The sequence below is a fragment of the Hyperoodon ampullatus genome (assembly GCF_949752795.1).
Source record: "Hyperoodon ampullatus genome assembly, chromosome: 10".
NCBI classification, from domain to species: Eukaryota; Metazoa; Chordata; class Mammalia; order Artiodactyla; family Ziphiidae; genus Hyperoodon; species Hyperoodon ampullatus.
In genome coordinates, this window is record NC_136923.1 from 91,496,956 (window position 1) to 91,785,313 (window position 288,358).

General features: G+C 40.8%; 4 protein-coding genes and 1 pseudogene across 11 annotated transcripts; 3 read left to right on the top strand and 2 right to left on the bottom strand.

Annotated features, from left to right (window-relative positions):
• Nucleotides 1-106,256: 106,256 nt before the first annotated feature.
• On the bottom strand, nt 106,257-106,884 carry LOC307059446 (frataxin, mitochondrial-like; annotated as a pseudogene). The gene has a single exon. The product of its transcript is annotated as a frataxin, mitochondrial-like (transcript).
• A 6,405-nt stretch (nt 106,885-113,289) lies between these two features.
• On the top strand, nt 113,290-142,099 carry DEK (DEK proto-oncogene). 3 transcript variants are annotated; one of them, XM_079713033.1, is made up of 12 exons: nt 113,290-113,444; nt 113,802-113,955; nt 117,462-117,563; nt 117,803-117,912; nt 119,273-119,367; nt 120,254-120,374; nt 122,441-122,503; nt 124,622-124,810; nt 136,688-136,823; nt 137,347-137,495; nt 141,478-141,546; nt 142,015-142,099. In XM_079713033.1, the coding sequence occupies exons 2-12, from the start codon at nt 113,811-113,813 to the stop codon at nt 142,024-142,026; spliced, it is 1,191 nt and encodes a 396-aa protein (XP_079569159.1). In that variant the 5' UTR covers nt 113,290-113,444; nt 113,802-113,810; the 3' UTR covers nt 142,027-142,099. The 3 variants fall into 3 exon arrangements, with proteins under 3 accessions (XP_079569159.1, XP_079569160.1, XP_079569161.1); XM_079713034.1 differs by lacking the exon at nt 122,441-122,503; XM_079713035.1 differs by lacking the exons at nt 137,347-137,495; nt 141,478-141,546; nt 142,015-142,099 and adding an exon at nt 129,102-129,154 and having other exon boundaries at nt 136,688-136,761.
• A 3,669-nt stretch (nt 142,100-145,768) lies between these two features.
• Nucleotides 145,769-197,750, bottom strand: KDM1B (lysine demethylase 1B). Of its 4 annotated transcripts, none has more exons than XM_079713851.1 (20): nt 197,651-197,750; nt 196,400-196,527; nt 194,955-195,044; nt 194,302-194,413; nt 191,494-191,610; nt 181,902-181,940; nt 178,417-178,621; nt 176,040-176,224; nt 172,839-173,015; nt 172,390-172,464; nt 169,192-169,329; nt 167,904-168,075; nt 164,682-164,809; nt 163,537-163,668; nt 163,068-163,142; nt 153,643-153,759; nt 152,790-152,915; nt 151,751-151,873; nt 149,819-149,971; nt 145,769-145,881 (listed from the first exon to the last, which is right to left on the bottom strand). In XM_079713851.1, exons 1-20 carry the CDS (start codon nt 197,735-197,737, stop codon nt 145,798-145,800), a joined length of 2,463 nt encoding a protein of 820 aa, XP_079569977.1. In that variant the 5' UTR covers nt 197,738-197,750; the 3' UTR covers nt 145,769-145,797. The 4 variants fall into 4 exon arrangements, with proteins under 4 accessions (XP_079569977.1, XP_079569979.1, XP_079569978.1 ...); XM_079713853.1 differs by having other exon boundaries at nt 151,751-151,867; nt 197,651-197,741; XM_079713852.1 differs by having other exon boundaries at nt 151,751-151,870; nt 197,651-197,741.
• A 9,034-nt stretch (nt 197,751-206,784) lies between these two features.
• Nucleotides 206,785-225,443, top strand: TPMT (thiopurine S-methyltransferase; the record flags this gene model as incomplete). 2 transcript variants are annotated; one of them, XM_079713649.1, is made up of 8 exons in its annotated part: nt 206,785-206,924; nt 207,941-208,033; nt 211,909-212,041; nt 215,228-215,280; nt 215,940-216,014; nt 220,537-220,622; nt 224,162-224,206; nt 224,636-225,443. In XM_079713649.1, the coding sequence occupies 8 exons, from the start codon at nt 206,785-206,787 to the stop codon at nt 224,746-224,748; spliced, it is 738 nt and encodes a 245-aa protein (XP_079569775.1). In that variant the 3' UTR covers nt 224,749-225,443. The 2 variants fall into 2 exon arrangements, with proteins under 2 accessions (XP_079569775.1, XP_079569776.1); XM_079713650.1 differs by lacking the exons at nt 224,162-224,206; nt 224,636-225,443 and adding an exon at nt 223,890-224,009.
• A 4,448-nt stretch (nt 225,444-229,891) lies between these two features.
• NHLRC1 (NHL repeat containing E3 ubiquitin protein ligase 1) lies at nt 229,892-231,103 on the top strand (the record flags this gene model as incomplete). The annotated part of the gene is made up of 1 exon (XM_079713565.1): nt 229,892-231,103. One exon carries the CDS (start codon nt 229,892-229,894, stop codon nt 231,077-231,079), a length of 1,188 nt encoding a protein of 395 aa, XP_079569691.1. The 3' UTR covers nt 231,080-231,103.
• Between the last annotated feature and the right edge of the window lie 57,255 nt (nt 231,104-288,358).

A 288,358-nucleotide genomic window follows, 5' to 3' on the forward strand; every position in this document is an offset into this window, starting at 1 on the left:
ACCTTTCCTTCAGCAGCCTCCCAGGCACCATCATGAAAGCTGAAGGCTTCACCACGCACAGTTCGAAAAATAGCCCTTTGGTTTTCACTCTGGGCAAAATCAGTAATGAATGTTTTAGAAATAAATGACACACAGTAGCACTTCAAAGAAAAAGAGTATCAAACAAGAAATCTGTTCACCATTGATTCATTAGAAATTGAGCTCTTCAAGCAATAGTCAGGAGAATCCCAAAGTCCTCTAAATGAATCTCCCCCACACTTGAGATGTTTGTGAATGCCTCCAAGGTGTCCTAGTGTTTCTTCATTTATGTCTTATTAAGATTCACTGGTCTCGGGCTTCCCTGGTGGCGCAGTGGTTAAGAATCCGCCTGCCAATGCAGGGGACATGGATTCAAGCCCTGGTCCAGGAAGATCCCACATGCCACGGGGCAACTAAGCCCACGAGCTACAACTACTGATCCCGCACTTTAGAGCCCACAAGCCACAACTACTGAAGCCCGCGCACCTAGAGCCCGTGCTCTGCAACAAGAGAAGCCACCGCAATGAGAAGCCCGCGCACCGCAACAAAGAGTAGCTCCCACTCACCGCAACTAGAGAAAGCTCGTGTGCAGCAACGGAGACCCAACACAGCCATAAATAAATAAATAAATAATTCTTAAAAAAAAAAATTCACTCCTCTCTACAACATGAAACCACCACTGGCAGAACTATCCCCCCGCCCAAACTACTAAACTAAATGGCATGAAGCATAGAGGGGTGGCCAGAAGATGACCAACCACACGCTCGCAGTTCCTCCTGACCTGCTCACGGAACCAACATTCTTGTAGGTACACTGACAGTACACACACTCCCCTCCAGGTTTCCAGAAAAGTCTTCCTTCCAGAGAGCCAGTAACTCATTCTTACTGGCTTGTTCAACTTGTTTTGCCTCATACTTCACATTTTACCTAAAATAAGAAAGTGACTTGAATATTCTATCCTCCTGCTTGATTTAAAATGGTAACAATTACAATTACTTTTACAGTTATTACAAGTGCAACTGAGCCTCTTTTTGGATGTCAAGAACCCAATGAGAAAAGAATTTTGGTAGAGAATGTAAGAGCCATGTTGGAAAGAAGAAAAACGTGACAAGCTAACTTCAAGTTCAAATGTTCTATAAAGTTGGTGGCAGGATTGAGGGTGGAGTGGTGACGGCAGGCTTCACCCAGGTTGTAGAAGTCTCACTTGCTTAACTATAAGTAACCACATAAGAGGACAGATTGGCTGGGGCATGCAAGGAAGGAAAGCCACTCTAAAACATCTGATTTTGCACTAAATTACCAGGAAAGGGGAATCAGCAGTTCTGCCTACTCTGAGTTTCTCTTACCCTACAAAGTATTCATTATATGAGAAGCAACCACCTTCTGATAGGAAAGAATGGGACACTTTTTCCCTCTTGTGTTTTCATTAGAATTGCCAAAGAAAGGAATACTTCAGAAACGGTGCTGGAAAGCTCAGGATGTATAAGGAATTTTCATATTCTGCTGGCGGCCTGAAAAAGCAATCTGCTCCAAAAACGCAGTGGGTGAGAGAGCCAACATTCAAAGTATTTTTAACTAATGTAGTTTATATCCGTTTCACTACCCAAAATCATAGCTGTTATTCCACTGCACAAAGATAACGTGATTGGAGAGGATAATGTTTTACTAGGATACTTGTCTAGTTATTTTGGAATTTTTACACCATCTGTAAAAACTTTAAGATTTAGATAAATTGGTAAAGCACAATTAAAGGGACTAAGAGAAAAAGAAAGTTAATACAATGAAACAGCTGGATGTTACTTATGTAATAGAAATATTAATTTATGTAAAAATCCAGTTGATCTGTGGTGAGGGGTCTTAATTCCAGGCCATGATATCAAAGTCTAAGAGTTACTCAAGAACAAGGGACAAAACAGAAGAGGAGACACATGAATGTTCTCAAAATGTTTACATGCCCCTGCAAGACACTGAGTCATCCCTGCAACGTATTCATAAAAGGTATGAATGCTTCACAGTGACAGGGAGCTAACAAAGGGAAGCGTTTTCAGGAAGGGTAGGTGGTGGGGAAGGTAGGGCTGAAGTGCTGCCTGTATAATGGAGAGAGATTCTCAGGAAGCAGAGCAGAGATACTCTAGCAGAGCAGAAAGAAACAGTAATCCAAAGGTCCCATCTCTGCCTTGTTCGGAAAGCCCTCCCAATAACAACTAAGACTGACATGATAGGCAACCAGCTCAACACAATCCAAAAATTAATATTTTGTTGACCTTGGCATTTCTACCCAATGCAATGATTTATTTTGCTGCTGGTTCATGTTCTTTTTTTTTTTTTTTTTTTGCGGTACGCGGGCCTCTCACTGTTGTGGCCTCTCCTGTTGCAGAGCACAGGCTCTGATGTGCAGGCCCAGCGGCCATGGCTCATGGGCCCAGCCGCTCCGCGGAATGTGGGATCTTCCCAGACCAGGGCACGACCCCGTGTCCCCTGCATTGGCAGGCAGATTTTCAACCACTGCGCCACCAGGGAAGCCCGGTTTATGTTCTTGACAAAAGCTATTAGTGACTCAAATGGTACTGACTGAACCTAATAAAGTGCTGACCATCATCAGCCATTAGCCACTTGCTGCAGTTCTACCCTAATACAGTTTGGAATGGAAGGTAGACCAGCTGGCTGGTAGAGTACCAAGGGCTATGGACATTGGTGGTAAGTGAGGCAAGGGCTTATGCAGACCTCCATACTGGCCAGTGTTGTGGTTCTACTCCCTTACTACATCTTTGACCCACTCTCTGGCCATTCATCTGGCCATTCAGGGACTAGATGAACCAGTGCACAACCAGTAATATCAGAAAAACAGTTCTAATACATGCCTTGAGAGGGCAAGAACAAATGGGAACACAGGCAGCCTCACTAGTAATCACAGAAATGGAATTACGCAAGTATATTTTATGTCTATCTAATTGCTTTGTAAAAGAATGAGTAGATGCGTGGCATCACACATAAGATACTTCATCATTATTTGAAAACAATAAAACATACTAGAAACTATTTTCTAGTACAGTCGTCCCTAGATATCCACGGGGGATTGGTTTCAGGACCCCCGGCAGATACCGAAATCCTCAGCTGCTCAAATTCCTTTTATAAAATGGCCTAATACAGTTGGCCCTCCGCACCCATGGCTTCTGCATCCCCAGGTTTCACCAACCACAATGCAGGACCCACCAATATGAAGGGCTGACTGTAAAAACAAACCCAAGATATGCTTAATTCTTAGCAATAATGGAGGTAAATATTCACCTACTCAGGCTTTGTGAGGTGGTAGCATTGCTGCAAAACACTGTTTATCATTGTGATAGGAAAGGGAACTTCGGTTTTCTTCCCCACTGTTTCATAGCTTCATTCAGGGGAAATCAAGAGATGAAAAAATATTCAGTCTAAAATTCTTTTAGTTTTAACATCTTCATTTCAACAGGTTCCAGGATGTCAATAAGATTATAACTCTGTAACTTGGAGAGCCGGTTTCTTCTAAAAATGGAACTGATATGCAAATATATCGCTACTAATTTTTTTGTGGGTGAAAAGGACAGACACTCCCTTAGGAGGGGAATCTTAAATATTACCAAAAACTGTTTTCTAGGCAGTCTCTTTGCTATTTGAAATCATGTAATGAATAAAGCCCATTCTTTTAATAAGATCTATTTTTTCTAGCTTTATTGAGATATAATTAATACAAAAAATTGTGTAAGTTTAATGTACACAATGCAATGATTTGATATATATTTTGTGAAATGATTACCATAATAAGGTTAGTTAACACTTCCATCACCTCAGTTACCATTTTTTTTAAGATGAGAATAATCAGATCTAATTTTTATATTTTTTCCTACAAAGTACATAGGAGAAATATATAGAAAGATATACGAGATCACGACCAACAAAGTACATGATATTGTGATAAGCTAACTCTAAACCTTACAGAGTACAGGGCATCTGGGATGTCAAGTTTTAACATTTACAAAACGCCTATCCTAAAAAGCACATTTCTTTTTTCTTGCCTTCTTTCTGTATTCTCATTACCACTGCAAGGTAAGGCCCAGGAGGCGGAAAACCATTCCCAGCTTTCCTAACAATAAAAACTTATCAAAGAAGGTAGGAGTGAATATGAGAATAACAGCTCAATGATATTTTGGGCATTGTAATTTTACATTCATCATTGTAGGTCCCTCCTCAACACCACCGCTGTGCCCTGCCCACCTCTTATTTAATCAGTGGGTCCCTTGCCTCCCACAATTATTCATACAGCCCTGCTGAATAATTGCCTTCCCCCTGCCTGGCATAACAACAAAGCTCAGAGGCAGGAAGGAACGCCACTTACAGGCAGGTCAGACAATGATGTAATTAACAGATCAAGGAGAAGTGTTATTTCAGAAAGCCCCATAGAGCAAGAGACAGGCTGATTTCCTGGGTTATGACACTACCAAGAAACTACAGTGGCTAAAGAACGAATATCTAAACCAAAATGTTTTCTCCAAATGAATAAAAGCATGTGTAAATATTATCCTCTCGTGTGAAAGTTAAAAGTTGTATACAGACATTTTATAGACACAAATTTAAAACCAGTTTGGGAAAAGAACTCCTCCATCCCACACTAAGCAAGGTGCAGGGCGTGTATTTTTGTACATCTTTGCCAAATGAGTTTCTCAAGGAATCAAATACAGAAAAATGCAAAACGCAGAAAATAAGGTCAACCCACAAAGAATTGAATTCCATACGTTAGGTGCTATGGATGTAAAGGTGATTAAACATAGTCCCCACTTATAAAGCGTAAACTGGTTGAGGAGGTTGTCAACAGACAGGTTCATGTAATCATACACAGGACAGTTCGTGGGTTTATAGCTTCAGCCACAAGTACAACATAAAAGAGAAATGAGATAGTCTTGTTCTATCTTCCCAAGATAGACAAAGAACCAGTTGACTTAAGGTCTGAGCCTCAAACTCATGACTGCAGAGGAATTAGAAACCACTGAGACATAGCTTTCAAAGCATGTTCTTTAATAGATACCACAAGCCATGTGATCAGAAGTATCCCCAGCTATGAATAAGAGAAGTGTATTTCACTTACACACACTCATCTCACAGATGAGAAGTTTCTCATTTCATGTTGCAAAAGCACTGATCACTTTCACTCTCTTTAATGTACAGTTTTCCATTTTTTAATAACTACTACGGTATAATGCATTGGGTTTAGGAGTAATCATCCACCAAGTAAATAGCAAATGCCAATGTTAATAAAAATAAAATGTTAGTGCAAGACCTCCCACATATGCCTAAAGGTGAAAAAACAAATTTAAAATTAAAATAATGAAATAAGTTAACTTAGATGCTCTTATGCCTCTTTAAATTACTAAACACTCAGGTGACATCAGGGAAACATTATCAAAAAAATAAGCCCAAAAATACAAAAACATAATTGAAAGGACAAACATCAAAGTATTTTTCATTCTCAGGTAAAACAACATGAATTAAACTTTACTATTCTAGTCCAAAGTCACTTTCACTTCCAAGCTTATTCAAATTCTTTCAAGACAGAGGCTACATCTTAAACATCTTTATATCCTCAGCCTCTAATTACTCAATAACACAGTAGATAACTTCTCTAATGTACATGGAGGAGAAGAAATATTCAGGGCCTGATTCTCATCTGGATTTGTTTCCAGCAATTCAAAAGCTGAAAATATTGATAACTTGTTATAGCTAAGGCACTTCAATAAATTAAGGCAGGCATCCCTGAAAAAAAGTCTAAGTATTCAAGAGCAGTGGCTGCAGATACCTGCTCCCCGAAGCTCAGCTTGGCCCAATTTCCATCTCCAAAATAATCAGTTGCACAAAGTAGGTTTAGTCCCCAAACTGTCTGGACTTTGTTCCTCCACCAACATCTGGGTTCAACATGATTCCTGACCTCTGCCTCGAACTAGAGATTTCAAACACTAAGAACCTCACTCAACAGGAAAGTAATATCATAAGTCAAGGCCAGGGGAAACACAGAAGCCAGGACCAGCAGAAACAGTACAGAGAAACGATTCTGATGTCCTTAAAAATGTTCCTAAACATCTAAAATATTGAAACAACTTTTCAAAAAGGAAAACTTAAATATAAATTTCTCAGATTAAAATATTTGTATCATTCAAGAGAAAGATAGTTTCCAGAAAGCTAAATGGTCTTACCATTTAAATAAAATGAGCTTTTCTCTTTCTGATAGAGCATACTTTCCTCTCTGCTGTAGGGTTTGGCTCTGAAAACCTGGATCATAATCTGGGAGACCCAAAAAATAATTATTATGTTTAAAAAAAGACATGTCTTAAACTGACCTAGTTTGGAAGCCTGGATGCCTTTAAATTGCCAGTGAACTGAAACCATTCATGAGAATGGGGCTTTTGAATGCTGAGAATGTTCTTTGGGGCTCAGCACAAAGATATTTGGCATAGATGACTGTAAATATTTGTAAAACTCTGGGTAAATGGACAGTGTTTGACCACACTCAGAACTCACGTCCAGCACAGTACTGTAGAAGCAAGTTATCTAGGGTGATTGGTTTGGGGGTGGGGCGGGGAGGGGGTGGCAGTTGGTTGAGGGGTTTTTTTCTGTTTGTTTTAAATAAAAAGCCAAGCAATTCAATTCTGCTACTTGACATGTCTTTACATTTTCTATACCTTGAATTTGTTTACTCATCAAGACAGTTCGAATTTATTTTCTTTCCCACTTTCCTAACTTTATGCGCAGCACAAAGAATAAAACCCCAGTCACAGGTGTGCAAAAGGGAAGGCAGGAGTTTTATGAAAATGTGGCCTTGGACTTCCTAATACAATTCTCTCCATGTGGCCTAGTGGATCTGCTATAGATGTCTTTCTTTTTCTCGCTCTCTCTCCTCTTCAAGATAGCTTCAGAAATACTGAAGGGACTGTTGCCCATGAAAACGACTAGGGTCGAAAAGGGAGGACGGGGTAAAGAGGAGGGACCAGCGGAGGAACTAGATGTGAAAGGGAACGGGGACCGAGAGGCTCATCTCAGTGAACGCTACAGCAGCCAGATACTTTAATTAGCCAGCAACTCAGTGAAGACTGGTTGGGTTCCTTTTGCCTCTTACCCACACCCTAAAAACGGAGTCATCTCAAAGTTCATTTAGTTTGCTTCTGGGACTAGACACCCGCAATCGGCTGCTTCAGAAACGTTAGATACATGGTTCTTTAATTCATACCTGGCAACGTTCAAATAAACCTCCAGAAATGCGAATTCAGAAGAACACTGCTAGTCCTATTGTGAGCCCCAGCTAATGTTTTGAAAAGATATGTGCTGCAGACAGAAATAAGAAAGCGAGACGGTAGTGCAAGCGTGAAGACAGAGAACAGTTTTCCAGAAAGGGGAAGTCATTTCTGAGAAATCCGAATGTGAGAAGTATATGCTTCAGGAGTAGACTTACAGCAGAATCCCTGAAACTAGTAAGAAAAACAAAAGGTACCCTGGAAGGGGTAAGCTAAAGATACCTTTAGTCTGCTGATACAGGAATCGGTTTCATTTTAACTTAAACTTGAGAACAGCAGTATAAGATCAGAGTTTCACCCTGTTTTATCAGCAGTTACACGACAAAATAAACAGCATAATATATGACTAAGATCCCACAGATAATAAAACATCTTATCCATATCTAGGTATGTCAACGTATTGCTGTGCATTTCCAAATAGCAGAAAGCAAACATCTGAGATTATGCCAAGTTTGGTCTCCGCTGAAGACACTGCGAGGTTTGATCTAATCTGGAATTTTGCAGTACATTCTGCAGAGACTGTTCTATTAGAAATTAAACTCGTTTCTTTTTACCTTTACAAAGGTATCTATTTTCTAAAGTTAACAGGTGTTTCAGGCATTCAGAACGAATTCAGTTCTGTACGTTTTAAGCACTGGAGGCAGAAAATAAAGCTAAAAACCATGGTATTAGAGTTAGTCTCCCGTCCTTTTTTCTTTTCTTAGTCCAACCCCACTGCTGTCGTGCAATGCCTGCAGCGTTTTAAAAGCTCGCTAAACCTACCTGGCAGGAGAGCTACGTTCCTCCCGGCCGCCGGGCTTCTCAGCAGACTCCCTCGCGCTCACCGCCAGCCGGGGCTGCTCGCACCCCGGGGAGGAGGAGTTGTTCCATTCTCTCCCTCTGCCGCTGACAGCTTCGCGCTCTGCAGGACTGCACCAGGGCTCGGGCTCCCAGACTTACTGGGCCGGAGGAGGAGGAGTACCTGTAACCGCCTCCTGCCTCGGGGCACAGCTGCGATGCCTGGGAACCTTGCAGAGCGTGGGGCGCCGCACGCCAGCAGCAGCCCCGGGAGCCGCGCATTTATTTATACAGGAAGCTCAGGCGCGGCACTTCCTACTTCCCATCTGGGTCGCTCTTCAACTGCAGGTGATGGTCTTAACCCTGTCTGAACCCGGCTGCCAGTGCGCCCGAGCAGTCCTGCCCTCCTGCACTCGCTCCACTTAGCAGGACCTCTCTCTCTTGTCCTTCTTGGACGGCTGCTGCAGAAATGCCGAGCAGGGTGGCCAGCAGCAGCCCCTAGTGTCCTTTCTTCTGCCCAGACAGGGGCGCTTCACCTACTGGCTCTCAGAACTTGACGCTTCTCTGCACGCGTCCTCCCAGGACGCCTGTCTCCCTCCTTCCCAGCTCTTTAAGTCTCTTGCTTCTACTTATAACAACCCAGACCTGCCTTCCCACCTTGCCGGAAAACTGTTTCTGTAGAAACACTTCCCATGCACGTCTCATCCAAAACACCATGTACTTGATTTGTCCTTTTGCGTCTAATGATAAAATTAGATCGCAGGCAAATCAAATCAGGACAGTCTCAGTTTACCTCATACAATACAGGCTCACTTTTTTTTTTTTTTGCGGTACGCGGGCCTCTCACTGCTGTGGCCTCTCCCGTTGAGGAGCACGGGCTCCGGACGCGCAGGCTCAGCGGCCATGGCTCACAGGCCCAGCCGCTCCGCGGCATGTGGGATCCTCCCCGACCGGGGCACGAACCCGTGTCCCCTGCATCGGCAGGCGGACTCTCAACCACTGCACCACCAGGGAAGCCCTCTGCATGCAAATTTTAATAGGACTAAATAAACATGTAGAACACTATAGTATTACGTGAACAACTCTTTCAGATCTGGAATAAAATACGTAAGAAAAAAATTTAACCAAGGAGGTGAAAGATCTGTATACTGAAACCATAAGACATTGATGAAAGAAATTCAGGACAGAAATAAGTAGAAAGACATTCCATGCTCATGGACTGGAAGAATTAATATTGTAAAGGTGTCCACCCTACCCAAAGCAATCTACAAATTCAATGCAATCCTATCAAAATTTCAATGGCATTTTTCACAGAAATAGGACAAACAATCCCAAAATTTGTGTGGAACCACAGAAGATCCCAGATAGCCAAAGCAATCTTGTGAAGAACAAAGCTGGAGGAATCACACTTCCTGATTTCAAACTATATTACAAAGCTATGGTAATCAAAACTCTTTCAGATCTGCCTAACGAATCCACTGTGTGCATCATCCTCTCAAGCATGTATTGATCTCCTCCCAGACAAGCTGCTTGATGTTAGGAAGACAGACGTAAGTTGGACATGGCCCCTGTCCTCAAAGAGCTCTCAGTCCAGGGAGGGAGTCAGACAAGCAAATCAATTATCAGGATACTATGGTGTGTATGTATGTGATACAACAGACTGAAACATGACGTGCTTTGGGAGCACAGAGAAGAATTTAACTAAAGGAAAGGGGTTGGTAAAAAGAATCAAGGAAGGCTTCCCTGAGAAAGTGACTTAAAGCTGATACTTCAAGGAGCCAAGTGGGGAAGGTGGAAAAAGGTGAACCAGTCAGAGGCAAGAGCCAGTGCAAATACCTAGAGATGTCAGACTTTACGTGACACTTTTCATAATTCAGACAGAGCAGATGCATTCAGAAGTAAAGAATGAGGGCTTCAACTAACATAGTGGCAACTGCCATGAAAAGGAAATGAACAAATGGAGAGAGATCTCAGAAACAGAATTAATGGGACCTGATACCTGATTGGATATAGGGAATGAGGGAGAAAGAAGAGCCCAGGCTGCTGGTACCACTAATTGAGAGTGAGAATAAAGGAGGAGCAGCATAAGGAAAATGATTCCACTAAATCCTGCAGAATCTGAGGTGTCTCTGGGACATATAGAAGACTTGTCTAGTAGGCTGTCAACAGAGAGAGATCTGGAGTAGAGGGTCTTTTAGGAATTACCACCATTTAGGTGGTGACCACAGATGAGATTACCAAGAGCTGAGGTCACCCACAAAAGGTAGCAAGCTGTAGAGGGACAAAGGGGCTTTCGACCCATACACACTCTTATCACCCACCAATTATTATGTAACCTTAAACAAGTTATTTAACATACCCAAAACTCAGTTTGTTCATGCATAAAATAGGAATGATGATATTCATCTCATAGGTTGTTGTGAGGCTCAATGAGAGGTTTGTAAAGTAGCTAGCACAGTGTCTGATGGCACTATATGAGTTGTGAAGGTAGGGCAGTGAATGTCACCTCCTAGAATTGTGTGGTACACAACCTGCTCAGCTGTACAGCATGGCCCTGGCCTGATACACAAAAGAAACTCAATCAGCGTTGTTCACCTTAGAAGGAAGGGAAAAGGAGAGAAAAAAAGAAAAGAAAGGGATCAGAAAAGAGAGCCCAAAGGAACGCCAGTATTTATTTAAAATGTAGGTAAAAGAGGAGCCCTCATATAAGCCTAAGAAGGAACTGCTTCTCTCAGACTACAAAAGTAGATGTAACATTTGATATCAGACTGAGAAGTAAAATCCAGTCACCTCAATCTACAAAAATATTTTTTTATCTTTCTGAGCAATGATAGACATAATATAACAAATTGTTCACCAGAGATTGCAGTCATGTTGACTTTCATCACAATAGAGAATTTCCTAATCTGAATCACAGACCTTCCTAAAGAAAAGGCAAACAAAATCTTGGCATTAGTGGTAAGTAATCCAAACCACAGGAACTGTATTAACTTGTAACATACCTAAAGTCATGTAAAAGCAAGACCAAGATGAATCTAATGCATACTTAAATAGCCAAAAAGCAAATATAGAAATATAATTACTACATTACTAGATATGTATATGTAAGATACTTATGTAATATATGCCATATTATATAATATGTAATATGTAACAGATTATATATATATATATATATATATATATATAAAACATACACTGTAGTCCTACATAAGAAGGAAATCAACAATGGAATTTCTTTTTGGAGAATTACTCTCATTAATTAATAAAAAGAAATATCAAGATTCATTCTGATGCCACTGAAATTACTCTTCTCATCTACCTTAGTATATGTTAGTAACACACACCTTAGACTTGACATCTTAATTACATCCTGCGATAAGACATTAAAAAAATTTTTTTAACGATTTGTTGAGTTTCAAGAAATCAGATAAAAGAATACAAGTACTGGGAAACCAGCTTCTGCAATAGGTGCAATTCTCTCTCCACGGGAAAAGATTTAAGGCAAAGGTCGTGGTATTCTGCCAGTGACAATTTGGTCATTTCTCATTTCCAAAGAGCTATCATTTCATTCACATTTTTCTGTTGGATCTAATGGGGCTCATCTTATACATACATTCAACATTTATTGAGGGTATTGAGTATAGAACTAAGACTAAGACACAATACAAAAATAAGACTAAGAACATCACAAAATAATATAAAAGAAACTATGCCAGAGATTCGTTCAGGGTGGCATGACAGTCAAACTACATGGAAAGTCAAAATATGACCCAGAAATGATCACCCAGCTACATCTGACTTGATAACAAAAGTTTTCAAAAAGCTGGAAACATATCATTTTGGTTTATTTCATGCATACAAGAGCATCTCAACATCTCACAGAGCAAGTCAAAACCAGCTGGGACCCAATAAGAAAAACCTGACCAGAATGGTCATCATCAAAAAGTCTACAAAAAGGGCTTCCCTGGTGGTGCAGCGGTTGAGAGTCCACCTGCCGATGCAGGGGACACGGGTTCGTGCCCCGGTCCGGGAAGATCCCACATGCCGTGGAGCGGCTGGGCCCGTGAGCCATGGCCGCTGAGCCTGTGCGTCCGGAGCCTGTGCTCTGCAATGGGAGAGGCCACAACAGTGAGAGGTCCGCGTACCACAAAAAAAAAAAAAAAAAAAAAAAATGTCTACAAACAATAAATGCTGGAGAGGGTGTGGAGAAAAAGGAACACTTCTACACTGTTGGTGGGAATGTAAATTGGTACAACCACTATGGAGAACAGTATGGAGGTTCCTTAAAAAACTAAAAATAGAACTACCGTATGATCCAGCAATCCCACTCCTAGGCATATATCCAGAGAAAACCATAATTCAAAAAGATACATGCACCCCAGTGTTCACTGCAGCACTATTTACAACAGCCAGGACATGGAAGCAACCTAAATGTCCATCGATAGATGAATGGATAAAGAAGATGTGGTACATATATAGAATGGAATATAAAAAAGAATGAAATAATGCCATTTGCAGCAACATGGATGCACCTAGAGATGATCATACTAAGTAAGTCAGACAGAGAAATACAAATATCATATGATATCATTTATACGTGGTGGAATCTAAAAAAGATGATGCATGTGAACTTATTTACAAAACAGAAACAGACTCACAGACTTCAAAAGCAAACTTATGGTTACCAAAAGGGAAAGGTGGGGGAAAGGGGTTAAATTAGGAGGTTGGGATGAACATATACACACTACTGTATATAAGACAGATAATCAACAAGGACCTACTGTAATAGCACAGGGAACTCTACTCAATATTCTGTAATAACCTATATGGGAAAAGAATCTGAAAAAGAATGGATATATGTATAACTGAAACACTTTGCTATACACCTGAAACTAACACAACATTGTAAATCAACTATACCCCAATATAAAATAAAAATTAAATAAAAAAAATTTTTTTAAAGAAAAACCTGACCAGAATAATCCTAAACTGCCATTGCCATCATTCCACACAAGAGCCCATCATGACCCGAGGTGAAGGGCTGAACAACAAGACTCCTAACATCCTACATATAACACCACTAGCAAGCTGGGGTTATGGACCGATGAGAAAATGGAATTCAGCACTCTTGTTCATCACCTAACTCTAGAAAAAAATGACTATGTTAGCCCTGAATTTAAATCCTCCACTAGAAAGTCAGATGAAATCATCTTGAGAATCCTTATGTCTGCAAAGTTTACATTAATCCTTCTATTAAAATTACCATCTCTTCCAAATTCTTGCATATCAGACAATCAATGAAAAAATTCCCCAATGTTCCCATAAATCATCAGCCCAGCCAATGTACCAATTGGTTTGTAGAAAATGAAGGACTCAGTGCTGTGTACCCATATCCTATAGATAAAAGGACTCAGCTGAAATAAAAGTCCAACTATTTCTTGCCTTAAATCATGAGGAACTTCATTCTTGGAATTAAGATTCCAATCTACAAGGATCAAATTACCCATACATGGGAATATTATAAATGTTGAGTTTTCCAGTGGGACTTTATTTTGAAAGGCACCTTAAAAAGTTAAGTCTTCTCTATGATGTAGTTGGCTGATTCCCTTCTTTTCCTGCCTTCTCCCTTTCCATCATCTCCTCCCTCTTCCTGAAAAACAGTGAATCATAAAGTCCCCAGTGAAACCAGGAGCCAGAGAGAGCTAACAAAGTCTATCATCTGCAACAGATCAAAGAAACCAAAGTTAAGGTCATGGAAGCGAGGGTTCCGTTAATGCTGGTTGAAGAAATGCACATACCTTGAAAGGCAGGCATCCTATTCTGAATCCTACGAGAGAAAAAAAAAAAAAAAGCCCTCCTGGGAAAGTCGATTTCCCTTCCATATCTACCACCCTCCACCTAAAGTCCTCCATATCCTCCTCAGAGGGTTATCGGACGGTTGGCTGTTGTTTCAGTATAGTGCCCTCACAGCACATGCCACAGTCCAGCCCTCACAGAGCACCTCAGGGACTTTTGTAGATATTAACAATTGCAGCAAAAACCAGACTCTGTGCAACAATGCCTACATCCCGAACAAAATGAAATCTCAGAGAGCCTTCTTACAAATCAGTTCCTTTAGTGGATCCTTCTCATTCCCTTGCCCTCTGGAGAGGAATCATACTCAGATTAAATATACAAAGATCAGTTTAAATAAGCAATAATTGCAGTCATGTTCCACTGTGTTACAAAGTGCCTTTTTCCACGAGTCCCACAATCATTTTAATATATTCCTGACCCACAAAACTATACTTATCTCATGAAAGTCACTGTTACTAGTTGCAAATAGTTAATGATCTCATAAGGCCAGTAATAAAGAAAATAATCTTCTGCCCAGAGTGTCTCTATTCAGATCCTGGGTCTTTCCTTCCTCCTCTAACTCAGGTCCCTTTATTCCCCAACCATGGAACTTAACACAGCACTCAAATTATTGATGTGTCTATCTCCCTGAGTAGTCTGTGAGAACAGTGTCATAATATTTTTCCCACTTTCTACTCACATCATGTACCAAAGTTAACAGCCTATGGTGTCTTCTAAACGTTTCCTCTGTGCTCATTTCATCACACTGATGTTTGCTAAACACACACACACACACAAACCATTTATCTTACCTCTGTTAATTGTCTATTCATAGTCTTCATTTTGCTTTAGGGTAGTTCATATTTTTCCTGTCTATTTTCAAGAGCTCTTTGTAAATTATACACATTAACACTTTGCCTGCAATATAGTTTAAAAATATTTTTTTCCGGACATAGCTGATTTCTATTGATTTATTTTATGTTACTATTTCCAGGAAATGGTTTTGGACGGTATATATTCTGATATACCTTCCTTTTCTCATAGAGCTTCTGGGGTTTCCAGTCTTGATTAAAGAGGTCTTCCAAGGTTTAGATTGTACATGGGGGCTTCCCCAGATTCCTGTGAGATTTTTGGGTTTTTTAATGTCTTTAATCCATCAGGGAATTATCTTTAAATAGTATGTGATGATTACTGTTATATTTTAACCAGATAGAGAATTACCTATAAGCAGAACGATTTATTAGGTAACCAGGATTTTCCCACTGAATTGGGCTGCAACATGTATCAAATATTCAGTTTTCCATATTTTGAATGATCTGTTCCTGAATCTATTCTCTTCCAATAATCGATTTGTAGATTCCGAGGCCAAAGGTATTTTGAAGTAGTTCTTCAAAGACACAAAACATTTCTAAAATCTGATTGACAGTGGACAGCAAAAAAGAGAAAACACATACTGTACACTGAAGGATTTTTTTATATTCAATATCAGCTTCATCACGAAAATGTTGTAGTTCAACTACTTAGTGAATGTAGAAAAATATTTGTAAAATTTGGCAATGATTTCTATTTCTATTGCAGTTTGCTTGAAAGAAATATTGAGTTATATGTGCAGTTATTTGTGCAAATTTCTCTCCGTGGATTTCTTATTTTAGTAATTCCACTGTATGTATTCTGACATTGTGTGCCACCAAAATCCTTATTTGTATTTTAAAAAATAAATCATTTTCAGTGGCTGCCTGAGGCTGAATATGAAAGTGTGGATTGGCTGCAAAGGGAGCACCCTTTGCAGTTTTGGGTGATAGAAGTGTTCTAAAGCTGGATGGTAGTGATGGTTGTACAACTGTATAAATTTGCTAAAAGTCTTCCAATAACAAACTTAAAATGGGTGAAACTTTGGTATATAAAGTCTACCTCAATAAAGCTGTTTTAAAAGTAATTTTATTTCTGATGATAGTTTTAAAACAAATTTACAATAGAATTCACAATAATATTAAATATTTAAATTTCAGTAGAATAACTATTCTAAAGCTTTACTTTGATTCCATGAATTATATGAAAATAATTAAACCATTCAAGTAAAAAGTTTAACTGAATTTCTATTTGAAGAACCTGATAATATTTATATAAATCTAGCATAATCTGTGAAAATTCCTCTTTTGCTAATGGGGCCAACAGATTAACAGCTATTACTTCACTTTTCTACATGCATAAGAAAACTTAACATTGAAAATGGGTGGAATAGTTTTAGAAGAGTCATTTGATCTAAATGAAAAGCCATGCTTCACAGAATGAAATATAATGACACCTTCTGTGACTACATGTGTTAAATCATGGTCTCTGGGAAAAGTATTCTTTTTTTTTTTTTAACATCTTTATTAGAGTATAATTGCTTTACAATGGTTGGGCAAAGCATTCTTAAAATAATTACAAATTTTTGAAGTAGGTATGGATGCTGCTCCAGTAGATGTGTGAATTATACATTCATCACCATCGTTCTTAAGAAACTGAAATTCAGTACTTAATTTTTCATTAAACTTTGTACCTCTTTAGTTCATTTTCTGCCAAAGGGGATTATCCCAAAATAAATGTTAAAGTTTTAAACAATAAAATAAATAGCTATCGATTTGTACCCTACAAAAATGACAAAACTGCTGTACCAGGAGCAGTCAGACTTTCTACACTTCCCACTGACCTCACCAGTGGTCAGCGTGGCAGCTTCCTGCTTTTCACAGGTCACAGTGGGGAGCGTGGCATAACTGGTCTACCAAGTAGCTGACAGGGTTAGCAACATCAAGAACTTCTCCCACCACCATGAAGACTGGAATGAGTTAGTTGTTCTCAGCCACCAGTGTTGGAATGCATTTCATTTTCTCAGTAAGTGCTTTGCGTGCTGTTCTTCAAAGGGAGGTGTAACTTAACTTGCACTTGGAGGGAACTGGGGGTAAAAACAGGGTTATACTACCATCTTTCACATTTAAGCATGTGTTAAAGTAAAAGCACTCTTTTCAACAGATACATCTCACATGCTATTAGAGGAGACCATATAGTAAAACCTGACGTTATAAGGTGGAGGCTTACTATCTCATCTTATTTTAGTTCATTTTAAGATAATAATACTTCCTTAAAAATAAAGTCCAGAACCAATGCCAAATGGGACACAACAACTGGCACAAACTGGGACTTCTATAGTAATTGATCTGTTTGAATTTTCTACATGAGTCAACATTGGTCATTTATGTTTTACTTATAAAATTGTCCATTTCTTCAATATTTTCAAACTTGTTTCTGCAGAGTTTTTCACATAGTCTTCGTGTATAATTCTTATAATTTTTCCAACTCTCCTGCTTCTGTAGTCGTGTCTGTTTCCTCATTCCTAATGTTGTATGTTTTTGCTTTTTCCAGTTTTTTGTCTTTAGCCATTTTATCTATTTTTTCTCCATTCCATTAATTCCAACTTTTAAAACTTTATCGGTTCCTTTATAAGTTTCCCTTTATAAGTTCTCCTTTGAGTAAAGTTTAGGGTATATGCTAAGCCCTAAAGATTTGGGTATTTCCTATTTTTTATTGCGTTCTTTTTCATTCTTTTATCAAAAGTTTATCTGGGAGAGTTTCTTAGTTTCCAAGTGGTTTGGGGGGGTCATATTTTTACTATTAATTTCTAATTTAATTGGATTATGTTGAGGGAATGTGATCCAAAAAAACCTCTACTTTTTATATTTGTTATAGTTTTGCTTTGTTTTTGCCAAGTAGGTTAATAATTCTATTTCTAGTCATTGGTGTTTGGAAAATTGCACATCTCCAAAGAAATACTCCCTGAAAGGTGATGTGACCAGGTAACCTGCCCTGCTCACCTAAAGGCTAACTCCCAGAAGTAAAAACGGCTCATGTTGCAAAAAGAATTCTCACTTGCAAATCTGGAACCATTACATCTCTAAGTAGAAAACAAGGCAATTAATTATTTTTAACAGCCAGATGATTGTTTCACCTGGGAATGTAATCAAAACAAACCAAAGACATGCAATACTCCTGAATGGTGCCCAGCAAGCACCTGGTTCAAGTTTTCATTTTCCAACCTGGCATCTCAATTCTTCCACAGCATTATTAAACATTGAATAAGCATCAGGCAAACCTGCTGTCCATCTACAAATCTAAGAGAACCACATTTGTCTTGCATGTCGAGTGCCTCAGCATGATTCACTGAAACCTGGAGTTGAAAGGGACTAGTACTATTTTAAATGCAAGTAACTGCTAAAATATTTAGTCCCACCAAAGCTTTGAAGATTGTGTACTTAAATCAGATCAGCCTTGGTGATCTAAGATGCAGACAATGAGCACATTTAAGAGAGTAAATCTTGTTTAAAAACACCAAGGAAATTCCAAACTCTTACAAAAGAATTAGCAGATATTTCAGCATAGATACACTTGGAGGCAAGAAGTTGTTTTTTTAAAGTTTTTCCTGAAAGTTCATAAAGGTAAAGTGGAAACTCCCTCAGGCCTGGTGTGTTGGAGGAATAAATAGATTATATTCTTGAGCATCTACTGTGTGCCAGGCAAGGTACTTGGTACTAAGCATTTTGCATACATTATCTCTTTTAATCTGCACAAAAGTCATGATTACAGAAAATAACCTACATTTATGTGCGTGCATTTTTAAATGGTTAGTAATGGATATATAGGAAAGGCTCGTTAAAACATAAATTCGGCTATAAATTTCTCTCATGATATAGTCCATTTAGAATTAAATTAAGACTCCATTATTTTTACCTCTAAGTTGAGAAGAACCCCTTAAAACTTCTAAGATTTCGGTTTGTGATTTCAGCAAACTTTTGTTTCAAACACGGACCGATATGCCCATCCATTTCCTTTGAAATAACTGTTACAAAAAAATAATTAAATAATAAGTCATCTAATCAAATGACCTCAGGAGACCTAATCCCTTCTGGTATTATCCAATTGACCCAGCACATTACAGAGGTAACTCTGGCTAATACCCTAAATAATTTTAATTGGCACAAAATTCAAAGTAACATATAACCTGCCAACCCTTTTAGATTCACCTCCTGCCCTTTTCATTTTGCATCTAAATTCCAGCCATACTAAGCTATTTTCAGGCACTCTGAATTTCCCACTCACAAGTTCCTCTGGTCCTTCATTAGCCCAGGCCATTCTTCCCCACCTTTTTCACCGAATGAAGAGCTCCTCATCTTCCAAAATGTCACTCACGATATATCTTTTCTGGGGCCACCTCCCTCTACCTAACTCCTCCCCGATCCAGTTAGATGGCCTAATCTGGTCTTCTTCCCTTAGTACAATGCTCTCACCCTATTAGAGCACCCATTCCTTTCTTCAGTAAACATTCATTAAGCTCCTAGTATCGACCAGGTTCTTTATTAAGTACTGGGACTATAAAAATAAATAAAACATCAGACTTCAAGTGGTGTAGGAAAAGACAGACACCTATACGAGTCAGAGCAGTGCCACAGGATCCAGGAAGGCAGTTTTGTGAGCCCCACCCTGTAGGACAGGAAGAGTTGAATGGGTAGAAGTGTGAGGGACTGGGAAAAAGAAATTGCATGAGTAATGGTATAGAGATGGATAACAGATAAGCTTTGTTGATGGCAGAAAAAAATTGCTACCAAGGCATTTGATTAAAAAAAAAACTAAAATGACTCACTTATAAAACTTTGTTCAAGCTATTATAAAAACAAAAGATAATCAGAGAAAGTCAATCCTATCTTTATTCCTAATTGTTGTTAATATCCAGGGCTTTCTTAAACCCAAAGAGGCTTATCAGTGATATGTTAAAACTTTCAACTTTTATCTGAAGACAAAAACGTTATTATTATTATTTTCTAGATTCCATATATATGTGTTAGTATACGGTATTTGTTTTTCGCTTTCTGACTTACTTCACTCTGTATGACAGACTCTAGGTCAATCCACCTCACTACAAATAACTGATTTTCGCTTCTTTTTATGGCTGAGTAATATTCCATTGTATATATGTGCCACATCTTCTTTATCCATTCATCTGTTGATGGACACTTAGGTTGCTTCCATGTCCTGGCTATTGTAAATAGTGCTGCAATGAACATTTTGGTACATGACTCTTTTTGAATTATGGTTTTCTCGGGGTATATACCCAGTACTGGGATTACTGGGTCGTATGGTAGGTCTATTTTTAGTTTTTTAAGGAACCTCCATACTGTTCTCCATAGTGGCTGTATCAATTTACATTCCCACCAACAGTGCAAGAGGGTTCGCTTTTCTCCACACCCTCACCAGCATTTATTGTTTGTAGACTTTTTTTTTTTTTTTTTTTTGCGGTACACGGGCCTCTCACTGCTGTGGCCTCTCCCGTTGCAGAGCACAGGCTCCGGACGTGCAGGCTCAGCGGCCATGGCTCATGGGCCAAGCCGATCCGCAGCATGTGGGATCTCCCCGGACCGTGGCACGAACCTGTGTCCCCTGCATCGGCAGGTGGACTCTCAACCACTGTGCCACGAGGGAAGCCCGGGTTGTTTGTTTTTTTGATATTGAGCTGCATGAGCTGCTTGTATATTTTGGAGATTAATCCTTCGTCTGTTGCTTCATTTGCAAATATTTTCTCCCATTCTGAGGGCTGTCTTTTGTCTTATTTATGGTTTCCTTTGCTGTGCAAAAGCTTTTAAGTTTCATTAGGTCGCATTTGTTGATTTTTGTTTTTATTTCCATTTCTCTAGGAGGTGGGTCAAAAAGGATCTTGCTGTGATTTATGTCATACAGTGTTCTGCCTATATTTTCCTCTAAGAGTTTGATAGTGTCTGGCCTTACATTTAGGTCTTTAATCCATTTTGAGTTTATTTTTGTGTATGGTGTTAGGGAGTGTTCTAATTTCATTCTTTTACATGTAGCTGTCCAGTTTTCCCAGCACCACTTATTGAAGAGGCCGTCTTTTTGCCACTGTATATTCTTGCCTCCTTTACCAAAGATAAGGTGACCATATGTGCGTGGGTTTATCTCTGGGCTTTCGATCTGGTTCCACTGATCTATATTTCTGTTTTTGTGCCAGTACCAGACTATCTTGATTACTGTAGCTTTGTAGTACAGTCTGAAGTCAGGGAGCCTGATTCCTCCAGCTCCGTTTTTCTTTCTCAAGTTTGCTTTGGCTAATCGGGGTCTTTTGTGTTTCCATACAAATTGTGAAATTTTTTGTTCTAGTTCTGTGAAAAATAGCAGTGGTAGTTTGATAGGGATTGCATTGAATCTGTAGATTGCTTTGGGTAGTACAGTCATTTTCACAGTGTTGATTCTTCCAATCCAAGAACATGGTATATCCCTCCATCTATTTTTATCATCTTTAATTTCTTTCATCAGTGTCTTATAATTTTCTGTATACAGGTCTTTTGTCTCTTTAGGTTGGTTTATTCCTAGATATTTTATTCTTTTTGTTGCAATGGTAAATGAGAGTGTTTTCTTAATTTCACTTTCAGATTTTTCATCATTAGTGTATAGGAATGCAAGAGATTTCTGTGCATTAATTTTGTATCCTGCTACTTTACCAAATTCATTAATTAGCTCTAGTAGTTTTCTGGTAGCATCTTTAGGATTCTCTATGTATAGCATCATGTCATCTGCAAACAGTGACAGCTTTACTTCTTCTTTTCTGATTTGGATTCCTATTATTTCTTTTTCTTCTCTGACTGCAGTGGCTAAAACTTCCAAAATTATGTTGAATAATAGTGCTGAGAGTGGGCAACCTTGTCTTGTTCCTGATCTTAGTGGAAGTGGTTTCAGTTTTTCACCACTGAGGATGATGTTGGCTGTGGGTTTGTCATATATGGCCTTTATTATGTTGAGGTAAGTTCCCTCTATGCCTAGTTTCTGGAGGGTTTTTATCATAAATGGGTGTTGAATTTTGTCAAAGGCTTTCTCTGCATCTATTAAGATGATCATATGGTTTTTCTCCTTCAATTTGTTAATATGGTGTATCACATTGATTGATTTGCATATATTGAAGAATCCTTGCATTCCTGGGATAAACTCCACTTGATCAGGGTGTATGATCCTTTCAATGTGCTGTTGGATTCTTTCTGCTAGTATTTTGTTGAGGGGGGTTTTTGCATCTATGTTCATCAGTGATATTGGCCTGTAGTTTTCTTTCCTTGTGACATTTTTGTCTGGTTTTGGTATCAAGGTGATGGTGGCCTCATAGAATGAGTTTTGGAGTGTTTCTCCTTCTGCTATTTTGGGAAGAGTTCAAGAAGGATAGGTGTTAGCTCTTCTCTAAATGTTTGATAGAATTCGCCTATGAAGCCATCTGGTCCTGGGCTTTTGTTTGTTGGAAGATTTTAAATCACAGTTTCAATTTCAGTGCTTGTGATTGGTCTGTTCATATTTTGTATTTCTTCCTGGCTCAGTCTCAGAAGGTTGTGCATTTCTAAGAATTTCTCCATTTCTTCCCGGTTGCCCATTTTATTGACATATAGTTGCTTGTAGTAATCTCTCATGATCCTTTGTATTTCTGCAGTGTCAGTTGTTACTTCTCCTTTTTCATTTCTAATTCTATTGATTTGAGTCTTCTCCCTTTTTTCTTGATGAGTCTGGCTAATTGTTTATCAATTTTGTTTATCTTCTCAAAGAACCAGCTTTTAGTTTTATTGATCTTTGCTATCATTTCCTTCATTTCTCTTTCATTTATTTCTGATCTGATCTTTATGATTTCTTTCCTTCTGCTAACTTTGCGGGTGTTTTGGTTCTTCTTTCTCTAATTGCTTTAGGTGTAAGGTTAGGTTGTTTATTTCAGATATTTCTTGTTTCTTAAGGTAGGATTGTATTCTTATAAACTTCCCTCTTAGAAGTGCTTTTGCTGCATCCCATAGGTTTTGGGTCATCATGTTTTCATTGTCATTTGTTTCTGGTATTTTTTGATTTCCTCTTTGATTTCTTCAGTGATCTCTTGGTTATTTAGTAGTGTATTGTTTAGCCTCCATGTGTTTGTATGTTTTACAGATTTTTTTCCTGTAATTGATATCTAGTCTCATAGTGTTGTGCTCGGAAAAGATACTTGATACGATTTCAATTTTCTTAAATTTTTCAAGGCTTGATTTGTGACCTGAGATATGATCTATCCTGGAGAATGTTCCATGAGCACTTGAGAAAAATGTGTATTCTGTTGTTTTTGGATGGAATGTCCTATAAATATCAATTAAGTCCATCTTGGTTAATGTATCATTTAAAGCTTGTGTTTCCTTATTTATTTTCATTTTGGATGATCTATCCATTGGTGAAAGTGGGGTGTTAAAGTCCCCTACTATGATTGTGCTACTGTCGATTTCCCCTTTTATGGCTGTATTTGCCTTATGTATTTAAGTGCTCCTATGTTTGGTGCATAAATATTTACAATTGTTATATCTTCTTCTTGGATTGCTCCCTGGATCATTATGTAGTGTCCTTCTTTGTCTCCTGTAATAGTCTTTGTTTTAAAGTCTATTTTGTCTGATATGAGAATTGCTACTTCAGCTTTCTTTTGATTTCCATTTGCATGGAATATCTTTTTCCATCCCCTCACTCTCAGTCTGTATGTGTCTCTAGGTCTGAAGTGGGTCTCTTGTAGACAGCATATATATGGGTCTTGTTTTTGTATCCATTCAGCCAGTCTCTGTCTTTTGGTGGGAGCATTTAATCCATTTACATTTAAGGTAATTATCGATATGTATGTTCCTATTACCATTTCCTTAATTGTTTTGGTTTTGTTTTTGTAGGTCTTTTCCTTCTCTTGTGTTTCCTGCCTAGAGAAGTTCCTTTAGTATTTGTCATAAAGCTGGTTTGGTGGTGCTGAATTCTCTTACCTTTTGCTTGTCTGTAAAGTTTTTAATTTCTCCATCAAATCTGAAAGAGATCCTTGCTGGGTAGAATAATCTTGGTTGTAGGTTTTTCTCCTTCATCACTTTAAATATGTCCTGCCAGTCCCTTCTGGCTTGCAGAGTTTCTGCTGAAAGATCAGCTGTTAATCTTATGAGGATTCCCTTGTGTGTTACTTGTTGTTTTTCCCTTTCTACTTTTAATATTTTTTCCTTGTATTTAATTTTTGATAGTTCGATTAATGTGTGTCTTGGCATGTTTCTCCTTGGATTTATCCTGGATGGGACTCTCTGTGCTTCCTGGACTTGATTAACTATTTCCTTTCCTATATTAGGGAAGTTTTCAACTATAATCTCTTCAAATATTTTCTCAGTCCCTTTCTTTTTCTCTTCTTCTTCTGGGACCCCTATAATTCGAATGTTGGTGCGTTTAATGTTGTCCCAGAGGTCTCTGAGACTGTCCTCAATTCTTTTCATTCTTTTTTATTTATTCTGCTCTGCAGTAGTTATTTCCACTATTTTATCATCCAGGTCACTTACCCGTTCTTCTGCCTCAGTTATTCTGCTATTGATCCCTTCTAGAGAATTTTTAATTTCATTTGTTGTGTTGTTCATCACTGTTTGTTTGCTCTTTAGTTCTTCTAGGTCCTTGTTAAATGTTTCTTGTATTTTCTCCATTCTATTTCAAAGATTTTGGATCATCTTTCCTGTCATTATTCTGAATTCTTTTTCAGGTAGACTGCCTATTTTCTCTTCATTTGTTAGGTCTGGTGGGTTTTTGCCTTTCTCCTTCATCTGCTGTTTCTCTGTCTTCTCGTTTTGCTTAACGTACTGTGTTTGGGGTCTCCTTTTCGCAGGCTGCAGGTTCGCAGTTCCCGTGGTTTTTGGTATCTGTCCCCAGTGGCTAAGGTTGGTTCAGTGGGTTGTGTCGGCTTCCTGGTGGAGGGGACTTGTGCCTGTATTCTGGTGGATGAGGTTGGATCTTGTCTTTCTGGTGGGCAGGTGCATTTCTGGTGGTGTGTTCTGGGGTGTCTGTGGCCTTATTATGATTTTAGGCAGCTTCTCTGCTAATAGACAGGATTGTGTTTCTGTCTTGCTAGTTGTTTGGCATAGGGAGTCCAGTTCTGTATCTTGCTGGTCGTTGAGTGGAGCTGGGTCTTGGCGTTGAGATGGAGATCTCTGGGAGATTTTTGCCGTTTGATATTACGTGGAACTGGGAGGTCTCTTGTGGACCAGTGTCCTGAACTTGGCTCTCCCATCTCAGAGGCACAGCCCTGATGCCTGGCTGGAGCACCAAGAGCCTGTCATCCACATGGCTCAGAATAAAAGGGAGAAAAAAAAAAGAAAGAAAGAAAGAAGAAGATAAAATAAAATAAGGTAAAATAAAGTAAAAGTTACTAAAATAAAAAATAATTATTAAAAAAAAAATTTAATAAAAAAAAAAGAGAGCAACCAAACCAAAAAACAAATCCACCAATGATAAAGTGCTAAAAACTATATTAAAAAAAAAAAAAAAAAAGGACAGACAGAACCCTAGGCCAAATGGTAAAAGCAAAGCTATACAGACAAAATCACACACAGAAGCATATGCATACACACTCACAAAAAGAGAAAGAGGGAAAAAAATATATTTATCATTGCTCCCAAAGACCACCTCCTCAATTTGGGATGATTCGTTGTCTATTCATGTATTCCACAGATGCAGGGTACATCAAGTTGACTGTGGAGATTTAATCCGCTGCTCCCGAGGCTGCTGGGAGAGATTTCCCTTTCTCTTCTTTGTTCGCACAGCTCCTGGGGTTCAGCTTTGGATCTGGCCCCGCCTCTGCGTGTAGGTCGCCTGAGGGCGTCTGTTCTTCGCTCAGACAGGACAGGGTTAAAGGAGCAGCTGATTCGGGGGGCTCTGGCTCACTCAGGCCAGGGGGAGGGAGGCGTACGGATGCTGGGCGAGCCTGCGGTGGCAGAGGCCGGCATGACGTTGCACCAGCATGAGGCCTGCCATGCGTTCTCCCGGGGAAGTTGTCCCTGGATCACGGGACCCTGGCAGTGGCGGGCTGCACAGGCTCCCCGGAAGGGGGCTGTGGATAGTGACCTGCGCTCACACAAAGGCTTCTTGGTGGCGGCGGCGGCAACAGCCTTAGCGCCTCATGCCCATCTCTGGGGTCCGCGCTGATAGCCGCGGCTCGCGCCCGTCTCTGGAGCTAGTTTAGGCGGCGCTTTGAATCCCCTCTCCTCGCGCACCAGGAAACAAAGAGGCAAGAAAAAGTCTCTTGCCTCTTCGGCAGCTCCAGACTTTTCCCCGGACTCCCTCCCGGCCAGCTGTGGCACACTAACCCCTTCAGGCTGTGTTCACGCCACCAGCCCCAGTCCTCTCCCTGCGCTCCGACCGAAGCCCGAGCCTCAGCTCCCAGACCCGCCCGCCCCGGCGGGTGAGCAGACAAGCCTCTCGGGCTGGTGAGCGCTGGTTGGCACCGGTCCTCTGTGCGGGAATCTCTCCGCTTTGCCCTCCACACCTCCGTTGCTGCGCTCTCCTCCGCTACTCCAAAGCTTTCCCCCTCCGCCACCCGCATTCTCCGCCCGCGAAGGGGCTTCTAGTGTGTGGAAACCTTTCCTCCTTCACAGCTCCCTCCCACTGGTGCAGGTCCCGTCCCTATTCTTTTGTCTGTTTTTCCTTTTTTTCTTTTGCCCTACCCAGGTACAGGGGGAGTTTCTTGCCTTTTGGGAGGTCTGAGGTCTTCTGCCAGCGTTCAGTAGGTGTTCTGTAGGAATTGTTCCACGTGTAGATGTATTTCTGATGTATTTGTGGGAAGGAAGGTGATCTCCACGTCCTACTCTTCCGCCACCTTGAAGCTCCTCCCAGGGTTATTTTTTTTCTTGGAGTATAGTTGATTTACAATGTTGTGTTAGTTTCTGCTGTACAGCAAAGTGAGTCAGCTATGTGTATACATATATCCCCTCTTTTTTAGATTTCCTTCCCATTTAGGTCACTACAAAGCACTGAGTTCCCTGTGCTATACAGTAGGTTGTCATTAGTTGTCTATTTTTTAAAATTAATTAATTAACTAATTTTATTTTTGGCTGCATTAGGTCTTCGTTGCTGTGCACGGGCTTTCTCCAGTTGCAGTGAGCGGGGGATACTCTTCGTTGCAGTGCACGGGCTTCTCACTGCAGTGGCTTCTCTTGTTGTAGAGCACAGGTTCTAGGCACGCGGGCTTCACTAGTTGTGGTATGCAGGCTCAGTAGTTGTGGTTCACGGGCTCTAGAGCACAGGCTCAGTAGTTGTGGCGCACGGGCTTAGCTGCTCCACGGCATGTGGGATCTTCCCATAACAGCAATCGAACCCATGTTCCCTGCATTGGCAGGTGGATTCTTAACCACTGTGCCACCAGGGAAGTCCTTAGTTATCTATTTTATACATAGTAGTGTATATATGTCATAAAAAGGGTATTTTATGACTGCTCTGATAGGCATTAGTGAATAAAGATAAATCGTTCAGTCATGTGAGATATTAACACAGCAAACTGAGAAACGGGCTAAACAGGAAAGAGTCACTCACCTTTCCATGTAAGGAGGAGAACAAATCAAGACAAATGGTGGAAACTTGGGTGCAAGGCTCCTAGACCATTCTGTTGGGATTGGGGTCGGGGGGAGGGGGGGTTGTCAAGGACCTACCTTGGACAACATAGATGTTGCAGTACTTACCTACAGCTACCAAAATTAGAAATGAGAAAGCAGAAATCAGATAACATCATCCCCAAAAGAATGTGGTAAGCTTGGGTGGCTGCCTGCCCTGTTCATGCTGATTGTTTCAGTTGAACAGTACAGATTGCTCCAGATGTTCCTCTGCCATCACGTCAGCTTATGTCTCTTATCAGAAAGCATGGTAACAATCAATTCCCCAAATAAACAGAGGCACTGATCTGCATCATGCCCTGAATTATGCTATGTTTATTTTATACTGTAGTCAAGAAAATCAAATGGTCAACTATACTCCAATAAAAATTTTTTTCAAAATCATTATGTTGTACACCTGAAACCAATATAATGCTATATGTCAATTATACTACAGTATGTATAAATCAATCAATAAATAAAAAGAAAATCAAATGGAAGATGAAATGACAAAGGAGTGAACATTATTACCTCTTTTTTGCAAGGACTGAATAAAAGGCATTGAGCATAATACCCTAGGTTTAAAACAAATAAACCTTTAAGCAAATTAATCCTTGTTACAATATAATATAAACTATTTTGTTATAGAGGAAGGATAGTTCTAATCTCTAAAAACTAATCAAAACCTTGGTTACTATAGCAATGTGACCTCATCTGAGTGCTTTCACAAACATCCTCTCACTGAATACACACAGCCGCCTCTCAGTTGAAGTTGTATCCTTGCCCTTTTACAGATGAGAAAACTGAGCACTGAAAAATGAACTGACCCTCCTGGGGTCAAAGAGGCAGTTACTGGCACAACATGGACTAGAACCTAATAACCAAGTCACGTGACCTTCTGCAAGAGGATCACTTGCTTCCCAAAGTAAACTTATAGGTGAAATCAAGCTCCCCTTGTTCTCATATCAGGATCTTTTTTGGAAGGAGGACAAAAATAGAAGGTTGATGTAAAACGTTTATTCCTATTTTTAAACCTCTACTTTGGGCAAAAAGCTAGGTGTTGTACCAAAACAAATTAGACAATACTCCTATCTTAGCAAAAGCCCAATCTCAACCAAGAAGAAAAACAAAACATACATTGAGAGTTCTGCAACTCAGTGCATTACGTCTCAGCAGTAGCCTTCTGCAAGAAGGAAGGGGCAAGTTTCCTGGAAGAGTGAACAGTCAGAGTATGACTCAAAGACTATTTTAGTACAAGATCCTGTTTCACCCTTGTCCATCTGTTTTGCCGAGAATGTAAAGTTGTCTGGTCCAAGTCAAAAAAGGGGATGAAATCATCTGCTAAAGCCACATACGCAAGAGCCCCACGAAGGCACACAGTGATTACCTAACACGGCCGTGCAATGAGAGGCCAGGGCACACCTTCCGTTATCTGGCTGGACTTCTATGCAGTCATGTTGCCTCAGCCCAGGGAGGGGAGTTCAGGAATTCAGCTAAACCAATGGGCAATACTGTAAAATTCATTATTAATTTACTACAGGCTGATCGAAGGCAAAGAACGACTCAACTGCATACAAGAAAAAATATTTACACACAGACATTGACTAATGACAATACCTATTTATCAAATGTTGCAGCCAGTTATTCTCCCCCTTCTACTCTTCCCCCACAAGACTTCCCTATCTTTCCTATGAGAGTCACTAAGGACATCAAACTCACTACTCTCCACCCTACCCTTCCTTTTGTGCCATCTAGTACCCCTGCGTCCTGCAGCACTTGGATCGGACCCCTATCGTCCATCCGCACAGCTCCATGGTTTCTCCCTACCTTCTTTAGAGTGAGAAAAAAAATGGGAGGTCCAGAGATTATCAGACTGTAGAGAAATACAGGGGAATTAGTATTAAGGAAACTAGTGAATTCAGGGCTTTTGACATAGAAGAGTCCAGACACTCATTTTAAGGGCAAGGAAACCATTTCAGCTGTGTTGTAGACCAAATGATCATTTACAGTTTGGCTAGAAACCTAAACTATCGAGTGTAATATTGTTTCCATAGTGAAATGAGTTCCAAGTTTTAAACCACTGACCCACAAATAAACTTTTGGAACACTTAATATTCATAAGTTTGGGCCACCTACAAAAAATGTAACAATAAATATTTCCCCTTGAGTTTCTCTTTACAGCTGCAGAAGAATATATAGAAAGTATACACATGTATAACTGGGTGCTAAGATTTGACCTCCTTCCTTAGAAGCTGCTTCAAATGAGAAAGGAGTTGGTGACCACCACTGGTTCCTAAGAGCCCCAGGTGAATTTGTTCTTCTCACTGCACTCAATGAGAGAAACAGGACTCACTTCTTTTTTTTTTTTGCGGTACGTGGGCCTCTCACTGTTGTGGCCTCTCCCGTTGCACAGCACAGGCTCCGGACGCACAGGCTCAGCAGCCATGGCTCACGGGCCCAGCCGCTCCGCGGCATGTGGGATCTTCCCGGACCGGGGCACGAACCTGCGTCCCCTGCATTGGCAGGCGGACTCTCAACCACTGCGCCACCAGGGAAGCCCTGGACTCACTTCTTGATAAGCAGTGACCACTGAGGAAAGGACTCTCAGCATTACCATAAAGAGACAGTAAAGCAAGAGGGAGGAGATATGGGGATATATGTATATGTATAGCTGATTCACTTTGTTATAAAGCAGAAGCTAACACACCATTGTAAAGCAATTATACTCCAATAAAAATGTTAAGAAAAAAAAAGACAGTAATGACAACAGGCTGGGGGAGGGTTTTATTCACTTTATATTGGCAAAGAGTCAGTAGAATTGTTACCATTGCAGCTTAAAGCAAAAGCTGAGTTCCAAGGAGGCAAGTGGTTTCTTCTGAGCAGAAACTGTAAACATACTCCCTATGTCTAAGTGTGTGTCTGTGTGTGTGTCCGTGTGTGTCTGTGTAGAACCGACTGAGCTATGAAGAATAAGATTGAGGGGCTTCCCTGGTGGCGCAGTGGTTGAGAGTCCGCCTGCCAATGCAGGGGACACGGGTTTGTGCCCCGGTCTGGGAGGAACCCACATGTTGCGGAGCGGCTGGGCCCGTGAGCCATGGCCGCTGAGCCTGCGCGTCCGGAGCCCGTGCTCCTCAATGGGAGAGGCCACAACAGTGAGAGGCCCGCGTACCACAAAAAACAAAAAAGAATAAGATTGAGGGGACAACAATGATGTACCTCAAGACGGGATGATCCCTGACATAACAACATACTAGCCAAGCCTATCCTAGTCCTGTTTTCTCTTCAAAGAGCTACAATCATGGGTCGAACCTGGAGGGGAACTCTTAGACATCTCCATGTAATGATTAGAGTAGCCAGAATCAGTAGTCAAACCAGAGTGAGAAAAGACAAGAGTCAGACACTCCTACCAGTAAAGGATGGTGCCTCCAAATCCCATGGCAGCCATGTTTGGACGATGTAATTCCGTCTCCTTCAGCTAAAGCTGATTGGATGTCTGTCTGAAGTAGAGCCAATCAGATTTTCTCTATCAGGAATTTGGAATTTGGATTTAGGGACAAATAATCTCTGCATTTGGCTGAAGCTGTACAGTAGCCATATTCTACCATCTCACATATAAGAGATAACCTGCATCAAGCACCCCACACACCCAGGTTAATATCCTTACTATGCAATGCAACAGATCCTCACTTGTCCGGGAGGGGTGCTTGAATATTCCCCTGGTAGTCTGTACATACTCTTCTACAGCACTTACCCTACTATATTTTAAGCATTTACTTGCATGTCTGTCATACTAAACTGTGAATGAGCACAGAAAGCGTGTCTTTCATTTCTAGGATTAAGATTCATATAGTAAATATTCAATAAATGATAAATAAACTTACACTATTTTGTAAGTATAAATTACGATTTGTGCTCATTTTTCACTCAAGAAATAAAAAACTCAAAATAGTGTGCAAGCAATAAAAGAATTTTGATCCACTTCAGAACATCCCCCAAAATTCAATCTACAACAACCTTATCAGGGCTTAAGGAAGTCTCTGCTTTGTCAATTCTAAAGAATTACATTTTTTGGCAATGGAGCTCTATACATTGCACAACTTCTGGTCTTCTTCGGTTCTCTTCTACTCAAAGACATTTCTAAAACATACACCCCCATACACAGAAACATGTGAGCTCACACATGTACATCCCACAAGTGAGTGTCAAAGATTTTCATGGAATTGTCATGTACCACAATCAGCCAAAATATATTCACTTGTTGCTTCTTACAGATGTTGAAGGTAGTGGTAGAGATAAGAAGAATTATAGTGACATTTCAAGGCACATATACTGCCCTCAATTACATTTTGAATGTGTGGTTAACAAAAACCAAACAAACTTGAAACAAGGTAAAGATCGGTACATAGGGCAAACCCTAGTCTTACCTCCGTATTATTACTGCCTTAACTGACTCATAAATAATCTAGATACAGCCTTCTTACTCAAACATAGCCATTTATTCATTCATTCATTCATTCAGTGAGTTTTAAATAAATCCTTATTATGTGCTAGGCACAGTGCTAGACCCTAGGGATACAAAGGTAAACAAGAAAGCCAGAGTGTCTGACCTCACAAAGAAAGGATAATCATTTTTTAGTTATTTTTCAGTGCTAATAATAAAGTGCAAGGAGTGTTATGCTAGGAGATGCACAGGTGCTATGGAAGCACTCAGCTGGAGCCCAAACTTTGCTTAATCTAGAACAATGGTTTCCAAGTATGGTCCCCGAAGCAGCAGCAGCAGTGTCACCTGGTGAGTTTAACAAAAGCCCTCCTGGTGATTCTGATTCATAGCCATCCCAGCGCCAGTTATCAATAAATTGAATCACTGCTATTTTAAAACATCCCCAGCTGATTCTAATGTGGAGCCAAGGGTTGAGGACTACTGGCCCACTCCCTATGGAGGTGACATTTAAGCTGAGACCTGGAAGAACAGGAGTCAGGAAATAAATAGGAAAAGAGGAATTTCAAGGTAGAGAAAACTGCATGTCTAAAGTGCAGGTGGCAGAAAAGCATGGTGCTTTTGAGGGATTTACAGAATTCAATAGGGCTGGATGACAGAGAGGTTAAAGAAGAGTACTTTGAATTTAGGATGAAGAGGTAGACCAGACGACGGGGAAGCAATTTGCAAGCTTAAGAGCTAAACTAGAAGACCATGGGAAGACTTTTTAAGCAACTTGACATTAGCAGATCTTTCTTTTTTAAATATCACTGTGGCTTCAGTGTAGAAATAGACTGAACGGAAGCAAAATTTAATGCAGGTGCTTCTAGGTAAGAATATGTTTCAGTAGTCCAGGTGAGAAATGATGCTGGTGGTAGCAGGGGGTTGGAGAAAAGTAAAATACTGATTTAGGAGCAGCCTGCTTATTTACAATTATTGAAGCCATGAATGTGAAGGATACAACCACTGAGTAACTCAAGTTGGAGGTAAAGAGAGCTTAGAAACTAACCCCTTAGGAACACTAATGAAGAGAGGAGAAAGAAATAATAGAGAAAGCAATAGCAAAGGATAAAAAAATGGCCAGCCTCTTTCCATGTCCAAGTCATGCAGCTCATGGTGCAGTACTCTAGATGGGGAGATAGAAGAGTGAGCCTCTTTGGCAGCAGCCCACACAGTGGAGGAAACCAGATGCTCACTCACCTGCTCTCATTTTTCCCCTTACAAGAGAAATTGTGGAGGACTTCCCTGGCAGTCCAGTGGTTAGGACTCGGTGCTCCCACTGCCAGGGCCTGGGACCTATCCCTGCTCAGGGGAACTAAGATCCCACATGGCACAGCCTCCCCCCAAAAAAAAGAGAGAGAGAGAGAAAAAAAAAAATTGTGGGCTGAGAAGTTCTCTCCTGGCCCTAAGTTGTGCCACCTTGAGGGAGGGTTTGCGCGGGTGAAGTCAAGTCGTTCCTCTTACCCTTTCCACTGTGTCCAAATGCATGTTTTTGCTTCAACAGTGTGCTAGAAGTTCTCTTCTAGGAACCTGGACTTCCACAAAGCCTCTCTCATCCTTGAGTAATTGTCTAAGACAGTGTCTTCCAGTGTTTTCCATGGCTCCTAAACCATGGCTGAGGAGGACTGGACCTGGTTCTTGGACCACTGCAGGGTCTACAGCTGTAACCAAGGTCTGTATGTCTGTTACCTGACACACAGATGGGCAAGACTCATCCTGAGTCCCACTGCTCCCACAAAGGCATTTCTGTCCGTTAGTATATTTCTAACATACTGATTATTTCTAATGTAATAATACATCTGTGTCCATTAATACTCATTATTTCTAAAATGCTAAGATGCTTAGATGGAAACTGCTTTTAAAAAAATGAAACACAGTACGTTAACTTTCTTGATCATTCACGAATTGACTATATACTCCTTGGTTATTTACTTCTCACTCTTGAATTCCCACTGAAAATTTTATAGCAAATAACTCAGAAGAAACTGGAGAAAGGGGAGTTTTGACATCATATCTGAAATTTCTCTTACCCACATATGACAAAAACTGATCTTGCTATTGACAAACACAAAGTTATAAATATTAGACACTGATCAATAAAACACAATCTTTATAGTATGCATTCTAAAATAAAATTGGGGGTTAGCAGTCTAACACTTTGGGGAAAAAAAAGGACCAGAACTAAAAGAACACCATACAGAAGGGGGAAAGCATTGTTAAATAGGTATGATTGATAGCCTCAGAAATTACACTGGGTTTTTATACCCCATCAATCCTCCTCAGATACCCAACATTACTATGTTAACGGAAAATAAAAACGTAAAGCTCTCCGTGTTCTCCCTCAGCATAGCTCAGCTACAGCTTAGCTTTAAAGACATATTTACCTCCCAGTACCCTGTTGCCAAACTCTTTGTAATCCTCAGAAGTATGGGTGAATTTGGTAGAGGGAAAAGAAGCATGGAAGGCTAGAGTTTTGCTGTTTGCTCAGAAATAAAGCCATCTTGTGCAGCCTTCATGAATATTGTCATTATTTTGATGCTTTCTGAGTTCTTAGAATATGTTGATATCTGCATTATCATTCAAATCCCCAAAATTGTTTTCAATAGCTAAATCACAATTTCGAATTAGTTCTCATTTAGGATATCCCTAGTACTGTTCCCTTCCCTAATACAGCTACAGAAATAGAATAAGTACCCCAGTGATATCAGAAAACACAATTCTTAAACAGAATATTTATTTGGAGGAGACAGCGCATATGATTGGACCGTAGTTCTCAACTCAGGTCACACACTCGAATCACCTAAGCGTGCTTTTTATGAACACTTGCCTGGTTCCTTTGCCAAATCAATGAAATCAGAATCTCTGGGGTGGGGCCCAGGCACAGTATTTCTAAATAGATTTCCTCACATGAGCTCAATGTGTACCCAAGGTTCATTAAGCAAGAATTAGGTTTGGCTGCATATAACAGAAAAAAAAAAAAGTATCTTAAGATAGAAGTTTTCTTTTTCTCTTTCATATTAAAAATTATTTTTTGAAAGTCTGCACATAATAGTGCATGTATTGCAGCTCTTTGAGTCATCCAGGGCCTGAGTTCATTCTGACTTCCTGTTCTACAGTCCTGTGTTGGGTTTCTGATTTTAACATCCCTTCATGGTCCAAGATGGCTGCTGGAACTCCAGCCATCATATTCAGGGCTATAAGAAGGAGGAAAGGAGAAAGGAAAAGAATGTGTGCCCCTCCTTTTCAATAGCCTTTCTGGAATTTCCCAAACACATATGACTGGCTGAACCATAATTACGTGGACACACTTGGCTGCAGTGGAGGCTGGGAAGTCCACCCTTTAACTGAGATAAAGTTCTATGACTAAAGGAGAAGCTGAAAATGGAATTCAGGAAGGCAACTATTATAGTAGTCTCTGCCACAGATAAAGAAATCAGCAACATAACTCAGGCTCTCTCAATTCCATCTTGCTCTTTTTTGCTTGAATCAACCTCATTGTTGGGACTTCCCTGGTGGCGCAGTGGTTAAGAATTCACCTGCCAATGCAGGGGACATGGGTTCAAGCCCTGGTCCAGGAAGATCCCACATGCCATGGAGCAACTAAGCCCATGCACCACAACTACTGAGCCTGCACTCTAGAGCCCATGCACCACAACTACTGAGCCTGGGCTCTAGAGCCCATGTGCCACAACTACTGAGCCCACATGCCACAGCTACTGAAGCCCGTGCACCTAGAGCCCATGCTCTGCAACAAGAGAAGCCACCGCAATGAGAAGCCCACGCACCACAACGAAGAGTAGTCTCCGCTCGCCACAACTAGAGAAAGCCCATGCGCAGCAGCAAAGACCCAACGCAGCCAAAAATAAATAAATAAATAAATCTATAAAAATAAAAAACCCTCATTGTTGTATGGTGTGCTGAATTGTTACTGGCCTTAGAAACATGAAGTTCTAAAGCTTGACACCATTATCTTCTGCTACAGTTGAACAAGCCAAAGACACCAAACCACATGCAGTAGCAGGATCAGTTGTCTATAATGTCACAGTGGACTCAGCTTCAAAGACTAGACTTAGAATTTAGGGATATGCATTCAATACACAATATTCATACCCCTTCTGGGCAAAGTGTGCACAAAGCCAGGTCTTTTTCAGCATAACCCTAAGCTAAGAATAGAGACAGAGATTCTTCGACATCACACTGAGTAGCATGCATACTAAGAGGCAGTCACCACTGCAATATAAGTCACCCAACTTTCTTGCATATATTTGACCCTGAGGCCATTCTTATAGACTCTGTGTGCGATGAAACAGCTAAACCAATAATGCACAGAAAGTACATTACTACCAACTTCCTATTTTAGTGTCCCACCAGCCCCCTTATGCAGCTTGCCATGCAAATCCTCTTTCTCCTTTCATACCCATTTAGGTACCCACAGTTTAGGGTTCTAATCATAGCATTCCCTCTGCAAAGCAGCCAATTCCAATTCCCCTGCCCCCAACTGTTGATGTCTCAGACCATCTCAGAGGAGGTATACACTACTGCCTCATGGCAACAATGGTACTGTTAATAAAATAAACTAAAAACATAACCAATGAGTGTCCCTTCTAGTTAATGCCTGATGAAAATGTGTATCCAAGACTCCCTCAGGAAGTGTTATGAGCTGAAGTGTGTCCTCCCAAAATTCATATGTTGAAGTCCTAACCCCTGGTACCTCAGAATGTGATTTGAAGATAGAGTCTTTAAAGAGGTAATTAAGTTAAAATGAGGTCATTAGGGTAGGTCCTACTCCAATGATACCTGTGTCCTTATAAGAAGAGGCGATTAGGACACAGAGTGGGAAAACCAGGTAACAGCACAGGGAGAACATGGCCATTGACAAGCCAAGGAGAGAGGCCTCAAAAGAAATCAACCTTGCCAACACCTTGATGCTGGACTCCCAGCCTCCAGGACTGTGAGATAATAAATTTTTATTGTTTAAGCCACCCAGACTGTGGTACTTTGTCACGGCAGCTCTTAGCAAACTAATACAAGGAGTAACAAAGTATTTCAAACAGCACCAACTTTACGACTGGTGGTAAGTCCCACTGAAATCATTCCAGGTAAGTAGTTATCTCCTTTGCCTGCAGGTAGGCCTACACCCAGTCAACGGCAACAGTCCTGCGTTTCTAATGGACACTAAAAAATCTATAATTTGAGCAACAAAGGAAAGTACTATTGGATTATAAATACAAAGCATAAAATAGGCATTCATGAGTCCATACTGATATAAATAAATAATGGAGAATTGACCAATCTCTCATACAGAACTCCAAATAATTGATGTAGATACTCCACCCTCAAGGAAGTGGCACATAACTCCCCGATTCTTAAGTGTGAATGACACAGAGACTTCCTTCTGAAGTGTACTGTAGGGAAAGAGGGAGAAAGAGTAACTTTAAAGTGGATAAACCTGCCAACACCACCTCAGTCAGGTGATCAAGGCCAACATCAACAGCGACAAGTCATGTTGATAGTAGGTACCTTTGATATGATAAGAATGACACTTTATTTCTGTGGTCGTTCCTCCTGAAAACCCATAATCCCAGTCTAATCACTAAGAAAAGCATCAGACAAATCCTAAATCCCAACTGAGGGAGAGTCTAAAAATACCTCACAGTACTCCTCAAAACTGTCAGGGTCACCAAAAACAAGGAAACTCTGAGAAATTTAGCCAAGAGGAGCCTAAGAGGAGATGATGATTAAATGTAATATGGTAACTTAGATGAGATCCTGGGATGGAAAAAGGGCATCAGGTAGACATTAAGGACGTCTGGATAAAGTATGAATGTTGGTTCATTTAAAACATGATAATAATAATCTATAGACAAACGTGCCCTATAGAATTTCAACAAGTAAGGCTCCCTCCTTTACCACTGCAAAGACCCTCAGAAACTGCTGAAGTCGTAGGTGGCTGCAGAGCAGCTGCAGGAAGTATGTTCCCGCAGCTGAAAAGGAGGCAAGTTCACTGTAGTGTACGTGCCAGAAAGGAAATGAGCCCCATAACAGTTATCGAAGGCAACACGTAGCAGGCGTCAGTGCTGAAATTAAAAGGCAGCACACAACACAGAGGGAGGACAACTGAAGAGGGCCAACTGGCCACTCATTCAGTGACATCGTCTTGGTGAATTCATTTCTGCCCAGGGTCAGCCCTCAGCCTGACAGGCTCAGCAACTACTTGCTGGTATCTTGAAGTTAATCAATCCCATGGATGCTGACTCATACTAACTAAACATCCGTGGGTATGATACAGAGAAAGAGAATGCCACACTGTCAGGCAAACCCAACACACTGGGCTTGGTGGGGTGGGGCATGAGAGTCTGCATTTCTAACAAGCTCCCAGATAACGCCACTGCTGCGGGTCCATGGACCACACTTTGAATAGCAAGGGTCTGAACAAGCTACGTGAGAAACCCAAGTGTCAAGTTTACTGATGAGCTGAGTATCAGTTAGATCACGAGAGAGGTCAACCACTTAACTGTTAATGCCATCAGGCTTTGGATGCCTGACGCATCCATCTCCAGAATAGAGAGAAACCCACTACTATCACTCGGTGGTTGCATTATCCTTGGCAGCATTATCCTTGCATTATTCTCTGGACGGGGCTCACACAGGTACAGCCAATATGCAGTTCCAGAGATTCTTCTTACCTACTCTTCCACACTTAATCTCCTCCCACCTCCAGTGGGAGGAACAGATTCTTTATATATGCAAATAAGACACCTTCAATTAGTCTATGAGCTGGTTTTGCAGACTGAGGAGTCATTCCCTCCAAGGGGACCCGATCAATCTCTGTACTGACCTAGTTCATATACATTTCCTAGATTAGCTCTCTAAAGAAACTGTTGTTTCCCTTAGTCTTAATGGAAAAGGCAAAACACTGCACTTACACTGTTGCCACAGCAGGAAGGATTCTCATTTCTAAACTATTTATGGAGCCCCAGTTGAGTACCATGCATGTTAAGCCCCGGGGATGCAGTGCTGAGCAAAAGTACACAGGACTCCAGCCCACATGCAAGGTTGCCATCTGAAAGAAGTGACAGGGCTTCTGTCTTTAGAACAGCTACACAAAACTTCTAATCTTTCAAACTTCCACTTGCTCCTTTTTGTCAGCTCCAGCTTTTTCAGACCTTTGGTTTGATAGCCTTGGGAACACAGGCACCCACGCTGAACTACAACCTGCTCAGCCCAGGTGACTGTTCTACAGCACTTTTCCCTGGTTTCATCATCTGACCTGTTATGTTCATGTGACTGTGCAAAAACCCAAAAATAACTCCCATAAAGTTCTGCCAGGTCAAGTCAAAGCATATTAAAAATGAGACAACTCTCTAGAAGCCCTATACCAATCAATGGAGAGTAAGTAAGGAATTTACAAACAGTACATGAAGAAGCATGTTTCTAACAGATTGGTTTAGCAAAAAAGGAAATAGTGATTCCGTTTCACTCATTCAGCTGTTTCCACTCATGCCTACTTCGGGAAAATGCCATGTGGTGGGTAGTTCTCAAGGCCTAGCGGAAGAATCATCGGGAAAGACTGTTTCCAAGGTCTCACTCTCCCTACCCCACCCTCAGCCCAGCTCACCCCCTACTACCAGAGAGTCAGATTCAGCAGGCTGGAGCTTTTGTTTGTTTCTTTCTTTCTTGGTTTTTTTTTTTTTTTTTTTTTTTTTTTTTGCGGTACGCGGGCCTCTCACTGTTGTGGCCTCTCCCGTTACAGAGCACAGGCTCCAGAAGCGCAGGCTCAGCGGCCATGGCTCACGGGCCCAGCCGCTCTGCGGCATGTGGGATATTCCCGGACCAGGGCACGAACCCGTGTCCCCTGCATCGGCAGGCAGACTCTCAACCACTGCACCACCAGGGAAGCCCCTGGAGCTTTTAAATCTATATTTTTAACACACACCCCAATTGATTCTGGGAAATACTGACTTAAGTCTGATTTTCACTCTCTATTATAGTGGTTTTCAACTCTGGCTCACATTAGATTTCTGTGATAAGCTTAAAAAAAAAAAAAGTCCTCATTGCCTGTACACTGTCCACCAAGACCCCAAAACAATCAAATCAGAATGTCTATTGCATGAGACCCAAGCATCAGTGTTCTTTCAAGCCTCCCAGGTGATTGAGTGTTTGGTGTTTCCAGGTGGTACTATTTGTCTGGGTTGTTACACATCAGATTCCAAGACACTCCCTGAAGATTCTGATCCACTAGGTCTGTCTGGGGCACAGCTCTAGATTCTACGTGTCATACAAGTGCCCTTGGGTGATTCTTACAATGGGGTTTGAGAAATGTGCCTATCTTGCTCAGCTGAGTCAGAAACTCCCATCCCCAGCAAGACGGCTCCAACGGACCTTTTGACCTCAGTTTTGGAACCCCTATTCCACGCACTCAACTCCAATCTAACCTGGGTTTTCCTAAGTAGAGAAAGGGAACTCACCTTACTTTATGCTACATGGTGATGAAAGCCACTGCTTTATGTGGCAGTGACTGCTGCAACCTCACAGAAAGGATTCCGGAATCCCTACCCCGTGTTCCAAGTACTGGGCTAGAAGCTTTATTATTTCATCTAATCCAAGAGTCAGATATAACACCTATTGTCATGGACACACTCTCCTGCCTTACTCAGCGATGGGAAGAGTTAACAGTTGTAGGGCATTACGCAAAAAAACAAAGAAAGCAGCCAAAGAGACCTTCCAAGTAGACTTGGCAGGCAAGATACTGGAGAATTAGCTAGTTGTGGGTTTAGCGAGTTGAGGCTAGAGGAGGCTGAGTAGGGAGGCACTGGGACTGGCTCTGGAAGGATTCTTCAACGAGGTAGAGCTGTGGAGATCTCTGATTGCAAGATAGGATAGGGCTTCCTGAGGCTTCGGGAAGAGACGGACCTTCACTCAGATGTACTGCTTCTCACAGTGAATCTTAACAAGTCGGGACAAATGGTGGAGGTCCACCCACTTCGGCGGATGACATGACAGAAGCTGCCTTGAAAGATAAAGGGATGTTTCCAATTCCTGCAGGGCAACACAAGAGCAATACCTTTTATCCTGCTTCTGGGTTCTTCCTGAGCAGTGGTACAGCAGGGAGAAAGGGGCTGCAAACCCAATGCCCTGAACTCCAAGGCATTTCAAAAGCCTTTGGCAAGAGGCCAAAAGAGACTGTCTTTATGGAAAACAGCGATGAGTGGCCACCTTTCTCCTACCTCTGTTTAGGGACGCCACACCCTGCCAATCCCAAGTAACACAGCTGTCTAAGAAGAGCCACATGGGGCTTCCCTGGTGGTCCAGTGGTTGGGACTTCGCCTTCCAATGCAGGGGGTGCAGGTTCGATCCCTGGTGGGGGAGATAAGATCTCACATGCCTCCTGGCCAAAAAACCAAAATATAAAACAGAAGCAATATTGTAACAAATTCAAGAAAGACTTTAAAAATGGTCTACATCAAAAAAAAATCTAAAAAATAAAAAAAGAAGAGCCACAAGGAAATCCACAGGGCCTCCAGGGTTATGGAGGTCAATGCTATTTGCTAGGTCACAGAGCACATGTGGAAGCCCTAGCAGAACTGGAACTCTCCACTGAACAGCTGACCAGAAAGGGTCTAAAAAGAAAGCAGGGATTAGATACATGGATGAGTTCCAGAGCAGTTGGAAAGAGGAGGTCTAGGCTGGCTGGCTGAAGAAAAAAACACTTGATTTCAGGATAATCATTCAAGAGTAATAGCTCTGATCCTAGAATATGAGCTGTTCGGTCTTTTCATGTGGGCTGTGGACCACTCTGGGCCCAAAGGCATTCACTGGAACTGAAAGGTAGGCAAAGTTCCACAGGTCAGCCTCGCTCTTAACTGAAGCAGGGATGTAAATGTTAAATTTCCATGAGAGTTGTGCTCCCATCCAAGACGAAGAGCAGGTGAGTTAGGCATGTGAAACCAGCAGAATCACAGGAGTGAGGAGAATAGAAAAGGAAGCAACGTGGAACAAGCCTAAAAGAAGGGCCAGCGATCAAAAGGAAACATATGCAATCATTTTTCTCTGAAGGCAATAAATAAGTAAATATTTTAAATCATTCTATACTTCACTCCTTTTTTATTGAGCTCCTATCATGATTTATCAGCAAATTTGCAAAACAAGCATCACCCCAAAAAGGGGGAAGGGGGAGGACGGGGAGGAGGGAGAAAGAAAAAAGAAAAAAAGGTTGGTTGAAGAGTTTATTGTTTTTCAAACCTTCCACTGTGTGTTTTATTCCTCCTGGGCATGTAGGGCTGAGTAGACCATATAAATCAGGCAAACCAGAATTCATGGTTCAAGCCTTTTTTACTTCCTCCATCCAAGAAGAAAGAGCTGACAGTGTTCAGAATTGAACATTGTTTCAAGGCAGACAGCACTTCCATGTCCCATGTTTAATACGTTCTGTTTCAAATCCATACTTATTGTTTTCCCTTTGCACATTATAAAGTCATCATCTCCCTTACGTGCTACACTGGTAGTGCCTTCCCCATTGGCAAACAATGCAATACCTGCTTGCAACTCACTGAACCTTCAAAGCAAGCAACCTCACCGAATATTTAGTATGTTCTAGGCATAACAAATAAAAAACAAGCCTATTGCTTCTAAGAATTATTTGATGTACATCCATGAACAGCAAACTGGATGAATTCTCCAAAAAAAAAAAAAAAAATGTTCTTTGGGAAACACCTATTGGCTTAAGGAAATCAACCTTTGCCCAAACTGGACAAATCCCTATGAGAGCAAATGACCTTGTCTTTTACACATCCCCTTGTCTATGTTGCCCACTTAGCTGTAACCATCAGAGGGCAGGGACTTTGTCTAGTTTTTTCACCCACTGTACCTAATACACTGCATGGAACATAACACATGCTGAATAAACATTGGTTGGAAGAATGGAAGTTGCTCAAAGTAAAAAACCAAAACATTATGCATTTGTGAAATAGCCTTGGCTAAAACCACAAAAAAATTAAAGAAATGGATTTGATTAGGCTCTCAGGCAAACACCTACATGTCTTTCTACATCGACGCTCATCTGGCATCTAACACTTTATCTGGTTGAAAGGAAGACCCATAAGACAGCCTTCTCATTGACACTCATCTGGGAAACCCTGGAGCGTGGTACTAGAATTCTGATTGAGCATCACTGTGCCTTCACCTACTAGCCCAGTTTCCTAGGAAATTTCTTGACCTTTCTAAGACTCATTTTCCACATCTGTATAATGGGATCACTTTAAAAGCTTCCTATAAGAATATCTGATGATAACTAACATTTATTGAGTGTTTACTCTTTGCTAGAAACCGTGCTAAATTCTTTATATGTATATAATATTTCCTATATTTATATGTTATGTAAACATATAATCTCATTTAATTCTCACAACAACCCTATGACTATTCTCTCCATTCTACAGATGAGGGAATGGAGGCATCTGGACTTTTAGCTGTGGGCCCACGTCAAAACAGGTAGCGAGGGCTTCCCTGGTGGCGCAGTGGTTGAGAGTCTGCCTGCCGATGCAGGGGACACGGGCTCGTGCCCCGGTCCAGGAAGATCCCACATGCCGTGGAGCTGCTGGGCCCGTGAGCCATGGCCGCTGAGCCTGCGCGTCCGGAGCCTGTGCTCCGCAATGGGAGAGGCCACAACAGTGAGAGGCCCGTGTACCGCAAAAAAAAAAACACAACAACAGGTAGCGAGTACCAACACCAGGACCAAAATGCATGTAGTCCGGCTCCAAAGCTGGTACCCGCAACCTCTGCTGTGGTTGTATCTATGGGCTTAGATTGTCTCTAGGCACAGAAAAAAGTGGTAATAATCCTGCCTCCCAGGAGAAGAGCTGGGTGTCTGGGATACAGAAGGGATAGTTTTAACTTATACACCCTTACGTATCCTTGGAATTTTATACTTTAGGAATGTATTCCCTATTCAGAAAAATATTATACTCTAAAGAGAGCTGAAATTGCTATGTGAGTTGACAAACTCAGCAATGATGCTTCCCTTTATGTAAAGAGTTGGGGGGCAGGTATCATTTTCACTATTTAACACTAAAAGCATCATAAAATCTTATACTCATGCAAAGACCCATCCAGGTGCCTGTTTACTACATGCTGAAGTTCCTAACATAATCACTGTATTAGCTCTTCTGCCCCAATTGTAAGGGCTTCGCTAACTGTGAAGAAGCGTGTCCACCTCAAGGCTTTTGCACTTGCTGTTTCCCCCACCAGGAGCCTTCCTCTCCCATTTATGCACAGGCTCCACCCTCACCGGCCTCCTTCAGGTCCACACTTAAATGTCATCTTCTCAATCACACTTTTTTCTTTTTAACATCTTTATTGGAGCATAATTGCTTTACAATGGTGTGTTAGTTTCAGCTTTATAACAAAGTGAATCAGCTATACATACACATATATCCCCATATCTCTTCCCTCTTGTGTCTCCCTCCCTCCTACCCTATCCTACCCCTCTAGGTGTTCACAAAGCACCTAACTTATCTCCCTGTGCTATGTGGCTGCTTCCCACTAGCTATCTATTTTACATTTGGTAGTGTGTATATGTCCATGCCACTCTCTCACTTCATCCCAGCTTACCCTTCCCCCTCCCTGTGTCCTCAAGTCCATTCTCTAGTAGGTCTGCATCTTTATTCCCGTCCTGCCCCTAAGTTCTTCATAACTATTTGTTTTTCTTTAGATTCCATATATAAGTGTTAGCATACAGTATCTGTTTTTCTCTTTCTGACTTACTTCACTCTGTATGACAGTCTCTAGGTCCATCCATCTCACTACAAATAACTCAATTTCGTTTCTTTTTATGGCTGAGTAATATTCCATTGTTTATATGTGTCACATATTTTTTATCCATTCATCTGTCAGTGGACACTTAGGTTGATTCCATGTCCTGGCTATTGTAAATAGAGCTGCAATGAACATTGTGGTACATGACTCTTTTTGAATTATGGTTTTCTCAGGGTATAGGCCCAGTAGTGGGATTGCTGGGTCGTATGGTAGTTCTATTTTTAGTTTTTTAAGGAACCTCCATACTGTTCTCCATAGTGGCTCTATCAATTTACATTCCCACCAACAGTGCAAGAGGGTTCCCTCTTCTCCACACCCTCACCAGCATTTATTGTTTGTAGATTTTTTTTTTTTTTTTTGCGGTACACGGGCCTCTCACCGTTGTGGTCTCTCCCATTGCAGAGCACAGGCTCCGGACGCGCAGGTTCAGCAGCCATGGCTCACGGGCCCAGCCGCTCCACGGCATGGGGATCTTCCTGGACCGGGGCACGAACCCGTGTCCCCTGCATTGGCAAGCGGACTCTCAACCACTGCGCCAGCAGGGAAGCCCTGTTTGTAGATTTTTTGATGGTGGCCATTCTGACCGGTGTGAGGTGATACCTTATTGTAGTTTTGATTTGCATTTCTCTAATGATCAGTGATATTGAGCATCTTTTCATGTGTTTGTTGGCAATCGGTATATCTTCTTTAGAGAAATGTCTATTTAGGTCTTCTACACATTTTTGGATTGTGTTGTTTGTTTTTTTGATATTGAGCTGCCTGAGCTGCTTGTAAATTTTGGAGATAAATCCTTTGTCAGTTGCTTCATTTGCAAATATTTTCTCCCATTTTGAGGGTTGTCTTTTTGTCTTGTTTATGATTTCCTTTGCTGTGCAAAAGCTTTTAAGTTTCATTAGGTCCCATATGTTGTTTTTTTAATTATTTTTATTTATTTATTTATGGCTGTGTTGAGTCTTCGTTTCTGTGCGTGGGCTTTCTCCAGTTGTGGTGAGCGGGGGCCACTCTTCATCGCAGTGGGCGGGCCTCTCAGTCGCAGCCTCTCTTGTTGCGGAGCACAAGCTCCAGACGCGCAGGCTCAGTAGTTGTGGCACACGGGCCTAGTTGCTCCACGGGACGTGGGATCTTCCCAGACCAGGGCTTGAACCCATGTCCCCTGCATTGGCAGGCAGACTCTCAACCACTGAGCCACCAGGGAAGCCCTCTGGAGGGTTTTTATCATAAATGGGTGTTGGATTTTGTCAAAAGCTTTTTCTGCATCTATTGAGATATCACATGGTTTTTCTCCTTCAGTTTGTTAATATGGTGTATCACATTGATTGATTTGCGTATATTGAAGAATCCTTGCATTCCTGGGATAAACCCCACTTGATCATGGTGTATGATCCTTTTAATGTGCTGTTGGATTCTGTTTGCTAGTATTTTGTTGAGGATTTTTGCATCTATGTTCATCAGTGATATTGGCCTGTAGTTTTATTTCTTCGTGACATCTTTGTCTGGTTTTGGTATTAGGGTGATGGTGAGGGAATGGAAAAAGATATTCCATGCAAATGGAAATCAAAAGAAAGCTGGAGTAGCAATTCTCATATCAGACAAAATAGACTTTAAAATAAAGACTATTACAAGAGACAAAGAAGGACACTACATAATGATCAAGGGATCAATCCAAGAAGAATGTATAACAATTGTAAATATTTATGCACCCAACATAGGAGCACCTCAATACATAAGGCAAATGTTAACAGCCATAAAAGGGGAAATCGACAGTAACACAATCATAGTAGGGGACTTTAATACCCACTTTCACTAATGGACAGATCATCCAAAATGAAAATCAATAAGGAAACACAAGCTTTAAATGATATATTAAACAAGATGGACTTAATTGATATTTATAGGACATTACATCCAAAAACAACAGAATACACTTTCTTCTCAAGTGCTCATGGAACATTCTCCAGGATAGATCATATCTCGGGTCATAAATCAAGCCTTGGTAAATTTAAGAAAATTGAAATCTATCAAGTATCTTTTCTGACCACAACACTATGATACTAGATATCAATTACAGGGGAAAAATCTGTAAAAAATACAAATACATGGAGGCTAAACAATACACTACTTAATAACCAAGAGATCACTGAAGAAATCAAAAAACACCTAGAAACAAATGACAATGAAAACACGATGACCCAAAACCTATGGGATGCAGCAAAAGCACTTCTAAGAGGGAAGTTTATAGCAATACAATCATACCTCAAGAAACAAGAAACATCTGAAATAAACAACCTAACCTTATACCTAAAGCAATTAGAGAAAGAAGAACAAAAAAACCCCCAAAGTTAGCAGAAGGAAAGAAATGATAAAGATCAGATCAGAAATAAATGAAAAACAAATGAAGGAAACAATAGCAAAGATCAATAAAACTAAAAGCTGGTTCTTTGAGAAGATAAACAAAATTGATAAACCACTAGCCAGACTCATCAAGAAAAAAAGGGAGAAGACTCAAATCAGTACAATTAGAAATGAAAAAGGAGAAGTAACAACTGACACTGCAGAAATACAAAGGATCATGAGAGATTAATACAATCAACTATATGTCAATAAAATGGACAACCTGGAAGAAATGGACAAATTCTTAGAAAAGCACAACCTTCCAAGACTGAACCAGGTAGAAATAGAAAATATGAACAGACCAATCACAAGCACTGAAATTGAAACTGTGATTAAAAACCTTCCAACAAACAAAAGCCCAGGACCAGATGGCTTCACAGGCAAATTCTATCAAACATTTAGAGAAGCGTTAACACCTATCCTTCTCAAACTCTTCCAAAATATAGCAGAGAGAGGAACACTCCCAAAATCATTCTACGAGGTCTCAATCACACTCTTTTAAAAACTGCAATCCCTTTATTTTTCTCCATATCACATATCCCCATCCAATGACACCTATGTTTTTACTTATTTGTTGCATTATCTTTCTCCCTACCCCAGGCCCTTAGAATGTCAGCTCCATGAGGGCTGGAATTTTTACTTCTTCAAGTCACTGCTGCTTCCTCCGCCCCTAGAAGAGTGGAATCTCATTTAATTGTTGAATGAAATAAATTGAGTGTGGCCTATGGAATCCTCCTAAGGTGAACATTTTGAAACTTTTAAATTGAAAAATGTATCTATTTTACAGGGCCAGCTTTAGGAAAGAATGAGGAGTCAGCAACATAGTATATTTTAAGAAAGAAAGAAAATCCATTAGTCCGAAGTGTCGCAGTAAGTAAACTATACCTTTACAAATTCATTCTCTGGGGTTCTTCTGAAAACATTTCAAACGTGTGTTACAGCAGTCTTGCTGATTTGAACTGAGCTGGTGAAGTGGAAAAAGCATGGAGGTTGAAATCACACTATAGATTTCCATGTCAATGCGGCCAGCAAGATACTTAACCTCCCTAAGTTTCCTAATCTATAAAAGGTTGATAATTATAACAGTTGCTTAACTTTATAAACTTGTTATGTGACTTACACTGGTTTAAGTAAGGATCAAATGAGTTTATGAGTGAAGCACTTGGTAAAACGTAATACATATTCTAACTAAATGTAAAGTCTAAGAAGGAGTAACATAACAGATGTTTCTTTCAAAGTTATCACCAAAATAGTAAAAGTTAAGTGAAATTTAAAGAATAGAAGAGAAAATCAAATTTAATAGAAAGTATGGACTTAAAATGTCACTTAAAATTAACGCCAGTTTCCTCTAGCTTTTCATTTTTAAGCTTTATGAAGCAAATTTGTAACAAAATCTACAGAAAATAATGTGGTATGACTGCCAGTGGGCACATATTAAGAATTTCCAGAGGAAGGAGAAAGTTTTTAACATCACATGTTCTAAAAGAGCAAAGCCCAACAATCCTGACAAGCCGCCCAGAAAATTCAGTGGAAACAAGCATTTATTTAACGTCAAAGAAGCAGCAATGACTTGCTGGTTGATAAGAAAAAAAAAAAAAAAAACAGTGCAAAGTCAAAATTCTCTTGCTGCCTTTTTTTCTCATTTATGTAAGTTTAAATGACTTCTTTCCTTGGACTATTAAAAGTATACAATCTTCTAGAGGCCAGTCAACCTTCATTTAAAGGGTAGGGAATGTCTGACAGATGTTCAAGGGTCATTCAATCCTTATAATTTGCATTACAAATCAGAGCCCGTGAGAACAGAAGAGGTCTGAGCACCCAGTCGAACTCCCTCATTTTATAGAGAAAGAAACTGACACATCGGCAAATTAAATGGCTTTCCCAGCTCTCATATTCATTCATTAAAAATAGACATCAGAGTGTTTCATGTAATATGGAAATTACTTTTTTAAGGAAAAAATAATTTTCCTCCCTAGCCCAAAGGAATTAAATACACTGGATTAATGAGTTAAATAAACAGCCCAGATGGCCTTCTCAGGATCTTTTATCAGAGGCTTCTAAAGCTCCTTCATATTTCAGTAGGGGTTTTCATATAAGTGAGAGTAACAGCCTTTTTCTCCCTTTCAAGTTGAAAATCCTGAGGCTCATCATTTTAGCATAGACACAAGTTATAATTATGTGCCTCTCTTGGGGCAGTCCAAAGACCCTGTATATGTAAATATATATAAGAGACCCACCCCGAAAAATATTTTCTTACCTTTATTGTGACTATACGTAAAACAACCCTCATCTTTAAGTGGCAAACTTTGACCTTCTTTTGGAGAGAAGCTCTTGCCTCCACCTGAATTCACCATCCTTTTAACTTTCAAATTATTCAGTGATCAGCATCACATATGCTGGAAGAGACGCCAATAAATTCAAAGGGAGATGATTTAAGAATAATAAAACAGGGCTTCCCTGGTGGCGCAGTAGTTGAGAGTCCGCCTGCCGACACAGGGGACACGGGTTCGTGCCCCGGTCCGGGAGGATCCCACATGCTGCGGAGCAGCTGGGCCCGTGAGCCATGGCCTCTAGGCCTGCGCGTCGGGAGCCTGTGCTCCGCACCGGGAGAGGCCACAACAGTGAGAGGCCCGCGTACCTCAAAAAAAAAAAAAAAAAAAAAGAATAATAAAACAACCTACACGAAGCAAATAATAAAACTAACATCCAGACTCATAATTCCCAAGTGTTTGGATACCATTTACTATTAAAAGAGTTTTCCTAATAATGCTAAGGAAAACCAGAGCCTTATATCAGCTACCCAGGCAGACGCTCACACATAGGATGAGGCTTCAGAGAAGCCTAAGATGGCCCTAAATATCACAATTACACCTGCTAATTAACAGCTTACTATGTGCTAAGCATTCTACCATCTGTTAGCCCACCTAATTCAAACAACAACCCTGCCAATTGGAAATATCACCCTCATTTTTGAGATGAGAATCAGAGAGGTCAGTCATTTGCCCGAGATCACCAAGCTAAGAGGTTAAGGAGCCAAGATTTACACCCTGATCTTTCTAACGCTGAAGCCAGAATTCCTTCTCCAGAGACACCGTGTGACTTTTCCCCTTCTCGCCTGAAACCGGGACCATTGTTCGTTCTCCTTAAACATCTTCAGGAAATGGCTGTTCTATCTGAGACAATGATACACTCTGTAGCTAACATATTCACTCAGATGAGCATCTCTGATTAACAATTACTGTCATCTAATAGAAAGTAGACTCTGTGGGAAGAAGTCAAAGAATAGGGAGGGTTCACCTGTGCCCAACAAAGCAGGAAAAATGAAAGGATTGGGGGGCTGGCTGGGCTCTGACAGTATGACAGTGATATCCAGATAGCAAGACACCCCCACCCCATCATATGTATTTTTCATATTTTGAACTAATAGAATAAGTTACAAAGAAGTTCTACCCAAACCATTCTATTAAAAGAGCTCTTCTAAAAACACATTTGGGAAAACTCACAAGTGAATATACAGAAGCCTGTGGATAGGAAGAGACTCAAATAACTTGATGATACTATTCCTTAGGAAGAGTTAAGGAATATTCAGGAAGTCCTGGTTGATTAACATTGAGTCTGTAGAGCTCATTCATTGAGCCAATATAATCAAGTACATATTACACGCCTGTTCCCAGATATGGTTTCCATCTACCACGTCCCCAGGCTATATCAGGGAAACCAGAAATGTCATCTTTGGCCTGAGTAGTTCATGGACTGTCTTTGGCACGGAGCTTTTTTTTTTTTTTTTTTTTTTTTTTTTGCGGTACGTGGGCCTCTCACAGTTGCGGCCTCTCCCGTTGCAGAGCACAGGCTCCGGACGCGCAGGCTCAGCTGCCATGGCTCACGGGCCCAGCCGCTCTGCGGCATGTGGGATCATTCCCAGACCGGGGCACGAACGCATGTCCCCTGCATCGGCAGGCGGGCTCTCAACACTGCGCCACCAGGGAAGCCCGGCACGGAGCTTTATGCTGTTCTGGTTTTGGGTGGGTAAGAAGTCGGCCTGTGACTTCAGAGTTGTAGAAATAGAGTTTTTAGGACCAGGGAGGACCTGCGAGGATGGAACAAAGTTGCTTCGGGGCTAAAAGAAGCTATGCCTCCCTTAAGTAAGGCAAGGAGAAGGGTGGGTGGGAAAAGCATCTAATCTTCTCTGCTCAGAACACAGAATATTCCTTTACGGGTGCTTCCTAACTTCTCTTTTAAGAGTAAAAAGGCACATGGGGTGTAAGCCTGCTGAAAAGAAAATGGATGACTTGTATGTTCCAAAGATTCCGATTACATACAGGTTTTTCAGGGCTATATCATGATAGAAAAGCAGGATATGCTATTTTTGACTAAGAATGGAGTACAAGGAAAGTTATCAGAGATGGTGAAAAACTATGTGGAAAATTATCCCAGAAGCAACATCATACCTAGCAAATTCGACCTGGAGTAAATCTAATACCTCCCTTCTCTATACAACAAAATTATCTTATTAGTTAGAATTATAAAAGGAAACAGTGGCCAGAAGAGGGGAATAGGCAGGGACACTTTTATTTTATTGAACTCAATATGTATATGTAATCATGCCAATAAAAAATAAAGAATAAAAAAGAAAAAAATTTGCTATTCAAAAAGGGGGAAAAGATGAATCAAATACCCTTTAATGACTTTAATATATTTTTTTAGAATAAAGAGGGAAAAACTTATCTACATATTAGTCTATCTTTATATATGATTAATGAACATGAATTTACCTTATATATAATGAATATTATTACAATAACTGAATAAGCAAATTTCAATAAAAATGAAATGTCTGAAAAAGGTACAATTTTGGTAAACTACTAAATCATATTGATGTGATATTGTATCTTTTTGTTCCTTCTTTAGTTTTAAAACAAGAATTTTTTAAAATAAATTTTAATTTTAAAGTTGCTATTCAAATTCAATAAAATATGTCATGTGTAAGTTAAAATTCACACTTACAAATAAAAATTGTACCCCTTGTGATTTGCAGTGTTTCAAATTTTAAATACAAATAGAATCTCCAAATGGTCACAAAGAGTGACATAATTGAAGTAGATTTCTCCCTCTGTGCCATCATTGTGGTTATCACTGTTGACTTCAAATCTATGATTTAAGCACAGACATGTGTGGCACCAGAGGGACCAGAGACTTGAACTACACCTGAGGTGAGCTCAAACAGTCCTGAACTTTTAGAAACTTACTGTCAAAGTGAATGTGTATGTATGGCTCACACAGGGAGAAGCCAGATGCCACAATGAACAGCCCTGTTGGAGAGGCCCAACCGGTGAGGAACTGAGACCTCCGAGCAACAGCCAGTGAGGAACTGAAGACCGAGCTGGAAGCAGATCTTACTCCCAAGTAAGCATTCAAATGATGCAGCTGCAGCAAAAATCTTCATTGCAACCTCATGAAAGGTGCTGAGCCAGAACCATGAACCTAAGACACTCCTGGATACTGACCCTCAGAAACCATTCAAGATAATATTATTTTTGTTTTAAGTATGTAGTTCAGTGTTCAAGTAGGTCTTCTCAAAATTAACTTCCACATAGAAACAATATGTATTAAAGAGTAAGTAACACAAATGTGCTAAGTTCGTAGCTTATGAATGTGTTATTAAAACAACAATAGGGCTTCCCTGGTGGCGCAGTGGTTAAGAATCCACCTGCCAATGCAGAGGACATGGGTTCGAGCCCTGGTCCGGGAAGATCCCACATGCCACGGAGCAACTAAGCCCGTGCGCCACAACTCCTGAGCCTGCGCTCTAGAGCCCGCAAGCCACAGGTACTGAAGCCCGCAAGCCTAGAGCCTGTGCTCCACAAGAGAAGCCACCGCAGTGAGAAGCCCGCACACTGCAACGAAGAGTAGCCCCAGCTCGCCGCAACTAGAGAAAGCCCACGCACAACAGCGAAGACCCAACGCAGCCAAAAATAAATAAATTAAATAAATAAATTAAAAAAAAAACCAAAAAACAATAAACAGAAATTGTTTAGAACTTAGGCCAATGAAAGAGTTTTTTCAGGGAAGAGTATTTTATCACTGACATTTGTTTAGGATTGTTCTCACACGGTGATATTAAAAAGCAGACCAACTATTAGTTTCATTACTGTTTTACAATTATACACAGAAAACACACCCCTCATTGTGTCCCCTCATGGCAGGCCACTCCTACTTTCCCATATTTGCTGGGTCATGGTCAGGAAAAAAAAAAGGCATTTTAAGTCAATTCCTGAATAAGATAAGAAATGTAGACTCACTGAATAGAGAGTGAAGAATTATAGCAGGTAGAAGAACATCTATTTAAATTGTATTTATGCCTCTCAAGAATACCAAAGTACAACACCACAAAGGAATCTATACTTAAACTACAATCTAAATAACAGATGTGGCAATTAAATAAAAAAATGTTATACATCAAAATGGCTCAAACATAGGTATTTTTCAAATTTAAAGATATAGCTGTCAGTGTTATTTTTGACTGCCACCATAAGTGGAATAACTTATTCCCATTTTCTTGACAAGGATACTGAAGGACAAGAGTGAACCTGGGCCTCCACAGAGGCTACAAATAAAGAGACACCCCTATATGCAGGTTAAAAACAAGTATTAAACCCATTCCAGCAGTCTCACCAGGAAAACCATGACCTCTGAGCACAATTCCTCAGCTTGTACCTGAGCCCTTATTCCCAGTTGTCACATGGGCAATCTTTTCTTAATTCCAATAGACTGAACTACATGGCTGTTCCTATCCCAAAGAAGAGCCGATCCACTTGTAAAGCCTCTAGAAACCTGACAGCTGCTGACAGCTGCATCACATCACGTTTTCTGTCTGTAGTGACAATTGCAGTCCCAAGTGGCATCAAATTTGGTGTGCAGTCTTGGTGCTAAACCAAGACCGGGGGCCTGGAACCCAAAACAAGGCTGTAAAAATGAGACACTTAGCAGACGTGGCCAGCAGTCTTGTGAGCCCCAAATATTTTGAATGGCCCTATTTTCTATACAGACATTTGATTTAATTAAATTCAATCCACTTCAACCCAAGTGATAGTTACCTCTGCGCCAGGTCCTGTTCTACACAGTGTTTCGGGAGGGGGGTGGGATTAAATATAAACAAAAGAATCCCTGTTTCAAAATACTCACAGTCCAAACGGGGAGAGTACAGAAACCCTGGGATAAAGGTAACAATAAACAGTGGCCCTGGTGCAAAGGAAACAGAGGAAAGAGGGATCGCCATCTGGAGGATCGGAAGGTGATGGAGCTGGACTTAAAGGACAGCAGTAGTTTACAGGCAGGAGACCGGGAAATTCCCTCCGGTGTATCTACCAGTGAATGTCATGTCAAATTATCTTATCCATGAGTACCTTTAACACTGAAAACAATATCTATCCTTCTTATTTCAACTAGACAGCCTCAAAAAAATTTGTAATGTCTGTTTTTCTCTGTACACACATGACAATATTTGTGAACAAATGACCCATTTACAGAACTTACTTTGTTCTAGGTGTCACAAGAGATATGTTAGCCCCACAATATCCTCTAAACGTTATATATTCTTGTCTTTACAGATGAAAATCCTTTAGACAGACCAAGGTCACCTGGCTAGTCAATGGCTAAGGCAAATTTTTTTTTTTAATTTTTTTCTTTATTTTATTTATTTATGGCTGTGTTGGGTCTTCGTTTCTGTACGAGGGCTTTCTCTAGTTGCGGCAAGTGGGGGGGCCACTCCTCATTGTGGTGCGCGGGCCTCTCACTATCGTGGCCTCTCTTGTTGTGGAGCACAGGCTCCAGACGCGCAGGCTCAGTAATTGTGGCTCACGGGGCTAGTTGCTCCGCAGCATGTGGGATCTTCCCAGATCAGGGCTCGAACCCGTGTCCCCTGCATTGGCAGGCAGACTCCCAACCACTGCACTACCAGGGAAGCCCCCCTAAGGCAAATTTTGAACCAGGTTTATCTAAGGCCAATGGTTCTGGTCTTAATCACCATTCCGAATTTCCTCTTTATAACTTCTCTACATATTTAAACCAATCCCTTGTTTCTCTATTTAGTAAAGATCTCCAAGTTGACATAGTTATGTTCTCCTCCTGCTATGCTATGAACTAGAGCTAACAGTTTCCTTCTCACAGTTGCTTAAGCCAGAGCCCCTCCTTTCAGAATTGAACAAAGCAAATGTAGAAGTTACACGGGGAAGTGGGAAGATGTTTGCTTTGCAGGACATTGAGCTATCATGCAGTTTTTGTGGCTAGGGGAGTCCCTGCTTCCAAAGCCCCAATTCTCGAAGTAGCAAAAGGAAGAGAAACTCTACAGCTGAAATGACTCAAGAAGGAACTTGAGAAAGTCCATATAAAACCAAAGACCCACTGAAATGCTAAGGTCAAAGATGGAGAATTCAAATTTGCCAGCTCTTCCTCTGAGTTGAACCAGACTCACTCCTGGTTTCCCAGCCCTCATTCTCGCTATTATTTATAATAACATGGTGGTCCACTTAATTTCTCCCCATCAACAGAAACAGCCCCTAAACAACTGCTGGGATCTTTGAATGAGTCTTTTTATTATGTCATACCAGCAGAAATGAGGCATAATTGAGCAAGTTTTAGAAACAAGAAAGCCATGATGCTGATGAGTTTGAACTTAAACTTAGAAAGTCTCTCCAATGCTCAACCTAACATCAAAATAACAGGAGTATCACAGTTTCAAAATACAAAGAGAACATATATTCTTCAAGTGTTTTTTTTTAAATGCTTTTCATTGAAATTGAAACATAAAAAGCAAAGTCAAACACAAAAAGTACAGTGAGTATAACTTTAGGAAACAAATAACTAACTTGTTTAACAAGGAACCAGTTTTCAGAGTTGGTGAAAGAAAGCCAGATCAAGGGATGCAGATTTAATCACTTCAAGGAAGGTGATTAAACTGAAAAGATTCCGTTGGTACCTTAAATATTAAAATGCGACATGATGAACACAGCTCCTTTAAAGTCTTGACAGTAAATATTAACTTATTCCTCATACAAATTACGTGTTAAGACCAGGGTTTTATAACACCAGCAGCAAAGCTGCTGTTCCAATAATAAGCAGGCAATATTGTTCCCATGGGCTTAAAAGGACAAGAACGAGCGTAAGAAGGGAATTTTCAAGCGCATGTAAAGTGTGGTCAGGAACTGGAAGTTTGGACATGGAAAAACTGAAAGGAGTGCAGGTCATTCACTTACCAGTAAGTGATATAAAAATAATCAACTCATTCAATGAAAACAGAATGTAGAATTAGGTCAGCAACACAGACCCAGAAACCTCCTCCCTGTCTCCCCACCCCATGCGTACTGCAGCCAAGGCTGACTGCCTTCCCACAAACCCATCCAATGTGAAAAAGCCAAGAGAGAACAGCAGTGAGGTGGAAGGAGGTCCCTCCTGCTTCGAGAGTGGCAGCGAGTATGGAAACCTACGTGGAAGACTCTTCAGAGTCACGGCCAGGGGAGCTCAGAGCTGGAAGCGAACGTGTGAAGACAGATGAATAGAACAGAAACTGTCTCCACAAAGAGCTTCTCTTTTGCACTGCTTGACCCAGAGTCAGCCTTGGAAACTTCTTGCATGTCTCTATCACCAGAGAATCTGCAAAGGAGGGAGGCTGCAAACTCCAGCTCTCCCCACACCCTTGCAAGACTCCAGGTGGGCCAGCCACCTTAGATGCTTTAAGTGACAGCTGCTGGGTGGGCAAGGGCGGTGTCCCGTCTGGTGCCGGTGAAGACACGCCAGGGCAGGGCTGGCTCCTCCGGCCCCCTCCTCACAATCCCAGCTTCCCCTTCTCTCCTTCCATCTCCCCACACGCCTGGGGCTTTGGTGGTGTCTGAATAAGGCTGCCGTACCTGTGCTCCAGAACGACAGCCTTACCCTACCCTCTACTCCAACTCCGTCATTCTCATTTGCTTACTTCTGCTGAGGGTGCTGGAGAACCATCTGGTGACACAAATTCACATTCAAGAGTGAATAGGTAACAGGTCTCTTCCCTACCTCAACGCCACTGCCCCCCCGACTCTCTCACTGTGAAATCAAGCCAATCTCCTAGTTCCTGTATTTTAGAGAGAAGGAATTGGGGGATAGATTGGGGTGAGGGGTGATGAATCACACCACTCACTGGCCGTGGGACATGGCAAGGAACAGCCAAGCGACAACTCGGAATTTCTTCAAGGGCAGGAGGACGGCACCCCTGTTCTGCTTTCTCCCCTGGCCACCAGAAGAGGACAAGCCCAGACCCCCTCATGCCATCTCCTCTCCTGTCTTCCAATTTTAACAACGAAATAAAGTTCTGACACAGGCTACATGGATAAGCCTTCAGCACATTATACTAAATGAAAGAAGCGAGACACAAAGGCACAAATATCATATAATTCCACTGATATGAGTGAGGAACCTGAAATAGGCAAATTCACAGAGACTGAAAGTAGAATAGAGGTGACCAGGGGCTGGCAGCGGCGAGAGGGGAATGGGGAGCTTCTATTTGGGAAAATTTAGAAGTTTTAGAAATAGGTAGCGGTGAGGATTACACACCGTGGTGAATGTACTTAGTGCCACTGAATTGTACACGTAAAAACAGTCGATTTTATGTTATGCATATTTAACCACACTTTTTAAATTATAAAACAGAAACAATTTTGCAAAGGGAGACAACCTCACACATACCTCCCCTACTCCCACCTCACCCACTGCCCACTGAAACCCGTTTTAGTCCTGAACTTCAGTGTCTGTCCATCTGCTCTGGTTCCACGAGGGGTGGACACATTTGTCAACCCAATGAGGCCTGGCTCCTGGCCAGCCCGTGGAGAGTCACAGAGGGACTCGACTTTCTCCTGAGTCAGGTCAGAGCTGCCAAGGGAGTTCAAGTAGTGTCTCCTCCTTGAATTTTGCCTGTTCTTTCCAGAAGTGGACCCCATTCTTGTTCCCATGCTCCCTTTATTCCATCCCTGAGCCAAACTCCCAAGGGTTGAATTAGTGGGTAGCCTTGAATCTGAATCCACTATTTTCAGGCAAGCCTTGATGTGACCCAGGCAAATCCTTTCCCAACCCTGATGGACTCCACTAGACCCTTGGGAGCTGGGGTGAGATTCACTGAATAAAATATGGGGAAAAAAAATATGAAGTGGTATGTTTCCTCTTCCCTTCTTTACCGTGTGTTTCATATCTTCGTGTCTTCATTCATTAGACTTTAATCACTAATTATTATGCCATGCAACTGTGTTTAACTTAATTGTTTAGAGCACATGTCTGAAGACAAACTTCCAGGCACTAGTGTGTGACCCTGGGCAGTCCCCCCAAACTCCCAGTGCACCTCAGTTTCCTCATCCATAAAGTGGGGATAACAGTCACACCCATCCACAGGGTTGTGATAAAATTTGAATGTGCTACACTCAAAAGGTTTAGGAAAAATACTTAGCACGTATTAGCATTCAGAGTAAGTTGCTGTTCTCGTTTTATCTGAATCAATTTATCACCCTCAATTTTCCTTGTTCATTGCCAACATGGGACATTTTTTATTCCCAGTGTTTGACATTTTTGTCCTACAAACGTAGAGGAATGGGGTGCAAGAAGATGACTTTACATTTTATAATTTTCTCTACAGTTTTTTCATCACTTGTACTATAGTGGTCAAAATACCAGCCAGCCATCTGGCACATGCTAATCCAACCAAAGTTCTCCAGCTCACTAGAATTCTCAAGAAAGATTTTTTTTTAACTGTAGGATGCAAAACTGTAAGCAGAGGTGAATAGAGCTGAGGGAGGTGGAGAGTTCCATGGTCATATTTGAATCTCTGATCCAGTAATTCCTCCCCTACCCCCTCAGACTTCCCAATTATGTGAGCCCACAAATTCCTTTTGCATCTGCTAGTTTGAGTGGAGTTTCAGTCACTTGCAACTAAGAGAGTCTTGACTGATAAGCTCAAAAACGATCTTGTTAAAAATGACAGTAGAGGGCTTCCCTGGTGGCGCAGTGGTTGAGAGTCCACCTGCCGATGCAGGGGACGTGGGTTCGTGCCCCGGTCCAGGAAGATCCCACATGCCGCGGAGCGGCTGGGCCCATGAGCCATGGCCGCTGAGCCTGCGTGTCCGGAACCTGTGCTCAGCAACGGGAGAGGCCACAACAGTGAGAGGCCCGCGTACCGCCAAAAAAAAAAAAAAAAAAAAAAAAATAGATAGTAGAAATATTGTTATCTATTTGATTTGATTTGTCTCTTCCCCCAGTGTTATTTTTAAGAAATTTTTAAGGACAAGTAATAAAATGAGTTTTTGGATAAATGCTTGAGGAAATGGTTGCACTCCTTAAGCAAATGAAGGTTCTCTAAGGAATAGAAAAAATAGGTTTAGAAAGCACCATCTTGAACTCAAGCCAGCATGTCCATCAAAGACTTTATGATGTGTTGAAAGAACTGAGAGCTCCATCTCTTGAAGGCACTTCTGCCATCCCCCAACTCACATCCTCCCCGGGACCACACTGCACAAGGGACTGGGGTTCATGGTCCCTCCATTCACACCTTGGAAAGCCTGCTGTCCACCTGGAACCCGTGTCTTCCCTTGAAAGACACGGGGCATTAGCATATTAGTGAGGTCATCTCCTCATAGCCTGAACCCCTGGAGCTCCCATGGCTCTCCTCTTAGCATTTGTGATTTTATCAGGGTTTATTTCTATGTTTGTTTCACCAACTGATCCTTAAAATGCTTGAAGAGAGACACTTCCACATTCATTTCACCAACCACACACGTGGCAACAAACTAAGTACTCAGTACAGGGTTAATGAATGGATGGGCAGCATCTTCCTGACACTGACCTCTGTAGCCTTCTGGGGCGGTCTACTTGCCCACCTGCCCCAGGTCCCAGGTGTGAGACCCATCCCATCTCCTGCCTTCCCTCCTCTCTGGTTCAGCCTCGGTGTCCTTCCCTCCCCTACTCTGCCTCTGCTCCCAAAGCTCAGTTCAGATATTATGAGTCATGAAGAAATTGCCAAGAGATGGAAGTTTCCTTTGGGACCTCCTTCATTTTGATTTCACCACCACAGATGGTGAAACTACGAAGTGTGAAGAAACTTTCAAGATCTAAAACAAGTTATCATGCAGGAGTTGCTAATTGTAAGGGACTGCCTACGTGAAGCGTGAGCGCAGAGACACCTGCAGACACAAGGCACGCAAACACAAGCACACAGATGCACACACACACAGACACACAGAGAGACATGCAGAAGACTACTGAAAATGCTACCAATTGAGAAATGTGTTAAAAGGCACTTTTTTATCTCTATATAAGGTAGGAATTTTACAACTCCACCAACCAAATTATTTTTCTTCCAACAGAGATGAATGTCACTAACATTTCATTTTTCCATGTAAAGGGTACACCATTCAGCATGTTTATTTTAGAAGTAGAACTCAGTCAGGAATGTCTGAGAATTCTTCGGAAGTTAAAAAAACAATGTAGCAACAATATTCAGATCCCTAAACAGTCTGGCCTCAATTATCTGAGGGCAGAGGGGGCTTACATCTACCTGGCAAAGGGTCATCTCTGGTGTTTTCATAGCATCAGAAATAGACTAATTACACTTAAATGAAAATCTCAAGTGATTTTTGGCCTCTCACTGTTTATCTAGCCTGAATCCTAGCAGCAAAGGCAATGAATACAAGCATTTGACCATCATTTTTGCTTCAAGGGAAGTTTGAGGTTGGGGAGCAGTGCTTGTATGAGTATTTTCTACCAAGTGACAAAGAGCTATCTGTTTCTAATGTAAAATAAGCCACTATAAAGAACTTGATCGGGGCTTCCCTGGTGGCGCAGTGGTTGAGAGTCCGCCTGCCGATGCAGGGGACACGGGTTTGTGCCCCGGTCCAGGAGGATCCCACATGCCGCAGAGCGGCTGGGCCCGTGAGCCGTGGCCGCTGAGCCTGCGTGTCCGGAGCCTGTGCTCCGCAACGGGAGAGGCCACAGCAGTGAGAGGCCCACGTACCGCAAAAAAAAAAAAAAAAAAAAAAGAACTTGATCAGGGCCCCAAAACAGGGAGCCACTACCTCCCCACATCCTCCTGAATCAAGTTTTCACAGTGTCACAGACTTTATGATTTGAACTGAAGGTAACTTCTAGACAGGGCACCTACGTGCGAATGTAAATTTAAGACTCATCGAAGTTAGGTGTAAAAGTCAGGATAAGAGAATTTTAGACTTGAAAAAGACTGAGTCATTTAGGTCGACCCCACCACTTTACTAAGAAACAGGCCCAGAAAGAGCCTAAGATCTTCCAGAGTCACAGAGACAGGGCCAGAGCCAGGGGCTCCAAGACCAGACGAAGAGTCAAACAATGTTTTTCCCCACTGTTTGCACTGCTGCCCTGAAGACTGGAGTCCTTGCCTAATAATCCACCCGTACTTAACACGTATCATAAGAATAATGGGTGCCACACGTATGTAAAACAGTATCATCAGGGTTATCTGTAAAGAAGGACCATGTTATAGTTGTTTTAATTGGCTGCCCAGCCCTCCTGTGCCCTGCGCCTCCTTCAAGAAAAAACAAAACCCCAACTAATGAGGACAGATTGCAGCCTAATCTTTATCTACCCTTAAGGCACTCCTGAAGATTTAAGGAAAAAAAGACATTCTGAAGTAAAACAAAAAATGGGATTATCATTGTAAATCAGCTATACTTCAATTAAAAAATAATAAAATAAAATAGGATTATCATAACCTCCAGCATGGGGACACACACACTCCAAAACATTTGTGTTGAATTTGATCATGTTCTTGGAATAGTAAAATCAACTTATATGGACTTACCTAAATTTTTATAAACCATTCACTACTGAAGTTTGTAACATCAACCTGGTACAATGTTTCCTTGCGTAAATAAAGCAAGATTCTTAATTACAGTCTAAAGCGCCCTCTAGTGTTCCTTAATTACAGTCTAAAGCGCCCTCTAGTGTTCCTAGTGTTAAAGACTCCTTTTAAGATAAGGTGCCATCCTTCCTAGTGATAAGGGCTAGGACTTTTTGCCTTAGACAGTCCTGCTTTGGGCCAGTTGTCCTGCCGTCTTGTTTAGCTTAACATTTGCCTGGGTATTTTCACTTTAATGAATTACTAATAGTAATTGTAATCGACTTATTATGAATAGCCTCATTAAAATAAGCTGGGATTGATTTAGTAGCCCTCCACTTTGTGTTTCCATGCTCCTTCTATTGTCTTGTCCAGTAGTAGTGCATGAGGCACATGAGCAGTGCCAAGAACTGAATGGTGTGCACCCCCAAAAGTCATAGGTTAAAGCTCCAATTCCCAGTGTGAGGTAATTAGGTTTAGATGGAGTCACGAGGGTGGGGCCCTTAAAATGGAAGTAGTGGTCTTATAAGAAAAGGAAGGAATCTCTGTGTGTGTGTCTCTCTCACTGCAAACACTGAGGACCTAACGAGAAGATGACCATCTGCAAACAAAGAAGCAGGCCCTCACTGGACACTGAATCTGCTGGCACCTTGATGGACTTGCCAGCCTCCACAACTGTGAGAAATAAATTTCTGTTGTTTAAGCCACCCAGTTTACTGTACTTTGTTATAGCAGCTCAAGCTAAGACAAGAAGTGAACAGAGCTGTCACTCTAATGACAGTGGTTAAATCTCCAAGGTGACTAGCAATGACCCAATTTCCCCAGCCCTTTCCAAACACTTGGAACTAACACCTCCCTTTCAGGACAGCAGGGCATCTGCTCACAGAAGCAAATGTACTCAAACAGGAGCTTCCAGGGAGAGATAAATCCTCCAGCCTCTGGTGGTGGTGAGAGAACTCTCTGAGAACTGCCATGCTGTACCCTTTGGATTTACCTGCTAGGTGTGCCAGACCCACGGTTGGGCCCACAAAACTGCCAAGGCACAGCTAGTAGGGTCAATGGGAAAGGTGGGAAATTATAGGGAGGGGGAAGGTGAAATACTTGCAGGGAAAAGAGGTTGAGTGTGCTGCCTTCGAGCATGTAGAGACCAATCTGGACACTTGGAGTCATTTCTTGTATGATGTATATCTACAACTATTAATTATGTTACTGTTTGGCTTTGCCTTTTTATTTCATAATAGTCCCTTCAACAGCAATGAGCTCAAAAAATGGAAGTTTATGTTTAGCAAAATACTAAAAGTGCTGAATTTTCAATTCTCAAGTATGTGAACGATGAGTGTAAAACTGCACAAAATGTCATCATTTGCCACCTCCTACAGCCATGAGGAACCCTAAGGAAAGTGATATCAATAACCGAGTGAAAACCCAAAAACACCGGCTGGCTGAAGAAGCATTATATTATCATAGAAGTCAAAAAATTAGTAGCTGTTTTGAGAACCCTGTACTTATAGTTTGGTTTATCGCATGCAGCTGTAGAAGGTGCTTACATAACATTTAGATCCAGTGAATGCTCTTCGAAATTGACTTTGTCAATTTTTTATTTCAAGTTTTTGTGTTCATGCACAAAAAGTAAAGCAAAAGCTACAATGTGTTGGTAGTGAAAGCAGAAGAATTTCATAAACAATTCAATTTTGCTAATTTTATCTCAGTGTTATCAAGGCTTCATTTAGATCAGCTAATTCCAATGAGGGTTTAATTTTTCTAATCCACTTCATGGAATCAAAACTTTTGGGAAAATAAAAAAAAAAAAAAAAAAAAAAAAAGCTTTTGGAAATTTAGTCTGTTTAAGATGAAACATCTAAAGTTACTGGGAACCTTCCTGCAGATTTAGTTTAAAAGTTCAACACTATAAGTAAAAGTATTTGTTTTTGAATCAAAACATATTATATATATATATATATATTTTTTAAACATATTATATTTTGATAATATAATTTTGGTGGACCATGGTGTCCATGGTAAAAACAATATTTTACTAAATTTTAAATTAGATATCTTAATTAAGATATGGAACAGAAAAATAATTGGAATTGGTTAGAGTATATATATATAAGTAATAATTTCATCCAAAGAAGTTGCGTTATTTTACTAATTGAAATGGAAGCTCTAACTTGTCAAATTTTACAAATTTTGAATATGTCAAGTAATTAAATTACAAAACTGGGGATGAAGCTGTTGTGGAATTAAACACACATACACACACACATCAGCATGGCAGTACCAGACTTTTCTCTTTGCTGCCCATCATCAGCTGAAACTACTTAATAAATTAATCTGTGTCCTGCCTAAGATACTGAACATTTTTGTAAACGAGTCCTCTAGATTTGGGGTGCATTCTGTTCAATATCAGTTAGAAATTTTAATTAAGAATTCAAGGAGCACCAAAAACCTTCAGATTTTTAAGCTTTTGGAGAATTACAATTATTGAAAAACAAACTTTCAAAAAGGAAACAAATGGGACCTAATTAAAAGCTTTTGCACAGCAAAGGAAATCATCGACAAAACGAACAGACAGCCTACTGAATGGGAGAAGATATTTGCAAATGATATGACCTTTAAGGGGTTAATATCCAAACTATATAAACAGCTCATACAACTCAATACCAAAAAAACAAGCAACCCTATTTAAAAATGGGCAGAAGACCTGAATAGACGTTTTTCCAAAGAAGACATCCAGATGGCCAACAGGCACATGAAAAGATGCTCAACATCGCTAATCATCAGATAAATGCAAATCAAAACCACAATGACATACCACCTCACACCTGTCAGAACGGCCATTATCAAAAAGACCACAAATAACAAACACTGGCAAGGATGTGGAGAAAAGGGAACCCTGGTACACTGCTGGTGGGAATGTAAATTGGTGCAGCCACTATGGAGAACAGCATGGAGGTTCCTCAAAAAACTAAAAATAGAACTACCATATGATCCAGCAATCCCATTTCTGAGCATATATTCAAAGAAAACAAAAAAAAATAATTCAAAAAGGTACATGCACCCCAATGTTTATAGAAGCATTATTTACAGTAGCCAATATATGCAAACAACCTAAGTGTCCATCAACAGATGAATGGATAAAGAAGATGTGGTATATATACACAATGGAATATTACTCAGCCATAAAAACAATGAAATTTTGCCATTTGCAACAATGTAAATGGACCTGGAGGGTATCATACTTAGTGAAGTAAGTGAGACATAGAAAAGCAACTACTGTATGATATCATTTACATATGGAATCTAAAAAAGGGATACAAATGAACTTATTTACAAAGCAGAAATAGACTCACAGACATAAAAAACAAACTTACAGAAAATAAACTTAGTTATCAAAGGGGACAGGGGGAGGAGAGAGGGATAAATCAAGAGTGTGGGATTAACAGATACACACTACAATGTATAAAATAGAAACACAATAAGGATCTACTGTATAGCACAGTAGATCACTGTACAGCACTGTATATTCAGTATACTGTAATAACCTATAGTTAAAAAGAAACTGAAAAGAATAGCTATATACAGAGAGACACATATATATATATGTATAACTGAATCACTTTGCCATACACCTAAAACCAACACAGCATCGTAAATCAACCATATTTCAATTTAAAAAACAAACAAAAGAATATGTCCATATTAGAAAAAAAATGTCTTCTTCAAAAAATGCCAGTGATGTGGTATTAGAGTCAGCTATGACTAAAAAACTGATTAAGTATGTGAATACATATCAAAAATCATCACTCCACTTACTTTTATTGTTCGAATAAAACATTATAAAGTTTTTTAAATTTTGCTTTAATGTACATGGCTATTTATTTTTAATTTTTGGAAAGAATTTCATTTTCAAATGTTTTTAAATAGAACTATTCTGTGGGCCTATCCACATAATAAAACTAATTTTTCAGTCAATATATAATTATTAAAATGTATTTATATATATTATATAATATGTCTCATCTTAGCACCCTTTTTCATTTTTGAAAGTGTACTGGTTTGGACAATAAACCACCCTAATAGCAGCTACCATTTTCCAAAAGCTTACTATTTATCAGGCACTGTGTCTGAATCACTTTATCAATCTAATCTTTACAAACACCCCGAAGGGTTGGAATTATTCTTATTTTACTGGGGACAATAAGTGGCAGTCAGGATCTGCACCCAGGCTCTCCCTCCACCCCTTGGCCTGCACTCCCCAGTCACCACATTCTGCTGCCTCTCTCCCTACGTTGCAGATACACTTCTGACCCAACACAGACTGAATCTTACAGTTAGTGATCTTGAATCTGGTTCCATCATGACCTCTGATTCCACTACCCACATGGCCAAGGCTGTGCACTTTCATGCTAGCTGGCACATTTAGAAGGCCAAACTATAGCTGCAAAGCCAAGCAATTAACTGCCCCAAGTTATACTTACCCCCTAGCTTTCAAGGAGCAGGTGACTTTTGCATGTTTAATCTCCAATTCTGCAAAATCTTTTATTTTTCATTCAGTGGTATCCTACACACTTAAGGGGCAGACCATAATGTAGAGCTCTTATGTTAATGTAACTTAAGTGGTATTTGACCTCAAACCTTACCTTCACAAAAAAATTATAAATTATTTATAAGTCCTTGGCTATCCTATAATATAGAAGATGTTACGAAAAGCAACAATAAAAGTACAATAAGTTTAGTCACTAAATGTAGCACTTGGTATGTATTCTGTTCTGTCTTAAAGTGTTACTATTGAGACTGGGAACTCTTAAAATATGATGGTGCTTAACCTACGTACTTAGTTTTCTGATGCTTTTACTGTATTTTCATTGTTTCAATCATGTTTTAGATGTTCAAAAGCTTTCCCTTTAAAAAGGAAAATAACAACAAAGACATTATTTAGTTATGTCTTTAATGTTAAACAATTAACAGTATGTGCTACCAGGTAATGAAAATATATAAAGTACCTGTTAAGTGGATTAAGCCAGGAGTGTTTTATCTACCTGCGATAATACAGATGAAAATGTTGCCTGGGGCTTCCCTGGTGGCGCAGTGGTTGGGGGTCTGCCTGCTGATGCAGGGGACACGGGTTCATGCCCCGGTCCGGGAAGATCCCACATGCCGCGGAGCGGCTGGGCCCGTGAGCCATGGCCGCTGAGCCTGCGCGTCCGGAGCCTGTGCTCCGCAACGGGAGAGGCCACAACAGTGAGAGGCCCGCGTACCGGAAAAAAAAAAAAAAAATGTTGCCTGAAGGTAAGAGGTTTGCTTTAGATTAGGTACCCCCCAAAGCGGGGATTTGATTTGATGTGAGACAAAGATTTGATTGCAAATAGTTTACTAAGGAGGTATAGGAATTACTGGTAGGAGAGCAGCAAGAAAGGAAGGAGAGCTAACGAAGGCTAAGCCATACCTGGGACTTAACTCCACCAGGAAACTCTGAGACAAATAGGCCTTAGAATCATCCCACCCAAGGGGTGAAGGAGCTGGAGTAAGGACACCCTAACTCCCATCAGCCACAGCTGAAGAGCTTCTGGGGGTTGGTGTTAATTCGCAGTTGGAAGTCTGAAACCAATGACACGATAAAGGAAGTGAGCCGGCCACCCACAGGACCTGCCACCCACTTCCAAGGGCGAGATACATTCTTACCTCAAGTAACTGTGCAAATGCTAACTGACTGCCCCCTCCCCGCACCAACACAAAGAGTCAAAACCTAGCAGTGATCGTTTCTTTAAGTAATTATAGCCAAGAAAAATAGTTCTAACTTTAAACATCCTTTCCCAAACAAAAACTTCCTAGAATATCACATAAGTTAATGTTACACGGAAAAGGACAAATAAAGATTCAATTTAAACTTCTATTAGATGCTGGCTTGCAAAATATTTTGAGAAAATCCATGAAATTGGCCCTACTAAAATATAACAGGGATTTCTCAGTCCAATCAGATCCCAAAACAATGTCAATGAGTCGTTTATGGATTGAGCTGGAGATGTATATGAAGAACTAGAAACACAATTCAACTGTGTATTTCAATATTTCAAAGAAGGGAAGGACTTGCCCATGGTCCCCTAACTGATCCAAATGCTCTCCTTTTTAAAGAGAAGAATCAAGGTTTCTCATTTGTTTTCCTTTCTTGGTTGGTTGGTTGGCTAATAATTTACAGACTATGCAACAGTGCTATTCTCCAACATATATATGTTGCAACAGTGCTAGGTATACATGGATGTTAAGAGAACAGCAGTATTGCATAGCGCATATAGCGCTGGTTTTGCCATATATACATGGCAGGAGAGAGTGGAATTTGTTTGCTCTGTTTGTTTTGGAAACGTACTGATGTTCCTTGAGTCTCCAAAGCACTCCCCGTCTGTGGCTGACCCAGGTTCAGGCAGATGAGCATTCTGAGAGCTGCTCAAAGGAATGCAGCTTTCTCCAGATATCAGATGGCAAGCCTACAATCTGTTGAAGAATTTCTCACCTAGTTTCCACTTCTGCTTATCACTCACCAATTTTCATCTATACTCCCCCCTCCAAAAAAAACGACAAGCATTCCTATGGTCATATCCTGGGTGGATCTTAAAAAGTATTGGAAATAGCACATGCAGCTGTTAGTTTCTCCAGATACACAATCCAAGGCATTTAAATGCCCAGTCTGCAATGCTGGAAGCTAAAGACAAGAATAGGGACTTCCCTGGTGGCACAGTGGTTAAGAATCCTCCTGCCAATGCAGGAGACATGGGTTCGAGCCCTGGCCTGGGAAGATCCCATATGCCGCGGAGCAACTAAGCCCGTGTGCCACAACTACTGAGCCTGTGCTCTAGAGCCCGCAAGCCACAACTACTGAGCCCACGTGCTGCAACTACTGAAGCCCACGCACCTAGAGCCCGTGCTCTGCAACAAGAGAAGCCCGCACACCACAAGGAAGACATAAATAAATAAATTTACTTCTTTTTTAAAAATTTATTTATTTTTAGCCACATTGGGTCTTCGTTGCTGTGCGTGGGCTTTTCTCTAGTTGCGTTGGTCGGGGACTACTCTTCATTGCAGAGCGTGCGCTTCTCATCGCGGTGGCTTCCCGTTGCGGAGCACAGACTCTAAGGGCACAGGCTTCTGTAGTTGCGGCACACGGGCTCAGTAGTTATGGCTCGCGGGCTATATAGTGCAGCCTCAGTAGTTGTGGCACACGGGCTTAGTTGCTCCATGGCATATGGGATCATCCCAGGCCAGGGCTCGAACCCATGTCCCCTGCACTGGCAGGCGGATTCTTAACCACTGTATCACCAGGGAAGTCCCTAGACGTAGATTTTAAGTATATACAACAAAAAGTTAGTTCTGATTTTCTCTGGGTGACGGAATTTCAGTGACTTTTATTTTCTTCCTTGCATACTTAAGCACTATTGAATTTTTTTACATGGATATAAACTACTTTTATAATCAAAAAATTTATAAAAGCTATAAAGACTTTCAAAGTATGAGGGAAAGACAAAATAAATAAAGCTATAGGAAGAGAAGAAAGAAAAGGCAAGAAAAGAATGTGAGCTTCTCATTCACTCATTCAATCATTTGACAAAAGAATTCTTTAGTCAGACACTGTTCAAGAGCATAATGACTATAGATTATGGCTGTGTTTGTTGAAAAAACAAATATAGGGCTTAGAAAGGGGCAGAGATTACTATGCGTAGTAAGGTCAGAGAAAGCCTGTCTGAATACTCCAGCTAAGCTCCCAAAGAATCAAAGCTAACCTTCCAAAGAATGGTGGGGAACAGCACACGATAACGCCCTGGGGCAGGAAAACCTTGGTGACTTCAAACTAGCCAGCAGGGCTGGAATTCAGAAAGAAAGAGGCGGAGTGGAAGGGAGGTGGATTCCTTCAGGCACCTGAAAGCCCACTTAAGGAATTCATATTTTAATCTCAATACAATGAAAGCCATTAAAGGGTTTTAAGCAGGGAAGAGAAGTAATCAGAGTTGATCCTTCTCCCTGCCCAGTGGATTGGAGCGGGGAAACAGGTTCAGAAGCTGGCGCTGGTGGTGCTGTAATAGGAATATCTTGCCTCTTTCACCCCTGCATTTGCTGCTACCAAAATCTCTGCAGCCTTAGATCCAACCCCCCTGGCAACATTGCCCCCAAATGTCTAATCATCCTAATCACTCAGCTCTCAGACACACTGCAATCTTCACCCCAAACCTGCGAACCCTTCCAAACACATGCCCCCACTTCCTAGGGCTCCTGCCACACAGACCCCATCTGCCCCTCGCTCTGCAGCTTCTGCAGACCTCTGGGAGGACTAAGGCCAATTCCCCCATAATTGCCATCTCCTTTACTCCTCTAATTCACCTCTTGGTTCAAACTCATGCCACCTTCTGTGTTCCCGGTACTAGGTGTCAGTGTTTTGTTTCATGGAACTGTAAAATGCCTGGGGTTGAAAAGGACTTTATAGATATTCTGGTTCAACCTCCAGGTTTTCATGATGAGGAAACAGACCTGGCCTGGTTAGAAGACTTTTCCAAGTCCCAAAGGTTAGTACTTCTGACTTCCTACTTAGAGTTCCTTGCATGGTTTTAAAGCAATTTTTTTAAAAAAAGAAGCCTTGCACAGTGCTTCATGTTTTACAAAACATTTCTACCCACACCACCTTGCAGAATCACTGCAGCCCCCAAGTACGAGATATAAATTGAAGCTGAGAACGACGGAGCTGAGAGCAGGACTAAGCCAGGCTTGGACCCAGGTCTTCTGGTTCTAAGTACATCTTGAACTATGAAGACATCCCTCTTGTTAGATGAAGCTAGTCCAAGGGCATTAAAGTTAGAGGTTTCCTATTTCTGCTCATTATTTTTGATTAATAATACCTTTGTGTTTTAGTTGTATATACCTTCTGAAGATCAGATTTCTTTTACTGTGGTTAGGGAGGGACTTTGTCCAATACTGGGATTTTATTGGAATGAGGGTGAGGGCTTCTGAGCAGGAGAGAAAACTTAATGGACAAAGAAAATGAAGAAGAAAGATGCAAACTTTACCAAGTTTATGATTTGGCCTAAAGGTGCATGTGGATGCAGACCCAATCGACACGGCAAATAACCATTGTCAGAAGACCCTCTCTAAAACTGGTTGTCTTAGGTAAAAGTTAACATAGCACAATTCCAACATAGTGAAAGAACGTGAATGGTTTCATAGAGATCATTATGAAAAGATTTGAACTATATACAAACTGGATTATTTGTATTATATTTTTTCGGCATATTTGAGCCTTAGAGTTTCAAATCCAATGTCAAACTCTAAGTGACAAAAAAAAAGTCCTTCTTGGTTGCTTTGCAGGATGTGGAAGAGATTACTGCTTTGGAGTAAATATATTTAGGAATGCATTGCATCCTCATGCTTCAATTAGTTCTATTCTTGTTCTGAAAGTGGAAAGGGGTTGGGGCCCTGCATAACTGACACTTAGCAACAGCAGCTGATGCAAACTAGGCATCCAACACTCACCCAGGAGAAATGGCTCACCCTTGCCCTCAGAGCCCAACAGAGATCGGTTAACAGAACATTTATGCAAGAATTATTGCTTGCCTACTCTTTCATTTGCTTTTACTTTGATGAGCTCAAACTTTTTTTCCCCAAATATCAAACCTACTACTGTCAACGTCTCCTTAGGGTACGTAGGTACAGTTATTTGACTGTGTTGTAAAACCTCTCAAGTGTGAATGAAAAAAATCTGCACTTACCTCAAATGCTAAGTACCCTAAGAATATAGCTCATCTCCTCTGTGAATACTTGCTGAGCTAAGAGAAATCTTATGGGTCTATTAACTGAAAGCCCAGAGTAACATATTTATTAGGGTTTGCTTAATATCATCCGTTGGACTTGGAGAAATGGCTATGATAACAAATCAAGCAAACGGCACTGCTTGTTTTTAGAAGGCTAAGACAGAATATCTAAAAGAGCAAGTGTTCCACTGAAAATAATCATACAAAATGCACCTCTCTCTCACACCATCAAATCTGAACACATTCAGGACATCCTCTGTGTTACTGCATTCCATCCAGTTTACAGTCCTTACCAATTAAGCCACCCAAGTTGTGACATGTGGATCCTGGCTTAGCTCAGTTGAGTGCTGGCACATAAAGGAGTTAGTAAATACCTCACTCCACATACCTCTCCTACCTATCAAGAGACCCCACGATTGTGGTTCACAAATATACAGAAAGCCTACAGTGCGTTACCTTGGCCTTGGGGGCTTATGCATTCCTCAGAATTAAGTGAAATCTGGAGGCACTGAATCACTTTTTCTAACACTGCACTCCATTGTAAGTAGTCAATGTTTAAGACCAAGGTAAGATGACAAGTTGAAGATGATAAGATTGTACCGTTAAGATCACTCTTTTCAAGCTCTTAAAAGCACTGAATGGTGCTTTTGTACACGGGACTTAAGCTCAATAAAAATTCTTGTGACTGAGTAACGTTTGTATCCATGTTTAGTTATTTTTCTTTCTTTAGGTAAATGCACCAAAACTGTCTTTATATTTAAGATTCAGAAGAAAGCAGAAAATGAAAATAATGTTTTAGGAATACAAAATAAGTAACAGTTGTCCAAATGTCACATTCTGCTTTCCTAAAAATTGAGTTTTATTACATAAAGAGCATTTTATTTGCCATTAAATCAGTGCAATTCAGTAGGCTTATATTTTCAGGCAGTTTCTGATTCTTAGAAGTGTATTTTACAAACAACAAGAATGACAATCATTATGAGTAACTTTCTCCATCATTAATAGCTCCCTAAGGTAAAAGAATATCATGCTCCAATACCAACTATATGAAACTGCAATACAAAAAAAAAGTACAAAATGAACAATCCATTACATTATCTACATAAAAGCAAACAACTGAACTGGTTTTTACAGATCACTTCGTCCCTTCACCAATCCATGAGGATAGCAATGACATTAATATAACTTAGATTTGCCCCTCCTGGCCAGGGGCTATGGCTTGATGGTTCTGTAGCCAGCTTACTTTTGGCTCTGAGAAAAGTCAGTCAAGAGCCAGAGCAAGAAACCTGTGACACCGCTTCCACCATTAAGGCACATGGCAATTGATCCTAAAGCCTTTGTCACTTGATCCTTCCATCCAAATTGACTGCAAACAAAACGTTCTGAAGATGTGATAGCTGAACTTTAAGTGCAGCCACTGTTGCACTTCCATCAAAAAGGGAGCCTGCCACTACTTTCCCAGGGTCTTAGAACTCAGCAGAAGTAAATTTAGATAAAGTTGACAAATCTCTTGAAAAAGTTAAAGATCTTGGCATCCACATCTCTTTTTAAAAAATGGAGAGATAAAAAAAGGAAGTTAAACAAAATAGACAAACAGTTCCACTACATCCTTGGGAAACTTTTTCTGAATGCCAAAGAAGAACGCTCTTAAATATATGGGAAATACACTTACATATTAGGAAAACCTGGAAAATATATACTTTTAAAACCATAGATAGCACTTACAAAAGACCTCTGAAAATACAGTCTATCATGTTTTGGGACAAAGTTTGGGATGATTTAAGCATTGTTTATAGCTTGAATTGTTAGACCAAGCTATTCTTAGGCCTGGTTTTTATATTTTAAAATTGTGCCTAAGATCCCTAACCCAAAATAGCTAGCGACATTTTACTCTGATTTCCTGGAATTACAGATCAACAGTGCTAGAAAAATATTCAAGATGATTTGTTTCAACACCTATTTATAGATGTGCATCCTAAAACCCAGACAGGATGAAAGTCATGCAGCAGCAATATGAAAACTAGGACCCAGATTCCTTGACTCTTACTTTAATTTACTGAGTCTTAGCTGTGACTTAAAATAATAATAGTTCAAAAAATTTTGAGATTGGTTGCAGCAGTCACTCCAGGCATAGTTTGCTACCACAGGTGATAAAAAATAACCAAAGGGGAAAATCAAGATAATGATACAGAAACATTCTCCGCCCCCACCAAAAAAAAAAAAACAAAAAAAAAACCATACCCTTAAAGCAAAAAAAGGAAAAAAAAATCTTATCATTCTTTTTGTCCTAAATTGTCAAATGTGTTGCCTAAATTCTTCATTTCCCTTTAACGCTATAGCCTAAATTAGAAGCATTTTCTTCCTTGAAAGAAAACACCCCTTAGCAAGTTTATAACCTGAGATTAAAGTAAGCCCTAAATCTTAGTTACTTAAAACAAAAAGGGTTTAAATGATACATTAAACAAGATGGACTTAATTTATATTTATAGGACATTCCATCCAAAAACAACAGAATACACTTTCTTCTCAAGTGCTCATGGAACATTCTCCAGGATAGATCATATCTTGGGTCACAAATCAAGCCTTGGTAAATTTAAGAAAATTGAAATTGTATCAAGTATCTTTTCTGACCACAACGCTGTGAGACTAGCTATCAGTTACAGGAAAGAATCTGTAAAAAATACAAACACATGGAGGCTAAACAATACACTACTTAATAACCAAGAGATCACTGAAGAAATCAAAGAGGAAATCAAAAAATACCTAGAAACAAATGACAATGAAAACATGACGACCCAAAACCTATGGGATGCAGCAAAAGCAGTTCTAAGAGGGAAGTTTATAGCAATACAATCCTATCTTAAGAAACAAGAAACATCTGAAATAAACAACCTAACCTTACACTTAAAGCAATTAGAGAAAGAACAAAAAAATCCCAAAGTTAGCAGAAGGAAAGAAATCATAGAGATCAGATCAGAAATAAATGAAAAAGAAATGAAGGAAACGATAACAAAGATGAATAAAACTAAAAGCTGTTCTTTGAGCAGATAAACAAAATTGATAAACCATTAGCCAGACTCATCAAGAAAAAAAGGGAGATGACTCAAATCAATAGAAATAGAAATGAAAAAGGAGAAGTAACAACTGATACTGCAGAAATACAAAGGATCATGAGAGATTACTACAAGCAACTCTATGCCAATAAAATGGACAAATTCCATTTCTGGAAGAAATGGACAAATTCTTAGAAATGCACAACCTTCCGAGACTGAACCAGGAAGAAAGAGAAAACATGAACAGACCAATCACAAGCACTGAAATTAAAACTGTGATTAAAAACCTTCCAACAAACAAAAGCCCAGGACCAGATGGCTTCACAGGTGAATTCTATCAAACATTTAGAGAAGAGCTAACACCTATCCTTCTCAAACTCTTCCTAAATATACCAGAGGGAGGAACACTCCCAAACTCATTCTACGAGGCCACCATCACCCTGATACCAAAACCAGACAAAGATTTCACAAAAAAAGAAAACTACAGACCAATGTCACTGATGAACATAGATGCAAAAATCCTCAACAAAATACTAGCAGACAGAATCCAACAGCACATTAAAAGGATCATACACCATGATCAAGTGGGGTTTATTCCAGGAATGCAAGGATTCTTCAATATACGCAAATCAATCAATGTGATACACCATATTAACAAATTGAAGGAGAAAAACCATATGATCATCTCAATAGATGCAGAGAAAGCTTTCAACAAAATTCAACACCCTCCCAAAAGTAGGCACAGAGGGAACTTTCCTCAACATAATAAAGGCCATATATGACAAACCAACAGCCAACATAGTCCTCAATGCTGAAAAACTGAAACCATTTCCACTAAGATCAGGAACAAGACAAGGTTGCCCACTCTCAGCACTATTATTCAACATAGTTTTGGAAGTTTTTGCCACAGCAATCAGAGAAGAAAAAGAAATAAAAGGAATCCAAATCGGAAAAGAAGAAGTAAAGCTGTCACTTACTGTTTGCAGATGACATACTATACATAGAGAATCCTAAAGATGCTACCAGAAAACTACTAGAGCTAATCAATGAATTTGGTAAAGTAGCAGGACACAAAATTAATGCACAGAAATATCTTGCATTCCTATACACTAATGATGAAAAATCTGAAAGTGAAATTAAGAAAACACTCCCATTTACTACTGCAACAAAAAGAATAAAATACCTAGGAATAAACCTACCTAAGGAGACAAAAGACCTGTATGCAGAAAATTATAAGACACTGATTAAAGAAATTAAAGTTAATACAAATAGATGGAGAGATATACCATGTTCTTGGATTGGAAGAATCAACACTGTGAAAATGACTCTACTACCCAAAGCAATCTACAGATTCAATGCCATCCCTATCAAACTACCAGTGGCATTTTTCACAGAACTAGAACAAAAAATTTCACAATTTGTGTGGAAATAAAAGACCCCGATTAGCCAAAGCAATCTTGAGAAAGAAACACGGAGCTGGAGGAATCAGGCTCCCCGACTTCAGACTATACTACAAAGCTACAGTAATCAAGACAGTCTGGTACTGGCACAAAAACAGAAATATAGATCAATGGAACAGGAGAGGAAGCCCAGATATAAACCCACGCACAAATGGTCACCTTACCTTTGATAAAGGAGGCAAGAATATACAATGGAGAAAAGACAGCCTCTTCAATAAGTGGTGCTGGGGGCTTCCCTGGTGGCTCAGTGGTTGAGAATCCGCCTGCCAATGCAGGGGACACGGGTTCGAGCCCTGGTCCGGGAAGATCCCACATGCTGCGGAGCAGCTAAGCCCATGTACCACGACTACCGAGCCTGCGCTCTAGAGCCCGTGAGCCACAACTACTGTGCCCGCGTGCCACAACTACTGAGTCTGCGCTCTAGAGCCTGCGAGCCACAGCTACTGAAGACTGTGCACCTAGAGTCTGTTCTCTGCAACAAGAGAAGCCGCCCGGGGCATGGCAAGCAAGAGTAGTCCCCTCTCACTGCAACTAGAGAAAGCACCGCGTGCAGCAGCAATGAAGACCCAATGCAGCCAAAAATAAAATAAGATAAATAAATTTAAAAAAATAAATAAATAAATAAATAAAAATAAGTGGTGCTGGGAAAACTGGACAGCTACATGTAAAAGAATGAAATTAGAACACTCCCTAACACCATACATAAAAATAAACTCAAAATGGATTAAAGACCTAAATATAAGGCCAGACACTATCAAACTCTTAGAGGAAAACATAGACAGAATACTCTATGACATAAATCACAGCAAGATCCTTTTTGACCCACCTCCTAGAGAAATGGAAATAAAAACAAAAATAAACAAATGGGACCTAATGAAACTTAAAAGCTTTTGCACAGCAAAGGAAACCATAAACAAGATGAAAAGACAACCCTCAGAATGGGAGAAAATATTTGCAAATGAAGCAACTGACAAAGGATTAATCTCCAAAATTTACAAGCAGCTCAGGCAGCTCAATATCAAAAAAACAAACAACCCAATCCAAAAATGGGCAGAAGACCTAAATAGACATTTCTCCAAAGTAGATACACAGATTGCCAACAAACACATGAAAGAATGCTCAACATCATTAATCATTAGAGAAATGCAAATCAAAACTACAATGCGATATCATCTCACACTGGTCAGAATGGCCATCATCAAAAAATCTACAAACAATAAATGCTGGAGAGGGTGTGGAGAAAAGGGAACCCTCTTGCATTGTTGGTGGGAATGTAAATTGATACAGCCACTATGGAGAACAGGATGGAGGTTCCTTAGAAAACTAAAAATAGACCTAATATACGACCCAGCAATCCCACTACTGGGCATATACCCTGAGAAAACCATAATTCAAAAAGAGTCATGTACCACAATGTTCATTGAAGCTCTATTTACAATAGCCAGGACATGGAAGCAACCTAAGTGTCCATCCACAGATGAATGGATAAAGAAGATGTGGCACATATATACAATGGAATATTACTCAGCCATAAAAAGAAACGAAACTGAGCTATTTGTAATGAGGTGGATAGACCTAGAGTCTGTCATACAGAGTGAAGTAAGTCAGAAAGAGAAAGACAAATACCGTATGCTAACACATATATATGGAATTTAAAAAAAAAAAAAAATGTCATGAAGAACCTAGGGGTAAAACGGGAATAAAGACACAGACCTACTTGAGAATGGACTTGAGGATATGGGGAAGGGGAAGGGTAAGCTGTGACAAAGGGAAAGAGAGGCATGGACATATATACACTACCAAACGTAGGGTAGATAGATAGTGGGAAGCAGCCGCAGAGCACAGGGAGATCAGCTCGGTGCTTTGTGACCGCCTGGAGGGGTGGGATGGGGAGGGTGGGAGGGAGGGAGATGCATGAGGGAGGGGATGTGGGAACAGATGTATATGTATGACTGATTCACTTTGTTATAAAGCAGAAACTAATAAAAAAAAAAAAAAAAAAAACAATAAATGCTGGAGAGGGTGTGGAGAAAAGGGAACCCTCTTGCATTGTTGGTGGGAATGTAAATTGATACAGCCACTATGGAGAACAGGATGGAGGTTCCTTAGAAAACTAAAAATAGACCTAATATACGACCCAGCAATCCCACTACTGGGCATATACCCTGAGAAAACCATAATTCAAAAAGAGTCATGTACCACAATGTTCATTGCAGCTCTATTTACAATAGCCAGGACATGGAAGCAACCTAAGTGTCCATCCACAGATGAATGGATAAAGAAGATGTGGTATATATATACAATGGAATATTACTCAGCCATAAAAAGCAACAAAATTGAGTTATTTGTAGTGAGGTGGATGGACCTAGAGTCTGTCATACAGAGTGAAGTAAGTCAGAAAGAGAAAACCAAATACCGTATGCTAACATATATGTGGAATCTAAAAAAAAAAAAGGTCATGAAGAACCTAGGGGCAAGACGGGAATAAAGACACAGACCTACTAGAGAATGGACTTGACACGGGGAGGGGGACGGGTAAGCTGGGACAAAGTGAGAGAGTGGTAGTGTATATATGGACATATATACAGTACCAAATGTAAAACAGATAGGTAGTGAGAAGCAGTCGCATAGCACAGGGAGATCAGCTTGGTGCTTTGTGACCAGCTAGAAGGGTGGGATAAGGAGGGTAGGAGGGAGGGAGATGCAAGAGGGAAGAGATATGGGGATATATGTATATGTATAACTGATTCACTTTGTTATAAAGCAGAAATTAACACACCATTGTAAAGCAATTATACTCCAATAAAAATGTTAAAAAAAAAAACAAACAAAAAACAGATTCTCACTCAAGCTAAATGTCCGTTCTGGCTCAGCAGGGGGCGCTGCACATCATTCTCATTCAGGCCAATGAAGCAGCTAGATTCTCAGAGGGTCTCATACCGTGGATTAAACACTCTCCCTCAGAAATGCCACACAATCTTGCTAGCAAATCATTGGTCAAACTGGTCACATGATCCCATCCAACCACATGGGAGTCAGAAAATGCAATATTGAAGACAGAAAAACAGAAATATTTAGAGAACAGCGTTACTACCACACGCTATATTTCTGAAACATGAATAACCGGATATTGACATTCTCTGATTGAATACACGAGTTTATTACATACCTAGTTTTTTTTTCCATCATATGCAGAAAGTAGCTAAAAAGAATGTCACCAAGAATCAAGAACCTTCAGCACCAGCCTTTGTTCAACCGCCAGATAACTAATGACCCTGGCAAGCTACATCAGTTTCCTCATTTGTAAAATAACAATTGACAAAGGATGATTTCTAAGGTTCCATTTAGCTTTATAAAGCCTACAATCCTAACTTACTGAGTTTATAAAAATAAACAAGAGGACTTTTCACTGGTTGCATTGGCCATGCTAAAATCAAGATATGTTCTCTTTAAAATGTAATATTCAAATATAGAAGCCTTAATTTCATACAAAAATGGTGAATGGCTGTTGGGTTTGGAGATTTTTAGCTTTGTTTTGCTTTTTCCAAGTCATCACGGAAGTAGAAAATCTCACTCTGTTCAACGAATTATGGCATGTAGCTTGCATAGCGCTTGCTCCGAAGGATGGCTTACTATATCTAGGAGTAGTTTCCCTAACCAAAGCAAAAGTTTTCTGTTCATTCTGCACCTGACTACACTTTACTATGCTTACATGCACAATCTTTTTGTTATCTATTTCTCTCTGCTTATATTTGTCCCTTTTCTTATAGTGATGAAAGAATTCTAAGTTCTGTAAGGCAATATGTAGCATTATACTCTTTCCCTACAGGGATCAGTTCATGACACTTTACCTGAATTAAGGTCATTCTCTTCAACCAGCTGAGCAGATATGGACACTCATATTTACTCCTGATCATTAAGAATAATCTTAACTGGAAAAATATTTATTTTACATGATATGGAAAGAACAGTAGAAGATCCTCTTTGAGAAAGGAAAATGTGAAATTAGACATGGGACTCCCTTTAAAAACTGAATCTGTTTTTGCAAACTATTATATATAGGATGGATAAACAACAAGGTCCTACTGCATAGCACAGAGAATTATATTCAATATCCTGTGACAAAACATAATGGAAAAGAATATGATAAAGAATATATATGTATAACTGAGTCACTTTGCTATACAGCAGAAATTAAACACAACACTGTAAATCAACTATACTTCAATAAAATGTTTTTAAAAAATGAAAAAAGGTGAATCTGTTTTAATAAAAGGTAGATTATAAAGCAAGGCACTTGAACCCCAAATACTTTATTTGGATCCTATGTTACTAAACATCTTGATCGGTGTTGTTACAGAAGCTGAATTTGGGGTCTAATGAATGAAAAGAGAGCCCCAGTTAGCTTTTGATCAAATAAGGTGGATGGTCTCAACTAAGCTTAAAATTAACTGTGCACTATTCTCTTCCACAAATAACAGATCCTCCATGGGATTTTCCCCAACTATCCAATGTAAGGAAAAGGCCCTCTTGCTTTCCAGTTGTCTTCAGGAGCCTGCTTTACCCATATAAAAAAAGGAAATTTTTATATTTGTATAAACCTCAGGATTTGTGAAATCATGTTTCAAAGTCATTAAAGACGATCAGAGTGGGAGGTCAAGTCAAGTCATGAACTGTGCATGCTGTTAATCAGTTCAGATATATATGCATGTAAAATCAACTTAGTGGGTTAAAAAAATTATTTTCCTGCCTAGAACTAAGTCTTGGTCCCATTGACACTGTACAAACTTCAGTGTGGCTTCCAGCATTGGACCCAGCAGCTCTGTCTGCTCTCTCTCTGCTGCAGCTGTTTGCAACTAACTTGAATTATTATCATTAAAGAGCTTCTCCCAATTTCTGAACCCAAAACACAGTACAGAGCATTGTTCATTCATCTACATGATAGAAAAACAGAGATTTGTTTTGAAAATAAAGGTCTACCTAAAGCCCCCAGTCATTAAGTCAGAAACTAAATTGCAAGTTGATGGTAGTGAAATATGAGCTCAGAACTGAAGAAACAGACTCATTAAGGCTTACATTTTCTAACTGCCTATGTTAACCAAGGCAATCTTATATCAGAAGTATTTTTCTTCCTTCCAAGGAAACTCTTTCATCTACACAATTAAGGGGTTAGACAAGAGAAATGATTCTTCACCAGAAAAGTACATCAGATTACCTGGGAAACTTTTCCAAACACACACACACCCATCCACACCTCAGACATACTTATTCAGAAGGTGGCATGTACATTTTGAAAATGTTCCACAAAATGATTCTGATCTCTACCTTCAGTTTGTAAATTCTAAATCTCTGAAGTCCTTTCCAGCTCTAAGCACTCCGTTAATCAATGGAGCCAATCAGAAAAGAGCTCTACAGAGTTGAATCAATAAGGTTCTGCAAGCAATAATGATTTGTTAATTACATGGTGAGATTGTAGTGAAAGAAGAGAGGCACCTGGTTTCCATCTTACAGTTCAGTTGTTGAAAAGGCTTTACTATTAGATTTGCATTTCACAGACAGCCTTGTATAGAGGAAAGGAATGGGCTTTGGCCCACGTTCAAATTCTTGCTTCTTCATTAGTAGCTGGGTAACTAAACCTGCACTAGTTCCTGAATTTAAACCTTTTTGAGCCTCAGTTTTGCTATGTATCTAGTGGGAATAAGAATTCCTCTCTCCCAAAAGACAACCCTCAGAATGGGAGAAAATATTTGCAAATGAAGCAACTGACAAAGGATTAATCTCCAAAATTTATAAGCAGCTCATGCAGCTCAATAGCAACAAAACAAACAACCCAATCCAAAAATGGGCAGAAGACCTAAATAGACATTTCTCCAGAGAAGATACACAGACTGCCAACAAACACATGAAAGAATGCTCAACATCATTAATCATTAGAGAAATGCAAATCAAAACTACAATGAGATATCATCTCACACCAGTCAGAATGGCCATCATCAAAAAATCTAGAAACAATAAATGCTGGAGAGGGTGTGGAGAAAAGGGAACACTCTTGCACTGCTGGTGGGAATGTGAATTGGTACAGCCACTGTGGAGGACAGTATGGAGGTTCCTTAAAAAACTACAAATAGGGCTTCCCTGGTGGCGCAGTGGTTGAGAGTCCGCCTGCCGATGCAGGGGACACGGGTTCATGCCCCGGTCTGGGAAGATCCCACATGCCGCGGAGCGGCTGGGCCCGTGAGCCATGGCCGCTGAGCGGGTGCGTCCGGAGCCTGTGCTCCGCAGCGGGAGAGGCCACAACAGTGAGAGGCCCGCATACCATAAAAAAAAAAAAAAAAAAAAAAAACTACAAATAGAACTACCATATGACCCAGCAATCCCACTACTGGGCGCATACCCTGAGAAAACCATAATTCAAAAAGAGTCATGTACCAAAATGTTCATTGCAGCTCTATTTACAATAGCCCGGAGATGGAAACAACCTAAATGTCCATCATCCGATGAATGGATAAAGAAGATGTGGCACATGTATACAATGGAATATTACTCAGCCATAAAAAGAAGTGAAATTGAGCTATTTGTAATGAGGTGGATAGACCTGGAGTCTGTCATACAGAGTGAAGTAAGTCAGAAAGAGAAAGACAAATACCGTATGCTAACACATGTATATGGAATTTAAGAAAAAAAATGTCATAGGGGTAAAACAGGAATAAAGACACAGACCTACTTGAGAATGGACTTGAGGATACGGGGAGGGGGAAGGGTAAGCTGTGACAAAGCGAGAGAGAGGCATGGACATATATACACTACCAAACGTAAGGTAGATAGCCAGTGGGAAGCAGCCGCATAGCACAGGGAGATCAGCTCGGTGCTTCGTGACCACCTAGAGGGGTGGGATAGGGAGAGTCAGCGGGAGGGAGACGCAAGAGGGAAGGGATATGGGAACAGATGTATATGTATAACTGATTCACTTTGTTATAAAGCAGAAACTAATAAATAAAAAAAATAAAAATATAAAAATTTAAAAAAAGAATTCCTCTCTCACTTGTGCACAGTGCCTCACGCAGAGCTTAACATATAACAGGTGCTGGGTAAATGTTACCTCCAAACCTGTCATACTCCCTTCTGCTTCTGTCTCCTCATTTCTCTAAAGATAAGCCTTTTCTCACTATAAAACTAGAAAGACATTTTGGTTTAAAGAAAAAACTGTAGTCTCAATTATTCATGCCAGTGATAGAAAGATATATGACAGATAGACGAAACATTATACCTAATCGTCCCAAACTTGTTTATTTATTACTATTTCCTAAACCACACACCTCACCTTAGTCATTTCTATTTTCAGGTCAAATCCTCCAATTTTCTAAGTAGAAGGCCTTGGGCAAGTCACTTTATCTTTGGGTCTTCGCTCTGTAAAGTATGAATGTTAATATCTTCACCATCTACTTCACAGGGTTGTGTGAGATCCAAATGAGATAATGTATGACAAAGTTATTTAATGTGCATTTAATATTACACAAGTATGAAAGAAGGCTATTAGATGGCAACTCTTAACAGCCTTTCACCAGGTTTCTCAGACACAACAAATGTGACTTGCTTACACTCTCATTTTCTTTCTTCATTCCCATATTATAAGGGAGATGGTGAAAACAAAACCAACCAGCTACATGTGAAGAAGGTATACATACCTGAAGAATAAATTGATTTGTAACCATAATATCATATACGAGTTCCAACTACAGTAATGCCTATCCCATTTGTTTTCATTATATGTATTCCACTTTATTAAATCACATAATGAAGCTTTTTTATTTCCCACAACCTTCCTAATATATTCTCAGAATAGTTCTGCTGGAATCATAGTTAAATATGCATAGATAAACTTTATATTTTTATTTTTCCAATAATATGAAAAAATAACGAAAATAAATAACAAGGGTACAATTTTCTAAATGAGCAAATTTTTTTTTTTTTGGCTGCGCCACACGGCATGCAGGATCTTAGCTCCCCGACCAGGGATCGAACCCGTGCCCCCTGCAGCGGAAGTGCAGAGTCCTAACCCCTGGACCACCGGGGAAGTCTCTAAAATGAAACAGTTTTAATATAGGGTGCTAGCTAAGCATACCAGAATAACGAAAGATAACAGAGGATATTGTAGCCCAGAAATTCCTAACATGTTATAAGATTTGCCCATTTAGGCTTGGTTGATTTGGGGATGCCCCCTTAGATTCTTATCTCACCTGACATATGGTGCCAGACATCTATTTTTTAATTAAAAGAAATGATAAATTTTGCAAAATCCTTCAAAACTGTGGGTACATGAAGGGTAGACAGTTATTATGCTGCCAACAGAGGGTGTGATCACAGAGTTTCCACTGACACCTCTACAAGGCCTCTTCGGGAACGTAACATTTCTGTTGTGTCTGAGTTGACTTTTACCACATCCTAGCAATGAAGATCATGCGGCTCACTCAATGTTTGTTGCCTAAATCTGGGCTCCCCAGTCTAGCCACAGACCTAGGTTCCATAATTTCCTTCTTTCAGCTAATAATTTCAAATCCTGATTCTGTCATGCATCAAGTAAAAGAAAAAAATCATACATAATATTAAACAACAAAGAAAAAAATCATACATAGTAATTTTGTTTACTACTCTGTTAGTTTCTATTTTTACTCATGTTTCAAAAAGCTCTACTTTATGCATTTTGAGTAAAACAGTAATTAGTTCAACCAAATTAACACTATAATGATTAGATTATTTCCTCATGGTTATTCAACAAGCCAGGAATAATACCTAGGAATAAAGTATAAAACCTAGAACTAAATTTAACAATAAGTACACAGTACCTATTTTTAATTGCACAGTTTCAGTAGGACATTAAAGAGAAGTTTCAAATGAAGGATGGGATATAGACCAGATTCACAGTGGGAGGACTCAATATTATAAATACTCTCCAACTTAATTTATAGATTCAATATAATTCCAATAAAAAGTAAAATGGAATTGGGAGGGTAGATCACAAAATGAAGTTAAGGACTTCTAGTCAATAAGGCATGCTGAGCTGATTTGGGAAGTGCACTCCATCCCCACCCCTTGCCATCCCATCCCCATACCTTTCTTTGCTAACACATATAAGCTCTGGATAAGTATAACAAATTATTTTAAATGCATAGCTGGGCAGAAAGCAAGAAAGGGAAGTCTCCCGGAAACAAAAAAGAAACTCAAAACTCACAATAGTGATTAGGAATCGAAGACCTAGTAGGAATATGAGAATAGGATATTTACCTTCAAGTGTAGAGTTTACCTACCATGTGAGGCTGGAAATAAGCACCTTACATAAAATCAGGAGGGTGGAAGAACTAGAAAAACTCCATCTGCTCAGAAGGAAAGCGGTACAAAACAAGATTTCAAGAGGAACCACATAAAGATCTAGAACCGAAAATATCTTTAATGAAAAAAAAGTAGACCATTTTAATATAGCCACACTTAAGGGGAAAGGATTTACAGAGGTGTACACCAGGGGGCGGAATCTTGGGAGACATCTTAGAGTTTTTGCCTACTACAGGGAAAAAGCAATATTTGAAGATATGTCCCAGGTCACACCACATTTAGCACCTTTGCTCTTAACCGCTGTGCTAAGGGAATTGCACATCAAATACTAGAACAGCACGGAATTGGGCTCAGGATCCCAAGGGTATGGCAGGATTTCCTCTAGAGCCACTGAAGACTGACTCACCCCCAGGCCAAGTCATCATCTTTCTTCCGTCTTTGCAGGTCAATCTAATATCCTACTTCTGGATCCAAAATTCCACGTCTATAGAATAAACGACACTTGTTGTCAATGTAAATACTCTGTGTGTGGCTCACATGTACTTTTCAAGTTGTCTTTTCAACTTCTAGGAACACATTAATAAAAACATTATTTAGATTGTCTCCTTGTCACTCCTTTACCATAAAAGACTTTGATTGAATAACATTACAAATGCTGCACAGATCATATGAAAGCTAATAGTTTAAAGCCCTTTTAAAATTCCCCAAAGCTGAAAATAGACATCCATTAGCATGCTTGTTTATTCTAGAGTTTATTGGCTTATGGGTATCAGCTTTATTGTTTCACAGGAATGCATACTTTTTTTTAATTGATCAACGGCAGAATGCAAACAGTGAACAATTAATCTTAGCTGTTTACTGCTTCTATGATTCTCTGGAAACAGAAGGGGGAAAATGTCTTACGTGCTTATAACACAAAAGCACTATCTCAGATCATTTCCCCAGCTATGGAACAGATTGCAAACTTCATCTTAAAATTACCAAATGTATATCTTAATCGATTCATTAAAATTCTTCTAGCATCATTTTAAGAAACAAAAATAGTTTTTGTGACATTTCTGTGAATAAATTTGATTCCTATAATAACCATCTCTACCCTTCCCTTCTATCCTCGTGCCAATTATGTATCATTGAAAAACTATACCTGGTTTTGTATGTGTGACCCTTATAATGAACAAGCAGGACCCATGGGATATAATCAGAAAATGACTGTTTCTTCCATTGCATCTGTAAGTTTATTATGTGGGGCTGGTTTTTCCCTTGTCCTTGTATGAAATTCAGGACAGTTGTTGTGTCTTTTGCAATCACTCAAATAATGAAGACTTTTCAAGTCACTCTAAGTCCAAAAACTCCATCACAGTTCTGTAATTAATGTGTCTAATTTAATATAGCACTCAAACTCTTCCAACTTCATGCAAAGTTAAATGGCTCCCTCCTGCAGCTAGGTATGGCCTAGCGAACACTTTCCCACATGTTCTGGGAAAGGTGAACAAAGATTCTTCTCTCTCCAGCCGGATTGCTAATTTAGGTTGCCCCCACTTTCTGATCCAAAAGTGGGGATGAGGTAGAGGGAAAAAGAGGCAGCAGGAACATTCTTCCTTGACTAATACAGACTAATTAGATCATTAGATCTAATGCTGGTGATCTGTGAGCGTGGTGAGTGTTTAAAGGTTACTTTTTTTTTTTTTTTGCGGTACGCGGGCCTCTCACTGTTGTGGCCTCTCCCGCTGTGGAGCACAGGCCCCGGACGCGCAGGCTCAGCGGCCATGGCTCACGGGCCCAGCCGCTCCGCGGCACGTGGGATCTTCCCGGACCGGGGCATGAACCCGCGCCCCCTGCACCAGCAGGCGGACTCTCAACCATGGCGCCACCAGGGAAGCCCTAAAGGTTACTTTTTTTAAAATTGAAATATAGTTGATTTACAATATTGTTTTAGTTTCAGGTGTAGAGCAAAGTGATTCAGATGTATATATATTTTTTTGATTCTTTTCCATTGTAGGCTATTACATGATATTGAATATAGTTCCCTGTGCTATACGATAAATCTTTGTTGCTTATCAAAATAGATAAGCAAGCGAATATGTAAAATATGTAAAATATGTAAAATATGTAAAATAACATACAGCAGTGTGTATCTGTTGATCCCATACTCCTAATTTATCCCTCCCCCTGCCACTTCTCCTCTGGTAACCATAAGTTTATTTTCTATGTCTGTGAGTCCGTTTCTGTTTTGTAAATAAGTTCATTTGTACTATTTTTTAGTTTCCACATATCAGTGATATCATATATTTGTCTTTCTCTGACTTACTTCACTTAGAATGATAATCCCTAAATCCATCCATGTTGCTGCAAATAGCATTATTTCATTCTTTTTTATGGCTAATATTCCATTGTGTGTGTATGTGTACATGCATATATAGTATGTGTGTATATATACATATATATGTGTGTGTGTGTGTGTGTATATATACACACACACACACACACACATATATATACATACCACAACTTCTTTATCCATCCATTTACTGATGGATACTTTGAAAGCTTACTTATTCTTTTGAGCCAGGGGTGGGATGGTGATGAAGATAATCGAAGGTAGAGAGGTGGGAAACCTCAACTCCAGCCCCATCACTGGGGATCTCTAACCTACGGATCCTTTTTTGCAGATGCTTACTTAGGGCTCCCTCCTCAGTTTACCCTGCTGGGGTCCAGGTGGCCCTCTTAGACATGACCTGAGGTGATCACCAGCTAGCTCACTCTCCATCGTGGTGATCTATCCTTGCTCTTTCGGGAACAACCCATGCACTCTGTGCTCTACCAAACTATGGAACAGTGCAGCTACATCTCTTTCACTCCATCATCAGAGGAGCTAGCCAGCCAGTCTCTTGTCCTGTAGATTTCTCAGGCCTGAATCTCTACACCTCCCCATCTTCAGGGATACACATTAAACACTCCAAATGATCTGCATAAAAACCCTTTCTCTAGACGTGAGTTGAGGGGCAGGTACCTCACACCCCTTTGTTGGTGGCCAGGATCTGGTACTCGAATTCACCACCAACTCTCTGAAAATCATCTTCTAATCATTCTTTTCTTGGCCTCTCCAACCTGTTTTATCACCTGGGAGTGGCCAATAAGCTAACCACGAACAGCTTAAACTGGTTCTCCTGTGCTTCCTTTTCCAAGTCTGCATCGTGGTCTTACTTTGGAATGCGGCCTCTACTGTCTTAAGCCACAGCTAAAACTGAAAACTAAAAAGTTCCGTTTTAACATCCTGTTCCATGTGTACTCATATTTCTATCAAGTGGTCCATTTCTATTTTTTTTCCAATAGGAAATATATGTATTCTGTTGGCTCACAAACTCCTACAAGCAGGGTTTGAACTCTCAAGAGTTAAATAATTCTATAAACTGAGGTTTAACTATGAAGGGTGAAATGACAATGGCTGAGGCGGGGTGCTGGGGTGAGGTGAGGACCTAGTCAGAAGCACAGAGTAGCAAGAGTCAAACACACAATCAGAGCTCCCAACTTATATAGCCTCCTGCACGCTGGACTGAACCCGTCATCTCCTATTCTCCCAGTCCTGCTTCTCTATGACACCACGTAGCAGAGTCACCTGGGAGTTATCTTAGATCCCTCCCTTTCTCTCATCTGCAAGATCCAATCAGTCACCAAGTTTGATTACTGCTACACATAAAGCATCCCTCCTACCCAGCCACTCCACCCATTCCCTCTGCCACTGTTTCATTTCAGTAAGAGTTAATGAGGACCTATGTTTTTTTAAGAGAGGAGAGTGGAGTATGCTTATATGTTAATGAAAAAGAGTCAATCAGGAAGAGATAAAAAATATTTGAGAAAAAAGACAATTGGCGAGGCCAGACCCGTAAAGGAGAAGAAGAGAAAGAACCCTGAACCCAGGGGGAAAAGGAAATCTTGGACAGGAAAAGAAAAACTTCACTATCTGAGATACTGACTTTCTCATAATGCTAAAGTTATTCAACTTTTTAATGTTAATATTTTCTTTTCTGAAATAAGATTAGATGGTGGTATTTTTAATGTCCTTACTTGAAAAACATTTAAACTTGGCAAACATTCAGTCCCTAAAATTTGGGGTGTGGGGGGAGATTTTTCTATTCCCTCAAATCCAAATCCAATTCCCCAATCTTGAGTATCTACGTGGCTACTGACCTCTCTCTCTCTTTCCCTATCTTGACCCTTTCTCCTAAGGGAGAAACGTTTTTCTATTCGCTGTCTACACTTTCCTGTCTTCCTGATGCCCGTTCATCATTCCACTGCAGCATTCCTTCTATCTGCTTCTCACCACTGAAACTGCCCCTGGCTGAGGTCACACTGACCCAATTGCCAAACCCAATGGTAACTTCTTTGTCCTCATGATGCTAATGAGAGTTCTTTGCATCTTAAATTTCTAAATTCCCTTTGATTCTCTGATTTCATTCTCTGCTCTGGCTACTCCTTCTCAGGCTCCTCTTGTTGACTTGTTTCCTATGTTCTCAGAGTTTCACTGCTGAAGGTTCTTTTTACTGCACATTCTAGGTCCATCTCATCCATGCCTTCTACCACCACCTGACAACTCCTCTGTAATAATTCCTCTATAAATACAGATATGTGTTATCTGTACCACTCTAGGATGTGACTATCACCTTTTCCAGATGAGGGGAATGAGGCTAAGAAAACTAATTTGCCAAAGTTCCATTATTAGTATAATATTAAGGAATGTGTTTAAACCGCAATCTTCCGAATCCAAAGGCCATGGTCCTCTGACTCTAAGACAACTGTTTTGAGGATAAAATAAGATAATGTATAAAAGTGAAAACAGACAAAGTTTCCTATTTTAATCAAGTTCGGGCATTGTAGAATCAAGAAAATTTTGTAAAGAGCCGAAGTTCCCTTCTATAATGCCATCTGCCTCTTGCTGTCTCCCTTCTCTCTGAGGTGGTAAAGTAAATCACAGTACATTCCAAAATTTTGTAAAGAGCCGAAGTTCCCTTCTATAATGCCATCTGCCTCTTGCTGTCTCCCTTCTCTCTGAGGTGGTAAAGTAAATCACAGTACATTCCAACTTTCTCCTTCTCCTTTCTCTGACTGTGGAGTCGGTCAGGGATTCACACCATAGGTACAGGACCTATCTTACCCCTGATTCTGGACTAATTAGGCATTATTTCTCCAAGGTAGAGCAATCAGGGAAAAAGGACTAGGTATGTGAAAAGACTATTGCAAAAGAAGACTCTTCTAAGGAATTACCATAAATGGTTTCTACTGAAAGAAAGTGGCTGCACAGTAGAAACTTTCATAGATTTTCTCTTTAGTGGACTCAGTAAGAAGAAAAAGGACATCATAGCTATGAAACCAAAGCAGGTAGTCATAAAGTGGAAAGAATCTGAGATTAGGTAAGACAACTTGGATACCAAAAATATCATGACCCATTAAAAAGTTGCAATGGGGGCTTCCCTGGTGGCGCAGTGGTTGAGAGTCTGCCTGCCGACGCGGGGGACACGGGTTCGTGCCACGGTCCGGGAAGATACCACATGCCGCGGAGTGGCTGGGCCCGTGAGCCATGGCCGCTGAGCCTGTGCGTCCGGAGCCTGTGCTCCGCAACGGGAGAGGCCACAACAGTGAGAGGACTGTGTACTGCAAAAAAAAAAAAAAAAAAAAGTTGCAGTGGAGGTGGTGAGTAACAGATTGGAAATGATTGAAAATCTAATCAAAGTAGATTGATTAGATTAAGCTTGAGAAATTCTGCCCATATTCAGAGAAAAGGCAAAAGATTAAATGTAGTAAATAAAAAATGAGATACGGGAGATAAATACATAAATGTATATATACTTACAAAAAGAAATAATCAGGAAAAAATTGAATTCTGAGATGAAAAGAAATTTTAAGTCTTCAAATCAAAAACTACTTAATGAGTACCAAGAAAAATTAATATAACAGATTATCACCATGATATGGTAAAAATTTTCATAGTATCGGAGAAAAAAACCAATGTTTTTATAATGGAAAAGAATCTGAAAAAGAATATATATAACTGAATCACTGCTGTACACTTGAAACTAACACAACATTGAAAATTAACTATACTTTAATTTTTTAAAAAATGATGCTTTAAGCGTCAAGACAGAAAAACAGATTATCTACAAAAGAACAGCAATCAGGCAGACCTCAGACTTCTCTTCTGCAATCCTAACCTCTAGAATTCAATAGAGCAACGTCTAGAGAGCACTGAGGTAGACTGTGACCCAAGAATTTGATATAAAGCAAGAAAAACAGAAAAGTATTCCCATCTATACAAGGATTCCTGAAAACAATTTCTTAAAAACTTCTCAGCTATTTATGACCTCCTAAAAAATTACTTGAAGGGCTTCCCTGGTGGCACAGTGGTTGAGAGTCCGCCTGCCAATGCAGGGGACACGGGTTCATGCCCCAGTCCAGGAAGATCCCACATGCCGCGTAGTGGCTGGGCCTATGAGCCATGGCCACTGAGCCTGCGTGTCCAGAGTCTGTGCTCCGCAACGAGAGAGGCCACAATAGTGAGAGGCCCGCGCACCGCAAAAAAAAAAAAAAAAAAAAAAAAAAAAAAAAAAAAATTACTTGAATATATACTTAAATTTGTCATGCTATGAACTTAAGGATGGAGGAACTGTAATTCTATTAAGCTGGCATAAGCAGTAGAACAGCTTAAACAGAGTTAAGTCAAAATAAACTTGGCCAATATGGGCACAAACCTTAAAGAAAATGTCCAAAGTCCTTAAATAGAAAGTAAATGATTTCAGCATTTATTAATGATAATAAATTTGATTTTAATAACCCTAGATGATATCAACAAAAAAACTAGGAAATGGCAGAGCTGGAGAAAGAAAGGTAGTAAATGTGTTAAATTTCTCATCTTACAAAATAAAGTTTATTAATACCATTTCTCCCTGGCACTGATTAGGGAAGACAAGCTCACATATATATATATATACATTAAAAAACAAATAAAAACCTTAAAGGCAGCTGTAGTTGGATTTTTAAAATATGATCTATACCTTTTAATCTATCAGAAGAAAAGTGAGCAAATAAAATACAGTCCAGACAGCTAGAGAAAACTGTTGAATAGCATGGGCAATTCTTATGACCTATTGTTAAATTTTTTAAGTAAATAAAAAGAATGCATAGAAAAAATCTAAAGTCTGTAACAACATTCATACACATATATGTTCACGTGGATACTTTTATCAATAAAACTGGAAAAATGATGCCAAAATGTTAGATGTGCTTATCTCTGGATGGCAGGATTAGAGGTGGTTCTGAGAGTCATCCTTATACTCTTCTGTATTTTCCAAAACCAAGATGTAAAATTAGTCAACAGTCTGACATGCTCCTTAACGTTTTTTATAAGCCTACTTATAAACTTAAATATATTTATTATATACAAATTTACATATGATACTCCAAACACTCTTACCTCTTTCTGCTCACATGGTTTCCAAAAAAACATTTCAATAGTGATAAGGCACTAAAGTATGCTAAAGGAGAGTATTATTTTAAAAAGGAAAAAAGTCTGGACTAATGAAATACTATAGGAAAGAGGTATGAAGTTACAAGAACTTGCCTGAAGATTTAAAGCGAAATTTCCTGAGGCACTTCTGCACTTTCCAAGAGGCGGCAGAGGTGAGGACCAGGGCAAACGCTGCCTGAGTTGCTGGCAGAAACAGTCCCAATTTGGAGACCCAGAAGCTGGGCTATATGAACATTATGGCCAAGACAGTTGCTGTTTGTACTAGACCTAGCAGCGGAGCCTTTTAAGCTGTTTACAAGAAAGATTTTCTATGAACCAACTAATGACGAGAATAACATCTGCCTTTGAGGATATGGAAGAAACTGCGAAGGAAGGACGCCTTCTGCGGGTGCAAAGACTCTCTCCTGGGGTAGGAGCTTCAAGGTTAAACTTTAAGGAGACAACTCTTCACCTTTTTACATAAGGTTTAATGTTGATCAGATAGAATAACAAAAGCCAAAAGAAGTTGATTAAAACATGAATTTATGAAACTAATGGTAAAACTTTTACTGCTAAATAGTTCTATTTGTGTCAGATTCAGTAGAAATATTCCTTATAGGGCAATGACTCTCAACCCTCTCAAACTAAAGCTCATTTTTATAACAAATATTCTGTAAGTTACTCCTTTGCTGTCTTGAAATGAAATTCATAGAAAATATAGTCTAATTACATACATATTTTCAAAACCAAACAAATGTAACATCCTAACTGTAATATATAGGAGACATAAAAGAAAGTAAATTTGGGCTTCCCTCGTGGCGCAGTGGTTGAGAGTCCGCCTGACGATGCAGGGGACGCGGGTTCGTGCGCCGGTCCGGGAGGATCCCACATGCCGCGGAGCGGCTGGCCCCGTGAGCCATGGCCACTGAGCCTGCGCGTCCGGAGTCTGTGCTCCGCAACGGGAGAGGCCACAACAGAGAGAGGCCCGCGTACCGCAAAAAAAAAAAAAAAAAAGTAAGTAAATTTAATTAATACACATTTTAATTTATAACTGCTCTGGCAGGACGACACTAGAAAACAGAATTTCTAAAAAGCCTTGAAGGAAGTGGTACCATGTAATAGAGAATCACTTGTAGGGAGTAATGGAGGGTGCAGCAATTAGTCATATTATAGACGTGAATCACCAAAATGTCATGAAATTATAAAGAAAATATATTTTTAAAGGCGTCTTGGGCTTCCCTGGTGGCTCAGTGGTTAAGAATCTGCCTGCCAATGCAAGGCACACGGGTTCTATCCCTGGTCCGGGAAGATCCCACATTCCGTGGAGCAACTAAGCCCGTGCGCCACAACTACCGAGCCTGCGCTCTAGAGCTCGTGCGCCTAGAGCCCGTGCTCCCCAGCAAGAGAAGCTACGGCAATGAGAAGCCCGTGCACCACAACGAAGAGTAGCCCCAGCTCGCCGCAACTAGAGAAAGCCCGCGCGCAGCAACGAAGACCCAACACAGCCAAAAATAAAAATAAATAAATTTTTTTTAAAAAGGCATCTTGGGGCTTCCCTGGTGGCGCAGTTGTTGAGAGTCCGCCTGCCGATGCAGGGGTCATGGGTTCGTGCCCCAGTCCGGGAAGATCCCACATGCCGCGGAGCGGCTAGGCCCGTGAGCCATGGCCACTGAGCCTGTGCGTCCGGAGCCTGTGCTCCACAACGGGAGAGGCCACAGCAGTGAGAGGCCTGCGTACCGAAAAAAAAAAAAAAAAAAAAAAAGGCATCTTGATTGTTGAGGATTAATTCTACTTTGGAACACATATTTTAAATGTAGTAATTGTCTTTAGTCTTTAAATCTATGCAAGAATGTTGAGCTCCACACACTGAACACAGCTACACTGAAATACAGAAACATATGAAGACTTTATAAGGTCTTTGCAGAATTAGGAAATTTGCCAGATATCCCAAAATTAGCATACTATCATCTACAGATTCAATCAACAGCTTGACTCTAGGGAAGCAGTGTGGGGTGTTGAAAGGGGTATTTGTGTGTGGTCAAGATGCTTAACTTCTCTGAATCACAGATCTATATAAAGGGGACCATAATGTCTATCTGTTAGGACTATGAAGATACTTTTTAATGTATGTAAAGTACCTAAATAAATAAATGGTGGTGAGTTGCCGCACTAGCAAGAGTACTCCCCTAGATTCTATGTGGTCTCTTAAGATTGGATCCAATCCTTTTAGTGCCTATATATCAGGATAAATTCTTTTGTAAATCCTCAACCCTAGGAACTTGGGAAGATAGATCTTTAAGATAGAAGATCTTGAAAGGCAGAAACATCAAGAGGTGGAACTTCCAAAAACCAAGCCTCATTTAAGTAGGATTTTGAGGGCTAGAAACCCCAGTGATTGTCTCCATTATTTCAGATTAAAATCTCTGGGGAGGGGTCTGAAGGCAAACCATTCCTGAATGATTTGCTGATTCATTACGTCATGCTCTTCACACATCCCACCACCTTGCTCTTCTCTCTTTGCCCTCATCTTTCTTAGGGTACTCCTTTTCTTCTGTCAGTCCGTTGAAATAGTCCCCATCCAAAATAATGAAAAACACAGGATGCTAGTTTATAGTAGTTCACCACCTTTGTAAATGACTTACATTGCCCTGAAGATCACACTTTGAATTTCATTGGAAATCAGAGATTTGCAACTTACTTTACGGCCATTCCTACATCACTGAACTCGTATAGAAATTCATTTCAAATGAGCAAAGTCCTCATTACTACAAGAACTGGAAAGAAAATAAAATTTAATGTCTATGAAAAGAATATGAAATGTAATGTCTCTTCTCAAAGTTTGGATTATGGCTACGACTGCATCAACATTCATCTGTAGAAAGAAATTATTAGAATCTAGATGACTTCTAAAGTGCCTTCCAACTTTAATACTGTATGACTCGATTATTTGTATACAGGTGAATCATTGGGAAATTAACACAGCACCATTAAATAAGGCAATTTGTGATCTAGGCTGTCCTAAGCCTACTCTCTTTGTGGCTAAAGGTATTTCTTAGAATTCTGAGCTAAAAATGTAACTGAATTCTGCAACCAATGCAAACGTCCTAATTGATGGGAGTGGAAAAAATTCAATCCAGAGTGCCAGCAATTCCTCTGTGAGCTAGCGCGGCAGGGGGAGTGTGGGGTCAGTGAAGCATCAAGTTACAGACCAAATTAAAGGTCTGGAGAAGAGTGGCAGGGTCTAATCATCCACTGAGGCTGCCAGAATTGGATCTACCACCCTTAACTCGCTCACAAAGAACTGCTCGGTGGATGCTAAGCACACAGACTAAGGGCTTCAAACATCTTTCATTTAAAAAGGCCTGCAGTTCCAAATAGCTCTTGGTGGAATTATTTCCTTGAAGTTTTAATTCTGTCATATTAAAATTTCCATGAAAAAGTAATCAAAACCTAATGCTTACAGTGTCCTGTCACAAAGAAAAATATTGCAGGTTTTCATTTCTATTAAAAACATGTGCTACATATATGTACATAATTATGTAAGTCCCAGACCAAGTGTACACATATATACACAAAAACCTTAGGAAAATAATAGTTTTCCCTAAGCCAACAAAACCTTAGGAAAATAATAGTTTTCCCTAAGCCAACAAAATGTATAACATAATGTTGTACTCTGTTCATAACTCCCCTCATTAAGCCAATGCTTTGAAGATGTCAGCAAATAGTGAATATTTCTGCATATTTTGTGTCATAAGCTGCAAACACTAGATGTATAAGAATGAATTAAGGTCACTTTTAAAATTCAAACACAGTAGTTTCTGGACTTGGTTGGCTGAATCGTGTGTATCTGCACTATTTTTCCTAGAGGAAAGTTAATTTTAGAAATTAAAATTTTTAATCTCTAAAATTTTAATTTTAATTTTAGAAATTAAAAATTTCCTAGAGGAAAGTTAATTTTAGAAAGGTGAAAAAGTTTGTCAGGAAAACAATCCCATTGTCTCAATACCTAGACAGTGACTCTAAAGGTTCAAAATGCTTTACAGTCACCTACTTGTCCTTAATATCCTTGAAAGCAAGTATCAAATATTATCCCTATTTCATAACAAGCATCTCATTTCATAAGATGTTGTATGATTTACTATCATACCTACTTCATGGTATTTTAAAAAAATTAGTCCTTCGCCTCAAATTTCCAAAAGACAGATAAAAATCTTTATTTTCCCTGGCAGTTACACTCAGAGTTTGTTAGGTACTTAGAATGGTTCAGGTATAGATATATCTGAAAAGCAGCAGATGTACATCTATGACAAAGTTCAAGATGGAGAAACAGTACTAGTGCAAACTCAAATACAATGTAATTTACACTCTTAACCAATTGAGGGTAGAAGAGCTTGGTTCAAATAATTAGGAATGTAAACAGGAACTAAATCAATGTATATGATAATTCCTCTTTGGGTTCCTAGAGATATAGTCCATTAGGGTCTTTAGCCTTAAAAAAAACAACATGTAAAAATGCCAGTGGTCATTGACAGAAAGTCAGCCAATGCAAGCACAGTGAAGGAAGCTTTTCTGATTCCCAGGAGAATAGGCCCCCGTCCTTTCTAATTGCCAGAGTATTTGTGAAGGAATTCTTACATCTTAAAAGCTTATGTTTAAAAACTAACTCTTTAACAAGGGCGGTTAGAAGTGGGGTATTTCTCTCCATCCCATATCTGAGTTTCAAAAGAACGTTAACCCTCCCATCCCAAAATTGCCATCTTAAAACCAATGACACTGCACCAAATTCACCAACTTGAAGAGAACCAGTTTTCACTCCGTTTTAATTCCCTATTCACACTGCTATTTTCAGGGGATGTTTACCAACAGTTGGGTGCCCCCTCTCCTCATAAGGACCTTACAGATATTTTCAAGTAATTATGAGGGGAGAGCGCATCGCAATCACCTGGAGTGCTTTTTAAATACACAGAAGCCTGCGCGCACACGCACACACATCCCAATTTCTTAATCAGGATCTCAGCGCCCGCGTAGGAGCTATTGCTTTCAGCTGTGATCAAGTTCTCGCACCGCAGTCACCCAGAAAACCTTGTAAACTCATCACAGTATTTAACTTTCAGGAAAACAAAAACCAAAAACCAAAGCCAAAGAACCTCCATCACGGTTTGGTGCAGATACAAAAGATGAGACACCTACCTTGACCACGGGTTAACATCCTCCCAAAGTTAGCATAGTAACAAAAGGCGAAAGAGGTATGTTTTGGAAGGAGAGGAGTTGTGATGTCTCAGCTTGGAAATTATCGCAGACTCGAGAGGGAAAACGGTGCGCCGGTGTTTGAGCCACACACCTGGACACGCTGGACGACCTCCTGCCTCCTCCTTCGCCCTCTCACCCGGGGCCGGGGGTGCGGGGTTTCGGAGCTGCCGGGGGGAAGGGGGAAAAGTGAGGGGTGAGGGCAGAGAGGAGGCGGGGTGGGGGTCCGCGAGGGCCGGAGTCCCTGAGGGCCGGAGTCCCTGAGGGCCGCCCGCCTGGCGTTCGGCCGGGCGCTGAGGGGACCGGGGAGGGGGCGAGGGAGGGAGCAGGAGGTGACAGCCTGGGGAGGCCGAGCCGGCAGCTGGCACCGCGGGCCTGCAGCGCCGGGGCGAGGGCGGCAGCCCGCGCCCCTCCTTACCATGCGCGCGAGGTCGGAGCCCGGGGCAGGGAGACCGCGAGGGGAAGGGAGACCGCGAGGGGCAGGGCTCCGGCGAGCGCGTGCGCCCGCTGGCGTCAGCTGTCAGCTTCTCCAGGCAGCGGCTTCAGGTATCGGAGGCATTCGGGTCTGCTGGCTACCAGCCCCTGCGCGCGTCTGGGGCCCGGGGGGGCCCCTCCCCCGGCCCTCGCCCCCGCTGCTGCCTCCTCATCCCCTCCCGCCGCCCTTCGCGCGCTCCCCTTCTCCCCCTGCTGTTTATTCCGGAGAGCGGTGGCCCCTCTCCCGCGCCTTCCCGCCCCCAGCGCGCGCACGCACACCCCCCCCCAGAAACGCGCTCCCTTTAGGAAGCTGGCAGCGAACGGGATCCTGGAAATTCTGGGGCTGGGCAATTTCAGAAAAACCCTTTTAAAATCTTTGATCTGCCCACTGAGGTTCAAGGCAGACACCACTTCCATTCATCCCCTGCCTCCGTCCTCATTTGTTTTAATCACAGCGTCACTCGACCGTTGATATTCATGTAGATTGTGCTCTGAGAATCTGCTGCCAGTCATTCTAATTTTTCCAAAATTGCTCCTTCCGTTTTATCGTTTTAAAAATGTAGACGTCCCCACTAGTTACCCTTAGGTGGCAAGGACTTTCGATTGGCCCCGGGAAGGATATGTTCAGCTGTAGAAGACAGGACAAGTTTCTTTTGCTGGCATTGTCGATACCTGCCACCTGTCAGGGCCCCAAGTCAGGGCAAGGGCAGGTGATTTCACCGGGCTTGGAGTACTGAGCATGCCTCCGTTCCCGGTTAGGAGAGATGCAGTTCTGAAGCCAAAGTTCTGGGAAGGAGCAGGTGGATGTATTCAAAGAGACTTCTAACGGCAAACGAGCTAGCAAAAGGCAGAGCATACTGAATAATATAAAAGGTGAGAGCGATGGGAAGCGATATGTGAAAACTGGGAGTGACATATCCCTCCTGGGAATGTGGAAGGTGAGTTGTTAAATGGCGCTCCGTTTGTTCATTCATTTACTTATCAATATACGTTTATAGAGTAGGTCAGGGTGTAACATTATTCATAGTCGTGTTATAATTTAAGGGTACTAGGAATTGAGAAGCAACCAGTTTATAACAGAGCGCTGGGAAATGCAAATATGTTTTAAATACGTTAAAATACGTTTTAACTCCATGTTAATCCACTATCTTTCCTAAACTTATCAGATAACTTTTTAATCTAAGGGCTGGAAAAAAAAATTAGTGCTTACTAGAATTGTCAGGGTTCTCTATTGGGCAGGAGGCCAGTGTTGGAAGATAAACTCATTAAACAAGTTATTGCAAATGAAAGGACCCCCTTAGGTGACAGAGGAAGAGGGGGAGGGGGAGGTTAGCACAAAGGCTCTGGCCTTCTTAGTCATTCAGCCAATATTTATTGAATGCTTACTAGTTTGAGACTCTGCTCAGGGCTAGGGATAGAAGAGATAGCAAGAAAGATAACATCCCTAACCTCAGCAAGCTGAAGAAGGGATAGGCAAGTAAACAGGCTTTTGAAAGTAGATGCTCTGATAGAGGATGGCACTCACAGAGGGCAGTATTCGTGAAGCCCAGAGGAGGAGGAGAAAGAGTTGGGGGAGGAGTAAGCATGCAGGGCAAAACCGAAGGTAAGAAAAGCATGGTAATTCAGAGAATTTAAAGAAGCTCATTGACTGTGGCTGGAAGATTGTTTCCAAAGAGTGGGAGTGGGAGTGTTTGGGAGGAAGAATGGAGAGACAGTCTAGAGAGGGAAGCAGAGGCCAGATCATGTAGAGTCTTCTAGGCCCTGTTTTAAAATTGCACCTTAGGGAATTCCCTGGCGGTCCAGTGGTTAGAACTCCGCGCTCCCACTGCAGGGGGCCCGGGTTTAATCTCTGGTTGGGGAACTAAGATCCTGCAAGCAGCTTGGCAGGGCCAAAAAAACAAAACAAAACAAATCAAAATAATGGCTTCATCTTATAAAAAATAATACAAAAATAAAAATGAAATTGCGCTTTATTCCACAGACAGTGGGGAGGCATTGAAATGTTAAGGCAAGGTAATGACGAGGTCAGATTTTTGCTTGAGAAAGACTACTGCCTACAGGCAGGAAAAAAATGAGGATGGGAGGTAGGGATGAGAGGGAATGGGGAGAAGAGCTTTAGAAGGGAGACATGGTCAATGAATATCAGCATGTAGATCCTCATGCCTTTGTGAAATCCGCCCCACCGCAATTCCTTGGAGAGAGGAACTTTTCCTGAAGGGACGTGGGGAGGGAGGAGAGTCAGCAGTGAGAGACAATTGAGAAGCAATAGAGGTAAATAGAAATTAGAGATAGAGAGAGAATGGTATGTTTGGGGGGTTGGGTTTTTTTTACAAGATATTTTGTTTATACATGACTCTAGCTCATACAGTTCAAGGATAGAAAGAATGTTGATTTGCAACTGAGTAGTGGAGTAAGTTAAAGGAAAATTGGACACACAGTAATCACTGATATATACATATTCCAAATTTCCTGCTTTGTGACAGCAAACCGGTATGCTCCTACCCCAATAAAGAAGGAGCTCGCCTCTCCTTCTGAGAGAGTTGTTTTATTCCTATTATCTTTCACTCCTGCCATCTGATCGTCTATGACCTGCCTCGATTTCAATCCATCTGTCAGAAATCAAAGTTCATGCTACTTGTACACTAGGCCACGCTCTCTAGATTAGTTTAGGTCTTAGACACCTGTGGCTGCCCCGGGAGCTGAATTACCTTATGGCGTAAGCATGGTGGGCTGTAATCAGAAGATCTAAAGGAAAGCTTAAGTGCTAGCGCTAAGGTGTTTGGAGGTACCAGGGCTCCCTGCTAGACCTTCTCTCTACTCTGAGCTCAGGGGCAGAGGTAACATCCAGGGGGAAAGCTGGCTGACCAGAGCCAGAGGAGGACAGCCAAACATTTTACCCTAGCTTTGCTTGTTACTGTTTTGAGATCATTTGCTGCATTCTCTCTCTCTCTCTCTCTCTCTCTCTCTCTCTTATTTCAGTTCTACTATCCTCAATTTTCCTTCATATTTTTCCTTTTCTATTTCTCCTCTCCTCTTTTAATCTTTAAAATTTTTTGTTTTAAATTAATTAATTTATTTATTTAGGTCTTCCTTGCAGTGCGCAGGCTTCTCATTGCGGTGGCTCCTCTTGTCGCGGAGTACAGGCTCTAGGCAGGCAGGCTTTCAAGTTGTGGTGCGCGGGCTCAGTAGTTGTGGCTCACGGGCCCTAGAGCGCAGGCTCAGTAATTGTGGCCCACAGGCTTAGTTGCTCCATGGCATGTGGGATCATCCCAGACCAGGGCTCGAACCCGTATCCCCTGCATAGGCAGGCGGATTTTTAACCACTGCACCACCAGGGAAGTCCCTCCTCTTTTCTTTTTAACTCTCTCTTCACTTCTCTTTTTCCTTCTTTCCTTTCTCCCTTTCCTCCTTTCTTCATTAATTGATTCACAGATGTTTTTGTATCCAGTATCTATTTTGTATCTATATAGTACAATCTACTCTGTTACTGGCATGAGTGCTGGATCTACAGAGAAGACCAAGGCAAGGGGCTAACCCTTGAATTCATAGCCAGTCGATGTATGAATCAGGACTCTATGGTTGCAGGTAATAGAAATGCAGTCAAAATAACTTGGGGGTGGTGGGGAGGGGAAGTGTTTAAGAGGTAACAGGGCTGTCACCTGGAAGCCAAACATATGGATACAGACAGCAATCTGAAATGGGAATTGAATACAGTCCTGACTCTCTCTCCTTCCCTTCTCTTGATTCTCTTTTATCTTCATTCTCTCCCTCAATTCCTAATTCCCAGGGAGGGGACTAACTGGCCTTACTTGGTCAGGTGCCCAGTCAGGGAGGACAAGGTGTCAGGATCATGACGTAAAAACATGCCTACAGAAAGACATAAAGAACCTGAGTTTAAGTCCTGACACCAGCTGCCCAGGCTGTCAGTGGTCGTGGCAGCACTTCTCAGTGGAGACAGCGCTTAGAGGGGTGCTTCACACAGAACACTGAGCCAAGGCCTGAGGCAGGACCCAGCGGACACGTCTGAGGGTTGACCTTGACCGCCTGCGCACACCTCGGATCTCCCAGAGGAGCAATTTCTAAAGTTCCGTGCGGCCATGTCGCAGGAAACCTCTGCAGTGCTGTGCCTTTGACCCCTCTGCAGCACCTTCGCATCTCCCCCTGAACTTTGACAGATACCGAAAGCCCCACAGGTGGGAGAAGTTACCTGTGTGCTGCCCACAAGCATGTAGACAGACCCCAGACTGGTTGGAACCAGGTTGATGATGCTGACTCCCAACTGCCTCACCACCAACAAATCAGAAGAATGTCCACAAGCTGATCCTGCCCTCCTCCTTGAACCATTACTATAAAACTCTTCACTACCCCTTCCAGGTCAGGACACACAGTTTGGAGGGTATTTGCCTGCTGTGGCCCCCTTTGCCTGGCAAAGCAATAAAGCTATTCTTTTCTACTTCACCAATAAATAAATAAATAAATAAATAAATAAATAAATCAGAGGGAATATCCTGGCAGTCCAGTGGTTAGGACTTGGTGCTTTCACTGCCATGGCCCAGGTTCAATCCCTGGTCGGGAAACTAAGATCCTGCAAGCCACGCAGCGTGGCCAAAAATAAATAAATCAGTTAATTAATAAAAATAAAAAGAGGAGAGATTTGTTAGAGAATGGGTTTAGCTGTAATATGTTGAATTTCAGATATTAATGGGATATTAAGCTAGGAAATCTGATAGGCAATTCTAAGAGTATGATGCTCAAAGAGAAAGTAAGTTGTTAAATATATTGATTTGGACTTTATTCATCTAGAGGTCATTGATACCAGGGATGTGGATGAGATCACCCAAGAAAATCATGTCTAAGGAAAGAAGCAAGGGTCTATGGGGATCCCTGAAGAACACCAACATTTAAGAGGATAACAGATGCAAGATAGCCAGCAAAGAAGGAGACCCTAAAGAAAGCAATGTCATGCAAGTCAAGAGAAAAAGGTTTTGAAAGAAAGGGATGCTAAACAGTATCTAATGCTGCATAGAAATAAAGTTAAAGTATAGCAGGATTCAAAAGAAGCCTATCAATTGCCTGTTTGGAGATCATTACTGGTCTTTATGAGAGCAGTTTTAGTGGAGTGCTAGGAAAAGAAAGTAATGTACATTGCATGAGATTAAGGTTTCTTTTTTTTTTTTTTTTTTTTGCTGTACACGGGCCTCTCACTGTTGTGGCCTCTCCCGCTGCAGAGCACAGGCTCCGGACGCGCAGGCTCAGCAGCCATGGCTCACGGGCCCAGCCACTCTGCGGCATGTGGGATCTTCCCGGACCGGGGCACGAACCCGTGTCCCCTGCATCGGCAGGCGGACTCTCAACCACTGCGCCACCAGGGAAGCCCAAGAGATTAAGGTTTCTTAATCTGAGCACTATTGATGCTTTGAACCAAATAATTCTTTGTTGTGTAGGCTGTCTTGTGCATTAAAGGATGCTTAAGCAGCGTCACAAGCCTCTACCCACTAGATGCCAGTAGCACCTCTCCCTACTTGGAATGACCAAAAATGTCTCCAGACATTGCCAAATGTACTCTGGGGGCATAATGCCCCCTCCCCCACTTGAGACTCACTGCATTAGATTGAGATGTGGATGGGAGAGAGACAAAACAAATGTATTTTTCCAAAAAATATTATTAGGAGGCAGCAGCATCTTTTTTAAATTTTTATTTATTTATTTTTGGCTATGTTGGGTCTTTGTTGCTGCACGCGGGCTTTCTCTAGTTGCGGCGAGCGGGGGCTGCTCTTCGTTGCGATGCACGGGCTTCTCATTGCAGTGGCTTCTCTTGTTGCGGAGCACGGGTTCTAGGCTCTCGGGCTTCAGTAGTTGTGGCTCACGGGCTCTAGAGCGCAGGCTCAGTAGTTGTGGCGCAGGGGCTTAGCTGCTCCGCGGCATGTGGGATCTTCCCAGACCAGGGCTCGAAACTGTGTCGCCTGGCAGGCGGATTCTTAACCACTGCACCAGCAGGGAAGCCCAGCACCATCTTTGAAAAACCTTTTTCTTTTTTGTTTTTTGTTTTTGGCTTATAAACAGAAATTTATTTCTCATAGCTCTGGAGGCTGGGAAGTCCAAGATCAAGGCCCCAGCAGACTGGGCATCTGGTGAAAGCCTGCTTCCTGGTTCATAGACAGCTGTCTTCTCGCTGTGTCCTCACATGGTGAAAGGGATGAGGGAGCTCTCTGGGGTCTCTCTTATAAGGGCACTAATCTCATTTAGGAGGGCTGTGATTGGGGGTTAGGATCAACGCCTTAGCATTCAGCCTACAGCCCAGGCTTAGCATGGTAATGGCACAATAAAAGATGATTACTTGAACATGAATTCAACTGAAATTCAAGTAGAACAAAACCCAAAACCATATACTTACTCTATAGCTTAAAAAAAACTGTTCACTGTCATCTCCTCTACTAGAGGGAATTAAAGCTGGCCTGTTCATTTGCCTTAACAGGGGACCACTAAATGTCTAAATCGGGAATCGACTATATTCTATCCAGTTTAACCCTTTCTGTTAACACGGGGAAACAGAGGTCCAGGGAGTTCGAGAAACTGACCCAGAGACAGACAACTACTTTTGGGCTGGGCCAAGTGTAAGGCCGGGGTTCCTTTCATTAACACCAACATCTTTTCATTTATGTGGCCTTTCACAGTTTACCAAGCACCTCTCAGCTCCATGACCTCATTTATTATACTATATCCATGAACTTACAGAGATGGCTTTTGGAGGATATTTTGCATCCTCAGACCAGTGTTGCAATAGCTTATTCTATACTGACCCTTAAATTTAAAAAATATATATGTACACACACATGTAAATGTGTGTGTACATATATATGCACATATGGAAGACACGGCACCACATCTCCCTGTGTTAACCCCATGCGGGCCACACCCTGGCAGTCACAAAGCACAAACAGAAAATGGTCTTCGGTTTCAGAATTCCCGAGTTGCCACTGATGCTTCAATACTAAAGGGCTTAGAAGCGTTTACACTTTGGAGTAGGAATGTTTTAGGCTTCCCTTTAATGAGTCTCATTTTGAGATAGGATGGCAAGGTTGGCCACTCTTCATGCAGTTTTTGTAGTAAGTCTTTCAGAGAATGAATGGTGAAGCCAATTCATTTCTCCTCCTGGAATTTGTCTTTCTTCTTTTTCTTTGTTGTGAGGTTATATATTAAAGGTATGGGCATACAGACATTACAAAAGATAAGGGCTATCACGTGAGGGAGGAAATCAGACAATAAATCCAAAGAAACCTACGGAAATTAAAAATCTGAACTCAGGGGCAGGGCAGGAGGCGACACGGTCTTTTCACAGAGCCGTTACACGTAATGCAACTGTCCTCAAAAGCAGGAATGGAAGAGACTAGCCATTCAGCTGCAGAACGAAGCTGGGGTCTTGGCTTTAGAGTTTTCGATATCTTTAGCATTAGGCTGGGCAGCAAGTGCCTTTTCCAGAGTAGGCCAGTGAAGGTAAGTCCAGTTTGGTTTTTAAGGCTTGAGTCAGCTCTGTGGCCAGCAGCTCATGGAGGGACACACTGTCGTCCAGTCCAGTCGTAACGCTTGAGGACACTGGGTGGTGAAGACAACCAGATTTGCTTGTTTGGGGTCTGCTTGTTGATGACATACGTTCCTAGATCTCTACCCAGTTTAATTGTTAAAACACCACTCCCAAAGGAGATATCATAGTCTTCAAATGTGTAAGGTTTGTCTGCAAGGTCTTCAAAAAACTCTGCTAAGGAGTCCAGCGTCTCCTCGGCCAGTCTTTCATAGGTGGTATCGTCCAGAGGGCCAGCGTCACCCAAAGTTCCTGTTGTCCTCAAATTCATCCAACAGACACACTGCTTTTTGACATTCAGGATCCGGTTGAGGCAGCAGAGGCTCAGACTGGGCTCTCTGGGTGTGCCGGCCGCGGCGGTCTCAGTGCGCAGGCCCTGGCAGCCGTAGAGCCGGGGGTCCTTTGTTGGCCGCCGGGTCCCGGCGTGGGCCTAGGCAGAGCCCGGGGGCGCCGAGCGGGGCAAGAGACTGGCAGCCGCTCGGCGCCCAAGCGTCCACATCGACAACCCTTTTTCTTTTCCTAACTTGCAAACATCTGTTTATTCTAAATTTAATTTTTTAAACCCAAGCTGCCTATGGGGAAGATACCCACCCAAACCTTCTCTAGTTCCTTTAAATGAAGAATAAGTTTAAAAATGAAATATTTTATTTATAAAAGTCTATAGATTTAAAATAGGAATTCTTTCTTTCTTTCTTTCTTTCTTTCTTTCTTCCTTTCTTTCTTTCTATTTATTTATTTTTGGCCATTTGGCTTGTGGGATCTTAGTTCCCCAACCAGGGATTGAAACCAGGCTCTCAGCAAAGAGAGAACAGTCCTAACCACTGGACCACCAGGGAATCCCCCATAGGAACATTTTAGCGTTTCATGTCAATTTTCTAAGATAATACTCTGTTTTGACAATCTTGTGACAATGTTGAGGATTTCTAGCCAACTTGTAGTGGAAAACACTTTTCTGCCTCTGATGTTATGATTCTACCAACAGTAATGGCATTTAATATAATCTAAACAATATTAGTCCATAAGTAGAAAAGCCCCTTTCAACAGAGATGACTTTATTTTACAGAAAACAAGGGAAGTAATACCAAAGCTCTGTCGTCTCTATTTTTTTGGCCTTATTCCATGAAACAGTTGATAAGGATATATTAATAAAATGTGTTACAAATGATATTTGCGAAATTTAGAGCAAAATTAGATTCTAGGGAGAATATTTGGTAACCACGTATCCTTTGTTCTCCAACTTTTATTGTCTTACCACCATATCCCTCACCTTCTCCTACTGCTTACTTTGAATAGTCTTCTCTGGCCATTGTCCGAGCTAGAATATCCCATTTATCAACCAACTGGATATCGTTGCATTCACATATTTTCAAACCTAATCTCAAATTACTAACCTGTGTATAATACTTTGGCTAACTCTACCAGAATAGAGTATGATATCTTGTTTTTAGAAAAACCAAATGTGTCACTATATTTATATTTATGACCGGGTTTAAAAGAGAATCTGGTCATCAGCTTATTCGAGCCATATTAATTTACAGAGCTGATATTGCTGGAAGGTTTTTAAATGGCATCCAGACAACAGACTCCTGCCACTGTCTTAGAACCAAAAGGGGATGCATTTCAATTAAACACATATTTTAGAAGTATTTGTGTCAGGCACTGTGCCAAGGACTGGGAGAGAATAATAAGCATGGATGTGGTCCCTGCCCCTGAAGCTTGTCGTCTGGGAAAGATAGATATGTGTGTAAGAAAGATAAGATATCTGTGTGCAGTGGGTGTAAAAACTTCTTAAGGCAGAAATGAAACAAAGTTAAGAATCAGGGTTTTAACATTTCCAAAATTAAACCAACAAATATTTTTAAGCACGGTCCCCTGTTGATCCCCACTGTACCTTATTTGGTTGCAATTATCATCCCCTCTGTGCAGAGACAACAAAGCTCACCGACGGTTCCATACGTGCCCCCATGTTGCCTAGATTCTTTGCAGTGAGGTGGGGTAGCATGACCCATCTGGCCACTAGCCAATGAGCTGAACCCTAGAAGAGGAGGTATGAGTTCTTGTCTTGCTCTATTCCCCTAACACTGTGAACACTCAGGACTCATAGCGTGATGGTGGATCACAAGACCAAAAGCAGCCTAGGGCCATGAGTACGTCACAGGAAAGGAAGCCCTGCAGAGTTGCCTGAACTGACCAAGAGTTTTATAGAGTGAGAAATAAACTTCTGTTAAACAAAATTGTTTAACTGCCGTTAAATGAACTTTTGCCAAAAGAACCTGTCTTATCCTAATGTACCGTGGCAACGCAATAAACAAAAAATGCTCTGAATCTTCACAATAAGAGTTTATTTTGGTTTGCATGCATTTGGCAAATCCCTACTGACCTCTTACTATGCGTCAGGCCCTGCTTTAGATGCCAAGAATACTGTGATGAACAAGACAAAGTCCCTGCAGCCACAAGGAGCTTACATTTTAGTGGGGAAGACAGACAATAAGCAACTAAAACTTTCAGGTAGTGATAAATGCAACAAAAGAAACAAAGACCTTACTTCTTTTTTTGTTGTTGTTATGAATTTATTTATTTATTTTTATTTTTTATTTTTGGCTGCGTTGGGTCTTTGCTGCTGTGCGCAGGCTTTCTCTAGTTGTGGCAGGCGGGGGCTGCTCTTCATTGTGGTGCACGGGCTTCTCATTGCGGTGGCTTCTCTTGCTGCAGAGCATGGGCTCTATGCACACAGGCTTCCGTAGTTGTGGTAGGAGGGCTCAATAGTTGTGGCTCACGGACTCTAGAGCGCAGGCTCAGTAGTTGTGGCACACGGGCTTAGTTGCTCTGCGGCATGTGGGATCTTCCTGGACCAAGGCTCAAACCCATATCCCCTGCCTTGGCAGGTGGATTCTTAACCACTTGCCACCAGGGAAGTCCAAGACCTTACTTCTTAATCTTGCCCTATTTTCACCATGTCTCATCCCTCTGACATTGTTACTTTCCTCCCTACTCAACTCCTATTCTATGCTCCATCATTATGTTCATTGTCCCACCCACATCTTCAACTCACCCTTCTCTCCTCTCTTCATACTTGTCTGAAAAAAGGCCAACCTGGTTAAATCCAATTATTTGCCACCTTTATACCTAATCCTAGTAGCTGAATATGGCTGCAGAAAAACAATAATCCTGACTGTTCTCACTTTGACTTCATGGCCACTAACCTCAATTGGTCCTCCTTGCTGCTGCCTGGCAACCCTACTACATTCTCTTGTCCACTCGTCTCCCATTCTCCTATATGACTAGCACACATTCCTCTCTCCTGAAACCTCCAACTGTCCTCTCCCACACTGACAGTCAATGATTTTGCTCCTGATTTCACTGAGAAGTTCAAAGGAATAAGAACTTCTGAAGTTCCCACAAATCTGCCAACCCCACCGTCTGAAGCTGTATCCTCTGTCTTCCCTTCTGCTACTACGTAGAAATTGTCCTAAGGACAGCTCCTCCACTTGTGTACTAGGTTCCATTGCCTCTCATCTCCCATGTAGACATGAAGATGTGTCACCTAGATCCCCCTTCACGGAAGGACCTGTTGCTCAGCTGCAGAGCCCGCAGTCAGCAGACAGCCTCCATGGTCAGCTCCTTCAGCGGCTGCCCCATCTGTGGTCAACTTCATCCCAGGTCATGCCCTTCCTGGGGCAGCTTGCATGCAGTGACTGGGCAAGGTGGGGGTATAAAAGCTCAGCCACGCAGGACACTCTGAAGAACTGTACTCACTCCAGAACTCCCCATGGAGTTGGCTGAGGCTTGGCCAGTTCTGCTTTACAGTTTGACCTCTTCCTCTGCCCACTCTTGCTTTCTCCCCCTTCCTTTCACAGGTACTGATTCCTAATCAATATCTGACACCCCAGATTCTGTTTTAGCATCTGCTTACAGAGCCCTACTTGACATACCAACTTTAGGTCAGCTCCAGCTATTGTCCCCTCCTTCTCTTTCATCGCCAATTTCTCCCTCCCTACTGATTCATTCCCATCATCACATAAACATACAGTAATATCTCCCTTCTTAAGAACCAAACTCCCGGGACTTCCCTGGTGGCGCAGTGGTTAAGAATCCGCCTGCCAATGCAGGCGACACGGGTTTGAGCCCTGGTCCAGGAAGATCCCACATGCCGTGGAGCAACTAAACCCATGCGCCACAACTACTGAGCCTGTGCTCTAGAGCCCACAAGCCACAACTACTGAGCCCACGTGCCACAACTACTGAAGTCCGCGTGCCTAGAACCCATGCTCTGCAACAAGAGAAGCCACAGCAATGAGAAGCCTGCACACCACAACGAAGAGTAGCCCCTGCTCACCGCAACTAGAGAAAGCCCGCGGGCAGCCACAAAGACCCAATGCAGCCAAAAATAAAAAATAAAAATAAATAATAAATAAATTTATAACAACAACAAAAAAAGAAGTAAGGTCTTTGTTTCTTTTGTTGCATTTATCACTACCTGAAAGTTTTAGTTGCTTATTGTCTGTCTTCCCCACTAAAATGTAAACTCCTTGTGGCTGCAGGGACTTTGTCTTGTTCATCACAGTATTCTTGGCACCTAAAGCAGGGCCTGACGCATAGTTAGTGGTCAATAGGGATTTGCCAAATGCATGCAAACCAAAATAAACTCTTATTATGAAGATTCAGAGCATTTTTTGTTTATTGTGATGTGATGGTATATTAGGATGAGACAGGTTCTTTTGGCAAAAGTTCATTTAACCGCAGTTAAACAATTTTAACAGAAGTTTATTTCTCACTCACTGCAACTAGAGAAAGCCTGCATGCAGCAGCAAAGACCCAATGCAGCCAAAAATAAAATAAATCAATAATTTATTTATTTTAAAAAAAGAGATGCATTTCTAAGGAATAATTTCCAGTGAGCCCAATCTCTTGCATCTTCCCATTCATAGAAAAGCACTAAAATCATTGACTTGAGATGTCTTTTTTTTGTGATTATCAGTAATCTTTTGATGTTTGACTACATGTTTTTGTTTGGGTTTTTTTGTTGTTGTTTTGTGAGTTTCGTTCAGCAAAAACTCCTATATATCCTGGCTCTTCCCTTACTTATTCAGAGCAGTACTCAGAGCTATCTGAGAGGCTGTCTCCCAGGCTATAGTCCTCAGTAAGTTCCCTGAATAAAACATAACTCGCGGCTTCCCTGGTGGCACAGTGGTTGAGAATCTGACTGCCAATGCAAGGGACACAGGTTTGAACCCTGGTCTGGGAAGATCCCACATGCCGTGGAGCAACTAAGCTCGTGCACCATAACTACTGAGCCTGCGCTCCAGAGCCCGCGAGCCACAACTACTGAGTCTGCATGCCACAACTACTGAAGCCCGCGCGCCTAGAGCCCGTGCTCTGCAATGAGAGAAGCCACTGCAGTGAGAAGCCGGTGCACCACAACGAAGAGTAGCCCCTGCTCACCGCAACTAGAGAAAAGCTCGGGCACAGCAATGAAGACCCAACGCAGCCAAAAATAAATTTATTAAAAAAAAAAAAAAGTAACTCGCAACTTTTAGGTTGTGCATTTTTCTTTGGTGGACAACATAAGTATTTTGAACTTTATTCCAAGTATGATGGGGAATCATTGGAGAGTCTTAAGCAAGCGAGTACCCAATCTGATAATTAAAACAAAAATACAAACAAATCACCTTGGCTGCTACGTGATTAGTAGGAGGTGGGGCTAGCAATGTGGAAGCCACCTGACCAGTGAGGGACTATGTCAAAATCCAAGCAAGAGAGTGGACAGGATCTTCGTGACATCAGTAGAGTGAAAAACGGTTTAAAATTTGAGAGTATAAGTGAAAGGATTTGCTTATGTTTTCAGTAGGGGCACAAAAGGAAAAAAGAAGATTCAAAGAAAATGTTTAACTTTTGCCTTACAAACCGGAGTCCATTCAGGCAAATTTAACTGATCATATTTCTGTTAAGTTCGTCCAGTAAAAGGATACTTTGGGCAGACAGTGGTTGAGGACTTCGGGGGGGAAAAAATGAAGGGAATCAAATACAGTAAGGGGGGAGCATTTGGGCGGGGGGAAGCACTGTGTTGTTGTTGTTGTTGTTTTAAACAAAGCCAAAAGGTGAGTTTATTGCAAGTGTTTCGACCTGCAAGCCCGGAAACTCAAGGGTATGGGAGCAATGTGTTCACTTTTACGTTGAGTTTTAAAGGATTCTGCGGAGCTGGCCTAGAACTCTGGGAGAAGAGTCTGGACTGGGTGATACCGTATTTCCTCTATTATAACAAACACACATGACTCCCCCCTACATTTACAGGTCTGGAAATCTTTTTCTCTCCTGTGACTGTGAATTTTCAACGTGGTAGGGGCTTTTCCCTTGCGGTGCACCTTACAAGCGACGGGGTCCTCCGAAATACAGCAGATTAGGGAGTCATCACCAGCGTGATCTCTGGGACCCAAATGAGATCGCTCACTTAGTTACTCCCCTCAACCTCCGGGAAATACTGTAGCAGCGACTTCACGGGATGTAAACTTCTTCACCACCCTCCGCCCGCCCCCTCCCGGACCCGCGGCCGCTCCTCTTTTCCGGGAACGAGCCACGGAGACAATACACATGCAGGCCCTCTAGCGTTCTTCCGCTCGGCGCCGCCTCGCCGGTCCCGCGCCCGCTCCCGCACGCCGCCCGGGAAGCGGCCTGTCCGCTTTCCCGGCAGAACGCCGACCAGACGCCGGACGCCGCCGGGGCCGCCCGGGAGCGCGCGGCCCCTCCGCCCGCGGCCAGGGCGACCCTCGCGCCCCCGCCCGGGCCCAGCCCGCCGGGGCTTCCCACAGAGGCGCCGGCCCGCCCCGCCTCCCCCACTCCGCGCGCGCCAACTCCCAGCTCACGGCCCTGATTGGCCGCCGCATTCCCGCTTTCCTTCCCGAACCGCCATTTTGAAAATCTTGTTGATTCTGGGCAGCCGAGAGAGCGGCGCAAGCGTCACGCCAGCGAGCAGCCCGCGCGCGTTCTCCTCGGTTCCTGTCGCCGCCGCCCGGAGCGTCTTCGTGCCCTCGTGCGGCAGGCCCGCGGCGGCCGGGACCCGTGGTGAGGGCCGCGTTGGCGAAGGAGAGGCCGAGAGGGCGCGCGGGGCCCTCCCGCACCGCCGCGGCCATTTGGACGGCGGCCTGGGGCGGGGGAGGGGACGCGGGCGGCCGGCGGCGCGGGCCGGGCGGTGGGAGGGGCGGCTAGGCGCCCGCGCTTTCCCGCCTCAGGACGGTCGGACTGCCTGCGGGGCAAGAGGGAAGCCGCCCCCGGGGAGTGAGAGCAGCAGACCCGGCTACGCTGGGAGGCAACTTTGCGGTCAGGTTCCCCGCGGCTCCCGGGGGCGGCCGGCTGGGGCCGCCGCGTCCTTCCAGCCGGGGGCGAGGGGACCGAGACGTGTGGCTTCCTCCCCGCCCGCAGGTCCACAGCATGTCCTCCTCCGGCCCTGCTGCGGAGGGAGAGGGAGCCCCCTCCCAGCCCGCGTCCGAGAAAGAGCCCGAAATGCCCGGTCCGAGAGAAGAAAGTGAAGAGGAGGACGAGGACGACGAGGAGGACGAGGAAGAGGAAGAGAAAGGTGGGGAGGAAGTCTCGTTCTTAGTGATCGATTTTACCGAAAACGGTTTTCTGGCTGTTTTTGCGCTTAGAGACGCTAAATCGGAGTGATTTTCAGTAAGAATGTTTGCGGAATGAGGGTTTTTTTGTGTTGAGCAGTAGCAGAGAAAATAACTTGGGGAATTCCAATTTTTTAAAAATTACTCGTTCCGTTGTTACTACTTTGGAGTGCAGTTTACTTCTCGCCAGCAACAGAGAAGTTCATAACATTTCATCATTTGACAGGAAGTTTGTGAGTTTCAGATCTGCTTTTTTAAAACTGCTAGCCTTGGGGGTTACTAAGGTAATGTCTTGTTTTTGCTAATTTAAGTACACGTCCTTTGCCTTTTGAAGTTATTGCAGGGTCCTAACTGAAATCATATATTAAGACTTGAAAAAGTTATTAATACGAGTCTTGGAAATATTTTAACAGTTTTAATTTATTTGCCGAACTTCAGCAGACGTTCTTTTCAAAGGCTTAGGAGAGTTACTTTCACGGGGAAACCCCGGTGAAAGCTGTTGCTCCTTTAGAAAGTAGTTAAATACGAAAGCAGTGAACTGTGAAAGAAAGTTAAATGAGAGCTCAGAGCTGTCTCAGTTTTGGTGTTGAGAGAGAGCGGTAGTAGCCTCTTTGGACGCACGAAACCGAGGAGCCTTAGAGAATTGAGTGGTATGCTGCGTCAGTTTATCCAGGATGCATGGGGCAGTGCCCCTTAGTTGTGCCAACTTCCTAAAATGTTTCTAACCACTTAAAGCTCCGTGTCACAGATCTTAGCCTTCTCCCGTGGTGTTAGCCCAATCTAGGTTTGTTTAATATTTGACTACCGCTCAACCAAACTTGGGAAGAGGTTTGAGGTTTTCGTCCCAAACCCAGGTTTCACTGTCAATTTTTTTTTTTTTTAAGTCTAAACCAGTCCACCGTCAGCACTTTTTATAAATACAATCTGGGTTGAGATTACACGGTGTGCCTTTTGTTTGTCTAAAGTGGTATGTGCTCTGAGGGGAAGCATGTCCACGTTTAAGTACAAAAACGCTTAGGAAAAATATGAATTATTTTTAAATTATTCATAATATAACAACTGAAAATTGGCCGCAGTATCTCACTACTAGTCCAAGACTTTCTCAGCGCTTTTTCCTCCAATTTTTGGTTTTGGATGCCACCGAGATGATGAATTTCTTCACATCAGGAAGAAATTATAGAAGTCATGTAAAAATTCTATAAATGACCGGTACAGTAATGCTCGGGAGATTGATGGCAGTTTAAATTGTGATTTTTTTTTTAACATGAAAATTTAAAAAAAAATTAGCCCCAGGCAGTTCTATAGTTGTCCTAATTTATTATTGTTCTCCTTTTACTCATTTGAGGTGTTTGTGGAGCAGTCGAAATTGTGGATGTTTTTATCCTACTTGGCCCTGAAAATTTAACTCTACTACTGAGGCATCATAGAAACAAGGCACTGAAATTTGTGCCAAGTAAGGGGGTGAATTGACTTAGCTTGGCAGTGGTTTGGGGAGTGAGGGGAAGGGCGGTAGGAGATGCCGTGTAAAAGATGACTCCTAGGTTTCTGTCTTTGGCAGCTGGTGGATAATACTGCCATTTTCTGAAAGATTAGAATTCATGAAGGTGAGTGAGTTTGGAGATGATTATGACTTCTGTTTTGGATGCATTGAGTTTGGTGCCTGTAGGACATGAAGTGGAGCTGTTCAGTTGACAGCCTGAAGCTCAAGAGAAGGCTCTGGACTGGAGGTAGACCAGGAAAGTCATTAGTTTATAGATGGTAATCAGCAGCAAGTAAAGGGCTTATATCACTCAGGGAAAGGAAGCGGAGTGGTCACCAGCATTGCTTTAGAGTGCTTTCTCTCCATGCTGCACACCATTGCCAGCATACACCTGCTGGAATCCCTTTCTTTTTACTAATTCTTTGTGGGCAGATCCTTACGTCTCCAAATCTTACCTGTCCTTCAAAGCCAGATCCAATGTTTTGGTCCTTTTTCCATAATCGAAAAAGAATTACTCTTTCATCAACTCAGAGAACTTTAAATTATATCTTTCTTAAAGTGTATTATCATCTTCTACTTTGGAGTATATTTGTGTCTCACGGACCCCAGTAGACATGATCTCTTTCAAGAAATATTCAGTTTCTTGGGCTTCCCTGGTGGCGCAGTGGTTGAGAGTCCGCCTGCCGATGCAGGGGACACGGGTTCGTGCCCCAGTCCGGGAAGATCCCACATGCCGCGGAGTGGCTGGGTCTGTGAGCCATGGCCGCTGAGCCTGCGCGTCTGGAGCCTGTGCTCCACAACGGGAGAGGCCACAACAGTGGGAGGCCCGCGTACCGCAAAAAAAAAAAAAAAAAGAAATGTTCAGTTTCTTAATCATCTGTTGATGCCTCCTTAGTATCTAGTGCAACTTGGCACAAAACAGGCATGCAGCTGAATGAATGGAAGGACTTCCAGCAATCTATAGTGTCCTCTTATTTATCTGACTTTATCTCAGTCAGAAAGTAAATGGGTTTTAGAAAATCCAGCCTAGGGACTACCCTGGTGGCTCAGTGGTTAAGAATCTGCCTGCCAATGCAGGGGACACGGGTTTGAGCCCTGGTGCAGGAAGATCCCACATGCCTCAGAGCAGCTAAGCCCGTGTGCCACAACTACTGAGCCTGCGAGCCACAACTACTGAAGCCTGCGGGCCTAGAGCCCGTGCTCCGCAACAAGAGAAGCCACCGCAATGAGAAGCCTGCGCACCGCAACTAGAGAGAGCCTGTGTGCAGCAATGAAGACCCAACACAGCCAAAAATAAAAAAAAAGAAAATCCAGCATAATGTTTAAATTGTAAAATATATATATTACCTAGCTCAGGAATAAAAAAAGCAGTCCGGACTAAACATTGCAAAACTTTTTTACAGGGTTTTATGACCATTATTATGAACATCATTTATTGAACTACAAAGTAATGCCCTCCCAAGTGATTGACTTAAATGTAAACTTGTAGAATTTTACCCTAGCCATAGTAACTCCAGGCTTCTCTGCCTTACTGGTTTTTCTTCTGTCAGCTTACTAAATTATTGCTTTGCCCTGAATAGCTCTTGAAGTTCTTAAAATCTCGATCTAAACTTGCTGTTTTCTGATGTACGGTAAATGGAATCCCAATTAATAGAATTATGTCTAGTCAAATCGTAGGTTTAATGAGCACCTTGGCGATTTTTCACAAATAAAGTGACTGGACTTCCATAGCAATAATTGTAGCTGGATAGAAGTTTGTTTGCTTTCTGATTTTGTTTTTTAAACTGGTTCCCCTGTGGGATTGCCAGGTAAGTAAAGTGTTACTTGTAAAAAACTTCAGCGATGCTGTTAACTTATCACATATTTTCATCTCTTTTGTATCATTTGCTTCTCAAAATCATGCTCAGGAGAAGAGTTTATGTTTATGTAATAAAGTTAATACCTTCTTTAAGCTTTTTGTTATTTAAGAAGTATTAAATTAATTTCTAGAAAAGAGTCTCATCGTGGAAGGCAAGAGGGAAAAGAAAAAAGTAGAGAGGTTGACAATGCAAGTCTCTTCCTTGCAAAGAGAGCCATTTACAATTGCACAAGGTAAGTTTATGTTCCTTTCATTTTATAGTGAAAACGCCTAAATGTACAAAATGATGGCTAGCAGTACTTATTAGTTTTTAGTGTTTACTAAGTAGCAATATGTAACTGGTGTAATTCTATTTAATTTGCCCTATTAGAGCAGAAGTTATATGTAAATTATGCTGTAAAAATAATTCTCATTAAATTAAATGTTCTAACACATAATGGGTATTTAACTTTAACATGGTATTTTTTCCTAGGAAAGGGGCAGAAACTTTGTGAAATTGAAAGGATACATTTTTTTCTGAGTAAGAAGAAAACAGATGAACTTAGAAATCTACATAAACTGCTTTACAACAGACCAGGCACAGTAAGACCTTTTTTATATCTTTTACCTAGTAGTATACTTATGTGTTAAAATACTTCACAATGGAAGCATAATTTTAGTTCTGGAAAGGACTTAAGCAATCAACTAGATCAATCTCCATACCCGACAAGTGAGCCAGCTGACACACAGTTGAATGACTTATCACAGGACATGTAGCTGGATATTAGCCATTAGTATTTTAACATCCAGGGCTCTTTATACTGTAGTTGTTTTTAAGGCAAACTAAAAGTTCACATTGTGAAATCAAAATTATGATGATTTTAGTGATTTTTAACTGTATTAGAAGAAATTTATTTTTTGGATTTTTAAAAAATTAATTTATATTTATTTATTTATTTATTTGGCTGTGCTGGGTCTTAGTTGTGGCACGCGGGATCTAGTTCCCTGACCAGGGATCAAACCCAGGCCCCCTGTATTGGGAGCACGAAGTCTTAACCACTGGACCACGAGGGAGGTCCCTTTTTGGATGTTTCTAACCGTTCAGAAATAAATGATACAGCATATTGTATCTCCTTTTGAGGAAATATCTGTTAAATTAGGTGGTAATTTTTTTGCCAGTGTTAGAATAAATCAGTGTTTCATTTACTGAATCACTATACTGTACACACAACTTCAGTATTCCATGTAAGGGAGGAGACTGCTTTGAGCTGTGAGTGGACAAAGTGAAGTTTGACGGTGTTTGACTGTCTGAAGCACGGTAAAATTTATTTTCATGTGTGTGACCTCATTCGACCCTGACAACAATCTAATCTACACAAGTCCCATCACTGCTAAATGGTATTAACTTTTGGAGGGGCTCTGTTCTGTTTAAAGAATCGATCCCTGACTTTCTGTTGGAAAATAAGAAATATTACTAGCAACTGGTATTTATTTAAGGAAAGGATGTCATTTTTTTTTTTTAATGTTATTTATTTATTTTGGCCGCACCGCACGGCTTGTGGGATCTTAGTTCCCTGACCGGGGACTGAACCCGGGCCCTTGGCAGTGAGAGCATGGAGCCCTAACCACTGGACCGCCAGGGAGTAGGCTGTCTTTTTAGTAACTTTCCACATCCCCTGGTGCTGTCAGGTAACATTTACTTGTGGTTTTATAATTACTAGTAAAAAATCCCAGACGAAATACATTTCAATTCAAATTGTTATTTTCAAAGAATTGAGTTTGAACACTTTATAATGTTAATATTTTAGTAGCAAATACAGTTTTTCAATGTGAAGAAAAAATGTTGAATACACCAATGTTATAATGTGGAGACAGGTGTGAAAATAAAGGTGTTGGCTTTGAAATTTTTTTGTGTACATTACTGGGTAATAAGTAGCATTAATAATAGGAGAAACATTTTCAGGTGTCCTCATTAAAGAAGAATGTGGGTCAGTTCAGTGGATTTCCATTTGAAAAAGGAAGTATCCAATATAAAAAGAAGGAAGAAATGTTGAAAAAGTAAGTTATTTTTATAAATATCATAGTTAATGTGCTTCAGACTTAATTTTAAACATTTAAATATAACTGCCCTTATGTTTTCAGTAGACTGCTGATTCTTTGCTTTAAATTCCAAGAGCATGTCATCATAAAGTATTAACTATTTCCGATAAATAGCGGCTGTCAAGATTATTGAAAACTCAAAACACATTTCTGTTTCTTAGAAGAATGATACAGGTAAATCATTCACACAGTCCAAAATTCAGGAGGTCCAAAGGAAATGTAGTGAAAACTCTTCCATTCCTGTTCCCTGCCAGCCACTCTGTTCTCCCACTTATAGGTACCGTTTAAACTATTTTGAAGTTAATCAATTTGATAGAAATCATTTCCATTCTAACGCAAACAAGATGATACATTCTTTAAAAAAAATTTTTTAATGTGATGATATATTCTTATAAGAGTTTTTGTTTGTTAAGTCACCTGTAGTTTAAAAACTCTGAGTATTAAAGGTCATTACCTATACCTTCTTCGAGACATTGTCAGTAGGAATACTCAGGGGAAAATGTGTTGTTTAATCAGTCACCAGCCAGAAGAATTAACAAGTTTGTGAATTTTATAGTATTGAAAACTTTATGTTATATTTCAGTGAACTAAGTGAATTTATTTTCATATCACCTTTAAGACTTAATTGGTAAATGATGTTTTCCATTTATTAATAATTACATCTGGTTGTATTTTGTGCAGTAGTCAAGATTATCGGGAGTACTTCTAAGATTCAGAGAAACATTGGCTGTTTTCTTAATGTTTGTGGCTGAGCAAGTTTGGTTAGCTATTATCTTTATATTGTGGAGAATGTTTATAAACTTGCCTACGTAATCACATTGGTTTCTTCCATTTTCTGTTTCAGATTTAGAAATGCCATGTTAAAGAGCATCTGCGAGGTTCTTGATTTGGAGCGGTCAGGTGTAAATAGTGAACTGGTGAAAAGGATCTTGAATTTCTTAATGCATCCAAAACCTTCTGGCAAAGTGAGGATCACTTTTTACAGTTTCAGTAACAAATCAGTTATTTGTAGTGTCTCCATTCTCTTTTTAATTAACATTGCCGTCAACATTCAGTAATATCTTTTACATTCAAAGAATATGCCTTCCGTTGACATATCTGCAACAATTTCATGATAGAAATAACAGAGAAGGCATACGGATGTGTTTTCCCTTATCAGATGTAAAGGATGTAAGATTAAGAAAAATAATTGTTAACTAAATGTCGAATGGGACAGAAATACAAAGGAAATATCCAGAGTTATGTATATAGAAGGCACTTGAACAGAAACAGGTTGGGCTGAGGGTGAGGTGTTGGGCTGGTGAGGGAGGGTGTGTGACCTATAATCAGATCAGGAAAGGCAGGATGGTGTATTAAAGCTGGATATTTACTAGATACTGGAATAAGGTTATGAGAAAGTGACAGAAAAAAGCTGGCTCTTTGAAGTTTCTTGGACTGTATTTCCAGAATCATCAAGAGAGCCCAGGAGCTGGACAGGGAAGTAAAAGTCTTATAGTTTTCACTACTCTTCTAAAATCTGGATTAGGTTTGCCCTGATTGTTTAACAGTAACAAAGGACATCACTGAGTTAAAATGTTTATTGAAGTGTTAATTATATGACCTTGCATTTTCAGTTTGTTTTCAATCTTTTAGCAGATATTTTCATATTTTCTCATTTTGATAGGAAAGAAATTGGGAAGAGATCTAGAGGGCCTAGGAGTTCAGGGGAACACCATCAGTGAGGGGAGAAGGGCATTAAGATTAGAAACGAGAAAATAGCTCTGGGACTTTTATTTTTGTCTGCTCTTGGTCCTGTTGACCATTAGCTGGATAGTGATACTTAAGGATATTTTTGTCATACAGCTACAAACTGAAGGCGTATGGTAATGGGGGAGGAGGTGTTCTAGTTGATTTATTTAAAAGATGAGTTTGAACACTATTTCCCCAGAAGCAATTACTAAGTTGCCTGAGTTATGAGGGATATGTTTATATTCAATGTTTTCTCAGTGATTTTCAAATGTGTTAGTCTCATGACCCCATTACTCTTTTAAAATCAATGAGGACCTCAAGAGCTTTTGTTTATGTGGGTTATTTTGATATTTACTGTATTCTAAATTAAAACTGAGAAGTTCTAAAATAACAACAGGCTCACTACATGTTAAAAGTAATATTTTGTATGAAAAATAACTATACAAAATTCTAATGAGAAGAATGGCATTCTGTTTTTGCAAATCTGTTTATGTCTGGCTTAAGAGAAGACAGCTCTATTCTCATTTGCTTCTGTATTTCCTTTTGTTGCAACGTATTGATTTGCTTGAAGTACCTGAAGAAAATCCAGCCACACACAGCTATGTATCTAGAAAAAGGAGGGATATTTTAAAAACCCTTCCAGATAATTGTGGATAGTCTCCTTTGATATAACACCAAAACTCCACAGTGGGGAGGTTCTTAAAGGTTAGTTGTAATGTGGTATCTAAAACCATGTTAATAAACTTGGACCTTTTACCTGTGCATATTTTGTAATATGCACTCTCCATTTGGAAAATGTTGGTTCCTTGAATTATGCATATCTTCCAAATGCTGGCGCATTTCATTGAACACTGTCAAAAAGTCACATTCATTAATATAACCATTGTCTCATCAGGAAAAAAAAAATCTTTAGGTATTGGGAGGCTGTCAGGTCCATGATAGTGGATGTGAACTTTCCAAAATTTTAATTTTCACTTGAAACTTTGAAATTTATCATTGGCGATAAATACTGTCAGGTTTTTTTTGAGGTAACAGGCTCACATTTATTTCTGAGACTATGTCTATCGAATACCTAAGTCTGAATAGGCATAGTTTTTAAATTATTCTTTTAAAAATGATATTCCATGAAAAAAGGTAGCTTAGTTCACTGCTCAGTTGTGCAAGTGCTTTTCCTTGAGAAGATCAGTGAACTTCCTTACGTAGCCAAAGTACTCTATGTGTACCTCCCATTTTGTTACACAGATGTTATAAAGACATGTACTCAAAGGTTGAGAGTTAACACAGTATTTACTGTTTCATCAAGAACTGGTGTGTGATTGTGAGGAATATGACTACAAACACAGTTTGCTGCCTCCATCTTGATAAGGTACCAGTAGGTTTACCCACCTTTGCTTTTTGCACAATTACTACAAATGTCAATGCAGTGAAAAGAGTGAATAAATAATGCCTTGGTATTATTATGAAAATAGTTCTGATCTTTTGGAAAGGTCTCAGGAAACCGCAGGTTCCATGAACCAGACTTTGAGAACCACTGTTTTATCCTTTTTTATGGAATCTTACTCTTACATCCATTTTTCATATCTGATTCTGTGATGATTACTCCTTAATCTAATGGTATCAATCTCAGGCTATCTTCTGTGCTACCATATGCTTCCATCATTTAAGGAAAACACTATAAAGTCATTAATACTAATATTTTCTGCTCTAGAATAGTCTTAAAATTATTGATTTAACATTGTTTTACTATCTTTTTGTACTTCTAGCTTGACTGTTAATCAGATTTTGTTTCCAAAAAGGGATGATGCTCTTGACATTGGATTCTGATTAATAGATTCAGCTATTTTTAGAACCAGTATAGGAAAGCTCTAAGGCATTTATATATTATTACTTTTTAAAAATGAAAGTCTCTTCATTTATTTTTAGAAGTTGCATTTTCTTGATTGGTTTCTTGAATGATGCAGCATTCTTTCACTTTCTTGTATAAATTTATCCAGCACCCACTCCAGTCCTCATCTTACTGATTTCACATACAGATTATATTCTTATAACCTGCATCTGGTTTCTGAGCTGACATAGGGATATCACATTTTTCAAATATATTCATGTCTTGGATTTCATTTAGTGAGTGGTGAGAGTTTGGACGGTGAGTTACCTTTTCTCCAAACAAGCATATCAAAGAATTTATCCAGATGGATTTGTTTCCTGGTAATAGGTGGTAATGGCAGTAGTTCACATAACAAGGTTATCTGTATACATTCTAGGAGGTTTCTTGTAGAGAACCTCTCTGAGAAATACCTTTGGTCCACTAACTTATTTTCTGGAGGTACCTAGATTGGCTGTTTTCCAGTCTATCTTTAGAGAAGGGTAGGTTGTTTGGGCAAACTAGAGGCTGTCCTGTGGGTTGTAGATAGCCTGAAAATGCCACATTACAATACAAAGCAGCCACCTTTTCTTAATTTTTGTACAGGTAACAGTGACCCCTAAGACTGAAAGTTCCTGGAAGAGAAGGGACCTGTGGTTCTGCTAGTTTCATGAGAGATAGCTTAAAGTTTACAGTAACATTTACACAATCGCGTATCTTAAGGTTATGTTACAGAATTTTCCTTGTTGTAGAAAATAACATAGGCAAAAATAAAGACGAGATGCCCATGATTTTAGAAGTAAATTTTAATTCCTTAGTCTGTCTTTTCAGATCCTTTATGCAAGGTTATTTTATAGTCTTCAATTTCAGAAGTTAGTAAATACTCCCCTAAGAAAGCATTTAAAAATTAAATTTGTTAGTTAATCAAATTATTTTCCTCTCTGCTTTTTAAATATACATGGTTTAATTGAATATCAGTAATGGCAGTGGCACTTATTTTGTGGTTCTTAATTCGTTTCATAATTAACATACTGAACACTTATTGCATATGTAAAATCATCAGTGAGAATATAATCCTGGCATTATTGAAAGTAGAACCCATAGGTAATATGAATATAAACTATATGTTTCATAAATTCAAGATGTGTAAAGTGAGGTTTTATTTCCTTTATGGATGATTCCTCCTGGTCGATTAGTGGGTCCCCTGAAACAAGAAGGCAGTGACAGTTTTAATGCTTGTAGGAGTGAAATAAATAGCAAGTCTAACTGAAAATATCGTCTTGATGAAGTATAAACAAATATCTGAACTTAACACAGTGTGCACTTGGGCTTCTAGTCCCGTATCAGAATGTAGAACACATACTTCTTTCAAATATGTGAAGAGTCTCTTGCCTAGAACCTAAGGTTCTAAAAAAATGAAAGGGTATTGGTAGTGCAGACAAAAAGGTTGACGTGACACATGAAGTTAAAGATGAATTCTCTGTAAAGCTGCTAAGCTTGGAAATAAAATTTCTTGAGACAGGAACAAGAAGAATTGAGTTGAGAAGTAGTTATCTTGGAAATATAATACCTCATTGACTTGGAAATATAATACCTCATTGATGTTATCCTTATTTTATGCAGCCATTGCCAAAATCTAAAAAGACTTCTAGCAAAGGCAACAAGAAGGAACGGAACAGTTCTGGAATGTCCAGGAAAGCTAAGAGAACCAAATGTCCTGAAATTCTGTCAGATGAATCTAGCAGCGATGAAGAGGAAAAGAAAAACAAAGAAGAGTCTTCAGATGATGAAGATAAAGAAAGTGAAGAGGAGGTAAAATGTTGGGGGTTTTTCCTCATTTCTTTCCATGGAGAGAGTTAAATACTCCTGCTATATAATAGATTAAGACAGAAAGCATAGATTTGAAGGAACTATATGTGTACCATGTTGTTTTTAATTCCAAAGACACAGAAATGATTAAGGTAAACCCTTTCTTTCTCTTAAGGAGCTTTTAGTTTTATTGCCATGCCAGAGTGTAAGAGTTGGAAAAGAATGAGGTTGCTGTGCACTAGGTTTGAGCTGGACCTTGAAGACTAGAGTAGGTAAATGAAGGGGGAGACGTACATATCCTGACAGGAGCACAAAGGAGACTTAAAGAAATTTTTCATAGTATATTAATATTTTATGATTGACTTGCACCATTTTATTCTGCTTTATGCAAAAAGCAAGGGGTTTAAGGACCACCGTTTTATCTCAGTTTGGGATTATTTAATGAGACTAGTGGCATTTGAAGTTTATTTGATTGGTGGGCAAATTTTGTGTCACTTAGGAATGCCTGTCATTTTCTTTTACTTGGGAGTATTCATAAAAGGTTGAGAATATTTAGTTTCCGAAGAAAAACTTTGGGAAGAGGAGAGCTGCTGAACCATGTAAGGGGTTAGCTTTACCCTCTCCTTAATATGTATCTTCAGTCAAGTAGATGAGGGAGAGGGTACAAGGAGGTGATTTCCTGTTATTGTTAACCGTGTTTTGCTGGCTCCGTTTTAACTTGTTTTGGTGCTCTCTTTAATGATCAGAACTTGCTCTGTAAATTGGGTAATCCCCCTTGTCTTATGTAGGGGCTTGATTAAGGTGGCTTGACATTTTGGACCAAGATGATTCTTTGGTGTTGGAGGGCTGTCTTGTGCATTGCAGAGTGTTTGTCCACTAGATGCCGGTAGCACATCCCTGCCCCCAGCCTCCAGCTGTGAAAACCAAAACTGTCTCTAGACATTGCCAAATGTCCCCTGAGGGCAAAATCACCTTCAGTTGATAACTGCTGGATTAGAGAGAATAAAGATGTGGTGAACTGTGATTTTATAGGTGTGCATTTTGTGTATACTTGTCTTTAGGTATTTAAAATCCATGCTTGTTTTAATGTCAGATTTTATAGACTTCTATAAAGCTAACTATAGAATGCTTCATAATTTTAAAAAGGATACTACAGATCCAGCAGGTGTTTCATAACTAGTATCTTGATATATTTTTGGTGTGAAGGAAGATGAGTAATCTGAGCACTAGGGTTTTTATGGAATAGATTTTAAGGACATGTAGGAGGAAAATGTGTTATTTATATGTGAATATAAATAGTAGCAATTTTGCAGTAATAGATTTCCTCATTCACCAAATTTTTGGTTATCTACTATTGTGTATTCACTACGCTTCCCAAGACCTTTTTAAAGGCAGACTTAAAGCATGAAAAGTTGTTGTAGAATATAAACATCTAATTTTTTTTGTAGAAGCAAGATGATTAGGAGCATGGCCTTTAGAAACTGGGTTCAAATCCCAGCTGTACTCTGATTATCACTGTTTGACTTTGGGCAAGTTAGTTATAAATTCTGTACCTCAGTTTCCCATCTTTAAAATGGGGATAATGATAGTACCAGCCTCCAAGGGTTGTATTAAGTGCCTTTATTTAAAGCACTTAGAGTAGTACTTGCCACAAATACTATATAAGTATTAGCTGCTGCTATTACTATTAGTATTAAGATGACATTTTACCATATGCAAGATTTATAAATCCAGTCTTGTCATTACTAAGGTGCAGGTTAAAAAGTGAGGATATTTTACACTCGTTTTCTCATTTGCTTTCCAGATTATTGTCCCTTTGTTCTGAATAGAGTTAGTTGACATCTGTGAATGTAGATGACTCCTGATTTATAACCATATTGGTTCCTGGATAATGATCACAAATGGAACTGTCCCACTACAAATCAAAGCCTTTCTTTCTACATTGCCTTAAACAAGGATCATTTGCTAGAAACCCAGGTCAAATGATGAAAATCCATGGGGGAAAAAAAACACAAAAATGCCTTTCAAACATTAAGTATATAAAGTCACACAATATAAAAGCTATATCATAATGCTCTGTTTTCTGCTTAGGTTTTTCTACTTGGGCTGGTATTGACAGACTTCATAAAATATAATGCCAATAAAATCTGGACTGAGAAATCTTTCTTTTTTCCTGATAAATCACCCTCTAGCAAACATAGGTATTCTTCATTTCTTTAAAGACTCCTTCAAATTTAGGGCCATCCTCCTCAAAAACTTTATTGCTGATTCCATTGCTGTGAAAGGCTCTGATTGCCTTTGAAAGGTAAGTGCCGGCAGGAAGGATAGTATTTCTATATTTCTTTGTTTTCCCTTATTCTATTTTTTTGAAGAGTCTGTTAAGTGGCATTCTTGCTAGGGACTTCATAAACTGAGGTATTTCGGGTCAGTACTATGAAAGGACCTCTTTTCTAAGAGGCTATACAGAGGAATTGCAGGTTGATTGGAAAAGTTGAGGATTGCTTATAGATGTAATATTTTTTGCAGATTTTTTTTTCATGGAAAATTACTGGGTTAATATTATTTATTTTTATTTCCTGAAATGAAATTTTCCTTCATAGATAAGACTTCTCCCTGTTAAGATCAGCTTCTTGTTCTATTTTAGATTCTTGGAGTAAATAACTGAGCTTGTTTCTTGTTTCCTCTGTAAATTGAGAGCTTTGGACCAAATAATCTATTTCATATTGCTGAAGTCAGAAGTTTTAAGCAGAAATCCAGTTCAAGTTATAGTTGTTCATTAGCCAGTTATATGAGGCTGAATATTATTCACCTGGTACTTTCCACATTTAGCTGTGTGAAAGAGTAGGATACTTAATTTATAAGTAAATATTATTTTAAAATGTAGGTTTGAAATGACTGAAAACTGCAGTTAAAACAGAATTGGGGGCTTCCCTGGTGGCGCAGTGGTTGAGAGTCTGCCTGCCGATGCAGGGGACACGGGTTCGTGCCCCGGTCTGGGAAGATCCCACATGCCGTGGAGCAGCTGGGCCCGTGAGCCATGGCTGCTGAGCCTGCACGTCCGGAGCCTGTGCTCCACAACGGGAGAGGCCACAACAGTGAGAGGCCCGCGTACCGCAAAAAAAATAAAAAAAATAAAATAAAATAAAAACAGAATTGGCAGGGATTTTAGGGTTTTTTTTTAAGTCTTTTATATGAAATATGTCACATTTAGCATGTTAGCCAGCAATTGCTAAGACATTTTGTTTGAGGTTCTCTGTACCTATACCTCTGTTTCTATGATATGCAGTGAGCAGTTCACAGCGATTTTTAATTCTCTTTTTCTTTAGAATTAATTCAAATAAGAAGGTGCTCTTTCTGAGTGTGACTTGGGTAATAATTCCTTTATAAAAGAGCTGGTCTAGGGCTTCCCTGGTGGCGCAGTGGTTGAGAGTCCGCCTGCCGAGGCAGGGGACACGGGTTTGTGCCCCGGTCCGGGAGGATCCCACATGCCACGGAGCGGCTGGGCCCAAGAACTGGTCTAAACTTCTTTATCACCTTGGCTCTTGGACATTTGCTTACTTAGGGCAGTAGAAGGAAAGCAATTTGGAACCAGGAAGAAACTGATAGATGAGGTTTTTTTTTTTTTTTTTTTTTTTTTGCAGTACGCGGGGCGGCCCCTCCTGTTGCGGAGCACAGGCTCCGGACGCGCAGGCTCAGCGGCCATGGCTCGGGCCCAGCCGCTCCGTGGCATGTGGGTTCCTCCCGGACCAGAGCATGAACCCGTGTCCCCTGCATCGACAGGCGGACTCTCAGCCACTGCACCACCAGGGAAGCCCTAGATGAGGTTTCTTTAGAATGAGAGAATAGAGTTTTAATTATTTTCTGTAAACTTATTATGAAAATCAACTGATTTACACATTGGAGTAGATCTTTAGGGGAGGATTCCTGAAATGAACCAGTGAGATGAAACCATACTCAGGCGTGCTGTTCACAACAGGTATTACCTTAGGTACAGAGAAATTATTGAGAGTACAGAAAAAAGAAAGGAGAAGCAGTGCTCTTCACATTAGAGAAAACAATTCTAATTATATTTTAGACCCTTAAAAGCTAGCTTAATGCTTCTTCAGTTTTTGTTTCCTAGTGTTTTTATAAATACTCTTTATCTCTAGGAAAGTATAAAACAGACTATGGATAAATACTTTGTGAGTATTGAATTTATCTGAATGTTCCCAGGTACATCAGGAATATCTTCAGCTCTGAATACTTAAAAGCCCTACTGATAATGTCCAAAACAGGAGTTCCCTTTTTCTTTCAGGACAAGAAGTCCGCAGAGAGGCAGTTCTGGGCTAGTAGAGCGGCTCAAGAAAGGTACTAAGAATTGGGGGACTGTCTGTTCCTGAGCCACCATCTTTACATGTGGCATTAAACCTCATGATCTCAGGATGATTGTTTTACCTTTAGGCATTGTATCCCTGTTCCAGACAAAAAAAAGAGTAAAGGGATTTCTTCTAGTGATATTTTGGCTTTTTTCCCCCCTGGCAGGGATACCTTTTACCAGAGATCTCCATGTACATCTCATTGGCCGAAACTTTTTACCCAGCCACCTCTAATTGTAGGGGAGGCTAGTAAGACCCAAGTGTTAGCTTTCCTGCGTCTATAGGAGGAAGGCAGATAAAAAGTGTGATGTTGAGTGAGCCATCCTACAATGTTTACCAAGTGAGAGAAATTTTCAGTTATAGTTTTGATAAACATTTGGACCATTTGAGGAATTATTTGGTAGTGGTGGGAGGGTGAACGTGAAAGCTTTGTTAGTCCTTAAATATGTTCTAAAAAATAAGAATTCCCCCATCTCAATCTGATCAGAGGAATTGCTGAATTATATAAACTATTGAAACCTTTTGTTGGAAGGCAAAATTGAATAATTACCACAATAAACTGTTTAGGGTTAAACTTGCTTTCATAATCTTTTGTGGAATATAGCAGGGTTTGCACATTCTTTACTCTTGGCGCTCTCGAGTTTTCTCAGCCAAGTTGTTAAAAGAATAGTGTATTTTAAGCTAATACTTATTTTGTTCATCTGTTCACCCAGTACAACCTTTCTGCTGTGAGGACAGGATTCTGGCTCTGTGACAGGCGTCTTTTTTGGAGACCCTCCTTCAATAGCCCTGCTGCCTATAAAAGATAGGTAAGCCTTCCCCCAAGAATTTTTTTTTTTGCCTTCCTTCAAAATGTGCTTGTGTCATTCCTCTGATTCTATACCTTCACGGTTATCAGACACATGGAAAATCTCCTTCAAATTTTTTAAAATTTATATTACTACAGTACATTGTAAAAAGTTTAGATGACAGTACGTTGTACTACCTGAAATTAATGGCAGCTCTCAGTTTTATCTGTTTTCCTTTAGCACATAAAAAAAATACCTACAGTATTGGGTGGTCCTGATTAAACCACTCACAGCATATTCAAAAATGGCAAGCCAGAATCTTAGAAATAAATCCCATGAGAATTTGGAAACTAGCTTTTTCTTTTTTTTTTCCACCTAATTTTTTCCCATACATTTTGCTAAAAGACTCAAAGTCTTGCCTCCTATTTGATTGAATAACAAAGGTGTTAAGTATCATAAGTACTTCCAACATTTTTACTTTATAATGCCATGTACTGTTTAATTACTGAAATATTCAGAATATTTTTTAAAAGACTTAAAATAGGGGGCCAGTACTTGGTTTTAATGTAATCACTTTTCGATTGCTCAGTTTAATAAATAGTGGGCTAAGTGCTGTTGGGGTTACAGAAGACATTTTCCTACCCAAATACCATTTGATTGATGCTTAATATAGGATTTCAAAAGAAAGAGAATCTCTGTGTGTTGATGAGTGAAAGCTTTGGGGAGAGATGGAAGAAATACCAATTGAAATTGACCTTGGGGATAGAAAGGAAAGTTGGACACATGAACAAAGATGGGGAGTAGGAAAGTACTGTGACAGACACGCTTGTTTGTGGTTAGGTAGTTTGTCCAGAAGTAAAGCAGTTAGAGATGAAGCTAGAGCAACGTACCTTGAAGCCAGACTATAGAGAACCCACGTGGTTGGGCATGGCTATGTAATACAACCTTTGGGGGTAGATGGATCATTCTCCTTCCTTCAGAATGGTTGTCTTACTCTACCTGAGCATTTTGCTAAGTGGGGAAAAGAGACATGGCCTCTGTCTTCCAGGAACTGACAGTCTATCTGGGGAGAAGTGCCACTCATTCATTCCATAAGCATTTATTGGTGTGTAACGAGGAGGATACTATTGAGATCTGCTGTGTGCCATGTACTTTCACATCTTGCTTCTTATTTAGTCTTGACTCCATGAGAGAAAGTGATATATCCTCATTTTTGTACTTTGAAGATATAATAAATAACCAACTTTCCAGAGCTTTAGGTCATACTTCTGTCTTCAGCTCTATGTCCATATATGATTTTAAGCAGTAGCTTCAGGAAAGTTAATATGGGCATATATCCACTTCTTCTGCAAAAATTTAAAACTAAAAGCTATTGACATAAAGGATCCTATTGATCTCTTTATCTGGCTCTGCCTTTTCCCTATACGTCTCCAGTAGTTCATGATGTAGACTAGGAGTTGGCAGACTATGGCCTGTATGCCAGATCCGTTTTTTTGGTACAGCATAGAAGCTAAGAATGGTTTTTCCATTTTTTAAATATTTGTAAAAAAAGATGAATGTACAACAGTGACCATATGAACCAGCAAAAGCTAAAATATTTACTGTCTGGCACTTCATAGAAAAGGCTTGGTGACAGATCTAGACCATATATTTCTCTCTCATTTTACTTGGTTTATAGCTAGGTGAGTAAGCTGTGGGGCTTTAAAAAAATACATGGGTCCCCAGGCTGCACACTTGATTTTTTTTCTCTCTCTCTTAAATGTACAACCTATTTAGGTAAGTTGTGCCAGAAGACTGATACTAAAAATCAAGAAGTTTGGCTAACTGCTATTGATAGAAAAAATGTTTGTCTTAGCAAGCAGAGTGATTCTAATGAAATAGAACCTCAGGGTTGGAATAGATCGTTAAAGTTATCTAGTCTTCAAGGATCTTTTCCCATCCCAGTTTTCCAAATAATTACATAGCAACTGCTGTGTGCTAGTTCTAAGCTCTGCAGTGGAGATCAAAAGACAAATAAGAGTCTCTGTGTTAAGCCGTTCAATCTAGTTGGTAGGAGGGAAGAGGTCAAAGATTAGGAGGGAGAAAGTACAGTAAAGTATAACTTAAGAGCTAAGAAAGTGGTTTGCTCAAGATGGAGTATTTACCTCTTTCTAGGGGCAGGTAGGGAGCAGAGATCCAGACAGGGAAACTTCATAGGAAGTAGCAATTTGATCTGAGCCTTAAAGGATAAACAGGAGAGGTTGGCATAACAAAAGAAAGAGATTTGGAGAAAACTGCAAAATTGGATTACACCGAAGGCCCATCTTGGCTTCAAAAAAAAAAAAAAAAAAATTCTAGAGAAATGATCTTGAGCCTATACAATGTTAGGAGGTGAGGGCCAGAGACAGCCCTGATACTGAGTTTGGTTGTCCTTTGTTGCCCTTCTATATTTTCTGCCAACATTTTTTATTCTTTGTTATTATCAGTAACATTTGTATGTAACAGAAAAAGTTAAATTTAACAGTATGATAAATAGATTATGATATCATTGACTTACTGCATTGGTTTAGTTCAGTAGTTTCACCTCTGGCTTAAAGAAATATGTAGGTACATTAGTCATTTCTATAAGCAACTAATGCAGCAGGAGGCACACTGAATTTAATCAAGGTCTTGCTTCTTACTAGCTGTAAGACATTGGCTCACTTAACTACACAGATAAATTTTCCTCATTTATAATGAGATCAACTGTCTTTGGATTTTTTTTTTTTTTTTTTGCTTTGTTTTTTAGGTCATATGGATCATGTATGTGAAAATAGTGCTATACAAATGCCTTTTTTCTTTATCCTTTTAATTACATTTTTAACCATGTCCTGGGTTCAGAGTACAGGTAAACCAGATCCTGCAAATGATATACAGAGGTGAACATGGCAAGAAATATTTACATGGCTACTTTATGGCGAACACTCTTGTGGTTGTTAGGGACAGATAGAGCTAAATTAGATTGGTGTCTCTTCTTGTGGAGATTGTCAGATAACGCCCTTAAGAAACTTGTAGTGTAGTGGGAGAAGAGACATGTAACTACCTACAGTTTAAAAAACATAAATACATTAAATGTTTCTTTGGTGCCTTTTATGTATTCAGTCATTTGAGCCTCACAAAATTTTACAAACATGGCCATAGTTCGTCAAATCTGCAATGCCTGTAAGGCATCATTTTAATGTAGATTGCAAAATGTACCCCAGTATCTGAGATAAGGTGTGGGAGGGGGGGAGTGTTAAATTTAGCCAACTCTGGTATTATTACCTCCATTTTTACAGATGCGGAATCAGACACAGAAGGGTAAGTGACTTGCCTGAGAACGCGAAATTAGTCACTGGTGGAGTCAGGATTTGAACCAAGGAAGTTTGGCTCTAAAAACCTGTGTTCTAATTCACTGCTTCACAGTGCCTTCCAGAAAGAAGGGGCAAATGAATTGTAGGTCAAGTACTGTGGGATTACAGATTAATCAAGTTGGTGGTATTATGAAGATTTGGAGGAGGTGATTGCTAAATTGGGTTTAGACTCGTGAGTGAGGTTTTCCTAAGTTGAGGAGGGGGAATGAAAGTAATGAAGACTTGAAAGGTCATGTAAAATTTAAGTAGGCATGTTTTTTAACTTTACTTCTCAGTTCTCCCAGGGCCCCTTTTCATTACCTCCAAAATACCAGATTGCCATGTTCACCTTAACTGCCAAAAATTGTACGTTGGGTTGCAATATCAAGGTCTGTCTTTTGAGATGCCTGTTTTCCAAAGTTACCTTTTTTTCCTATACATAATACCTTATCTTCGGGGCAGCTCAAATGATTCTTAGCAGCTGCAGGGCTAAAGCACATGATGTGAGTTATTTATCTGATTGCCTCCCTGCTCAAGATGAAACCCATAAGTATGAGTTTCTACAGAGTTTATTTTACTACTCAGTTTTCACTGTTTCCCCATGCCAACACTTAACAGTATGAAAAAGATACGTTACTGAATTCCTACCTTAAGTTTGTCACGGAGTAATTTGTAACTGGTTACTAAGGATAAGCGAATTCCAGTGTAAATAGCATAATTTATTATTACAGAGATTCGGTTATTTGTGGGTCCAGTTCTGTCTACCAGAATGTAATGAAATAAGCATGATGTATCATGCTTAGTTAACACAGGTGTCACTGAGGCAGTCTTACTGCTATTCTATGTATCTATTCTATGTATTTGCCTTTTAAAGAAAACTTCAAGTTATTGGAGGAAATTACATTTGTATGATGAAAGAATTCCTTTACAAAAGGAAGCACTCATAATAGTAGTAATAGCTAATATTTATTGTTTCCTCTGTGCCCAGCACCATTAAAAGTACTTTTGTGTATTAATGTACTTACTCCCCCTAAGACTACTGAGTACTATTATTTCCCTCATTTTATAAACAAGGGAACTAGGGCCCAAAGATGTACTGGGTCTGGAATTTGAAACTAGGCAGCTTGCCTCCAGAGCCTACACTTACTAGGTTGTATCTTCTATAGTACTTCTGACAGTATGTTTGCAACCTTTTTGTTAATAGATGATAATAGGCTAATTGTCCATTTAAAAAACTGTAGAACACTCTCCCTTTTAGAAGATTTAAATATAGAAAGAAGCTTAGCTTTAATTTTTTTGTTTGTCCAATTGTAACTTTTTAAAAAATGTTTGTTTGGCTGTGTTGGGTCTTTGTTTCTGTGCGAGGGCTTTCTCTAGTTTCAGCGAGCAGGGGCCACTCTTCATCGCGGTGCGCGGGCCTCTCACTTGCGGCCTCTCTTGTTGCGGAGCACAGGCTCCAGATGCGCAGGCTCAGTAGTTGTGGCTCACGGGCCCATTTGCTCCGCAGCATGTGGGATCTTCCCAGACCAGGGCTCGAACCTCGTCCCCTGCATTGGCAGGCAGATTCTCAGCCACTGCGCCACCAGGGAAGCCCCAATAGTAACATTTTATGGAGATGGCTTGATTATCCTTTATTTATCACTGCACAGTTTTATGCTTTATCAAACTATTACTACTCCCAATATGCAAGTTTAAAAATGGCACCATAGTGTGTGTTCTTTCTAAAATTTTACCTTATACCCTGGCCTTTAAAGGCTCTGAAAGTATTTTAATTATCTAACTATCTGATTTGAATGGGGATCAAGTGGTAATGTTTATAACATTGTTGCTCTCCCTTCCCCATCCCCCCCATGCTTTCTGTAATAATTTAAGTTTATTATAAAATATTTGAATGACCCGCAGGTCCAGATTTTATTAATCTTTGACTAACGAGTGATATATAATAGTCATTATTCTGTGTATTAAGTGCATCAACAGAACTTATGAATTTTTAGTATTTCTTTTCAGAGCCTTGTGTGGTTCTTAGGAATTAAGTGGATGCTTAATAAACTTAAAACTTAGTTCAGGTTAGTCATAGAAAATTGATGAACCATTGATGCCTTTCCGGCAACCCCTATGTCTGGAACACCTCTGAGAATTAGGAAAAAAGTATAAATGGCCTCTAAATAGCAAAAATCCATAGGTGAAGCTTATAGACTTTATTTTTAGAAGCATGTTGGCCCTTTGACACTGCTTAAATGCATTTTTTTAGTTGCAGTTAAACTAGATAGGTTAGCTAGTTCCCGGCCAACAGTGTATTATTGAGGTAGTGTAGGGTGATACTATACTTAAGTAACTATGTTCAGTGGATGGCAGTGTAGCAGAAGGAAAGACAAGCACTAAAATCCAATGAACTGCACTTAGAAACAGCCTGAGCCCACCTAAGTTTAGAACAGGTTGGTCTATGTACTTTAATTTTCTTTAAGTTCAACATAATGTCTCTGTCCTTTAAAAAAAAAAAAAAAAAGGTTGAATTTTGATGGTAATCTGAAATTCAGAGTATAAAACATTTGGAGAAACATTCTGTCAAAAGTGATTTGCAGTGTTTTTGGTGTGTAAAGATGAGATTTTAAGTTATCTTGAGGTACTTGCCTTATATACAGGTACTTTTACCTTTGGGAACGTTAATGAAGAATTAACGTTTCCTAATTTCATAGACTCTGCTTAAGACAAAGTTACAGTGAACTATAATTTTATCATTTTAATCTAACCGTATGTGTATACTTTTATTTTATTAGCTGTGAGTTGGTGTTTAAGAAAACAAGTTCTGGAGTCAGATCTGTTTGAATCTCACTTCTTTATTTTATTATGTGACCGGACAAAACCTCTCTGAGCCTTCGTTTCCTCATACATTTATAAATAGTTTTTGAGCAGCTCCTTTGCACCATGCACTGTTTTAGGAGTTAGGGATATGTCAGTGAACACAAAAAGGTCAAAAAAATCCTGTCCTCATGGAATTTACCTTTTAGTTAGGAGAGACTGACAATAAATAACAGAATATTAATAGTACCTGTATTTTAGAGTTTTTTTCAATATTAACTAAGGTCTGATGGGGTAGACCTTAGTTAAGGGACGGGTAGACAGTTTTCTATCTGTAGTGTGTAATAAATGTGAGCACCTAATAATTCAAATGTTTGATTCTTGACCTCACCTGACTAGTCTCGTGTTGGGATAAAATTAAGTTCATTGAGTGTATTAGTCATCTCAAAAATTAATAATTAGTAATAAATTTTCATTGGTGATATTGAATACATTAGTTTTCTCTAATATTGTTGTGGGGTGTGGAGGAGTTGAGGAATCGCAGGTAATCTCTCATCAATGTATGTACTTTGTTTTTCTTTACAACAGCCACCAAAAAAGACATCCAAAAGAGAAAAACCCAAACAGAAAGCCACTTCTAAAAGTAAAAAATCTGTGAAAAGTGCTAATGTTAAGAAGGCAGATAGCAGTACCACCAAGAAGAATCAAAATAGCTCCAAAAAAGGTATGTTAGAAATGACACATTTTCAGCAACCTAAAGATACACATTATATGCTATAATACAGTTTTTTTTGTTTTTTTTTTTATAATACAGTTTTTTTTTTTTTTGCGGTACGCGGGCCTCTCACTGTTGTGGCCTCTCCCGTTGCGGAGCACAGGCTCCGGACGCGCAGGCTCAGCGGCCATGGCTCACGGGCCCAGCCGCTCCGCGGCATGTGGGATCCTCCCGGACCGGGGCACGAACCCATGTCCCCTGCATCGGCAGGCGGACTCTCAACCACTGCACCACCAGGGAAGCCCCTATAATACAGTTTTTAAGCATGTGTGGAAAATAGGTAAACTCTGAGGAACATTTGAGGGGGGAAAGTAGTATACCAGTTTTTTATAGTTTACAATTTTTTTAATCTAATACCTTTTCAAGGATCTGATGAACACTTATAGAATTCTTCCTAATCTGTCTTGAATATTAATTTACTTTGCTATATAAGAAAAATTTATTTTCATGTCATAAAATGTCTTACTTTTAGAAAGTGAATCTGAGGATAGTTCAGATGATGAACCTTTAATTAAAAAATTGAAGAAGCCTCCTACAGATGAAGAGTTAAAGGAAACAGTAAAGAAATTATTGGCCAGTGCTAACTTGGAGGAAGTCACAATGAAACAGATTTGCAAAGAGGTAATTGGACAAATGCTGAGATCATTTTGCTTCTGTTTGAAAAATTCTTTCACCCATCCCTCAGTTGGAAGCTAGATTCTTATGTGCATTCCTTCATTGAACAAATATTTATTGAATTACCACATGCCAGGCATTCTTACAGGTGCTGGGATACCACTTTCAGTAAAATAGTCAAAACCTCTGCCCTATTGGAGTCATTTCATAAATAACATTTGAATGTATACAGTGACTAAAGTTAAGGTCATACATTTCAAACTCCGTAGGAGATGTTCTTTTCCTGATCTAGCAACTATTTTTATTGATGCATCCCTAGATTATGTTAGTTTAAATAAGCAGGATCTTGTGGACCACCTTATTTTCAATATTACTATGATAAATGAGATGTTATAGATTAGGTTCTTAGCTCAAACTTCTCTTAAGTTCTTCTGATGCTTCTCAGGAAATGAAATGATCTAGTCTTGAATATGATTCTGTAGCGATTCCATACTGTAGATCAAAATTGGAAGGTTTTAAAATCTAGTTTCTTATGGTAAAATGAAATTAAAATTTGAAATGTACCAAAGGTGGAATATTCTTTACTTTTTTAAGACATACTGTTTTTCTTATTCAGCATTCGCTGAGCCTCTGCTACATATCAGGCACTGGGATAGATGTTAGAGGTAGAGCAGGAGAAGCCATTATTTGGCTTAGGGGTCTTGTGTAATCTAGTGGGTGGAAAGAGGTAGCTGTTTTAGTCACTTAGTACAGTGTGTGAGAGCGGTGTTAGAAGAGTACAGAGGGTGCCACACCACCACAGAACAGAGGGTACCTGCTTGGGAATGGGGGTTGGGGGAGTCTGAAAAGGCATCTTTGAAGAGGTCTTAGAGCTTCAGCTTTCATACAATTGAGGAACATCAACACATTTACATAAAACATGACACATAATGACTGCGAGGAATAGTCATTAGTTTAATTTGGCTGAAGACTAGAGTTGGAAGGAATTCTTCACAGAAGTTAGGAGAGAATACTAAAGCATTCTGCAGATTTTATATGTGTTGTTACAGAGTTTGATTTTTCTCCGTGAAGCTAATGAGGAATTGGGAGGCAGGGTAGGTTATTGAAAGGTATTTGGCAGGAGCAGTCTAGGATGACCCTTAAAAAAAAAAAAAGATTTTTATTTTTTAAGGGTCATCCTAGACGCATCAAGAAGAACGGACTGGTGAAGAATGAGACAAGAGTCAAGAGAAACCTTTACATCATAATCAGAGTTACAGGGCTGCCGTAATCCAAGTCTGAAATCAAGAGAGCCTGATCACAGGTTGCTCCGTGTGGGTGTAAGGGCTTGGGCACATTAATCATAATAGGGAGTAGAACAAAAGGCACCTCCTGAGGGAAAGATGGGTTTTGTTCTAGACATTTTAAGATGGGGTATTTGAAACATCCAAGTGGGAGAAATTGTGAACATTGTAATTCTCCAAGGTAGGAGAGAAACCTAGACTAGGATATTGCTGGGAGTTAAAACCAGAAGATAAGGTGGCCTAGAGAAGAAGGTAAAGGATGAGAAAGGCAAAGGACAGAGTCCTGGAGACCATTATCAAAGAGTTGGGAAGTTGTAAGAAATTGTAGAGTCAGTAGTAGAAGGAAGGCCAGAGAGAATAGTGCTGTTAAAGCCAAGCGAGGAGAGTTTGAAGGGGCAGGGAGGGGTAGTTCCCTGCCTAAGAAAAGGTAATTAACGTACATGGGACAGTGGACAATGGCTGTGGAAAGTCGGGTCACAGAAGAGAAATATAAATGACCCGTAAACGTGAAAACATTAACCTTCCCTACTAATGAGGAAGATAGAAATCAAAAGGAAATACTTTTGCTTATTAGCTTTAACAAAATCTTTATAAAGATTAACAGTTTTCAAGGTTGTCAATGGAATAGGGAAACGTACTCTCATCCTTTAAGTTGTAATAACTTTGGAGAATAATTAGGTAGTATATTAAAAGTTAAATGGCAAATACCCTTTAACCCAGCCATTCCATTTCTAGGTCTCTATCCTAAAGACATAGTCACGTCTGCACAAAATGATTTCAGTAATGTTAAGTGTGTCTGTAATACTGAAAAGTCAGAAACCACCTAAATGGCCATCAATAGGGAAATGTTTAAACTGTACATCCATCTTTTTTGGAATATGAACTGTGTAGCAGTTCAGAAGAACATGGAAGAACCTTCCAGGTATTGTCCAATTTTTAAAACAGAGGTATTTCCCTATTTGTGTAAATACAGAAAAACTGTATTGCCATTGACATATTTGTATGTTTGTATATAAACTCATTTTTAAAGGTCTGGAAGAATACACGGCAACTTGATAACTGGTTTTCTTTTGGAGAGGGGGACACGGGCAGACTGGAGGGAAGCTGGAAGTGCGACTAGTTCTCTTCCTTTGATGGCTTCTGTGAACACATTTGTGTACTTTTAAGGGGATTATTAATAACATGGAGGGAGAGGTCGGGTGAGAAGAACTTAAGGGTGTTTTTGGACTCAACAATTAAGAGACAGTTGTTCACATAATAGCAACTTTGAAGGGTGGTAAATGCCAGGGTTGTCCCTTGGACTGAGAATGAATAGTGAGGATGAGAATTAATAGTGAGGAAAGTGAAAGCTGATTTAGTCATTAAATTGGGGGAAGATACAAGTTGATAAAATACTTTTTAAGGTCAGAGGGGAGTGGAAGCATGTGTTAGGCTAAGGGACAATTCTGGGATAGGAGAAGACGAAGGTACAGGAGCATTGAGGGTTGGGTCCCTGCAGAGGTAGAGGAAACAGGACTGTTGATGAATCCAGACAGAAATGAACTGGAGGAGAACAGGCATGTCAGAAAGTTGAAGGAATTCATAGTAATGGCTTTTTGGCTGAGAGCAGGAGTGTGGGACACTTGAATAAGGGGATGAAATTGCCACTGATGAGAATGTAAGGGGGACCTGATTAGAAATCCTTGGGATTTCTAGGGAGGCTTTGACATTGAATACCAAGTGGGACCATTTTTTTTTTAACTTACTTTATTCAAGTATAGTTGATAAAATGGAACCATTCTTTTCAAATTTGTTGCATTTTCGCACAGAATTTAACCATATAAAAGTTGGTAGTTAGACCAATTAAGGGTTGGAGTTTTGCAGAGAAAGAACAAAGGGCAAACAATTAGAGTAATGTAAATGATTGACTATATTTGCAGCGGTTGGCAAACTACAGCCTGTGGGCCTCTGTAACACAGACATATACCCATCCCTTTAAGTGTTGGCTATGGTAGCTTTTATGCTACAATGACATGGTTGAGTAGTTGTGACGGAAGCTGTCACTGGAAAGCTGAAATCATTTACTGTCTAGCCCTCTACAGAAAACATTTGCTGACCTTGAATTAGACAGTAGGAATGAAGCCAGCTTGGTGTATATGGCAGTTCAGGACCAGAAGTCATTGTGAAGCCAAGCGGCAGGTATCAAGTCGGAAAACTTAGAAAGTAATAATTTAGGAGTGGAGGACTCGATGATACAACGGGATCTCAGTGATACAGCTTTGGGGAGGGGATTGAGCAACGGTCTGGAGGCTGAAATCCATTAGAGTCGAAGTTCAGGAATCATAAGTAGTGTCAGATGATGTAACAAAAAATAAGAGGATACCTAAAATATCTGATAACCTACTAATATCAAGCATTTAATCCATTTAACCTAAGGTCTGTCTAGAAGTTTTCCTCATCCATGTTTATTGTTAGTTCAACTGAAACTCCCACTTTTACAAAACACTGAGAATGTGTTCATGCTAGTTTACTGCTCTATATACGGTATTATTAAAACTACTCATTTGTTGTAGAATGCTACATGGTGAACCACTGGTGGTTAGAACGTACTGTTCAAACTTACATGCAGCTCTTTGTGCATAGCACACATTTCTTCATTATCCAAAGACAGAATATTATTGGATTTTTAAATCCACTTTTAACGTTGTTTTTCCTTTTCACTATAGGTATATGAAAATTATCCTGCTTATGACTTAACTGAAAGAAAAGAGTTCATAAAAACAACTGTTAAAGAGGTAGCTATGTCCAACTTTTCGAACTTTGATCATTTTGGGCTTATAAGACAGAAGAAATTATGTGTATCAAATACTGTGTATTTTTCAAAATATTTATGTCAGTAAATATCACATGTGATGCTCAGATTTCCTCAAAATGGGAAAGATAGTTATTTTCTTTCCCAGTTTAGAGCTTAAAAATAAAGTTTGAACATTAGTGACAAAACCTGGCCTCAGATGAAGATGTGGGTTCAGTGTACATGGGTAGCTGGGCATCTCAGAGTTCATACAACCACTTGAGCACATGTTCCTTGCTGTCCACCAGTTAAAGGCAGGAGAAGATGAACAGTAGCTGTAGTCTTATATTGAGCCCAGCTGATTTCCCAAGGTCACAGTAGTAAAATAGGAGTTAAAAAATATAATGAGGTTTTATGTGTTCCAACTATTGTATGTTGGGTATGAGGAAATAACGTTTCTCTTTCATTACAGCTAATTTCTTAAGAGGACAGAAACAGATGACCTGTACCCATGGATTTAAAGATCTGATTTATACCATTATACCAGCAAAGAGAATGTATTTCCTTTTCTAAATCTTTGCAAGCATTGTGTTGGTAGAACTTCCTTCTGACCTTTTTATCTTGAGTGTTAGGTGAATTTGCGTTTGCGGTTTTAAATTGCATTTCTATGCAGTTTTTAGTTTAAATATTTGCATGGCAGTAATTGTCTCTTGCTTTTATAGTTGTATTTTGTACATTTTGGATTTCTTTATATAAGAGTATAGATTCTTGAACTGTTGTAGTTTTTAGTGTGCGCGTAATATTAGCTTAAGACATACTTTTAATCGTAGAACAGAAACGATCATAACTGGCATTTATACATGCAGAGACTATTGCAGTATTTAGCATATGAAATATTTTGAATACACATCTGTCAGTGTGAAAACTCAGTGGCAGTGTGTTCATCATATTAAAAATACACAAGCTTCAGCCGTCCAGATGACTGAATCGGAACTTTTCTCCTGCATGTGTATATATGTCAAATTGTCAGCATGACAAGAGTGACAGATGTTATTTTTGTATTTTTAAAAACGAATTTGTTGTATATAAAGTTTTTTTATTTCTTTTGTGCAGATCAATTTTTAAACTCATATAAGTACGTATCTTTACAGTTATTATAAACTATGAAATGTCAGTGTTCAGCCAGATGGTATGACGGAGCAGTGAAAGTCAGAATTCAGCGAAGAAAATACTGAAGGAACAGACAGTTCTCTGCTTTGCCTTGGAAGTGTCATCAATTTATAGTTTTAGTGTTAACCCTGCAGCAGTGTCTGTAGATACATTTTATAGTGAGGATAGACCAAAATCAACACATCAAAACTTCAAAAATTTGGGAGAGCTGGATTAATTAGAAGCACATTTTGCTTATAATAAATGATCTGATTTTTATTAACTGCTTTTGCCCATATAAAATGCTGATATTTACAGGAAACCTGGCCACCTTTATAATTATGGTGAAAGTACCAGTTGTAATTCCAGATTAAGATAATGTGTAGACAGTAGTGGGTATCTGACAAAGTATTTCTCAAAAGTGATAATAGACTTATTTTTAACATTAAAGAAACTTAACATATTTGTGGAATCAGGGGTGTTAGGCTTTAAATTTTGGCCAATTAGGATTCTGGGTGATCAACATATGGACCATTCCTGAATGAGACTAATTTTGTCTTTTAAATTAACTGTCTTAATCGGTTTATTAAATTAGGTCAATTTTAAAATAAAACATGCTGCTCATACAAGAATTTGGCCTTTGATAAACCATTGAGTGTTTAAAATATCTTTGCATCATAGAACAGAAATATATAAAAATGATATATATTGACTGTTAACAGGTGTTTTCACAGGTTTGACTTGTTTCTTGATAAAGTTATTAAGACATTAGAGAAAGGTATACTTAATACAAATGAATGGAATAAACAACTAAATGAGACTTAATAATTGGCATTTGGTTTTAAATATTTAATTTGTTCCTATAAACCTTGTCAATAAAAACAATAAATCACCACCTCTGTCTCTTTGCATTTGATGTTTTAACATGTATTTCAGAATAGAGATTTTTAAATGAATTTAGCCCCACAGCCTATATAATTTGGAGTGCTCATCAGTGGTAACTGACCAATTTTACTTTGAATTAAATACATTACAAAGAAATCACTAGGGAAAACTTGGAAGTCCTCTCACAAAACTAAGTTGATTAAAGTTAACAATTATGTGTGACCATTTACTTGAAAGGGATATACAGTAATGCCTATGACCTAAAAAGTCTAAAGAGTGTTTAGAGGTTGAGGGGGTTGAGTTGGTGTATGTGAAAGTTTGTGGTGAAGATGATTCTGCTTAAGAGTGTGCATTCACCACTATAGTGCACACTGTATTTGAAAAGTTTTATTAAGCAGTTTTACACAATCAGCGGTTCACAGTCTGCAGTAACATTGTGTATATTCACTGCTACTCAATTACAAAATCTTCAGACAGCAGTGAAAAACATACTCAAGAAAAGGTACCGTGGTTCTTTAAAGAACAAAATGTTAGGTGATGTCACTTGAGACAGGAAATGAGGGTTTTTTTAAAAAATGTACCATACTTTATTTAGGTAGGTTTTCCCCTTGTTTGCTTATAGCAAGTTTAAGCGCCCAGAAACTAAAGTAATAATGTACTGTGAACCATTTCAACTTAAAATATTTTGCATTTATCACTCGACACATGCTATTCTCTTAACGTTTTAATACATAAAACACTTGAAAGCAGAATACTTCCCAATCAGACCCAATGGGTCTCATCAGATAACCTAAATATCAACATTTTCCTGTGTTAACCTTGAAACCAATATACTGCTATTTGCTTTCTTTCAATTGTATAATACTTTGCTGGGGAGGGAGGTGTGTCTCAGCTCTGTCTACAGTTCACCGTATGTTCTTTCTATAAAATACTATTTCTACTTATAAGCTGACTTTAAATTTTAAAAATACCTAATGTTTTGAAAAGTGGTTTTAAAGTCATTTTGAGTCCTTTTTTAAGCTGACCAATATATTGAAAGAATTATTCAAAGACTTTTTAAAACAAAAGCACATAAATTACCCATATTTCTAACCTGTAAACTGAAGTTTCGTGGCAAGATGGGCATCCTGAAGACCCTGAAATCAATGTTTATTTTTTCTTGTCATGAGTGAAAGAAGGAAAAAGTAAATATTTACCATGTACTCAGGCTTTTAAGATATGGCTTATAAAATGTGTAATATTTACCACGATATTACACATTTTTCTGCAGTTTTCCAGTGGACCTGCCTATGGAATACTGAAAACGTAATTCTATAAAAAATATTCCTAGAGACGTAATCAGTTATTCTAAAAAGAGGCAGTGGGGAGAGGCTTTAATTATTCTGACGAGATCCTTCTGCTAGTGGTTGCCAAAATTGAGGCTATTTAAAGTGTGCCATCCACCCAAACATGACTAAGAAAAATAGCCATATTCTATGTCTAAAGTATGAAGACCACACTATCTCTTCCCAATTCTCAGTGATACAATAACATGTACTGTTGAAGGAATTGAAAATTTTGCTGTTTTGCCAATGAGTGCACAAATCTAAAATATCTTATTATAAAAGATACTTGAATTTAAATTTCTTTTGAACACCCAATGGGAAGAAATATGTACAATATAAAATAGAAGTTTCATTTACCTTTGAAGAGTTTGTGCTGTATTCAAAAAGGAAAGATTTCAATTTAAATTTTAAGTAAAAGCTCAATATTGGAGGTATATAAAAATCTTAAGGCTCATTGGCAAAGATACTGGTAAGCTGTCATAGAGGAAAAGTACATGGCTTTTTTTTTTTTTTTAATCCTGCTTTATTGACTGGTTTCTCAATGTGTGAAAATTGGTCAGCCAAAAAAAATGTCAGATTTAAAGGGAATCTCCAGCCATGGAAGGATCATATCCAAGGTCTTAATTTAAGGTTATATTCTGCCTTATTCTGAGATCCGGAAGATTTAGCGCTAGTCAGACCTATGGAAAATGCCATTAAATATAAGTGCTTACAGAAGGATTCTTGGGGCTAGTGCTTTCAGAGTGGTAAAATGGGTTTACATTACCATGCCGCCTTAGAACATTTCAGTTTTGCTACCCAGAGAGGATTTTTTGTTTGATTTTATCAAAGTGAGGTTTAACATGTTTTTCAGACTCCCATTTGGGAGAAGAAAGCTGGGTCCAGATAAATTCTGTTTAAAATGCTGCAATCTTACTTGCTTCTCGAACACCACTCAAATATGCCCCTGTAACAGTTTGTGGAAAATGCCTGTTTGTTGCCTGTAAAAAAAAAAATTGTATAATATGAGATCATGTATAAAGAATTTAGATGAAAATCAAAAGGTAAATACAAACTTACACTTTCTCTGATCCTCCTAAAATAAAGATTGCTGTCGCTCCTGTGTGCTCACATGAACACTCTACTCACCCATCCATAGCACCATGTTTCACCAAATTTATTCTACAATATAGTCAGTGCTCCCATGAAGTACTGTGTGACATTCATTAAGATATTTTCTATGTATGCCATGTGCTGGAGTTAAGGATAATAAGACACAGTCCCCTCCCATCAGACAATCTTAGTTGTTAAAATCAGTGATAAGTAAAACAAGCACAAAAAATGAATCACAGTTCATCCACGGCTGGAATTTTGCTAGATGGGTATAACAGAAAGAGGTGGGTTACTCCAAGGATAGATCAGTTCAACAGGAAGGGAAAAGACAAAAGGTGAGGACTGTCAACAGGAGAACCTCACTTTCAAGGAGGTTATAGTGGGAACAGAATAAGCAAACCAGGAGGACAGGAAACTTGAATTAATGACCGTTAGGTATTAAAGACAAGGTCTGGGATGTGGTTATGGGGAAAAGTAGCTGAAATGGGAGTTGAGTAGGTCATAGAAAAGGGAGGATAAGAAACAGATGAAGTTCCACGTGAACTAATTTAGGTTCCATGTCACCTAAACTGATGAATGGAATGGAAAACATCCAGGTGCCAAAGACTTTAATAAATGGGGGAATGACCAGGAGGTCAGTAGGAATACAATTACAGGGGGAGAGAGTCACAGAGTGACAGAAACTTCAAAGAAATGGCTTTTATAAGAAGATGAGGTAACAACTGTATCAAAGCAGCAAAGGAAAGTCAAAAACTTCCAAACCCTGTTCATGACCCTTTGGCACATTAGTCTAATAGGGCCATCTCTTGGAAGCAGTTCACAGCTGTTGCCTGGAATGCAACATTATGCTCTGTTCCTACAAAGTTGGCTCTTCACAGGCCAAGGAGGAATCAAAGACAGCTGTTTTTAAAATTACATTCTTTTGTAAAAATTCAAAAACCCTGAAGCGAAAAAATTAAAAACACTATTTTAGATGAACCAGGAAGACCTGTATAATCCCAAACTACAATATACAAAGTATGAAGGCAGATCAAAGAGTGCTGAGAATTCACTTTATTCTGCTAAACTGGGTGGATGTGTGTGTGTGGGGGGGGTGGGAAATAGCAAATAGCAAAGGGAAACCAATTCACCCTGAAAAATCCTTTATAAATCTCAGCCATTGGTGCCATCATGGAGGCAGAGGCTTGGCAAGGGTGAAAAACTGAGGACTGGTTTAAAAGACTATGAAGAGCGGGACTTCCCTGGTGGTGCAGTGGTTAAGAATCCGCCTGCCAAGGCAGGCAACACAGGTGCGATCCCTGGTCCGGGAAGATCCCACGTGCTGCTGAGCAACTAAGAAACACAACTACTGAGCCTACAACTACTGAGCCACAACTACTGAGCCTGTGCTCTCAAGCCTGTGCTCCACAACAAGAGAAGCCATGGCAATGAGAAGCCCACGCACTGCAATGAAGAGTAGCCCCCCACTAGATGCAACTAGAGAAAGCCCATGAGCAGCAATGAAGATGCAACATGGCCAAAAAAAAAAAAAAAAAAAAAAAGACTTTGAAGAGCAATTTGGTCCCTCATCAGGTTCCCCACTCCCCCTACTGCAACCCCCAGGAGTTCTGAGGTACAGGGCAGGGGTAAGGTTCCAAACAAAATGCAATTAAGTATAACTAAGAGTAAGGCTTCGAGTTTCCAGAATGCCAGGAGGTGAGCCTCTATCATGCAAATGAGAAACTAAGAGAAAAGAGCTATAGATAGATCCTGATGTTTGGGCCCCCAACCTCCAGTTGACAAGCTTGCTGGAACTTTCAGTTGGCTTTTTAAAAAGTGCCTCACTCAAATCTGAACAGTCAAGGACTGGACATTTGGACATATGGGAGGCAAAGACTAAAGTAAACAAAATAGGAACTCAGGAGCCATGTAAGGAGCAAGTTACAAAGCAAGAAGAAAATGCTACCAAAAAGGAATAATCTTAGAACAAGAAAGTGCTCATAAAGTAAAGGAGCCAACGTTTAAAAAATCGACTCAAGGTTTAGAATACAAAAAACAGCAAAGAGTAACAGCAAAGAAGATTAGATAATCAATTCAACAGTTCCAATATATGAAATAGAAGATCTAGAAATAAGAGAAAAATTGTAGGAACGAAATGAGCAGAGTAAAAAAAATCTAGAGGATGAAGGACATGAGCTCCAGGATTATAAGGAATGCAAAAAAAAAGGCACAGAAAGGATTAGGAATCAGAACAGCAAAACATTTCTCAACAGAAGTAAATCAAGAAAGAAGAAAGGCTGACTTCACACCCATTAGGACAGCCATTATAAAAAAACAGAAAATAGTAAGTGTTGACGAGGATGTGGAGAAACTGGACCCCTTGTGTGCTGTTTGTGGGAAGGTAAAGTGGTGCAGCTGCTGTGGAAAAGAGTGTGGTGGTTCCTCAAAAAACTAAAAAACAGAATTAATATATGATCCAGCAATTCCACTTCTGGGTATACACCCAAAATAACTGAAAGCAGGTTCTCGAAGAAATCTTTGTACACCCAGGTTCATAGCAGCACTATTCACAATAGCCAAAAAAGACAGAAGCACCTCAGGTGTCCATGACAGATGAACAGATAAACTAAATGTGATAGGTGCATATAATGGAATATTATTTAGTCTTAAAAAAGAAGGATATTCTGACACATGCCACAACGTGGATGCAATTTGAGGGCATTACGCTAAGCAAAATTAGCCAGTCACAAAAGGACAAATACTCTATGATTCCACTTATATGATGAGGTACCTAGAACAAATTCAGAGAGAGACAGTAAGTTGAATGGTGTTTGCTGGGAGCTGGGGGAGGGGGAGTTGTACACAGTTTCGGTTCTGCAGTATAAAAATGTCCTGGAGATGGATGGTAGCAATGGTTGTACAATAGTGTGGATGTATTTTATGTCTCTTAACTGGACACTTGAAGGTAGTTAAGGTGGTAAATTTTGTTATGCGTTGTTTGCCACAATTTTAAAAATAAATATTGAAAAAAAAGAAAAAAAGAGAGGGATCTAGGAAATAAGAACCCCAAGCCTGGAAAGTGGTAAGGCGGAGTGCTGGGAGGACAGCTCTGCAGGAGTCCCCGGGATCAACCAGTGCAGCCTGGAGCAGAGGGAAGATGCCAGGAAAGGGGGTTTTTGAGAAACAGAACCTACAGGCCGGCCAGAGGGATTCAACTGTGAATTAGAGACGACTCAAGAATGGGGAGGCTTTGGAATTTCCTGGCAGTCCAGTGGTTAAGACTCTGTGCTTCCACTGCAGGGGACACGGGTTCCATCCCTGGTCTGGGAACTAAGAGTCGTGCGTACAACGCAGCCAAAAAAAAAGAGTGGGGAGGCTTAAGGAGTGGTGTAAAAAGAATTAAGCTAGTGAAAAAAGAGGCCATTATGACCGAAGAGAAAACAGCTGTGTAAGAAAGGAATCAGCAAACGCCTTCCTTCCTGGCTCAGCAGTAAGCAGCCACACCATATAAGCACTGACACCAATTTAGTGAAAAGTGTGAAAAAACCAGGGTGGGCTAAACCTTTAACCTGATAGGACGTCGGGAGATAATGTCTAACTTCTTAAATCAGAAGACAACAGTATAAAAATCTTAAAGCATGAAGTAAATTCCAGAAGAAACAGGAGAAAGAGTTAAAAATGGCTGCTTGGGGAGTTTGAGGAGGATGCTGTCAGGGTACCTGCTGCTTGTTGCCGTAAGACTTTTGACGGCATTTGATGTTGCTTTTAAACTCTGGGCATAGATCACTTTAATTAAAAGCAAGTGATCAAAATGAAAGCAATCAGGGTCGGAGTCCCCGTACACACCTCGCCAGCAAAAAAGATGGTTCCTTGTATTTCCTCAGCAAGGATGTCGTAGGCCTCACCACTGCCCCCTGTCTTCACGAAGCTGTATGCCATCTGGATCCAGGGGTCTGTGCTCCACCGGGTGACAAAATACTTCGTGGGATCTGGGACTTCCTGTGTCAAGTAGAAGGAATTGGAAAACGGGATCAAGAAGGGACTTAGACTTGATGTAACCCAACGTATAAAATTACAGTTCTTCCTCCATCTAGAAAGTGAGTTAATCCCTGTAGCATCCTGAGACAGCAGTTCTCAGCATGACCCTCCAGCCCCCTTGCTGCTCTGCCCAGGCGCCGTCTCTGTGAATTTTCCTCTTTCGCTGCCCCAACTCTCTGACCTTCCCCAGCACACACACACATCTCCCCGCTTTAATACGTTATCATTCTGCCAGAGATGCTTTCTCCCACCTACCAGGGGCCATCACCAACGGCGAAGAGTCCAGGCATTCCCCTTCCCATCGCCTGAAACGCGCTGGACCAGGGGAGGAAAGGGACGGGCAGGGTCTTAGGACCTCTAGCTGGAATTCTCAACAGGCTTCTTCACAAAGCAGCTACACAGGTTAGGTTTCACTCTACGTTTCAAATAATTTTCTAGGCTGACCTCTGCCAAGTGCCACCATGAAATAGATTTCTATGGAACCTGTGTTAAGTTCCAAATAACTGATTTGAAAACAAATTTTTGAACAAAAGCCCCAAGCTAATAAGAACTACTGTGAGATAGAATCACATCATGTAAAATAAGCGATACCCCGAGGGCCCCCCTCTCTTGAATGTATGTAACATTTGAGGCATTTTCATTTCTTTGTACTTCTGCTCCTTTATTTGAAAAAGTTACATGTCACGCCATTTATACATCTCCAGAGATTGTGAGATTTAGTAAATTGGCAAATAGAAAGTACCTTGAGCTTCTTGGAGAAAAGGGAGAGAAGAGACTTGCTGTGGGGTACAGAAAATTCTGGACAATGTCCCTTTGATTGGAAAACTGTTGTCAAAGCTTGCTAGGGTTTGGGTAAATACAGAATCTGTGGAAAATGCTGAGCCTTTTACCTCCTTAGGAAAGAATGGGGGTGTGCATGATGTGAGACAAAAGGAAGGAAGACAATCATGTAAAAGGAGGAATGGGGTACTATTATGCACTGTGTGCCCCCAGAATTCAGATGATGAAACCCTAACCCCCAGTACCTCAGAACGTGACTGTATTTGAGATGCGGCCTTTGACGAGGTAATTAAGTCAAAATGGGATCATTAGGGTGGACCTTAATCCAGTGTGACAGGTGTCCTTCTAACAAGAGAGGATTAGAACACAGACAAGAGACAGAGACGCACCCATGTGAGGACACAGTGGGAAGGCAGCCGTCTGTGAGCCAAGGAGAGAAGCCTCAGGAGAAACCAACCCCTTGATCTGGCGACACCTTGATCTTGGACTTCTAGCCTCCAGAATTGTGAGAAAATAAATTTCTGTTGCTTGAACTACCCAGTTCGTGGCATTTTGTTATGGCGGCCTGAGCAAACTAATCCAGGTACTTAAGTGGAAAGTTGGATACTGAAAGAAATAAGAGAAATGTGGTCCACCGCCTCAAGGTCCTTCATTTCTGGTATTGATGGATTAGCTTTGGGTTCAAACCACTCCAAACAGTGAAGTTAGCAGCAAGCGTGTCTTTCTCTCTCTTTTTTTTTTAACATCTTTATTGGAGTATAATTGCTTTACAATGTTGCATTAGTTTCTGCTGTATAACAAAGTGAATCAGCTATACACCTACATGTATCCCCATATCCCTTCCCTCTTGCGTCTCCCTCCCACTCCCCCATCCCACCCCTCTAGGTGGTCACAAAGCACCGAGCTGATCTCCCAGTGCTATGCGGCTAGTCTTTCTCTTTTCAAAGAGGGGTGTCTGACCTGCTCCTTGAAGAGCTCGCGCAGGGTGGCCATGCACTGCTGCAGCACCTGCTTGTCCTCCAGGCTCTTGACGGCCGCCACCGCCTCCCCCGCGATCACCGACATCAACACGCTGTGCTGCTTCTGGACACGTGACGGGAAAAGCACTTTACACTTTGGACTTCGGGCACCAAAGTCTCTAGACACACAGTTCCAAACAGAGAAGGACCTCATCCTCACATCAAATGTCATCATTTCCTACTGTCCTGTAGCCTCCTTTCCATCACCCAGGCCACACGTACTCATTATTCGAATAATATTTACGCATTTTATTGTTCCCTGCTGGAAAAACTCCGGAAGTCATGTAAATATCAAATCCCGGGTTCTTTTGGCTTTTCCCTTCTAAGAACTTGTTTTAGAAGAAGTAGAATGACATTGAGAAAGGAATTCTGCCGATCAAATAATGGGAAAAAACCTTCTCAAACAGTAAGGACCTTTTGCCCTTGGCTCCCACGTGGAACCTTTGAAGATAAAGTGTATTGGAACAAAGAGTCAGGAGGAAAAACAACTGTGATTCTTTGGCAGGACATCATCACAACCATCACTTGTGAGCCCCAGGTATGTCCTCTCCTCGTCTTCCTTCCCCCACCAATCACATCCACCGACTCCCAGACCTGTCCTCACCTGCGCCAGTCATAGCCCATCCCCCACCAGGGCTCCCTGGGGGACTCTCGGGGAGTACATTTCAAGCACCACTCGTGACTGTGCTGACACCCATTCTCCCTAAAAGGAATCCTTCCATCAGCCTGAAGTAACACATTTCCACAGCAACAAATTCATTTCCCAGGGAGCAATATTAGTACTTTAAGAAAATATGGCAGATATTGGGGCTCCTTCCCTACAGGAAAATGTCCCATCCAAGTGTCCCCCCAGAATATAAACAGACATCTGGAGTGTCCACTATGTCCATTAGTTCTTGGACTCAACACACAAGTAGTTACCAAACCAAATTCTGAAATGTAATAAGGGAATTCAAACCACATTCCACCAATGATTTTACCTGGGGATCCATGTCATAGAACACGGCAAAAAGCCCTCGCTTGCTGGCACTAGGAGAAACGTGACCAAAAAAGTCAGCCCCTTGGACTTTACTGTCCCAAAACCTATAGGGAAATTGCAAGGCAATCTGGAAAGCGAGCAAGAGAAAGGTGGTTAACAGCTTCTTGAAATCAGAAGTACAGCAATCTCTAAGAAGCCACCTATAGCTCTTAAATACTTCAATTTAAAAAAAAAAGATGTTCAAAAACCTCAAACATTTCTAAATACTCCCTTTCCATTCTCCTACCTCCTTTGTTCTCTTTGTGACCATCTGGCTTTTTATGCCATTCAGTCCTGTACTCCCACAGATAACGGTGGGAACCACTGACAACTTCTAGGCTAATCTGAAGATGAAGAGCATCCCTGAGACCTGGTCTTGAACCTGACGTCCATGAGATAAATTCTTACTAATCATAGGTCTGCTGGTATCTACTGTAGTGCTGAGAGATTCTGCTAAAGGAGGTTTTCAAGGCAAAGGACGTATAAAACACTCGTCACTGGGGCTAATTAGTGCAGGGTAGACATGGAAAGCAGAAAAAAAAAAAAAAGAATTGCTTATTTATATACCCAGTTCAAATTCTGAATAACAAGTCATTCTCCTAAAATCAAAACTCCCAGACCTTAGCCAGCTCTCCTCTTTTTGTTTTGTTAATATCCTTTTATATTCTTCATGAACAATTACTCAAAGGAAAAGGAAATCTTCGAATTTGATTTGGATTCAAAAATTACCTGCTACTTGCCAATATCAGAAGTTAAGGAACCCCTGTCATCTGATACTCATCTCTCTACTTCTGAGGCTTAAGTAATTCAGTTACCTTTTCAATGATGCCTGCACCTAAGCTGTTGATAGCCTTCATCTTCTTGTCTGACAATGGTGGATTAAACTGAAGGGAACCTTTCTGCAGTAAGGCCAGGGGCACAGTGACTAACACCTGTGGGAAATAATGAACAGTTAACATACAAACAGCAACTGAATCTAATACTCAGTGGGTTCATTTCCAGGAAAATCTTAATGCCTAAAGAACTGCCCACCCCCCTTTTTATTGCCAGTAATGAGATTATCAACATCCTATGTTGTTACACTGGTAAGAAGAATAACTGCCATGTACAGTTGTGCAGGCTGTTCACTGCACAAGAGTGGACTGGCTGAGCAGAAGCAACATTCATATGGAGGAATCTGCATTAAGGTTTTGATGCATTAATAACCCTGGGTAAGAAGAGTCAGCAGATCTCAATCCTGAAAAGCAATGCTGTAAGAGGAAATAGCCCTAAATACAGAGTCAGGAGAACTAGATTTTGTGTATCATTCCTGACACTTTCTAATGTGTGGCCAAGGTAATACCTGCCCTACTAACCTTAAAGGATTGGGGAAATGCTTAAAACTAAAACTCTTACAATATACATCAGTATGCTTCATAAATGGTAAAGCACATCACAAACATTAGGGATTATTATAATCATGTAAAGCCACACACCTTTTTTTTTAAAGGAGGAAACAATTTATTGAAGGTTTTCAACTAGTTTACAGAATCATTTAGAGCCTCCAAGAACAACTCACAAAACCAGACCATCAAAGAGCGCTGCTGTCTCTCCATACAATCAAGAAATTTCTGGTGAACTATCTGCTGAACAATCATCAACAGGAAGACACTAGAACTCACCAAAAAGGATACCCCATACCCAAAGACAGAGGAGAAGCTGCAATGAGACGGTAAGAGGGGTGCAATCACAATAAAATCAAATCCCATAACTGCTGGGTGGGTGACTCATAAACTGGAGAGCACTTACACCACAGAAGTCCACCCACTGGAGTGAAGGTTCTAAGCCCCACGTCAGGCTTCCCAATCTGGGGGTCCAGAACCGGGAGGAGGAATTCCTAGAGAATCAGACTTTGAAGCCTAGCGGGATTTGACTGCAGGACTCCAACAGGACTGGGGGAAACAGAGACTCCACTCTTGGAGGGCACACACAAAGTAGTGTGCGCAGTGGGACCCAGGGGAAGGAGCAGTGACCCCATAGGAGACTGAACCAGACCTACCTGCTAGTGTTGGAGGGTCTCCTGCAGAGGCGGGGGGTGGCTGTGGCTCACTGTGAGGACAAGGACACTGGCAGTGGAAGTTCTGGGAAGTACTCCTTGGCGTGAGTCCTCCCAGAGTCCACCATTAGCCCCACCAAAGAGCCGGATAGGCTCCAGTGCTGGGTTGCCTCAGGCCAAACAATTAACAGGGAGGGAACCCAGCCCCACCCATCAGCAGACAAGCAGATTAAAGTTTTACTGAGCTCTGCCCACCAGAGCAACACTCAGCTCTACCCACCACCAGTCCCTCCCATCAGGAAAGTTGCACAAGCCTCTTAGATAGCCTCATCCACCAGAGGGCGGACAGCAGAAGCAAGAAGAACTACAGTTCTACAGACTGTGGAACAAAAACCACATTCACAGACAGATAGACAAGATGAAAAGGCAGAGGGCTATGTACCAGATGAAGGAACAAGATAAAACCCCAGAGAAACAACTAAATGAAGTGGAGATAGGCAACCGTCCAGAAAAAGAATTCAGAATAATGATAGTGAAGATGATCCAGGACCTCAGAAAAAGAATGGAGGCAAAGATCAAGAAGATACAAGAGGGGCTTCCCTGGTGGCGCAGTGGTTGGGAGTCTGCCTGCTGATGAAGGGGACATGGGTTCGAGCCCTGGTCCGGGAAGATCCCACATGCCGCGGGGCAACCAACCCCGTGAGCCACAACTACTGAAGCCCGCCCGCCTACAGCCCATGCTCCGCAACAAGAGAGGCCACCGCAATGAGAAGCCCACTCACCACAACAAAGAACAAAAGCAGCCAAAATAAATAGATTAAATACATTTAAAAAAAAAAAAAAAAAAAAAGAAGATACAAGAAATGTTTAACAAAGACCTAGAAGAATTAAAAAACAAACACCTAGAAGAATTAAAGAACAAACAAACAGAGATAACTGAATACAATAACTGAAATGAAAAATACACTAGAAGGAATCAATAGCAGCATAACTGAGGCAGAAGAACGGATACGTGACCTGGAAGACAGAATGGTGGAATTCACTGCTGCAGAACAGAATAAAGAAAAAGAATGAAAAGAAATGAAGACAGCCTAACAGACCTCTGGGACAACATTAAACGCAACAACATTCACATTATAGGGGTGCCAGAAGGAGAACAGAGAGAGAAAGGACCTGAGAAAATATTTGAAGAGATTATAGTCAAAAATTTCCCTAACATGGGAAAGGAAAGAGCCACCCAAGTCCAGGAAGTACAGAGAGTCCCAGGCAGGGTAAACCCAAGGAGAAACATGCCGAGACACCTAGTAATCAAACTGACAAAAATTAAAGACACAGAAAAATTACTGAAAGCAGCAAGGGAAAAACAACAAATAACATACAGGGGAACTCCCATAAGGTTAACAGCTGATTTCTCAGCAGAAACTCTACAAGCCAGAAGGGAGTGGCATGATATATGTAAAGTGATGAAAGAGAAGAACGTAAAACCAAGATTACTCTACCAGGCAAGGATCTCATTCAGATTCGATGGAGAAATCAAAAGCTTTACAGACAAGCAAAAGCTAAGAGAATTCAGCACCACCAAACCAGCTCTACAGCAAATGCTAAAGGAACTTCTCTAAGTGGGAAACACAAGAGAAGAAAAGGACCTACAAAAACAAACCCCCCAAAATTAAGAAAATGGTCATAGGAACATACATATAGATAATTACCTTAAATGTGAAAGGATTAAATGCTCCAACCAAAAGACACAGGCTTGCTGAATGGATACAAAAACAAAAACCATATATATATGCTGTCTACAAGAGACCCACTTCAGACCTAGGGACACATACAGACTGAAAGTGAGAGGATGGAAAAAGAATTCCATGCAAATGGAAATCAAAAGAAAGCTGGAGTAGCAATTCTCATATCAGACAAAATAGACTTTAAAATAAAGACTACTACAAGAGACAAAGAAGGACACTACATAATGATCAAGGGATCTATCCAAGAAGAAAATATAACACCTGTAAATATTTATGCACCCACCATAGGAGCACCTCAATATGTAAGGCAACCGCTAACAGCTATAAAAGAGGAAATCGACAGTAACACAATAATAGTGGGGGACTTTAACACCCCACTTACACCAATGGACAGATCATCCAGACAGAAAATTAATAAGGAAACACAAGCTTTAAATGACACAATAGACCAGATAGATTTAATTGATATTTATAGGACATTCCACCCCAAAACAGCAGATTACACTTTCTTCTCAAGTGCACATGGAACATTCTCCAGGATAGATCATATCCTGGGTCACAAACCAAGCCTCAGTAAATTTCAGAAAATTGAAATCATATCAAGCAACTTTTCCGACCACACCACTATGAGATTAGAAGTCAATTACAGGGAGAAAAATCTAAAAAACACAAACACATGGAGGTTAAACAATACGTTACTAAATAACCAAGAGATCACTGAAGAAATCAAAGAGGAAATCAAAAAATACCGAGAGACAAATGACAACAAAAACACGATGATCCAAAACCTATGGGATTCAGCAAAAGCAGTTCTAAGAGGGAAGTTTATAGCAATACAATCCTACCTCAAGAAACAAGAAACATCTCAAATAAACAACCTAACCTTACACCTAAAGGAACTAGAGAAAGAACAAACAAAACCCAAAGTTAGTAGAAGGAAAGAAATCATAAAGATACGACAGAAATAAATGAAATAGAAACGAAGAAAACAATAGCAAAGATCAATAAAACTAAAAGCTGGTTTTTTGAGAAGATAAGCAAAATTGATAAACCTTTAGCCAGACTCATCAAGAAAAAGAGGGAGAGGACTCAAATCAATAAAATTAGAAATGAAAAAGGAGACATTACAACAGACACTGCAGAAATACAAAGCATCCTAAGAGACTACTACAAGCAACTCTATGCCAATAAAATGGATACCCTGGAAGATATGGACAAATTCTTAGGAAGGTATAACCTTCTAAGACTTCACCAGAAAGAAACAGAAAATATGAACAGACCAATCACAAGCACTGAAACTGAAACTGTGATTAAAAATCTTCAAACAAAAGTCCAGGACCAGATGGCTTCAAAGGTGAATTCTATCAAACATTTTGAGAAGAGCTAACACTGATCCTTCTCAAACTCTTTCCAAAAAATTGCAGAGGAAGGAACACTCCCAAACTCATTCTATGAGGCCACCATCACCCTGATACCAAAACCAGACAAAGATACAACCAAAAAAGAAAATTACAGACCAATATCACCAATGAATATAGACTGAAAAATGCTCAACAAAATACTAGCAAACAGAATCCAACAACACATTAAAAGGATCATACACCATGATCAAGTGGGATTTATCCCAAGGATGCAAGGATTCTTCAGTATATGCAAATCAATCAATGTGATACACCATATTAACAAACTGAAGAATAAAAACCATATGATCATCTCCATAGATGCAGAAAAAGCTTCTGACAAAATTCAACATCCATTTATGATAAAAACTCTCCAGAAAGTGGGCACACAGGGAACCTACCTCTACATAATAAAGGCCATATATGACAAACCCACAGCAAACATCATTCTCAATGGTGAAAAACTGAAAGCATTTCCTCTAAGATCAGGAACAAGACAAGGATGTCCACTCTCACCACTACTATTCAACATAGTTTTGGAAGTCCTAGCCATGGCAATCAGAGTAGAAAAAGAAGTAAAAGGAATACAAATTGGAAAAGAAGAAGTAAAACTGTCACTGTTTGCAGATGACATGATACTATACACAGAGAATCCTAAGGATGCTACCAGAAAACTACTAGAGCTAATCAACGAATTTGGTAAAGTTGCAGGATACAAAATTAATGCACAGAAATCTCTTGCATTCCTATACACTAACAATGAAAGATCAGAAAGAGAAATTAAGGATAGAATACCATTCACCATTGCAACAAAAAGAATAAAATACCTAGGAATAAACCTACCTAAGGAGATACAAGACCTGTATGCAGAAAACTGTAAGACACTGATGAAAGAAATCAAAGATGACACAAACAGATGGAGAGATATACCATGTTCTTGGATTGGAAGAATCAATATTGTGAAAATGACTATACTACCCAAAGCGATCTACAGATTCAATGCAATCCCTATCAAATTACCAGTGGCATTTATTACAGAGCTAGAACAAAAAAATCTTATAATTTGTAGGAGACACAAAAGACCCCGAATAGCCAAAGCAGTCTTGAGGGAAAAAAACACAGCTGGAGGAATCAGACTCCTTGACTTCAGAGTATATTACAAAGCTACAGTAATTAAGACAATATGGTACTGGCACAAAAACAAAAATATAGAGTAGAATGGAACAGAATAGAAAGCCCAGAGATAAACCCACACACCTATGGTCAACTAATCTATGACAAAGGAGGCAAGGATATACAGTGGAGAAAAGACAGTCTCTTCAATAAGTGGTGCTGAGCAAACTGGACACCTACCTGTAAAAGAATGAAATTAGAACACTCCCTAACACCATACACAAAAATAAACTCAAAATGGATTAAAGACCTAAATGTAAGACCGGACATTATAAAACTCTCAGAGGACGGGCTTCCCTGGTGGCGCAGTGGTTGAGAGTCCGCCTGCCGATGCAGGGGACATGGGTTCGTGCCCCGGTCTGGGAGGATCCCACATGCTGCGGAGCGGCTGGGCCCGTGAGCCATGGCCGCTGGGCCTGCGCGTCCGGAGCCTGTGCTTCGCAACGGGAGAGGCCACAACAGTGAGAGGCCCGCGTTCCGCAAAAAAAAAAAACTCTCAGAGGAAAACATAGGAAGAACACTCTTTGACATAAATCACAGCAAGATCTTTTTTGATACACCTCCTGGAGTAATGGAAATAAAAACAAAAATAAACAAATGGGACCTAATGAAACTTAAAAGCTTTTGCACAGCAAAGGAAACTATAAACAAGAAGATAAGACAACCCTCAAAATGGGAGAAAATATTTGCAAACGAATTAATGGACAAAGGATTAATCTCCAAAATATATAAACAGCTCATGCAGCTCAATGTTAAAAAAAACAGACAACCCAATCCACAAATGGGCAGGAGACCTAAATAGACATTTCTCCAAAGAACACATACAGATGGCCAAGAAGCACATGAAAAGCTGCTCAACATCACTAATTAGAGAAATGCAAATCATAACTACAGTGAGGTATCACCTCACACCAGTTAGTATGGGCATCATCAGAAAATCTACAAACAACAAATGCTGGAGAGGGTGTGGAGAAAAGGCAACCCTCTTGCACTGTTGGTGGGAATGTAAATTGATACAGCCACTATGGAGAACAGTATGGAGGTTCCTTAAAAAACTAAAAGTAGAATTACCATATGACCCAGCAATCCCACTACTGGGCATATACCCAGAGAAAACCATAATTCAAAAAGAGTCATGTACCACAATGTTCACTGCAGCTCTATTTACAATAGCCAGGTCATGGAAGCAACCTAAATGCCCACCGACAGACGAATGGATAAAGAAGTGTGGTATATATATACAATGGAATATTACTCAGCCATAAAAAGGAACGAAATTGGATCATTTGTAGAGACGTGGATGGACCTAGAGACTGTCCTACAGAGTGAAGTAAGTCAGAAAGAGAAAAACAAATATCGTATATTAATGCATATATGTGGAATCTAGAAAAATGGTACAGATGAACTGGTTTGCAGGGCAGAAATAGAGACACAGATGTAGAGAACAAACGTATGGACACCAAGGGGGGAAAGCAGGGTGTGAGGGGGTGGTGGTGGGGTGAATTGGGAGATTGGGATTGACATGTATACACTGATGTGTATAAAATAGATGACTAATAAGAAAAAAAAGAAATAAAAAGAAATTTCTGGCTCCAGAACCGTGTTACCACTGTCACAATCAGGAGCCATTACTACGGCTACCAGCTCCAGAAACATGCCACTTACCGAACAAGCTGTACCAGCAAAAGGGATACCTCATGCCCTGGCTCTTGACTCCCAGGTAGTAAATGAGTGGATCCTGGGACTGCTAATGTTTCGGCTGTGGAAGAACCCAACACCTAGACCATTTTGGTTGGCAGCAAAGGCAGCAGAAGTGAAGCAAAAGCCATACCACACCTCCCAAGTCTCATGCGAGTACGTCTGACTGGCTGGACCCAATTCATATTTAGACCCTCAGCTGCAAGGGAGCCTGGGAAGTGTGTGTGTGTGTATGTGTGTACTTTCCATCATCTGTAGTACAGGATAACACAGTTGGATGAGAAAGGATCTGAACACCAAGGAACATATCGACTGCTACCCTCATCAAAGATGTAGTCTATTGAAACCCCAACTCCAGGATCACAGGAAGTTCAGAGCTCTTCCTGTGATTTTGTCACTATTCTCTGCCATGTGAAAATTTTATAAAATATAAAACATGTTCTCTCTCCTCCAGGTGATTATAGATAATAGCCACCATGCAACAAAAAAAAAAAAGAAAAAAAGGAACAATTACCCTCTTGGGTATATAAGACTATAAGTAAATAAGATCTAGATGTTTTCTTAATGACAAAAAAAAAGCTTTCAGAAACACACAAACTCAGGTAAACAAATAGGCAAAAGATATAAACATACCCTGGTAAGGAACTAATGCTAGGTCTCAGTGGAAGCAGCCTAGGCTGAATTACAGTTTGTTAAGTGTTTATCAGTGTATGCTGTTGGGTTGGAGATCTTTCACTTATAAGCTGGGGAAGCTTGCAATTGAAACTTTGTGATTTGTGCTAACTACTAAAAATAAACATATGTGCTTTCCTCATTTCAGAGCAGGCTTTGAATCACAGCCTGAAACTATGTTCTAATTATTCTAAAGAGCCGGAATACAAAGAAAGAAAGCAAATATGCCTGGTCAGGGTCAGGCAGAGGGTGAGCCAGCAGGGTAAGCACACCTAGCATGTTGTCCTGGATGCGAAGAGGCAAAGTCACAAAATACCAGAGGTTGAGCCATCAGCCGACTTCCAGTTTTATAAGGTGATATTAAAAAAATTTTTTTATCACCAGGAAGAATATTAGATAGTAGCCTGATTCTCACCTGGGGACTCACAGATAAGAACACTGTTGCCCAGTGGTTCTTAACTCTGGTCACATGTTGGAATCACTTGGGAAGCTTTAAAAACATGACCAGACCAATTCAGCAAGAATCTCTGCAGGGTGGGGATTGGCAACCTTTCTTTTTAAGCACCTCCCAGGTGATTCTAAGGTGCAGCCAGGATTGAGAACTACTGCTACTCCAAAGTCTATATGACCAATACTCACTATCCAGCTAGTAAATGGCAGGAATAATATGAGGAACCAACCCCCTGGGCTCAGACACTCTACCTCGTCTTTCCCATCTGACATGCAATCCTTCATTTCTCTATGAATAGCAAGGACTGTGAAATATTTTTTTAGCTAGCTGAAAAGCATAAAACACAGCTAGTTTAGGAACTAGTGATGGTTCATCAATTACACTTTTTGGTAATCACTTCAGACACAACTAAATTTAAATAAATCTATGGGGTTTATTAATCCCCCTCCACCCCCAACACTTTATTTTCCAACACTACAGAAATCTCAGTGTGATTTCATGTATTACATTACATCACCTTTCACTGTCCGCCTACTAAAGCTGTTGACAAAAAATTCAAATGATATAAAAGTACTTCTGCCACTTTCAAGATAAAAATGCAGAGTGTTCTTGATCTGATTTAAAAAAAGTTTCCATGGTACAAAAACAAAAAACACCACCAACTTGGAAACCACTGAATTACACAAAGTAAAACAGGTTTTTAAAATGCAGGACTTCTCAGAGCCTTTAATGTGCTCTTATTTAACCCTAAACTTAGACTGTAGTATATACTACTTTACAAACTAATTTGGCCAAAGTTTTCTTCTCTTGTCGACTCTCAGAACTAATGTACCATAGAACCCACTCTGAGAAACACTATTCAGAATTCCATCTGCCACGAATCTATATAGTGTTTGAATAATTAAATCTGATTTGCATATCCACACACAACAAGGAGAGACACAGAGCTCTCCAGAGATCCAACAAGGCTCTGGGCAGATTGCCAAAGGCAAACTGCTTGGTGGAAAAGACTGGTCTCCCTTACTCCCAGGCCCCTGGCAGCACCTAGTGGGATCACAGCGCTTACCTTTTGTGCTGTACACGCTGTCCCATCTGTAGTGGTAACTTGCACTTCATCTCCAGAATAATCAATACTCTGTACCTGCTCAAGAAAAGCAGTTATGAAAAACATAATGAGGGATGGAACCATATGATCCAGGATCCTTTCCAATTCTCTTATTATGGGAGTTTACATTTCCAAGGCTATGGGGAATCATTTCCTGGCATTCAGAGAACTAAACAACAGTTATTGCTACTTCAGGGAACTCTCACTCAGCCCCTTATTAATGAAAATGCATCTCAGCCACTACTGTTTCCAAACAGCAGCAGCTACCTCATCGACAAGGATAACGTGACTGATCATAGTATCAAAAGTATTTGCAGACACTGGCTGAACATCAAAGCAGGCACCTGTCTCCTGTGTAATCCACATGCCCCAAACTTCACATTCTCCAAACACCACCAAACCAGAGCCTCCCACCACTGTGGATACTCACTGGAGATCTGAGCCGAATGTCCAGTCCCTCTGCCAGTTTTTCCAAGATGACGGAGTACCCAGGAGTGAGGAGGGTGTGGTCACCGGCAAACTGGGCAAAGAATTCATTGTGGTCCCAGGAGCGAGCAGACACCTGGGAAACATCAGGAGAGGTTGGGAAACAAGAGGTGGTGTAAAGCCTGGAGTCTGCACCTGAGGGACAAAAACAGGAGCCCCAGGGTGGGAAAGGCCACCTCAGGCCAGAGGGCAGAGGGCAAAACAGAAAGGTGGGGGGGGCGTGAATAGATAAACCCAGGTGGATACCGCTGCCAGGGAAAGGAGATCTCTCAATAAAGCACAGGAAAGCTTATTTTAGAACAAAAGGTAGACATGATTTGGGCATGGGTACCACACCCTGATAAAAATGAAAGGTGTATTATACATCAACAGCCCTGGATAAGGAGAATTCCATGAGAGGAGAATTGCATTCAATCAACTCCGTATATAAATATGCCACCTAGATGTCCTCAACATGGAAATTCCCCAGACGCTGAAATGCAGCATGATTTTGGAAAAGTGTGATTCCAATTGCAAAGAATCACCAAATGGAAACATGAATTGCTGTCCCTGCCCGCCCCACCAAAGAGGATTATTAAGTGAGGGGTCATCCACAGAACCGCCATTCAATGTACAGCATATCCAAGTATCGAGATCACAGTTGGTGACATGAATTAGGCAAGTTTAAATTTATTTTAGCAAGATGAACAGATCCTAATTGCGAAGATGCTCTATCCTGGTTTCTTAAGAGCAGTGTTTTCAGCCCACAGTTGCACAGAAATGGCTCGAGGGCCCCCAAGGAGGGCACGGGGAAGGCAAGGAGGGCGGTGGACACTGGCTCTTGCCCCCTCCTTGGCTCAGCCCAGCAGCCCTCCTGTATTCAGGTTTACGGACTGGGTGTCTTCACAGGCATGATTTGAAGACAGGTTTCTCTTGCTTTAAAAAAAATTTTTTTCAAAACCACTGTGGGTTTCATATACTCTAAAGTCCTGGTGTTCGATCTTTTAAGTAGCAGACCCATTGTTCCCCGTTTATCCAGACCATCCCAGGCTAAATATCTCAATATATAAAACACACACATACACAGAAACAAGCGTCTTCAAAGCCCACCTGATGGAGATTGCTGCCACAGGCATATTCCAGGTTACTGAGATGGAACTGAAGGACTTCCTCCTCCAGCTCACTGAACTGGATTCCAGACTCGTTAATAAAAGCTTTGTAGATCTCCTCTATCTTTTCTGCCATGGGAATGGAGCAAAGCAGAAAAAATCCTTTAACATTATTCTCAAATTCCTTATCTTTTGCGTTCCACCTCCTTCAACCTGCAAGACCCCAAACTTCTGAAGACCTTTCCCAGGTAAACTCAGGGGGAAAGAGTATCTGTCTTGATAAGGTTGGTTTCTCTCAGGAAGTAAAAGCTTATCTTAATGGGGAACAAAACTATGCAGGTTCTATGTCTTCAACCATGTTTCATTTCTGCTTTGTTGAGAAACTATTTCTTCTTTTGCTCAAGATAAAGGAAAAGTAACCCTTGCACATATAAAGACAGAGAGAGGATTCCCATTCCCTTTCTGGTCCTACTGCCATCACCTTAAAGTCAAGTTCTTTTTTTTTTTTTTTTTTTTTTTTTTTTTTTTTATGGTACGTGGGCCTCTCACTGTTGTGGCCTCTCCCATTGCGGAGCACAGGCTCCGGACGCGCAGGCTCAGTGGCCATGGCCCACGGGCCCAGCCACTCCGCAGCATGTGGGATCTTCCCGGAACAGGGCACGAACCCGTGTCCCCTGCACCGGCAGGCAGACTCTCAACCACTGCGCCACCAGGGAGGCCCTAAAGTCAAGTTCTTATAACAGCTCACCTCAACTAAGAGACCTATCATAGACTGACTACTGGCTATCTTCTCTCCCAAACATTCTAAATATTCCATCATGGACTTTCACCGTGCCAACCCTCTGGCTCAACACCTTTAATTACTGGTTCTCCATTGCCTATGTAATAAATTCCAAAAACCACAGCCAGACAGTGTTAGCACATTTTTAGCCTTTCCAAAGACAGCAAACACCACCGGTCCACTCACAGGCTCCGCTGCACTGCTGCTCAATCTTTTCCTGGTAAATGCCAACCCTGAAGAGTCTGCTACTACCACGCCCCTCCCTGGAATGCCCTCCCCACCCTGGTCCCATCCATCCTTTACAGACCAGCATCACCTGGTCACTACCAGCCTCAGGAATCGCTCCTTGGTTATCAACCCCCAGCACTTATCTATCCCATTCGCCTGGAACTTTCAACTACATATGCACCGCCCCGTGACATCGTTCCAATGATTGTCTTAGATTCCTTTTTTTGGGGGGTGGGGGAAGGCTTGTGCCTGACAAATTATAAGAATCTTAGCACAGGTTACTTCTTTATAACCTTCCCAGTGATGACAACCACCCAACAGATACATTGCAGTCTCAAAGCTTCTATAAAGTATTGTGCACATGCTTGACTAGAAACAGAACTGAGTATCAGTTAACTTTTCTGACAACTCAAGGTTCTCATTAAAATGTTCCATTCTTATGCTAGACTGTAGTATGGGGAGGTCTGTGGCACCTCTGTGCTAGGCTTTTGCCCCTAGACCACTGGGCTTTTTTCCACTTTTAATACCTTTTTGTAGCAATCCCATTCCTGCCTCCTGCTAGGTAGTTTCTATTTTCCTTTAGGTTTTGTAGAGGTCTGGGAAGAACCAAGACTGCTAGAACAGTATAAACAGACTGAGAGAAGCCTTAGTGTGATTTCTACGTAAACAACATTTAAAAGCTTTAGTATATTTGCTTTGTGAAATTCACTCTAGCTTCTTAGTATTTATATTTTTGTCTTTTCAGCTAAATGCTAATAAGGTGAGAGCTCAGACAGCTGAGATACCGCTAGGCAGGCTCTGACTGTAACCTCATGTAGAGATGTGCACACTATTATTAAAGCTTTTCCAAAAATATACTAATAAGATGAAACAACTACTTACACAGTAAGTGTTGCTGATCTTCCCTTAATAACTTGTTTTAAGTAAAGCCAAGACAAAGCAATATTATTAACTTTTGTATTTGGTGGCCCTGAAAGAATCATAAAGAAAAACCCCACCCAGCGACTATCACACATGTGCAAAAACACTAATCAGATGCTGAGAACATCCTGCAAGTCCGCCTAGTCGCTGTCTTCATTTCCAGAAAATTCAACAACTCACCACTTGGTCTGGACACCACATTTGGTTAAATGTTCCCTGTCAACCCCAGTAAGTTTCTAAAAATGTTCTGTTATGGTTTGTCAGTCAACACTTACTAAGGGCGATTAGAATGTGGGTTGGTCTCAGAGGCGAAGAATTGAGGTCACGGGGTGGTGGGGGAGGGGGGTTGGCGGCGTGGGGCAGGCGGGGAGAGAGGATAAAGAGGAGACACGACAGTCCCTGCTCTTGAGAAATGTACCCCAAACAGAGACAGAGCGTATTCCAGGACGGAGACTTGAGACCCCTCACACAGAAACACATAGCTGAAGCAAATTAATACCCTGCCAACTGAATTCAAATGCTCATACTGTAAGAAACTCCGACATGTTTCCAAGAATTACAAGTGAATACATTCAGGTCATGAAATTGTAGGTTAAATAAATATCAATTTAAGAAGCAATATAGTAAGATCTCAGCGGGAGCCCGCAGGGAAATGAGCTGTTACAAGTCAGGTTTTCTAAAGGGTTGTGGTGAATACTGTCCATTTAGTACCAAAGCCTAAAAACTTTGAATTAAAGTTCTTAAATCATAATACAGAGTCTTGCATTCTTAAACAAAATATACTGGAAAAAAATCTTAACCTACTGTCCAAAAAAAGAAAAAGAAAAGAAATCCTTTCATACAGGAACTCTTATCTAGAAGAGTCATTATGTGGTGGCTTGTTATTCACATAGAGCTTACCACATGCTTCCTTAAAAGTAAGCTCTTCTGGGTCATTATGTGGTGGCTTGTTATTCACATAGAGCTTACCACATGCTTCATTAAAAGGAAGCTCTTCTGGGAAATTGAAAATTAAACATTTAAATAATTTTTTTAAACATTGGCTATTGTGTAAAGACTTATGTGTGCGTGTGTGCACATGCACACACACACACACACACACAAACACACGCATCTAAAGGTCCCTGAGGCAGTTCTGCTCCCCTCTGTGGAACAGTCAGTTCAAAAGGAACGCTCCTAAGGACTATTCTTATTGCATCCATCCAGGCTTGTGGATGAATGATGCTACCGCTAATCAAGCTTAGGTTAGAATGAGACTCAGATGGAACAATCAGAACACCATTCTCCCCATACCTCCTAAAGGGACATCTTGGAGCTGAGTCTTATCCTTCCTCCACTCAGAGACCACATCCAAGAGAGCATTAAAATGAAAATCCATGCGCTTGTCAATAGTGGGGTCAGTTATTCTTCCACCTTCCTGAATTAAGTCACATCTTTCTCCAAATTTATGCATGCTGATGCCAAGCTTCAAAATAATAAGAATAAGAAGGTGAAAAGTTTTCCCTGGAAAAAACAGGTACAGGTTCTAAGCTGAAATCAGACAGAGCTCTCATGGAGAAAAGGGTCTAGGACCTCTCAAAAACAAATGCTGATTGGGGAATGGCAGCAAAGTAAGGCAGTGAAAAACCAGCATGGAATCTGAGAACGTAAGGGTGCCAGCAACAGCTTCTATGCCATGCCCTCCACAGCTTTCCAGCCAATATTTATCAATGTTTCAGACGCTATAGCTGTGCACCGCCTCTCTCTGCTCTGACATCCTATTTCCTCTAAGGAATCTCATGTGAAAGAGCACACAAACACACAAACACTCAGAGAAGTTGAAATTGAATTGACTGTCAATAAATAGTTCAGAAAAATCCTTGAGCCTACCATAGGTCTTCAAAGACACTAGGTAGGTTTGCCTGATGAAAGATCTGATTCTCAGATAAACAATGAATACTTTTGTTTTTTTAGTATAAGTATGTCCCAAATATTGCATGCAAAATACCCAGTGTAATATTTGGGATATACTTATACTAAAAAAATTATTGTTATTTATCTGAAAGTCAAATTTAAGTGGGCATTCTGTAATTTTGTTTGCTTAACCTGGCAACCCTAACCAAGTGGCCTGCGAATAATGCACAAATACAGTTAAAGACCTTGGGGCAGGGGGGAATTTTTTTTTTCTTTTTTTTTTTTTTGCGGTACGCGGGCCTCTCACTGTTGTGGCCTCTCCCGTAGTGGAGCACAGGCTCCGGACGCGCAGGCTCAGCAGCCATGGCTCACGGGCCCAGCCGCTCCGCAGCATGTGGGATCTTCCCAGACCGGGGCACGAACCTGTATCCCCTGCATCGGCAGGCGGACTCTCAACCACTGCGCCACCAGGGAAGCCCAGGGGGGAATATTTTAAGTCCTCTAGTTCCACCTTTGCAGAAAGGAAGAACTATACTTGTTCTTATTTACTTTTCAGAGGGCATGAGGGGGCAAGAAATCATTTTGGGGTTGTTACGTATTATTTAGAAGCATGTTAATACTGCACACAAGCAAACTGAGACAATTTTTTCTTTTCTTTATCTACAATACAAATCTTAAAGAAACCCACTTGTTCACACATTAGTGCTACTGGGTTGTTAATACAGCCGTTGACAATCTGGGCTCCTCGTCCCACTGTGACGCCTGTGAAAGACTTATCATCCCACACTCGGCCTCCAATTCTGTCTTTGGCCTCCAGGACAGTCACCTAAAAAGACAATCAGGGAAGCTGAATAGGATGCAGTATAAATGTACAGTGACATTGTTAAATGAGTTTCATATCTGGTTAATGTATTATTATATTATTAGAGAAACAACTTTAAAAAGAGGGCAGTGTGCATATGATCTAGGAATCCCATTCCTGGGCATATATCCAGACAAAACTATAATTCAAAAAGATACATGCACCTCTATATTCACAGCAGCACTATTCACAACAGCCAAGACATGAAAACAACCTAAATGTCGAACGACAAATGGATAAAGATGTGGTACATATATACAATGGAATACTACTTAGCCATAAAAAAGAATGAAATAATGCCATTTGCAGCAACATGGATGGACCTAGAGATGATCATACTAACTGAAGTAAGTCAGAAAGAAAGACAACTACTATATGATATCACTTATCTGTGGAATCTAAAATATGACACAAATGAACTTATTTACAAAACAGAAACAGACTCACAGACACAGAGAACAGACTTGTGGTTGCCAAGCGGGAGGGATGGATTGGGAGTTTGGGATTAGCAGATGCAAACTATTATATATAGAATGGATAAACAACAAGGTCCTACTGTAGAGCACAGGGAACTATATTCAATATCCTGTGATAAACCATAATGGAAAAGAATATGGAAAAGAATGTATACATACCTATATGTATAACTGAATCACTTTGCTGTACAGCAGAAATTAACACACTGTAAATCAACACTACTTCAATAAAATAAATTTTTTAAAAAAGGAGGGCAGTGTGAATAGGAGCTGAAGTAGATGTTAAAAACAAACAACCCAGGCTCTAGCAAGGAGTAAGTGAGTGGTCTTCTGGAGAAGCCCCTCAAACTGTTTCCTCTCAAATCCCAAAATGATAAGACTGGATGAACTAGCATGTGAAATGCATACTGAAAGCTTTTATTAAATAGTATTCCGTTAAAAAAATTAAAAAAGTATTCCTTTTAAAAATTAAAAGGCACTCTTAAAAACTAAGTTAAAGAGGTGGTTTTGTCCTATGAAATATCTATGTCTGTAGCAAAATTCCTTTAGCATTGTAAACAGGCCTTAACTTCCCTATGACTATTATTAAAAAAAAAAAAAAAACATATGTCATTATATCTAAGTATGGCCTCACAGGCTTGGCCAAAGCAGGTTGGTCCCATACCCAGACCGTTTTATCTCCTCCAAATTTCTGATGCTGGTGGTGGTGGGAGCTGCTCTTAGGTGGACAGCCCTGTGGCTCAAAGAGCTTCACTGCCCTTGGCTGTAGTAACTGAAAATGTGAATCCTCTTCAGGGCAAAACCAGTCCTTTCATTTCTGGATCCCTAAAAGCACTCCTTCCAATTGCTCCAGGAGGTTCCCCGAGCTAACCATCTCTTAGGTTAGGAGGAGTCTACTTCCTAACCACGAGGGAGAGGGGTGGCCTCTCCAGGGTCTCCTTAGAGAAAGGGGAGAATAACAGAGGTCCCCTGAATATTCTTCTTCCTTGGACCTATATTTCTCATTTTCTCCAACTAGAAAGGCTACAGCTTGTGATTCTCCCCTCCCCACCTTCTTTCTCTGACTTCAGATGAACTCAGAACCATCCGTCTCTAGTTTCTTTTTAGTCTATAAGAGGAAGGCTGAACATTAAAGACAGCACCCTTCCTAGACTTTGGCTAGGACTAACCTTCCTTGTAACATAATCTGTGGGTTTCCCAAGTGAAAAACGAACAAGAAACCTTGGCCCTAATATCTAATGCTGAAATACATAAATGACCAATTAAAACACCTCATAGCTTAATACCACTTAGACAATATTTTGAAATGCAAACACACTTCTTATACATTCAACTCAGATTCTTCTGTTTTGTCAGCAATATATATATAATCCAAGACGTAGGTCTTGCATTCCACCAAAAGGAAAACCTCTTAGGCAGAGCCACTGAAAACTTTCTCATCGCCGAAACTCCTCCAGCAGAGAAAAATGTTGTGAAAAAGAAGTTGTTTCTTTCAGCCAGAGAGAATACAGCAAAAGACTAATTCAATTCTACCAAATTGATTTTCACGTTTGGTTTAACAGAAGACCAAAGTCCTTGCAAAACAAGTTTTTAAAAAAGGAGAAATAAGTCAGACATAGGAAGTCCCAGAAATCTGGAAGATTTGAATGAATCTAACAGAAATTAGATACTGAATTGCACAATTTCTGTTTTTTTGTAATCGTCTCTATTTTGGCTAATTTTAATTAGATACTGAATTGCACAATTTTTGTTTTTTTGTAATTGTCTCTATTTTGGCTAATTTTGAACAACTAGAATAAGGCAACATACTAGATAAAAAGAAATAATATCCTTCTCCTTGGAGAAGAAGGCTACCTCAAAAATATACAGTACTTTAAAAGTCACATAATTCTGTCTTAACCCTGGATTAACTAATTCAATCCTGCTTCCAAAAGCAAAGATTTTTGTTTTCCAGAGTAAGGTTCAAAGTGTGATTCGCATAAGAAAATGTAACTGGATAGTTCATTAACTTTTATGCAGGAAATGGTGAATATCCAAGCTGCTATTTGTTGTCTCAAACTATTGCAGAAACAAGGGCTTTTTCTTCACTGCTGTGTCAATAATGACATGTCAAGAGTTTCTGCTTTTTTTATTTTACTTTTTATTTTATTTTAGTTTTTGGCCACACCACATGGCATGCAGGATCTTAGTTCCCTGACCAGGGATCGAACCCGTGCGCCCTGCAGCGGGGGTGCGGAGTCTTAACCACTGGACCACCAGGGAAGTCCCAAGAATTTCTGCTTTAATATCATCTTAGAGTCTCTTGTGTCTTGCCCATCATTGTCTAAAATCCTGTCCAAAGCTGCTGGAGTTTCTATTTCCTCTACCTTTCTTTAATTAAACCAATTTCAAATTTTGTATCTTTTCTAGGATCTATTGTAAAGATATAAAGATATAATGTATTTAGCATTCTTTGCTAAAATCAGGAACTAGTTTCCAAGTCTTAGAACATTTGGACCAAAGGAGCAGTTAATCATCTGTTTCCGCCTCCATGTCCCCCAAATCTTACCTTAATTCCAAAGTTATGCAGTTGCCTAGCAGCTGCTAATCCTGCTGGACCAGCTCCAATAATGATGACTGATTTCTGTACCAAAAAAAAAAAAAAAAAGAGAAAGGAAAAAGAAAAAAAATCCAATTAGAGCAATGAAAACAATGTAATAGAAGGTACTAACTGCCAAGCAACGTTCGTTCATCTGTATTTCCTTGATGTCCTGTCTGTACAAGTTATTTCCCTGAAGAATACATTAGTACTTGTCCTGAGTCAGCCCTTCCTCCTTTCTACCGCCTAGAGGAATAGTGATTGATATTCTCTTCCCTTGGAGAAATGCATATTCTACAAAAGTCTTGCCTTATAACTTTTATAGTGCTTACAGGAGTTTTACTTGTATTATGAACATTAATGTACTAGCATTTATCATGACCGATGGTGGTAGTATTGCTAGAGCTACAGTCACCTACGTTGTGGTAATCTTTAGGAAGAAGATGCTGGTCGGTGCTGACGGTGAGAACTCCTGTGTTGATGAGACCTTTCCTCGTCATAAAATAAAGTATCCTCTCCACTTCCTGAACACATCGGATGCGCACGAGACCCCGGACGATGATGTGAGGAATACATTTCTGAGGAGTAAGAGCTTCCTGTGTTTGGAAATAAAACCAAACTGTTAAAACCAACCAACCAACCAAAAACAACTCTTGGTTCCTCAGAAAGTGAAATGTAGAATTACCATATGACCCGGCAATTCCACTCCTATGTATTTACTGCAAAGAACTAAAAACATAGGTTCAAAAAAAATTCACAGCAGCACTATTCAAATTGCTGGAACAACCAAGTGTCATCAGTGGATGAAAGGATAAAGGAAAGGTGGTCTATCCATACATGGAATATTATTTGGTCATAAAAAGAAATGACTGCTTCCCTGGTGGTGCAGTGGTTGAGAGTCCGCCTGCCAATGCAGGGGACGTGGGTTCGTGCTCCAGTCCGGGAAGACCCCACATGCCGCGGAGCGGCTGGGCCTGTGAGCCATGGCCGCTGCGTGTCCGGAGCCTGTGCTCCGCAATGGGAAAGGCCACAACAGTGAGAGGCCCACGTACAGCAAAAAAAAAAAAAAGAAAGAAATGAAGTGCTGATGCATGCTACAACAGGAATGAACCTTGAAAACATTATGCTGAGCAAAGAAGCTAGTTACAGAAGGCCACGTATTGTATGATTCCGTTTATATGAAATACCCAGAACAGACAAATCTTATAGAGACAGAAAGTAGGCTAGTAGTTGTCAGAAGCTGGGGGAAGGGAGGAATGGGGAGTCTCTGCTTAATGGGTGTGGAGTTTCCCCTTGGGGTAATGAAAAAGTTCTAGAACTACATAGAAGTGATGGTTACACAATACTGTATACGTATTTAATGCCACTGAATTATCCATTTTACAATGGTTAAAAGGGTAAAAATGGTAAATTTTATGTTGTGTGTGTTTTACTACAATTAAAAAAAAAAAAACAAACCTCTCCAGGTAATTGGAATCCATCATTTATCACTAAGATATATAGTAAGACCAAAGGAAGGTCTGGCTGGCGAACGAAAAAAAGGAGAAAGGGACGAAAGCAGCACACAGCAATCTGCGTTTTATCACCTAAGTTTCCCCTCGCAGAGAATGACTGACCCGAATGACTGACCCGGGGAGTGTGGAGGCAGACCACACCACAAATATATTCGTGACTCAATAAGCCACACAACAAAGGCCATTACAGAAAGCCAGGATGCTGCTTGCACTGGCAGCAGAAAAAGCTGGATACTCATCACTGGTAAGACATGGGGGGAATGGACTTAGGAACTTGTAAAAAAAAAAAAAAAAAAAAAAAAAGACACTGCCTTTCTCTTTTCACCCCAGCAGCTTTGGCAAGGCCTTGGTCTGTTTCAAAGATTCAAGAGTAATGTGGCCTCTGCCCAGTGTCACGAAGTTAGAACAGGCTTGGGCCGTGCGGGCGGTGGCGGAGGGGGGACAGGGCCCACCCCGGCCTTTCCTCTACTTGTCCCCAGGCCCCAGCTCCAACAGAACCTGAACACAGGAAGATGACTATATACTCAAAATGTGAAAGAAATAACATGTACAACATTGGCTTGGATTGCTGCAGAAGATTAAAACACGTGTTTGTATTCATGACATTAAAAAAAAATCACGATGAAAGATCCTGCCCTCTGCAAAGAAAGATCCTGCATGCCACAACTAAGACCTGACACAGCCATAAAAATAAAATAAATAAATAAAGATTTAAAAAATCATTTCAAAGTCTGACCCCTTTAAAGCTACCATATTTGAGTTTTCCCACTAGAGTATTAAATAGATACAATACTTGCTATCTTCTTATTACAAATTAAAATAGATCCACACTGATAAGTGGAGGATGTTTTTTTATAAGAGTCTTCTCCTGTATAAGTCAAATTTCAAAGTCAACTAAAAAGAAATGGGAAGAAAAATGAACCCAAGGCTGTTTCTGAAAAGTGCATCTTCACAACTTACTGACAGGAAATTCTGACCACAGTTTTGTTTAGTTCAGCAAATGTTTATTGAATACCTCCCTCAAGCCTACTGGAGAGGAAATGAATAATTCTACCTTGCCCAACCCACTCACCTGGGTGTAATTCATATAAACTGCATTTATAGCCATAACTTAATCAAGTCATCTCAGACTGGAGTCTAATTCAGTGAAATACCAGGGTGGAACTGGAATATCTTTCTTTAACCAAGATTTCTTTGGCAGTCTTGTAAAATGTTCTGCATTCAGCAGTCACTCAGATAATTGCAGAAGAAATCAATAAATTGGAAAAACACTACGGTCTGGAAAGCCTCTGCTTCAAAAAAAAAAAAACAAGGGCTTCCCTGGTGGCGCAGGGGTTGAGAGTCCGCCTGCCGTTGCAGGGGACGCGGGTTCGTGCCCCAGTCTGGGAAGATCCCACATGCCGCGGAGCGGCTGGCCCGTGAGCCATGGCCGCTGAGCCTGCGCGTCCGGAGCCTGTGCTCCTCAACAGGAGAGGCCACAACAGTGAGAGGCCCGTGTACTGCAAAAAACAAAAAACAAAAAACTCGTGGTCCCACCCTGCCCACCCTTCTAATTTATCTTCATCCTTTTCAAGGTTGGCACTGTGTGAGGGCCCTAACATTTATGCAGTCCCAGCAAAAAGCGAATCACTGGTCTCAGATGCTTGAGGATAACCAGGTGAGTCAGAATCCCTGCCCTCGAGGGGTTTATAATCCAGTCTTTAATGTTTTATTCTTTTTTCTCCTGGTATTGTCATTGGAACTCCTTGAACCAAATTTTGCACACCATATAACTAGAGAGTGAGGAATTCTGATGACATATGGTCTAAAGCGGTGGTTCTCAGGAAGGGGAGACTTTGCCCCCATTTGGCAATATCTGGAGACATTTTTGGTTGTCACAACTGGGGGAAGGGGGTGCTATGGCATGTGGCGGGTAGAGGTCAGGGATGCTGCTTAAACATCCTACGATGCAGAGGACAGCCCCGACACAGAGAATATCCACCCAAATATCAAGAGTCCTGAGGTGGAGACACCCGGATCCAAAGTTTCTGTCCACAGACAAAGCAACTTCTCTCCTTAACAGAAGTCTGTGTCCATGTGCTGCTGGCTAACGCACGCTTCACTCACCTTGCAGTTAGTGTACCACAGGGCGAGGATGAGGTTCCTCAGAGCCAGGTACATGGTGGGGTCTCGGGAATACTCTGGGAACTCATAGAGCTCATCCAGCTCCATCACGTCTGGCCTCACGCACAAGGCTTTGCCGCACTCGTTGGGCTGGTAGAAAGGCTGGAAGTACCGGTTCATGCCTGGAACTGAGAGAAGACGCAGAATGGGCAAACCTCACAAGCTGTAAATTCTAAATCTGGCTAAATTGAAGAGCAAAAAGAAACCAGAAAGGAGAGCCTAGACAAGCTCCCCAGTCTGTCCTACATAAATATTTCCACTTCCTCTGTCCAGTTAGACAAAATAGGCGTGAATTAAACATTTTTTTTCCCATTCTTTCTTCAAAAATTCAATTTCTGTGGCATGGAATTTTTTTTTTTTAATTTTTTGGCCACGCCACATGGCATGTATGATCTACTTCCCCAACCAGGGATCAAACCTGTGTCCCCTGGATTGGAAGGACGGAGTCTTAACCACTGGACCACCAGGGAAGTCTGGATTTTTTTTTTAAATTTTTAATTGTGGTTAAAAAAAACATGTGCCATAAAATTTACCATCTTAATCATGTTTGAGTGTTACCGTTCAGTAGTGTTCAGTATATTCACATTGTTTTCCAACAGATCTCCAGAACATCTTCATCTTGCAAGACCAAAATTCCAAACCCAACTGAATGCCAAGTCTCCATGGATATATATCTTAAAAGACACTTTCATTGGAATTTTTCTGATTATAAAATTAATAGGGTCATAGAAGTAAATAACAATCACTAACCACTGATAATCCTTGAGCGGTGTTAGCATTTAGGAGTATAGTCTAACCTTGGTTCTGTTTCTTTGAATAGAGAATATAAATATAACTGACATTTTTTCTTACAAAGCCAGAAAAAAATGCAATAAAAAGGCTGTTTTTTCCTACCTGCTTTTCAAGAACAATGTCCCATGTCATTAAATATGACTTCAATGGACATATACTATTATCTTATTTATTATTTAACCACTGCCCTATTGCTGGGCACTTAAATTTCATCCAATTATTTCACTATTATAAACAATGCCACACAAATCTTTGGACTTACTTTTGATAATCTTTGATAATTTATTTAGGATAAATTCCTACATCCAAAGAACATCTATTTTAAGGTTTTTGATTCATGCTGCCAAACTGTCCTTCATAAATGTAGACACTAATGGTATCTGAGTTGCCTGTTTTATTCCTCCTTCATTAACACTGGGATTTATCACTTCAGCTTTGATTTTGACCACACCTGCATTTTTAGAGGGCCCAGTGTTATTAGTTAAAAACCTTAAGATAGGGCTACAATGTCAAAATCTACTTGCACCATCAAAGATGAAGTTTGTTAGCGTGCAGGAGATGATCTACAATTCTTGCTTGTACACCAAGAATTCTGACAGAGAATTTTAAAGATCGCTTTAAAGTAAATGGTTATCAGTCTGCCTGCCTTGACCTGAAGTTTTTTCAGGAGTGGGTTGTTTGGCAGAGATTAGCAATGGCATAATTAGAAGCAGAAAGACTCAGGGAGAAAAAAGAAGGGTGGCTCATAGAGTCAAAACTTTCTTCTGGCATGTCAGAGTGAGTAGGTATTATCATCAAATTATGCAGCTATCCAACTTTCAAAGAAATGCTCATTAAACTCCATAGGCATGATTCCTAGACAAGTGTTACAGGCTTTCCCACTGACTGAGGGAAAAATTAACTGTCCAATATATACAGATGATATGAGTGATCCACAGTGAAACCAGATCCATGAAATAATGAGGTGCTTTGCAGCAGGCTGCACACATTTAAAAAAAAAATCTTGGGGCTTCCCTGGTGGCGCAGTGGTTGAGAGTCCGCCTGCCGATGCAGGGGACACGGGTTCGTGCCCCGGTCTGGGAAGATCCCACATCTAGCGGAGCGGCTTGGCCCGTGGGCCATGGCCGTTGAGCCTGCGTGTCCGGAGCCTGTGCTCCGCAACGGGAGAGACCACAACAGTGAGAGGCCCACATACCGCAAAAAAAAAAAAAAAAAAAAAAAAAAAAAATCTTGGGCTCTCCTGGTGGCGCAGTGGTTGAGAGTCCGCCTGCCAATGCAGGGGACACGGGTTCGTGCCCCGGTCCGGGAGGATCCCACATGCCGCGGAGCGGCTGGGCCCGTGAGCCATGGCCGCTGAGCCTGCGCGTCTGGAGCCTGTGCTCCGCAACGGGAGAGGCCACAACAGTGAGAGGCCCGCGTACCGTAAAAAAAAAAAAAAAAAAATCTTTTCCGTTCTGCTCACCCACATATTTCCAGGGCAAGGGCGGAGAGAGGAGGGAAAGCAGGGAGGGCCAGGACCAGCTCTCACCCAGCACAGAGGGGACTGCCTTGGAGTGCTCCAGCTTCCCAGGACTGGTGTCGCTGGCCGCGCGGTGCGTGCTGGTGCAGGACGGGCTCATGCCAACGCAGTCGGGGTAGTAGGCAGAGAGCAGGGGTGCTGCCACGCTATCTTTCAGCAAAGGAGGTAGGATGAGCATGGAGTACCACCAATGGTTGGAAACTTCCGACACTCTCTGCAAGGGGGCAGAGCAAAACGAAGAGGGTCAACGGCAAACAAGAAATGTACGTGCAGAGTCAGCCAAGGACAGATGGTTCTCGTCGTGCCATTCATTCTCATTCGTCCTTAACCCTTCTACTCTGCCTTCTCCCACTCCATAGTCCTAGACCAGAGTTCTGCACAGGAAGATTTAGAAACAAAAAATGCCTGATGAGACCTGGAGAGAATGTTTCCTAGGCCGAGTTTTTTCAGATCTTCAGCAATGGCCTCCCACTTTCCCTCCCTCAAAAAACCCCACCAACACCAGGTAAGTCTTAAAGCTACCCCCACAGACTATACTGCAAGCCCAGGTTTGTTTAAGTCTGACATGAGAAACTTCTTTCTGTTCCGTAATCATGTATCAACCATCCCTTCCCCCTTTTAACTGAGGATCTAAAGATAACTGAAATTACAAAATTCAGCAGAAAAAACAATTCTCTGGAGTAGCAGTCCAAACAGTACTGCTTTTTGCCAGAGGCTACTAAAAAAACTTCAGAGGGAAAAGTACATGACAATCATCAAAATAAAATGCTCCATGTAGAACTGAATTGAAAAAGCTATTTTCAGTCTTAAAATACGTGATCATATTCCAGAGCTGATTTAACATACGGAGTCATTCGATCAAAGCAGCCCCGTGATGACTAACTATTGTGATAAAAATAAAATTTACCTGGCTTCTAAAGCGAAACTGCCACATATCCTATGTTAGGCAGCCTTTGCTAAACATGATCTTGAATGCATGCTCCAAGAATTCTAGGAATCTGATAGAGGAGAACTCTGGGCTCAGGGACCCTCTGATGTTAGTTATCCAGGCTCCACACAAATGCCACTTGCCATCAAGCAGGGGTTTGTGAACTCAAGATGCATTTTATATGCCCTTCAAAGTCCAAATCTGGGGCAAGCATTTTTCAGCTTACTACAAACCCTAACACACCCCATAAGTTACTCCCAGCTGCTTCACACATTTATTTTACTTGCCCGGCCCGTGAAGCCTTTTCAGTTTGCATTCTTTGTCCTCAAGGCTTGTTTTAGGTTTGGCTACCCTTGAGCAGCCTGTGCTGGACCAAAAAGAAGGAAAGCTTCAGTTCCTTCTCCAACGCACCAGGGCTGCCTCTATGGACCCCCTTCCTGGCTCAGAGTAAAACTGGGTGTTCAGATCCTGGCACTCGAAATGGACCAAGTAGAGGGCAGAATGTAGATGCCTTAAAAAAACAAGGACCCCCCAAAATAAAATAAAGTAAACCAACCCAAAAAAAGGGAGAAAAAAGAGAGGAAAAAAAGAAAACAAACCACGCACCCAAGCGCTTCCCATTCTAACCCACTTCCTGGGCCTTGCAGCTGTGTTGGGAAATTAAGTCAGGACCCAAGAGAGACCCTGCCATCGCTACCTGCCCCAGGTTTTCTTCCCCTTGGAAGCCCACCTGAGGGCGCGCCAACCAGCCTCTGGCTTAGAGTAGGAGAAACTCAGTGACTAGTAAACGAACACGTGGTCTTGCTATTCCGAGTGTGTCAGCACACTCACCATTCCGCACACCTGACTATATAATTTTGTCGATATGCCATCAAATGTTCCATTCTCGCTTTTAATACACAAACCACTTTAGAAACTGTGCTGGATATAGTCAGTCTATTAGCATATTTAATGAAATGCCCACTACACTCGGTTAAAAAGTTGTCTCCCCAAATTCACGTCTACCCAGAACCTCAGAATGTGACCTTATTTGGAAACAAGGTCTTTGCAGATGTAATTTGTCACACTGCAGTAGAGTGAGCCCTGAATTCACTCTAATGGGTCCTTATAAGAAGAGAAGAGACACAGGGACCGGGAGACACACAAGAGGAAAAAGGTCATGTGAAGATGGAACAGAGATTGGAGTGACGTGGCTATAAGCCAAGGAATGCCAGGGGTTGCTGGCAATGCCAGAGCTGGAAAAGGCAAGGGAGAATCCTCTCTTAGGGACTTCAGTGGGAACACGGCTCTGCTAACACCCTAATTTCAGACTTATAGCCTCTGGAACTATGAGACAATAACCTTCTGTTGCTTTAAGCCCCCCAGATGGTGGCAATTTGTCCCGGCAGCCCTAGGAAACTAATACAGGCACTCAAAATTCAGAAACTGCTTTAAAGGTAACCCCAGAATCCATATGAACAGAAAAAGGGTAGCAGGTATAGGTGACATGGCTATAAACCTGCTCCGGACTCTTTCTTAACCAAAGACAAAAATAAATAACGGGCAGATGAATATCCAGGGACTCTTCCAAGCTTTTTAAAGTTCTTATATCCCAAGAATATGGCCTCTGTCCTAAAGTTCAGACTCCTTGCATGCAAAATGGTCTGAATACTAGGGGAAATATTCTTAAGGTATTTGTAAGTGTATTTAAAGTTATTTTTTCCTTTCTTTCTGTAATGTCATCCTGTCTACCCTAAATCCAGAAATTATTTAGGCCACTGCTTTACTATGGAAATGTTTGACGGTACAACTGGTTTTTTTTTTGTGTGTGTGTGTGTGCGCACGCACGCACACGCGTGGGCATCTCACACAGCCCTTTATGTAACAGAATAGATATGCTAGGTGTCAATTCTCCCTTTGCCTAAACATCAGTCACAGTCCGTGAGTTTCAGACACCTAGAAAAACTACAAACTATCTTGGATCGCTGTAATGCAGAATAACTCAGAAACTCAGAATCTTAAAAAATCATTTTCTGAAACAGCTATTGGATCTAGCTATGTGGCAAAATTGGCCAGCTCAGGTGGCAAAGTTTCCTAAGACAAATGAAATGTGATGAGGCTCTGCCAGCTGCTTCCCCTTCCACATCTGGGCAGGGATGGGACAAAGCAGTTATGCTGAGGTCAGAATACATAAGAACACTCTCACAGCTGAATCTGGGCCAAGACCATCAAATTATGGGCCTCTTGTTCTTTTCCTGGAACGATTCAAGTGGAGAGAAAGTCATAAAGTCGCCCTTGAAAAACAAGTATAATAAGTCTGGTCTCTGTAGGAAGGCAAGGTGTCCGTTTCTTCCTTTTTGTTTCCTTTTAACATAGAGCAATAACATTTTTGTTTTAAGTTGGGAGAGGATCACCCACAATACCACTATTGCTAGCATTTTCATCATGTTATCCTGTTAGATTAAAACCCCTTGGATCAGCAACCAAAAAAAGAGCGATACTCATAAAACTGTTATTGCCATTTACTTATAGCACTTATCACTGAAGGTGTGACGCACTCTAGTCTAGAACATGCAGAAATACTCACGAGATCCTCTGGAAGGGAACAATGATCTGAGGTCTCAGGCTGCAAAAAACAATACAAAAAACAAGCGTTAATTAGGTTTAATTATAAAATATAGTCTTAAGTGTCAATTACCTTCAATAAGATACCCCTTTTCACTGATTAGACTGGTAAAAAAAAAAAAGTGATAAAACACCACATGAATGAGGGTGCGGGTAAGACTGCCTCTCTTGTAAGGATGTCTGGAAATCTAAAAGAATGTAACCACTCTGGAGAACAATTTGACAAAATACGAAACTTTTAAATGCATGATAATTTGGCATTATCTTGTATATATGCCCAGCAATTCCAGCCTTGCTATACAGATATACCTCAGAGACATTGTGGGTTCAGCTCCAGACCAACCATTGCAATAAAGCAAATACTGCAATAAAAGTGACTCAAACGAATTTTTTGGTTTCTCAGTGCATATAAAAGTTATGTTTACACTATGCTGTAGTTTACTAAGTGTGCAATAGCAAAAAAAAATTACCATACATACTTTAATTGAAAAATATTTTATTGCTAAAAATGCTAACCGTCAATGCAGGGTTGCCACAAACCTTCAATTTGTAAAAAAAAAAAAAAATGCATATCTGCAAAGCGCAAAAAAGCAAAGCACAATAAAACAGGGCACACCTGTATTTTCTAGAGACACCCTCATCCATGTGCACCAAGAGAAGGATTAGAAAATGTTCAAAGGAGCACTGTTTGTAAGAGAGAGAGGATAAACACAACCCAGAAGTCCATTGAGAGTAGAATGGAGAAATAAACTGTATTATAGTCAAGAGAATAAACTACAGCTACATGTTACAACATGGATGCCCCTCACAAACATAATGGTGAGTGAAAGAAACCAGACCCAAGAGCATACATACTGTCTGACTCCATTCACATGAAGTTCACAAGCAAGCAAAACAGCCATAGTGTTGTTATGTCAGAGGGGTAAGTAGAGATCCACAGCCATACCACCCTGGATGTGCCTAGTCTCTCTAGTCTCAGAAGCTAAGCAGGGGTGGGCCTGGTTAGTACTTGCACGGGGGAGAAGAGTTAGTAGGTAGTTACTCTGGGGAGGCAAGGGGTGGACTCTGTGAGTGAAAGGAGGTGCAAAGGGGCTTCTGAGGGGTTGGTAAGTGTTCAGTTTCTTTACTGGGCGCTGGCTAAATGGGGACTCTGAAAATTCACTGAGCCATGCATTTTGACTTGTGCATTTTCTGTTTGTATGTTATATTTCAATGAAAAAAAGTTACCTAAATAAACTGAAGACTGGCATACCATATGGCCTGGGAAATCTGGCCCTTGGAATATATTCCAGAGAAACTCTTGCATGTGTGCATGAGCTAGGAGAGACGTGCAAGAACGCTCACAGAGCACTGTGTGTAGCAGCCCAAAACCAGAAACAACCCTCACACCTACGAACAGGAGAATAGACATGTTGGGGTAGATTCACACGATGCAAAACTACACAGCAGGGAAAATGAATGAACCAGACCTGCAGGCATCAACATGGATGCAGCTGAAAAACCTCAACGTTAAGTAAGAGAACAAAGCTGCAGAGGAATACACACAATAGGATACAATTTACAACCAATATAAAAATATGCAAAACTTTACATGTTATTTAGGGTTTCATACCTATTTATCAACTCTGTAACAAAAAGCAGAGGAAAAATAAATACAAAATTCGAAATACTGTTTGCTCTTGTAGGAGAGGCAGAGGAAGAAAACTACTGGGGGGAACCCAGGGAGTTGCAGAGGCACCGGTAACGGTCTGTTTCTAAAACCAGGTTGGGGGGTACACAGTGAGTGTTCACCTTCATCTTTTATTCCTCACACACAAGTTATAAATACTCTTATGGGTCTAAGAATTATTTCATATTAAAAACAACTGGATAGGGACTTCCTTGGTGGTCCAGTGGTTAAGAATCCACCTTCCAATGCAGGGGACACGGGTTCGATCCCTAGTTGGGGAACCAAGATCCCACATGCCGCGGGGCAGCTGAACCCGTGCGGGGCAACTGCTGAGCCCGCACACCACAACTACAGAGCCCATGCGCTCTGGAGCCCAAACACCACAACTAGAGAGAAGCCCGAGAAGCCCGTATGCCACAAAGAAGAGCCTGCGTGCTGCAATGAAAGATCCCGCGCGCCACAACTAAGACCCAATGCAGCCAAAAATAAATAAATAATATTAAAAAAAACAAATAAACGAACAAAAAACTGGATATACTCTGACACAGCAATTTTATTTCTAGGAACTGATACTACAAATACACTGAAAAATAGCACAGATACAAAGCTATTCATTACAGCACTCTCACTAACAGTAAATGTTTAAATGTCACCTAAATGCCCTTCAATCATACCAAATTCATCATGACATATCCGTTCAGTGGACTATTTATTACATAGTCTTTAAAGAGAAAGAGATCTTTACATACTGAAGCATACGTAAAGATCTTTAAGAAGCATCTTTAAGAAATATTAAATGACAAAAAGCAAGCTCCAAAACAGTGTGTGTTGTTTGCTACAATTCTTTTTAATGTTGTTCTACAAATAAACCTTTCCAGACTTTGTCCTTGACAGAAGACCAAACTGAAAACCAAAAGGACTCTGGGTCAATAAACACCATTTAAATAAATATTTCAAAAGTTCAGGCTATGGGTGGTAATCAATCGCAATGGAGCAGGAAAGTCTCAAAGGAGGATTTCTTGGGCGAGGTGGGGGGAGATTTAAAAGATGTGATACCATCCTTAGAGGCTGGGATCTAAGAAGATCACAAAGCCTTCAACTTGAAGACGGATGGCAGAAGAGAAAGGCATTTAAGTTTTTCAAAAACAAGGACTCTGACACCTCAGAGCTCTCCTGGAAAAAAGTACTTGATGTTAAAGTACATCCAAGCAGGTGATGAATCAAAATAATGGGATAGAAGGAACTGTAGTAACAGAAATTGTGGGGAGCAGAAATTGCATATAAGTGCAGGAGTAAACAATGAATGGGATATGGTCATAGAAAAACAGTGATATTCCAACAGAGCAAACTAAACTAACACAAAACAGCAAAACCCTAACAAAAATGGGAGAGAGGGCTTCCCTGGTGGCGCAGTGGTTGGGAGTCCACCTGCCACTGCAGGGGACACGGGTTCATGCCCCGGTCCGGGAAGATCCCACATGCCGCGGAGCGGCTGGGCCCGTGAGCCACAACTACTGAGCCTGTGCGTCTGGAGCCTGTGCTCCACAACGAGAGAAGCCACAGCAGTAAGAGGCCCGCGCACCGCGATGAGGAGTGGCCCCCACTCGCCGCAACTGGAGAAAGCCCTCGCGCAGAAACCAGGACCCAACACAGCCAAAAATAAATAAATAAATAAAATAAATACATTAAAAAAAAAAATGGGAGAGAGAAAAAGGGGAGGTGGGCTGAAGTATGGTGTCATTTACTTTTCCCTCTGTCTTAGCAGGGTGTCAATTGATGCAACCTAAAATTGAAACATGCAATTTTGTTAAAAAGCTAGAGCCATTCCAACTTATCCTCATCATGTATCTTCTTAACCTTTTAGGGAGTTTTTAGAAACCACTATTTCTTGAGATGAAGAAATAACTGTCCTATGTCCAGCAATTTCTTATTTCACTTTGGCTTCTTCTACTGACTTTAAATTCTGTTGTATTGAACTGAATCATTTTACATAAAACAAGCACAGTACTCCTCCTTGATATGAAGTTATCTATCTGCCAGGCCTTCTCCTTGTATACATGCATGAATTCTCTTGAATGAATCTCATTTAATAATGGTTATTTCATGATGATGATTGCATGAATTTTTTTAATCATCTTTTTTCTATATTGCTTGAATTTTTCAATGATAACCAAATATCATTTGTCTGAAAACAAACTCATTCTAAAGAAAACAGACTTTTCAAAAACTACATAAATTGAAGAAATTGTAAATGACACACCTGAAGAAAAATCAAGTAATCAAAACAAGCGACATGGATAATCTGAACAATTAGTAGAGATGAAGTCAAAGTTAGATTCAATTATCAGCAAGTGAAAAAGAGGAGAGATTATGGATAACTCTAAACAGTGGTTAAACCAAAGCTAGTCAAAGCACAGCACAGCACAAAATGATTTTAATGTGAACTTTTCATATAAAAAATCACACCTAATTTTTAGTAAGGTAACATTAGTATGCAAATATTCCAATATATATATTTTTAGAACTGTTCAGAAACTTCGCAGAAACAGGTTGAGTGAAAATGACCCAAAGGCTAGTGTCTATTAAAACAGTCTGCTATTTTTGACTGCTCCTTGGCTGAACTCTTCTTCAAACGTTATAATAACATGCTACTGAGTCTGCTTTTCCCTTGAGAAGTAATCTGGAGCACAGGTGCTGGTTAAGTTCAGTGCAACCATATTGTTCCCGCCAGCTGGACATGCCCTTCACCACACAAGCTCACGGTACCTTCATCACTCAAACCCCAATTTCCTTTGCTGTACCCACTCAGTCTGGAAAATCAATTACCCATTCCCTCGGGGTAAGCCCCCTCCCATTTTTTTCTCTTCTATCCCTCAGAGAGGTCTTCTACACTGGAGGTTGAGCTCAAGAATCAATTTAGGGCTAAACTGAAAGGTTTTAGAACAGGGTTTGTTAATTCCGGGACCCTGACCCCTGACCCTGAAAGATCAACGCTTTCCACTCTTCACTCCCAAATCACCAATATCAACAGTAAAAGGATTCCGCCATAAATACCAGTGGCATTAAAAGGAGAATTAAGAGAACACTGCAAACAGCTTTAAGCTAACAAACTTGACAGTGTAGATGAAACAGACAAATTTCTTGAAAAACACAATGTTCTAAAATGGATAGAATAAACCACCTAAGTAGCTATGTATCTGTTATAGAAACTGAATTTGTAATTTCAAAACTTCTCACAAAGAAAATTGGCCCAAATGGCTTCACTAGTGAATTGTACCAAACACGAAATAAGAAATAATATTAACCATCCACAAACTTTTCAGTAATAGAGAAGGAAGATATACTTCTCATTTCATTTTATGAAGCCAGTGTAACTCTGACAGCAGAACCTGACAAGAACATTACAAGAAAAGAAAATGACAGAGACTAAACCTCATGAACACAGATACAAAATCCTTAATAAAATATTAGGAAACTGAATCCAACAATACAATGAAAGGATAATACATTGAGAACAAGTGGAATTTTTTCCCCCCAGGAATGCAAGGTTGCTTCAACATTCAAGAATCAGTGTAATTCACCACATTAAAGATTAAAGGAGAAAAACTGTATGATCATCATAAAAGATACAGAAAAAGTATTTGACAAAATCTAACATTCTTTCATAATAAAAAGTTCTCAGCAAACTAGGAATACAAAGGAACTTCCTCAATCTGATAAAGGGCATTTGTGAAAAGCCACAGCCAACATTACACATGATGATAAAACACTGAACACATCACTCCTAAGGTCAGGAACAAGGCAAGGAAGTCTGCTCTTCCACTTCTATTCAGCTCTGTACTGGTGGTCCTGACCAATGCAATAAGGTAAGTTAAAAAAATGAGCAAAAGGATAGTTTTTTAAAAAAGCAAAACAGTCTTTATTCACAGTTGATATTGCAGAATTCCTCCCACCAAAAAAATCTACAAAAATATAAATGGAATTTAAAGTGAAGTCAACAAAGTCTCTGGGTATAAAGTCAATATGCAAAATTAAATCGTATTTCTATATAATTGCAACAAACAATTTGAAAAGTTAAAAATAAATTCTACTTACAATCACAGAAAAAATAAGTATCTAGAAATAAATTTAACAGAATACATTCTCCTTTAAAACTAGAAAACACTGTTGGGAGAAATTAAAGACCCTGAAAAGATGGAGAGACAGACCACACCCATAGGTCAGAACAGGGGTCGGGAGACCTTTTATTTATTTATTTTTTTGAATTTTATTTTATTTTTTTATACAGCAGGTTCTTATTAGTTACCTATTTCATACATATTAGGGTATATATGTCAATCCCAATCTCCTAATTCATCCTACCACCACCACCGTCTCCTTGCCCCCACTTTGTGTCCATACATTTGGGGAAACCTTTTCTTTAAAAGGCCAGATGGTAGATATTTTAGTCTCTGTGGATCACATGGTCTCTGTTGCAACTACTCTGCCATTGTAGCATGAAAGCAGTCATACACAATACATGATGAATGAGCATGGCTGTGTTCCAATAAAACTTTATTTACAAAAACAGGTGGAGGGGGCCAGATTTGACCCATGAGCCATAGTTTGCTGACCCCTGGATTAGAAGACAAAAAAATGTAAAGATGTCAATTCTCCTTCAAATAATTTATAGCTTCAATGCATTCCAATCAAAATCCCAAAAGTTTTTGTAAATACTGACAAGTTGATAAAATTTTTATAGAAATGTAAGGACCTAAAATAGCCTAAACAATCTTGGAAAAAAAAAAGTTGGAGGAATTTATACTACCTGACTTACTATAAAGATACAATAATCAAGACAGCAGGGTATTGGGTTAAGGATAAACAAAGAGATCAATGGGATAGAGTCCAGAAATTGGCTACATGTATGGCCAGCTGACTTTTTTATAATGTTGTCAAAATAATTCAATGGGAAAAAAATTGTCTTTTGGACAACTAGATATTTATATGAAAAAAATTTGAATCTTGACCTATATCTTACATCAAAACCAAAAATTAACTTGAGATAGACTAGTGTCCTAAATATAAAGGCTAAAATAATAAACCTTCTCAAAGAAAACATAGGAGACTGTCTGTGCAAGTTGAAAGTTGCAATGATTTTGCAGAAAAAATACAAAAGGTTCTAAGCATAAAAAAAAAAACATGGATAAATTAGGCTGCAAAATTTAAAAACTGCTCATCAAAGGATCTATTAAGAAAATGAAAAGGCAAGACAAAGACAGGGAAAAATATTCAAGGTAACATATCTCATTTCCAGATTACATAAAGAACTCCTACAAGACAAGACAAACCCAATTTTTAAGAGACTTGGACAGATATTTCTCCAAAGAGGAACTATGAATGGCCAATAAGCATATGAAAAGATGTTCAGCATCACTAGTCATCAGGGAAATGCATTTTAAAACCACAATGATAAAACAATACATACCCACTAGAATGGCTAAAATTAAAAAAAAAAAAAAAGTACCACCACCAAATGTTGTAGTCTGGTACAACAACTGTGGAAAACCATTTGGTAGTTTCTTACCCATAAATTTACCATACGACTCAGCAATTTCCTATGTATTCACCCTTCAGAAATGAAAACATAAGTCCACAAAAACACTTGCACAGGATGTTCATACAGATTTATTCATAACAGCAAAAAATTTTAAACAACACAAATACCCTTCAACAGGAGAATAAACAAATTATGATACATCCATACAATGGAACACTACTCAGCAATAAAAAGGAAAAAACTACTGATCCATGCAAGAACATGGATGAATCTCAAAAGCTGTTTTACTCGGTGAAAGAAACCAAACGCTAAAAAATATATACTGACTGATTCCATTTTACAAAGTTCAAGAGCAGGCAAAACTCGGTTTAGGGTATGGCAATCTAAATAGTGTTTGCCTCTGGAGGGAGGGAAGGAAATGACTGGAATTTTTTAGGGTGGTGGAAACATCGTACATCTTGACTGGGGTACTGGCTACGTAGTGTGGACATTATCCAAAACTCAACGAAATTCAATTAAGATCTGTGCATGTAATTACAATATGTAATTATACCTCAATTTAAAAAATAACACGTAATTTTACATCTAGTAAAAATATCACCACTCAGTGTAGGTAAGGTTTTGATAAAATGATCACTCTGAGCTATAGTTCTTTAAACCTTTAAAAAGTTTTAGATATTTGTATCAAGTGCCTTAAAAAAATGTGCCTACCCTGGCGGTCCAGTAGTTAGGGCTCCGTGCCTCCAATGCAGGGGGCACGGGTTCGATCCCTGGTGGGGGAACTAAGATCCCACCTGCCACGTGGCGCGGCCAAAAAAAAAGTGCCTACCATAAGTACATAATCAAAGCACAAAAAAAGTTCTAGCAGGATAAATAAGTCGTTAAGAATGGCTATCTATTAGGGTGGGAAGGAAGAGATAGTTAAGGGGCACTTTCATTTTTTATTTGTATATTATATGTGTGTGTATATATTTACATATACATACATATATTCAATTCACTTTTTTTTTTTTTTTTTTTGCGGTACGCGGGCCTCTCACTGTTGTGGCCTCTTCCGTTGCGGAGCACAGGCTCTGGACGCGCAGGCTCAGCGGCCATGGCTCACGGGCCCAGCTGCTCCGCGGCATGTGGGATCATCCCGGACCGGGGCACGAACCCGTGTCCCCCGCATCGGCAGGCGGACTCTCAACCACTGCGCCACCAGGGAAGCCCTCAATTCACTTTTTTAAAACCCGAGATTATATTCATGTAATAATTATGTAAAATTTAAAACAATAAAACACAGAACTCCTAAATGTTCATACCCTTTTTCTCACCATTTCACTTTGCAAAATCTTCCAAATATATTTACAATAATTATGAGTCACTTTAATAATATTTGTATCTTAAATCCCAGGCTTTTAAAAACTTGATCATAAACTTTATAGAGCTTTTCATCATTTCTTTAAAAAGAAAATATTTTGCTCGTGATAACTGCATATCTTTGTGAATATACAGCAAACCACTGAATTACATACTTTAAAAAGGTGAATTTTATGCTATGTGAATTAAATCAAAATTTTCAAAAAAGAAAGCCTCTTGCTTCTGAGATTACAATGATTCCTAATATTCTTTAATGTACTGATGGAACTAGAGACATTTTGTAGATGAATGCTTTAACACATTTAAGCAATTAACACATTTTTAAACGCGAAGTAATTAACAAATCTCAAAACAGGCACACTATACCAACTATGGAAGACTGCTAACAGTCCAAACATATATATCTTTTTCGCCTTACTAACAGGATCCTAATTTTGATTCTGTTATAAAATATTTTCTTCCAGTTATAAAATATTTTATAAAATATAAAACACGCAACAGTTATAAAATATTTTCTTCCTTGGTCCCTACTGCTGTTCAGAGTAGCTGCATGATACTATTCTGGCCAATGAGCTATAAATAGAAATCTACTGCTGGAACTTCCAGGAAAGCTCCTGGTTTCCCAATAAAAGAGGGAGAGACTTGGCTTGGGATACCCCAGCCTTTCCCATCTTTTCTGCTTTTAAGTTGGAATGATGGCTGACAGTGCAGTAATGATCTTGTGACAGAACTGGAAACTAAAAGGAGACTTCCTTGGATACCTACACCAACTCTGGACTGCCTGTTTCTAAAGTGCTTATAATGAGAGAAAAATAAAAGCCTTAATTGGTTAAGCCATTGTAGTTAAGATTCTGTTATACGTAGGACAATATAATCCTGATACAATGATCAACAGAGTTATTGAAAAATATACACCATTATTATTTACTGACAACTAAATTAACACATCAATTAATTCAAAAGGAAAACCAACAGAGATCATACCTTAACAGCAGTATTTGGTTTCATACCACATCGGTACGTCTTTGCTATCTGTGGAGTTAGCTGGATTTCCTTGGTAAGTTGCCTCCATTTTCTACACTCAGGTTTTGTACATTGAACCTAGATGGAAAGTAAAAGTCAAGATCAATGGGTCGGCACCTCGTGAGCTAGCATTTCTATCTTCCACCTCTCACTTTGCCATCTTCTTCACATGATTTGGTCAACAACCGTTCAGCACTTCCAAGTAAATACCTTTTCTTCCCCTTGCGCCATGGCCACCCATAAAATCCACTTTTACCCCATCAGTCTAATTTCTGATTCAATACTAGCTCAGGCCCCGAGAAGTGCAAAGGGGATCTTAGTACTGTTGTCAGAATGGCTTTCTAGCTCTAACCTAAAGAAACAGAGTTAAATTTAGTTGCAGGTAGTCAAAAAGTATCACACTAAATGCATCAAAAAGTATCACACTAAATGCAATGTGGTATCCTGGATTGCATCCTGGAACACTAATGAAAACACTGAAGAAATCCAAATAAGTCTGTAATATACTTATTAGTACTGTACCAATGTTAAGTTCTTAGTTCAAAATATAATCCTGGTGTGTTAGATGATAACAGTAGGAGAAACTGGGTGAAGGATATACAGGAACTCTGTACTATCCTTGCAAATTTTCTATAAATTTTAAATTATTCCAAAATAAAAAAGCATGCAGATATCCATCTGCAGAAGAATGAAGTTGGGCCCCTACTTAACACACATACTAAACTTAAAATGGATCAAACACCTTAATGTAAAGAGCTAAAATGATCACATTCTTAGAAGAAAATATGAATCGATCTTCATGACCTCAGATTTGGCAGTGGATTCTTAGATATGACACCAAAAGCACAAGCATCAAAAGAAAAAAATGGATAAACTGAACTTCACCAAAATTTAAAACTTCTGTGCACTAAAGGACACTATCAAGAAGTGAAAAGACAACCTAAAGAATAGGAGAAAATATTTGCAAATCACTTATCTGATCAGGGCCCAGTATCCAGAATAGATAAAGAACACTCACAATTCAACAACAAAAAGACAAACAACCCAATTTAAAAATGGGCAAAAGACTTGAATAGACATTTCTCCAAAGAAGATATACAAATGCCAGCAAGCACAAGAAAAGACGCATTAGTCATTAGGGAAATTCAAATTAAAACCACAATGAGATACCACTTCACGCCCACTAAGACAGCTATAATTTAAAAAAATGGTAAACATGAGTTGGTGAGGATGTGGAGAAATCTGAACTCTCATACATTGCTGGTGGGAATGAGAGATGGTGCAGCAGTTAGCTATGGAAAAGGGTTATCAGTTCCTCGAAAAGTTAAACATAGATTTACTATGATCCAACAATTTCATTCCTAGGAATGTACCCAGAAGAACTGAAAACAGATGTTCAAAAATATTTGTATACAAATATTCACAGCAGCACTGTTTGCAGTTAACTAAAAGGTGGAGATGACCCAAATGTCCATCAACAGATGAAGGGATAAGTAAAATGTGGCAGATCCATAGAGTGGAATATTATTCCCCCATGAAAAGGAATGAGGTCCTAATACATGCTACAACAAGGATGATTCTCAAGTGCACTACGTTAAGTGAAAGAAGTCAAATATAAAAGGTCACATACTGCATGATTCCTTAATATAAAATATCCAAAATGGTAAATCCATAAAGACAGAAAGCAGATTAGTGGTTGCCAGGGGCTGAAGGCAGGGAGGAATGGGAGGTGACTGCTGAATGGGCACAGGTTTCCTTTGTGGATGCTGAAAATGTTTTGGAATTAGACAGAGGTGGTGGTTGCACAACATTGTGAATGTACTAAATGCCATTGAGGTGTACACTTTAAAATGGTTAATTTTATGTGAATTTTTTGTGAATTGAAAGTTATGTGGGGACTTCCCTGGTGGCTCAGTGGTTAAGAATCCGCCTGCCAAAGCAGGGGACATGGGTTTGAACCCTGGTCCAGGAAGATCCCACATGCCACAGAGCCAACTAAGCCCGTGTGCCACAACTACTGAGCCCAAGTGCCAAAACTACTGAGCCTGTGCTCTAGAGCCCGTGCTCCACAACAAGAGAAGCCACCGCAGCGAGAAGCACACACACTGCAATGAAGAGTAGCCCCCCCTAGCCACAACTAGAGAAAGTCCCCTTGCAGCAATGAAGACCCAATGCAGCCAAAAAATAAATAAATAAATAAAATAAATTTTACAAATAGTTATGTGAATTTCACTTCAATTAAAAAAATTTTAAGTATGCAGAGAGAAGCTCAAATTACCTGTAATATTAAATAAATTAGCAAATTATTTATTAAATGATGTTATATTTATATTATATATGCAATTGCTAAAATAGGTTTTCAAAAAACGGCTAGATGGAAAAATGATATAAAGTTAAATTAATAAAAAAACTCAGTTAGCAAAAACTTACATGCAAAGTATGATTTTAAACCTAATTAGGATTTGTATATAAAGCATGAAATTGTGTTTAAACATACATAGAAAAACATGAATAGAAAAAAAAGATGAGAGAGATATGCACCAAACTTAGCACTGACTATCACCAGCTGGTAATGAGTCTTTAGTTTCTTCTTTACACTATAGGTTGAATTACGTGATTTTTCTACAAGAATCAAAAATGTGATTTGCTTTAATAGTTACAGAAAGAATAAATGTAATTAAAGAAAACTTTCCTAAAAATTGGTATTTTCATCCATTCCTCTTGCATTTAGCTCTACAAATCCTTTACAGAACAGTAAAGCGTCTTTACCCAGTAGGGAAGCTGCTGGTCTGCCATGAAAGCTTTGGGACTAGGTTCAGTTTTTCCATTGCTAGTCCATATTTTTTTCCACGTAGTATATTTGTCATATCCATCCTTATGGCTGAAAAAGAATAAAAATAAATATATCAAGCTATAAGTTATTCAGGTTTTCAAAACAGGTGGCAGAAATCTTACATAAAGGACTTAACCAGCCATATTTTAAGGAGGGGGGTAGTTATCATGGCACCCATAAAACAGGTGGCATTCCTATCAATTTTAGTACTTAAAACTATCAAGAAGGGATGGTTACCTGTCTGTTCAGCACCCTCTAGTTGTCAGCATCCTCCCCCTAATCTTTGCATTCTGCCCACATGCATTGGCACAGAAGAAGCAGCTCCTAGACGTTTCAGATTTGCAAACTAAGGAGAATAACTGTCTCACAGCAGATGCTTTTTGAGCACTGAGTGTGCACACACATAAGTGTACACACATGCAAACTACAGCATCAAAGTCCTGGCCCACCGGTAGTCAGCACAGGTGTGGCTGAAACAGTGGAATAATTCAGTAAGCCTGGGGGCTCAGTCATAACCATCTGACCCCCTCCACCACCCAAGCCACCATCCTTTCCACCACGGAAACCTCAAACAATTATCAGAACAAACCTTCTATAGTAATGGTCAAAGCATTCATTACAGAAATGCTCCCCACAGGAGAGGTGATACCACCGGGATGTGTAGCCATTTTTGGCACATCTGAAAACAGCAAAAACGGGTAGCTTTGGTAATGAATAAACATTTCTTCTCATTTTGTTTTGTTTTTTCTAACATTTATCAAATCACGCTTTTTTTTTTAACATTTATCAAATTGCTTTATAAAAAAAAAATTAATCAAGCACCTCCTAGGAGCCCTTTTGCCTTACCTCCAACAATCAGAATTACAACACCCAGAATTATAACAGGGGAATCCTAACAACCAGATTACAGCAAGGGAAATGGAAAGGCCAACTGATACATAACAACGCATGGTGAGGACACAGGACTTAGATCAGTGGTACCCATCAGAAGGGCCTGGGACTTAGCAGTTTTATCAAGACTCCACGGAGTGATGATAGGGTTTCAGACATGAAAGAAGGGATGCCAGTGGCCTTGCTGCATGTGAGTGAAGGAGCAAAGTGTGGTCTTTAGTAATAACATCTGGCCCGATACTAAACAGTGAACGAATCTGGCCAGCTGGAATGGGACCATCCAGCAGGCAATCTAGTAAATATAACCTACCACACAGCCAATCATGTAGTAAAAGAATGAAATATAATGCCACTATGAACAGTAACACCACCACCTCTTTGTGATTAAAAAAACAAAGCAAAAAACCAAAAACAACAACAAAAAAAAAACCCAGGATATGTTTTCCAGGTTTTACTGAATGTTAACTGAAGATTTTTCTCTGGAAGTAAACGGTTATGCTTGGGGGCTTCCCTGGTGATGCAGTGGTTGAGAGTCCGCCTGCCGATGCAGGGGACACGGGTTCGTGCCCCGGTCCAGGAAGATCCCACGTGCCGCGGAGCGGCTGGGCCCGTGAGCCATGGCTGCTGAGCCTGCGCGTCCGGAGCCTGTGCTCCGCAACGGGAGAGACCACAACAGTGAGAGGCCCGCGTACCGCAAAAAAAAAAAAAAAAAAAAAGGTTATGCTTGGGTCATCCTAATAAAAATGGCAAGAGTACAGTTAGCTACACAGCTTTAATGAGACCTGTATATATCTGTTGGAGGAGAAGGTATGTTATATGAGGGAGAAAAGCAGCACAGGGAAATAAGCATATACTTGTCTCTCCAGGGAGGTCAAGGTTCTCTCTCCTCTGCCCCCACCTCTTACCCCCATCCCATCCTCAAACTGTCCCCCCTGCCACCCCCTACCACCAGAGATACAGCCATTGCGGATGGGACTGGAGGACACGGATTGGCAGAGCTGGGCGTGCTGTATACAAAATGGACGGGCAATGTCTCTGTTGTTGGATAACAAGTATCTCTATGTATCTTCAGGAAGACTATCTTTGAGGATGAATGCTCTCACCCGCAGGAAGGTGAGGCCAAGACCCACCATCTAAACAGACCTTTCAGAAGCGCTGGCAAAGCACACGGGACATGCGGCTGTACAGCCGGCTTTTTCGCATTTCCTGTACTTCTTCTCTGACCCACCATCTTCATCCTCGTCTGTCGTCTCTGTGGCCTTTTTCTTCACCTGAGAAAGAACCAGCTGAGGTTAAGAGTACACTGGCAGGGCCAAAGGCAAAGGCGGTGGGAGGTTTACTACTGAAATCACTTCCATGTTAGAAGTTCTAAACGTGAAGATCAACAGCATCCGGACAGTGGGGGAGGGGTTGATGATACAGCTATTTCCCTGAGACTGCACTGTGCAAATAACTCGCTAATTTGCTAGAAATTTAGAACTAGCACTTTGACAACAGCTCTCTGAGTAGAGAACTAAAATGCATATGAGCTTCTCTGAGGAAAAAGCAGTTTCAACTATACTTCAATAAAAAAATTTAAAAATTTTAAAAAAGCTGTATCATCAAAAATAAAAGCCACTCTCAAATTAAGGTTTTTTTTCTTTACTTAGAGCAGTTATATCCTCTCAGTATTATAGATCTTCAAAACTAGGGCTTCCCTGGTGGCGCAGTAGTTGAGAATCTGCCTGTTAATGCAGGGGACACGGGTTCGAGCCCTGGTCTGGGAGGATCCCATGAGCCACAACTACTGAGTCTGCGCGTCGGGAGCCTGTGCTCTGCAACAAGAGAGGCCCGCGCACCGCGATGAAGAGTGGCCCTCACTTGCCACAACTAGAGAAAGCCCTCACACAGAAACGAAGACCCAACACAGCAAAAATAAATAAAATAAATTAATTTAAAAAACAAAACAAAAAACTAGACAAATTCTAGAAAAAGAATTACATCATTCAATATTTTTCTTTAAAAAAAAAAAAGTCCTACAAGAGAGATGGCAGCAAGTAACCTGCTAACAGCACCCAACCAACTACAAGCTGAGGTCCAAATTCCTATCAATGACACCAAGCAAAGCATGATCTGGCCCCAGCTCATATCCTGGAGGCAACCCTACATCTGTGATTCTCTGAACACCCCATGCTGATTCACACTCTGCGCCTTTCACCTCTGCAGTTCCCTCTGCCAGATACACTTTTTTCCTACATTCTATCACTTTATCACACTGATTGTCTCAAGGTGAATTTCTCCACTAGGCTGCAAGCCCCTTGAGGGCTGGAATTACATCAACTCTAATTCTTCAGTCCCAATCACAGTAAGCCTGTTGTTCAAAACAGGTGCATTGAATGAACAAATGAGTGATACCTGCCTACCGGAGCTCCTCAAAGGAAGGCTATCTGGAGAATGATCAAAAGGTGCTTTTTTCTTTGTCCTCCCCCGTGGGGTTGCCATTGTATCAGAAAATCTGAAAACAAACAAACAAACATTAAATATTAGCATCTGCTAATACTTTCAACACTCTGGAGTCAAGTTATTATGTAATTTAGTTGGTAAGAGTATATGTGCCACAGTCAGATGGCCTGAGTGTGAAGCTATTGCTTTCAAGTTACTTAAGCTCGCTAAGACTACACCTCAGTGTTCTCATATGTAAAATGGGCACAGCCAGAGTGTACCCTAGCATTGGTGTGAAGATTAAGTAAAATAACTAATTTAAAGCACCAGACCTGGTATAAGTACTCAGTAAATGTTATCCATTAGTAGTATGTACATTTACATATAAAAATGTAACCACACGAATGACCAATAAACAACTGACACTACTGTTTATAAAATTCAATGAGTAAAAATATCTCATTTTTGTTTGTAATATTCCTCTCTATCTCACTGCAACTTCTTAGTTCCTGAATTTTGCTCTCTTATTATACTTTAAAAAGAACACTCATTCATTCCTTCTCAATAAAACCCAACAAACAAATCTCAGGCACACTGTCTAGTCACTAGTGAATACAGGAATCTGGGTTGGATAGTCAGTAATATTTTCCACTGGACAAATGTTATGAGTTCTCAAACTAGTCTAATAACAGCACAGTTAAAGAAACATTAAGAACCAAAAGTCTACATGAAAAATAATGCATAAAACCATGAATGATTAAGTTATCATATTAGTATTTTTTCAATTAAATTCAATAAGGAATGAAAAATGCTTAGCATAAGTACTCAACAGTGTATGGATCCTACAATTATCACACATCTCCGTCCTTGATCCATATTTACTACACACACATACACTCACACAAAACGATAGCATGAGAAATAAACAGGACATACCTATAGATAAGAAAATGGAAAGTGGAAAAGTGTTTTTATCTTAAAATATAAATCCCACATATATGATCTTAATCTTGGGGAAAAGCTTTAAAGGGCCTGTAGTCCTATTGTTTCACTATAAACCGTAATCCTATTGTTTGCACTAACATTCATAAGCGCATTTTTCATGGATTATTAACATCACGTGTGAAGACTTTCAGTCTGCCATCTATAACAACTTTGAGAAATCTTGACACCGATGTTATGGATAGTTTTTCTTTGACTCAGTCTTCACTTTCTCAAAACCATTATGTTAGTTGTGAACAAATATACCTTATGCATATTCTGAAATGCATTACAGTTCTTCAACCATTAAAAAAAATTGCCATTAGTGCCACAGCACTCATTACACAGTTGGATAAAGAACTAATGATTTTAAAAGTACTACTGTCTACCTATAATTCTTATACCCTGAGAAGGCTTTCTGGATCACATTTTCAAAATTTTGTCCAATCTAACCAATCTTTTTATGTAAAACATATCCCAAATTATTCATAAAATGAACCATGAATAGAGCATGTGTAAACAATGTATACAGTATACATTAAGTATTGCAGCAAAAATATTTGAGTCTAATGTGGGGTTTAGGAACATAAATAAAATCAGGTTCATGCAACATTTGACAGTGTTACCTGGGCAAGTAAGCACTCTCAAAAGAAAGCTCTCTCAAAAGAAAACATAAGGCTTCCCTGGTGGCGCTGTGGTTGAGAGTCCACCTGCCGATGCAGGGGACACGGGTTCGTGCCCTGGTCCGGGAGGATCCCACATGCCACGGAGCGGCTGGGCCCGTGAGCCATGGCCGCTGAGCCTGCGCGTCCCGAGCCTGTGCTCCGCAACGGGAGAGGCCACAACAATGAGAGGCCCGCGCAGTGCAAAAAAAAAAAAAAAAAAAGAAAGCATAGATTCTGGAAATTTCATCAAACATTTTAACCCAACTGTATACTGAAAAACATGTATTTGATTGCAATGAAGAAATATGTAATTCAAGAAATGGTTAAGAGGAAATGAAAACATTAGCTATAAAAGCCATTAAGAAATCTGTGTTGTCTGGGAAAAATATGATTGAAGATTTTTAGGGCAGTAATTTTGTCTCAGTTAATTATACAATTAACAGTTATGTACCTTCATCCTTTTTTTTGACACTTACTGTAATCTCTGTATTTTCACTGTTGCTGGGTTCTTGGGGCTTAAAATAGAGGAAAAAAATTTAAGTTGGAAGGACTACAGTTAATTGTGCTTTTAATATAGTCTTAGAAATATGATCAAAAGTGTCATTAAAACAAATTAGTTTACTGGAAGTGCTTTCCCACCTGGTTCTTCAAATTAATAAACTCACCTAACATTAAGTATGATCAATTTGTTTCAGGTTCAATATGACTTTATAGGCATGTTTCTTCCTAATTTTAAATTCATAGCTTTGGTTTTCTTTCAATGTGACAAAAGAAAGAAAAAAAGGTCGGGGGGGCATAAATATATAGGTGAATATATCAATGTCTAGATTTCTACTTTAATAATTCCCAGGATTTTTTCAGAAGTAGCTTATTCAAAAAGCTTTTGAAAAAGACACAGAATTCATAAAAATATGAATCTAAAGAACTCCAGGTTGGAATAAAAATTTATAGCGGTGTTAGCATAATTTCTCAAAACTGGACAAAATACTAGAAACTTCTTCAGAGACAAAAGGAGCAAAAGTTTCCCTTTGGGCCACCTGAAATTCTACCCACAGTAATCAAATTTTCCGAAATATGGATCCAGTTCAATTGCCCGAATGCTTTGTTGACTACTTTCTCTGCATGGAAGATAATTAATTATTAATGGTCATTTTCTCCTGTACCTCTTGACGAAACCGTCCCTCCCACTCGCCTTCCTTCCACTAAAATAGGTTAAAAAAAAAAAAAAACCAAAGTGTAAAAGCCTCGAGTTGTGTGTGCACAGGTGGAGTGACGGATCTCCCCAAAGGGAGTGGTCTATGGACGCCCGTACGCTCTCCCGAGGGAGGGCTGGGCCTCCAGCTGGCTAGGTTCCAGATCACGGAACCCCAACTCATTACAGCTGGGCCTGCCCATTCCTTCCTCTTTCACCTGCCGGTTGCTAGGCTGTTGACTAACAGCTACCGTAATCGGGCCGCCCCCTAGGGGTCCCGGGTCCCAGCGGAGTTACCCCAGCAACCTGGCAATGCCGTTCGCGTCTCAACGCGTGGTCGCGGCGCCGCAGTCGAACTAATACCACCTGCGAGGCCGTGCCGGCTCCTCGCCGCCACGCTCTCGGCTGGGAAGAACAGCCAGGGAGTTCCTACTCCCGGACTGTGGGTCCCCAACCTACTCCCCGCAGGTACTCCCCAGGTGACAGGGCACTGACAGCCCCCAGGAGGGAGCCCCAACGTTCCCTGTGCCAGATGCAGCCGCCTCTCTTTCTGAAAAGCTTTCTCGTCTCTTCTCCGAAGTCGAAGAAGCAACAGCCTCCCCGGGCTCACCTTTGCGCTGGAGTCGCGGCGAGAAGGCACCGCTGTACAGAAAGGAAATATTGCGGGGAGGGGGGGTTAGGAGAAACCCGCAGCACCGCGATGAACCGGGGAACCCGGTCGCTGCAACACCCCAGCCCGGGAATTCCCCCTTTCTCAGGCTGGGATCCCCACCTCTCACCCCCTACCAATCCGGGGAAGGAGGTATAGCCCCGAGGGCACCGGTCCGCCTCCCACCCGGGCAAGGAGCGCTGCACAGGGGCAGGAGAGCGTGCACCCCGGCCAAGCTGCTTTGTGCAGAACTGTCACCCGAAATCCGCCGCCGCCCCCACGCCCGCCCCCGGAGCCGCGTGCCCCCCACCTCAGAGCGCAGGCGAGACCTCGCGCGCCGCCCGGAGCCGCGGGCGCCTCTCCGGAGCCGCGCGCCGAGCGCACAAGACGGCAGGATCCGCGCCGCGAGCCGCAGCCCCCGCTCGGACGCCGCCGCCGCTGCTTCCGCCCCTGTCACGACGTGACCCGGGGTGGGAGGAGCCGGCGGGACGAGGGCGGAGTAGGGTACCCGCCTTCGCCTTCGCCGCGCTACTCGCCCCGCCCTGGCCATTTCCGCCGCTGAGCAAGCCGGGGAGCGTGGGGAGGGGGGCGGGGTCTGTGCGCCACGGGAGGGGCGGGCCCGGGGGCGGGCCCGGGGGCGGGTCCAATAGCAGGGCTGAGCCTGGGGCTTAGGGACTCAGCTGGTGAGGCCCGCGGCAGCGCCAGAACCAGCAGCAGGCGACGGACAGCGCACAAGGTAGGCTCCGCCGGGTGCAGAGAGGGTGCGATGACCAATGGGACGTTTGCTAGGTGTGAGTGTGTGATCGGATTCCGGAACGGGGCGTCCCAGCCATCCGCGCCCTGAAATGGGCTCAGGGAGCCTAGTGGGAACGGGGAATAACGAGATCAGGTAGTGAATGACCTTTCTGAGTCCATGGTTAAAGTGACCCCAAAGCATTGTTGGGTATTGTTGATTTTAAGAAAAGAGAAGTACTTGCCGGGACAGTGAGGGGAACTGGGGTGCTGTAAATATTGTCTTGCTCCATGGTAATTGCATAGGTTGTATGCATGTATAAAAATTCACTGAGCCATACTCTTAAAATTTGTGCACTTTAGGGAAGTTATTCTTCAACTTACCAAAATTTTAAAATAAATCTAAAGTAGAAACATGTTTTTTTGAAAAGGTGAGGCGGAAACCAGTCTTGGGAGTCCACCCAAGGAGAACTTGGGCGACCAAACTAGCACATCTGATATTTCTGTGTATGGGTAAGAATGATTGTGAAATTTGCCTTTCCTGATTCTTATAATTTTGCACTTTTATCTTGCTTATAGAAAGAAATTTTTTATTTCTCCAGAAAAGGATGTGGACAAGTACAGGTTGAGAAGCTATGAGAACACCTAAGAAGTGATTAAGTTATATTCATGATGTTAAGTTATATTTCAAGTTTGTGTAAGAGGGGTAGCGTTGAACAATTCCAGGCTGCCCTGGCTCAGTGATAAAATTATTTTCCCTTTTGTTTTAAGTAGAGAACTGTTTATGAGGGCTCAAGTTCAGGTTCCAAAGTTTCTGGCTGAATGTGGAAATGGGAAAACTGCAACTCTCTTTTGCTTTTCTGTACCCAGTACATCAGATACTTCCCTCTGACCTCTCAGAAAACCCTGAGTGTCACCTCTTGACTTCGTCAGGGCCTTGCAAAAGCCATTTGTTAACAAATGTTTGCTGGGAAGTGAATTTGTGTTCCCAATTCCAAGAGAGGTGCCTTCTCCTTAAATCCTAAGCACACTGAAGCCAAATTTTGCCATAAAGGGAACTTTTCCTTGAATAACTGCTTTTCCATGAATAATGATTCATGGATGAATCATTAAATTAACTCCACCAAGAGTAGCGTGCTAGTGTAATCCAAACTAAATTAGTTTCACTAATGACTCAAAGGATATGTTACAACTATTGTGTTGTATCATCCTTACATGACAAATTGCACGTTGAAAGGACAGACATTTTCCTCATACCTTCAGGTAGATTTGCAGTTATGTTCACATGTCCTTTTTTCTCAGTTCCCTTTGTAAAAAGGGGGAAAAAAAGGAACAAAGAGTGTTGTTCATCATCCAGTTATACTAAGGGTTAAATCACAACCCCTGCAGAGGGGGATGTACCCCAGGTGATTTAGGACTTCAGGAGGGAAAATAAGGGTGAGGCATTCTGTGTTTTGTATAAATGGCCCCTAGATAGCATGCCTCAGGGAGAATTTCAATGGCCCCAGATTCTTGCATCTTCTTGTACAAAGAAATCACTAAAATCATTAACTTGAGGTATCTGTTCTTTGTGATTAGCAGTAATCTTTTACCAAGATGTATGCTAGACTACATGTTTTTCCTAGTCAAAAAAAAAATCTTATACATGTGGAGCATATATATTTGGAGCATTTCCTCAGAGGTATCAGAAAGTCTCTCTCCCAGGCTATCATCCTCAGTAAGGTCCCCGAATAAAATTGAAACTCACAACTCTTATGTTGTGTGTTTTTCTTTAGGTCAATGCCTTTGTGTGCATTTTCCCATACCAAAAAAAAAGCTATAAGAAAATTATTTGAAAATGCAAACTTGTGGGGTAGAGACGGGATATTGAATCTGTGCATCTACTTTTGCTTCCTCCCGAAACTCCACCAAAACAACAGCAGGATTTTTAAAGACATAAAGGGAAGACAGAAGAGAAGATAAAAGCAATAAAAATTTGAAACCTAGAAAGCAGATGGACGAGTGATAAAGGATTTTGCAGACTGAAGAAAGCTAAATTCTAAACCAGCAATGGGGAAAGCCAATGAGCAATCCTATTTGCATTATAGAATCCCCCAATGCTCAGGAATTAGCAGCACCTGGTACCTCAGGGAGATGGAAGGGTATGGTTGAAATTAGGAGGATTGCTTGAAATCCTGGTTCCTAAAAGGCTAAGTACCCAGATCCCTTTCCCAATTCCCTGCAACCAAGTATCTCTTCTTCACCACAACAGCAGACTTTGGGGGGGGTTTATTCCCTGGAGAGGGTACAGTCTTAGACTGGGAAGATACAGTTCACAGTTGGGGATGGGAGTACCGTACTGAAAATATGGGGTTAATTGAACACAGGCGAACTGAATGCTGGGGCCCTTTCCCACTGTTCTCCTTTTCTCATGTGAGTATAGAACCATGGTCCCAAGGACTCAAACTTTCAACGGGAATTGGGAAGTCCATCTATGGAAAGTCCAAAGAAAATAAAGATAATGACATCTAAGTTTCCAAATAATATCTATTCACATCATCCTGCAGAGAAGCTTACAGTCCAAATAAGCCCCATCCACAAACTTAAACTTATAATCAGCTTTTTGGTATTTACTCTTAAATGTGAGTAGATAATAAGAATTGCTAGGAATTTGAGGACAGTCACTAGTTTGAAAGGTAGAAGACAAAACCAACAGAAAAAATGACTCAGTAACAGACCATGCAGGTAAATAAGAGAAAATATTATATACATTCTATACATGAAATAACAACAAAATAAAATGAAAAGAGAACATCAGAAACAAAAAGGAGCTCTTGAGAATTAAAGACTTGAGAGCAGAAAAGAAAAACTAAGTAACAAGGTAGAAAGATAAAAATAAGGTGGGCTGTCAGAAAATAGGACAAAACGATGAAGAGTTGGAAAATAGAAAAAAATATGAGAAATTTAGAGCACTGGGTCAGGAGGTTCTACAACCATAAAAAGGGGTCCGAGAAAGAGAAATAGAAAAAAAGGACCAAAATCATCATCTGAATAATTCAAGAATTTTTCCATAATTGAAGGATATGAGCTTCCAGATTAAAAGAAGTCAGCCAGATGGATGAAAACAGACCCAGGATAAGGCATAGAGTTAAGAAATTGCAAAGACTAAGGGGCAAAGAAAAGCTTTGAGAGAGAGAAAAATATTGGCCACATGGAAAATATCAAGATCCAAATGTCTTTGAATTTAAGCAGTAACTCTACAAGCTAGATGACAAGGGAATGATTTCTTCAGAATTGTGAGAGAAAATGTTTTCTAACTAAGAATTCTTACCCAATAAAACTATACATCGAGGATGGGGAATAAATAGTGTGAAGACATTTTATACATGTAAAATTGCCAAAAACCTTTTCTCCCATGCACTCTTTCTCAAAAAGCTGCCAAAGGTTGTATTTTACCAATATAAGGGTGGTAACCAAAAAAAAAGGAAAATAGCCAATAAAGGAAACAGGAGATTCATCAAAAGATAAGAAGGAAGGCTCCAGGATGGTGATAGATAAAGAATGCAGAAGGCTAGCTGTGTACCAGGAGAAGACAGCATCCAGTTCAGAAAGCTATTCTCTGAGATGACATTGATAGGCTATCTGATAACCGAAGAGATTGAGAGTGTATTGACAGGAGATTGGGAGAACTTAGAGTTGAATTAGTAATAAATATATGGAAATTTTATAAATGAAAAAGCCAGATAGTTATTAACTATAGAATAAAAAGTTGTACAGAAAAGGAAAAGTAATCATAGAATTCTATGTGGCTTACCTGTGAATAGTATTTACCTAGTCATAATAATGTGAACTTGAAATGTTTAATCACGAATATGCTATATCTATATGGAAAGGATAGGAAAAGTAAGAAGGTGGTGTGTGTGTGTTGGGAAGTTGAAAGAGGACTAAATGCTTATCTTTTCTAGATGCTTCCTAGAAATAAAAAATTAAGAAGATACAAAATAAGCATGCTATTTGAGTTATATTTTGAGTTATATTTCAAGATTCAGCTAAAAGAGTTAAAGATTTTTTTCTCTCATTGGAAATGGGGACTGCTGCTTTCATAACTCTGTTGAACTCTTTGAATTGTGTGCATTATAACATTGATTAAAAAAATAAGAAGTAAACATTAAAGGAAATTTTAAAAATTAAAGAGTGAGATGCTAGGAAAGATTCTAAGCTTACAAAAGTTATAATGCCTGGTTTTTTTTATCTGTCCTCTCTTTTTTTTAAACTTAAATTCTTTTACTCTAAGATGTAATTCAATTTATTTAAAGATCTTTCCTAATGTGTATTATGAGGTATGCCTCTACCATCAGATTCACTGAAAAGTAATTTTTTGTATAGCTTTTCCATGAATATTGAAATATTTTTTAAAAGCCATACTGCTGGGACTTCCCTGGTGGCACAGTGGTTAAGAATCCACCTGCCAATGCAGGGGACACAGGTTCAAGCCCTGATCTGGAAGATCCCACATGCCGCAGAGCAACTAAGCCCATGTGCCACAACTACTGAGCCTGCGCTCTAGAGCCCGCGAGCCACAACTACTGAAGCCCGCGCGCCTAGAGCCTGTGCTCCGCAACAAGAGAAGCCACTGCAGTGAGAAGCCCACGCACCGCAACGAAGAGTAGCCCCCGCTCGCTGCAACTAGAGAAAGCCCGCGAGCAGCAACAAAGAACCAACACAGCCAAAAATAAATTAATTAATTAATTAAAAACTAAAGTAAAATAAAAGCCATACTGCTGAGAATAATAGGTTTTTTCTTCATTCATCAATAGAATTGAAATGCACTTAAGTGACAACCTTGCAAACATTTTCCACTTAGGCATTGGAGACATTTGTTTCTGAGTCAAAAGCTATCTACAAAACCATGGCTAATACAAGAGAAGTACTTGATGCTGAAGAGTACCCCAACACTGAGGCACAGAAAAACCGAGTGCTAACTCTGGAAGAATGGCAAGAAAAGTGGGTGAATCACAAAACTGCATTTCACCAAGAACGAGGAAATCAGTAAGAAATGTTTACATTTCTTTATATCAAATATTGGTCTATAACAGAAATGCTCTATCAGAAGCTGACTTTGGAAATAGAAATAATAATATAGATACCCATTATTTGATTTTAAGATGCACATTTTTAGTTTTTCACATTGGAGCATCTCTGAAATCAGGATGCATCTGTGTCATGTCATAGTTGAATTGGCAGTGATATTTCTTCTCATGGAGTATAAGTAATGGCGTGACTTACAGTTGATGACATCTTAGATTTATGAAATGTCTTTTTTTTAATCCCCTATAACATTTGTTGGGCATACATGTTTATACATATGCAGATGCTCAAGTTATATTAATGCTGGCATCTCTTTATACTGAAAAGTGGTGGTGTTCTGACTTTGCTTTCCAATAGCATGTGTTCAAATGTTAAAGTATTATCTATATGGTGGAAGAAGAGAAGCTGAGAGAAATTAATAAGTGAGCTGAATGCTTAGCAATGTAATAGTAGTAGTAGTAGTGGGCTTTGAAGCAGCAGCAATAAAGATGGGTCAGTGCTGAGTAAAGTGGTCGTGACAGATGTTCCTTCTTCCAGGCAGCCACCCTGACTGCCCAGGAGACATCATTATTATTATTACATTTGCACACTAAGTAATAGTTGGGGTATCATCCTAGAACCATTGTGTGAGTTATCTCTGTCATGTAGCTGGCCTTAGAAGACACACACACACAGGTATACATTTTCAAAACATATCAACCAAGGAAAAAATAATTTTTTATGTTTAATTACTAATCGGGAAAGCCCCAGGTTTGAGTCACATTAACTGCTTCCTAGTTACCTGACTGAGCAAGTTGCTTAACCTTCCTGTTTCTTCATGTATAAACTGGAGATTTTAATGAATAATGTTACCTACTTCATAAGGTTTTTGGGAAATATTAAGTGAGGTAATACATGAAATGTACTTAGCATTGTAAAATTGTAGTCCTTTCCTCTGTGTCTTGGGCTAATTAAAACAACTTTTTTTTAATCCCCAGGCTATTAAAGAAGCATTTGGATACTTTTCTTAAAGGCGAGAAAGAACTGAGGGTATTTTTTCCTCTTTGTGGAAAAGCAGTTGAGATGAAATGGTATGAGCAGATAAGCATCAACCTACTTTCTTGTCTTGATGATAAACACTTTGGGTGAATAATAGGATGTAAGTTTAAAAAATTCCATTCTCAGGAAATGCACAGGGATTCTATATTTTTATTAGACTAATACTGATGGGTTCATAGAGGTAACACTCTCAAACAGGAAGACAGTGCAGAAACAGAGGGGAGAACTAGTCTTTCTTTTTTTTTTTTTACATCTTTATTGGAGTATAATTGCTTTACAATGGTGTGTTAGTTTCTGCTTTATAACAAAGTGAATCAGTTATACATATACATATGTTCCCATACCTCTTCCCTCTTGCGTCTCCCTCCCTCCCACCCTCCCTATCCCACCCCTCCAGGCGGTCACAAAGCACGGAGCTCTCTGTATTGAGTTTCTAAGCAAAAGAATTAGTCTACAATCAAAGTGGTGGGGGAGGCGGAGGATGCAACCAGCCTTCCCTCTTAAATTTCCTTCATCTTTGTGTGTGGTTTAGTTTTTGTAGGTGGTTTTGGAATGTAACGAAGTTAATTTTAGGTATTTTAAATAGAGGTGGACAGAAAAGCTCAAAATGAATTACAGCTTTTTGGCAAAACCGTGTATATTCCACAGTTCAACTCAACTCTCCCTTCCCTCTACGAGCACATAGGAGGTTTTGTTTTCATGAATCATTGCTAATAAAACCAGTGATAAAGAAAATATTTCTTATGAGTAATTCTCTGTGAAGAGAATTCACTTTAATTCACAAGCCACTGTCACTATGGGTTACCCTAAAGTCACAAACCTGGCAATCGTTTCCTATACAGAATTTGTTGTGATGATAATGTACAGGCGCTATCGTACATGCCAAGACATAATCTTGTATAAGCTTGAACGTTGAGAACTTTGATCGTCAATCAGGAAAGAAAAATAAAATATATGAAAATGATTAGTAAATGAAAAAATAGTAACTTAAAAACGCTCTCTTCCCTACATAAATACAGATGGGCAAACTACAGAACATGTGTGCATTGGGAGTGGATTTCTGAGCGGGGACGGTGACATTTTTGCAGCCAGCCCCCTGCTCCCTCAACTTGTAGCTGAGAGCATTTGTGAGTGGCTGCTGTGGCTTAAGATTCTAGGGTGGCCACCAAATTGAGAACATTATATCCTAACCAACTCACTGAACCAGAAGAAAGAATTACTTTGCAAACTACCTGCAAGAAAAACATTAACTCTATGAGCAGATTGTCTTATTGCTGTGTCATAAGTGATAACAATCTAGTTCTAGCAGAGGCTTTGAGACAAGGTTAGAAAATGGTATCATGAAACAGCCAATTAAATGTGATTGTTGAAGATTTAGGGTCTAAAGTCCTTTGTAATAAAAATGCCAGAACTAAGCTACTGTAATTGTATAAAAGTTATTATATTAGAGGATTTTTCACTTATGTAACAAATTTGTGTATTAAGGTCTATACAGATATCAGATGTGAATAGATAAACTATGAGCTGAAGCCCAAAAGCATTAACATAAAATGTTTAAGACATTTCCTTAGGTTTTGGTTTTCTTTTAGGACAATATATTCCAGTATAATCCAGCCTATGCCAGTCTATAGTAGGCTATGGTTCATTTTTCCATATGTTGAGTAGAAGTAAAAATCCATGCAGCTGGTTTGGGTAACTTTTTTGTTTATATTTTATAACTTCAAAAAATGTATGGAGAATAAAAAAAAAATTCCATGTATGTTAACTTACAAATTTCCCAGGAAATGTGAAAGACAAGTTATTAATATGTATGTTTTAGAACTATAAACAGTTCATGTTCTGACCACATTGAAAGTGTGTCCTCTTGTGTAGGGAATAGGTACCATCAGTTCTGCTATTGTTCAGTTGTTTTGAAAATGCTAATTGCATTCTAACTCCACTGATACATTAAGGAACAACTTGAGCATGGTTTGAATTTCACATCTGCTTATATGTAATTTTGTCTGCAAGAAACATGAGGTGAAAGCAGATAACAATACCCAGCTCTACTAAACCGTGTATAAATAGACAAAATGCACCCATGCACAAACCTCAGCTATCTCCCAGATACCTCAGTTCACCTCGGTGTGCTGTGAGCCACTTGCTCCCATCCACAGCCAGTGTTGGAACTTTCCATGGCTGCCAATAATCCCCCTTCCATTACTTTACAATAACTTGAAAGCTGCAGCCCTTCCAACGCCTACAAGTCTACAAGTAAACTTCAGGTCTCTCTCAAGGTAAAGTGCCATGTTGTAGTATTTATATATTTTGTAACCATTTAACATGTAAAACTGTGCCACCATGTCTATTAGGTTCTTGTCTTTTTTCTTTTTAATGTGGCACTAAGTTTTTTTTCTTAAGTACTATTTAATCCATTTTATTTCTAAATACTGTTTGATTGCATATTATTGAGAAAATCCTGATTCACGGAGATGAATTATGGCAAATGTGCAGCAGCTTTTTCTTAAAAAAAAAAAACCTTTTTAAAAATTAAGGTATAATTGACATACAACATTATGTTAGTTTTAGGTGTACAATATAATGATTTGATATTTGTATATACATATATTGCAAAATGATCACCCCAATAAATCTAGTTAATCAATACATAGTTACAGAACTACATAGTGTTGTGTGTGATAAGAACTTTTAAAATCTACTCTCTTAGCAACTTTCAAATATGCAGTACAATGCTACTAACTATAGTTACCATGTTGTACATTACATCCCCATGACTTATTTATTTTATAACTGAAAATTTGTACCTTTTGACTTCCTTCACCCATTTCACCCATTGCTCACCCCCAGCCTCTGGCAACTACCAATCTTGTCTCTGTATCTATGAGCTTGTTTCTGTTTTTTGTTTTCTTTCGATTCCACATATAAGTGAGATTATAAGCTGTTTGTCTGTGTCTGACTCATTTCACGTAGCGTAATGCCCTCAGAGTCCATCCATGTTGTCATAAATGGCAAGATTTCAGTTGTTTATAGCTGAATATACTCCATTAGGACAAAGTTGTTTAATGTGTACTCCAACCCCCATTTTCCCCAAAGCCTCATGATTTTTACTGCATGATTTTGCATGGTGTGTGATTTTAAAAAATGCATATGTTGCATAACTGACTTATGTGTTTATTTAATGTAACATAAAATCAATACTGTACCTGGGTATTTGTGCCACTAGTGCTGTTTTCTTTGAGGTCCAGGATCCCAAGACTGAATTCTGTAATTATAAAGCTTACTAGAAAAATACTGGTAAGCTTTTGCATATGGTAATCAAATAAATTTCTGGATAGGGTTTAGTGTAAGTGGAAATTATAAGATTATTATAGAAATGGACGATAATGTTCTAGAGCCGAGTGCTCCAGTACGGTATCTACCAGCCCCATGTGGCTGTTTAAACTAAGTCACGTGAGCCACGTCTCAAGGGCTCAATAGCCTATGTGGTTAGTGGCTGCTGGATTGGATAACACAGGTATAGATTTTTCCATCATCACTGAAAGTTTTAATGGACAGAGCTGATTTAGAGAACTTGAAAAGCATATCTAATTCATAGGATGCTTTTAAATCAGAAACTCTTCCAATCAAATCCATTTGTAGTAAATCAACATGTTAAGGTATAATTTTCCAAACTTTTAAATTTTTCCTAAGGTCGTATAAATCATTTTTTCAGAATTCCACATAGCATAAGGTTTGAGAATATATAGGTCCACTTTCTGTGTATCTACATGTTCTGTGAAACGTTGTGAGTCTGAATTCAAATAAATCCCTTAAAATTAAGGAAAATGTATGCTTATTGGTATATATCCTTTTACTTAGTACTGTATTTGAAATAAAAATTTAAGTGTAATTATATGATTTTATGCAGGTTTGCAGACCGAGGACACAGTGTAGTTGGTGTGGAAATCAGTGAACTTGGCATACAGGAATTTTTTACGGAGCAGAATCTTTCTTACTCAGAAGAACAAATTATGGAAATTCCTGGAGCCAAAGTATTCAAGGTGTGTTTTGATTTTGGTAAATAGTTATTTCCATACCCCCAGAAGAAAGTTTTTCTCAGCATGAGTAAGTGAGGATACTATACAAGTGTCAGATGACCCCACTTTATCACCAGATTCACCTGGATATTATACAGTGTAAGGAGCATAAAAAGATAAACAGTAGCTAGGTGTGAACAAATATATATAAAAGCCAAGGTCAAAGCTTATTTGTCGTGTTTTTGATTTGGGTTCGTTTGATTTTTAATTTATAAACAGGTGTTTCTGAGAACCTGTCTTGTGCCACACCCTGCATAAGACACTGAAGAGATGAAAACACAGTCCCTGCCCTAAAGAATCGCTTAGCTTAGGAGAGAAGAGGAACAAAGGAGGCTGTTTATCATACATGGACTAAGTGTAATGACGTGGGGTATTAAGGGAACAGAGAGGAATGTTTCCTAACCCAGCCTGGGGGAGCTTCCTGAAGTGTGTCGCCACACCTGAAGTGTGGTGACAGATAGGGCTAGGACAGGCAGAGAGTCAGGTCATCCAGTCCAGATGTCCTGTAAAGCTGGTACCTGAATGTGACACAGCCAGATTTTCTTTTGTGACCGACCACCCTTGTGGCCTCCAGGGAAGTGAGCTTGAACGGCAGTAGCCTCCTGGCAAAGAGACCAGATAGGAGGTTGTGAGCAGTGGTCCAGGAAGGAGATCCTGAAGGGCTGCACCGGGAGTGTGATGGGGCACTTAGAGGAACAGATAGATTAAAATGATGTTTAGGGTGTCAAACTGGGAGGATTTAGTGATTAATTGAGTGGGAATCCAGCGGGTGGTGAGTTCCCATTTCCAGCTCAGATGACTGGTTGGATAGCAGAGAATAAAGGAGAAGCAAGTTGAAGAGCAGAGAAAATGAGTTTTGTTCTGGAGATGAGTTTAGTTAATGAGTTTAGAGATGTTTAAAAGACCTGTGGCATGATAAAGGGGTAACTGGCAAACGTCTCTGAAGCATGTGCCAAGCATTTGGGCTGGAAATGATAGATTTGGGAGTTGTCCTCCTCCTGTGACCAGAACGATCCGGTGGAACTGCTTCGCTAGCTTGGGGTAATAATGTGGAAATAAACAGAAACCACCCCAGTGAGAACAAGCAGAGGCTGTCAATTCAGAGGGAGGCGCCGACTGCATTTGTCAGAGGCTCAAAGCCTGGCACGGGGGTGGGAAAGCTTTCTAGAGAAAAATGCAAAGGCTTCTGGCGCTGTTGGCTAACTAGAAGCGGCATCCCTTGTGATTGGTTTGGGAAGCGTATTTGATTTTGAGCTAGAAGAGAGGAGTGGGGTGGAGGGGAGGCGTAAAAATCAGGGAGGCTGGCAGTCATTGACCACGTCCTGCAAGGCTGTGGTTAGGCTTCCCTGGCTAGTTGCTGCAGAGGTTATGAGTCCGAGCTCTCTTACCAGATGTGGTCTGGCCACCATCCGTCTGTACATTCGGTCTCTCGCAAAGCACTCTCTTTTCTAAATATTGAAATTAATTGCTCAGGTCACTAGGAAACTTGCTAGGACGTTATTTTACAGCTTCCTCCCACTCCATTCTTAGATCATCTAAGAATTCCCGTTTGCTCAGTCCGGAGAGGCTAGTCCTCTTCCAGACTCCTTGGAGCAGTGGTTCTCAGCCCTGGTGGCACATTTGAAATTATCTGTGGATCTTTTAAAATTCCTAGTGCCAAGGCCTTGACTCCAGCTGATTCAGTCAGAACCTCTAGAGATGGGGCCTGGCATCAGGTCTATTTAAAGCTCCTAGGTGATTCCAGTCTGCAGCCAAAGTTAAGATTCACGGGCTGTTCTCCCTGCCTCCAGGCCCCTTCCTCTCAGGGCTGACCCCCACTGTGCTTCCAGACTGGTCTTCAAAGAGCCGCCCACCTCTGTTGCACCTTATTTCAGAATAAAATCCAACATTTGCACATCCTGAAGTACATCTCCTACCCTGCTCCTCCCCCCACCTCCCAGACTTCTCACCTCCCACACCCGTGATGTCAGCAGATGCATCCAGCCAGTTCTTCGGCCACCTTTTGTTCCGCCTTTCCCGGTGCTCGGGCAGTGAGTTCCCTGCTCTGTCTGCTCTGTTCCCACAGGTCTGGGCACACACAGCCAGAACAGTACAGCCCGTTCTGTACCGTGATGGTTCTTTGTTCCCACACCTCTCTGCTCCACCAGGCTGTCCTCACTGGGGTCAGAGACTGTCAAATTCACTGCAGTATCTAGAACTTGGGCTAGTCCTGTCTACAAGGTGCTCAGGAAATAAATGCTCATCAGTCTGTGCATGAAAGAGAGGACACTGGGGAGTCAACACAACTGCACTTTTCATGAGTAACTTTTAAAATGTCTGTCCTTTCTCTCTCAGTCTGCCTGGTAATTGATTGATGTGTATACTTGTCATTAGGGGGTCAAAATATTAGGATTTTGCTAAAGTAAATATTGCTAAAATATAACAAGCTCCAAAATGAGTAATAGTTAACTGATCTTCATGATTAGCCAATCTGATTTTCCTTTTTGAGTTGATCCAAAAGAACCCCATACAGGTTTTTAAGTTTAAAAAGTTCCATTAAAAGTTATTTTCAGTAAAATTGTATTTTATTTTCAGTTAAAAAAATATTTGCGTAAGTTGCAAGGTGCAGGAAGTGGGGGCGGGGAAGATGGAGAGGAATTCACCAAAATGATTAAAATCACTGTGTTCAGAGGGTGGCATGCACGTTTTTTCTTTATTCTATAAATTCTCTGCAGCATGGTCCATATTTATTTCAAAATTAAAAAAATAAAAATTTACTTTTTTTATAGATTAGTGTTTTTTTTAAATATGTTACTTATTTATTTGGCTGTGTTGGGTCTCAGTTGTGGCATGCAGGATCTTTAGTTGCAGCACATGAACTCTTAGTTGCAGCATGTGGGATCTAGTTCCCTGACCAGGGATCGAGTCTGGGCCCCCTGCACGGGGAGCGCAGAGTCTTAGCCACTGGACCACCAGGGAAGTCCCCCAAAAATAAAACTTTAAAGTAAGATGTCTAAAAAAATTATTTGCTGTGAAATTATGTTCTTTATGTTTAATTACACGTTCTTTCTCTACCACCCATGCGCTGCTTTGCCCCTCTTTTTTCTCCCTTGACCATTCAACTACCTCCTAATTAAGTGGAATTTTTTTTTCTTGACTTTTTCATTGCAGAGTTCTTCAGGGAACATCTCATTGTACTGTTGCAGTCTTTTTGATCTTCCCAGGTAGGACTGATGTCTACCTCTGCACTTTTAAACACTTGAGTGTTTGCTAGGCAATGCTGGGGTGGGCTGAGGGTCTTTTTATCACTCCCATTCCCTTGCAGTAGCACCCATGAAGCACTGATTTGAGTCTCTGTTCTGCAGTTATTTTTAACTGCAGCCTATATGTCCGCACACTTGATATCTTTGCCCTTGGGTAGCTGCTAAGCTCTGGAAAAATTATTATGACCCTAGGAAGGTAGGGAAAAAGAGAGGAGAGCAAGAAAGTGTCTTCCACTTCACACCTGTGTCTGTAACAGAAATGCATTTCAGGGTGTGGACGGAGGTGAGAGCTCACCTCCTAAAAGTCCCTGATACCTGTTCCAGGGGCTGGGAGGAGAGTTGTCTCAAACTGTCCCTTGTTCCTTCTTTGTGCCCCCAAGTCCAAGCTGCTGCCACCAGCTCCTAGATCTAGGAGGAGATGGACAGCTACACACACACACACACACACACACACACACGCACACACACACCCAGCACATCCCTAGAAACTCAGGAAAAGCAGATACGAGATCCCCGTTCCTTAACAGCTGGTGAGGTCTCACATGTGCCATGGGGAACACTGTCTTGTTAAAGATGTTATTTTTCTTACATAAATTTTTTTATCTTTTTCTTTCTGGTAGAGCAAATATTGGCAAATTCGACAGAATTTGGGATAGAGGAGCATTAGTCGCTATTAATCCAGGTGATCGCAAACGGTTAGTGATTTGGCTCCTTTAATTATGTTGTTTTTTCCCCCTTTTTTAGCCTCCTTAATTTAGTATATTGTACTTTTTCTGGTTTCCAGAAGATTTCTAGACTTCTACTAGTTTGAAATAGCTTATTGTATTTGGAATTAGAAGACCTATATCCAATAGCATCTTGGTCTAAAAAGTATAGGATTTGGCTACGGGGACATGGGTGCAAGGCTTGTGGCTCTGTCACTTCTAAGCTGTGTTGCCCTGGTCAAAGAATTCAACTTCTCTACACCTTAGTTTACTCCTCTGCAAAGCTGTAATTTTCCTACTAATACCACCCTCACCACCTCCACTGAGAGTACCAGGTAATACTTGTTTAGCCCTTGCCATGTGCCAGGCTTTCTTAAAATACCTTATGTGAAACAACACAGTTTATCCACCAAGCAACCCTGTGAGGTATTATGCTATCATTATTCCCATTTTACAGATGAGGAAACTAAGGTCAAAGAGGTTAAGTTACTTGTCCAAAGTGCGGCAGCAAGTATGTGACAGAGTTGAGATTAAAACCCAAGGACTTTGGCTTTAAAGTCACGCCCATGACTAGGCCCCCTCACACGGTTGTTGTGGGGATGGAAAGAAATGACACGTGTAACAAGTACCGTGTTGACCCTAAATGACTGTTTAACTATTAGCTGCTATTGTATTAGAGCTTTTGGTCTGGATATTTTGGGTGACCATTCTTTTGTACCTGGTCTTATTAGAAAATAAAATTAAAATATGCGAAAGTATACTGAGTAAAATGTGACCCCTCGTGTGTACTTTCCAACCCAAATATCATTCACAGCCTTACTTGGGTGTAACACATAAATACTGAATTACTTAGTTGTATGGAGGCAGACTCAACATATCAGCGAAATGAAATTTTTCTCTTTTTTTTTTTTTTTGCGGTACGCGGGCCTCTCACTGTTGTGGCCTCTCCCGTTGCGGAGCACAGGCTCTGGACGCGCAGGTTCAGCGGCCATGGCTTACGGGCCCAGCTGCTCCGCAGCATGTGGGATCTTCCCGTACCGGGGCACGAACCTGTGTCCCCTGCATCGGCAGGCGGACTCTCAACCACTGTGCCACCAGGGAAGCCCCCAAATTTCTCTTTTTAAAAATGAATTGTTTGGGACTTCCCTGGCAGTCCAGTGGTTAAGACTCTGAGATTCCACGGCAGGGGGCGCAGGGCATTCAATACCTGGTTGGGGAACTAGGATCCTGCATGCTGCACGCGGGCCAAAAGAAAGAATTGTTTGGTGAGTAAGGCTTGTTGCAAAACCTAATCTTATTTTAATTAGACATTGCCACATCCTCTTTTTTTTTTTTTTAAAGATTTAATTTTATTTATTTTTGGCTGCACTGGGTCTTCGTTGCTGCACGTGGGCTTTCTCTAGTTGTGGCGAGCGGGGGCTACTCTTTGTTGTGGTGTGCGGGCTTCTCCTTGTGGTGGCTTCTCTTGTTGTGGTGCACGGGCTCTAGAGCTCAGGCTCAGTAGTTGTGGTGCACGGGCTTAGTTGCCCCGTGGCATGTGGGATCTTCCTGGACCAGGGCTCGAACCCGTGTCCCCTGCATTAGCAGGCAGATTCTTAACCACTGCATCACCAGGGAAGTCCCACATCCTCTTAATATACATTTTCCTCTGGTGATAATTCACACTCCTTTTCCCCTTTTCTTTCTGACACCGTTCCTCCTTTCTCTCTTCTCTGGGACCCTCACCTTCCTCACATGCCTAGAAGTCATCTTTCCCGGAGGGACCATCCTCAGCGAGGCTGTGCCGTCCTCTCTCCTGTACTTGCTCCTTCAAAGATTGCTTCAGTCCTCCTATTACTTTCATTCTGGTATTCAACAAATACACATTTAGTTCCTACTATGTCTAAATACACATGATGTTGGGGAAATAACTGAACAAGTCGCACATGGTATTGGCCCTTATTGTTTCCGTATTTCCAGCTCTGTTCTTTCTCCCAAACACCCACATCCCATATCCAGTGTCTGCTCGGCATTTCCCATGTGACATCAGTGTCCATCATCAACTCAAAAGTATCACCTGTGACTTCTGCATCTCCATAAAACACCACATTTATACACTAAACTCAGTTCTGCTGAGTGTCTAAGATTGTAGGTGTTCGCCGCTTCCTAAGGTTGTCCACGCTCTTCCTCGAGGTTAGTCTCTCTGCAGGCTTTGGTTGCGTTGCTCAGATCCACAAGGCGGTGGGGAGCAAACCCAAAATCACAAAGCTCACTCTACAGACCGTGCACCTTGTGTTCACTTATTTCTCCACCATCTGGCTTAATTTTTATAGATAATGATATAATCTGGCATAATAATAAATATAAATATATATGTATATAAAATTTTAGCACATAGTAGGAGCTTAATAAATATTTGTTGAGTAAATGAGTGAAAACAAACCTGACTCAAAGCAAGGAAAATATACTGTTTCCCACCAGCCACCATCGCCTCCTCTGTCCTAGAAATAAAGGCCATCTAAGTGGCCTCTGAACTGTTCAGTTCATGGTAAGAAAGAGTCATGAGGCCCCTCCAGAGCTCTTGGAGAATCTAGTTCTAGTTTGGTCACAGACTCTGTCTTCCTGGTCCCCCTATTCTCTTTCCTCCCCTTCCAGGCGTGTGTGTGTGTGTGTCTGTCTGTCTGTCTGTCTTGTCACAGCCCCAAGAATGCCTTGGCCTTTGTTTCCGGAATAACTGCTTATTTTGAGCCATTAGGAAGATAAATGACTTTATCTTAGCATTTATGGTACTTAGTGCTTTTTCCCAGCCCTGCCATCAGTACGGGGTGTCTCCTGCTGAGATTACACATGGGCGAGAAATGAGGTGGTTTCTGCTGTGACTCTCAGGTTTCTTGCCTACCATCAATCATACCTCTCATTTTTCTGAATTTTTTGAGACCGGTTGAGAGAGAAAGTCCACATTCCAAGAGGAAGGATGCCTGTGAGTCCTCTGAAACCCTGCCAAACCTGTCTGACTGATCACTTCCTTGGGACAGCAAGTCCCTCCTTTCTTAAGAACAAGAATCCAAAGTTAAAAAGTAAAGGTTTCTGCTCAGAAGTTTGCTTAGGTCTGGTTCTTTCACTTGCAAGGAAGAGTGACCGGCTCAAGCCAGCTCAAGTTTTAAGGGAGTTTATGTTGAGGATGCTAACGGAATAAGCTACTGACCCGAGCATTTACCACGTACCAAGCAGTGTTCTAAGCACTTTATGTGTGTGCACTCATTGAATTCTCACAACCACCTGTGAGTTGGTTACTAGTTTTATCCCCATTTTACAGATGAGGAAACTGAGGCACAGAGGGGTTAAGACTTTGTCAAGCTTACATAGCCTGTAGCGGAGGGGCTGAACTTTGAGCTCAGGGACCTTGCAGAGTCCGTACTCCTAATCCCCATGCAGGACAGCCTCCCTGATTTCTCCCAGGGCTCTGGACAGGGATGGCAGCACAGCCGGGCCCCGTGGAAAGAGCCAAGGCTCCTCAGAGCTGTGCAGCTCATCCACCTCTGTCTGTCTGTCTGTCTCCCATGGCCTCTTACCTCCCTGTGTGTGCCTCGTCTGCCCTCCTACGTCAGCACTCAGCTTCCTCTGCTCCAGCCTCCACCCAGCACAGAAACGCCAGCGTTTGGTCCAATGACCACAGCGAACTAGCAGCTCCTCTTTGGATCTCTTAACTCAGTTTCCCAGTGGAGTCATCTGATTGGTCCAACTCATCATTCTGTACCAGACCCAGGCCTGGCTCCTGGTCTGTCTGCTGATGGGCCCTGTTAGGGCAGGTCCCCACTCTGAACCCATCAGACACGTCTGGGAAGTGGCGTCACCTGCTCCTCAGGACACCTACTCCAAAGGATAGTTGCCATAGCACTCAGGGTTTATGCCACCCATGCAGAACTGTAATGTCACAGTACCTTGAATTTTGGCCTGTTTATTAGTCTTATCTCTCTCCAACTAAAGAGAGGAAAGGGACTGTGTTTTGTACCCCTTACCCGTGCCCCCGGTGACGACCCCATCATCCAGGATATTTGTTAAACTGCAGCATCCCAGGCCCCACAGCAAACCTACTGACTCAGTCTTGGGATGAATGAAGCTCGAGCATCTCTTCTTCCAGCAGGTGCCCAAGTAATCTGGTAAACCAGCCTGGTCTGGGAACCACTGCCCCAAAGCTGGCAGTGCTTCGGGAAATATACGTTCAAAGCTGATGGGCCTCCGGGGACCACATCACATTGGAGGGAGCCTCTGTTCTGCTTAATTTGACATCTTCTGGTCTGATGGGCTCCAGAACCAGGCCTCCTTCGGATTCCCATCCTTCGCTATTTCCCAGCTTAGGCAGGTAACATCATTTGCTGAGCCCATTTCTAGCTTTTAGAATGAGAATCTACTTCATGTGATTTTTTAGGAGAGTTAAACTCAGTAATAGAGATGAAAGGAAAAGCTGGCTTCCCTCCCCGCCTCTGGTTCTTTGTAAAGAAATGTAACACATGCCTTTTAATGTTCTTTTCAGCTATGCAGATATAATGTTGTCCCTAACAAGAACTGGGTTTCAGTACCTCTTGTCTGTTTTTTCTTACGATCCAACTAAACATGCAGGTAAAGTTTCTTGTTCTTTTTCCAGTTGCCTTGTTTCGTGATTTAATTCTATGACTTGGATAGCATTATTTTCTCCTAATTTATCTCATGTGAGGCATACTGCTGATATACATGCAGTCTGTGTCATCCATGGTGGTGGGGATGGGATGTATTGGGCTGATGCCTACAAATACATCTTCATAGGAGGATGGGGTGAGACGTGGACGTGGGGAGGTAGGGGTGTGCAGGAAAATCTCTAAACTATTGCTGTGTTTAATTTCTGGAACTTTATAATTTATTGCATTTTAAAAATAACTGTATTTGTTTTGAATGTGTAAAAGGGATGTTTTCTTCTGGATTCATTTAAATGTGTTTGAACATTAAAGCCTGACCTTTTTTTTTAACATCTTTATTGGAGTATAATTGCTTTACAATGGTGTGTTAGTTTCTGCTTTATAACAAAGTGAATCAACTATACATATACATATATCCCCATATCTCCTCCCTCTTGTGTCTCCCTCCCACCCTCCCTATCCCACCCCTCTAGGTGGACACAAAGCACTGAGCTGATCTCCCTGTGCTATGCAGCTGCTTCCCACTAGCTATCTGTTTTACATTTGGTAGTGTATATGTGTCCATGCCACTCTCTCACCTTGTCCCAGCTTACCCTTCCCCCTCCCCGTGTCCTCAAGTCCATTCTCTACGTCTGCGTCTTTATTCCTGTCCCTCCCCTAGGTTCTTCAGAACCATTTTTTTTTTTAGATTCCATATATATGTGTTAGCACACGGTATTTGTTTTTCTCTTTCTGACTTACTTCACTCTGTATGACAGTCTCTAGGTCCATCCATCTCACTACAAATAACTCAATTTCGTTTCTTTTTATGGCTGAGTAATATTCCATTGTATATATGTGCCACATCTTCTTTATCCATTCATATGTCGATGGACACTTAGGTTGCTTCCATGTCCTAGCTATTGTAAATAGAGCTGCAATGAACATTGTGGTACATAACTCTTTTTGAATTATGGTTTTCTCAGGGTATATGCCCAGTAGTAGGATTGCTGGGTCGTATGGTAGTTCTATTTGTAGTTTTTTAAGGAACCTCCATACTGTTCTCCATAGCGGCTGTATCAATTTACATTCCCACTAACAGTGCAAGAGGGTTCCCTTTTCTCCACACCCTCTCCAGCATTTATTGTTTGTAGATTTTTTTATGATGGCCATTCATTCTGACTGGTGTGAGATGATATCTCATTGTGGTTTTTTTTTTTTTTTTTTTTTTTTTTTTTTTTGCGGTAGGCGGGCCTCTCACTGTTGTGGCCTCTCCCCTTGCGGAGCACAGGCTCCGGACGCGCAGGCTCAGCGGCCATGGCCCACGGGCCCAGCCGCTCTGCGGCATGTGGGATCCTCCCAGACCGGGGCACGAACCCGTGTCCCCTGCATCGGCAGGCGGACTCTCAACCACTGCGCCACCAGGGAAGCCCCTCATTGTGGTTTTGATTTGCATTTCTCTAATGATTAATGATGTGGAGCATTCTTTCATGTGTTTGTTGGCAATCTGTATATCTTCTTTGGAGAAATGTCTACTTAGGTCTTCTGACCATTTTTGGATTGAGTTGTTTGTTTTTTTGATATTGAGCTGCCTGAGCTGCTTGTAAATTTTGGAGATTAATCCTTTGTCAGTTGCTTCATTTGCAAATATTTTCTCCCATTCTGAGGGTTGTCTTTTCTTCTTGTTTATGGTTTCCTTTGCTGTGCAAAAGCTTTTAAGTTTCATTAGGTCCCATTTGTTGATTTTTGTTTTTATTTCCATTTCTCTAGGAGGTGAGTCAAAAAGAAGGATCTTGCTGTGATTTATGTCATAGAGTGTTCTGCCTATGTTTTCCTCTAAGAGTTTGATAGTGTCTGGGCTTACATTTAGGTCTTTAATCCATTTTGAGTTTATTCTTGTGTATGGTGTTAGGGAGTGTTCTAATTTCATTCTTTTATGTGTAGCTGTCCAGTTTTCCCAGCTTATTTATTGAAGAGGCTGTCTTTTCTCCATTGTATATTCTTGCCCCCTTTATCAAAAATAAGGTGACCATATGTGCGTGGGTTTATCTCTGGGCTTTCTATCCTGTTCCATTGATCTATCTTTCTGTTTTTGTGCCAGTACCAGACTGTCTTGATTACTGTAGCTTTGTAGTATAGTCTGAAGTCAGGGAGCCTGATTCCTCCAGCTCCGTTTTTCTTTCTCAAGATTGCCTTGACTATTCGGGGTCTTTTGTGTTTCCATACAAATTGTGTAATTTTTTGTTCTAGTTCTGTGAAAAATGCCAGTGGTAGTTTGATAGGGATTGCATTGAATCTGTAGATTGCTTTGGGTAGTAGAGTCATTTTCACATTGTTGATTCTTCTGATCCAAGAACATGGTATATCTCTCCATCTATTTGTATCATCTTTAATTTCTTTCATCAGTGTCTTATAATTTTCTGCATACAGGTCTTTTGTCTCCTTAGTTAGGTTTATTCCTAGGTATTTTATTCTTTTTGTTGCAAAGCCTGATCTTTAAGTTGTGGCTTTTCAGGAAGAAGTGAAAACGAAGTATACACACTTTTAATTTGTAAAAGTACCCTATTTGATTTTTAATTGCGCCTTTTTTTTTTTTTTTTTTTTTTGCCGTACGCAGGCCTCTCACTGTTGTGGCCTCTCCCGTTGCGGAGCACAGGCTCCGGACGTGCAGGCTCAGTGGCCATGGCTCACAGGCCCAGCCGCTCCGCAGCATGTGGGATCTTCCTGGACCGGGGTATGGACCCGTGTCCCCTGCATCCGCAGGCAGACTCTCAACCACTGCACCACCAGGGAAGCCCTAATTGAGCCCTTTTTAAAAAGTGCTTTGTTTTATAAATATCTGTGTTTGTATTTTTTTCTGTTTGAATAAGCCAGATCTTAAAAACTCATTAAAAGATGAGACCTAGTGTCCATAATTAAGTCTGGGACAATCAGATGGAAATAGAAAATAAGGGAAACAGATGTCAGCTCTGCAAATATGATGTAAGTTCCCTTCCTGAACAGTAGGCCTAAGGAAGGGCCTGTAGGAAGAAGATAGAACAGGCCTTGTCTGGGGTGGAGGCTAAGAATTCCCTTCTAGAAAGGGGCAGAAGCTGTTTCTTCTAAAGTAAATGGTAAATGGGCAGAGTTTGTAGGATGAGGGTAAGTGCAGGAATGGTAGAAACTCTATACCCTGGAAGCAGGAAGCCCCAAGGGAATTTGTTCATGAACTCCACTCTGAGTTTCCTATTCCCAGGTTCCAAGGCTGACTCAGCCATCTCATGTAAGCTGGAGATGGGCATCTAACATTACCAGTCCCCTCAGTAAGCCAGTCTTTGGTATCAGATGTGCAAAAGAAGAAACAGAAGAACCTGTCACATCCTCACCTATTTGGATAATTGAGTTATGTATGGAATGTGTATACCAAGGTCATTGGAAATAAGCTGAGAAGTGGGCCCTGAGAATTTATTTCTCTTTACAATTAGATCTTTTAGAATTTATTCTTCACCATGTTTCTCTTTTACTTAGGTCCACCATTTTACGTTCCAGATGCTGAAATTAAAACATTGTTTGGTAAGTTACAGACATGTGCTGTAACTTTTGAAATAAAGTCAACAGTTAACTGTTTCGAGCTATTAGCAAACTATTAATATCTAGAAGTATATAAAATTTAAAAGTCAGAAGCCATTTAATTGGAGACTATTATAATAAAAAAAGGAACCCATCTCTGTAATAGGACTTTTTAGCTAAATGGTATGCTTATGTTAAAGACATCTGAATTCTTCTAGAGAGATGGTATGTTTACTTTAGCTCTTAGGAGTTACAAGTGATAATAACAATTCAGAGCGCAGAAAATTTACCCTTAATATTTATTTCCCTGTGTTCGTTAAAAAGAAAGAAAAGATCTTCAGTACGCACTCTTTTAAAAATCATCTGATATGTTTTTAGAACTGTTGCATTCTTCATAAAGTTTTAACTTGTCACACTTTCTTTTTGTTTCAGGCTCAGTGTGCAATATTCATTGTCTGGAGAAGGTTGATGTTTTTGAAGAAGCACATAAAAGTTGTGGAATTGACTACATTATTGAAAATTTATATCTATTTACAGGAAAGTAAATGAGATGTAAATAGAAGCAAGTAATATCAACATGTTTTTGAGCAATTGAAAATTGTGCTAAGGCATGAAAATATAATAGATGACTTTTGGAAAAAAATTCTTCATAAATCATATCACAGATCTTTGCTCAAAAATGCTTATAACTTTTTAGGAAAAAAAAACACATACTTTGGAAAAGAGAGTGTGATTGGGGGGTGAAAGATTATACCTGTGTGTCTTACTTACAGATTGCAAGAATTTTTTACAATCAGCATGTATTACTTGTATAATTAAAGAATAAAAGAGAAATATAATGCATATAACTTAAATATAATAGACGGAAACATTGGCATTGTTTATGAAATTTAGAACCATTGCGTAAATGTAACACTTTAATGGGGTCCAAGGTAAAAGATAATGGTCTAAGACATTATATAAACATTAATTTTTACTATAAACCCTCATATTGTACTCAATCCTAGCACTCCTTTTCACATTTTTTTCTCCTTATATAATTTTATATGTGACAGAATGAAGAAATAAACTTTTAAATTAATGAAATTAACCAATCTATATGGAAAAAATATTTTTCCCAAACTGTAAAAAGAAATTATTTTTAAAAGTTGTTTTCGGTGTTTGGCAGTTTTTTGTTTCTTGTAATTTAATCTTGTTTAGATGATAAAGTCTTACGAAGTGCAATGCACTTAGGGCTGGATTCATGTCTGTTCATTATGAAAGTTTAGATTCAAAACTTTTCAGTTTTTCATTCAAAATCACATTTTGATAAATCAGACATTCCTCTCTTACCGCATTACCTAATTTTTAAATGATTTAGATTGTTTAGCTCATGTTAATAGGATGGTGTGTATTATAAAAATTATTTCATTGTGTGTTTATGAAAATTTCAGAAACTTTGAAATCTCCAGCTTCTCATTTTCAACCATACATCTCCAGCTCATTTTTCTGTGTGTGCTCAAAACCTTCGAGCCTGCACCACTTTCCCCTCCCCACCAAATCCCTCACCCCTGAAGCCAAGCACATGGGGCACGAGTTATGAAATTAGACAGGTGGTCAGAGTGGGTGCTGGAAGACCAGGTGCCCTTGGGGGAGAGCAAAGCTGGAGACCAGAACCCAGGTTGGGTCCAAGGAACCACACAGGTGATGGAGATCTGCCTGTTAAGGAGGTTCCCGGAGGCTGCCTGAAACTCGGAACTCACCAACCCAGGAGGGATTCAGGTTCGTAATGGTAGCAAGCTTTTGCTCCTGTGAGCTCACAAGCCCATGCTAAAGCTCCTACAGTCTGCTCCTTCTCGGTTCAAAGGTTGCACCTCTCCTCCCGGACTGAGATGCTTCTATTCTATGTGGCTTGCTCTCTTCCTTTCTCTCGTCATTGTCAGATACAATCTGGGATGTAACTGTGTCATTGGACTCATTCTGGGATTCCTTCTCAACTGGGTGTATGTGGCATGTCTTCCCACACTTGCAAAACCAGCAGTCCATGTGCCTAAGCACTAACTCCCTCCCCCAGACTCCTCAGCCTGTCACCCTCAGCCCCCTCATCTCTGCTGTAACCACCCTGAACTGGGTCTCCATTTCCCCCCCTCTGCTGTGTGGTCCTTTTCACAGGAGTCAGCCACTGACCACAAGATCTATTCTTCAAATCCTTTGCCTCCACAGGCCTCAGGGCTTGTTCTAGGTGGAAGGAGGAAGAGATGGTCGTGCTATTCCAGGACCCTCTAAGTAAGAAGTATTGGAGGGAAGCACAGAGGAAATCCATGGAGACTTCGCCATGGAGGAGGGACGATTCTTCATAGGAAACTCAGAATGTTAGAGTTAAGACTCAGGGCATCACTTCTTCTTCTTCTTCTTTTTTTAAATTTATTTTTGACTGCGATGGGTCTTAGTTGCAGCATGCGGGGGGATCTTCGTTGTGGTGCGTGGGCTTCTCTCTAGTTGGTGGCGTGCGGGTTTTCTCTTCTCTAGTTGTGGCGCGCAGGCTCCAGGGTGCGTGGGCTCTCCAGCTGAGGCGCACGAGCTCAGTAGTTGTGGCACGTGGGCTTAGTTGCCCTGCGGCATGTGGGATCTTAGTTACCTGACCAGGGATCGAACCCACGTCCCCTGCATTGGAAGGCAGATTCTTTACCACTGGGCCACCAGTGAAGTCCCCAGGGCATTTCTTTTATTAATCAGTGTGTGTATATGCGTCAAGGATTGCACTATATAAGGTATTAGAGAAACCTTTCAACATTGACTCTAGAGATAAGCAAGTGCTATTTTCCTAAAAATACTTCCTATAAATACTAGAGAATCATCAAAGGAAAGGTATAACATTGGGGTTTGCTGCCTGTAAGTAGTATCCTTTTAAGTATTCATTAGTTCATCCATTTAAAAAACATGTATTGACTCCTGCTGTGTACCAGGTATGCGCTAGGCACTGTGGATATGGTTCCTGCTCTCCTAGAACTTAGTTTCTGTCTTCAGAAAAAGAAAGAAAGGATGAAGATAAAGAGCAATTTTAAGATTGGATAAAAAGGGAAACTGGACTCTACACTTGGTAAAGTAGAAAAAGGACAAGTGAAAAGGGAGGGAGGGTGTGGGTTGGGTTGACAGGAACGCTGGAACAGAATTTGTGTTTAACTCCATGGAGAGGCAGCAAACAGTGAAGAAAATGATTGCTAACGATGCCCAGCTAGAATGTGGGGATCCTCAGCTGTGAAAGACGCAAACCTACTTGTGTTTAGTTCCGAAGCTTTGTGTCACTGAGAAAGCTTTAACTCTGATCAAACGCCACAAAGTTACACTTCCATACTTTAAATTTACCAATTAGAGTCTTGACAGCAAATCGTCAGGGTGGATTGTCAGTGTATGTGCCGCAATGCTTTCCAGAACCACTGTGCTAACTACCAAGTGGCAGAGCGATGACTGTGAACATTCTTAAATAAGTCGTATTTATTGCAGATTTGTCTGGTTTACCTCGCTAAACACCGCCAGCTTCTTGGTGCAGTACTACTGGTTGCCGCACGGGGACAGCACAGGATCAAGAAGAAGAAAGCAGGCTACGCACCAAGCAGAGCTCCTCTCTACCGAGAATCACACTCACTGGCAAGACGTCACTGAGGGGTGGGGTAGAAGGTCCGTCAAAGTCAGCAATGAGTTGAGGGTCTTTGGATTCGTTTTAAAACAGTGTTGGAGCAGAGGCAAGTTAGAAGCACATCAAGCATCAGTGAAATCCGTATGAAAAGCATCTTGAGAAGGTAATTAATCACAGACTTGGTCTAGATCTCTAACTGTTCCCCGCAGTAACCGCCAGCTGCATGTGGTTACTGAACTGAATTAGGATGTGCTGTGGGTTTGAAATACACACTGGACCTTACTTAGTACTAAAAAAAAAAAAAAACAGTAAAATATCTCATTAATAATTTTTACAGTGATTACATGTCATAAGGGTATCATTTGGGATATTTTGGATTAAATAAAATATGCAATTAAATTCATTTTACTAGGTTCTTTTTCCTTTTTAAAATGTGGCTACTAGAAAATTTAATATTCTATACATGGCTCTCATTATATTTCTTTTAGTACTAATTCTAAAAATATTCCATTTTTAGATGCAATTTAGATTTCCTGAATGTTTTTCTTGACTTAAGGATTACTTCAGAAAGTCATTTCTATTTGGAATGAAAATGTATTGTAGTCTGAAATTATAATATTAAGTTGGTTACTGTGTCCCAATACACAGGTAATCTTTGAATCTTGTAACACTGCATAAGAAAATGTTCTTTCTTGTCTTACATTAAAGCTTCCTCCAGGGGATTTAATGGGATAAAAATCCCTTGTTTTCTCAGAAGTCTAGCAAATAAGAGGGTGAATGATCACAGTAATTATCTCTAAATGAGGAGAAGTGATCTGATAAGTGGTTTTGCCAAAGACAATGTTCATGGGATCCATCGAGGGGGGACTCCTGAAAATGATTGCTTGTAGTACCACAGCGATTCCTGAGAGAGACTGTGCTATCTCCTGTTTGAGGATCTTTGAACATATTGTAGATTCTCTGTGCTTTCCATATTGATTGAGGTGGAAAGAATTTAACCTGCTGTCATGTGTGGGACTGTCATATCACAGTGGTTCTCAAACTTGGCTGCACATGATAAGCCCCTAGGGAGCTTTAAAAAAATCCCAGCTGCCCAGCCCACACCCTGGACAAATTAATCTTTGGAGGATGAGACCCAGGTATTTACCATGTGCAACCAAGTTTGAAAAGACTGGGATAGTTAAGAGTGTGGGCTCTGCAGTCAGACTGCCTGGCTTCAAATCCCAGCCTGGCCACTTCCTAGCCATGTGACCCTGGGTAAGAAGCTTAACCTCTACAAACACTATGGTAGAAAATGGGTGATGAAAATAACACACCTAGTAGGATTGTCATGTGGTTTAAATAAGATAACCTATGGAAACCACTTAAAAGAGGGCAGGCATGGAGTAAGTTTATTATTAACTAAGAGCTTTCTCCTTCTTTCATATTAATTTCTCTGGAAGACATTCCCAGCCATAGTCCCCGCCTCTGACACAAATTCATCTAGTGGATTGCATATATTTTCCTATAACATTGCTTCATTCATACATAAATTCATTTTACAAGTAGTCATGAAGCATCTACTATACTCCGAGAGTGATAGAAGACCCAAAAGAAGTACGTGCACCTGCCTCACCCCCTTGGATTTCAATTTCCCTTGTACGTCTGTGTTTTCCCAGTCAGATCATAAGCATTGTGAGAGCTCTGAGACCAGGTTTCATTCCTGGCCAGCCCCAGGCCCCAGCACCCAGCGCTGCCGACGGGAAAGTGCAGGGCACTCTGCTGGGTACCAGGGAGCAACCCGCTTGTCCTCAATATGTATGTTTCCTCTAGTGTAAATTGGAGATAATCCATCCATGACTGTTGTGAAGATTACAGGTCTGACCACGCTGCTGTGGATACAGCTTGTCAGTGTCCACTGTCAGACTCTCAGGATGCAGTGTCCACCAGGGGGCAGCAGGTCTCGGCCGAGCGGCCGGCCGCCGTCGACGTCAGGACCAGCGCGCCGCCCCGCGACCATGACCCTGGGCGGCGCGGGGGCAGCGTAAAGCTCCGTAGGCTGCCGGCGCGGCGGGAGCCCTTCAGGCCGCGCGATGGGTGCCGAGGCCTCCGGGAGCGGGCCGGCGCTGCGGGAGCTGGTGCGCGAGGCCGAGACCAGCCTGCTCGAGTGCAAGGTGTGCTTTGAGCGGTTCGGCCACCGCCAGCAGCGGCGCCCGCGCAACCTGCCCTGCGGCCACGTGGTCTGCCTGGCCTGCGTGGCCGCCCTGGCGCACCCGCGGACGCTGGCCCTCGAGTGCCCCTTCTGCCGGCGAGCCTGCAGGGGCTGCGACACCAGCGACTGCCTGCCTGTGCTGCACCTCCTGGAGCTCCTGGGCTCCGCGCTGCGCCCGGCCCCAGCCGCCCCCCGCGCCGCCCCCTCCGCCCCCGGGGTCCTCACCTGCCACCACGCCTTCGGAGGCTGGGGGACCCTGGTCAACCCCACTGGGCTGGCGCTGTGTCCTAAGACGGGGCGGGTCGTGGTGGTGCACGACGGCAGGAGGCGTGTCAAGATCTTTGACGCCGGGGGAGGATGTGCCCATCAGTTTGGAGAGAAGGGGGCCGCTGCTCAGGACATTAGGTATCCACTTGACGTCACCGTCACCAATGACTGCCATGTGGTTGTCACCGACGCCGGCGACCGCTCCATCAAAGTGTTTGACTTCTTTGGCCAGATCAAGCTTGTCATCGGAGGCCAGTTCTCCTTGCCTTGGGGTGTGGAGACCACCCCTCAGAATGGGGTCATGGTAACTGATGCGGAGGCGGGGTCCCTGCACCTCCTGGAAGTCGACTTTCCAGAAGGGGTCCTCCGGAGAAATGAACGGTTGCAAACTCACCTGTGCCATCCCAGGGGGGTGGCGGTGTCCTGGCTCACCGGGGCCATTGCGGTCCTAGAGCACCCCCTGGCTGTGGGGACCGGGGCCTGCAGCACCACGGTGAAGGTGTTCAGCGCAAGTATGCAGCTCATCGGCCAGGTGGATGCCTTTGGGCTGAGCCTCTTCTTCCCCTACAAAATAACCGCCTCCGCTGTGACCTTTGATCACCAGGGGAACGTGATTATTGCCGATACTTCTAGTCTGGCTGTCCTATGCTTAGGAAAACCTGAGGAGTTTCCAGTACTGAAGCCCATCATCACCCATGGCCTTTCCCATCCTGTGGCACTGACCTTCACCAAGGAAAATTCTCTTCTTGTGCTGGACAGTGCAGCCCATTCTATAAAAGTCTATAAGGTTGACTGGGGGTGATGGTGGGAGTCTTGGGGCCTGGCATCAGAAGCCCTGGAGCTGCCACTGCTGAATTGTTGAACCCTGGATAAATTACTTAATCTCATCTGTTCAACAGAGATAATTATAAGTGCCTGGTAGACTTACAGAGGTTGGGACAATTATTAAAGTATAATAATTAAATCTATGATTTATGGATTATGTACTCCCTGTGCTAAGAAATTTGCTAATATTAGCTCCTTTAATCCTTACAATTACCCAATTTCTATTATGAATCCCATTTTAGAGATGAGAAAACTGAGACCCAGAGAGCTAAGTGATTTACCCAAGGTCACATTTACTCACTATGACAGTCACAAATGGAACTCAATTCTGACTCCAAAACCCCTTGCTCTTAAATAAGATAACAGATGTGGAAAAATATATGTGGGTGTATATTGTTGCTATGTGTACTCTATTTACAGGTAGCTATTTAGTTAGATGCACAGAGAAAGGAGACTTTATCGAGTTCAAGAGAAAAAGGATTTTGTGGTGGACATCAGTTTAGTTCAACGTGCAGTTCCTTTGGTGGCTCATTAGATGGAGTTACTGTGGATCCTGAGTTAGTTGAATAAGAAAAACAGTTGAAATTGCTTATTCAAAAGGTCAATGCGTCTCTTAGTACCTGTATCTCCTCCACTGTAGGTACTCAGGAAATACTACTTGGTTGGTTGAAAAGGCTTGTGTTGACGTAAGTTCTAAACTCCTGCGGAACGCTCTACCCCTATACTCTGTGTTAGAGGCTGGATGATATTTCTGTTCATGTTAATAAAGAGGTAAGTCACCACAATCAGTTCATGGCAGAAATGCTTTTGCCCGCCTTTTTATGATCAGTGGTAACCTGAAGCACTTTTGTGATGGGGTTTTTCTCCCGTTTAAATCTGTCCCATGTGTTGCAAGCACTGTGTACTCAATAAACAATTCCCTTGATCCTGACTCAGCATTTAGCCACTAGTAAACAGTTAAATACTTCTTGAATTGAAGTATAGCCTTGACCAAGTTAATGCCTGCTTCACTGTTGCAATTGATTAAGTGAATAGGTGGAAATTTCGGGTGAAGTGGCCAGTTCTTTGTAAGTTGTGTGTGTTTAGCTAGTGTAAACATTTCAGAGTTGAGGACTGTTGGAATAGTACCAAATAACGGACACCTCAGAAGCAGCAGAAAAAATTTTTTTTGTCAGGGAGAAAATATTGGTTCTGAAAGGTGAGAGTTTGTTTTAGGTAATAGCTGATGCTTTATCAACAATAGGCTTCTATTTTACAAAGCATTTTAATAGATAGAATGTACATTCTAGGAATAGCCCCAAAATTATGAATAAGATTATAGTTTGTCCTGAAAGAGTGAGCTTGGCTCCCGTGCCAGTCCACAGAAGCCCATTTTGCTTCAATGCTCCCATGATGCATTGCTAATAAGATTTCAGGCACCCTGGACCATTTGTAAACGTATTCCAGATAGGGATTCTGGGAACAGCCCCAAGCCCTCACGCTCACCCCACCCTTAGAAATCGCCTTGGGTCACTGACATCACAGTATTCTGGGTTGCATAACAAGAACAGTTGTCTCAGGTGGAGATAGGGGTTCAGACGTGGTCATTTGTGAGTAGGGCAACCGTGGATTGACCTTAAAAACGTTTTCCTCGAGAACAATGACATTTTAATAGCCTCGGGGTCAGTTGAGCCAATCAAGGCACCCTCTCCTATTTGGAATTATCAGTGGCGTCATATTTGCCTATAGAGCTGTGCATATGTCTTTTTCAGGCCACGTGTGGTATATGCAGCATGTATGGAAATATCACTTGTTACCATGTGGATTACCCAACTGGAAGAATGGGGCGTGAGTTCCTGAGATGACCTGGGAGCGAATCAGAGAGGTGATAACAAGTGACCTTGTTAACGGCTGCCTCTGCTTGGCAGATGAACAGGCTCAGGAGTGGGTGGGCAGAGAAAGCAGCTCTGTCCAGGAATAGTGGGATGCAGGAGCAGTGTTTCCCTGGGGAGGACACAAAGCTCGCTGTTCTTGATCCCCAAGCACACACATGCTGAAGGAATAGGTTCAGTAACCCGCAAGGCAGATGCTAAGTTCACCTTCCGGGCTGTGTTCTTTAAAGCAAGCTGGTTAAGGGGCTCAAACCATGGCCCACTGAACTCCAGGTTATTAGAGGAATTGCAGAGTCTGAGGTAGGCAGGAGGAAGTAATCGCAGCAGAAAGTAAACGGTCCCAAGGTGATGGAGGAGAGTTGGAATGACTCTCCAGAGACCGGAGACAAAAAAACTTAACCAGGGGTAAATGGAGAAGGAGAAGGAACAGACCTTTCCTGAATGTCCCCCTCAATCATGTGCCCTTAGGCCAGCACTACCCACCCTGCGCCACCTGGTGAATCCATAAAAGCAAGCAAAGGCACACTCAGCAGCGCTCACACACCTTCCATCTGTTCTGGTTTTGCTCGATACCTGATCCTTGGATTGTCTCCTGTTTTTGACCTTGTTCTGCCCTCTGGACTTGCCACCTGGACTTGATTTTCTCAGTCTTTTTCCTTGGCATTTTCTAAGGACTTTGGTTCAGAGTCATAAATCTCCCCTTAGAAAGACACACTCCGGATCCCAGAACCCAAAGCATCACCATTTTGCTTGTGCCTCGTCTAGACCTTTCCTGGTAAGTGGAGTGCAGACCTCACTGAAAGTGAATTATGTGCCTTTTGAGGAAGGAGCAGTATTCCATATACCTCAGGAAAGCGAGGAAGAACTACCGATGATAGCGATTGAATCATCCTACACCTGCCACAGAAAGAAGAAATGTAGACTGGCGGCTAGTGCTCCACTAGTAGTGACCACTGTGGTGGTGTGCCATGGTTAATAAGGAGATGAACTGTTTTCTTGAAGACTATGTAGAAAATATGATAAGGAGGCTGCCACGACTCACCACAGCTACCGTGCTGAACAATGGTGGTGTCTGCTGTGCCCACGACCCCTTCTAAGGAAAACCTCCCCTCCCACAGGCCCTGCTGATGAGCCAGCCCTCGGCCACCATATTTCCTACTACCCGACCCCCTCCAGCAATAGCTGATTGGATTAGGGGTGCGCACCCAACTGAAGAACAGCCTGTCTGTTAATGTCCCATCAAATATATTAATTAGACCAGGAAACTGGCCTACAAATTGGCCTGGGATGAACAGGTTTTTCCAAAAAGGGGCAAGGAGATCCAATTAGATTCTTTTTTTTTGAGGTGGGGGTTGCCTGTTTCTTTTTTAATTGAAGTACAGTTGATTTACACTGTTGTGTTTCAAGTGTACAACAAAGTGATTCAGATATACATACATCCTTTTTTAGATTCTTTTCCCTTATAGGTTATTACAAAATATTGAGTATAGTTCCCTGTGCTATATAATCTATTTCCATTTTCAAACCACTGATGGATAAATCTGGATGGACTGAAATTGGTGATACAGGAGGCCAATTCCATTACATTTTGGAATTAATTTCCACAAAATTGTACAGGCCCGTCTGGTGGACACTAAAATACAAATCTTTTTTTGTTTTTTTAATAAATTTACTTACTTATTTTTGGCTGCGTTGGGTCTTCGTTGCTGTGCACGGGCTTCCTCTAGTTGTGGTGAGTGGGGGCTACTCTTCGTTGAGGTACACGGGCTTCTCATTGCGGTGGCTTCTATCATTGCAGAGCACAGGCTCTAGAACGCAGGCTCAGTAGTTGTAGCGCACGGGCTTTGTTGCTCTGCAGCATGTGGGATCTTCCCGGACCAGGGCTCAAACCCGTGTGTCCTGCATTGGCAGGCGGATTCTTAACCACTGCACCACCAGGGAAGCCCTAAAATACAAATCTTAAAATTAGTAAGTTTTCTTCTCTGACAAATCAGTGAGAAATACTTTGTATAAATTTGCTAGGAGCACTATTTGTACATGTCAAACACGTGAGGATAGCCAAATGCATTCTGATCATGGACGAAATTTATCAGTTCATGGAGTTTGTTTTTCTTTTTTGGTAATGTCTTTAGGTTTTAGCATTAAGGTTGTACTAGCCTCATAAAACGAGTTGGGAAATGTTCCTTCCTCCTTTATTTCCTGACAGAATTTGTGTGATACTGATGTCATTTCTTCTTAAATGTTTGATAGAGTTCACCAGTGAAATCTAGTGGCCTAGGAGATTTCTTGGGGGGGGGGGGTGTCCAGAGTTTACAGTTGTTTTCTGTAGAAAGATGGGCCAGTTGGAGTTTACTCAGCCATACTGGAACAGGAAGTTTATCAGTTAAAAAATAACTTTTAAATTTCTTTGATTTTTTTTTTTGGCAAGCATTTGTTCACTGAATATTTCCTGTGTGCTCATTTTGTGTTGAGCAAGGTGCGAAGCAGTGAGGATATGAAGGTTTCTAAGCACGGATGGTCTGGAGTGGAGATGGACAAGCTAATCAGAAGAACACGGCACAGAAGTGTAAGTGTTCTGGAAAGCACATGCTCAAGGCCCTAGAAAAAGTAAGAGAGCACCCCAGATGGCCAGAACAGAGCCAGCATATTGGAAGAGATGATGTCACCCTAGAATTCCAGACTGATTAATGTCATAAATACTGGTCACTTCATCCAAAACAAACTAAACAGTTGTATTTAAGCCTGTGTTGATTCTTCATGGTCCCGACATCATGGTCTACTTTTCTGTAGATGTAGCCAGTCAGGATTCTGGGACCATATAAAGAAGACAAAATGACAGCTGTGTTTCTGAGCATCTAGGGATACTTTTTGATATTTTTACATTTAGCTAAACACCACAGTAGTAAATTTAGTAATATCTGCCCGGGTCAAAAGTGCCCCATTTGAACAAAGCCTATTTATTATTAAATAAAATCCATCCCACAGTGAAACATTTTATAATCCTCTCCCACGTTTAGTCCTTTCCCATCATCCTGGCAGCCACAGATTTTATGGGAGGAGGAGTCAAATGGACATAACAAATACTTCACTAATTCAGAGATTCTTGTCATTGGAGGTATCCTCCTGTCTCCTGTGCTCTTAGCATCTCTCGATGCTCAGCACCTGCTTGTTGTTAAATCAGGACCTTGCCAGACATCTTGGCATGAGGGTATTACTCAAGTCCTCCAGCTTCAGCAACTCAGGGGGCATTGCTCCCATGCACTAACCACAGGATCAGATAGAGGCAAAATATTCAAGATAAAGACATTGCAAGTTTTCACCTGGAGCTATTTTTAACGAATCGGAAACCGTCTGTTAAAAGAGATCAGAAACAGTGACTAATTTCAGAGAACAATGTTGGAGAAATAGGGAGCCTTAGAATAGTTTTGGCTCCAGGCACCCAGCACTTGGTCAGGATATCCAGAAAAGCTTCTCCAATTCTGATGGAAACCACCCTAAATAATGTATTGATTTGATGGGATATTTCACAACTGAGTTCAGAAATATTTTTTTTCTGCCAGGGCATGTGTTAAATTGTCTATAAGATCCTATTTTTGTTGTGAAACTTGCCAAATAATTTATGAATAGTATTTAGCACCATCTCTTCATGTAATCACCGTCAGTGAAAGGCTTCCTGTCAGATTGTGACCTTCACTTGGGTTCCATGCTCTCTCTTCCAGCCAGGTTAACTCATTACCATCTCCCTCGTGGGGAGAAAGGGCTACTACCTGCAGCTGTTCTGCTGGCACACTCTGAAGCTGGCTCCTACCCCATCAGGAGCAGTATTAGAAGCTTCTAGTTAAAGGTTTTCCTGCTGGTGCCTGGGGTCTGCCATCTGGGGTATAGGCCTCGTTACTGGCTCCCATCTAGGCTAAATCAGCAGCCTTGACTTAGCTCTTACCCTCAGCTCTATCATCCCAACCTGGATACTACATCTTGGTTCCAGCTTTGCCCTCGCTCTGCTGTTTTAGGCTTCCTTCCCTCCATCTCTAGCTGTGACCTACTGTGACACTTTCTATCTTACCTAATGCTGTTAGCGACCATGGAATGTATGAGGTTGACATTTTTTGGACCATTCCAGGGAAAGAGGCAGAGGATAAGAGAATAGCAAGTGGAAATGGTACCAAGAATGACTGGCTTCTAACTGGATGCAGTGACTCTACTTTGGGTACCATCCTTCAGTTCTTATGTAGCCTTATCTTATTCTCACTATAGCCTAGGAAATAGTTGTTGTTGGCGTTTTTACAGATGAGGAAACTGAGGCACAGAGAGGTTAAGTAGTTTGCTGAAGGTCACACAGAGAGTAGATAAACTAATCTCTTTGAGCCTTAGTTTCTTTCTGTAGAATGCAAATTTAATAGTACCAACTTTCTAGAGTTGTGAGACCTACATAAGTTTATACATGTGCAGCAGAACACAGGGTAAGCATTCAAATAATTCTTAGCATTATTTTGAAGCATTATTTTGAAGCATTATTTTGCTTGAACCATTTGGGGGTAAGGCAATACCTCTGTTTTTAAGCATAGAAGTTAATGATTATGAAGCTTAGACCTGTAGGAAGCCATCTGTGCTCCCACATAGGGAGAGCCTGCCTGACAACAAAGCCCACAGAAAAGAAAGCAGAGCTGAGAGACTGAGGAAGATGACATCCATGTAGCATTGTTGAGTCCCCAAGTTTTCTGTTCCCAAAGCTGGACGTAACCCTAGATGTCATGGTTATCTGAGCTGACAAGCTCCCTGTTCTCCTGAAATAAGTTTGAGTTGGGTGTCTGTGACTTTCATCTAAAGGAGCCTCAGGGCTTCCTTGGTGGCGCAGTGGTTGAGAATCTGCCTGCCAATGCAGGGGACACGGGTTCGAGCCCTGGTCTGGGAGGATCCCACATGCCGCGGAGCAACTGGGCCCGTGAGCCACAATTACTGAGCCTGCGCGTGTGATAAAGAGTGGCCCCCGCTTGCCACAACTAAGCTCTCGCACAGAAACGAAGACACAAAACAGCCATAAATAAATAAATAAATAAAAATAAAGGAGCCTCAAGAGAGTCCAAGGTAGAGGCTTCTAGAAAACATCACATATTACGAGGACTTTGCTTTACATCTTCTGTCAAGTCAGCACAAAGCTGGTTTTCAGTCTATGCTCAGAGATCCACAATAGAAGAAAATGATTTGGCTCCCTTGAGTTTTGAGTGCGTTGTCAAACTACTAATAAATTGTTTGACTTTTTTGAGAAATGGGAGGAGAGTCGCCTGATACCAATTGAAAGGATTTTTTGAATTATCAGAGCTCTTTTGATACATAAGATTTTAAAGTTTGGTAGGATCATAGAAATGTTGATGTCTAAGTTCCTTACTTTCTAAGTGAGTAAATTGAAGCCTGGAGAGGTTAAGTAACTTGGACAAGTGATTAATCTTCTTAGGAGAAAAACCAGAATTCTAAACCTTGCTGCCGTTTGAATTCTCTCTGATTTTGGATTTTCAGCAACATAAGCTGCACACAGCATTTTTTTCTACAGAGATATGCAGAATTGAAGAGAGTCAGCAGCTGATGTCAGCTCTCCTGACTCCTAACCTAGTTTGGTTTTCCCATTGTATCTTGCTTCTTCCTATAAGTAAACACTTTTCTCGTAACCACCATTTTTACTTATCATACTATAACGTATATAAGCATGTGACAAATATGTAGAGTAGAATTCTAGCCCTACAGGATGTTACTAGAATGAGGGTAATATGGAAAAAGAGGTTCTGTATTTAAATGAATTTATGAGTGAAATGGGTTTCTTTATTGCAGTAGATCTCAAAGCCACTAATAAGCTATTTTGTGCTATAAAGTGCAAAATATAGGGAATGGTTAGAAACAGGGTACAGTGTTTTCCAAACTGATCTGACCCCAGGTCTGCTGTTATGGGAAATGCTGTATTAGAAGCCTGAATTTTCACATTTTTTCCAAGGCTAAATAGCTGACTTTTCCCATAATTCCATTCTGCCCTTCTCTTTGGTGTTCTTCTTTCTGGGTCTCCAGTTTTTTGTTTTTTGTTTTTTTTTTTGTGGTATGCGGGCCTCTCACTGCTGTGGCCTCTCCCGTTGCGGAGCACAGGCTCCGGACACGCAGGCCCAATGGCCATGGCTCACGGGCCCAGCCGCTCCGCGGCATGTGGGATCCTCCCGGACTGGGGCACGAACCCGTGTCCCCTGCATCGGCAGGCGGACTCTCAACCACTGCGCCACCAGGGAAGCCCTGGGTCTCCAGTTTTTACTTCTTACCTTCTATTCTAATCCTCCCTCCCAGCCTTCTGTCCCCCCAAGTTTCTACATTTGGTTGCTTTTCTGGTTTTAATTCTCCTTCTCTGTCTCTTTGTGTGTGGCCTTTATCTGGGGGGTAAAAAGCTATAATGAGACAATGTCTCTGGCAGGTTTAAGGAAGAATGACCAACTTGGGCTCAGTCAGATCAGCCTTGACTTAATTGTATCTCAGTATTCCCACACCCTTAGGTGGGCTTGTGGGAAAGAGCAGCTGGTACAGATACCTTCAAGGGCTTGCCCAGAAGTGCCACGAGAGCCACTGTCCCCCTTGTTGAATCCTCCTTGTCTTTCCAGGCACAAGGCCAGCAGTGGAACGTCTCTGCAAATTATCCAGCCATCCAGACGCTCTCTCCAGACATCAGGTATCTCACAAACAGCCAGTTACACCTCTGCATTTAGCTTCTTCTCTCCTGATAAGGTACCACTCGGTCCAGGATGGCATTTATACTTTGACGGGAAGAATCAGCCTCCCTGATTAAGACCTGAAGCAATTATCACTGAGTACGTTGCTGTCTTTTATCTTTCCCAAGTGTTCTTCTGTGTTTTCTACATTTGCCTTGTTGTATCCACAAAATTCTAGCAGTAATTTTGAACATATTTTACACATGGGTATGATTTCTCTTCATTTACAGTTTTTACACTTAAAATCCCCTAATTTTCAAGGTTTTTCACAGACCTCATGGCAGAGTTTCAAGTAGTACCGTGCTTCTTCTGTAGGATAAACAGTGTCAGAACCAACATTCATGCTGATCCAATTAAATGAATACCTCATGACGTTTCTCCTTCTCACACTTCTTTCCCCAACATTTTTCACATTCATTCTGAAACTGAGATGCATCCTATGCAAATCTCTCTTTTGAGGAGTTTCAGGTCTGTGGCCTCACTGTGGAGACCACAAAGCCAAACAGTCCATTTCCAAGGTCAGGTGTGAATTATTGACAGGTGGAGCTTTGGACAAACTTTATACTCATCATTTCAAATTTTGATACAATCTATAAGAGTAAATCAGAAAATATATTCTGAAATGTTGATGGTAAGTATACTTTTAGTGTTTTCTACTTTAATGGCTTTCCTAGAGACATACATACCTTTTTTACTCTTTTATATGAATTAGACCTTCCCATGGCTGATTCTCGTCACACAGTGCTGTCAGCTAGCAGCCGATCATGTGTCATCTTTAAGCATTGTGGTGTGTGTTGGGATTTGTTTGTGAGGAACGTAAGCTCTGATTGGCACTTGGTAGAGAGCTGTGACCAGCCGGCAGAATACCCCATGTACCCCTCTCCAGCCTTGCCTTTGGGACTCACCAAATGGTGATATCCACTGCCTACCCATAAGGCACTCTCCCAGGTGCAATTGAAGGAAGCTATAGCAGCAATGACGCCTGATCTGATAACACCTAGATCCAGGAAAGAAGAAGCTAAAGAAGGTTACTTCTGCTAGGTACCTGAGACTCAGGTAACCTGATAAGTACTACGTGGCTGGCCATTAGTTTAAATAAATTACTTGTTTGGTCTCAGGTATCACATCAAGGTGTTAAATTTAATCTCTGAAGACTTATGTGGTTTGGACTCAGAATGTTCGGTAAACACAACTTCTTTCCCTTCTCGTGTTGCATCTAAACTCTATAACTGACCCAGATTTAAGGACTTGGCTGGGACAAGGAAAATTCCACAGGAAAATTTGAGGCAGAGTCACGATTAAGTTCAGGATGTTTCCAGTTCTGGTCTGAAACCTAAAAACCTTGGACAGTAGAGCGTCGGACTTTCACCATGAGAGTCCAGGGTTGGAGTCTGTTCAAGACAATGTCTCTGTTCCTTTCTTCTATCATAATAGACAAGGATAGCCTTATGCCTTCCTGAAATTCCCAGCACATAGTAATATAATGTTAGGATACCTTCAGCTGCAGGTTACAGAAAACCCAACTCAAAATAGCATAAATAAGGACATTTATTATCTTGTATCAGAATTCCAGAAGTAGGCTGGCTCTAAGGTGGGTCAAGTCAGCAGCTCAACAACATCATCAGCTACCCATGTTCATTATATCTTCCTGCTCTGACACCTTCAGGCTCATGGCTCTCACAGTTGCAAGAGGACTGCCCTCATTCTAAGAGTCATACTCAATGGAAGAACAGGAAGCATTCCACCCCACCTCCCATCCTGTGCCTTGCTTCATTTTAGGGAAAAATAACTCTTTTCTAGAAGCCATCACGTCACATTGACTAGACCAAGACATACAACCAATCCTAAGCCAATCACTGGCAAAAGAAGGGAGGCCACCACTCGTGATTGATTTAGAACCATCGTTTGAACTCTTGGCAGCATATTTGAATATTTGAGTCTAAGTAGGAAACTTCTAAAAATACCAGTGCCAGGACCACCTTCAGACATTCTGATTTAATTGGTCAGGGGAGGGGAACCACGCATGGGTATTTTTAAAGTTACCCTCAGTAACTCTAGTGTGCAGCCAGGATTGAGAACCACTGACTTAGATTAATCAGGACTTATCCCTGAACCACATCAGGAAGAAAAGAAATCAGAGGTCAGCCAGGGGACAAGAGGAAATGGCTGTTGGATAGGCAGATGACAAAAAAATGTTTGTTGAATTTCTCCAAAGAAGATGCACAAATGGCTAGCAAGCACATGAAAAGAAGCTCAGCATCACTAATCATTAGGAAAATGCGAATCAAAATCACAATGAGATACCACGTCACACCATTAGGATGGCTATTATCAAAAAATCAGAAAATAACAAGTGTTGTTGGAATGGGGAGAAGTTGGAACCCTTGTGCACTGCTGGATAGAAGGTAAAATGGTGCAGCCACTGTGAGAAACAGTATGGTAGTTCCTCAAAAAATTAAACAGAATTACCATGTCATCCAGCAATTCCACTTCTGGGTAGAGACCCTAAAGAACTGAAAGCAGGAGCTGAAGAGATATTTGTCCATCCACGTTCACGCAGCATTATTCACAATAGCCAAAAGGTGGAAGCAACTTAAGTGTCCACAGACAGATGAATGGATCAACAAAATGTGGTCTATACACACAATGAAATATTCAGCCTTAACAAGGAAGGAAATTCTGATACATGCTACAACATGGACAAACCTTGAGGACATTATGCTGAGTGAAATAAGCCAGTCACAAAAGGACAAATACTGTATGACTCAGTCAAATCCATAGAGATGGAAAACAGAATGGGAGTTGCCAGGGGCTGGGGGAAGGGGGTAACAGGTTGTTGTTGTTTATTGTGCACAGAGTTTCAGTTTCACAAGATGAAGAGTTCTGGAGATGAAGTGCACAACCATGAATATACTTAACACTTCTGAACTGTGCATTTAAAGATGATTAAGATGGTAAGTTTGATATTGTGTATTTTGCCACAGCTGAAAAAAAAAAAGTTTGCTGAATAGATGCAGAGCTGAGAAAACCATCTGCCTTCTGTACCAGTGACTTGGTGGTGGAGGACAAAGGTGAAGAAGCTGCATAGGGCAGGGGAACTTGGAAAGCAACATACTGCGTTTCTTCAAAGAGCAATGAACTTCCAATTCCAGTGATGTTTAAAAAGGGAAGGGTGGAAAATAAGAATTGAGAAATGCCAGGAGGAGCCTGCACCTAGATAGTTATCAGCCTTCAGGAGAGCCCCTGCCAGGTGTCCTTTGGCAAAATGCCCTACTGAGGACCTGGGAAGATGAGGCAGCCCGTGGCCCCGTGGACCGCAGGCCTCAGTGAGGATTTTGCAAGAGGCAGGTTGAGCAGATGTCTACTCACCCCTCACTTTTCCATTCTAATGAAGCCTCTGGGCAACCCTAAACTACTGGTGATAGCAAAGTCTCTTCAGTTTGGCTTCGGGCTGTGTATGAGGACTGATGTTTAAAGTTTGTTTGTTTTTTTGGCTGAGTTGGGTCTTCATTGCTGCATGCGGGCTTTCTCTAGTTGCGGTGAGCGGGGGCTACTCTGTTGTGGTGCGTGGGCTTCTCATTGCGGTGGCTTCTCTTGTTGCGGATCAGGGGCCCTAGGCGCACGGGCTTCAGTAGTTGTGGCTCACGGACTCTAGAGTGCAGGCTTAGTAGTTGTGGCACATGGGCTTAGTTGCTCCACGGCATGTGGGATCTTCCTGGACCAGGGCTTGAACCCGTGTCCCCTGGGTTGGCAGGTGGATTCTTAACCACTGCACCACCAGGGAAGTTCCTGATGTTTAAATTTGAATGGGTCTGATGGAGAGGGAATTTATAGCCCTCAAGGGAAAATAATAAAGCCATACTTCTAAGCTCTGACTTGGTATAAGCTGGAAGCTCTCCAGACCCATCAGTCTCCCCTCTTGCATCTCTAGTCCAACATAAGCCATCTGCTCTGTTTCTCCCTTCTCACCACTCCCCAAGGAGTACGGACAGCAATCTGTAGGCCAGTGAAAACCACCAGCTTTCCCTACCCTGTGCCCCCATTTCCACACCACCTCGGCTTACTGTGTTTTTCTCAACACTTACCGGGACGGAGCACCTAATTAAATATTTTGGCTGAACGGGGTTTTTCTTCCGGCTGTTGACGATGAAAGGAAAGTAGTCTTGTGCTAAGACAAAGAAACACTTGGAAATTTTCAAATTGCATTTCCAGAAGTGTGGACAGCAATCCACCTGACTCAGAATTACCTGAAATAAGTGTTAAAAATGACACTTCCCGGGCTGTAACCCAGACCAACTGTTCCATGGTCTCTGGAGGTGGTGCCCAGAAACTGCCTTTTAACAAGGATCTCAGGTGATTCTTAAGCCACTGAGGATTGAAACACAGTCTTCAAAGGGAGGTGGCCAGAGAGAGGCTGCTGGTGAGTGACCTTGGGCCAAATAAGTACAGAGGCGAAGGAGGAAGCATTGACTGATTATCTCCTTTTAAGTATTTTGTATATGATTGTCATTTAACGTTATCAATGGGAGCTTGAACAAGGCTGACTTGCCTAAAAACTCTGATAAACTGGAACTTGAATCCAGTTGGTTTTGTTTGTTTGTGTTTTTGGCCACACCACACAGCTTGCAGGATCTTAGTTCCCCGACCAGGGATTGAACCTGGGCCCTCGGCAGTGAAAGCACCGAGTCCTAACCACTGGACCACCAGGGAATTCCTTGAATCCAGTTTTAACTGAAAGCCCCTGGCTATGTCAGCTCCCAGAATGTGTCCACTTTCTCATCTGTCAGGAAAGCCTGGAGGATGATGAACTCGAGTTGCTGTCTCCTGTTTACCTTCAGACCCTGTATTCATTTAAGTCCACTGTACCAAGATACCATTATATCTGTAACGAAAGCCCTTCACCCAATAGGAGGCTCAGGGACCTTCCAGGCACCTACTTCATCCCTCATTAAAAATAGAAGCAAACAACTCCTCCTCATGGGGCGGATGTGACATCTGACAAAAGGAAGCAACACACCCTCAAATAAGGAACAACTAGCCAAGTCTAGGGGTGTGGTCTGATAACAAATGTTCCCCTTCAGCTCGCACTTAGGCTTTGACCAGCTGCTATTTTCATTCACCGGGAAGAGTTCACTTTCTGATCTCTTTGTGCATTCAATGCCTCTTCCTTTACATCCTCCGCCTTGGAGAGGCTCTGGTGGTCACAGTTCTTGGTAAGGAGATCCCACAGTTCCTTGGGAGGTGATCTTGGGCAGGAGATCAGGCAATGAAGCCAGTCAGATAGTCATTCCACACAGGTTTAGTAAGAAGCTGCAACTACATGCAAATTAAAGATGAATAAGGTATCACACCTGCTCCCAAGGAGCTTACACTCCAGTGGGGGAAGCAGTACTAGACAGTCTGTTTTAAGAAAGATACAGGCACAGTGAGTTTGACGAGCACTGTGGAGCAATGCTTAATTATAGTGGCCCAACCCAGGACCAGGCAGTGGCAGAAGGCAGTGGAGGCTTCCTGGAGAAAATTACATCTACAGAGAGGATTAGAGGGGTGAGGGGGAGTGACCATGGTGAGCAAAGACGAGGGAAGAAATAACAGAATATTGAGACTAAGGATAAATCTGCATCTACCACAGAGACCCCCAGCAACCATTTCCATATAGCTACATCCGCTTGTTGTTTCTCAGCAGATTCTTCCAAAGACTTTACTTCCCCAAAGGTCATTTGGCTGTTGCTTTTTGTAATTTTCCTGACCAGCCTTATTAACTCTGAAATTAGCAGAAGTTCATCTGGTCCACCTTTCCCTCCATGCAGAAATCTCTGTTTTTTCCATTTCAGGTTTAGAGCATTCAGATTCTACTTTCCACCTGCATTCAATAATTCCTTGATATTCAGACATTCTGTTGGGAGGATATTTTTAGCTGAAAAGACCAAAACTATCTTATTTGATCATCCTGGGAGAGAAAGGAGTAAGGCTATCTATCGATGTCATATCTGGAAAGTAGAAAGATTTCTTGAAGAGGTGTAATGTCTCTCTGAGGGAGAGGATTCCCTGTCAATTCAAAACACGGCCCACTTGAGGTGTGAAATGCTTTGGTTTGGCCAACCAGCAAACGAGAAGAGTTCCATCTTTTGGCTAAAGTCTGAATTTTAAGCGACGTATTTTGTCATTGAGAGCAGGCCCAGTGCCACAGAAACACTCTCCCACGTTTCTTTTAATCACTTCCTCATGAGAACAGATTTTTTTATGGATTGAGAGTCTATATTAATACAAATATGTTGAGAAACAGAGGAATCTGAGCCAGCTGACTATTCCCACACGAAATGCCTCTACACATTTAGGAACTGACTGAAAGGTCTGAGAGAAGTGGAAATTTTTGGAACTTTTTCTGCAGGGAAATAAAAGTCTGTGGAATTGCAAGAATGAACACAGGCCTGGTGGAGCATTAATGATAACCCATTACAAATATAATAAGCTTTCTTTTGACCTTTAAGGAATAATCACAACCTAAGCTATGGGATCACCAATGAAGATCATGCAGCACAAAGTCAAGTATAACCCCTGACAAAAGAGTGAAATTCAGTTGTTCTCTAAGTTGTTGATCATGCCTTTGTAATAGCATGATGAATCATATAATCCCAGAGGCCAGGAATAATACAGTAGATATTCAGGACACGGATCCTAAATGGAAGGCTAGTCCACTGCCTTAGGTTGGGTTCAAGACTGACTACATAACTTGCAGGGCTCAGTGTGAAATAAAAATATAGGGCTCCTTGTTCAAAATTATTAATAATTTCAAGATGGCAATAGTAGAGCATTAAACCAGATACAGGCCCTTCACAGGTTGCACACCCATGAAGCTGGCCCTACTTGAGTTCTTCCTTTGCAGACCCTGAGACTATAGTTTATTTGGGAGGTAATTCCAGGAAGCATCAGTAGGAAGAGTGGGGAAGTGCCATGATACTAAAAATGTACCATGTCCCTGGAGAAAAAGAAGGAAAAAATAAAAGGTTTTAATATGCCTGTTATTCATGGGATAAGTATTGATTTTAAGCAGAAGAGGAACCTAATAGTTTCATTGTAACTTGGAGAGAAGTAAAGTTTAAAAATTAAAAAGACTCAATGACTTAACAACATGATCCAAAAATGTCCAGGGTATTTCATTCAATCAGCATTTTTTGAGCTATATGACTTACCGGACACTGTGTTAAGAGCCAAAGGATATACAAATTTGAAAAAAGTTCTTTTTCTATCATGAAGTAAATTATTATGTAACGGGAAATCCTGAGAGGTAGATATTTTCATATGTCCCATTTTGCAGGTGACAAAACGGAGGCTCAGAAAGGTCCAGTTACTGGTTCAAGGTCACATAGTTTGTGACAGAGTGAGGATTTCAGCCTAAGATAATTCTGGAGTCATTTGCTTACCCACGAATCTCTTCTTATACATGTAAGTAACTTGAAAGACAAGGTACAGTTTGATAAGTACTAGATCAAAGTGTTAACAAAAGTATTGGAGAGGAAAAGACTGATCCTGACTTATAAATGTTTTCTGAAAAAAGTGAGATTTACCCCCAATCTCTGTGACCTGGAGCAAGTTACTGAAGCTCTTTGAGCCTCAGGGTTTGATAAATGGATAAAGAGGTGATGGACATTCCAGGAATAGGGACCAGGCTGAGCAAAGAACAGAGATGGCAAAGACAAGTGCCAGCACAGGGCATGTAAAATAGCAAGAGATGGTTTTGATAGGCATTTGGGGGTCATATCTTGGAAGAGCTTGATAATCAGTCTAAATATCTAGTACTTTATTCCATAAGAAATAGGAAGCCATTGAACACTTTTGGTAAGGAGTTGACATGCTATGATTGCAGTCTTCTGAAGGCTATGATAACTTCATTGTCTCTAGATTCTGTGGATAAGTGCCAGAGTTAAAATATTTGCCTCCACATGGCTCATCTTGTCTGTAATGATGCTGCTGTATTCTGGGCTGAAGGAGTGGTGTGAAATGATGGAGGAGAAGGCATTCTGGGCCATCTAATGGACAGTATATTGCTAAATTCAACATTTAATGAGAGTCTGGCATGGAGAGTCTAGGAGACAATAAGAGATGAGTTTGGAATGGTAGGTTATGGAGATGACCGTAGGTCTGGAACGATGTCCAGCTCAGAGATGTAGACTTTTCCATAGGCAGCGGACACCCCCTGAAAAGTTCCAATAAGACAATGACAACCTAAGTTGTGAGTAGAGAAATCAGATGCAGTCGTCTTAAATTAGTTCTGTTTGTGCCTGCCCACAAGCCACCTCCTTATTCACCCTTTTTGTCATTCAAAAAGCAAAGGTTGTCCCCACGGCTTTCGAGTGCCCTTTGTAATATAGATGCTGATATACTTTTCATATCCACTTATTAGATTCTAATTTACCTTCACTTATTCCTTCTCCAAAGCTCTTCATTTCTTTATCTGGATTCGAGTTTCTGACCTATAGCATTTTCCTTCTCTCTGAAGAACATCTTTTAACATTTCTTCCAAGAAGGTCTACTGGCACACATTTCCTCAATTTTTGCTTGTCTGAGAAAATCTTTATTTCTCCTTCACATTTGAAGGATAATTTCATAGGGTACAGAATTCTAGGTTGGTGTTTTTTTTCTCTTAACACTTTAAATATTTCACTTCACCCTATTCTTGCTTGCACAGCTTCTGAGAAGTCAGATGTAATTTTTATCTTTGCTTCTCCTTAGATAAGCTGTTTTTTTTTCTCCCTCTGGCTTCTTTCAGAATTTTTTCTTTATCTTTGATTTTCTGTAGTTTGAAAATGGTATATCTCAATGTAATTTGGGGGGTATTTATCCTGCTTGATGTTCTCGGAGCTTCCTGGATCTATGGTTAGGTGTCTGGCATTAATTTGGGGGAAATTCTTATCATTATTCTTTCAAATATTTCCTCTGTCTCTTTCTCTCCCTCTTCTCCTTCCAGTATTTCCATTTTACACATACATATGTTACACATTTTGTAGCTGTCTCAGTTCTCAGATATTCTGTTCTGTTTTTCTTTCTTCAGTCTTTTTTTTCTGTTTGCTTTTCGGTATTGGACGTTTTTATTGAGATACCCTCAAGCTCAGAGATTTTTTTCCTCAGCCACATCCAGTTTACTAATAAGGCTATCAAAGGCATGCTTCATTTCTGTTACAATGGCTTTTTTTGTTTGTTTGTTTTTATCTATAGCATTTCTTTTTGGTTCTTTCTTAGAATTTCCATCTCTCTGCTTACATTACCCACCTGTTCTTGCACGATGTCTATTTCTTCCATTAGGCCCATTAGCATATTAATCATACTTAGTTAAAATTCCTGGTCTGATAATTCCAATATCTCTACCATATCTCAGCCTGATCTGATGCTTTCTCTGTCTCTTCAGTGTTTTTTGCCTTTTAGTCTGCCTTATAATTTTTTGTTGAATGCTGGATAGGATGTACTGAGTTAAAAAAAAAAAAAAAACTCCTGTAAATAGGCCTTCAGTGATGTGGTGATAAGGGGTGAGGGAAAGGGAAGCATTTTTTTTTTATAGTCCTATGATTAGGACTTGGTCTTTTTTTGGTTTTTTGGCCATACCACACAGCATGTGGGATCTTAATTCCCTGACCAGGGATTGAACCCACACCCCCTGCAGTGGAAGCATGGAGTCTTAACCACTGAACTGCCAGGGAAGTCCCAGGGCTTGCTCATTTAGTGAGCCTATGCCTCTGGACTGTGAACTTCACAATGCTTGTCAGTTACCCCCTACTCTTCAGGTGGGCAGGATGGCTAGAGTGGGCTGGAGTTGGGTATGTCTCTTCTCCCGTGTGGAAGGCTAGAGGCAGCTGGTTAAGATTTCCCTCCACCAATCAGTTAGGCTTTGATAAAACCCCAGCAGATTAGCTCTGGTTAAATAGTTTCTCCTGAGAGCAGAGCTTGTTAAGAACAGAATGCTCAGGTGTATTTCAAAATGGTTCCTTTTTCCTCCTCCTGCTGGAAGCATGAGGGGATTTTTCTCTGAAATTCACTGTGAGCATGTGGTAGAGATCCTGGAGGTAAAACTCGCAAGTATGGGTGGCCCCCCAGTGACTGGGTCCCACTGGAGATTTTTTTTCTTTTTTGTGGTACGCGGGCCTCTCACCATTGTGGCCTGTCCTGTTGCGGAGCACAGGCTCCGGACGCGCAGGCTCAGCGGCCATGGCTCACGGGCCCAGCCGCTCCGTGGCATGTGGGATCCTCCCGGACCGGGGCACGAACCCGCGTCCCCTACATCGGCAGGTGGACTCTCAACCACTGCGCCACCAGGGAAGCCCCCACTGGAGTTTTTGTCTCTTTAGTCTTGTCCACATGGAACCTCCAGCAATTTGTCAATTACAGCTCAAGTTCCTTACACCAGCCCTGGTTCCCACGAAGGTTTCTGCTACAGTAAGTTGTGATTCTTTGTATTTGCCTGTCAATCTATCTAATTCTGGGGGCAGCAGTTTGTCCTGTGACCTTACTTCTCTTACAGATTTAAAAAGAGTTGATTTTCAAGTTTGTTCAGCTTTTTACTTGTTGTTAGGATAGAGGGGTGACTTCCCACTTCTTATATGCTGGACCAGAAACCAGAAGTCTTATTAGAGTCTATATTCGTTCTTATGTCTTAATAACAGGTTACCACAAATGTAGCTATTTAAAATAATACTGGTTTATTATATCAAAGTTCTGTAAGTATGAAAACCAGGCACAACATGGCCAAGTTCTCAGCTCAGGCTCCGGCAAGGCTGAAATTATGATGTCTGCTGGGCTTGATTTGAAGATGTGACTGAGAAAGAATCTGTATTGAAGCTCATTCAAGTTGTTGACATAATTCAGTTCCTTGCAGTTGTAGGACTGAGGTCTCTGTCTGCTTGGTGGTTGTTGACCTCAGGTCCCTCTCAATTCCTAGAAGCCATTTCCCTGTGTCCATCTCCATCTTCAAAACCAGCAGCAGAGAACCTTCCTGGCATTGAATCCCTCTCATGCTTCCAGTCTGTTCTTCAGGGTGAGCATAGTCCCTTTTGAGGCTCACATGATTCAGTCAGGCTCACCCAGGTAATCTCCCTTTCTTAGTCAGCTGTGCCATATAACACGACCTAATCAAAGGAGTGATTATCATATCATAGTCACAAGTCTCGGGGATTATACAGGGTCTGTGTACCAGGGGAAGGAGTCTTAGAGGCCACCATAGAATTCTATCTACTATGGATTTTAAGTGTCTTGAGGGCAGGGATTGTATAGAAAATGCTTCAGAACCTAGCACAGTGCCTTGCCCATAGTAAGAACTCAACAAGAGTTGTTGAGCTAAAGAAGTACATCACTGAGCATTCCATTTAAAATAGCCCCTCACAGCCCCATGGGGCCAGGTGCTGAGGGGAGCCCCTCTGCCCCCCACCCATCACTTGCTTTCCCCCTCCCTCGTTGGGGGACCCAGGTTGGGCACTGGCCCATTCACAAACACCTCGAGGGGGAGGGGGAGGGATGGGATTATAGCTGTTTTGTTTAACGGGAACTGGAAGAGGGGTGATGTCCTGCTACGTGCCCTTCCCAGGAAGGGGGGACTGCGATCACACTCCTGTACTGGCCACCGCCACTGTCAGTCATCACACTGAGTTCACTTCCCTCGAGAGTTTGGATAAATTCAGGTCAGAGCTGCGGGTACGCAGCCCTCAAGTGTCATAGTAAAGCAGTGTTTTCCTTGTCATTTGTTTCTAGATATTTTTTGATTTCCTCTTTGATTTCTTCAGTGATCTCTTGGTTATTTAGTAGTGTATTGTTTAGCCTCCATGTGTTTGTGTTTTTTACAGTTTTTTTCCCCTGTAATTGATATCTAGTCTCATAGCGCTGTGGTCGGAAAAGATACTTGATACAATTTCAATTTTCTTAAATTTACCAAGGCTTGATTTGTGACCCAAGATATGATCTATCCTGGAGAATGCTCCATGAGCACTTGAGAAGAATGTGTATTCTGTTGTTTTTGGATGCAATGTCCTATAAATATCAATTAAGTCCATCTTGTTTAATGTATCACTTAAAGTTTGTGTTTGCTTATTTATTTTCATTTTGGATGATCTGTCCATTGGTGAAAGTGGGGTGTTAAAGTCCCCTACTATGATTGTGTTACTGTCGATTTCCCCTTTTATGGCTGTTAGCATTTGCCTTATGTATTGAGGTGCTCCTATGTTGGGTGCATAAATATTTACAGTTGTGTCTTGGATTGATCCCTTGATTAGTATGTAATGTCCTTCTTTGTCTCTTGTAACATTCCTTATTTTAAAGTCTATTTTGTCTTATATGAGAATTGCTACTCCAGCTTTCTTTTGATTTCCATTTGCATGGAATATCTTTTTCCATCCCCTCACTTTCAGTCTGTATATGTCCCTAGGTCTGAAGTGGGTCTCTTGTAGACAGCATATATATGGGTCTTGTTTTTGTATCCATTCAGCCAGTCTATGTCATTTGGTTGGAGCATTATTCCATTTACATTTAAGGTAGTTATCGATATGTATGTTCCTATTACCATTTTCTTAATTGTTTTGGATTTGTTGGCCACTCTATTTAAAATCATAGCCATTGATTATCCCTCCTCACCTAGAACTCTCTGTCCCTCCCCTGTTTTAGTTTCCTCCTTAGTACCATGTACCACTTATATTTCATTTATTTGTTTTGTTTATTGTGTGTCTTCTCCCACCAGAATGAAAGAGAAGCAGGGATCTTCTGTCCATTTTGTTCACTGTTGTATCCTCAGCACCTAGAACAGAGCCTGGCAAATAACAGGTCCTTAGTAAATATTTGTTGTATCCTTGAGAGCTGACAAGGATACAGCAACAACTCAAATGAATTCTGGATCAATATTTACCCAGTTAATTTCAGACAATTCAAACTTCCAGGTTCTCAGTCCCTCATCCCAATGAAAAGTACAACCCCATCTCCCACCCTTTGAACAATTTATAAACCTCAGGGTAAGAGGATTTGATGTCTTCTTAGAAACCTGGTCTTCTTATTCTTTTGAATAGCAAAGTGCTTAGCAACTCCTAGTAACATCTGAGCCTTGCATTGCCTTTGTATTTGGCAGGAAGAAGTAGGTTAAAGTAACTGAGCTTTTTATCTGAGCCAATGAAAGCACTTTGAGTCATTATTAGCAATGGATTGGACCTCCTTAGGAGAACTGTTGAGAAAACACACAAACTATGGTGTCTTGGGAATTCAAAGGGAAGATCAACAAAGGCTCCAGGGGAAAGGGGAGTGTAGGAAGCTGTAGTTACTGTGATGCCTGGGCCGTCATCCTGAGGGTTTAGGTTTGGACTGTGGAGCTGTATTTAAATCCAGTATTGGCAGCTAGTGATTGGCTCTCATCCTCTGCCCAGCTGCTATTTTCATTTCATTCACTTTACACTAATGCAACCTCACATTTCACACAATTGCAGTTTTTGAACCTCACTCCCAGCATGACTTTATTCTAATGAGCTAGCCACACACAGCAGTTTCTAATGGATTCTAAACAGTGGCTGGACAATGTCTGTAATTTGGGGTTTTCAATGCAGTGAAAGAACCCATAACAGTCCTCAGTCCTTCTGAGTCTCTCTTTGCAGTAGATTTTTCCAATAGAAACTCAGCACATAATCACCAGCCTCAGATACCTGGAAGACACATCCATTGGTGTTTTCTCAAGAACTAACCCACTCAGAGCTGCTCTGGTTAGCCTGGCTATTGATATCTTCCTCTGACATAAGGATGAGCCAGGATTTTCTTATTTGGTAACTAGTCGATGCCATAACAGATGAGGTCATTTGGACAGGCCAGGATGTCTGTTGTTTTTTGTTTTTTGTTTTTTTGTTTTGCTTCCACAGAGGATTATTTGGAAGATTTACTGTGCATGAAACAATTTGAAATTCTTATGTAACAAACTCTTTGAAATCTGAAATTCCTCCATGTAACAAACTATTGCTAAACATGAAGTAAATCTTCATCACCACCACTCTGCACCATTTTCTGAGCAACTTCTACAAGCACAGAGAATATAGGACAGTAATATACTACTGTGGGGAAAACCCCCTTGCCTAACAACCACCTTGGGTTCCCTAACTGAAATGGACTATTTGTACTGGTAACACAAACTGCTGTGCCGTTTAAACATCAACATTGGAAAACATTAAAGTGGGAACCTGTGGATTCTGATTCAGAAAAGTTTGTGCAGCATCCAGCAGTCTTCCTTCCTGTGAAGCTGTAGAGAGACCTTTCTTTGCAGCTATTCAAAAGTCCATTGTGCAACTAGTAACCAGAACCTACTATTTAGTAAGAAGAGTAACCCAGGGATGCTTCTCATCATAGCCAAAATGGTGGCTACTGGCATGGCGTGAAAATAGAGGTACACCAACATGTCTGAATGCTGCCAACTGTCTGCCTGTTATTAGAGCCATTTCTTTGCTTTAAGACATTAGGTCTGCCTCTTCCTTATATGGGAGCAGAGTCACTGGAGTCATATTAAAGGTAAAATTCTGTCTTTTCATTACTTTTGCCTAGTGCCATCACTGTTGGCACTATTGAGGAGCAGTGGGGTTTTTTTTTTTTTTTTTTTTTTTGCGGTATGTGGGCCTCTCACTGTGTGGCCTCTCTCATTGCGGAGCACAGGCTCTGAACGCGCAGGCTCAGCGGCCATGGCTCACGGGCCCAGCCGCTCCGCAGCATACGGGATCCTCCCGGACCGGGGCACGAACCCGTGTCCCCTGCATCGGCAGGCGGACTCTCAACCACTGCGCCACCAGGGAAGCCCCCCGCCTTTTTTTAAGATTTTTAGAAATTTCATGTAATGTCTGAAACATTTATATTAACATATTTCCATACAAATAACCCAAAGAAAGTTTAGTATTAGTTGTTGTTTTTGTTTGGTTGGTTGGTTTTTTATACTGCAGGTTCTTATCAGTCATCAATTTTATACACATCAGTGTATACATGTCAATCCCAATCGCCCAATTCATCACACCCCCATCGCCACCCCTCCGTGGTTTTCCCCCCTTGGTGTCCATACGTTTGTTCTCCACATCTGTGTCTCAACTTCTGCCCTGCAAACTGGTTCATCTGTACCATTTTTCTAGGTTCCACATACATGCGTTAATATATGATATTTGTTTTTCTCTTTCTGACTTACATCACTCTGTAGGACAGTCTCTAGATCCATCCACGTCTCTACAAATGACCCAATTTCGTTCCTTTTTATGGCTGAGTAATATTCCATTGTATATATGTACCACAACTTCTTTATCCATTCGTCTGTCGGTGGGCATTTAGGTTGCTTCCATGACCTGGCTATTGTAAATAGTGCTGCAGTGAACATTGTGGTGCATGTGCCTTTTTGAATTATGGTTTTCTCTGGGTATACGCCCAGTAGTGGGATTGCTGGATCATATGGTAATTCTATTTTTAGTTTTTTAAGGAACCTCCATACTGTTCTCCATAGTGGCTGTATCAATTTACATTCCCACCAACAGTGCAAGAGGGTTCCCTTTTCTCCACACCCTCTCCAGCATTTGTTGTTTGTAGATTTTCTGATGATGCCCATTCTAACTGGTGTGAGGTGATTCCTCATTGTAGTTTTGATTTGCATTTCTCTAATGATTAGTGATGTTGAGCAGCTTTTCATTTTGAGTCCTAAGCTGGATGGTTTTTTGTCCTGGGTGAAAGAGGGAGAAAAAGGGAACAGAGAGGCAGATGATGCATTGTTTATAATTGCATTTTATATAAATATAAGCACCTACTTATATGATATGTCTAAAACATAAAAAACTATAGAGACAGAGAACAGATCACAGGTTGCCTGGGATAAAGAGGTGAGAGCAAGGATTGACTTGAGATACACAGAAGGGAACTTTTTGGGGTGATGCATGTATTCTAAAACTAGATTGTGATGAGCCTTGCATAACAGTATAAATTTACTGTTTATAAATTCATCAGACTGTCCACTCAAAATGGCTGAATTTTTAAACTTCTATTTACAACAGCATCAGAAAGAATAAAATGCTTAGGAGTGAAGTTAACCAAGAAGATGTAAGACTTGTGCTCTGAAAACTACAAAATATTGCTCAAAGAAGTGAAAGAACACCTAAATAAATGGAAAGACATGCTGTGTTCATGGGTTGGAGGACTTACATTGTTAAGATGTCAATACTTCCCAAATTGACAGAGTCCGTGCAATCCTGATCAAAATGCCAGTGGCTTTTTTTTTTTTTTTTGCAGAAATTGAAAAGCCAATCCTCAAATTCATATGGAAGTGCAAAGGATCTCAAATAGCCAAAACAATATTGAAAAAGAACGAAGTCAGGGGACTCACACTTCTTGATTTCAAAACTCACTACAAGGCTACAATATCCAAAGCAATGCAGTACTAGCATAAGGATAGACACATAGACAAATGGCATAAAACTGAGAGTCCAAAAATAAATGTATGCATCTGTGGCCAAGTGGTTTTCAACAAGAATGTGAAGACCATTCAATGGGAGAAAAATAGGCTCTTCAACAAATGGATATCCATGTGTGAAAGAGTAGAGCTGGACTCCTATCTCATACCGTCTAAAAAAGTTAACTCAAAATGGATGAATGGCCTAAATGGAAGATCTAAAACTATAAAACTCTTCAAATAAAACATAGGAGTAAATCTCCATTACCTCAGATTTGGCAATGGATTCTTTCTTTTTTTTTTTTTTTTTTTGGAGTATAGTTGCTTTACAATGTTATGTTAGTTTCTGCTGTACAGCAAAGTGAATCGGCCACACATATACACATATCCCCTCTTCCTTGGATTTCCTTCCCATTTAGGTCACCACAGAGCATCGAGTAGAGTTCCATGTGCTATTCAGTCAGTTCTCAGGCAGTGGGTTCTTAGATATCACATCAAATACACAAACAACAAAAGAAAAAAATAGATAAATTGGACTTCATCAAAATTAAAGATGTTTATGCATAAAAGGACATTATCAAGAAATTTAAAAGAAAACATACAGAACTGAAGAAATTTTTTACAAGTCATGTATCTGGTAGATGTCTAGTATCCAGAATGTAGAATGAACTCTTACTACCCAAGAATAAAACACCCAATTAAAAAATGAGCAAAGGATTTGAATAGACATTTCTCCAAAGAAGCTATATAAGTGACTAATAAGCACATGAAAATATGTTCAGCGTCACCAGCCATTAAGGAAATGCAAATCAAAACCACAATGAGATACTATTTCACACTCACTAGGATGGCAATGATAACAACAACAGCAGAAAATAACAAGCATGGGTGAGGATGTGGAGAAATTGGGACCCTTGTACATTGCTGGTAAGAATGTAAAATGGTACAGCTTCTGAGGAAAACAGTTTGATGGTTTCTCAAAAGCTAAACACAGGGCTTCCCTGGTGGCGCAGAGGTTGAGAGTCCGCCTGCCGATGCAGGGGACGCGGGTTCGTACCCCGGTCTGGGAGGATCCCACGTGCCGCGGAGCGGCTGGGCCCGTGAGCTATGGCCGCTGAGCCTGCGCATCCGGAGCCTGTGCTCCGCAACGGGAAAGGCCACAACAGTGAGAGGCCCACATACCACAAAAAAAAAAAAAAAAAGCTAAACACAGAATTGCCATAAGACCCAGCAATTTCACTTCTTGGCATATACCGTAAAGAATCGAAAGGAGGGAGTCAAACAGACACTTCTATGCCAGTGTTCATTGCAGCATTATTCACAATAGTCAAAAGATGTAAAGAACCCAAATGTCCATCAACAGATGAATGGATAAGCAAAATATAGTATGTACATATGATGGAATATTATTCAGCCATAAAAAGAAATGAAGTCCTGATACATGATCCAACATGTATCATAAATGGATGAACCTTGAAACCATTATGCTAAGTGAAATAAGCCAGAAGCAAAAGGACAAATATTATAGGATTCCACTTATATGAAATACTTAGACTAGGCAAATTCATAGAGGCAGAAAGTAGAATGGTGGCTGCCTGGGAAATGGGAAGTTATTGTTTAATGATTACAGAGTTTCTGCTTGGGGTGATGAAAAGCTTTTGGAATAGATGGTGGTGATGATTGGACAACACTGTCAATATAATTAATGCTACTGCATGCTTTAAAATGGTTAAAATGGCAAATTTTATGTTATATAATATTTTAGCACAATAAAAAATAAATAGAAAATAAAATAAATAAATAGAAAATAAATTAAAAAATAAATAGGTCACCCTGGTAAAGTTAATTTTAAAATTCTGATTTCAAAAAATAAAAATAACACATTCTGTGTACAAAGACCACATCTGTTTCTTATCATCCTTGAGCAAACCCAGTCCCGTTTCATATGGAATTTGACATCCATGAGCACTCATTAAATGTTGACTAACCCTTAAAAATGGGATGATAGAAAAACCAGATATGAGAGGGATAGCTATAATCTATAAAATCATATTAAGATTTATCAGGTAGTATTTATGGAGAGCAATCTTCCAAGCAATAAAATATGTTTGCTGAGTGAGAGAAGAGATTTCTCTCTATTGAAACAGTTGCTGGTCTGGTATGCTGCCAAATGTCCAGAAATGATGTAACGTGGAAAATGTTGGAATTTTCCACAGACATGAATGACAAAAATTATAAATAAAGGACACCAATTAAAGCATCTTCCCTACTTGTTAAAGTAAAATATGCCCTAAAACACTGCCAGGGATTTTCAGATGTCAGTCAACAAATGACACAATCACCAGAACTCTGCTGGAATTTATTTTTCACTCACATTCTTGCCAACCCAAGCTTTTTAAACTTTGCATCTGCCATATTGGCTGGAGAGGACTGTTCCCATGCTAGTGATGGAATTTAGTGTGAGTCTTAAAGGGATGGGTCTATGGCTTTCCTCACATCAGCCACACTTGAAGTACTACTGACCCAAGGGGTCATCTGCTCTAGTTTGAGGGGCCACCGATAGGAAAAGTCTTATTTCTTTCTTGTCACATACTGCTTTCCATGTTACAATATCCCTCCTATTTTTAAAAAAATTGAGGTATAGTTGATTTACAATGTTGTTTTACTTTCTGCTATACGGCAAAGTGACTCAGTTATACATGTATATACATTCTTTTTCATATTCTTTTCTATTATGGTTCATCCCAGGACATTGAATGTAGTTCCCTGTGCTATATAGTAGGACCTTGTTGTTTATCCCTTCTATATGTAATAGTTTGCATCTGCTAACCCCAAACTCCCAGTCCCTCCCTTCCCCACCCCCCTCCCCCTTGGCAACCACAAGTCTGTTCTCTATGTCTGTGAGTCTGTTTCTGTTTCACAGATAGGTTCATTTGGGTCATATTTTAGATTCCACATATAAGTGATATCATATGGTATTTGTCTTTCTCTTTTTGACTTACTTCACTTAGTCTGATAATCTCTACATCCATCCATGTTGCTGCAAATGGCATTATTTCATTCTTTTTTATGGCTGAGTAGTATTCCATTGTATATAAACACCACATCTTCTTTATCCATTCATCTGTTGATGGACATTTAGGTTTTTTCCCTGTCTTGACTATTGTGAAGAGTGCTGCTATGAACATAGGAGTGCATGTATCTTTTCGAATTATAGTTTTGTCTGGATATATGCCCAGGAGTGGGATTGCTGGATCATATGGCAACTCTACTGTTAGTTTTTTGAGGAACCTCCATACTGTTCTCCATAGTGGCTGCACCAGTTTACACTCCCACCAACAGTGTAAGAGGGTTCCCTTTTCTCCACACCCTCGCCAGCATTTATTATTTGTAGACTTTTAAATGATGGCCATTCTGACTGGTATGAGGTGGTACTTCATTGTAGTTTTGATTTGCATTTCTCTAATAGTTAGTGATGTTGAGCATCTTTTCATGTGCCTGTTGGCCATCTGTATATCTTCTTTGGAGAAGTGTCTATTTAGGTCTTCTGCCCATTTTCCGATTGGGTTGGCAGCAAATGCTGCCTTAGAGAAGTCCTGCATCCCCTGGCTCTATCACCCCCACATGCTCAGTCATTGGCTGAAGGAGCCCAGGGGACCTTGCACAGCTGTGGGCTTTCAGCCACCCACGCTCCCTACCATGTGTTCTCCCAAAGGGAGACCTGACCAGTGCATCTCCATGGCTGCCACACTGGCTGTCAGACACAGGTCTGTCCCTGGCCTTTCCCTCCCAGAAGACGCCCACCTCTTCCTTGCCTTCCCTTAGCACCTCTGTAGGAGCTCATGAGAAACAGAAAACCAGAGTTGATCAGAAGTTCCAGGCTAAACCAGGGGAGAAATGCCAACCTACTAAAACAAGGAGTTACTGTAAATGGACATTCCTTTTGGTGGGATGGAAATGTTCTAAAATTGGATTGTGGCGATGGTTGTACAACTCTGTAAATTTACTAAAAATCATTGGGCTTCCCTGGTGGCGCAGTGGTTGAGAGTCCACCTGCCGATGCAGGGGACATGGGTTCGTGCCCCAGTCCGGGAAGATCCCACATGCCTCGGAGCGGCTGGGCCCGTGAGCCATGGCCGCTGAGCCTGCGCGTCCGGAGCCTGTGCTCCGCAACTTGAGAGGCCACAACAGTGAGAGGCCCACATACAGCCAAAAAAAAAAAAAAAAAAAGCTATAAAAAAAAAAATCATTGAATTGTACACTTAAAGCAAGTGAATATTATGGTACATAACTTATACTTCAATAAAACTGTTTAAAAATGCAAAATAAGTTAATAAAGGCCTATGAGTTAGTCCTGAATAAAACATTGTTAGGAATGTCCAGAGGAGACACTGAAATGAACAACAGCAAACTTTGCTGATGGCTGTTTTGGGTGATGGAAAACATATATTTTAAACATTTCTTCTTTACCCTTTCTGTTTTTTTCTAAATTTTCTACACTGAGCAAATATTTGAAAGGTATATTATCATTTAAATATTTTCACCTGTCATGTATCTGGGCAGAAACTAAAACCTAAACATGTTTTTATTCAAATAACTGGTGATCAGAATAATCATTGGAGATTTTGTTAGCTGAAAGACTTTCAAAATGAAGTTAAACTGACTCAGTTACATGTATGCATAGCAGACTTACAATTCTGGTTATGACAGAGTAGCTTGGATCCTAATAACCATGCCAAGAAGAATAAATATAAAAGCTGGATAAAATGCAAACCAATAATAACAACAACCAAAATGGATAAATAAGCAAACCAACAACAGCTTTTTTAAGGTATCAGAAGCCAACCAAAGCGGGCAGGCATTCAGGGGCCAAGATCCTGCATAGGTGATACCAACATTCAACACTGTTTTTTCCACTGAAAACATACGCTGATTCGTGAACTGTGTATATGCAGGACGAGAGGCAAAACCACCAAGCAGAAAGTAGCTATTGCGAGGTTATAAGGGCAAACAAAGGATTGGCAGGCTTACAGCACTGGGGAGACAAAAACTGCAGTTCAAGACCTGCCAAAGAGGAGGAGCCATGGTTAATACTCCAGTTTTCAGTTGAGAATCTTAAGGACTATGCCCCAGGGTAGGGTTTCTTAACCTTGGCACTACTGACTTGTTGGGCTCTCTTTGTGGGGACTGAGGGCTGGGGGAAGGGGGGCTGTCTTGAGCATCTTCGGATGTGTACTGCATACTGACCTCTACCTGCTAGCTGTCAGTAGCACCCATCCCCAACTTGTGACAATCAAAAATGTCTCCAAATATTGCCAAGTGTCCTCCAGGGCCCCAGATCATCTCTAGTTGAGAACGACTGCCCTAGGGCTAAGGAAAACCAGAACTCGTGAACACCTTCTGTGCCATCACTGCCACCCAGAAGACCATGTACGTCCCCTCTGGGCAGCTGTGGTGTGATGGCTGTGGGGCTGCCCTGCTCTTACTGGCACTGCCCAGGCTGTGGGCAAGGTCATCCAGGGGCTGAATGGGAAGTTCACAGGCTGGTCTTCCGTGTCTCCACCCCAACATGTTGGTCATGGATCAGACCTGCCATCTAGGGAAAGCAGCCCAAAATGACATCAAGAAGGTGGTGAAGCAAACATCAGAGGTCCCCCTAAAGAGCACCCTGGGTTACACTGAGGACCGGGTTGGCTCCTGCATCTTTAACAGCAACACCCGCTCTCCCACCTTCAGTGCCGGGGTTGGCATTGCCCTCAATGACTGCTTTGTCAAGCTCATTTCCTGGTATGACAATGAATTTGGCTACAGCAACAGAGTGGTAGGACTTATAGTCCATGTGGCCTCTGAGGAGTAAGAGCCCCCTGGACCACCAGCCCCAGTGAGATCATGAGAGGAAGAGAGAGGCCCTCAGCTGTTGGGGGTTCTTTGCCCCACCTGGATTCCCCAACACACTGAGAATCTCCCATCCTAAACACAGTTTCCATCCCAGACCCCTGAAGACATGCAGGGGCTAAGGAGCCCTACCTTGTCATGTGTCATCCGTGAAGTACACTGTACCCAGCCCCCCCCCCAAATTAGAGATGGATAGATGCACAGTTAATTGTTAAACAAATACGCTAAAATGTTAACAGTAGAATCTAGGGGACAGGTATATAGAGATTAACTGTAAAGTCTTTCAATTTGCCTATACCTTTGAAAATTTTTCACAATCAAATGTCGGGAGGGGGCTTACTTAAAGACTGAGACTCATAATGGAATACAGGTAGCAAGTTAGCAGGAATTATGTCACCACAGTGTTAAAGCAACCTGCAAAGTAATGTGAGAATTAACTACACACATGGACTAATAAGTCTGTTTATACATTGCCGTCATCTAAAGACTTTATTGAGTGCTTATCCAACATGACCTTTGCTTTAATTTCTGACAGGAAATGATTAGAGTGTGCCAACCAAAAAACAGCAATCAATTGCTACTGAGTACAGGTTAAATTCTGTGCAGTGAAGACAAAAAAGAGCTTGTATTGCAAATTTTTCCCCCCAAGCCCAGGATAGTGGTCACAGGAAAAAGGTTTGGATTATATTTGGAAAGTATTCAATAATCTTAGATTGCAAGTGCTTTCTGTGGTCACTCAATCATTTAATTAATTGGACAGCTATTTATTGGAAGTCCACGATGGGTTGGCACTGTTCAAGGTGCTGAGGATTTTTTAAAAAGCAGTGAATAAACGAGTAAAATAAGACTAGCCCTTATGGAGCTTAGATTCCAGTGAAGAGACAAAGACCAAACAAATAAATAAAATATATATTACCTGGTGGTAAGCACGATGGAGAAGAATAAAGACGGGACGGGTTAGTGGGTGCTGGGGTGGAGATGGACCGGGGTGCGATTCCAAGGATGGTTAGGAAAGGGCATTTCCAGAAGGGAGCTTTTGATCAAAGGCCTGAAGGAGGTCAGGTAGTGAGCCAGGTGGGAATCTGAGAGAGGAACATTCCAGGCAGAGGAGTCAGCCCATTGTAAAGGCCCTAAAGGGAGGACATGCCCAGTGGGTCAGGGAACAGTCAGGAAGCCAGGAGGCTGGTGTGGACTGACTGAGAGGAAAGTGAAAGGAGAGGAGGACAGCGAAGTGGGAACGCAGGCTGGGGAGACAATGCCCGTCCTCTGAAGCCCTTGTAAAAGTCACTGTGGCCACTGGAAGATTCTCAGCAGAAGAGTGACGTGACCTGCCTGACATTAAACACTTGTTAACTACCAGTGCTGTTCTAAAAGGTTTGGACCTTACAGGCTTGGGAAACCATCAGACTCTATAAGCATAGAGCTTAGTCATGAGTATAAGGTTAATCTGAGCAGTGAGGTTTCATTTAGGTTTTTCTTTTCTTTTTCTTAAAATAATGTTTTATTTTTAATTGTGTTAAAAACACGTAACACATAAATGTTACCGTCTTCATCATTTTTAAGTGTGCAGCTCAGCAGTGTTAGGCCTATTCACACCGTTGTTCAACAGATCTCCACAACTTTTTCGTTCTGCAAAACTAAAACTTTTTACCCAGTAAACAACAACTCCCTATCACTCCTTCCTTCCAGTCCTTGTCAACCACCATTCTACTCTCTGTCTCTATGAATTTGACTGCTCTAGGTACAGTCAAATTCAAGTGGGATCATACAGTATTTGTCTTTTTTCTTCTTATTATTCTTAATAAGCCAGTGAAACTGGCTTATTTCACTTAGCATAATGTCACCAAGGTTCATCAATGTTATAACATGTGACAGGATTTCCTTCCTTTTTAAGGCTGAATAATATTCCATTGTACGTATCTAGCATATATTTTGTTTCTCCATTCATCCATCGATGGACACTGGGTTGCTTCTACCTCTTGGCTATTGTGAATAATGCTGCTGTGAACATAGGTGTGCAAACATCTCTTTGAGTTCCTGTTTTCAGTTCTTTGGATATATGCCCAGAAGTGGGATTGCTGGATCATATGGTATTCTATTTTAAAATATTTGAGGAATCATCATACTATTTCCATAGGACTGGCATCATTTTACATTCCCACCAACAATGCACAATGGTTCCAGATTCTCCACATCCTCTCCAACACTTGCTATTTTCTGTTTGTTTTTTTGTTTGTTTGTTTGTTTTTTGTGGTACACGGGCCTCTCACTGTTGTGGCCTCTCCCGTTGCGGAGCACAGGCTCCAGACGCGCAGGCTCAGCGGCCATGGCTCACGGGCCCAGCCGCTCCGCGTCATGTGGGATCTTCCCGGACCGGGGCACGAACCCGTGTCCCCTGCATCGGCAGGCGGACTGTCAACCACTGCGCCACCAGGGAAGCCCTATTTTCTGGTTTTTTGATAGTAGCCATCCTAATGGATCTGAGATTTTCTTCTTTGTGTGTGTTTTTTTAAAAATATTTATTTATTTGGCTGCATCGGGTCTTAGTTGCAGCACATGGGTACCTTAGTTGCAGCACACGGGATCCTTATTTGCAGCACACACGATCCTCGTTGCAGCATGCGGGATCCTTCGTTGCGGTGTGCAGACTCTTCATTGCAGCTCATGGACTTCTCTCTAGTTGTGGTGCATGGGCTCAGTAGTTGCCCCACGGACTGTGGGATCTTACTTCCCTGACCAGGGATCAAACCCGCGTCTCCTGCATTGGAAGATGGATTCTTAACCATTGGACTACCAGGGAAGTCCCTTGTCTTTGTTTTTAATTGAAGTAATGTTTTCCAATTCTCTTCACCACTTCTCATTTTATCTCTTACACCAAGCAAACTTCCACTAACCTCTCTATTTCTACTTTTCTGGAACCAGTTGTAACACACAGGAGTCAAGCTGGAAAAATGAGGAGTGGCTGCAGTCCTTTCTTTCCCCCACTTCACTGCATTCCCTTTTGCTTGCTGGTTCATGTCAGGGGAACTAAGCATAAACTTTGCTTCTTTGTTAGGTTCTGTGAACAAAATGCCATTTTTAGCACTGAATTTTAGCCAGATTTAACCACAAAACACTTCAGAAATCTGGGAGAGAAGGCATTTGATTTATAGTTCCCTTAAAGTGAAAGTGGAGTCTACTGCCCTCTGGGCACGATGATAGCCACCTGACCGGAATATGTTTTGGCCTCTGTCATGATCCATACTTAAACTGCATCCCATTTTTATTGTTTGACTGTTAAGATTTATGTCTCCAGTTGATTAGATAAGGAATTCTAAGCAAGGGTGGAGGAGGAAGATGATAACATTACAGACTTTTCTCTTTCAGTTCCTGCTCTCTGAAGCTTGCCTTCATGCTCTGAAGTTCCCTCAAGGAGAGCCACTTAGTAACCATGTCCTTGGCTGGTGTTGACTCTTGTTTGAAAGTTTTCTGCTTTGAATAAAAAGTCTGATTTTTTTCCTTCTGCCCTTAAAATAAAAATGCTGTAGTTAAGTGCCCTGGGTCAAATTCTGCCCTTAGTTACTATTTCTATGGCATTTGTATTGTACACATAAGCAAACCCTGAAGTTGATTCCATTACAAAGTTTTAATAACAACTTACGTCTGTGGATCATTTTAGATTGTAGAAAATGATTGCATGTACATTTGTTCATCTGATACACACACACACACACAACTATGCAGTAGGTAAGGCAGAAATATTTAGTCCTATTTGACAGGCAAAGTAACTGAGATTCAGAGAGGTTAAGTGGCTGATTCAAGGCTACACAGGCATGGATAGGGCTCAAACCCAGACCTCCCAGTTCTTAAAACTGTGCTAAGGAGGGTTTTGGTTTGCTCTGGTTTCTGATGATTATGGAATTACAAATACATATACAAAGATAGATTATTATATTATTCCCATACAGTGCTTCCAAAAGATGTGAAAAGTGAAGAAGAAAACATAATTGAGTGAAAGTAACCAAGTTTGTGAAATGCAGGACACAGGTAAGAATCTTGCAGGAACTGTTTGGAAGTAATATGATAGATTGCAAACCACTAAGGAGCAATGACTGAGGCTTATTTATTTTTGCATTTTGGATAATCCCCAACACAGCATCTTGCACCCACTGAGTACTAAATATATAAAGGAATGAATGAGTACAATTACCTAAAGTCCTGGAGGAAGCTTGCCAAGGAATTGAGGTGGCTGGGAGAACTTATTGGAAGTTTAATGAAAAAAAAAAGTTTGATAAAGAGTTTAATGAAAATTTCATTAAGTCCTTCAGGAAAAAAAGGCCCAACTAGCTAACTGGAGCTTCTGCTTCCGTGCAGCCAGAGAACAGGAAGACGGGAAGAAATAGATAAAAAGCTGGCCTTGATTTGCTGTGACTTTCATTCCATCCACCTGAGAATTGTATGGTTGATAATAGATGCAAAATAGAGGGAACAACTTGTGCTGAGAATTTCCTTTTTTTTTTTTTTTTTGAGAATTTCCATTTTTTAAAAACCTGTCATCATTTTGCTGTATATAATGACATTAATGACCCACCAATTGATCTGAATGTCTGGGGTCAGTTGGGGCAGCGCCTGGCCCAGAGCACGTGCTCAGTAAATGTTATTGGAAGAATGAATGAAGGTCAGGTGTTAACCAGACAAAAGCAGCCTGGCAAGCAGGGAGGCCCTGGAGAAGGACCGGCCTAAGCACTCTCTTCCCTAATTGCTGCTAAAGAGTGGGACTTCCAGGTTGGAGGAACAGCACCCCTCTGTCACTCTCTCCTTCAGACTTAGGAAGGGGAAAACCCCACAAATTACAAGGAGCTCTTTTGGCGAGAGCTGCTTAGGAGGTTGTATGCTGGTCACATCACCAGTGACATCCACTGGTGCTTCTGAGGTCAACTTTTCCAAATATCTATAGGGGGTTATGATGATTTATTTCACAATTTGATAAGGTAAACTGGAAATTTCTAAATGGATTCATAATTTAAATGTTTAAAGGAAAGCTGTAAAAATTATTAGGTGCAATAAAGAATAGACATACATACTTCAGTAAATTGAAGAATTCTTTTGTATATTTTGCACCAAAACTTACTGGTTTCCTAATTGTTTCTTTCATATTTCCAATTTTGTTTAAAGTCAGGTTACCTATATTTTGTAAATGTCAATTAGGTTCAGTTGATTAATGGTGCTGTTCAGGTCAGCTATGTCCTTACTGATGTTCAGCCTGCTGGGTCTGCTAACTACTGATGGAAGGGTGTTGATGCCTCCAGCTATAATAGTGGACTTGTCTATGTCTCTTGGCAGTTTTTGCCTCATGTATTTTGATTCTCTGTTGTCAGGCACATATACAGTAAGGATTGTTATGCCTTCTTAAAGAAGTGACCCCCCCTTATCATTATGTAATACCTCTCTTTATCCACGATAATTTCCCTTATTCTCTAGTCTGAAATTCATATGCTACCCCAGCTTTCTTTTGGTGAGTGTTGGCATGGGTCTGTCTTTCTCCAACCCTTTACTTTTCACTTGTCTCTGTGTTTATACTTAAAGTGGGTTTCTTGGATCTTATTTTTTAATTCACTCTGACAATCTATATCTTTTAATTGGTGTTATTTAGACCATTCATGTATAAAGTGATTATTGATATAGTTGGATTAATATCTACCATGTTTGTCACTGTTTTCTGTTTGTTGCATTTGTTCTTTTTAAAAATCTTATCCTATTTTTCTGCCTTCTCTAGTTTTAATTGCGCATTTTATGTGATTCCATTTCCTCTTCTCTCTCAGCATATCAATTATATTTTCTCAAAAAAAAATTTTTTTTGGTGGATGCCCTAGAATTTGCAATACATATTTGCAACTAACTTAAGTCTACTTTCAAATAATGATTCATGGATAGTGTGGGTAGCTCTTTATAGAACAGCGGTTCCCAAACTTTTTGGCACCAGGGACCAGTTTCATGGAAGACAATTTTTCCACAGACGGGGATTGGGGGGTGGGGGATGGTTTGGGGATGATTCAAGCGCATTACATTTACAATTGTGCGCTTTATTTCTTTTATTATTACATTGTAATATATAATGAAATAATTATGCAACTCACCATAATGCTCATAGGAGGTGGAGCTCAGGTGGTAATGTGAGCAATGGGGAGCGGCTATAAATACAGATGAAGCTTTGCTCACTTGCCTGCCACTCACCTCCTGCTGTGCGGCCCGGTTCCTAACAGGTTGGGGACCCCAGTCGTAGAGTATTCCTGATTCCCTCTTCCCATCGCTTATAACATTACTGTCATTGATTTCACTGACCTATATGCTATAATCAGCTAATACATTGTTACTATCATTACTTTGCATGGGTAGATAAATTAAGAATAAGAAAAATAAAAGATCTTATTTTACTTTCATTTATTCCTCCCCAACATTCTTCCTTTCTTTATGTGGATCTGAGTTTCTGACCTGTATCGTTTTCTTTCTCTCTAAAGAACTACTTTTAGGGCTTCCCTGGTGGCACAGTGGTTGTGAGTCCGCCTGCTGATGCAGGGGACACGGGTTCGTGCCCCGGTCTGGGAAGGTCCCACATGCCATGGAGCGGCTAGGCCCGTGAGCCATGGCTGCTGAGCCTGTGCATCTGGAGCCTGTGCTCCGCAACGGGAGAGGCCACAACAGCGAGAGGCCCGCGTACCACAAAAAAAAAAAAAAAAAAAAAAAACTACTTTTAATATCTCTTATAGGCAGTTCTACTGTGAGGAATTCCCTCATTTTTTGTTTGTCTGAATAAGTCGTTTTTCTCCTTCACTTTCGAAGGATAATTTCACTGGATATGGAATTATAGGTTGGTGGGGTTTTTCTTTCAACACTTTAAATATTTCACTCCACTCTCTTCTTGCTTACACGGTTTCTGATGAAAAGTCAGGTATAATTCCTATCTTTGCTTCTCTATAAGTGAGACTTTTTTCCCACTCTGGCTTCTTATTTTTCTTGTTGTAAGGACAGGAGGGATGACTTCCAAGCATCTTACGTGTCAGCACTGAAACTGGACCTCCCCTATATTTAGAAAGACGTCTACTGATCTGTTTTTCCCTTCCTTCTGGTAGAGTGTTGAGAACACACTAAAGCAGAAGGTTACCAAGGATGGGAGACGAGTGATGGGATTCAAGCTGCATCATTCTTAGTTCCTAACCCTTTATGCTATAAACTGTGTGCTTGTCAGATACACTCCTCCTTCCTCTTGACTGGGTTATGATAGAAGAAAATACGACCAGGAAAAGAGATTTGAACAAGCTCTTCTGCTCTGCCAAGGGTTTCATTTAAGCATGCACAAACAAGTCGCATAAATCAAAGGGCTTCAAAGTCTAGAGGAGGGAGGTGTAGTTGCCTTGTTGAAAGAAAGCCATTCATGGAATATATGTGAGTGGAGACAAGGGAGGGGGAGTCACTTGGCTAGATCTCAAGGTCGGACCAAACCCACTTCAGATGACGAAGTTCCACTGTTTTCAGACAGAAAAAGTTAAACTCAGCAATTACCCTGATGGCCAAGTCAGCCTTGAGCCCAGGACATGGAGCTTGAAGGGGGAACAATGGGAGAAGAATCTGGAGGGTTTTATCTCTGGAATTCTCACACTTTTCTGTTATCCAGGCTGCCTTTCTCTACTTCTTGTGACACAACCCTCTCTTCTATCTCCCTGAAATATTCAGTACCCAATTTTTGAAAGTCTAACTCTCAGCTAGTGGTCAGCCACAGTAATCTTGACCTTCTTGCTTGCATCTTAGAACGTGCAAAGGTATGACCTTCCCAAGGAGTATGCAAATTTTGACAAGGGGTACCTTAGCATGAAGAAACTTTTAAGATAGTAACCCAGGATATAGAGAGTATATTTTTCAGGCAAAGGATCCTACCTATACCTCTCATACCATACCCCCTAAATGGTTGTGTGTCCTCTCTTTTCAAAAAAATTATTTACCCTTAATCCCTTTTATTAGTGGGCAGAGGAAAAGTTTAATAACCTCTTTAGAAAAAAAACGTCATTTTAGGAACACAGGAAAAGTGCCAAACCAGTGCACCTCTACAAGAGAAAACACTGGAATACAGCCCATTAGTACCATACTTCTCCTTGAAAGGACAGCCAAATGCCATTATCCAGAGCATAAAATTTTCATTTTGAAACTGATGGAGAAGTTTTTCAGAGAAAAGAGAAACTTGTGAAAAAACTATTTAAAATCCAATGTAGAGTAACTTCCTAGTTTTCACCTTTTTCTTTTTCCCTTATTTCATTTTTCAAAGCAATACTCTTCTATATTTGGGGGAAAATATTAGAATCCATATTACTTTTCTCTATCATGACTTTATTCTTGTCCACCTCCAATATGACTCTTAAGTGGAACTTCTGAATGTCAATCCTGGACAAAAGCTCATATTGTAAATGAAAAAAAAATCTTTATTTTTAACGAGAGAAAAAATTCCAGGAATTTTTCATCATTGAGTGGGGAAGAACACCACACATCTACAAGCCAAAACCTGTAATAATGCATTTAATCCTAGGCAATTCTTTTCTAGAAAGATAGATAGAAAACAAAGGGTAATTCAAAGAGGAGTAATGTCTAACAATATTTCAGTGATCGAGTTAAAGGAAAATATTAAAAGACATTTTGGATACCATGGACTTAGTTATTTAGTTGCTTTTTAGTTAGTTATAATAGCATTGTGGTTAAATTTTAAAATGTCCATAAATTCTGAGATGTATCCTAAAGTATATAGGGGTGAAAGGACATGATATTTGGAATTTGCTTTACCACACTTCAGAAGAAAGAGAGAGAGCACAAAAGAAAGGAAGAAAATAGATAAACATGAAAATATTGTGATTTTGAATCTGCATGATGGGTATATCGGGTGTGCTCATTTCCTGAGGCTGCCGTAAAAAATTAAACTTGGGGGTTTAAAACAACAGAAACTTATTCTGTTACAATTCTGGAGGCTGGAAGTCTGAAATCAAGGTGTCAGGAGGACCACATTCCTTCTGGAGGCTCTAGGGGAGAATCCTTCCTTGCCTCTTCCAGCTTCTGGTGGCTCCAGGCATTCCTTGGCTTATGGCTGCATCACTCCAATCTCTGTTTCCATGGTCACACGGCCTCTTTCCTGTGTCTGTGTCTTCTCTTCTGTTTCTTATGAGAATACTTGTCATTTGATATAGGGCCTCCTGGATAATCCAGGATGATCTCTTCTCAAGATCCTTAATTACATCTGCAAAGACTCTTTTCCCAAATAAGGTCACATTCATAGATTCCCAGGGTTAGAGCATAGACATACCTTTGGGGAGGCGGGGGCACCCCAAATGCAATCAGGCAGTCATATTTTCCACCGGCCTCTCCTGGACATGGCTGGTAGGACCAGGAAGGGGTGCCTGACCCCAACAGGTATGGGCTGTTCCTGGGCTGGCCATGACTTTTAGCCTGAACATGGCCAGGCAGCTGCTCTCTGCCAGCAATTTGAACTAAAAAGCAGCAAGAAAAGGAGTTGGCAGCTGGAAGGACAGAAGCCAAAAAATGCAGAGACTGATACCCAAGGTAGCTTTGTGGCCATGAGGCCAAGCCAAAGATAAGAAGGACCGCGTGTCCCCTGAGAGACTACAGGAAGCTCGGGTCCCTGGAACAGCCCCCATTCCTGGCTCCTTTTCAGGTTTAGGGACAGTGCCTATGAACTGTTATAATAGCTCCCATTTTTCCCAAGGTAATTTTACTTTCTTGCATCCAAACTATCTAACCCAGAATAATATAATCTTCCCTTAACCTCATAGTATGCTGGATTGTGCTTGCTTTTTCCAGCCTAAATTCCTGGCCGATTTCAGTAACATACAGTCTATGTTCACTGGAGAGCATTTGAGACACATTGACTTATACCAGAAACAGGAGGTGTGCATGGCAGCCCACCCTTCTGGAAAATCACTGAGCTTCTCAAACTATACAGAACACCTAACCTCAAATCCTAACGCCTGGAGATCAAGACTGGCAGTGGCAAGCTGTGCAGGGCACCGGTCTGGTAGGTGTAGAGAAGCAGGAGCACCTCCCCTACCTGCAGCCCCACTTCCTCATATCCTTTGCCGTCTTTTCCTTGTTTCCAGCCAAAACTCGCTGTCACTCACTAGCCCACCTTTTAGATCTTCTCTGTTACTCTTCTCCATGCTAAACGTGCAAGTGACACGCTTCACGTTCTCTCCTTTTCAATGTTGTATCAAGATTGAAATGACTGATAATTCCTTAATTCTTGGTTTTCAGACTGGAGGGAGAGGGAGAACAAACAAGGGGAAAGTAAGAGAAATAGTCTCTCTGTTATGAGGCTGCAGAGGCAGGGGTTGATTGCTGTTTGAAAGGCATATTAAATTTTTTTTTAAAGTGACGTGTCACTTTTTTTAATATAAATTTATTTTATTTATTTATTTTTGGCTGCATTGGGTCTTTGTTACCATGCGCAAGCTTTCTCTAGTTGCAACGAGCGGGGGCTACTCTTCGTTGCGGTGCATGGGCTTCTCTTGTTGCAGAGCACGGGCTCTAGGCATGCGGGCTTCAGTAGTTGTAGCACACAGGCTCAGTAGTTGTGGCTCACGGGCTCTAGAGCACGGGCTCAGTAGTTGTGGCGCAGGGGCTTAGTTGCTCTGCGGCATGGGGGATCTTCCCGGACCAGGGCTCAAAGCCGTGTCCCCTGCATTGGCAGGTGGATTCTTAACCACTGCACCACCAAGGAAGCACGGCATATTAAATATTATAACAAACATTTATACTGGAAAAAATTTTAAGTAATACAAAGTCCCAGTGGTGAAGTTCAATTAATCTTGGCTGGTGGCAAAGCACTGAGTATGATAAACCCCAGGAGTCTATGTGGGAATCTCAGCTGCTACAGGATGGAGATGGTGAGAAATGGAAGTGGAGTTTTATCTAAGAGAGCAGAGGCTTGAAACGATCGAGAAACCCTACCTTAACCTAAGTGGTATAACTTAGATGTCGCAATGTCAAGTTTCAGTACAGTCCCAGGTCTTTCTGGCCTCTCCAAATACCCTCACATAGTGGACGCTTACTTCAGTTACTTCTGTGTGATGCTTTCTCTACACTTTCTTCTCATCTTATCAGTTCTCTGAATCCTGACCCTTATTTTCCTGTATGGATGCCTTTCTCTTTGGCTGATATTGGGAAGCAAAATTAGGGCATCTGCACGACCTTTCTTATATTTTAATGACATTGATTAGTCTAGGAATGAAGTATTTGTCCAAAATTGCTTGTGAAGGTTAATAACAGAAGCTGGTTGTGATACACCCAAAGAGGCAGTAAAAACCCAGCATCTAGAGAGAACAGATACTTTCAGCTGTCAGAGAAACAAGAACTGCGTCTCTCACCCACTGAACGAAGGAGTTGTCCTCTAAGTTCTAACATTTAGTGACTGGAAATGTCAGAACTCAACAAGTGATGATTCTCTTGTTTTCTTTTTTCATGTATGAATGCTAAAATCTAATTTATTTTCTTCCATGGTGAAAAGTTCCTCATCTTAGTCAAAATCAGGCTCCAAATGTGTGCACATTCATCTTTTTGCCTTAAAAGCCAAAGATGTACCTCAATTTATTTTTTAAAAAACTGGTTTTATCTTCTGAAAAAATCTTCTTTTTTTTAAATTAAAAAAAATTTAAATTGAGATACAGTTGATTAAAATGTTGTGTTAGTTTCTGGTGTACAGTGAAGCGATTCAGTCATACATACGTATATATCTATTTTTTTCAAATTCTTTTCCCTTATAGGTTATTTCAAAACATTGAGTAGAGTTCTCTGGGCTATACAGTAGGTCCTTGTTGGTTATCTATTTTATACATAGTAATGTGTAAATATTAATCCCAAACTCCTAATTTATCCCTCCCCTCCCAAATGTTATCTTCTTAAATGCAAATTCCTGATGTTAATTAAAATCTTCAGGTATAGTAAAGAGACTTACTGGCTGTTTGGTTTGGGAAATTTTAGTTTAATAACTTTTGATCCTCAATTTCTTTATGAAATGTTTAGAGTATGACTTAGTCACAGGGCTTTGGTGAGACATAAGTGAATTTTCTTCAGTGGTAAATAGCACTGCTGTCCTTTCAGTTGTTCAGGCGAGAAACTTATGAATCATTCCCAATGCCTCCTGCTCTCTCACTCTCCACATTCAATCCAAAAACAAATCTAGTAGGTTCAACCTTCAAAATATATCTCAAGCTTTTCCACTTGTCTCCCTTGCTACAGCTATTATCGTTTTAGACACCTTAGTTTCTTACTGACTATTGCTCGAATCTCCTGACTGGTTTCTCCACTTTTACTCTTACATCCCCATTCTCCTTACCACATAGATGCATGGTTTTTAAAAGCACAAGTTATGCCACTCTCCTGCTTAAACCCTTCTGATGATGGCTTTTCACTATATTTTATTTATTTATTTATTTTTAATGAATTTTTATTGGAGGTTAGTTGCTTTACAATGTTGTGTTAGTTTCTGCTGTACAGCAAAATGAGTCAGCTATACATATATTTATATCCCCTCTTTTTTGGATTTCCTTCCCACTTAGGTCACCACAGTGCACTAAGCAGAGTTCCCTGGGCTATACAGTATGTTCTCATTAGTTATCTATTCTATACATAGTATCAGTAGTGTATATATGTCAATCCCAGTGTCCCAATTCCTCCCACCCACCCTTCCCCCTTGGTATCCATACATTTGTTTTCTACGTCTGTGTCTCTATTTCTGCTTTGCAAATAAGATCATCTCTACCATTTTTCTAGGTTCCACATATATGCGTTAATATATGATATTTGTTTTTCTCTTTCTGACTTACTTCACTCTGTATGACACTCTCTAGATCCATCCACGTCTCTACAAACAATCCAATTTCATTCCTTTTTATGGCTGAGTAATATTCCATTGAATATAGATGCCACATCTTCTCTATCCATTCATCTGTCGAGGGACACTAAGGTTGCCTCCATGACCTGGCTATTGTAAATAGTGCTGCTATGAACACTGGGGTGCACGTGGCTTTTTGAATTATGATTTTGTCATGGTATGTGCTCAGTAGTGGGATTGCTAGGTCATATGTAGTTATATTTTTAGTTTTTTAAGGAACCTCCATACTGTTCTCTATAGTGGCTGTATCAATTTACATTCCCCCCATTGTATTTTTAAAATGACATCTTTCTTTCTTTTTTTTTTTTTTTTCCGATACGTGGTCCTCTCACTGTTGTGGCCTCTCCCGTTGCGGAGCACAGGCTCCGGACGCGCAGGCTCAGCGGCCATGGCTCACGGGCCCAGCCACTCCGCGGCATGTGGGATCTTCCTGGTCCAGGGCACGAACCCGTGTCCCCTGCGTCAGCAGGCGGACTCTCAACCACTGCGCCACCAGGGAAGCCCGACATCTTTCTTAAGATTTGATTCACATACCATAAAATTCACCATTTTAAAAGTATACAAATTAAAGTTGCAGTGTGTTTTTTAGCATATTCACAATGTTGTTCACAATCACCACTGTCTAATTCCAGAACATTTCCACCACCCTGAGAAGAAAACCAGTACCCATTAGTAGTCACTTCCTGTTCCCTACCTACTCAGCCCCTGACAACCACCAATCTACTTTCTGTCTCTATGGATTGATTTGCCTATTCTGGACATTTTATATAAATTGAATCATAAGACACAGGACTTTTTATGTCTGGCTTCTTTCACTTAGCATAATGTTTTTAAGGTTCATGTATCAGTAATTCATTCCTTTTTATTGCCCAACAATATTCCATTGTATAAATATAACTTCATTTTATTTACCCATTCATCAGCTGATGGACATTTGGGTTGTTTCCACTTTTGGAATATTATGAATAATGCTGCTATGAACATTCATGTACAAACCTTTGTGTGGACATATGTTTTCAGTTTTCTCCGGTATATACCTAGAATTAAAATTGCCAAATTATATGGTAACTCTATGTTTAACCTTCTAAGGAACTGCCAAGCTGTCTCCAAAGTGGCTGCACTATTTTACAATTCTACCAGCAATGTATGAGGGTTCCAGTTTCTCCACATCCTCATCAACACATTATTATCTGCCTTTTTTATAATAGCCACAAATGAAGTGGTATCACTGTGGTCTTGATTTGCATTTTCCTAATGACTAATACTGTTGAACATCTTTTCATGTGCATATTAACTGTATACCCAACATTTAACACAATGCCTGGCTCAAAATGGTAATTCAATAAATGTATTATTGTATGGAATTAAAAGAAGGGATAAAATCAGAACTTAGAATGTATAAAATACATTTAATATATTTAAAATATAAAATATATTTAAAATATATAAATATATATATTTTATATATAAAATATATTTTATACATTTTTATATATAAATATATTTTATGGGCTTCCCTGGTGGCGCAGTGGTTGAGAGTCCGCCTGCCGATGCAGGGGACACAGGTTCGTGCCCAGGTCTGGGAAGATTCCATATGCCGCGGAGCGGCTGGGCACGTGAGCCATGGCCGCTGAGCCTGTGCGTCCGGAGCCTGTGCTCCGCAATGGGAAAGACCACAACAGTAAGAGGCCTGACAACTGCAAAAAAAAAAAAAATATATATATATATATATATATAAAAAATATATTTAAAATATAAAAATATATAAAATATAGAAATATAACACATTTTATTATTATTATTAATTGCACAATACTATTTATGAATTTATTATTAGAAATCAGATAATGTCACTGTTTTAAAAACGTTGGATTTCTTTAATGTGGGCAAAAATGATGATGGTAGATAGAAGCCCAAAGAAATAGTGCGTCCTATTTAATGCATAACATTTTCATTTGGCTATTGTTTAGTTTTTAAGTATCTTGCAGTATTCTGGAGGACCTTCAGGCCCAAATGGCTTAGAATGTCAAAGACATTATTTCTTAGAAGGTACTTAACTTTGGCGTAGTACTTTGTATACAAGGGGTGCTCATGAAATAAGTAAATGTTTATTTACTTGCATATTTATTGACATTTATTGAGTGCTTGGTATATGCCAGGCATTTGTGAAGCCCTTAAGATTCAGAGCTAAATATAAAAGCTCTTGACTTAGGGGTTTAGAGAATGCATCAGGGTTTTCAGTAGACAGCAATGAGGACAGGGAGAGAGGTATGTATATAGGTGGTGCCAGGAAAGGAACAACAGGACAGATGAAAGATGACAATAGTCTAAACCAGGAGTTGCAAACTCAGTGCCTCAGGAGCCAGGTGGGCTTGGTGTGAGATATTAAATGTAGTGGAGTCTGTGGCCAGGGAAGATGGCATACTCGGTTTGAAGACATTTACATTCAAATTAAAAACAAAAATACTGTGGCAGCCAAACAAAATACTTCTTTAGGCTTCTTCTTTGGCCAACAGTCTGAGCCTAAGCAAAGCCAGTAGCAGAGGGAAAGGAGAAGAGTCAGAACCATGCTGCTGAGCTGGAGTCGGCTAGTACTAGCTCAAGAGGACTGGCTGGGCACGTCGCTTCCCAGCTCTGTTCTGTTACTCGGAATCAGTCATGATGGTGAGAGTATTTACACCACGGAAATAGGCAAATGCTGCAAATCAGGACTTTTTCCCAACCCCCTTTGGAATGGGAGAGAAGGGGTGGTGGGGAATCAAAGCTGACTCCCAGGGGTGTCAGTTACTCTTACTCCTGTTAACGTCCCTAACTCTTAGAAACATAAATGATAAGAATGGATCAGCTGTAATTCCTTTACTTTTTTTTTTTTTTACATCTTTATTGGAGTATAATTGCTTTACAATGGTGTGTTAGTTTCTGCTTTATAACAAAGTGAATCAGTTATACATATACATATGTTCCCATATCTCTTCCCTCTTGTGTCTCCCTCCCTTCCGCCCTCCCTATCCCACCCCTCTAGGTGGTCACAAAGCACCGAGCTGATCTCCCTGTGCTATGCTACTAGCTATCTATTTTACATTTGGTAGTGTATATATGTCCATGCCACTCTCTCACTTTGTCACAGCTTACCCTTCCCCCTCCCCATATCCTCAAGTCCATTCTCTAGTAGGTCTGTCTTTATTCCCGTCTTACCCCTAGGTTCTTCATGACATTTTTTTTCTTATATTCCATATATATGTGTTAGCATACGTCCTTTACTTTTATTAGGCTATTGATAACCAACACTGAAAACAGTTACTTAAATGTTAAAAAACAACCTAGAAATGTACTCCTATTTGAAGAAAGAATAATATTTTCACTTAAGTTTTAGAAACTGCTTCCTTCTTCCTTTAAAAATACTGTTATAAGCACAGTGTTCTTTATTTGGTTTGACTTGTGAGTGTATAGACCATTCTGATTCTAACTCTGGCCCTGTAGACAAGCTATACCTGGACTTTCTTTTAGTTAAAAAAAAGTTTGGGAGAAGGTGTAAGGAATGTTGAGGGAATTGAGAATAAATAGAATTGGAGAGAACCTCTAGGCTTCAAATGACCCCCAGAATTCAGGGCCCCAAATTCCTAAATCCTCTCCAGTTGAGCAGCTGTCCTCCCACTTGAGTTTTTCGAGGGACATATATGCACAGGTTCAGGAACACTTTATGAAAACGACTTTGGGTCCTGAACGTCAGTATTGTGTCCTAGTGAGCTAAACTGGACCTTGTTTGTTGCATTGTCTTATCTTGCTCCTCTGGCTAAGGCTCTTCCCTAGGCCAGAACGACAAATATCTCTCACATGCATAGCCACTCCCACTTCCGTGGCTGTAGTGGATACTGTGGTATGCTACCCAGATCTCCCTTTCAGGACCCATGCATGTATTCTCCCAAGTGCTACGAGTGTTGGCCGCTGATGGCTTACAATTGCATCCTTCTCCAAGAATGGCCTTACCCAAGGTTACAGCCCTCCAGGGTCAGTGTTAGGGAGGGTTGGAGAAAGGGAGTAGTGTTCAAGCCTGTCACTTTGCCTGATTTGGGACAACCTAGGTCCAGAGATCCCCCCATGAAACTGGCTAAGACCTTTGTTGCCACTGCAACGTCTCATATTGCTTCCCTTATTTCCTTACAAGTGTTGTTCTCGAAGATGCTTCCTGCAAGCAACTCTCTGAATCTCAGACTTAGTTTCTGAGGAATCCACCTAGAACAGTGGCCATTTCGGAATATGTTACTAATCAATCATGTTGCTTGCTTTTTCTTGCTGAGCAGGGATAAATCTTAAGGGTCCTCAAAATAGCCCTCTACGTAACTACAAAAAAATGACTGGATGATAAACAAGTTGAAACCCGTTTATCGTCCCTGCCCCAAGCCCTCATTTTAATATCAGTTCTCTAAATCTTAGTGTTATAGTGGCAAGAAGAGACAAGGAGAGACAAGCCTAAGGAAAGTGCATCAGTGAAAGAAGAGAGCTACTTGAATCTAAAGCCTTGAGCAAAACCAATCTAAACTGTTTTTCCCCAATTATCCATTGGGTCCCCCAGGTGGGAGACAGCCTCGAGCCAGTCAGCTATTTATGGGAAACCAATCCAAATGGGTCAATCCTAGAAAAGGACCTGCCACTTACTTTCAACAGCTCTACTGTCTGTCCCACCAAACTTCCACTCCCTCACACCAGAGTCATAAAATAACCTTGGCCTTGACCATTCATACCAGGATCCAAGAACTCTCCCTTGAGGTCAACATGGACTAAAAATCTGGTGACCTGTGATCTATTCCCAACACTTCCAAGAAAAGCTGCTTATATTAGAATAAGACACTGGGTGCTAGCTTGCTCAATTTAAAAATATCTTGGTTAGACAATAAGAACCTAAATACTTGCTTCATTATGGGACCTTAGTCAAATCCTTTGGTATCTCTGAACATTGTTTCTGAATCTATCAAATGGACTGTATTTGTCAGAATTTTTTTGTTGTGATGCCAGAAACACAACAGAAAATAACTTATACAGCCACCCCAGGCTCACATCTTTCTAGCTTAACAACTCCAGAGTGAAACAAGCTTCTGTCTCCAGGAGAGACTCTGAGTAGTGAAGCTGGGGTCACAAACCATCCCTGAGACAGTCACTGTGGCTAGATGGAGTCCATATACCCTTATAGTCAGGCAGGAGGGGACACCACCACTGGTACTACACAGAGTAGAGTAGGGTGGTTTTCTTCAAGGAAAGATACTGGTAAATAAAAACATGTTTACTATACTACAAATGTCCAACATAATAATGAAGATGATGATGAGGGTGATAATAATAATAAGGCCCACACTAAGGCACTTATTCATGAATCTTCTGAAAACTGGGGATAAAGGGAGGATTTAGTTAATTTTGGATAATTATCTTCAGATATGCTCCTTGCTGAGGATTGAGATGATTATGGTATGTTTTCTGCAAATGCTCTCTTCTCTTACTGAAAGCCATTATTATTTTCCTTCCTTTTGCCCTTTGCATTCTGCTCACCATAAAATAATAAGCCAAATCTCTTTTTATTTGCCAGCAGAAAGTTGTCAAATATACGGGGGACTCATTCACAGAGCAGAATTCTCAAAGGAAAGGTCTGGAGTCCTGTTGCATGTTAGGGTTGACTAAAGCAGGTAACAAACCTCAGCCAAGTGATGCTTTTAAATTCATAACTCAATTGGAATATTTCTTCTTCTTTTTTTTTTTAAAGGCATCTTTCTTTTGAAAGGCTATTTTTCAAAACCTCTGATGAAAAAGCTGGGGAATATTACTATCAATTCTTCCTTTCCTCCCCAAGCAAATAGCATTCCTCTGCCTTGAACAGATGGGGCTCTGTGTGATAAATAACCCAGTGTTTCAGTCCAGCAGCGGATGGCACTGACATCTTGTCCCCAGTGTTTATAAGCTGGGCTGTCCCTCTGCTTTCATTTCCTCTGACTAGACTGGAGCAGTGTTTAAGAACTCATAAATGGCGGGGGTTAGTTCCAGCCACCCTCGCATGCCAGCCATTCTTTAGGATAATGATGAGAAGGGTGAGTGCCTTCTAGGAAGGATTCTGGAGAGGGTGGGAGGTGCGGAGGAGGAAAGAGTAGAGCCTCTCACGCCTGCACTGCCTTAGTGCTCACTATATTAATAGCTCAGGCACTGACTGCTGCTGTTAATTGCTATTCCCAGAGGGTTCAGCTGAGTTTCCATTTACAGAGGCAGCTCTAACAAAGAGGGCACACACATATGTACACCAGACACACACACACACTGTACACACTATACACACACACATGCCACTATTCCTACTCCTCCAACTCTCTCCTGATTGGCTTCTTTGGAAGCCCTCAGACTCCCCGTCATTACTATAAAGAATGTCAATCATTACTGAGTGAGAAAATCACCCATCTCTTCAGGAACATCAGACAGGTTTGCTGTTCTAATGATTTCACCTGCACTGGATAGAGCTTAGAATATGATTAATGTGACATCAAAGTCCCCTTTGTCACACTCTTGCAGATAAGGGCAGCCTGCAGCAGCTACCTTCCAAAGGAGAAGGGATAGACTATGTAACAGTAAACGATGGAAGGAGAAAATAAATTCTGGAGCAAAGGGATAAGTTTACATTTCCAAACCTGCAATTTGTTCCTATGTTGTTGAATGTTCTTCAGATGTATTGTGGGTTGGTTCAAAACCAATGATGTTTACATATTTCTGTGTATAAATACCTTTGGGTGCAATTTTCCTTTCTGCCTCTGTTTGACACTCATTTAAAAAAAAACTCCATGTAATTAGGACCAGTTGCCAAATGCTTAATGCACATGATCTCTAAACAGTCAACCTCAACAAATCTTTCTTGATAGGCTCTGAGTGCTGGGTGCAGGGCATTCTTGCCCTCATGGAGCCCTCTGGTCATTTAACAGCCTCATGAGTGTGGAATCCAAGTTGCTTGGGGTCAAAAATGGGAGGAGCAGCTCTTTAAGAAAGAGAATATAGGGGGAATTCCCTGGCAGTCCAGTGGTTAGGACTTGGCTTGTTCACTGCCAAGGGTGAGGGTTCGATCCCTGGTCAGGGAACTAAGATTCCGCAAGCTGCACTGCGCAGCCAAAAAAAAAAAAGAAAGAAAGAGAATATAAATTTACTATGCCAAATATTTATTTAGAATGAATATAGAAATTACAAAAAAATTGTAAACAGGCCTATCTGAGTGAAAAACCCATCTCAAATGTTTCATAGTAAATCCTCTGATGGGGAGGTAGGTAGTGTCTTATCTCAGTTTTACAGATACAAAAAACTGATGTTGCATGAGCCAATGTCTGATTTGGGGTCCGTAAGATTAAGCATTCCACTGCTCCTCAATCCAAGGAAGTATAATCAAGGCCCGGAGGGTATCCAGGTGGAAACAGCTTTTCCTCAGCCAAGGCGCGGCTCAGATTCTGCTGGCAGGAAAAACAAGATACTGCCCAGACATCTCTGCTTCCATCCAAACCAGGGGACAGTATGACCCCTTGAAACATTTATTATGATCTTAGGTCTTGTTTTTCTTGGGGTTCAGGGCCTTGCAGTTTGGACATTTCTCACTTTCTCTGCGGTTGGGCCTGGTTTAAAATTCCATATCTGATGTTCTGTGACTTGCCTGTAGAATAAAGAGGACGACCCAGGTTATCTTTTCCCAAATTTTCCTCAGAGCATTAGACCCACAGGATGTGTACAAGCATTGTGACAAAGAGGCACGTGGACATATTAGCTTGGAAATGCTGGATGAATGAAAGTGAAAACTGATTTCTTTAGTACTGGTCTCTTCGGGGGCTTTATTTCACTAACGTGCACCATTGCCCTCCAAGAGGGAAATATAGCATGCAGCTTTTCCTGAACTTACTCTATTTAACAATTATTTATTGAGTGCTTACTATGTGCCAGGCACTGTTCTAGATGCTGGGGACACAGTAGTGAGTGAATGACATGATACAGAACCACTTCTCCCCCAGAGTAGCATACAAGACCAGGGTTTCATGACTCCATGTTGGGGAAGACTAGGCTGAATGTTCTCTGAGTCCCTTCCGTTTCTAACATTCTGTGAACAACGATAAGCAGCCATTTGGTCACCCCAATTTTGGACAGTGTTTCACCTACAGTCTCAGCCCCACCCAGTTCTTGAGGCTTAATTTAGGAGGTGCCTATTTCCTCAAAATAAAGCCCCCATACCCCTTTCGCTTTTGGCTTCCACCCACATTTCCAGTCTCATCTCCTCCTATGTCCTGTGTGTTCCAGCCACACTATTGTTTTTCGTGTTTCCAAACAATCCATGCTTCCTTGTGCCTCTGCGCCTTAGCATATGGTATGAACCTCCTTCACCTTGTTCACTCGGCAAATCTCTGTTCATTTTTTATTGGAGTAAAATTCACATAACATAAAATTAACCATTGAAAACTATACAATTTGATGGCATTTAGTACATTCACAATGTTGTGAAACCACTACCTCTATGTAGTTCCAGAACTTTTTCATCACCCCAAAAGAAACCTCATACATATTAAGCAGCCATTCTGCTTTCCCGCCTCCCCTCCGCCCCTAGAACCACTAATCTACTTTCTGTCTCTATTTTGGATATTTCATGTAAATGAAATCATATAATATGTGACATTGTTGACTAGCTTCTGTCAATTAGCATAATTTCAGTACTTCATTCCTTTAATGGCTGAGCAATAGTCCATTGTATGGATAGACCACATTTTGTTCAGCTATTCATTAGTTTATAAACATTTGGGTTGTTTTCACTTTCTGGCTATTATGAATAATGCTGCTAGAAACATTCACATACAAGTTTTTGTGTAAACCTCAATTCTCTTTGGTGTATACCTAGGAGTGGAATTTCTGGGTCATATGATAATTCTGTTTAACTTTTTTGAGGACCTGACAAACTGTTTTCTACAATGGCTGCACCATTTTACATTCCTACCAGCAGTGTAAGAGGTTTCTAGTTTCTTTCTGTTCTATTTTTTCTTTTTTCTTTTTTTTTAAGACTCAGCTCAAGCTTCATCTCCATTGTAAAGCTCACCATAGCATCTTTTTTTTTCTTGTAACAAGATGAGTTTAATAGTTATTTCATATCAAAAAATAGCCAGAAAGAGTATACAACACAAATATAGTGAGATCCATAATAAGTTTCCCTTACTTTTTAAGTTCACCATAGCATCTTTTGTGTCCTTGCACTGGTCACTCTGTATTTCTATATCTGTCTCGCACGCCAGAGATCTCCTTAAATGTGATACAATTACTTCCTCATATTTATATTCCCAGTATTAAGCCTTCAATCAAAACTTGTTGAAGAAATGAATGAATGAACTAGCAGATAATGTCTGAAATTAGTTTTTCAGTGTTTAACCAGTGTGTTGTGTGGGGCAATGCCTTGGTATCCTCTTGCTTAGGACCTGCTACTTCTCCCTAATCCCTATCTTTGTTATCCAGTCTGTAAACCTGGGTATTTTTGCCCTAGCCTCCTAACTAATTCCCCAGTTTCCTCTTGAGACTGAAGTCTGCCTGAATTTCGGTCCCCTTGTCTGATTCCTGAAAATGTAATGGATTTATCCAGCCACCACGATCCACTCTGGGGAGCGAGCCCTATCCCCATGCTTCCAGTCACTGTCTGGGATCCTGCTCTAACCCTCACGGGTCACCACACATGCAGACCTGTCAGTTATTAGAAATCCCTGTCACATTCGTCACACTGGCTCAAGATTATTCTCCCCACATTAGATATTGCACAACACTGAACTCAAATGGCCACAACTTTTAGAACACCCTCTGCAGGGCTATGAGCGGAGGGCTATCACAAAGAACAAACCTTAGAGCCCAGTTCATTGGGTTATCTTCACCCCATTCCAGATCATCGTTCTTCTTCCTTCTCTTCTGCTTCCTCTTCTGCTTCCTCTTCTACTTCCTCCTCTTCCATCTTTTTTATTCCTCCTCTTCCTTCAATTCCTTCTCTCCTTCTACCTTCCATTCCTCCACCTCCTTCTCTCCTCCTTTTTCTGTCTCATCCATTTTTTCTTCCTCTTCATCTCCTCATCCTCCACAGCCCTTTGTATGCTTTACGATCTTATAATCAAAGTTGTGACAATCTCTAGATTGTTCCATCTTCTACCGCTAACAAGGTCAGACTGTACTTGATGATGACGATGATGATGACAGTTATCAGATGTTTCCTCTTCACATATACCATCTGTCATCCTTACAAAGCTCTCTGTGAGCCTGACAAAGGATGTGTATCTTGCCCAAGGCCATACAATTAAAAAAATGGATCTGGGATTTCAACCTATGTCTGTCTGGATCTAAAACCCATCCTTGTTACACTCCACTGCTCTAATTCCCCTGATATGAATTTCCTTGCTACGACTACCACAACCTTCTCCCAATTCCAATCGAACCGTGATCTTTTTCGAAAGGAAACTGCCAACAGCCTGGTTAATACCTCACACATGACATTCTTATCCCCAGAGCCTGCTCAGTCAAGACAAAGCAGCCCGCTCCAAGCCTTTTGCCTGTCCTATGTGTTGCTCAAGTCTTGCTAATTTGAACTACTCATTGGCAGTTTATTACATTCTGCTTTATACTTGATAGCAACAAATATTTATTTATTTATTTATTATTATTATTTTTTGCGGTACGCGGGCCTCTCACTATTGTGGCCTCTCCCGTTGTGGAGCACAGGCTCCAGATGCGCAGGCTCAGTGGCCACAGCCCATCCTCCCAGACCGGGGCACGAACCCAAGTCCCCTGCATCGGCAGGCGGACTCTCAACCACTGTGCCACCAGGGAAGCCCTGATTTATTTTTTTAAATATATGTCATATGCTATTCATACTAACAGACTTGTAAACCTATTGTATTTTTTGGAGGACTGTTTGTCTACCTCTCAAAGGTCATTAAAATATTTACATTCTTTGATTCACTAGTACTATTTCTGGGAGTTGATCAAAAGGGAAATACGTTTTGAAAAAGTGACATATAATGATGTTTATAGTGGCATTAATAGAATATATATTTTTTTAATGTTTCTTTTTTAAAAAACAGGGTCTTTATTTATTTATTTATTTATTTTGGCTGTGTTGGGTCTTCGTTGATGCACACAGGCTTTCTCTAGTTGTGGCGAGCGAGGACTTCTCTTCGCTGAGGTGTGCAGGCTTCTCATTGCGGTGGCTTCTCTTGTTGTGGAGCACAGGCTGTAGGCGCGCAGGCTTCAGTCGTTGTGGCACGCGGGCTTAGTTGCTCCACGGCCTGTGGGATCTTCCCGGACCAGGGCTTGAACCCGTGTCCCCTGCATTGGCAGGCAGATTCTTAACCACTGCCCCACCAGGGAAGTCCAATAGGATATTTAAAAAATCAAAGACACCCCCCCCACCAAAACCCTAGATGTTTAACAGTTCAGAGTGATGAAGTAAATTACATATGAATGATGGGATATTATGTAGCCACTGAAAAGAATAAATGTGATGGTTATGTCTTAACGCTGAAACTAGTAAAAGATGTAGGTTACAATTCTGTATACACTATGATCCAACTATTTGAAAGCAACATGCATATATCAATATAGGTTGGAATGGATTTCATAGTTAGAAAATAGACGCAAAGTTAAAGTGGTGTGAGAATGGGTGGGGATTTTTTCTCTTTTTTTTTTTATCAGAATTTCTTCTTTGCAACATTTTAAAATTGGTGAAATGGTGGACTGTTAAAGTTCTGAGACAGTTCTAGATGGTGGGTCTCTTCATTAATACTCAAGTTCATCTATAGGTGGCAATGGATCTTCACCCCAGTGAGCAGTGCTAGTCTTGGGCATGACAGCTCTGGCTTCTCAAGAGGTCTCATTCATGTGAAGAGTAACCTGCCAGAGAATTTTTTTTTTTAACATCTTTATTGGAGTATAATTGCTTTACCATGGTGTGTTAGTTTCTGCTTTATAACAAAGTGAATCAGTTATACATATACATATATCCCCATATCTCTTCCCATTTGCATCTCCCTCCCTCCCACCCTCCCTATCCCACCCCTCTAGGTGGTCACAAAGCACTGAGCTGATCTCCCTGTGCTATGCGCCTGCCAGAGAATTTAATTTGGGATGAATACATCCCATTGACATTGGAGTGTGAAGCGCCAGGAAACAAGAAAATGGGATTGATTTGCACATCATTTCAGCTAGAGTACCAAACTGGGATGGTCTATAAACAGATAGGAACCTTGGAGGCAAACTTAGTAAAAATTAGCAAAGTAGCCTAGTAAAAATTCAGGCTCTCCCCCCAAATTGGAGATTGTTTAATTTTCTCCTCCTTAAATTCTTTCTCAGATTAACCCCACCCATATGTTGCTTAGATACATTCTTCTCTGCACAGTGAAAGAGACAGGAATTTTAATGGTGATAAATTAAATGTCTATAACCAACACACTAGGATCCAAATAGTAAATGTTAATCAGAGCCGTTTAGTAAACCATTAAAAAATTCTTTTTCATACCAACACTTCATCAGCAATGAAATGGACATGACCAATCTAGCCCCAAAGACACTCAGAGGGAAGACTCACCTGCAGAAGTCATCTCAGAGACATTCCAAAATGATTGTGCATCATACAGGCCACAACGTGAAAGGATTTGGTCAGGCTTGGAGTCAGCAGTTCTTCTGGGAAGCATTTCATGCTTAAAAACTAATAACATTATCCTGGAACTCAGAGAAGGGATTAATAATGGAGGTTTAACCTTCAGATAACACTTTGTTTCTCCAGAATATCCAAATCCTTGAAGACAAAAGAGAAGAAGAATGTTTGCAGTCAAATCATAGCTTTGGAAACACTGAACTTCCTTAAAAAGGGCAGATGGGTGGATGTTGAACTAAATTCAAGGGTGTGTCTATTCATTGGGTGGATCAAGATAATGCATTAGTGCTGCTTCACCTACAGACAACAGGGTGATCTCAGACCCTAGGAACAGCTCTGTCCTCTGGGTACAGCCCCTGTGAAGCCCAGGTTGAAACTACTTCTTTGTATTATTAGTCAGCCACCAATTGTTTTTAAGATGAGTATTCCATTCATCCTTACTATGTGACCACTAAAGTCTGAAAGCCCTAACTTACTGCCATACATATTTAATGATCTCTGTAGTTCAGAGGCAGGATGATGTGCTCAACTGAGAAAAGGAGTGATTCCTAATGCACAACCAGAGACCAAAGCAGGAGGTCAGGAGACAAGGATCCAACATACAGCTACAGTTATAATGGGTATGGAGGGAAAGTACCAATACATACATTTCATGGCTATAAGAACAGGAAGCTTGTGTTAGTACAGGTGCTCCAAGAGTCACAGGTCAAATGGGGATTAAATATGCAAGGAGTTTAGCAGGAAAAA

Bases quoted from the DNA above. Each gene is read 5' to 3' on its own strand.
- DEK (XM_079713033.1), top strand. From the start codon at position 113,811: ATGTCCTCCTCCGGCCCTGCTGCGGAGGGAGAGGGAGCCCCCTCCCAG. The intron at 113,956-117,461 runs GTGGGGAGGAAG...ATTAATTTCTAG, and splicing joins CGAGGAAGAGGAAGAGAAAG to AAAAGAGTCTCATCGTGGAA. The intron at 122,504-124,621 runs GTACCAGTAGGT...TATTTTATGCAG, and splicing joins GCTGCCTCCATCTTGATAAG to CCATTGCCAAAATCTAAAAA.
- KDM1B (XM_079713851.1), bottom strand. From the start codon at position 197,737: ATGGCAACCCCACGGGGGAGGACAAAGAAAAAAGCACCTTTTGATCAT. The intron at 173,016-176,039 runs GTGAGTGAAGCG...TTCCAAACACAG, and splicing joins TGTGGTACACTAACTGCAAG to GAAGCTCTTACTCCTCAGAA. The intron at 172,465-172,838 runs GTAGGTGACTGT...TTTTTGGTACAG, and splicing joins TTCCTAAAGATTACCACAAC to AAATCAGTCATCATTATTGG.